This window comes from Symphalangus syndactylus, chromosome 7 (assembly GCF_028878055.3).
Source record: "Symphalangus syndactylus isolate Jambi chromosome 7, NHGRI_mSymSyn1-v2.1_pri, whole genome shotgun sequence".
Lineage (NCBI taxonomy): Eukaryota > Metazoa > Chordata > Mammalia > Primates > Hylobatidae > Symphalangus > Symphalangus syndactylus.
The window spans coordinates 88166894-88455251 of record NC_072429.2 but is presented as its reverse complement, the minus strand read 5'-3'; the positions used below and the strand labels follow the sequence as shown (position 1 = coordinate 88455251).

General features: G+C 37.8%; 2 protein-coding genes and 1 long non-coding RNA gene across 17 annotated transcripts; 1 reads left to right on the top strand and 2 right to left on the bottom strand.

The window, feature by feature from the left end:
• Nucleotides 1-13003: 13003 nt before the first annotated feature.
• LOC134737229 (uncharacterized) lies at nt 13004-53838 on the bottom strand. Its single transcript, XR_010121918.1, has 2 exons — nt 53582-53838; nt 13004-13395 (listed from the first exon to the last, which is right to left on the bottom strand). It is a non-coding gene; the product is annotated as an uncharacterized lncRNA (long non-coding RNA).
• Nucleotides 53839-88658: 34820 nt separating this feature from the next.
• On the bottom strand, nt 88659-122948 carry RIPK2 (receptor interacting serine/threonine kinase 2). Of its 2 annotated transcripts, XM_055286716.2 has the most exons (11): nt 122052-122948; nt 116817-116970; nt 114307-114462; nt 109872-110029; nt 108000-108049; nt 106964-107125; nt 99638-99723; nt 95641-95730; nt 93017-93110; nt 90241-90402; nt 88659-89644 (listed from the first exon to the last, which is right to left on the bottom strand). In XM_055286716.2, exons 1-11 carry the CDS (start codon nt 122222-122224, stop codon nt 89307-89309), a joined length of 1623 nt encoding a protein of 540 aa, XP_055142691.1. In that variant the 5' UTR covers nt 122225-122948; the 3' UTR covers nt 88659-89306. The 2 variants fall into 2 exon arrangements, with proteins under 2 accessions (XP_055142691.1, XP_063499478.1); XM_063643408.1 differs by lacking the exon at nt 116817-116970 and having other exon boundaries at nt 122052-122182.
• On the top strand, nt 122208-255717 carry LOC134737225 (uncharacterized). 14 transcript variants are annotated; one of them, XM_063643420.1, is made up of 5 exons: nt 122208-123242; nt 153845-153968; nt 222799-222889; nt 250347-250535; nt 254045-255717. In XM_063643420.1, the coding sequence occupies exon 1, from the start codon at nt 122208-122210 to the stop codon at nt 122925-122927; it is 720 nt and encodes a 239-aa protein (XP_063499490.1). In that variant the 3' UTR covers nt 122928-123242; nt 153845-153968; nt 222799-222889; nt 250347-250535; nt 254045-255717. The 14 variants fall into 14 exon arrangements, with proteins under 14 accessions (XP_063499490.1, XP_063499480.1, XP_063499483.1 ...); XM_063643410.1 differs by lacking the exon at nt 222799-222889 and adding an exon at nt 154525-154862; XM_063643413.1 differs by lacking the exons at nt 250347-250535; nt 254045-255717 and adding exons at nt 154525-154862; nt 242909-242930.
• The last annotated feature ends 32641 nt before the right edge of the window (nt 255718-288358 follow it).

Sequence of the window (288358 nt, the reverse complement as noted above, 5' to 3'; positions counted from 1 at the left end):
GCATTACCCAGGCTGGTCTAGAACACTTGGCCTCAAACGATCTTCCTGCCTTGGCCTCCCAAAGCATTGGGATTACAGGTTTGAGTCACTGACCTGGCCAGTTTAATAATTCTTGAAAAATGAATTTTATTAGGAAGAGACATTGTGGGTTTATCAAATATCTGGAGTGGTTTTTTTTTTTTTTTTTTTTTTAGACAGAGTCTCACTCCGTTGCCAGGCTGGAGTGCTATGGCACGATCTCTGCTCACTGCAACCTCCGCCTCCCAGGTTCAAGCAATTCCCCTGCCTCAGCCTCCCAGGTAGCTGGGACTACAGGCGTGCGCCACCATGCCCAGCTAATTTTTGTACTTTTAGTAGAGACAGGGTTTCACCATGTTGGCCAGGATGGTCTCAATCTCTTGACCTTGTGATCCACCCACCTCGGCCTCCCAAAGTGCTGGGATTACAGGCGTGAGCCACCATGTCCAGCCTGGAATGTTTTTAAAACATTTATTCTCTATAATTTTCAAACATATTTAAGCTAATAACCCTCTTCCATTAAAATATATTTAAATTTCTACTTTAGAAGTAATCTATGGTCATTACAGAAAATTAAGAAAGAGGGTATATATTTCTGTAAAAAAAAAAAAAAAAAAATGAGTCCAGATGTGGTGGCTCATGCCTGTAATTCCAGCACTTTGGGAGGCCAGGGTGGGTGGATCACTGGAGGTCAGTTCGAGACCAGCCTGGCCAACATGGTGAAATTCCATCTCTACAAAAAATACAAAATTAGCCAGGCGTGGTGGTGCATGCCTATAGTCCCAGTTACTTAGGAGGCTGAGGCACAAGAATTGCATGAATACGAGAGGCAAAGGTTGCAGTGAGCTGAGATGGTGCGACTGCACTCCAGCCTGGGTGACAGAGCAAGACTCTTTAAAAAAAAATAAAGAAAGAAAGAATAAAAGACAATTAGAGATACAAGAATCATACCACTAAATGTAACAACTTAATATTTTTGTATATTTCCTTCTATAATATACATATATGTACCAATATAAACATACACTAGATATATGTACACATACTTTTAAAATTCTGCTTTTATTAAATATTCTTTTAAAATCTTATTTTAATAATTTCCTAATAGTGTACACTATTGTTTTATATCATAACATTTAATTATATTCCTTCCTGTTGAGCATTTAGGCATAAAACATGGGATTTACTAACTTAAACATCTAAACTAAGTCCCATTCTGAACTCTTTTCTTTGGGTTTTTTTGTTTGTTCGTTTGCTTGTTTTCTCTTTTTTGAGACGGAGTCTTGCTCTGTCCGGGCTGGAGTGCAGTGGCCCGATCTTGGCTCACTGCAACCTCCACCTCCCGGTTCAAGCAGTTCTCTTGCCTCAGCCTCCCGAGTAGGTGGGACTACAGGCACGCATCACCACGCCCAGCTAATTTTTGTATTTCTGTATTTTTAGTAGAGACGGGGTTTCACCATGTTGGCCAGGATGGTCTCGATGTCTTGACCTCGTGATCCGCCCACCTCAGCCTCCCAGAGTGCTGGGATTACAGGTGTGAGCCACTGCGCCCGGCTCTTTTCTGTGTTTTTATCCCGCAGTGTACTACAGGTTTGGGTTGGCTCAGAGTTGAGGTCTTTTTGTATCAAATCCACTTGTCCATTGAGAAAGCTAGATGGTCATGGCCATATCTCTATCACGGTTCTCTTCCTCCTCTCCAAATATATGGCCAAGGTCTAATATAAAACTCTTTAAATGAAAGAGTGGAAAGCAAACCATGTTGTGTTCTAATGGATGTTACATTCACAGATTATATTAGAGATCAGGCTCCTCCCTGCTTTAAGAGAAGTAAGGAATTCATTTAAGGTAAGTTATTTCTTACCAGAAAAAAACAAGTTCTTTATCTGGAATCACACAATCTTTAAATGAATTAAAGAATTTGAGTATGCAGTGTTGTCTTTCTACAGAGAATGTCTTAAGAAAAACTTAATTTGTTCTGAAAATTGGAACATGGAAACGTGAACAAACAGCTAGAAAAAAAAAATTTTAAGAAAAATTTAAGACTCATATTTCCCTTGTATATATATTTTTTTAAAAATCAACCTCATAATTATATAAATAAGACAGAGCTTAATGGCTAGCTAAGCTAGGTCAGAAATAAAGCAATCCAAATGAAAATTTAGAAACGTGGTCGATAATGGGAGCACAAGAGGCTGGATGGGAACAGGGAGTGAGAAGGAAAGCTCACAACCATCCATTCCTAAAGCCCTCAGCAAAGACTTCACTCCTCACCGAAATGGGGGAGGGCTCTACCCTAGGACATAGATGGGTTTACAGCAAGGACACCTAGCCACTTCCAGATATCTCAAATGTCCCACAGGCCTCTTCCCTAGATGAACCTTTAATGAGACCTTGGATAATGTGGAAGTTAGAACAGTGAACATCTTGAGATTGTTGTCCCAGAGGTATTATGTTAATTTAGCGAAAGCAGCTGAAAGCAGGGTTGAGTGTGTGACTGGCATGATTGTCAGGGGTCAGTAGGTGAAAATAAGGAAGAGGGCACATACTAATAATTAACATCAAGCACTTCTAAGAGCATTATACATATTAATCCATGTATACCTCACACCACCAAGGAAATATTTTTATTATAAAATGTATTTTATTCCTAATAATAACAAATCATGTTTGTATATCACTCATTGGACATAAACGAAGCCAAGGAGGATCTAATTCTTGAGTTACCTTCAGATAATAGAGTGTTAACAATAGTTTTTAAAGATAGGTAGATTACTACTTAATGCGGATTGAGAGGGTGCAGCCTGAACAGCTCAGAGAGCAACCAGGCTTCTCATTTACATTCTGAGAGCAGGTGGATTTTTGCCGTCTGAGCTTATTACTGGTGAGTGATTACCTTTTTACCTTCTATATTTAGTGCCTTCCTATGACAGTTGCTTCTCCCAGGCTAGTTGCTTCTTTTAGAATCTTACCTGGCTATTTATCTAAAGATTGGACAAGCAGTATAATCCAGAAGCAAAAATGTTGACTTTTCTTTTTACTTAAATCAATAGATTAGAAAACGCTATTTCCTGGGAAGTGAATAGAAGCACGCACTTAGCTTGACCACTGTCCCAGAGTGCTTTACATATATTAATATATTTAATCCCTGACACAACCCAGTGAAAATCCTCATGTACAGTATAAGCAGATTAAATCACTTACTCAAGATCACACAGCTCAGAAATGGTGAAGTCAAGATTCCACCCTTCAAAGTCTGGACCCCCAGTACACTCTAAACCACTATACTCTGAAAACATCAGTGCCATATGCACCTAGTCGTGTATACTTGGACAAATCACTGCATATCTCAGTTTCTCTGCCTTAGAAAATAGTTGAGCATGAGAAATGATCATATATATATGAACATGTATAATGCTACCAGATACTGTTTTAAGCATAAATATCTAGCAGTTGTGAGATCTCCCTTAATGATGATTTATGTTACTACTTCTTTTCACTACTTTTGGAACTCCGAGAGCTGACTCTTTACATGCCTTTTTCCAGAGTGTATGTTTTAGGACAAGATGGGGTTCAGGGGACAGTGAGCATTGGACAACAGTCAAGAGGAGTTTGGTTATGCCTGTTGGTTCACTTGGTGCTGGTTTGTGGTCGGCCTCTCCATTGCTTTTTATTTTAAATCAGTGGCTGCTCCTGCAACTACCCTGGTACCTCTGACTGCCATGGTTCTTGCGCTGCCACAGATTAGGACCAAATGTTGGGGAGAGATTATTAAATGGTGAGGATAAGGGAATAGAGCGATCACTCTGAAGTAGGGCTAGAGGCAATATAGTTGAGTGAAAAATAAAATCACAGCAGTAGGCATGTGATTAATAGAAAAATCACTTAAAAATTAGCCAGAATATTAGGCTAGAGAAAGAGGAGGGAAAAAAGTATCTTCCCTTCTTCCTAGTCCTGTGACTATTCAGTTAACACAACAGTTCTGAGACTAGAAATGAATTGTAATAAAATAATAACCAAACCTCCTGCCAGACTAGAAGAAAATATAAAACCTTGTAGTTCACATTTTTCACTGATCTTAAAATTTACAACTTTTGATTAGCATCCTGATGATGTTATTTTAATTTTAGATATCTTAGTAAATACAACTCCATAACTTAAGTAATTCTTATTAAGAACTAGAATTGATTTTTAAACACCTAAGAAAATGCATAAATCCAGTAAGCTGGCTTAAATAATACTTTAATTTTTGCTATTTGTAGTGTTATGCTCTTTGCTAAGCAAATTTTATTTTATTCTTGTTTATTTATTTTGGAGACAGGGACTCACTCTGTCCCCTAGGCTGGAGTGCAGTGGCACAATCACTGCTCACTGCAGGCTTGACCTCCCCTGGCTCAAGCAGTTCTCCAACCTCAGCTTCCAGAGTAGCTGAGACAACAGGCATGCATCACCACAACCAGCTTTTTTTAGTAGAGATGAGGTTTCACTATGTTGCCCAGGCTGGTCTCGAACTCCTGAACTCAAGCAATCCATCCGCCTCAGCCTTCCAAAGTTCTGGGATTGCAGGCATGAGCCACCATGCCTGGTCTAACAAATTTTAAGATTCTTTTGTTATTCATATGCTTACTGCTGTGGCTTTATATATTTTATTTTATTACTTTTTTTTTTTGGTTGAGATGACGTCTTGCCCTGTTGCCCAGGCTGGAGTGCAGTGGCATGATCTTGGTTCACTGCAACAACCTCTGCCTCTTGGGTTCCAGCGATTCTCCTGCCTCAGGCTTCCAAGTAGCTGAAACTATAGGTGCCTGCCACCACACCTGGCTAATTTGTGTATTTTCAGTAGACACGGGATTTCGCCATGTCGGCCAGGCTGGTCTCGAACTCCTGACCTCAGGTGATCCCCCTGCCTCGGCCTCCCAAAGTGCTGGGATTACAGGCGTGAGCCACTGCGCCCAGCCTATTGCACTATGGTTTTGGTTCTTGTGGATTGTCAGATATTACACTGAACAATTGAGACTTTTTTTTTAGATTGTACAAATAGAACATTTGCCACAGTCAAAATGTGAAGAAGACATACTATTTCTATTTTGGAAAATTTCTGCAGAATGTTTTTCTAAGAGACAAAGCATGTTTCATTGTTTACTTAAGCCATAAAGGTCCCACTTATATTACTTGAAGGAGGGACTATAGGGCTTGGGGAATATAAGGTATTTGAAGCAAAGAGGGGTTTAAGAAATAACTCAAATGATTAAGATTTCCAGCATGGAGTTTGTTTAGTGATTTCATCAATCAGTTGCTATTTCTAGATGGAAATGGGTCTAATAATAATGCAAGCTTTTAGCATTTGATTATATTTTAGACAAAATAAGTTTAATACCAAAAAAAAAGTTGTCATATGTTAGCTGAGTTCCATTTAAAGATCCTGGTATTTTTACTTATAAGCATAGTTCTTTCTGCTTCTGTGGGCCTCAGCTATATGAATGTGGTGCTTATTTGCTTTATACTATATTCCATTTTGTTAACTCAACAGAGACCAGACTGCCAACTGCAAAGTTAAGTAATGCAATAAATGGGTTAAAAATATACCATGTCAATTTTTGACAGCTAAATTAAATAAAATATATGACTACAGATTCACAACCCCTTACCTGAAACTTTAAAAAAAAATTTTTGTCTGCTTGCTTTTTGTTTTTGAGATGGAGTCTTGCCCTGTTGCCCAGGCTGGAGTGCAGTGGCGTGATCTCAGCTCACTGCAACCTCTGCCTTCCAGGTTCAAACAGTTCTCCTGCCTCAGCCTTCCGAGTAGCTGGGATTACAGGCACCCACCACCACGCCCGGCTAATTTTTGTATTTTTAGTAGAGACGGGGTTTCACCATGTTGGCCAGGCTGGTCTCAAACTCCTGACTTCGTGATCCGCCCACCTTGGCCACCCAAAGTGCTGGGATTACAGGTGTGAGCCACCGTGACTGGCCAAAAATTTTTTAAAATTCAGTAGTTTTGGGGGAACAGGTGGTTTTTGGTTACCTGGATAAGTTCTTTCATGGTGATTTCTGAGATTTTGGTGCACCTTCACCCAAGCATTGTACACTGTACTCAATGTATAGTATTTCGTCCCTCATCCCCCTTCCACCCTTCCCCAAAGTTCTCAAAGTCCATTATATCATTCTTATGCCTTTGCGTCCTCATAGCTTAGCTCCCACTTACAAGTGAGAACATCTTACCTGAAACCCTTGAGGTCATATGTTAAAAATGTTTCAGACATTTTTTTTAAAAACATATGCTGCCTTTCATCATGCATGTAATATTCCATCAGGGTCTGAGGCAGCACTCTCTAATCAAACATAGTGACTATATTTGCAGTAAAAAATATATTCACATTAAGCAAATTAACTTCACATCATTTCTGGTAGATTCTGCTGCCCAATAAGCATACACTAAATTTATGAAAAATTTAGTGTTCAGAATTCTTGTATTTTGGAATTGTAAAGAAGGGACAGACTACAATGATGTCGCAAGGCATCTAAAGCTGCAAAATATTATATTACTCTCTTGTTATAATGTATACTTATGTCCAAAACAAAATATGTATTTTTGAAAGTAGCGTTTTTTAAAACAAAATAAGAAAAGCAATGTGTCATACTTATCCTTTTTTATTAATGTCCTTCTTAGAATCAACAAAATAGTCTATTATAATTATTGTATATTGTAAATTTTGCATATTATATATTTTAAATATTGACATTTTAAAATCTTGACATTAGACTGGGTGTGATGGCTTATGCCTGTAATCCCAGCACTTTGGGAGGCCAAGGCTGGTTTATCACCTGAGGTCAGGAGTTTGACACCAGCCTGGCCAACATGGTGAAACCCCGTCTGGATAAGAACTACAACAAATTAGCCAGGCGGACTGTAGTCCCAGCTACTCAGGAGGCTAAGGTGGGGGAATTGCTTGAACCCAGGAGGCAGAGATTTCAATGAGCTAAGATGGCACCACTGCACTCCAGCCTGGATAACAGAATGAGACCCTGTCTCAAAAAAAAAAAAAAAATTGACATTAAAAAATATTACTCTTTTGTAATGTTTCTAATTAACTCAAAGTACAATATTAAATTGACACCTATCATCATTTGCTTTGCAAATACATGATTTATTATAAACAGATATCTAAAATTTGCCTTTAAAACTTCAGCCAAAAAAGCAAAAGAGGAATAGATGAAATAATATTGGCAAAATACTAGTAATTGTTAAAGCCAAGTGGTAGGGGTTTACTATATCATTCTCTATTTTTGTGTATGTTTGAAATTTTCCATAATAAAAGTGTTTTTATGTATGGATGAACAATTTCCCCTTTAACAGTCCTAATTACCACATAATTCCTTCTCTGAACTCAGGTTTTCATTCTACTCTCCTTTTATACTTTTATCTTAACGTAGTTTTTAAGCTTGAAAATGTTATTTTGATCACCCTACCATACTTTTCTGTAACAATAATATCCATATTAATTGAATTATAAAATGACATTTTGTGATCCTAAAGCTCTGAGTGTTAAAGTTTCTCCAGTTTTCAATGAAACAATACATTGGTACGTAAAAGAAGTATAGTACATAAAATGTATGCAATTATTAGAAACAAAAGCTAAATTTTTATTGGAATTGCACCCTTAAGGAGATGGGCGGATCTATTTTTTTTTAATTTCAAATTAGGATAATTTTACCTTGATAAATGTTACTAGCTGCTAGAATGAGACAAGGTTCAGCATAAATTCCATTCCTACTTTTTAATATGCGTATTTTACATCCTGAGAAACTATGCTTACATAAATAAGTAGATACAAATGTAAAAAGTTTTGTTGTAGCCATGTCATTTTGAAGTCTTTCCAAGTTATGCATCAAAAAGAAAACCCACATAATGACTTATTATTAAGTAATTTTTTTCTCACAACTCTAACATGTAGTTTTAAAAAAGGGAAAAAGTTATTTTTAATATATGTCAGCTGATGTAATGGATTATGTCCTCCTCCAGTTCTGCTGACAGCAAAGAATTGGAAAACCCAGCCAGGCATGGTGGCTCATGCCTGTAATCCCAGAACCTCGGGAGGCTGAGGTGGGTGGATCACTTGAGGTCTGGTGTTTGAAACTAGCCTGGCCAACATGGTGAAACCCTGTCTCTACTAAAAATACAAAAATTAGATGTGCTCACTTCAACCCAGGAGGTGGAGATTGCATTGAGCTGAGATTGTGCCACTGCACTCCAGCCTGGGTGACAGAGTGAGACTCTGTTTAAAAAAAAAAAGGGAATTGGAAAACCCCTCACTTGCAAAAATTATTGTTATCCTGTCATTAGAATAATTCACTTTGTCAACGCCAACTTTACTACCTCAGATTTTCCCTTTATTTTGTACGCTGGAGGTGTTTATACTTGAAGCATTATAGTAAAGTTCAGGATGATTGAGAAATTTGCCTTTCTTTTGTAATGAGGGAGATGAGCCATGGTAAAGATCTCTTGGGAAAGAGTTCACGTGAAGATAAAGTCAAGATCTGGCAAATGATTCCCTTGAAATAGCTGTGACTTTCCATCTTACTCTTTGTGTTAAAGTGATTTTTTTTATACAAAAAGTTGCAAAAGTAATACAGGCTGCTTGGGGAAAAAAAGGTCAACTGAAATAGATGTTTATAATGTCATTTCCTAGGCCAGGTGCCATGGCTTACATCTGTAATCCCCACACTTTGGGAGGCCGAGGCGGGCAGAACACTTGAGCCCAGAAGTTCGAGACCAGCCTAGCCAATATGGCAAAACCCTGTCTACAAAAAATACAAAAAAATTAACTGGGTAACTACAGACATGAAACACCACACCTGGCTACTTGAGAGGCTGTGGCTGGAAGATTGCTTGAGCCCGGGAGGTCAGGGCTACAGTGAGCCGGGATCTCACAGCTGCACTGCAGCCCAGGCAACAGAGTGAGACCCTGTCTAAGAAATGATAATAATAATATATCTCTAACCCCAAATATGAATTTAAGTTTAAAGATTGCTCAATTAGAGATTGGGTCAAAGAGCCTAGTCAAAATTAAGAGGCAAACCAAATATAGAATTCAAAGATGTAAAAGGAAGAACAGAGAACCAGCTTCAACCATGAACACAGGAGAAAGTTCTTCAAAGTATGATGTGAGTTGACAGGGAAAAGTCCCCAAATATTTTTTATCCTTAAAAAATTGAGCTAAGTTCTAAGTGTCCATGTTGGGGGTTAGACAGTTTATTCCAAGTGGCTAGGTGGGAGTAGAAGATGCAACTGTGAATGAAGTGAGCAAATACTGTAGAAGCGAGCCAAGGCCAAGGTGAAAACAGCAAATAGGTGGAGGGTTCACAGGTTACCCAAAATCAAAGGGAGCCAAAAGTGAAGTAGCAAACTGAGGCTACTGAACCGAGAAGCTGGGGCATAGAGAATTGACAGGCACAAGTGAATGGGGAACAAATAGAAAATGAGTGGGAATTCCAGTGGGTAATTTATCTTCTAGAATCTGAGTACTTGTCTGGACTCTAGAGATCTCCCAGATACTTATTTGTATCTTGCTTTCATGAGTCGCCTGGGCTATGGCACATGGATAGTTTGTCCTGACATAAAGTGCTTCAGTAGAAGAATCCTAACAGGAGTTTTATCCCTTTGTTTTAAAGGATGTGAACAGAATTCTGTTAAAGTGTAAATGTGCCTGAAATAATGAGTTATCAGATCCTTAGCAAGAGTGACACAGAAGCCTTAAAACTAAATGTGTAGTGGTGTTTCTATCATTTGTAAAAACTTATTGTATACTTAAAACTGATTGAAATTTATTATATATAAATTACAGTTCAGTAATTTCAATGAGAAGATCAGGTAAACAGAAGATAGCATCTTCAGATTGGAAGAATTTTAACTGTGAGACAATTGGACCACATGGTTTGCAACTCTGTCTCCTTAACTTGATCTTCTTAAGATTTTTCTCAAATCAATTTCTATCCATGCAACACGTTTAGGAATATACTTTTCTCACTTTTAAAAATGTTTCTGTCAGGCCGGGCATGGTGACTTATGCCTGTAATCCCAGCACTTTGGGAGAGTGAGATAGGCCAGTCGCTTGAGCCCAGGAGTTCAAGACCAGCCTGAGAACATGGCAAAATATAGTCTCTACAAAAAAAAAAAAAAAAAAAAAAGCAAAAATTAGCAAGGCGTGGTGGCACCTGCCTATAGTCCTAGATACTCAGGAGGGTGATGCAAGAGTATTGCTTGAGCCCGGGTGGTCAAGGCTGCAGTTAGTTGAGATCGTGCCACTGCATTCCAACCTGGGTAACAGAGCAAGACCCTGTCTCAAAAAATATATAAATAAAAAATAAAATAATAAAAGTTTATCTTTTTTACTTAAAAATATTTTTATGATGATGAAAATAGTTGAAAACTACTAAATTTTACCAAAATTATGATGTTTCTTTTCCCTGCAACTTTCCCTCCTTAGATGTAACCTTTTTTGTTTCTTTTCCTTTAATTTTTTTTGTTTGTTTTATTTTAAAAATAGAGACAGGATCTCACTGTGTTGCCCAGGCTGGTCCTGAACTCCTGAGCTCAAGTGATCATCCCGCCTTAGCCTCCCAAAGTGCTAGGATTACAAGCGTGAGCCACCACACCCAGCCAGATGTGACCATTTTTAACAATTCAGTTTCTAGCCTGCTATAGCTTTCATTGTAAAGTACAGACATACATTATTTTTGTTAACCATATTGTATCATAACTAATACATTATTCTGCAACTTGCTTTTTTATTCAGTAACATATCACAGATATCCTTCCACTACTTGTACATCTACTTCATTATTTTAAAAGTGTGAATTATATTCTAATGAATGTGCCACAATTTAATCAGTCCCCAACTGATTAAATTTGTTCTAATTCTTTATAATTTCAACACTGCTGTTAAGAATATTCTCGAACATATGGCTGGGCACAGCAGCTCATGCCTGTAATCCCAGCACTTTGGGAGGCCAACGGGGGTGGATCATCTGAGGCCAGGAGTTCCAGACCAGCCTGGCGAACATGGCGAAACCCCTACTCTACTAAAAATACAAAAATTAGCCGGATGTTGTGGCGTATGTCTGTAATCCCAGCTACTCGAGAGACACGAGAATTGCTTGAACCCAGGAGGTGGAGGTTGAGTTAGCCAAGATTGTGCCACTGTACTCCAGCCTGGGCGACAGAACGAGACTTTGTCTCAAAAAAAAAAAAAAATTATCAAACATACATCCTGGCCCACTTGGGTGAATATTTCTATAGGAGACATACTAAGAAATAGTCTCAATAGGCCAAAAGGTATGTACATCTTGACTTTTTAAAATAGGTGCTATTTTGTAGTCCCAAAAATAGTAATAAATATTTTTATAGATACTAATTCACAAATCCTGTCCTCATTGTGATGTTTTGAATTTTTGTCTATCTCATAAATAAAAATGGTATCTTACTTCAATTTGCAGTTCCCATTCACTAGTAAGATAAAGTGTTTTTAAATATTTACTTAAATATTTATTAGCAATTTGTATTTATATTCCTAGACTTGCCTCGTCATATCTGTGACTATCAGCCTTGTCTGTGGGAGCGATTTGTTTATAAGGGATATGAATCATTTGTCTTACATATTGGAAGTATTTTCTTTAGGTCTTGTGTCTGTAATTTGGAGATCAGAATTTTGCTTGGGTACAGAGGAGAGTTAGTATTTAGTTACAAATTGGGAATGTAATGATTAAAATAAATTGTAAAATGCTTCAAAGTCAGAGAGACCTAAATTTGAATCCTCTCTGCCATTGACTGCCACTGTGATTTCACTCTAAATACTTGGCCTGAGATTTAGTTTCATCTTCTGTTAACTAGGGATAATAATTCCTACTGCGTGAAATTTTTATTTGATAGGATGTGTGTATTTGGCCTGGTTCTATAGATACTTAATAAACAAAAGCTTAAATTATTTTATTCTACGTTTTTATTATTATATTCTCTAGATCCTCCAGATCTTGCATCATCTTAATTTAAATCCAGCTGTTGTTCTGACAATTAAAGAAACACAGTTTTAGAGAAACTGTGATGTATTAGTTGTGAAGGGGATGAGGGTGAATCTGTTATAAGTTTTCCTTTACTATAAATATCTTTTAAAAGGCAGACTGTTTTGTGTGTGTGTGTGTGTGTGTGTGTGTTTTGTTTTGTTTTTTTTTTTTTTTTTTGGAGACAGTCTCACTCTGTTGCCCAGGATGGAATGCAGTGGTGCGATCTTGGTCCACTGCAACCTTTGCCTCCCAAGTTCAGGCATTTCTCCTGCCTCAGCCTCCCGAATAGCTGGGACTACAGGCATGCACCACCACACCCAGCTAACTTTTTTGTATTTTTAGTAGAAACAGGGTTTCACCATGTTGGTCAGGCTGGTCTCAAACACCTGACCTCAAATGATCCGCCCAGCTCGTCCTCCCAAAGTTCTGGGGTTACAGGTGTAAGCCACCGCACCTGGCCAAAAGGCAAACTATTTTAACATCAAAATATTTCATGTTTAACTATTACCTCAATAATATTGTATTTCAATTCTGCTACTACAGCATTAAGAAGCACATTATCATCAACAAATATTTCTTATGCACCTAGTTTGCACAAAGTGAAAGATGTGTGGAAATTTATATTAAATTAGTCTTTCATAAATATAAATGCTTTAATAAGTTTTTATGTTTTATTTCCTAATATATTCTATATGTAATATAGAATTTTGAAATATTTTAATATAATTTAAAAATGTTTAACTGTTTGGCCACCATCACACTTTGCTGGTTTGTAAATTTATGTAACACCTTTGAAGAGCAATTCGGCAATACAGTGTGTTTCTTGGATCTAAAATGTCATTGATCTTGTGCGGGCAGCAAAATTCCACCTCCATCTTCTTAGGGTCCCAGCTGAGTCCAAGAATTAAATTGACATAAGACAGATCAATAGGAGAAAAGCATACAAAATTATTTAATACAAGTTTTAGGTGGCACTGGAGGTATCATAAAGAAACAAAGACCGGAAGAAACACAGTCACTTACTAATGGATAAAGAATAGTAAGTTATGAAGAAGCCATAAATTATTTGGGGAGATAGAAGAGTTGGTTTATCAAGTTATGTGTAAACTTTTCTTGGTCTTGACTTCTTGTCCTTGAGGATAAAGATGTTGCATCTTTCACACGGGAATCTCATCTGCTGCTTTTAAGAAACAGCACAAAGGTCAGAGTACAGCTACTGTTTTTCCAGTGCCTTTAACTTAAATAGTCAGTATTTTAACTCCATTTTCCTCCATCGGGAACTTCCCTGGAAGTTTCACATATTAAAAGCTGAGTCGCTAGCTGTGAAGAGAAAAATCAAGTGAGTAGCAAAATATCTGCAAAGGGAGAGAAGAACATTAATTGGAACAAGCAGAAGATAACAATTCTAAGTATATTGTCCCAAATCTTAATGGATCAGTCTTAGTTATGAGAATAGTTCAGTCCAATTAAGCAGTTGTATCTCATATTAGGAGGCAGTGTTGTAGGTGGGCTCCCATCTAAGTTAGACCTCTAGATGATGTAAGCAAACAAGTGCTATATAAGAGGCATTTATTTGGGGGAAAAAAAAGGAAAAAGTATAATAGTTGGAGCAAGTTGTAAACCCAATTTTTTAGTCCAGTGGGCAGTCAGTTGAGCAGATGTTTAGATGTTGGGCTCTAAACATCTTTAGATAGAGGAGTGAGTACAAGTAGTGGCAATTGTGATGAATCCTGGTTTGTAGTCTGAATATCTCTGGTAATGCCATTGGGTGTGCTGATGAACTTTCTAAGTAATCTATATAGCAGCAGGCATGAAAGTTATTTACACATGATCTCATAGAATGATTTCTCTGAAGTTTATATCAGGTTGTCCAGTTTCAGCTTTCAGGGTCTTAGGAAAAGGGCAATTTTAATTTTTTAGAGATTTCAAGTCAGAAGGATGGGAGAAATTTGGAAATATTAATTTGGAGAGTTGTAGTCAAATATTAGAGGAAACTAGAAGAATTCATGATCTAGTAATATGAGTATTTTGGAAATAGTCATATTAATAACAACAAATATAGCTCAAAGAAGGTTAAATATAATCTATTATTTGACAGTGCATCCCATGTACATTTAGCATACCAAATAAGCCTAATTAGTTTAGGATCTCTCTTTTTATAAGGAGAGAGGATAAATGATTTTGAGACATTTCAGGATCCCATTTTGAACATTTCTGGTCGGGTGCAGTGGCTCACATCTGTAATCCCAGCACTTTGGGAGGCTGAGGCAGGTGGATCACTTCAAGTCAGGAGTTCAAGACCACCCTGGCCAACATGGTGAAACCCCGTCTATACTAAAATACAAAAATTAGCTGGGTGTGGTGGTGGACACCTGTAATATCAGCTACCTGGGAGGCTGAGGCAGGAGAATCCTTAAACCTGGAGGCAGAGGTTGCAGTGAGCTGAGATTGCGCCACTGCACTCCAGCCTGGGCGATAGAGTGAGACTCCCTCTCAAAAGAAAAAAGAAAAGAAAAATTTAATTTTAGAAAGTTGTCAAAACTGTCAAAATGTTTAAACACTTGATTAAAGAGGATCACAATTAACTGTGAAACCATACCAGGGTAACAAAAGGTTTTAAAGGCAAATATGGAAACTTAAAAAAGGTTGTAGGGAAAACATTAGCTTCTTTAACGGCTCAGTTTTTTAAAATTATTGAGACCTGATAAAAGACAACATGAAGCACAAGAATTTATTTTGGTAAAACACAAAATCTTTGTTTTCTAGGCAAATTATTTAAAAGGTAAAGTAAAATGGTTTTATAGTTTTCTTATCAACATCAGACTAATCTCCAGGAAAACTTTGTTCTTTTTTTTTTTTTTTTTTTTTTTGAGACGGAGTCTCGCTGTGTCGCCCAGGCTGGAGTGCAGTGGCGCAATCTCGGCTCACTGCAAGCTCCGCCTCCCGGGTTCACACCATTCTCCTGCCTCAGCCTCTCCGAGTAGCTGGGACTACAGGTGCCCGCCACCATGCCCGGCTAATTTTTTGTATTTTTAGTAGAGACGGGGTTTCACCGTGGTCTCGATCTCCTGACCTCGTGATCCGCCCGCCTCAGCCTCCCAAAGTGCTGGGATTACAAGCGTGAGCCACCGCGCCCGGCAAACTTTGTTCTTTTAATAGAGAAGACCAAATTCTAGTTTTGCATCAGTTTACTCCTTATATTAAGGCTTATTCTAAAAAAACCTTGTAGTAAATTCATTCAGTTTACTCAGCTTGATTATATAAGATTTCCTCTTTTGTTCTCTTTTTGACTTTCTGTATCCTTTCAGTTTTTATCCTTTATTCATTGATTCTTTCTGAAACAACCTTTGAAATACCTCTAAACTAAAACAAAATTACTCTTTCCATAACAAAAATACATCTTTCATATCTTATAACTTTTCTTACCAAAAATGTCCTATTTTCCTTGTGTACTTTGTATAAAAGCTGTTTCCCCTATTATTTCTAGTAATTTTGAGTATATACGTTAATTAGATTCTTAACTCCTAATGACTTTGGTTTCTGGTGAGAACTCGGAAGCAAGCATTGTCTTTCATAAATCAGTGAATACATTATTTCTTAATTTCTGGAAATATATGCTATCTTATAGCACAATTTGTCAATGTGGCACAGGACATGTTTATTAATAGACCCAAATATTTTTTGTTCCTCTGTAACAATAAGTCAAACATAAATAGGCTTAAACTTATTTTCAGCAATTAATTTTTGAGTATTTTATTTGGAAATGATCTAGACATTCCATGAATACCCATCATTTCGGTTAATATAACTTAAGGTTTTAAGTCACCAAAAAGATTCTGGAAACTATGTTTAGGTAGACATAGCTTATAAAACATATCAGTGTTGAAAAGTTTATTTATAAACTGTTATTCTATTTACATTAACATTTAATGATTTACTTTGTTTTAACAATTGTACTTGAATTGTTCATGAAAACTTCGTGAGACATTACATCTCATCATTAACTTATTGTTTTGCTGACCATTTTTATCCTTATCTGTATATATTAGGCAAGTATTAAACATTATCGAAGTAAAGCACCTACAAAGTTAAACATTCAGCCTTTCCTTTTTCTCTTTTACTGTCATGCTCGACATACATTAGGTAATTTACTTTTATTGTACATTTTATTCTTAGATTGAATTTATAATTTTACAATCTTAAACATATATAAGATTTTTGATTAGTAAATCCAGGTAGAATAAGTTGTATGTATTATATTTAATGTTGACAATTCTGAAGGTATGCCTGTTTTAATTAAACCACTAACCTTAAACTAGCTTTTTTTTAACCCAAGGATTATCTCAGATCACATGACCTTAAAGAACATTTAAGTTAGTTTTTATTTGTCCTGAGATAATACTTTATATAAGCACTTATTTTCTTGATTTAAACCATATCTTCCCATAGGTACCAATAGGACAGTTTTGGTGGTTTTTTGTTTGTTTCTAGAAAGAGAGCTATCCATAAAAATACTTTTAGTTAAAAAAAAGAAAATCTACTAAATAATCTAATTATACCTACTTTAATTTTGACTAAAAACCAATAAGCTTTTTTTATGGCTTAAAATCAGTAAGTCTTTTCATCCTAGATGCAAGAGTGTGTTCCAAAGAGGGTGGAAAAGATGCAGTGCACCTCAAGATCCAGAGTTACTCCCAGAAATAGCCTAAGAAAGCCAAGACCTCCATTGTTAACAAGGCATGGAAGGTTGAGACAGTTGAGACAAATTCCCCTGAGAGATGGCATTGTCAGTCACAGTAAGAGACACTTTGTGTTTTCGACTCCTAGCCAGCGGGCTAGCTGAGCTGCCTGATGCAAGCCTAACAACTTGCACCCCCAATGGCTGGCAGAGACCAGAGATAATATTTTCGCTAGTCACAAAGCTGAGCTCTCAAGACATAAAAGAAAATAAAAGGAGAATCTTACTGTGAATTTGCTCCTTATAACAAATAATACAAAAGAGAAACAAGGAAAATTAGAACCATTCCTGAAAGTGTGGATCAGTGACCAAGGAGTAGCCAGATCCAAATTCAAAAGGGTCACAATTCAAAGAACCAATTGTTACATTTTTCTTCTGCCAATCTGAATTTGGAAAGGAAGGAATAAGGAAAATTTTTTTGTCTTCCTCTCTCAACCAGACGCTATAGACAGAGACCCAGGATAACTGACTTTGTTAAGAATTCCTGCCTTCTGCCAGCTTTTGTCAGTTCTCCCAGGATCACCTCCTCAGGCTCCAGAGCAAGTGGAGCAACCCAGTCTTTGTTTGTTCAAGATGGAGTCTTGCCTTGTTGCCCAGTCTGGTTTTGATCTCCCAGGCTTAAGTGATCCTCCCACCTCAGCCTCCTAAGTAGGCATTCCCATCGTTTAGATTCTCATCTTTATTCCAAGAAACTGTAGAGATGGGAAAACTCTACTTCCATCCTCTTAGGATCCTGGCTGAGTCTGAAAATTAAATTGCCATAAGATATATCAATAGAAGAACAGCACACAGATCTGTTTAATACAGGTTTTATATTGTACTGGCATCTTCATAAAGACATGAAAACCTGAAGAATCAGTTAAGTGTCAGTTACTTACATACTGAATTGGACAAAGAATGATTGTGAAGACAAAACTAAATTATGTGGGGAGGTTAAAAGATAAGAATTATTTTCATAGGTCTGTATATAGCTCTCTTGGTCTTGACTTCTCGTCCTTGAGGATGAGGATGTTGCATCCTTCACATGGGAATTTCATCTTCTGGGTTTAAGAAACAGCACAGAGTTCAGAGTGATCTTTTTGCACCTGCTGTTTTTCAAATGCCTTTCATCTAAATAGTCAATAGTCAAAATATCATATTTTTTAACTCCTTCAATTTTAAGATGCAACTTTATTTATCACTAAGGAAGAAATAAAGCTGCCTATACTTTAACACAATGATTTCTTATCATTTATTATATTTGTTTTATACTTAGTTATTTTAGAATTCTTTAGACATGAATTTTTATTATTTATATTTCTAATGCCTGTATAAAAAGAAAAATACAAGCAAACCACTTTATATTCAGAATCCAAATCTCCATGTTACTCTTTTACTTGGAGTTGTTTATGTCCACATTTCTCTAAAAATTTTGTCTCCTGTGCTATCAAGGATAAAATGTTATGTCCTTCTTTCGGTGGGAGTGGCTAAATCCCAGTATGTAAATTTTGAAACGTGTGTTCTTTTTCTTTTTTTTTTAATTATACTTTAAGTTTTAGGGTACATGTGCACAATGTGCAGGTTAGTTACATATGTATACATGTGCCACACACCAGGGCCTGTTGTGGGGTGGGGGGCAGGGAGGGATAGCATTAGGAGATATACCTAATGTTAAATGACGAGTTAATGTGTGTTCTTGATCTTGCCAGAAGGATGTCAATAGAAATTTCTCAGGGAATAGCCAAGACTGTTATTTTTTCTTCAAATGATCACTTTTAGAGCTTGTGAACCAAAAATGTGGAGGGGTACTGTGATCCAGTTGTTGCTACCAGGTGTACCCACTGAGTTCACATACACGAAGACAATGAAAACTACTGCCTGGCCAAAAGTGAAATTTGACATCATGGGTTGTATGTTGCATTACAAATTCAGAGATTTAAAATTTTTTTAAATGTGCATCATAGAACTAATGAAATATAGTTTGTAATGTTTAATAAAATTTTAAATGATTTATATATTTTGATCCTCTTGCTAGCAACCATCTTTTGCTAGAACAAAAGACTGTTAGAAACAATCTTTTTTTCAATATAATTGTAGTAACAATGTTACTTATATTTGAAAAGAATATATTCTCTATGTCTGACTATAGGAGAATGGTTAAATAAGATGGGGTGGATTCACACAGAATGCAAAACAAGTGTACAGATTTGTATGGTTTCAATTATATGTATTAAAAAATGCCCAAGCCTTATGTTTGAAAAAAAGATAGGAAGAAAACACATCAACATGTTATCCTTATTTGTGTTTGGCATGATTTAGTATTTGTTTTTGCTCTTTACCTTTCAGTATATTTTAAAATTTTCTTTTTAATTTTTTTAATTTCTAAAAGTATATACTACTTTTATTGTTGATTTAATATTTTTGATGTTGTATTATTTAATGAAAACCACAATCCCATATCATATAATACGGTTTTAGTTATCTAGATTTCCCATTGTTATCATATGCTGTAGGAATTTAAAAACCTTGTAGATAGGAAAATATTGGTCAGGATGTTTAATATGTGTATTCCTTTCCAGGATCTTTAGCTGGCTACAAAGTGTAATTCTTTCAGAAACTTAGAATATAACATTTCAGTCTGAAAACATCATCGCAGACTAATTAGTTCAACTGCCTTTTTAGTTCCAAGCATTCTTCTGTCTCTCCATGATTTAGAAATAGCAAGGCATGTTACTAAAGTATCACCTGCTTAGTCCTGTGAATGCGTAAACAATACAGACTTATCTAAAATAAATTTTGTCTTTAACTTTCCGATGACATTTTCATTATCTCAGTTCTAGTAACTTCTCTGTTAACATTATCACCTTTCTTGTGTATAACCCTAGATTATATTTTGCAAAACGGTAACCATGTGTTTCAGACAATTCTGATTTCAAGTCAGTTATTTTATCCCCATAAGTACATTAATCTCATTTTGTGCCTTGGAAATTCCAAATCCAAAAGTCATTGAAAGGGAAAGAAATATGAGATTTGCTTTGAAATCAAGATAGCTAAATTTCTATCCTGGCTTTGGGGAATGAGGCAGTTTTATGAATTTTAAGGGTTTTAGCAACATCCATATTCAAACACAGATATGGAAACACATATCAAAGTTTAAGAAAATGTTTCTTTTATTTACACTCTATTATTCACACTAATGTTGCCTCCCATAGTACTGAAATAACTAAACAATAGTATTTTTCACATATATTCAGTTAAGGAAAGGATGTTAGAATCCATGTGGTATTGGAATATGGGATCATTTGACTTTGTCATCTTACCTTTGTCATATTATCTAGCAGTGCTACTGGGAAAGTTACTTATATTATCCCAAACTTGGCTTCCTCAGTTGTAAAACAGTAAAATGATAATATTTACCAGAGCAAATAACAGGCCTTTTGGTGGATCACTACAATTTCCCTCAACTACAGCTTGATAAAACACTTCCTCTTTATAGTCTTATCAGTTCATATTCTTTTGTTATTTCACCTCTGATCTGGAAATGCCAGAGAGGGTACAGTCCTTCCAGGCCTTGTGATTCTTCACAGGGTGCTGTATTACATAACAGAAACATGCCTCATGAGTAAGATAAAGGTTTCCAAACTGGTTTTGCCAAGAAAGTGTTTGGGGATACTTTGTGTGTGCCATCTGTAGTTGCAAATACTGCAAAGTCAAAAACACTTGTAAACGGTGGTCAGGGCACTGTCTTGACTCTGAGAATAGCCGTAGGGAGATTCTTCATAGCCATAACTCAGCATGTATTGCTGCCTTTAAATGTGTAAGAAGTGAGTATAACCCCTAGATAACTAACATCTTATACATTGAGCTTAGGAGTGAAAGTTGTAATAGCTTGCCAAGCTCACTCAGTGGAAATAAAATTATACTATGTAGTTTTCTTTTAACCTGTGTTTTTCTTTGATGGAAATACGAACTTTCCCCAGATGTGCCAATGCCAACAATAGAATGAAAAAATAACCAGGACAAGCTGCTGCTGAATACTGTTTTGGGTCATAAGGAGTGTCAGAAATCACTCTGATGTCTCTCCATCTAAGCCACTGAAGGCTATACTTTACCCAACTCAAATCATTTCCAGTAGAAAATATTTTAGAAGTGGGAAAAGAAAATGCTTGGTTTTGTAAAATAGTTTACTTTTAAATCTTATTTTAGGTGTTGATTGACATTGGCTTCAGGATTCACATGAATCCACTTTTATTTCAAAGTGTTTCACGCATCTCCTCCAGTACCCCCCAGCCCCTAAAAAAAAGGTTAAGAAACACTGGTCCCATCTGAATAGGGGCACACTGTCTGACTGGGAGTTGATTTTCCAAGTCAGCAGAACCGAGGGCAATTATCTGGAAGCGATGCTGCCTGCATTGGCAGCCTGTACCAAGAGGGCTGGACCCACTTCAGAGTCTGATTATACCAAAGACAAAGAATTGTTGGCATCATCAGTTCCCTGAACAAGCAACAAGTGGGCATTCCATTCCAGGGTGGACCGAGTGACCTCATGATCCTTCCCCAACTGTGAGAAAGTTACTTGTAGCTCAGCTATTAGGAAACAAAGAAAGTTTTATATGTTGTGAAAACCGTAGCTTGACAGAGATTTTATTTGGTCAAGACTTTTATTGACTGAGAAAAACTAAAAATGTTTTAAAGTATGCTTTGTTTGAAATATTAGATATATCTATATACTCAAAAAATTTTTTAATTTATTAAACACTTATTGAGCATTTGCTGTGTGCCAGGCACTTTGTTAGGTATGTGAAATCCAAAAATGAGTAGGACATGCTGTCCTCAAGGAATATGCAGTTTACTGGACAGACATTTAAGTATTAGGTCTGTTAAAAAATAAGACAACTTTAGTCTCTCTGATCATTAGAATATTGTCTACTAACACAAGGAGGCGGAGTGATACAGAGGAAATATCAGGAATTTAGAATCCCAGAGACCCGGTTTTAAATGAAGAGTCTATGTATGTTAGCAAGCCATGTGAATTTAAGTTATTTGGTCTCTCTGAGTCTCAGTCCCTCATCTTTAAAATGAAGCTATGACATTTTTCTGATTGTGCTGATGTAAGGATTAGACATTATTTGTAAAGAGTTTAGCATGCTACCTGGCCCAGAGTGAAAGATCAGTAAAGTGGGTCTTGTATTAATCCTATTACTTTAGTAACAATAATATTGATTAGTGACTCCTCTTAGGGTAGGCAAAGTAAATGTCTAGGAAAAAATTTCTCTAAGCCTTGATTAAATACCTTACTTTTGAAGAATACATCACTTTTCTATATTTACTAAGGGCAGAGTGTTAACTAAAAAGATAGCATAAATTCAGACAGATATTGTATTTCCAGAAACAAACGTAGTGTCAATGTGAGGCAGTAATGGTTAGAGAACTAGACTAGGAGTTCTGGCTCTGGTTCGAACTCTGCCTCACAGTGACTGAGAGAAAGTTAGGCAAGCCTCTTAATGGAATAGGGCCAAGGACCTTGGGAGTTGTGGGGCCTTGGGAGAGGCCATCAGCAGCCTCAAGCTCCATCCAATCTGAGTGAAATAGCGTACCTGCTATGCAATGGTGCCTACAAAACCAGTTCTCCAGCTTTGTGGCCAGGTTGCCATGCCAACGCCCTACCTGCACAGAAGATCTGGGGCTGCCACCATCATCCTACTTTTACAATCTCAGTTTCTTCTTCTAAAAATGAAACTAATGCCAGTCCAACTACTTTAAAAGGTTAGTTGAGAGGATGAAATTATATACATGCAACTATTTAAATAAACAATACCTTTTACTAATGTTTCTCAACTAACCTACCTGAGTCTATGTCATTGGGGGGCGGGGGGCGCTGCTTGTTAAAAGAGCAGTTTCCTGGGTCCCATCCTAGACCTGCTATATGAGAATATTTGAGAATTGAGCCTAGGTTTCTGCATTTTAACCATGGTCCTCAAATGATTCTTATACACATTGAGTTAGAGAAATTTTGCCTCATTCAAATGTGTTATATAGTTATGACTAAAATATTGGATTGCACGCGGAAAGGGATTATCTTCAGAACTAAAGTTTGGAAACAGTAAGTGACCTGCCCAAGGTTACTTATGAGGTGGTAGAAAAAGGGCCCAATCCAGTCATCTGTAAATCTAGCTCTCCTTATACAACATCAAGTTTTTTTTTTTTTTTTTGAGACAGAGTCTCGCTGTCACCCAGGCTGGAGTGCAGTGGCGCGATCTCGGCTCACTGCAGGCTCCGCCCCCCCGGGGTTCACGCCATTCTCCTGCCTCAGCCTCCCGAGTAGCTGGGACTACAGGCGCCCGCCACCTCGCCCAGCTAATTTTTTGTATTTTTAGTAGAGATGGGGTTTCACTGTGTTAGCCAGGATGGTCTCGATCTCCTGACCTCGTGATCCCCCCGCCTCGGCCTCCCAAAGTGCTGGGATTACAGGCATGAGCCACCTCGCCCGGCCTCAAGTTGTTTTTTTAAGAAAGGATTATATGAATGAAAAGAGCCTGATTAAAAAATCACCACTTCCATGCTAGACAGGGGCAAGTGGTGGTGGTTCTGAGAGTTTGGCAGGGATGATTGTCTAAGGATCAGACTAAAAGAACAGCACCTGGTGGATCTCAGCCCCTGGCTGCTACTTCCTTTTTATGTTCTCCCCTAGAACATGTGTTCCCCAGGGCAAACGAGCAAATACTGAGAAAATAGGGAAGTTCCACTTCATGTACTCTTCTAAGACTTCAACCTCAGTAGCTTAACTTTCCATCACAGATCCCAGACTGTGTGCCTTAGCACCCTCAATGAACTCACGGGGGATCACAGTGTTATTTGTAAATTCCAAGCTCAGAATAGTTCAGTTTTAAAATTAGTTCATGCTAATCCTCCTGTAATATTTTTGTGAGGTTGTGTTTTCAGCTGTTGCTGAAACAAAAGCAGTTGCTGATAAAAAGTAGTTACCCTTAGAAAAATCCATGTGTAACCAGAAACTGAGGGTGGTGGTGTCTGAGGTTTGAGAAGTTGTCCAATCCCCAGCCAGCACACATATCCCCTCAGTAAGTAATTGAAGCCCTTTAGGAGCAAAATGACGGTATAATTTTTTCTTCTATTTACGTATCTGATTTTTTTCAAATGGCCATTACATTGGTAAGACATAAGTATTTATTTGTCAAATTAAATTGGCCTTAACTACCTAATAAGCCTAACTATTAGGTATTTCTTTTCTCTCCCTCTCTCTCTCTCTTTTTTTTTTTTTTTTTTTTGAAACAGAGTCTCTGTCATCCAGGTTGGAGTGCAGTGGTGCGATCTTGGCTCACTGCAGCCCCCACCTCCTGGGTTCAAGCCATGGTTGTGCCTCAGCCTGTGAAGTTGCTGGGATTAGAGGCATGCACCCCCATGCCCGGCTAATTTTTGTATTTTCGGTAGCGATGGGTTTCACTATGTTGGCAGGCTGGTCTCAAACTCCCAACCTCAGGTGATCCACCCACTTCGGCCTCCCAAAGGGCTAGGATTACAGGTGTGAGCTACCGCACCTGGCCTATTGGATATTTCTTTTGGCCTGAGGCATATGATAAAAATACTGAGACACTAAGTGTATCACAAAGCCATATATTTTGGGAACTTTTGCTTTGGAAGGGAAGGAGTTGGGTGGGGGTAGTGTTGGGAAGAATTTCTTTAAAATTTTAAATGCATTTCAACAATTTTTTCATAGAGAAAACACTCATTTCTTCTAGCATTAGAGGTGGCAGTCAATAAGCTGATGGTCCAGATATTCTGGGTCCTCTTAGCTATAACAGAATTACACGGGGCTCAGGTTGCCCACCTGTGCTTAGCTATTTCTTCTTGGCAATAGGAGATAGAATCGTTCCTGACTCATCTGTGATCTATCCCAAACCTTTCCCAACTTATTGGTATGCACCTCAGACAAAGATTGCTTGCTTCAGCCATATCTGATTGGAGGAAGCAAAAAGAAAAGGAAATGCTGCCGCCATTCTCCCCTCTCCTTGCTATCTTCTCAGTACAGATGTAGAGGAATCAAGTTGCATGGTCTTGAGGTTACTCAACATAGAGATTATCTAGCATTTATTACATTTCTCTTTCTAGGACTTTGTCAGTCAGTTTACAGAAATCTCTTGCAATATTTTTCAAGAAACGAAAACAAGCCAGGGAAGAATTTATTTCATTTGTCCAGAATCCACCACTGAATGGAGAGAGGCTGCCATGGGTGGGAAATGTGAGGCACTCCGTGCAGTTATGTAGAGAACGAACACTAACTTCTTGGCTGTCTTTCTGGCTTCTCATTTTGTGAAATGGAGATAATAATGCCTACCTCAGTGGAGTTTTAAAAGGGCTTAATATATGTAAAGCAAGTGATAGCACAGTTCTCAGCGTTTTTTAAATGTCCAATAATCGTAGTAATTACATGTCTTTCGAAGACTAGTTATCAAACTTTCCTAGGCCTTAGCTTTCATGTTGAACTCTACCTTGTAGGTAGGTGTATTTGTTTTTGTTTTGGGGGGTGATTTTTGTTTGTTTGTTTGTTTTTTGTTTTTCTTTTTTTTTTTTTTTTGACAGAGTCTTGCTCTGTCGCCCAGGCTGGGGTGCAGTGGCGTGATCTCAGCTCACTGCAACCTCTACTTGGTGACTTCAAGTGATTCTCGTGCCTCAGCCTCCTGAGTAACTGGGATTTCGGACATGCACTACCAAACCCGGCTAATTATTTTTGTATTTTTAGTAGAGACAGGGTTTCGCCATGTGGGCCAGACTGGTCTTGAACTCCTGGCCTCCTGTGATCTGCTTGCCTCGGCTTCTCAAAGTGCTGGGATTACAGGCGTGAGCCACCGCTCCTGGCCAGGTACATGTATTTGTAATATCAAGAGTCAGAGCTTACATAATGTCTCAAGCTTCAAGGAAGACAACTTTGTCTCTACCTTCTTCTAAAATGAACTATTTTGGCCACTTGTTGCTTGGCTTCCTGCTGCATCAGGAGTGGCTTGGGAGATGGGACGTCCTGTGGACCTTACCCTGCACTGTGGAAGAGTTGGCCAAAATCCTCCCCTCCCTTCCCACATATAGTTCTCTTCCATCCTCGCCCCAGAGTGTAAGTTACGGAGAAGTCATTTGCTTTCTATCTCTGCTCTCCGTTACAAATAAATACTCAATGCACACTTTCTCCAGCACATTTCTGGGATATTTTCTTCTGTGTCTTGGCTCACACTCAAAATTTATCTTTTCCCTTCTCTCTCTTTACTCTCTTTATCCAAAAGTTACGCATTTCTCTAATGATGCTTTTTCTGATCCATCCATCTTAATGGATTTTTCCTAATCTGAAATCTCCTCACACTTATAGTCATTTAGCACATATAATATATAGTACAGTTTCTTCCCCATTTTTTTTTTCTGTTTATAGTTCATCTTCTGAGTCACATTCGCAGCTTCAGTTCTGGCTGAGTGACACTCTGCGAGTTGGTCTCCTTGAGATTCACTTATCTCAGCTGTTAAAATCCAGGATAACCTGAAATGTCTCTGCCTTTTGTATCCCTGTTGCACAGAACCTTGAAAGTAGTAAATCTCAACAAACACTTCAGATTGATTACAAGGGCTGACTGTGTATGTTAAATACTTGAAAATGCACAGATGGGAGATATGATCTAAAATGTTAGCTATTATTCTAAATTAATTCTATTCATCTGTTGAGTGTGTTGTTTCCCTCAAAACTGACTTTGTTACACTGTGTTTTGCTAAAATTAAGTAAAAGCCTCTTTTTTATATTCTTAGCATATGTTAGATCTAAAGGAAGAAATAAGAGATTATTAATCCTCTTGATGAAAGGCTCTAACATGCTATCAACTAGAGGGTCAGTAAACAATAACTACTATTACAGATAACATATCAAGTGCTTACAATGTGTCAGGCAGTGTTCCATGCTCTTTAAATATATTAACTTATGTAATCTGCAAAATAACCGTATTCTTATCCTTGGTTTATAGATGGAGAAACTGAGACAGCATTTATGAGACTTCCCTAAACTTAGATCTAATGTGGTAGGCTGAATAATGGCCTCTCAAACATGTTCATATCCTAATCCTCAGAACCTATGAATGTTACCTTACATCTTAAAAGGGACTTTGCCAGTGTGATTAAATTAAGGGTCTTGACATGGGAAGATTATCCTGTATGTACTATCCAAGTAGGCCCAATATAATCACAAGGGTTCTTAAAACAGGGAGGCAGGAAGATCAAAGATGATCAAAGAAGGAAATGGGCCAGTGGAAGTCGGAGTGATGTGCTTTGAATGTGGAGGAACAGGGCCGTGAACCAAGGAATGCACGCCATCTCTAGAAGCTGGGCAAAACAAGGAAATAGGCTCTTCCCTGGAGCCTCCAGAAGGAATGCAGCTCTAGCAAGGCTGTGGTTTTATCCTAGTAAGACTCATTTTGGACTTAAGGCCTCCAGAACTGTAAGAAAATTAATTTGAGTTGTTTCAAGCCACTAGGTTTGTGGTCATTTGTGACAGCAGCAATAGGAAACTAATACAACACACGTATATTTAGTTCTAAGGGACTTTAATCTGGAAGTAGAACAGGCTAAAAAATATACTTCTTGGAAATGCTAAAAGAAAGGACTTACTAAAAAGCGATAAACTTAAGGGATTCCAGCCAAGCAAAAGAGCTCCACTTGAGGAGTCATTTCCAGACCTTGCTCTGTTGCTGGCTATCTCTCACATGTGGAACAAATCACCTCAGCTCTCAGAGCTTAGTTTTCTCATCTTTAAAATGAGGATAGTGGCTGGGCACGGTGGCTGATGCCTGTAATCCCAGCACTTTGGAAGGCCGAGGCAAGCAGATCACTGAGGTCAGGAGTTTGAGACCAGCCTGGCCAACGTGGTGAATCCCCATCTCTACTAAAAATACAAAATTATCTGGGCATGGTGGCGGATGCCTGTAATCCCAGCTACTTGGGAGGCTGAGGCAGGAGAAACTCTTGAACCTGGGAGGCGGAGGTTGCAGTGAGCTGAGACAGAAGCCATTGCACTCCAGCCTGGGTGACAGAGCAAGACTCTGTCTCAAAAAAAAAAAAAAGAAGATAGTGTACTGGTGTAACTGGGTCATTTATGTGAAAGTTATTTGAATAGGTAATATATACGTGCTAATAGTAAAGAGTTGAAAAAGTTTACATGAAAAGTTGTTCTCTCACTCCTTGTTCTTCAGATGTCCAAGTCCCCTTCCCAGAGACGATAGTTACCCATTTTCTTATGTATTCTTCTAGAGATTTTCCATGCATTTACAAAGGTATACATATGAATATTATTTTTATTGTACAAATGATTGCACCTTAAACATACTGTCCTGCACTTTGCTGTGAAAATGACAAATAACTTGGAGATTATTCCATATGATTTCATATTAGTGTATACTGTGACTCATCATTCTTTTAAATAGCATATTCCATTGTTTCTCTTTACCAGACCGTATTTCACCTGTCCTCTGTGGAGACATATAGATTATTTCTGGTCTTTTGCTAATGTAAACAAAGCTACAATGTATATCTTATTACATGTTACTTTGTATGTGTTTCAGTATATCTATAGAGTAAATATATGAAATTCTGGAGTTAATGTATTAATTTAAAATTTTAATATTGTCAAATTATATTCCCAAGTGGTGTATTCTAATTGTCTCTTGCTATATATCAAATACTGCATACTTAGTGACTTATTATTATCTCTCACTGTTCTGGGGGTTGTTGGGCTCAGCTGGGTGGTTTCTGCTTGACATTTCCTGTATACCTGCATTTGGATGGTTGCTGAGGGAAGAGTCATCTGAAGACCTTTCACTCACATGTTAAGCACCTGGGCTAGAACAGCTAGGGAGTGATAACAAAAAATTTTCAGCCAGCTTTTATTTACCTTAAAGTAGGACCTCTACACATCCCCACCAGCATGTCCCAGACATATCACAGAAGCTGTGAAAAGCCACAGACGTAAAGAGGCCATGCAGAGACGAAAAGTGGCCAGGACAGATGATCAATGACCAGAAGGACTTTTTCAATGCCTTGTGTAGAAAAATCCCTAAACTATGACTCCTCAGGAGGTGAGGTGACAAGATGTAGAAACCCTCAGTATAACTTTCTGTAAGCCCTGCAGAATAAGGACTGTGAATATAGAACATTAAATCATATTTCTTGTTCACCAGAGATGGTAGACTTCATTGGTCTACATACCCTCTGCTCTAAAATATAGAAATATTTCCATTTATTCAATAAGTGTTTTATTTAGTACATTTTTTTTTGCTAGTCACTGAAATAGCAGACATAGTTTCTACTTTTGTGACTCTAAAAGGCCAGGAATTAAATAAATCATCATACTATCACCTACTTAGTTACAATAATGAAAAATACCATGAAGGACAAGTAAAAGGTGTGATGAGGCTTTATAACAGAGACCTAATCTAGGAGCTCAGGTAACCTCTTTGACAAAATGATATTGAGGGAGAGAGGCAGCTTTTTAGAAAAAGTGTCCAAAGAGAGGTACACTTTTTACGATTTTGAAGTTGATGAGGACAGTGATGGAGTTGGACTATGTTTCCTAAGAAGTTGTTGTGGAAATAAAGAACATATTTTTACTTTTGAATTAAAAGGTTTAACCACTAAAAACTACAAATTTTAGTTTAGCAAATGAATATGGAAGAAAATAATACAAGTGTCTTGCAAAAAATGCATCTACAATAATTTTTTAGTGATTGTTCTAACAGCCCAAATTCAAAACTACCTGAATATCCCACAGTAGTAAATTATTTAAATAAATATGGTACAAACACCCAGTAGAGAACTATTCAGCTTTAAAAATGTGGTTGTAGGTAATTTATTAATTGATTATATGACAAAGAGCTGAAAACAATAATATCCTATTTTATGAAAAAAATTTAATAAAGAGATATATGTTGACATAGGAAATCAGATAACTAAGATTACTTCTGAGCAGTAAGGTCATTTTCTTCATTTGGCACGTCTGAATTTTCTAATGTTTCTCCAAAGTTTTGTACCAAGGGAAAAATGATAAAAGTACATTTTAATTTTAAAAAGCCATTAAGCCTGTAATATTTTGGCTGGATATAAAAAGTCTTGGTGGGAGGGGGCATGGGACTGGGGAAAAGAAGGTAGTAGCTGGGGAGGACTTGTGTCCATGTTTATATTCAACACCTTCCCCGAGAACAAGAAAAGAGACTTTTTAACCTTCTGCCAAAAGGCAGAATCAGAATAAAAGTATGATGTTATACAGCAGGAAATTCCAGTTCTGAAGACTGAAGAGTTTCTCTGGCAGAAGTAGAGACATCCAATGAGATGAGGCTGCCTGAACACAGGGTGGGGTCCCCTTCCCGCTATGTGAACAGCACAACTGCCCAAGAAGGCACAGGGATCAGAGGTCACACGAGGGACTTCTGTGTAGGTGAGTGGTAGACATTTGCTCTGGAGTTCCTTCCAGATTTTACGTCTGTGATTTCATGAATTTCAACACCTCCTCTCAGGTCTTGCACATAGCCATGTTTGGGGCGTCTTGAGGCTCGTATTTACTGGCTCTTGTTTGGGAAAGTAGAGAGGAATGCCTGGATCTCTTATTTTTATTGTGTTTTAACTTCTTCACTAGAAATCAGGCTTCACTAGAAATCAGGCTTGAAAAGAAAATCAGAATAAAAGTATGATGTTATCTTAATTTTATTTACAGGCTCATTTGATTCAATTATTCTCATGAAAACTAGTTTGGTCTTTTATTTTTGTTCAAAATCTGTCAGCCCCAGGACATGGCAAAGGTTTACTGTCTTTTAAACATCTCATCTAATCTTTTTAAAGAACAGCTTGAGTCCAAAGTTCATGGCTTTTGGCCATAAGGAGTGGCGACAAAATAGAGGTCTCCCTTGCTTATAAAAAAGGCATTTATTGTAAGAAGTATACTTATAAGAAGTTCACATGTAATAATGATACAGATTTAGAGGTGGAGAATCTCCTGAGGTTCAGTTCTTGCTCCTGTGCTTACTCTGCTGTCTGACCTGGATAGACTCTCCCACTGAGACCTCTATGCTGAAGCACATTTCATGCCTCGTGTTCTAATCTTTATTCCTCTGTTCCATCTTGGACCATTGCAAAAAGCATGAGCCATTTTGGAGCTACATTCAAAGAAGTGTATGTGTTATTTTGACAGTGGCGCCACAGAGACGAACCATTTATACTTGCTCCAAATACCGTGAAAAGCATGAGAGCTAATGCATTCAGTCGCTTTCATTTTCTAGGAAAATAATGCTGTTAGTTTATTTAGAAGCCCCTCACACAGCACAATGGGATACAAACTGCTGTTTTGTTTGCCAGCAGGGTGGACTCTTTTCGAATACAAATTAAGTGCTGAGCTCCCCCTAGTGACAATAATATAGGTACATTTAAGTAATTTAATACCTTTGCATATTTTGCAATTCAATTCAATTATGTTTAATTCTGTTAAATTCAGTTGCTTTCATTTCCCCTTCATTTTATATAACAGGTATTTGTCAAGTCAGAAATTTTGCTAAGGAAACATTTAGTAAAACTATAATTCTAAAGGATCACTAAAAATAGAAATTACAATAACTGAAAATATTTCGTGTGAGTACAGCAGAGTGTTAAAAAGACAATATTCAAGCTCTATTAGTTTGTGTTCTTGACTGCCATCTCCTCAGTCTCCCCACTCCGCCCCAGCCTCTGGTAACCTTCGTTTTACTCTCTGTTTCTATGTGTTTGTCTTTCTTAGACTCCACAGATAAGTGAGATTGTAAGTGAGGTATTTGTTTTTCTGTGTCTCACTAAACATAATGTCTTCCAAGTTCAACCATGTTTTCACAAATGACATGATGATGGGATTTCCACTGTGTGGAAATTTTCTTTATAATTCATAGAAGATTATAGATCATTGAGTATGACTTTAGCTATGAGCTTGTCCTATTGGGCCTTTATTGTGTTGAGGTACATTCCTTCTATACCTAATTTTTTGAGAGTTTTTTTCCTAGTCATTAAAGGCTGTTGAATTTTGTTGAATAACTTTTCTGCATCTGTTGAGATTATCTTATGGTTATTGTCCTTTATTCTGTTGATGTGATATATCACAGTTTTTGATTTGCATATGGTGAACCATCCTTGCATCCCAGGAATAAATCTCACTTGATCAAGGTGAATGCTCCTTTTAATGTGCTGTTCAATTTTGTTTGCGAATATTTTGTTGAAGATTTTTGCATCCATGTTCATCAGGAATATTGGCCTGTAATTTTCTTTACTGGTCTTTGGTATCAGGAAGATGCTGGCCTTGTAAAACAAATTTGGAAGTTTCCCTTCTCTTCAATTTTTTGGAAAAGTTAGAGTAGGACTGGTATTAGTTCTTCTTTAAATGTTTGATAGAATTCAGTAGTGAAGCCATCAGTGGAACTTGTTTACACTTTATATCAATCTTCACAACAACCCTATGACATAGTTACTATTTTCATATTATAGATGTCACAACTAAGGTACAAAGAGGTTAAGTAACTTTTCTAAGATTACACAGCTGGAAAGTGACAGAACTACAAGTTTGAACCCAAGGAGTAGAATGCCAAAACCTTTGCAACTGACCTCTCTTGCTTCCCCCAAATAGTATTTCACTGAGTTCCTTGAGAAACATTTTATTGAATGCTGTCAGTATGCTAGCCTTGTGGTGGGTTCTGTGGATACCTTGGTGTGTAGGACTGACTATAAAGATGGAGGCCAATAGATGGTTATGGAGCAGTGTAATAGGTGGTGGTAGAAGTCAACATAGGAGCTTAGAGAAGAGACTGGCTAGAAAAAGGTTCTTGTAAGTGATAACTGACTTGAACTCTGGTAAGTGTGTAGGGATCAGAAGCTGGATGTCTGAAGGACTGGAGGCTCTTGGAGAGCAAATTTGCCAAGATAATGAAAGTGATCAGCATGATATCAGGGACTGGGAGAAGAAAGGGAAACTGCAAAGCTGCACAGGCCAACACTGGATATCAAAGAGTCTCTTTCTTTAATATTTTTAATGTTTTCTTGTTTCTGTAAAAATGAAACGCTCATTTTTTGAAAAGGGTTTTGATATTGTATGTATTAACATAATACATACAAGTACAAAGAAAAAATAATCATCTGAAATCTTTCACTCTGAGATTACACCTGTTGACATTTTGTTGAACATCCAGTAACTTTATACATATATAAACATACGTATACCCATATATGTGGGTGTAGGTTTATATATGTTTAGAAAGTGGGATCATACTCTGCATGCTGTTCTGTAACTTCCTTCTATTTATATGTCAGTGATAAGAATCTTGGACTTTATTCTGAAGAAGGATAAGTGAAAAATTTTAAACATGATGGTAACAATTATATTTGTATGCTATGAAAAAATATTATAACAGCATTGTATAGTAGAAATTTGAGGCTTCTGGTGGCGGAAAGACTAATTAGGAGACTGTTTTGGGGACCCAAGAAAGAAATGATGACATAGACCCAGGCAGTGGCAGTGGGATGGAAAAAGGGGATGGGTTCAGATAACGTGGACGTAAGCTCAGTAGCTTCTGTGGCTGTAGAGCCAAGGTTGTCAAGTGGTGGGAGATGAGAGGAGAGAGAGAAATCTTCAATAACTCCCAGGTTGGTGATTCAGGACCATTTGTAGGTGTTAGTGACGCTGACTAAAGTTTAGGGTGCCTGTGGGATAGCCAACTTGTGACAGCAGGTAAGCATTCAATATGCAGATGTGAAGCTCAAGATAGAGATCAGAGCTGAAGATATAATTCTGAACATCGTCAGTGGTTAAAACCACAAAAACTGAGGACTTAATAATGGGAGACATCAAAATGTACAGGCCAGGGAGAGGACTCTGAGTAGGGACTTTGTTTGGGTCAGTGTTGTATCCTCAGACATCCCCTAGCACATAGTAGGCTCAAAAATGTTTCTTTAATGAGTAAATGAATAATAATAATAATAAACATTCTATTTCAATATGAACTCTTCTAATTGTGGCAGCATAATATTTCATTGAGTAAATACAGCACAATTTACATATCTATTTCCTTATTGTTCCAGTTATCAATGGCTGCCATAACAAGTTGCCCCAAATTTTAGTGGCATGAAACAAAAACTATTTTGTTCTGCAAATAGATCCTGTGGGTTGGGAATTTGAAAGGACCACAGAAGAATAGCTTGCCTATTCTGTCTGGGACCTCAGCTGGGGACATTTTAAGGCTGGGATGACTTAATAGCTAATGCTGAAATCATCTGAAAGCTTGTTTGCCCACATATCTGGTTCATGCTGGCTGTCAGTTGAGACCTCAATTGGAGCTGTTGATGTTACATCATGGATTTCAAGAGTGAGTATCCCAAGAGAACTGGGAAGAAGCTGTATGGCCTTTTATGATCTGGCCTAGCAAGTCAAATGGTCATACTTCTGCATAGTTACAAACCCACACAGATTCAAGGAGTAGAAACATAGACCGCCACCTGTCAGCGGGAGGAGTCAAAAGTCAACGTCACATTGTAAGAAAGCATGTGGGATGAGAGATACTGTTTGGAAAAATACACTCTGTCACAGCTCTTCTACCTGTGTTCTGCACTATTTGTCAATGACCATAGCCTTTTATCTATATCTCTCTTAACCACCATGTCACAATATTGGCAACATTAAGTAGACAATCAACTAAAACCCCTACATTGTTCCCAAATGAACTGAGAAGCCGGCTACTTCCCTTTCATCTCATACATGCTTTTAAACACAGATTTGCATTAATTACAATTAAATATAATTATCATTCAATATATTTCTAATGAGTCTCTGTCATTTGCTGAGTATTGTTCTAGGCAATGGGGATAGGCTAAATATGACACAGAAAATGTTTTATTCTTTCAAGAAGTTTACAATCTAGAGGGATAATTAGAAATTTCTATACGAGGTGATGGAAATTTCTGTTAGCTTACTTTTCTAACCATCAATCATTGGTAAGATATAATTAGTTTTTAGAGTACAGTATCATGAAACAATAATGTCTTTCTAGACACAAGACATATGATGCCACTGGCATTCCCCAATCTACTAGTCTGATGACCTCTAAAAACAGGAAATGAAATGATTGAGGCATGACTTATGCTTCATCAGTTCATATGGACTTGGAATGATCACTGCTTCCCTTTCTTCCAACTCTTTTACTTATTGTAAATACTTAATAATCCTAAACATCTTTATTAGTGTTTAGTGGCCATTTTTATTTTAATTTTTTTTATTTATGGGTTTATTTATGGGTTCAGAACTCCCTAGAATCTCTCTGAAGACATTAAACATACTTATTTCAGCACCTTATTCTGTGCCCTATATTGCATTTTCTCAGGTTGTAGTTTCTGATTATTGAGTTTGTTGCTTCTCTGTACATCTTCTTTTTTTTTTTTTTTTTTTTTTGAGATGGAGTCTTGCTCTTGTCACCCAGGCTGGGGCAGTGGCATGATCTTGGCTCACTGCAACCTCCGCCTCCCAGGTTCAAGCAATTCTCCTGCCTCAGCCTCCTGAGTAGCTGGGATTACGGGTGCCCACCACCACACCTGGCTAATTTTTGTATTTTTAGTAGAGACGGGGTTTTTCCATGTTGGTCAGGCTGGTCTCAAACTCCCGACCTCAGGTAATCCGACCACCTTGGCCTCCGAAAGTGCTGGGATTACAGGCGTGAGCCATGGCGGCCCAGCCTCTCTGTATATATTTTTGGTTGTTTGTTGATTCTTGGTTGTTTGGTCATTTTAATAGACAGGATACTAATTCAAAGATTATTGGTTTCTAGAGAGTGTAAAAATTCTTGTTTGCCAGAACTACAACTCGTCCCAGCAATCTCATTACTGGATGTATAACCAAAGGAATATAAATTATTTTACCATCAAGAGATATGCATGCAAATGTTCATTGCAGCACGATTCACAATAACAAAGACATGGAATCAACCTAAATGCCCATGAATGGTAGACTGGATAAAGACAATGTGGTACATATACACTATGGAATACTATGCAGCCATAAAAAAGAATGAGACCGTGTCTTTTGTGGGAACATGGATAGAGCTGGAGGCCATTAGCCTTAGCAAACTAACACAAGAAAACCAAATGCCCATGTTCTCACTTATAAGTGGGAGCTAAATGATGACAACACATGAACACAAAGATGTGAACAACAGACAGTGGGGTCTACTTTGAGGTTGGAGGGTAGGAGGAGGGAGAAGATCAGAAAAAGAGACTATTGGGTACTTGGCTTAGTACCTGGTGATGAAACAATCTGTACAACAAACCCCCATGACACGAGTTTACCTGTGTAACAAACCTGCACGTGTACCACTGAACCTAAAACACAAGTTAAAAATAAATAAGTAAATAAAATAAAAGAATTCTTTGCATGGCTAGAAGCTTAAGTTTGGATTAAACCAGCTCTGACTCAAGCAGCTACTTGTGGCAGAGAGAAGGTGGGCTTTTCTTTAAGATGTTAGTATGGTTCGTTTACAGAATATGCAGCTATCATTAGCTGGTGGCAAGGCCCTAACTCTCTGGACTGAGTGTCCATGTTGAGAATCTTTTACACAGAAGCTTTCACTATGTACAGCCTGGGGCACACATCAGCATCGGACCTTAGGTGGCATGAGGACCAGCTCTGCTTTTACTTTTTGCCTGGCCCCTGCCCAGGGCTTACTTTTTCCAGCCAGCCTGTTTATTTTGATTGTGAGACTTTTGCAGAATTCTGCTGGGCAGTCTTTCATTTTTAAAGTTCTTGTTCATGGATCTGGATTCGTGGGTTGCTTAGCTCTGTTATGTTTCAGCATCAATATATTCCAGAAATTCCTCAATATACTCCAATAACCCCTTCTGAATTTTCTAACATTAATTGAGATTTATTTTTACTTAATTTTACTCTCCTGACATTTCTATGGGATTTGGGAAGAAAGGTAAATGCATGCATCCAGTCAGCCAGCTGTATCAGGAAGCCACTTACTCCTTTCCATGGTAACCAATTACTAGAAAGCTGCACTGGGAATCACAGCAACCTTGTCCAGTGTGTGCTTTTTAGAAGACAGAATTTTTTTTCTATTCTTACATTAGATCATACTTATATCCCTTCTCTGAAATTTTTAAAAGATTACTGAGAACAGACCTGTGCTGACATGGACAACTCCTATTAGTGCCCTGAAAAGTATTTCTCTTGAACAATGAAAATAACTAAATGGACTTCATATTCCTCATCTATCAAATGAACTTTGGGTCTTTCTTAAATGTGCTTGTTTTATCTTTTCCAAGTGCTGAAAGTTTTCATTGAAGTTATTTTTCTTGATAGAAAAGAAGAGGATCAGACAGAAGTTGTGTAGTTCTAAGTGTTTATTTTCACCTGTTAAACATTGCGCCACCATCACTAATGATAAGAAATCCTTCTTGTCTTCATTATTTCTCAACATTAATTGCTTTCTCAAGTCTAAACTCATTTATTTATTTTTAGGGATGGGGTCTTGCTGTGTCACTCAGGCTGGAGTGCAGTGATGCAATCATGGCTCAGTGCAGTCTCAAACTCCTGGACTCAAGGAATCATCCTGCCTCAGCCTTCTGAGTAGCTGAGACTACAGGCGCGCGGCACCATGCCTCACTATTTTTTTTTATTTTTGATTATTTTGTAGAAATGAGGATCTCATTAAGTTGCCCAGGCTTACTTTGAACTCCTAGCTTCATGAACTCATTTAAAGATTTGGCATCCTAGCATTATTCATAGAGGTCCAGCCACGACTCTCAATTTGTTTTTTATTTTATACCTCTGCTACAGATTTTTGTACCTGTCCATTTAAAATCTGAGCTTTTGAAAGAACTCTGCACAACGTTCACAGCACAAGAGCATTAAGGCAGAGGGGGAAACTAAAGGTCAGAGAATAAGGAGTGAATCATGGTGATGAAATACAGGCAGTATGAATAGCAAATTGTGAAGAATTTGCTGGTGAACCGTTTCACATGTAATAGTTCCTCCTGCTGAGATGGTGGATTCGTTGTCACATCTGACCCATGTTGTTATAACTCTTTTCCACTGAAAGATACATCTGCGTAATCTAGACCAGCAGACATTTCCTCTGACTTCCATCATGTACACAGTGTCCTATAGATTCCAAAGCTCTTTCAGATATGCTATTACACTTACATTTCCTTCCCATTTTCTTTTTTCTCCCCCCAATAGGAATGGTGTTCTTAGCCTCCCGTGTTCATAACAATTTTTTTTTTTTTGAGACAGAGTCTTGCCCTGTTGCCCAGGCTGGACTGCAGTGATGCAGTCGCAGCTCACTGCAACCCCCGCCTCCCAGGTTCAAGCGGTTCTTCTGCTTCAGCCTCCCGAGTAGCCGGGACCACAGGCGCCCACCACCACGCCCAGCTAATTTTTGTAGTTTTTAGTAGAGACGGGGTTTCACCATGTTGACCAGGCTGGTCTTGAGCTCCTGACCTCGTGATCCACCCGCCTCAGCCTCCCAACGTGCTGGGATTACAGGCGTGAGCCACCCCGCCCGGCCATTCTGAACGAAGGAGGGTACTGGTAGCCAGGGGAGAACTGACTGTGCTTTCAGGCGTAGAGAAAGGGTTCAGGAGAGGAGGGGAAGTGAAGTCATCAGGTGGGAATGTGCAGCAAGCACCTCTTTCCCTGGTTCTTCTATAATCACTCTTTCTCTTCTTTGAAACTCCTTCCTGGCTTCATCAATACTACATGCTCTTGATTTCCCTCTTACATTTCTGGCTCTTCTCAGTCTCCTTTTCTGGCTTCTTTTCATCCATTAAAACTTCTAATTTTTTTAAAAAGGCAAAAGCTTGCTGCATCCAAAGTGATATTCTCTGTGGAACTTAACATGGGATGTTATTTTTGCCTTGTGAGAAGCACTTTTAGGTTATTCAAAACAAAAGCTGAAATTGGAAAGAAATGTAACCAAATGCTTAGTGTAATAAAAATGTGTTGATGGTCGGGTGTGGTGGCTCATGCCTGTAATCTCAGCACTTTGGGAGGCCGAGGCAGGAGGATCACTCAAAGCCAAGAGTTTGAGACCAGTCTGGACAACACAGCGAGATTCTGTCTCTACAAAAACTAAACTTAAACAAAAAAATTAGCCAGGCATGATGGCACATGCCTGTAATCCCAGCTACTTGGGAAGCTGAGGCAGGAGAATCCCTTGTGCCCAGGAGTTCATGGTTACAGCAAGCTATGATTGTGCAGCTGCACTCCAGCTTGGGTGACACGGCATGACCCTGTCTTTATTCAAAGAGGAAATGTCTTTCACAATTCCAAAATAAGTATAGTTTCCCTAAAGAAAATGACAGAAATACTCCGGTGCTTTCACTAACCTGTTTAAAATCTGTTTAAACTTATTTATCATTGTTTTTTAAAACATTTTTGTTACATTGTATTAGTGAACACAATTCAAAATAATACCAACCATTTAAAATAAATTTAGGAAGCCTAGTTGGAAATGCTAAGCATCATCTAGATATGTGCAAATACAGATGCTCCTGACTACCAGTGGAGTCGCATCCTGATAAACCCATCCTGAGTTGAAAATACCATAGCAAGCCCATTTTAAGTTGAGGAATGTACAGAAAGTGAACCACTTTTGAACTATTGTGAAGTGAAAAAATGCAAGTTGAACCATCTTAAGTAGGGGACTGTCTGTAGCAAACAATTATATCCTCACCAAGTCATGTATGTGCGTCTTACTATTGACATAAAGGTGTTGGATCTAGTGGGCCTAATACCTGTGTATATTTTAAACATTTTGAAAATTTTACTTGAAATGAATTTTATTTTTTACCTTCCATGGGCCACTTAGCTAGTCTGATTAAGGAAGACAGAGTCTCGCTCTGTCGCCCAGGCTGGAGTGCAGTGGTGCAATCTTGGCTCACTGCAATCTCGGCCTCCCACATTCAAGTGATTCTCTTGCCTTAGCCTCCCGAGTAGCTGGGACTACAGGTGCCTGCCACCATGCCTGGCTAATTTTTGTATTTTCAGTAGAGATTGGGTTTCACCATGTTAGCTAGGCTGATCTTGAACTCCTGACCTCAGGTGATCTGCCCGCCTTGGTTCCCCAAAGTGCTGGGATTACAGGCGTGAGCCACTGCCCACTGAGCCTGGCCATCGTTAACTTTTTAGAGTGAGTGTTGGGGTGGGAGATGAGAGCAGAGACATGAGTGTGGGTGAGGGTGGGAGTAAGAGGGAGGTTGGACCGGTTGTGGTTGTAGCTATAGCCTGTTTCCCAACTTTTGGAAAATATATGTTTTTTTCATTAGGAAGAGGAGAAATAGTCTAAATAACTAGGGAACCCTACACCAATACTTTAAAAAGAATTAGAACAAATTCCTCTAATTAAAATTTCGTATGCTTTCTATAATTAAACTTACAAAGAAGTGAAACAGGTACTCAGACAAATTCAAGTACGTGCACATTCATAGCAGCACTTTTTATAATAGCCAAAAGATGCAGATGGCCCCAAATGTCCATCAACAGATAACTGGATAAACAAATCAGGATATATATATATATATATATATATATATATATATATGTATACACACACACACACACACACATATATATATACACATATATACATATATACACATATACACATATATACATATATACATATATACACGCATATATACATATATACATATATATATACACACACATATATATATATGCAGTGGAATATTATTCAACCATAATAAGTATTAAAACTTTTTACAAAAGTATTGATAGTACAGCATGTATGAATCTCAGAAACATTATGTTAAGTGAAAGAAGCTAGACACAAAAGGTCAGACATTGTATGATTCTATTTATATGAAATATCCAGAGTAGGTAAATCCTTAGAGCTAGAACATAGAATAGTGGTTGCCAGACACTAGGGGGAGGGAGGAATGGAGATCAACTATTTAATGGGTACCAGGTTTCCAGCTGGGGTGATGAAATACTTCCGAAACTAGATGGATGTGCTGGTTGCACAACACTGTGAATATGCTAATAGCCACTGAATTGTTCACTTCAAAATGTTAATTAATTTTATGTTATGTGGTTTCCACCTCAATTAAAAAACAGTATATAGAACATAAACCTATTTTTTGGAAAATATTTAGACCTACTTTTAATTAGAATAGTTTTACAAGTAACTTGAGATTTCTTAATAATAAAACACTGAAGGCTGGGTGCGGTGGCCCATGCCTATAATCCCAGCACTGGGAGGCCAAGGCGGGCGGATCACCTGAGGTCAGGAGTTCAAGACCAGCCTGACCAACATGGAGAAACCCTGTCTCTACTAAAAATACAAAATTAGCCGGGCGTGGTGGCGCATGCCTGTAATCCCAGCTACCCAGGAGGCTGAGGCAGGAGAATCACTTCAACCCGGAAGGCAGAGGTTATGGTGAGCCAAGATCGCACCATTGCACTCCAGCCTGAGCAACAAGAGTGAAACTCCATCTCAAAATAAATAAATAATAAAACACTGATTTTAAAATCACATGACTTTGTAGGGTATCTGCATATAAATCCTGAAATTCTCTGTCTGCTATAGATAAAGGCTTGTGTGTTTCATAGCTGGTTAATGTGATGCATAAAACAGCACTGTGAAGCTTTATCTCTAACCAGGACTAAATACATATAGGTTATGAATAGTTTTCAAATTTGTTTTAAATACAGTTCTGCTTGGTAACAAGTTAACTGTCCTCCTAACATGAAATGAATAGATTTTTAATGGAAATAAGAGAAACAACTATCTTGATTTCTTGCCCCTTTCACAATAAGCTACCATATATTATATAAGGTTTATTTTAACAATACACAGCTTAAGACTTGTCTAGCAAGCACAACCCACAGATATTTGAATCTGATACTTTTTACACCTGCAGAAGGTTTATCTATGAAAAGCCTGCAATGATGTGCAGCAAAATGTTCACAGTGCTTATTTTTTCTGCGCTTATCTGTAGTGAGTTTATTTTGTGATTATCTGTACCTTTTAACTTTTCAACAATAAGTATGTGTTACTTGAACAAAGATACACTTTTATAATGTTGTCCATGCCTCCATATTTAACCTGCTATTCTTTCTTTGCAATCTCAGATATAGTGTTACTCTTGAACTTTGTTGCCAAGTACAAGGACAATGGCTTTCTCCTTGCTTCCTGGTGACACTTTTAGGCAAATATCCTCTTTTCATCCTTCAAAAACCTGCTCTCAACCCATGTCACTCCCAGGCATCTCAGCCAACCCTGAATGTCCTTGGGGTAAAGAAGAGCAGTATACAGATGCCAGGATAACCCACCACATTTCTGCTTTCATTGACACACTCAACCTCAATCAACTGTATCTGCTCTTTATTCCCACACCTCATGGTGGAGCTTTCTGCCTCTTCCTGATCCAATAGGGCAATCAATCCGATGCCTTCATCTCTGGAATTCTTGTTTATGGGTTTATGAATTCTTGTTAAATTCAATATCCCTTAATCTCTAAAGGCAGAAATTTTAGGTAACTCCAGAGAGTAAGTAAGGCCTTGTGAATTAAGGAAAATTGCCCAAGGTCACATCACTGGACAGTCAAGTCTAGCTAGAATCCAGACTCCAATTCTAGGGAGTCTGGTTTATTTCTCTAAACCTTAATGCCACAGATGTGAAGCCTAATTCAAGAACATCTCCATGGCAAACTCTTGGTTTAGTTAGAGAAATAAGAAAACATGACAAAGAATGTGTCATCGACTTCTATTTAAACGTTCAAGTTCCTCATCTTCAAGGATTTGCTGGATGACAGCTAACAAACAGTCAGATTGGATGATTCACAAAGACCGTTTCCAGTGTTTAAAAAAAATATGCTGGGGACTTTCATAGAAATTTCTACTTTTCTGAAAGCATTTTATTTCTTCATCTTTCTCTTCATGCTCATATGCACATTCTTGTTTTCTTCCCGCTGACTGCACATAAATAGCATGTGTGGAAAGCAAGTCTAAAGAGGTAACTAAGTGAAAGTTTCACCATTGATGTAAATCAAGAGTAGATCAGTAAAGTGGAAACCAGCAGAACTGCTTTATTGTTAGTATTCAGAGACACTAGCAAAAGAAACCAATGTTGGTTCATTGTGAGCTAATAAAAGCAATAACCACTGGAAGATAGAGCTGAACGTTCGTTTACTTATTTTACTTTTACTATGGTAATATTACTTAATAACTTTCCTTTAATGAACTCATTAAGATCATAAGCGAGTGCTTGTAATATTAAGTATGCACCCTCCCCCACCCAAATTATACTGGTTGAATTTTCATGTTTAAGCAAAAATAAATATTAATATAAAAGATTTAATCAAATACTTTAAAAATTTTAGTAGTAAAGTAAACCAACTCTAGCAGAGAAAGGGTTATCACACACACACACAAACACACACACACACACACACACACAGACACACCCCATCTCATGAGTTCTTTTTGCCAATAAAACAAACCAACAAGCAAAACTGATCAAGAAACAAGACTATAGCTGGGCATGGTGGCTCATGCTTGTAATCCCAGCCCTTCAGGAGGCTGAGGTGGGCGGATCACCTGAGCTTGAACCCAGGAGGCCAAGGCTGCTGTAAGCTGAGATGGCGCCATTGCACCCCAGCCTGGGTGACAGAGCGAGAACAAAACAAAACAAAAGAAACAAGGCTACAGACAAATCTCAGCTATTTTAGAAAATGGCACATGGCTGTTAATATCCAGTGAGTTCTACTTAGATTTTTCTTCTGTTTTTTCTTGTTCATCACCCAAATCTGTTAGTCAAGAGTAGTAAAGCCACTAAGTGTATTTTGTTGTTGGAGCTACAACATACAAGAAAAAAGAAAACATAGAACGTAGCATTACTGAAATACAATTTTAGGAAACATTAATTCTAAGTATTTTGAACTAACTCCAAGAGGTATTCCGATGGACATTCCCCCCATCATACTTTAGGATGTGGAGGACCTTTAATTAAAAACCCCAAGGAAAAAATTTTAATTATTTCCTTTTTGGAAAAAATCCATAATTCCATCAGCCTCATTGTTCAAAAATTATTTCATTTCCTCTCTTTCAGGGTGAAATTCTCTCCTTTGTCTTTGGAAGTGAATTTGGTTATTACCTTTTGTAAATATTTTAGATTATCTGTAGAAAGAGGGAGAACCATGAATAGAATCACATTCTTGAGCTATGATTCGAGATACTTATTTGCCCTTAAGAAACATTAAATTTCTTCCTTGTTTTAGTAAGAATGCTTTGATTTATTTCCTTTAATGCCCAGGGGGTATGTTGTCACATTTTAACTTTGAAGATAGAAATTTCCTACACTTTCCCATACTGAATTAATATTGACATTCATTAACAAGACTAACAACAAGTGTCAAAATAATAAATGATTACAGCCCCGTGAGCAGGAAGGTAGAAATTACTTATTGTTTTTCCTTGGGGTGGTAATTAGCTACTGTTTGCCGTCTGTAAAATCACAAGTAAATGTGGATTATGTTTCATGAGATGAAAAGAACATTTCAAACATAATATCTTGAGTTAGTTCTCACAACACCTCTGTTAGAAAGTATGATCATCACCATTTTTACTGACAAAGTCATCCCCAGAGAGGATAACCAAGTAGAAAGAGGATTCAAACTCATCATCTTGACTCCAAACTATAAGATTTTTCTACAGTGCCTTCTTCCTTCCCTCCCTTTCAAAGTTTTGTTTCCTCTCTTTTAACTATTCTTATTTCCAATTCGAAGGCAAAGCATTTGTATAAATACATTCACATAAGATGTATTGTATAAATACATTCACATAAGACATTTCTTATCTATAATGGGTGATTTCTAGTCCCCTCTTTTGAGTATTCCCAAAGCTGAGGGACAAAGGATGCTTCAAATTCGCTTTTGCTATCAATTACACAGATTTTTCTTTCCTCATTAACCTGAAGGAACCCCATAAAAATAATTTAAGAATGGTGAAAACGGTTTTTGACTTTCTTTATTTTCATCTCTCCTTTCTCCTCCCCATTCTGTATTCTGGCATTGGAGAAGAGCTAGAGAGAACATCCTTAAAGATGCACTTTTTTATTTTTTAGTATGCCCTATTTTTTTTTTGGTAAAATTGTGGTGAAAAACACATAATATAAATTCACACTCTTAACCATTTTTAAGTGCACTTTTACAGTAGTGTTAACTGTATCCACATTATTGGGTAACAGATCTCTAGAACTTTTTCATCTTGCAAAACCAAAATTCTTTGCCCATCAAATAACAACTCCCATTTCACCCTCCCCTTAGCTCCTGGAAACCACCATTCTACTTTCTGTTTCCGTGGTTTCCCCTACTCTGCATAGCTCTACATAAGTGGAATTATACAGTATTTGTTCCTCTGTGACTGGCTTATTTTACTAAGCATAATGTCTTCAAGGTTCATCGATGTTGTAGCATATAACAAAATTTCCTTCTTTTTTGAAAGGCTAAATATGTATATGCCACATTTCCTTTATCCATTCATTTATAAATGGAATTTCAGGCTTCTTCCACATCTTGGCTCTTGTGAATAATGATGCATTGAATATAGGTGTACAAATACCTCTTCGCGCTCTTGCTTTATATTCTTTTGTATTTATACCCAGAAGTGGGATGCTACATCACATGGTAATTCTATCTTTAGTTTTTTGAGGAATCATGCTGTTTTCAGTAGCAGCTACACCATTTTACATTTCTACCAGCAGTACACAAAGACTCAAATGTCTCCTCATCCTCACCAATACTTGTTATTTTCTGGTTTGTTGATAGTGGCCATCCTAATGGGTATGAGGTGATATCTCATTGTGGTTTTGATTTGTGTTTTACTCTAATGATTAGTGGGTATGCCTTTTTAAAAAGAAATTGAAATTCTTTTCATAATTGAGTACATATTATGTTCTAGGAACTGTGCTTTGTGTGTTGCATGCATGCAATAGCTTGTTACTTTTAGCAAACATTCTATGGCCTAAGTAGTATTATCCCCACTTTTTACCAGAGGAAACTGAGAATCAGAGTTTAAGTGATTTTTCTAAGGACAGAGAGCTGCTGAATGGTAAGGCCAGAATTCAACATCCAGTCTGACACCAAAGCTCATATTTCTAACTACTGAGCTATTCTCTCTTGGCCTTTGCTTTGCCCATTAATTCCTTAATGTGTTGTGTAGATGGCTAACACACTGTCCTTCAAAAGGAAACAGAAAGTAACATTCATTAAGTGTCTGTTTTGTGCTGGACACATTGCTAAATGCCTTCAGATGTGTATGTGTACATGTGCGAAGTGAAGGAGGAAAGTCCTTTCATTTTACACATTGAAGCATAAATCCATTTGCATGGTTACCGTTGTAAGTCAAGTAGTGCAATGAAAGGAAAATTAAGCTTAGATTTCTTACCATATAGTCTTTGTAAACTTGAAGGTCTTTTTTTACTAGTAAATACAATCCTAAGATATATGTATAAATTCCAGACAGAGAAATTCTAATTCTAATTAAGGAGTTGATTGTACCAGTGTAAAGAGAGAATCTTATCAGGAAGAGGATACACAACCAAACACACACACACACACATACAGAGGAAGAAGAGGCTTAGCTAGGGATACAAGGAAGCGAAATAAATGATTACATAAATGTTGGAGCTACCACGTGGCCTATTTTCTCTGACACTGCTCTTTATTCCACTATTTTCCCAGTGTAAGATGTTTACAGCTTCTTCCATTATAGTCACCTTGTTCTACTCCACTGCATGGCCCCATCTTGTTTTGTAGGTGATATATAGCAATGGGTCAAGATTTATAAGTTTAGTTTTGCTTGTGTAGCAACAAATTCAGAGCTGATTGTGACTTTTAAGATTGCCCTAAGCCCCAGGAAAATTGATCCCGTGAAAATACAACTCTCAACTGTCTTTGGGAACCTCCTAATACTGGAATCTTTAGCCCAATCTTCGCTTGATCATGAAAAGCATCAAGTGAATGGGAAACTAAAATTATTATTTATTATCATTTTTTGAGATGGGGCCTCATTGTGTTACCCAGACTGGGCTCAAACTCCTGGGCTCAAGCAATCCTCCCAGCTCAGCCTGCTGAGTGACTGAGACTACAGGGTGATGTACTATAGGTGGATGCACTGTGCCCACTAAAATTACTTTTAACTGTGCCTTCCAACTAAGAGACACATCTATCCTGATAATAGAATATCCCATCCTGATATTCTATTATCAGGATAGAAATCTCTTGGGATCTACTACTTTAGTTGTCCCAATTTGTAGCAGTGATGATAATCAAAAACATCTCTAGGTAAAAGAGTATAAATATCTCAATAAACTTATTATAAAAGAGGCAATAGAAATGCCTGTTGGTATTTATGATATTCATGAAGTGCTGCCAATGATGAAGGAGCAAATGAGCTAGTTAACATTTGTAGGTAAATATGGTATCATTTACAGCCCTCTGCACTAAATGAAAGAGGCAGCCTGGTGAGCTTGATAATGTATTTTGTATCACAGCCTTGAGTGACAAATCCATGAGCCAGAAACAGCAAGTCATATTATCTCAGCATTTCTAAATTTTATAGATTTACAATTGCTGAGTTAAAATGAAACTATCAAGTATACTAAATGCTGCATGTAGATATCATATCTGGAATCATAGCCATCTGTGAAAGTTATACACAGATTTATTATTCCATTTCATTAACCCATTTCATCTGTTCTCTGTACAAGTACTCTTTCACTAATTTTGCTTTCTTTTCCTATTTTATGTGATTGATCATTATTTCCTTCTTTTCTACTCTGTTAATATTTCAACTTCTCTTAATTAAGTTTTCTAATGAAACTTTATTGAAGTCCTTTCATAAGAAAAATGGCTTTGATGTTGAGCCATGAATGCAATGGAAGAAAAAAACAATGAGAGCCATAACTTCCCTATTTTCAGTTGCTTAGTTTTAATTCTTAAGGCTTATTCACTGTGAAGAGTGTAGAGTTATCGAGTTCTGCAAAACATTTGACAACATAGCAGTAGATTCTGTCAGTTATTTCATGATGAAATACAAAATTTAAATCTAAAATATAAAGTATGTTGCAAGGAAGGTGAAATTTTTGAGTGTAAATGACTTTCAAATGAATATTTTTAATGGGGGCATTCCGATAAAATTTTTAAATGTCAATTCCAGTTAACAAAAGAATTGTTCCTATGTGATAGAATTAGTGCTATTGGTATTCTTAGTTTACAAATGAGAAAACAGAGCCTTAGTAAGGATAAGGAACATGCCCAAAGTCACATAGTTCCTAAGTAACTAAATGTGATTTGGATCAGGATTGTCATATTCCAAAAATCTGTTTTTGATCCAACATGCTATACTACTAATGTTATTTTGTATTCTCTTATTTTCTCTTTCTTCTTTTTAAGAGACGATGTCTTGCTGTGTCACTTGGGCTGGAGCGCAGTTGAATGATCATGGCTCTCACTGCAGACTCAAAAACTCCTGGGCTCAATCAATTTTTTTTTTGAGACGGAGTCTCTCTCTCACCCAGGCTGGTGTGCAGTGGCGCGATGTCGGCTCACTGCATGCTCCACCTCCCAGGTTCACACCATTCTCCTGCTTCAGCCTCCCAAGTAGCTGGGATTACAGACATCCTCCACTATGCCCAGATAATTTCACATTTTTAGTAGAGACAGGGTTTCACCATGTTGGCCATGCTGGTCTCGAACTCCTGACCTCAGGTGATCTGCCCGCCTTGGCCTCCCAAAGTGCTGGGATTACAGGGGTAAGCCACTGCACCCGGCCTCAATTGATTCTTCTGCCTCAGCCTCACAAATAGCTGGGATCCTAGGCACAGGCTACCATGTCAGGCTCTGCTATTTTCATTTGATACATAATCATAAATATTTTTCTATGTTTTTTGGAATATCATTTTTATAAGCCACGGAATTCTCCTCCAAGTTGATGCATAGTTTTTTTTGTTATTGTTTGTTTTTATTCTTACAAATAAAAGTATAGTTAACAAGTTAAAATTGCCACACTTATCTTTTCAATTCTGTTAAATTTTATCCTTAGGATAAATTCCTAGGTATGTATGTTTGATAAAAGAGTAGGTTTTTAAAAAGTTGTCTTTGTTTCTCATAGGTATTTTTTTTTTTTTCTTTTTGAGACGGGGTCCCACTGTGTCACCCAGGCTGGAGTGCAGTGGCACGATCTCGGCTCACTGCAACCTCTGCCTCCCAGGTTCAAGTGATTCTCCTGCCTCAGCCTGTCGAGTAGCTGGGATTATGGGTGGCAGCACAATGCCCAGCTAATATTTGTGGTTTTTTAGTAGAGATGGGGTTTCCCCATGTTGGCCAGTCTGGCCTCAAACTTCTGAAACCAGGTGACTCACCCGCCTGAGCCTCCCAAAGTGCTGGGATTACAGGCGTGAGCCACCATGCCTGGCCTCTTTCTCATAGGTATTTCTTTTATTTAAAAAATTAATAAGATGTGCAGGACTAGGTATGAACAAAGAAAAAAAGGAAATTTAAAAAATAAAAAACCATACAAATAATGCATAAATAAATGCTAGTTGAGAAATTCTCAAGCCATATGGTGAGGCAATTTCAGACAGTATATATTTTACCTACTTTGATTGGATTTGGTCTTTCAGGCTATATTTTCCTTAAGTACATGAATCCTATAATTGAGAGCCTGGCATAGAATCAGTAGCTAAAAGAATAACAGATAATGAGTTGAAAGATGTCTTCCAACAGAAGAGATAGCATAGCTACCATACTTTGCCAAAACAATAAATTGATTTATGGTGTTATGGAGATGCAATTTTAAATTCATTGGTATAAATTTCCAGGATTGTATACTCAAAATGTATACAGTCATGCTTACTATGTTAAGAATCTTTTTAAAGAAACTTTTATAATGTAGTTCCTCATGGATTATTATTATTATTATTATTATATATATTTTTTTGAGACGGAGTCTTTCTCTGTCCCCCAAGCTGGAGTGCAGTGGTGCGATCTCTGCTCACCGCAACCTCCACCTCCTGGGTTCATGCCATTCTCCTGCCTCAGCCTCCCGAGTAGCTGGGACTACAGGCGCCCACCACCACGCCCAGCTAATTTTTTGTATTTTTAGTAGAGACGGGGTTTCACCATGTTAGCCAGGATGGTCTCGATCTCCTGACCTCGTGATCCGCCCACCTCGGCCTCCCAAAGTGCTGGGATTACAGGCTTGAGTCACCGTGCCTGGCCATGGATTATTATTTATATCTTCATCAATCCACCTTTCGGTTTCCTACTCTGAGCTTATTCTTACCCAGGAAAGCTCTTTAAACTAATCTCACTTCTCGTGATCATGAACATCCCTCAGCTTACTAACTCTCAAGGTCATTATTTATTCATTTATCCAATAGATAATTGCCAAGTCTTCTAGATGCTGAAGCTAGAACAGTGTCTAACAGACAAATAAGATCCCTGTTTCTGTGGAGTATTGTTGGAGGAGGCAGATAACACAAAGCAAAGAAATAGGCATTTTAAGATTGTAATAAATACTATGAGAGTAAAATGGAGATGGGGCCGGGCAGTGGCTCACGCCTGTAATCCCAGCAGTTTGGGAGGCCGAGGTGGGCGGATCACGAGGTCAAGAGATTGAGACTATCCTGGCTAACATGGTGAAACCCCGTCTCTACTAAAATTACAAAAAATTAGCTGGGCGTGGTGGTGAGTGCCTGTAATCCTAGCTACTTGGGAGGCTGAGGTAGGAGAATCACTTGAACCCAGGAGGTGGAGGTTGAAGTGAGCCAAGATGGTGCCACTGCACTCCAGCCTGGGTGGCAAGAGTGAAACTCCATCTCAAAAAACAAAATAAAATAAAATAAAACAAAAATAAACATAAAACAACGAAAAACAGGGAGATGGGACTGAGATAGTCTAGGGCAGGGCATTGGGGGAAGAGGGTTACTCTCATATGGTGATAATGAAAGGCTTCTGAAAGCATCTGAGCTAAGACCTAAATGATGAGGAATGAGCATTCCAGGTGGAGGGAGAAAATCCCCTGGGGAAGCCAAAGGTTTGTCCTACAAAACAGAAAAAATGCCAGAGGGAGTAAGTGCATGTGGCAGGAGGTGAGCTTGTCAAAATTTTTTGGGAACTGATCATATTGGACATTGTGGGTCATGCTAAGAACCCACGATAGTTATTATGCTTGCAAGGGGAGCACACTTTGGAGGTTGTTAAATAGGAGAGTAAAATGATGTGATTTACTTTTTAAAAAGATGATCTGGCTGCTGTATGTCTTGTCCAAGATCAGTCTCCACCCCATCTTGTGATGACATCCAGTGTCTAGCACATAGTAAGTGCCGAATGACTAAGCACAAATTATCCATTCCATTTCCAATATCTTCTGTATAATCTCTCCTTAATTGTCCTTCCCTTCCCACTTCCCTGACCACAGGGAAAATCCTTATTCATTAAGATTCAGCTAAAGCATTACTGTTCTGGGAAGCCTTTCTGATCTGCAGAGCTGAGTGAAATACCCTCCTCTATGCAGTTTTTGGACATTGTGCTCGCTTCTGTTATAATACTCATCATAATTATCGGTTAGGTTGTCTTCCCTCCCTATAGTGCTTAGCAAGGCCTATTTCTTATTCTTACTTAATCTTCAGTGACTATGTGAGATGATCTGCACATAGTCTGTTCACCTAAACTGCCCTTAACTGTTGATGTATTTGTTAATCACTTGATATTACCCAACTTTGAAACTGACTCTAGAGAGGGTGACCTCTCTAGAAAACCTTTCTAATCTCAAGCCAGCTCTGTACTCCCTTCACAATATTATAGTTTCACCCTAGATAATTCTTATTTTGCATTAAAATCTTGGCTTCCAGCTGGGCACAGTGGCTCACGACTGTAATCCCAGCACTTTGAGAGGCTGAGGTGGGTGGATCACTTGAGGCCAGGAGTTTGAGACCAGCCTGGCCAACATGGCAAGACCGTGTCTCTACTAAAAATACAAAAATTAGTGGGTGTGTTGGCACACATCTATAATCTCAACTATTCGGGAGGGTGAGGCACAAGAATCACTTGAACCTGGGACAATGAGATTGCAGTGAGATGAGATTATGCCACTGCACTCCAGCCTGGGCAACAGAATGAGTCCCTGTCTCATAAACAAATAAATAATAAAAACTTGGCTTCCAACTAGTTCCAAAGTGGGCATAAACCTGTTTTTATTATTAGGCATAAATTATTTGGGGACAGAATTACATCTAACTTATTTCTGAAATCCTGATCTCTACTACCGTGTCTGGCACATTGCAAACACAAAACAGGTGGTAATTATTATGAGTCTGAGATTCTCAAAGCCATGATCCACTGATGTTTTCCATTAAGACAGGTTACATCAGTAGAAACAATATTAAAATCCTCCTTTTATAGTATTTCCATTGAATAAATATTTTTATTCAGAAAATTTATTTTTATCTTTGCAATGATTCATAGAAATTAACCTTTCTATGTAAAAAACTAGATAGGGCAGAAATTTTAGTCTTATATATTAGAAAAAAGTAATCATCTTTTTGCAGTAGTTAAGAGCAATCTATCTTTTATTTAGTTGGTAAAAATGTTCAAATGTAAATGCATAGAGATAAATTTTCCTAGCTGTGGTAGATAGCTCATCCCTCAGACTTGGAAGTGCAAGAAATACCAAATAGACTGAAATGAAGATTAAGGTAAGTTATTGGTTTTTATCCTTGTTTTCACACATGCAGACAGCTATAATGGAAAATTAGGAATTCAGCCACATGAATGTCTGCCCTGTCTCCTTTTGTGGCTGGAAGAGAGGCAGCAGAATGGCCCTCTGGGTGTGGAAGAGGATCAGCTTCTCTATGCTGTTTTCCTTTTTCTTCATTCTGAAATCCATAAAGCATCAGCAGCAAGAACAACAACAGCAAAACACAAATATAACCTGAAAGGATAGTGTATAGTCAGGGGAAGAAATGACTTTCAATCACAGTTATTTCATGAAGAAAAACTAATGTTTATATGACTATACTGTAATTAAGATTACAAACTCAAAACCTAATGGGGCTGGGTGCGGTGGCTCACGCTTGTAATCCCAGCATTTTGGGAAGTCGAGATGGGTGGATCACTTGAGGTCAGGAGTTCAAGACCAGCCTGGCGAACATAGTGAAACCCCATCTCTAAATTAGCCGGGCATGGTGGCATGCACCTGTAGCCCCAGCTACTCAGGAGGCTGAGGCAGGAGAATAGCTTGAGCCCAGGAGTTCAAGACCAGACTTGTCAACATGGTAAAAACCCCCTCTCTACCAAAAATGCAAAAATTAGCTGGTCTCATAATCCAGTCAATAAATAAATAAATAGATTTTTAAAAACTAGCAAGAACTCAATAAGGACAGATGTAACGTTGCCTCCTGATTTTCCCATCAAAGGGGAAGGAAGGTGTGCAGAGGACCTGAGGGAGGAATGTGCTTCTTCAGACCCTATGTCCTGCTTGTTTCTGGTCAGTCTCTGGCCCAGGATCTTAGGTCTGTCATAGATTTAAGAAGCTTTAAGATGTACTTCTGTTAATTTAAATATGGGTAGAGATCTGTGAATATCCTCAGAAATATGAATATAGAACATGAGTGGGACAGGGGAGGAATTCTTGCCAATAACAGTTTCTGTAAGATACACATCAGATTTACTTACATTGAAAAGAAGAGCAGGGCCTGGTGTGAATCATTCCACTTGGATCATACTTAAACTGCAGGGGAGGTGCCCTTCTCTTCAGCTCACATTAAAGAGCCTGGCAAATGGGTGTGAAGAATGAGAGGCTTTCGCTGTTATCAGCTGGGTGCTGTGCAAACACAGCAACTGGTATTTCTATGTAAGTACACATGGTAAGAAAGGGAGAGAAATTCAGATGGCATGTATAAGAGACATTTTTTTCTTTTTTCTTTTTTTTTTTTTTTTGCTCATTACTCTTGAAAAATCAAAGACCACACAGAAACAAGCCAGTAGGACTGGAAATCCCCTTGTACTTGTCATTTTGTTTAGTCACTTATCAGGAATCGGGGGAACAGTAGGCTGGAGGCAGACAGGACCAAGTACTTCCAGATTTAATGAAACCACTAGACAAGAAAATCAAGAGGAAATGAAAAACTGGAGCCATTTCATTTACTGGATAGCAGCTGACCTCACTCATCACTGGCAAGAAAAGGCATAGTGTCGCGGAAATGTCATAGTAGCTGGAGTCAGAAGACATGAGATTGGCTGGCCATGGTAGCTCACACTTGCAATCCCAGCACTGTGGGAGGTTGAGGCCAGGAGTTCTAGGCTGTGGTCATCTGTGATCACATCACTGCACCAAAAAAAAAAAAAAAAAAAAAAAGGTCTGAGATTGAGCCTTGGGCTCTCCCACTCACTGATATATAGTCTTGGATAAATCCCTCTTACATCACTCTGAATGATCTGGTTTACCCATCTCAAAGATAAGGACAATGACACCATGAGCAGCAAAAATTTCATAGGGTTTGTTGTAGTAAATGAAATAAGATTAGCAAAGCTAATTTGTTATTATAATTTCAATAAAAAATAGACTCAAATGATTGTGAGAACTGCTCCATCTTTAATATTCACCATTTCAAACTAGAAAGGTTTCCCCTAAATCTTCTTCCAAACATGTCCATATTCTAATCTTCTTATTTCTCTTTGTAATTGGTTTGCTGAGCAGCATTCTAATTGCCCATCATTTTTCTAGCCAGCTTTAGGGCAGCTGAGATGGCCAAACAGGGAACTGCAGTGTGTGACAGGAGGGGATTTTAAGAACATTAGAGCAGAGGGTGTGTATGTGTATTTATTTTTCACAGCTTGTTTTGCTATGCTCATCAGGTGGTTCCTGTCTCTCTGTATTCGTTTACTGAGCATTTTTCCACGAGTGATTTGCTATGTAATTATCCTGACCAACAACTATGTGCACTATGTGATGTTACTTAGCTGCTGCAAGCAAATCCTTTCCCACATCCTGGAAAAGGCTGACTCTTTAAAAAAAATCATTATGTATATTTAAGATATGGAACATGATGTTATAAGATGCACATATGCAGTAAAAAGATCACTATAGTGGAACAAAGGAACATATCCATCATCTCACACAGTTACTCATTTATCCCCCTATGGCGAGAGCAGCTCTAATCTACTCATTTAGAAAATATCCTGAATATAATACACTATTATTGACTATAGTCCTCATATTGTATATTAGATCTTTCCATTTGTTCATCCTATATATTTGTTAATTTTTATCCTTTGGCCTAATATCTTCCCAATTCATATCCCACACTCCAACCCTGGTAATCACTGTTTTATTCTCTCTATATCTGACTGCTTTAAAAAAAATTCACAGAAAGCCTTTGTGGAGGCTGAGCAAGATAGCTGAATAGAAACCTCCACCAATAGTCTTCCCTGCAGGAACACCAAATTTAACAACTATCTACACAAAAACCTTCATGACAAACAAGCAGATGCATACACAGTACCTGGTTTTAACCTCACATTACCCAAAGAGGCACTGAATAGGACAAGAAAGACAGCCTTAAATTGCTGACAGTGCTCTTCCAGCATTCCTCAGCAGCGGCTACATGGTACAAAGACAGCCTGTGCCCTTGGGGGTGGGAGAGTGCAGCATCTGTGGACTTTGCATTGGAACTCGGTTCTACCTTGTCACAGTGAAAAGCAACACGGGACAGAACTCAGCCACCACCCATGGAGGCAGCATTTAGACCAGCCCTATCCAGAGCGGGTAGCCTATCCCAGTAGTCAGAACCTGTGTTCTGGCAAGCCTTGCCACTGTGGACTAAAGGGCTCTGGGTCCTAAATAAAGTTGAAAGTTAGTCTAAGCCACAAGAACTGCGATTCCTGGGCAAGTCCTGGTGCTGTGCTGGGCTCAGAGTCAGTAGATTTGGCAGGCATATGACCTAGTGAGACACCAGCCAGGGTGGCCAAGGGAGTGTGTGTGCCACCCCTCCCCGCATCCCAAGGCAGCACAGCTCACAGCCCCAGAAGAGAATTCTTTCTTTTGCTTGGGGAGAGGAGAGGGAAGAGTAAAGAGGAGTTTGTCTTACAACTTGGATATCATAGGGGTAGTTTGCAAATATTTTCTCCCATTCTGTGGATGGTCTCATCACTTTGTTGACTGTATCCTATGCTCTGCAGAAGCTTTTTAACTTGATATGAGGTTAGTTCATTTTCTAACTCTTTGCCTTTCAAAAATTTCCCCAGGTATTTTCAACGAGCTTTTTCAAACATGACAACATTCTAAAAATGTTTCACAGGATCAGTAGTTTGAAGAAAATTTTCCCAAAACATGTAGGGCCTTCTTTTCAATTTTAATCTTTTCCTGGCTATTAATGTACACTACTCATTTTCCCTGACCTTTTGCAAGTGTTACTTGTGTGAATAGTACCATTGACAAAAATGTTATTTCTTTCAAGAGTTTGATAATAAGATTTCTCTGCCCAATAAATTAAAAAATCATGATAGTCTTTGCTGAGGGTCACACTGAGCTGAGAGGCATCTCAGGGGCATCTTTAGGAGTCAGCAACATAGCAGAATACATCAAGACCCATGTCAAGAACTACAGAACTGCCGCTTTTGACAGCTGCTTCTCCAACCAGAACCAGATCAGGAACTGCTGGCAGAACTACCCAGATTTCTACCACTGTGGAAAGGTAATGATGGCTGAAGAGAGTGATGTCTCTGTGTGCAAATGGTAGTGGGAATGTGTACAAATCTCCCAGCTTCATATCCAGGGTCTCAACCTGGGGTGACCATGGGGCAGAAGCCACAATTCCTGGAAAGATGAGAATGGGTTCCGCCCCAGTTTTCCTCTGTCCTAAGTCCTTCTCCCAGGGTGATAAAGGGGGACTTGGGTACATGGAGCTCATCGTGGGACCCTGAATCATGACTTAACTGATAATAAAAACTTACTGGAAGAGTGGGGAAAAAGTCATGACATGAAGGATTAGAGGAGAGATTTGCAGTTGTCTTAAAGAAATAGTCTACTCCCCTCCTGAGGTAGAGTTCAGCTTCTTCCACTTTTCTGCTGTGCGCACTATGGCAAATGCAGCGAGACATAGAGACGTGGATGTGCCTCAACACATCCAGTAAGTTGAGAGAAAACCTCAAGTTTCAAATGGACATGAACAGTATAGTACCATTTATGAAATGACATAATTATGTATGGATATATTCATATGTAGTCAGATTTGTAAAAAGTACTTGGAAATGATTCATATTTACCTTAAGATAGTTGTTTAAACTGAGGAGAAAAAAGGTGGTGATGATGAGAGAAAGATAAGGAGATGAAGCTTTCCTTGTATTTATAGTATTTTATTTCTTAAAATCTGAAAGAGGCTGGCATAGTGGTGCACACCTGTAATGCCAGCGCTTAGGGAGGCCGAGGCAGGAGTATTGCTTGAGGCCAGAAGTTCAAGGCTGCAGTGTGCTATGATCATGCCATGGCACTCCAGCCTTGGTGCCAAAGCGAGACCCTGTCTCACAAAAAAATCTGGAAACAAATATGGTAAAATATTAACACCTTATATGTGTGGTACATGAAATCCTTGTTATATTCTGTACATCTGAAATAGTTTATAAATTGAAAAACAGCTAGTTTTCTAGGAAGTATTAACATACCTAAAGAATGAGCTAATTAAAATTGGTGGCAGAAGGTCAGAGAAGTGACCCTTGTAGTATCCATTCATGCATTTCTTGGGCAAATACTCAAGTCTAAAGCCCCATTTACAGTATCTCTGATGGGAAGATGACCACACGCCCCCTATCTATGCTCCTTTATTTACAATTTAGGCTTGAGCACAAATCTGACTACTAGAAGAGAAGGTATTCCCCAAGAAATTATGGAGGCCCAGCAACAGTTCTATTACTTGCCCTTAAAAATGGCATTGCATTCTGATTTTATTAACAAAAAAGTTTATTACCAGCCTAATGCCAAAATCTGTGTTTGAGTTTACAAAACTGAGGGTCAGAATGCCACTTTCTTTCTAATTTCCATATTGGATTTGGTGAAGATTTTCCAGCTCCTAAGGCCTGATTGTTCCTAGTAGACGGGTACATTATATTTGGTTGTTTTTGTTTTTGTTTTCTTCTTTTATCCCTAATCTGATCTCCTTGAGGGCAAGAATGCTTCTTTTCTTTTTCTCCTCTAAGAGTTCAATACACATTTGGTGAAAAAATAGTGTTTCAATCTAGAAGAAATGGATAAATTCCTAGACACATACACCTTCCCAAGACCAAACCAGGAAGAAGTTGAATCCCTGAATAGACCAATAACAGGCTCTGAAATTGAGGCAATCATTAATAGCTTACCAACTAAAAAAAGTCCAGGACCAGATGGATTCACAGTCAAATTCTACCAGAGGTACAAGGAGGAGCTGGTACCATTCCTTCTGAAATGATTCCAATCAATAGAAAAAGAGGGGATCCTCCCTAACTCATTTTATGAGGCCAACATCATCCTAATACCAAAGCCTGACAGAGACACAACAAAAAAAGAGAATTTTAGACCAATATCCCTGATGAACATCGATGCAAAAATCCTCAATAAAATACTGGCAAACCGAATCTATCAGCACATCAAAAAGCTTATCCACCATGTTCAAGTGGGTTTCATCCCTGGGATGCAAGGCTGGTTCAACATACGCAAATCAATAAATGTAATGCAGCATATAAACAGGATCAAAGACAAAAACCACATGATTATCTCAATAGATGCAGAAAAGGCCTTTGACAAAATTCAACAGCCCTTCATGCTAAAAACTCTCAATAAATTAGGTATCGATGGGACGTATCTCAAAATAATAAGAGCTATCTATGACAAACCCACAGCCAATATCATACTGAATGGGCAAAAACTGGAAGCATTCCCTGTGAAAACCGGCACAAGACAGGGATGCCCTCTGTCACCACTCTTATTCAACATAGTGTTGGAAGTTCTGGCTAGGGCAATCAGGCAGGTGAAAGAAATAAAGGATATTCAATTAGGAAAAGAGGAAGTCAAATTGTCCCTGTTTGCAGATGACATGATTGTATATTTAGAAAACCCCATCGTCTCAGCCCAAAATCTCCTTAAGCTGATAAGCAACTTCAGCAAAGTCTCAGGATACAAAATCAACATGCAAAAATTACAAGCATTTTTGTACACCAATAACAGACAGAGAGCCAAATCATGAGTGAACTCCCATTCACAACTGCTTCAAAGAGAATAAAATACCTAGGAATCCAACTTACAAGGGATGTGAAGGACCTCTTCAAGGAGAACTACAAACCACTGCTCAACAAAATAAAAGAGGACACAAACAAATGGAAGAACATTCCATGCTCATGGATAGGAAGAATGAATATCGTGAAAATAGTCATACTGCCCAAGGTAATTTATAGATTCAATGCCATCCCCATCAAGCTACCAATGACTTTCTTCACAGAGTTGGAAAAAACTACTTTAGAGTTCATATGGAACCAAAAAAGAGCCTGCATTGCCAAGACAATCCTAAGCCAAAAGAACAAAGCTGGAGGCATCACGCTACCTGACTTCAAACTATACTATAAGGCTACAGTAACCAAAACAGCATGGTACTGATACCAAAACAGAGATATAGACCAATGGAACAGAACAGAGCCCTCAGAAAAAATACCACACATCTACAACCATCTGATCTTTGACAAACCTGAGAAAAACAAGCAATGGGGAAAGGATTCCATATTTAATAAATGGTGCTGGGAAAACTGGCTAGCCATATGTAGAAAGCTGAAACTGGATCCCTTCCTTACACCTTATACAAAAATAAATTCAAGATGGATTAAAGACTTAAATGTTAGACCTAAAACCATAAAAACCCTTGAAGAAAACCTAGGCAATACCATTCAGGACATAGGCATGGGCAAGGACTTCATGTCTAAAACACCAAAAGCAATGGCAACAAAAGCCGAAATTGACAAATGGGATCTAATTAAACTAAAGAGCTTCTGCACAGCAAAAGAAACTACCATCAGAGTGAACAGGCAACCTACAGAATGGGACAAATTTTTGCAATCTACTCATCTGACAAAGGGCTAATATCCAGAATCTACAAAGAACTCAAACAAATTTACAAGAAAAAAACAACCCCATCAACAAGTGTGCGAAGGATATGAACAGATATTTCTCAAAAGAAGACATTTATGCAGCCAACAGACACATGAAAAAATGCTTATCATCACTAGCCATCAGAGAAATGCAAATCAAAACCATAATGAGATACCATCTCACATCAGTTAGAATGGCGATCATTAAAATGTCAGGAAACAACAGGTGCTGGAGAGGATGTGGAGAAATAGGAACACTTTTACACTGTTGGTGGGATCGTAAACTAGTTCAACCATTGTGGAAGTCAGTGTGGCGATTCCTCAGGGATCTAGAACTAGAAATACCATTTGACCCAGCCATCCCATTACTGGGTATATACCCAAAGGATTATAAATCATGCTGCTATAAAGACACATGCACACGTATGTTTATTGCAGCACTATTCACAATAGCAAAGAGTTGGAACCAACCCAAATGTCCATCAATGGTAGACTGGATTAAGAAAATGTGGCACATATACACCATGGAATACTATGCAGCCATAAAAAAGGATGAGTTCATGTCCTTTGTAGGGACATGGATGAAGCTCGAAACCATCATTCTGAGCAAACTATCGCAAGGACAGAAAACCAAACACCACCATGTTCGCACTCATAGGTGGGAATTGAACAATGAGAACACTTGGACACAGGAAGGGGAATATCACACATCAGGGCCTGTTGTGGGGTCGGGGGAGGGGGGAGGAATAGCATTAGGAGATATACCTAATGTAAATGATGAGTTAATTGGTACAGCACACCAACATGGCACATGTATACATATGCAACAAATTTGCACGTTGCTCACATGTACCCTAGAACTTAAAGTATAATAATAAAAAAATAAAATAATAAAATAATAAAAATAAATAAAAAAAGTTTCAGAACTTTTGATTTAATTCCAGTTATCTGAGCTTTTGATGGTGCTAATTTGCATGGCCTAAACCATTTAGTAACAAATAAAACAATTGCTATTATCAGAATGGTTTTTAAAAAGTGTTTACCTTATCAAAGTAGCAAGCTAATAAGACATGGTATATTCATCACGCAATGATATAAGTTATTTTTTAATTTTAATTTTTAGAGACAGGGTCTCACTCTGTTGCCTAGGCTGGAATGCAGTGACACAGTCATAACTCCCTGTAATTTCCTTCTGACTCCTAAGCTCAAGTGATCCTCCCAGCTTGGCCTCCTTACATGCTGGGATCCTAGGCTTGAACCACCACACCTGGCCACAATGATATAAATTTGACTTTGGACTTCCAAGTATCAATTCTTTTTTTTTTTTTTTTTTTTTTGAGACAGTGTCTTGGTCTGTCAGGCTAAAGTGCAGTGGTGTGATCTCAGCTCACTGCAACCTCCGCCTCCTGGTTTCAAGTGATTCTCCTGCCTCAGCCTCCCTAGTAGCTGGGATTACAGGGGCATGCCACCACACCTGGCTAATTTTTGTATTTTTAGTAGAGATGGAGTTTCACCATGTTGGCCAGGCTGGTCTTGAACTCCTGACCTCAAGTGATCGGCCCACCTTGGCCTCCCAAAGTGTTGGGATTACAGGCTTGAGCTACCACACCCAGCCATTTTTGTATTTTTAGTAGAGACGGGGTTTCACCATGTTCATCAGGCTTGTCTCGAACTCTTGGCCTCAGGTGATTCACCTGCCTCAGTCTCCCAAACTGCTGGGATTACAGGCTCATGTGAGCCACCATGCCCAGCCTCAGGTATTAATTCTTAGTGTTCTCCAGTTTATTAAATTTTTGACACTGGAAGGTCCTAAGAATTTCACCTCAGGGTCACTTTTATTTAATTGCTGAGAAAACAAAGTTAGCATGGTTTCAGTAATTTTTTCAAACTGATCTAAACCACTAGAGTTGAATTAGGATCTGTTTCCTGACTTGGTGTTATAGTGCTTTTCTGGAGTCTGTTACTAAAGCAGTTTGTTTTATAATATCTAAGATTTTGAAGACATGTTCAAGATGGTGATGTGGTTCCTGAAGGACAGGAATATGTCTTGTTTGTCTTTGTATAGCCAGTATTTAGCATTGTGCCAGGCCCAGAGCTACCATTTTTCAAGCAAAAGGTTTAGTGAGTGGCTTTCCTGGGTAACTTTGGGAAAAATTTCATCTTAATTCTCACTTTCCTGATCTATAAAGTGGGAATAATACTTGCTTTGCTTATTCTACAGATGGGTTTTGATGATTGAAAGAGATAATTGTACCAAAAAGCCACTGAAAATTGAAAAGCTAAATAGATTTACTTTTTTCATAGTTAGAACATTTAATAGTGGCTACATCTGAGATGTCATAGCATTTTCTTTTTTTTTTTTAAGGTAAGCTCTGATACATTTTAAAAAAAGTTTTTAAAAATAGAGACAAGCAACAAATAGAGCAACATGGAAGAGCTATGTTTGTTAGGTAAATTGCATGTCACAGGAGTTTGGTGTACAGATTATTTCATCACTAAGGTAATTAGCATAGAACTTGATAGGTAGTTTTTGATCCTCAAAAACATGAAGTGCTTCACAAATTTGCATATGTGTTTATATTTCTTTAAACTGTAATATTAGCTGACAGAGTTTACTAATCAGTCTAGTTTAGTCTCTAAAAACTATATCATAGGTTAATAGTCATGTGATTTAGTAGTTAATATTCACTGATAAATAATATTTATATAATTAATATTTATTTAACTACTCCATGGGTATTTTTTGCTTATTTACTTACATATACTTAGCTTTTGGTCTTACCTTTAATATTGAAATAGCCACCCACAGATACAGTTAAGATGAGAGTAGAGACCTTGGCATACGTGAAGAAGAGATATTGCACTTTGGTCCCCACTTCAAACTTAGGCAATTAATAAATAGAGAAAACAAATACAGTAAGTGAAATGTAACATTATGCTAATTACGTCACAGGGACACATTATTCCAAGAATCAATGTTCATGGAAAACTTTCAATAGGACAAAAGTCTATTCTTTAAAAAATGAAACTCTTAAATCTACATTTAAGAAAATGAAACTACATTTTATATGCTAAAGAAATAGATTTTGCACAGTAGTTCTTAAACTTATCTACTTAGTTTATTTTTCCTACCCTTCTCTACCCTATGATTAGAATGGCTCTATGAGCTCTGAAAATTTTCATAAAGGAGATCTCAGAGTTAGGTCCAAAAGCCTGAGCTGAACTCCAGCAGGCGTCTCTTCTACTTATGTGGAGAAAACTAAGGCTTCCTTGTATTTAATACAACTCCAGGCATGCCATTCACATAGAAGACGGCTCTTATTTCGCCGTTGCTATGCCTTCCCTCCTGACCACTTCCCACCATTAGATTGCTCATTCTGCTCATGAAATGCTCTCTTGTATATATCCTCATATTTCTTGTTTGTTAAAATCCAATCTTTAAGTCACCTTCTCTAAGAAACTGTTTCTTAAAAGTAATTCATATATTCTCTCTCTCACCTTTGAAATATTACAGTACTTGTTCATACATTTCTGATGGAATATTATTTTTGCTTAAGCTATGTGTCTTAGCTCATTGAGCAAGACTTGATTTTTATGTTCCCACAGTTTTTAACATATAGATGATTCATAATGACATGCAATGGAACAGAAATAAACTATCAAGATTTAGATTCTCATTCTAGGTTCATCACCCACTAACTATAAAACATTAGTGACGAATGAACCTGAAGTGACCAACTATTTTTTATAAAATTAATTAAAATAAAAGTAAAATTACAAATAAAATTTGTAATTAAAATAATCTGCAATAAATGAATACAACTTTCAGGGTGATAAAAGGCCCTAAGTTTAAAAATTGAATATTACTAGAAGTAGAAACAGCTACTTTCCACAATTTGATTGGCTCACAGCTCAATTTAAAATATTAGGTTGATAGGGCCTTAAAAATAGCCTATGGTCTGGGTGCAGTGGCTTATGCTTTTAGTCCTAGCATTTTGGGAGGCCAAGACAGGTAGATCGCTTGAGGTCAGGAGTTCCAAGACCAGCCTGACCAACATGGCAAAACCCTGTCCCTACAAAAAAATAGCCTGGTGTGGTGATGCATGCCTGTAGTCCCAGCTACTTTGGTACTTGGGAAGCTGGGGCATGAGAATTTCTTGAAATCAGGAGGCAGAGATTGTAGTGAGCTGAGATTGCACCACTGCACTCCAGCCTGGGTGACAGAGCGAGACTCTGTCTAAAAAAATAAAAAATAAAAAATAAAATAAAAAAAAATCCTATGAACTCTCCTTGATTAGAGTCTGAAGGGAAAAGTACTACATTCACATAGGCAGGTGGCCAAGATCCAATTCACTGCCTCCATATGGGGACTCACAGTCTGGTCAAAGTGGTGTGATGACATAGTTTATAAATATGATTGATTGCGTTTATGGCATGTCCTGTTGGCTCAGTGAGGAGTAAAGATGACCAAGACTGGACAAAGAGAATTAATTCATTGAAAGCTTCCATGCATGATGTATGTACAGCTTGCTCCTGACTTTGGACCGAGATTCCTGGCTCTGCATAACATAAATCCCCAAACAGTGAAAAAAATCCAGCAATGGCCCAAATAACAAGGGAAAGCCCATAAGAAGCGCTATGCATCAGAACTCCCTTGGCAGATACAAATACACCTGAGCCAACCGTATGCCCCATGTGAGACAGATACCATTCAGTAAAGTGGTGTTCTGCTTCATTTGGACTTTTTCTTCTTGGTCCTCATCTTGCTTGCCTTCTGCTGGTTCTCCATCACTGGATGTGGCACATTCACCACGGCATTATAGAAAAAGGACCAGCCGTCTTGTGTTGAAATCACACCTGTGGGTTGTGAGAAGAAAGGAAATGCTATTAATAAGACCATACAAGAAGTGGCGAAAACATTTCTTGGCAACTCTCAAACCAACAGTCAATGTGAAGAGTAGTTAAATAATTCTCTAGAAGGTTCTAATATGCTGTCACCAACTGAATACAATGACTGATTTTATTTTTAGCATGATTTACTCATTCATTTATCCATTTCAACAAGCAGTTAAAGGACTCAAGAGACATAGGTTCTAGGAATGCAAATAAAACATAATCCTTGCTGCAGGGATCTTAGCCTGTTGAGAAAAATTAGAATGCAATGTAAAAGATTAGTTGGGCTGCAATGAGCTCCTGGAGGAAGCAGCAAGTAACTTGTCTCTGGGATTATGGGAATGTCTTTTGGGTTTGGAATGATGACTCAGAGTTCCTCAGGTACATGAAAGAGGAGGAAAAAGTGGCATTGCAGGTAAAGTTTACAGCATGTGCAAGACAATGACATAAGAAAGCCCTAGTAATCTGGTGCAGCTGAAGTTCAGGACACAGAGAGGGTGGTATTAGGAGTGGAACCTGAAAATGTGTGTGTATATATATATTATATATTTATTAATTAATGTGTATATACATATTATATAGTAATATAATTTATGTTATTATTATTTTGAGATGGAGTCTTGCTCTGTTGCCCAGGCTGGAGTGCAGTGGTGCGATTGTGGCTCACTGCTACCTCTGCCTCCCAGGTTCAAGTGATTCTTGTGCCTCAGTCTCCCATGTAGGTGGGATTACAGGCGTGCACCACCATGCCTGGCTAATTTTTGCATTTTTAGTAGAGACAGGGTTTCATCATGTTGGCCAGATTGGTCTCAAACTCCTGACCTCAAGGGATCTGCTTGCCTCGGCCTCCCAAAGGGCTGGGATCACATGTGTAAGCCACCATGCCTGGCCTTTATAATATATATTATTAATGTGTGTATATATAATATATTTAGTATATATAATATATTGTATATTATATATTATATAATAATTAATCATTATATAATATATAATATAACTAATATATTATTAGTGATCTATTAATGATTATATATTGATTATAATGAATAGTGATAATATATTAATAATAATTAATATATGATATATTTATTTATATATAGCTGCTAACTTTAAGGAGTTTTGCAGTAAGAATATTGGCCTCTATCCTATGAATATTTGGGACCTTTGAAGTTTAAACTGATGTGGCATGATAAGCTTTATCCTAGAAAGATGGAGGAAGCCTAGCATTGAATAGCTGGGCATTTATTAATGTCATTTAAGAAACTTCCCAAATCTTATCAGTTCTGCTTTTGAAATCTGACCATTCCTTCCCCTGATGGAGGAGGCATCATTTATGGAACAGTCTCTTAAATGGCTCTCCCTGCTCTTGTCCCTCACTATTCATCCTCTACACAGCAACCTTAGTGATCTTCAAACACATAAATCAGACAACACTATATCGTTTCTCTTGACCAGTGGCTTCCATTACACATAACATGAAATCCAAACTCTTCGTCAAAGGCCCTATTCTATTTTGGCCTCTGCACACTATTCTGCTTCAGTTCATAGCTCCCTTGCCCTCATTCACTACCTTCCAATCACACTGGCCTCCTTTTGGTCCCTTAAACATGGGAAGCTAATCCCCCATTAGAACATTGGCTGTTGTTTTACCTTAAGAGCTCCTCCTTCAAATCTTTATTTGGCATGCTCCTTCTCTTCATCAGGAGAATCTCTCAGGGCTTGCTTTTAAATAAAGTATTCTAACAATTTTTTAACCTAAAGTAGGTCTTCTTCCCCTAATCCATCTGAAACGTATTATTCTAAGTTGGTTTCTTCATAACATGAATCACTATCTAACAGAATCTCTTACTCATGTAGATACATTCTCATACATTGTGTATGATCGGTCTCTCCCCCTAGAATATGAACACCTTGAAGATAGGAATTTTATGTTTTCATTGCATTTCTACTCTCTAGAGCAGTGCCTGACATATGCTTTAATGTTCACTATGAATTCTGGAATGAGTAAATAGTAAATATCATCATTACATTTCTTGTTGGGGAGGGGGTACATCAGCAAGAAGTCACGAAACCTAACAATGCGGATAATGTTGTGTAAGGCAATTGTGTGTGTGTGTGTGTGTGTGTGTGTGTCTTTCTTAGCAGAGTGTGCCGAGGATTTCAGCTAAGCCACTACTTTTACATCCTTATTTCTCTGCTACCCCACTGGGAATTTCTGCAGTGTTTTCAAGTGAAAAATTTACAGTCTCAAAGGATAGGTTGGCTTTTCTTGAAGGAAAATTTTCTTGTAAGAGGTTCTAAATTCACTACAGTTCACTCACTGGTATTGTATTTTTCTAAATTAACATACCAAATACTTTATTATTTTTAAATTCAAAAATATTTAAGGATGCATTTTTGTATATTGTCATTGAATTGAAATATAATTATGCCAAAATTTGAGTTTACCTGGATGCAAACATACAAAAGGTTTTCTCTGAGTCCCTGAGGACAGTCTGTATTAAGGCTCAAAAATGCTTTCATCCAGACCAGATATGACATATGAATCACTGCAAACTCATTGAATGAAAAGTTAATGGGGAGGAAATTGCAGCCATAAAAAGAACTTTCAAAACATTTATAGCTATGATATAGAAATGGTATAGAAAGTGGTATGGTTCTTACTCTATTTCAGTAAGACAAAAATTAAGGTTTGACAGCCTATGCAAAGAATAAATTCTCTTTGAAAATCCAGATCATACGGTTACTCAGATTTATCTTAATAAATCTGGCCAGGCGTGGTGGCTCACGCCTGTAATCCCAGCACTTTGGGAGGCCAAGGCAGATCACCTGAGGTCAGGAGTTTGAGACGAGCCTGGCCAACATGGCAAAACCCTGTGTCTACTAAAGATACAAGAATTAGCCAGGTGTGGTGGCATGTACCTGTGGTCCTAGTTACTTGGGGTACTGAGGCATGAGAATCACTTGAACCCAGTAGGCAGAGGTTGCAGTGAGCCCAGACTGTGCCACTGCACTCCAGCCTGGGTGGCAGAGCGACACTCTGTCTCAAAATCAATCAATCAATCATGGAAAAATACAAGGTCAACAGGATGGAACATTATTTCTGATTAGTAAAGTGCAGGAAAATGAATCCACGATACATCAATCTATTTATATCCTTTCTGAACAATCAGAACACCTGATCATTTAAGCCACACATTTACTCTAATCACATCATAAATCAGTAAGAACTATGCATTTTTTGAAAGATAACTGAAAGCTTCACAGAGCAAATACATTACATATGCCACTTGGTTTTTTAAGAACAGCTATTAGAAATTCCCTAAAGAAAAGTACCTTTGTACTTTTCTCTCTGTTCAAGCAATCAAAGAGTTATGCTACTATGATTGGTAATTGATAGAAATAGTCAAATTTCCTTCTCCTGGGGGAAAATCCAGTCATGCTGCTTCTGCCCCATCTAGCTTGAGCTGGGCATTAGCTGAGTCAGATTGCAGTCTTGTGTCCACAAGAGAGTTCTTTGATTAGTGAAGTGGAGTTTTCTTTGGAGGCCTGACCTGAGAAAAGCACAAGTTCTTCCCCTGATATGATTGGAAAGCCCAGAACATTGTATCTAATTGCTCAGTATTTTTTTAATAAAACAGGGCACATGGAATCTTGCATCTATTCTTAGGGAGAAGGAGTGAGAGAGAGGGGTTGTGGTTTGGGACAGGAAGTAAAAAAGAAGGAAAAGGAGGTCTGATTTTTCCACATGGGAAATAGTTACGGTTAGTGAGGGGTTTTACCAGTGTGAAGAACAGCAATTGTGAAATTCTTTCCTTAGGAATCTGAAGCCTTCTTCTCTTACCTGGCAGATGATGCACTGGCCTTCTTGTTTTCTGGAGCTTCAGCTCAGTCTTAGTCCTACTGGTGGACTTCTAGAAGCCTAATTCCTTTAATGGCTGACAAATAGGGCTGTTACCTGAGGACTCTGAAGTGCATTAGTACTATTTCCTAATAATTATTTTACACATGCACAAGAGATATCAGCAAAGAGAGGGAGGCTCTTTAAATCACTTCTGTTGAAGCCTTTTGTTTTTGCCTTTTGGTAAAGGAATACTAATTATTAAGTAATTCATCTGAAAACTTTAGAAATAATAGGTTTGATTATATCTCTCCATGAAGAAGCTACTAATTTCATCCCTGTGCAAGAGTTTACCATTTTAAGACCAGTATTATGTTATTGACGCATGGCCAGCTTAAATATTGTAGAAGAGCATTCCTTTCAAAACATCACATTTTTCTATTACAAAACAAATATCTGTTCATTGCAGAAACAAATTTAAGTACAGATAGTTTAAAAGCTTGAGATAAAATGATCACAGTCTCAACATCTAGAGACTGTTACTAAATTTTTCTATATGCTACACGTAGTACATATATAATTTATAAATTTTGAATCATAGTGAATATGTTGTTTTGGAAACTCACACTTTTCACTAAATATATTCTGCTCACTTTTTAATGACATTAGATATTTTTCTATAATTCCATGTTAAGGATGTATAGATATTTATTATGTAGGTGTATTAGTCCATTCTCATGCTGCTAATAAAGACATATCTGGGACTGGGTAATTTATAAAGGAAAGAGATTTAATTGACTCACCATTCAGCATGGCTGGGGAGGCTTCAGGAAACTTACAATCATGGTGGAAGGAGAAGGAAACATGTCCTTCACATGGTGACAAGAAGGAGAAGAAAGAGTGTAGAGCAAAGGGGGAAGCCCCTTATAAAACCATTAGATCTCATGAGAATTTACTCACTATCATGATAATAGCATGGGGATAACTGCCTCCATGATTGAATTATCTCCCACCAGGTCCCTCCCACGACATATGGGGCATATGGGAACTACAATTTGATATGAGATTTGGGTGGAGACACAACCGAACCATATCATTCTGCTCCTGGCCCCTCCCAGATCTCATGTCCGCACATTCCAAAACACAATCATGCCCTTCCAACAGTCCCTCAAAGTCTTAACTTATTCTAGCATTAACTCAAAAGTCCAAGTTCAAAGTCTCATCTGAGACAAGGCAAGTCCCTTCCGCCTATGAGCCTGTAAAATCACAAACAATTTGTTACTTCCTAGACACAATGGAGGTACAGACATTGGGTAAATGCACCCATTCCAAATGGGAGAAATTGGCCAAAACAAAGGAGTTACAGGCCCCATGCAAGTCTGAAATCCAAAGAGGCAGTTAATTAAATCTTAAAGTTCCAAAATAATCTCCTTTGACTCTATGTCTCACATCCAGGTCATGCTGATGTAAGAAGTGGGCTCCCACGGCCGCGGGTAGCTCTGCCCCTGTGGCTTTGCAAGGTACAGCCCACTCCTGGCTGCTTTTGTGGGCTGGCATTGAGTGTCTGTGGCTTTTCCAGGAGCACGGTGCAAGCTGTCAGTGGGTCTACCATTCTAGGGTCTGGACGACAGTGGCCCTCTTCTCACATTTCCTCTAGGCAGTGCCCCAGTGGGGACTCTGTGTGGGGGTGCCGACCCCACGTTTCCCTTCCTCACTGCCCTGGCAGAGCTTCTCCATGAGAGCTCCCCAACTGCAGCAAACTTCTGCCTGGACATCCAGGCCTTTCCATACACCCTATGAAATCTAGGCAGATGTTCCTAAACCTCAGTTACTGACTTCTGCACACCTGCAGGCCCAACACCATATGAAGGCTGCCAAGGCTTGGAACTTGTACGCTCTGAAGCCACAGCTTGAGCTGTGCCTTGGCCCCTCTTAGCCATGGCTAGAGAAGCTGGCACTCAGGGCATCAAGTCCCAAGGCTGCACACAGCAGGGGGGCCCTGAACCCAGCTCAGGAAATCATTTTTCCTGCCTAGGCATCTGGACCTGTGATGGGAGGGGCTGCCACGAAGGTCTCTGACATGCCCTGGAGATGTTTTCCATATTGTCTTGGTGATTAACATTTGGCTTCTTATTACTTATGCAAATTTCTGCAGTCAGCTTGAATTTCTCCCCAGAAAATGGGTTTTCTTTTCTACTGCATCGTCAGGCTGCAAATTTTCCAAACTTTTATGCTCTGTCACCTCTTGAATGCTTTGCTGCTTAGGAATTTCTTCTACCATATACTCTAAATCATCTCTCTCAAGTTTAAAGTTCCACAGATCTTTAGGGCATGGGCAAAATGCTGTCAGTCTTTTTGCTAAAGCATAAAAAGAGTCACCTTTGCTCCAGTTCCTAAAAAATTCCTCATCTCCATCTGAGACCACCTCAGCCTGGACTTTATTGTCCATATCACTATCAGCATTTTGGTTGAAACTGTTCAACAAATCTCTAGGAAGTTCCAAACTTTCCCAAATCTTGTCTTCTGAGCCCTCTAAGTTTCTGGGAAGTTCTAAAGTTTCTCACATTCTCCTGTCTTCTTCTGAGCCCTCAGAACTGTTTCAGCCTCTGCCTGTTACCCAATTCCAATGTTGCTTCCACATTTGCAGGTATCTTTATAGCAGTGCCCTGCTCCTGGTACAAATTTACCGTATTAGTCTGTTTTTATGCTGCTAATAAAGACATACCAGAGACTGGGTCATTTACAAAAGAAAGAGGTTTAATTGACAATTAAGAATGGCTGGGGAGGCCTCAGGAGACTTACAATCATGGCATAAGACACCTCTTCACAGGATGGCAGGAGAGAGAATGGGTGCTGAGTGCCGTGGAAGCCCCTTATAAAACCATCAGATCAGATGAGAGCTTACTCACTGTCACAAGAATAGCACAGGAGTAACTGCCTCACAATTCGATTATCTCCCACCGGTTCCCTCCCATGACACATGGGGATTATGGGAACTACAATTCAAGATGAGATTTCGGTGGGGACAGTCAAACCATATCAGTAGGTATGCCATAATTTATTTAACAATATTCAAGACATATCAATTGAGCACATTTGTGATAGGTATTCTGCTAGGCTTATAAAAAGTTTGGGTATGGTGGCTCACATTTTAATCTTAGCACTTTAGGGGGATGAGGCCGGGTTTGGGAGTGAAAAGACATCACTTGAGTCCAGGAGGTTGAGGCTGCAATAAGCTATGATTGCACCACTTCATCCCAGTCTGGGCGGCACAGTGAGAACCTGTCTCTAAAAGGAGCTTACAGTCTCGTGGGGGATAGGGACAAATAGCAGGCAGTTGCAAGATAGTGAGTTAAAACTGTGATAGGGAGTGGGTGTTTTAGTTTTCTGTTGCTGCTACAACAAATTATCACAAACTTAGTGGCTTAAACCAATACAAATTTCTTCTTTTCCAGTTCTGGAGACCAAAAGTCCAAAATCAGTTTCACTGGGCAAAAGTCAAGGTCGGCAGGGCTGGTTGTTCCTTTTGGAGGTTCTGAGGTGATAATCAGTTTCCTTGACTTTTCAGACTCTAGAGCTGCATTCCTGGCATTATTTTTGGCTTCTGGACCCTTTCTCCATCTTAAAGATAGCACAATAGCATCTTTAAATTTTTCTTTGTTTCCTTGATTGTATGCTTTCTTTCAACCGTAATAAAATGTCCCTCTCCCTCACTCTTTAAGAACACTTGTCATTACATTTAGGATGCACTTGAAAAAGCCAGGATCATCTCCCTATTTCAAGATTTTGCCAAAAAGCAAAATCCCTTTTGTCATATAAAGTAAAATTCACGGGTTTCAGGGTTTAGGATTTCAATACCCTTGACAGCTATTACTTAGCGGTGGGTAGAGAGTTAGCAGGGGCCCATGGAAAGAAACCCACACCCCAGGGTCAGGAAGCCTGGATGCAATGGTGGACGTCAGAGGTGACCTTTCAGAAAAAGTCTTGATTAGTTGGAAAGGGAAAGGGAAGAAAGGTCTTATTGAAGTTGTAGGAGCCAGATAAAGCTGAGGTCCAGAGGACAGCTGGAGTTTATGGGAACTGCTGATAGCTTGAGTGAGTCAAATTCAATAAGAAGGATTTAGGGAAAGGAGAGAAAGAAAAGGAAAGCAGAGGCTGGGCGCGGTGGCTCACGCCTGTAATCCCAACACTCTGGGAGGCCAAGGTGGGTGGATTGCTTGAGATCAGAAGTTTGACACCAGCCCGGCCAACATGGTGAAACCCCATCTCCACTAAAAACACAAAAATTAGCTGGGCATGATAGCGGGCAACTGTAATCCCAGCTACTCAGGAGACTGGGGCAGGAGAATCGCTTGAACTTGGCGGGGGGGTTGTAGGGGGCAGAGGTTGCAGTGAGCTGACATCATGCCACTGCACTCCAGCGTGGGTGACAGAGTGAAACTCTGTCTCAAAAAAAAGGAAAGCAGAAGTCAGAATTTGAAGGGCTTTGTGTCCTGGGGCAATAGAAAATTGTCAAAGGGTTTTAAAAGCGGGATGGACAGACCCAGCTTGTGCTGTAGAGAGATATCCTTGGTTCTAGAGTGGAAAATGTATTGGGAAAAGAAAAGTGGTCATTCATTCATTCAAATTCAATAAATATTTTTTCAAACTACTAGAAAATGCTAGGTCCTAAAAGTATTTAGAATAAGTCAGATATGGTTCCCACTTACCCTTATAGAACTTTTTCTATAAGGAGATAAAGCAAACAGACAATAAATGTTTAAACGAAATATTTACACTTTGAGATATGGTAAAATAAAAAAAAAAGGAATACTTTGGTGATGTGATGTTAGAGAGAGTGACTGGGCACCTACTTTAGATATGGTCCTAGGGAAGGTCATCTGAAAAAATGAGGTTTGAACTGGGATTTGAAGAAGTCAGAAGATCCTTGTCAAGAAATCCAATTTGTGAAAGGCAGAGCAAGGATGCCAGTGAGCCCCAGGGGAGCCAGAGAGGAGGGTGAAGTGACATGAGATTAGAGAGATCAGCAGATTCCTGCAGGTTTTTCTTCTAAGTATAATGAGAAGTCACGGAAGTATAGTAAGCCGGAGGATGACTTGGATGGATTTGCTTTTAATACTAGATGAATGTTTAAGTGGATGCAGTTATCTGGTAAAGAGATGCTGTTGATCAGAAGTAAGGTAGTGCAGTGGGGATGGAAAAAGTTGTTATAGGAAAGGCGTCCGGATCCAGACCCCAAGAGAGGGTTCTTATATTTCATGCAAAAAAGAATTCAGGGAGAATCCATAAAGTGAAAGCAAGTTTATTAAGAAAGTAAAGAAATAAGAGAATGGGTACTCCTAGACAGAGCCACCCCGAGGGCTGCTGGTTGCCCATTTTTATGGTTATTTTTTATTATATGCTAAACAAGGGGTGGATTATTCATGCCTCCCCTTTTAGACCATATAGGGCAACTTCCTGACGTTGCTATGGCATCTGTAAACTGTCATGGCGTTGGTGGGAGTGTGGCTGTGAGGGCAACCAGAGGTCACTCTCATTATCATCTTGGTTTGTGGTTTTTAGCCGGCTTCTTTACTGCAAATTGTTTTATCAGCAAGGTCTTTATGACCTGTATTTTGTACCAACCTCCTATCTCATCTTGTGACTTAGAATGCCTTAACCATCTGGGAATGCAGCCCAGCAGGTCTCAGCCTCATTTTACCCAGCTCCTATTCAAGATACGGTTGCTCTGGTTCACATGCCCCTGACGTTGCTACACTGAAAACAAAAATATTTTGGAGGTAGAATCAATAGGACTTGTGATTAACTGGATATGGATAGTGGGGGATTTGAGCATAGAGAGAGAAGGAAGTGAGGGACAGAAGATTGAAGTTCATCTGGACAGATGGGGGTATTATTTGCTGAGAAAGGAAACATAAGAAGGAAATCAAGTTTGGGATGTATGTTGCAGTGAGGAATGAAAAGGTCAGCTTTGGAATGTGGAGATTGCTGTGGAGCATGCCAATTGGCAGGTCTGGTATGAAGTGAATCTCAGGTTTAGGAGAAAGGGCTGTCTTTGGGAGTACTGATGTCTAGATGACAATAAGACCACACAGGGGAATCAGGTAGATCCAGGAAAGGGTTTGGATTAAGAAGGTGAGGCCCAGACCGAATCTGAGTAAGAAGAATAAACACCTAAAGCCCCTAACCAGAAGACCAAGACATAGGAGGAAAAGCAGGAATGTCTGGTGTCACAAAAGGGAAGAGAACCATTAGAAAAGGAGAGGGCACTCAGCCACATCACATAGGAAGAGGACTGAAAAGCTTCCCCTGGATTTAGAAACTAGGAGGGTGTATTAATCACTTTTGGGAAGAGCAATTTCAGTGGAGTGGTTCAGACAGAAGCCAGATTAAATGGACTGAGGAGTGAATCGAGTGACTGAGGAAGTGTAAAAGTGAGAATTGCTATAGACAGCTCTCTCAAGAAGTCCGGCCATAATTAAGTTATTGGTGGGAATGTAAATTGATACCAACCCTTAGGAGAGAATTTGCCAATATTCACTAACATTTAAAATGTTTATAATCTTTGATCCCAGTAGTTCAATTTCTAGACCTGTGCCGTAATACTTAAAAAGTATGGGCTGGGCATGGTGGCTCATGCCTGTAATCCCAGTACTTTGGGAGGCCAAGGTGGGTGAATCACCTGAGGTCAGGAGTTTGAGACCAGCTTGGCCAACACGGTGAAACCCCGTCTCTACGAAAAATACAAAAAATTGGCTGGGTGTGGTGGCACATGCCTGTAATCCCAGCTACTCAGGAGGCTGAAACAGGAGAATTGCTTGAACCTGGGAGGCGAAGGTTGCAGTGAGCCAAGATCGTGCCATTGCACGCCAGCCTGGGCAACAAGAGCAAAACCCTGTCTCAAAAATAATAATAATAATAATAATAATAATAAGTATGCACATATATATAAAATTTACACTATGTTCTGGATGTTATTGCCTAGGTTTTCTTCTAGGGTTTTTATGGTTTGGGGTTTTACATTTAAGTCTTTAATCCATCTTGAGTTAATCTTTGTATAAGGTGTAAGGAAGGGGTCCAGTTTCTGTTTTCTGCATATGGCTAGCCAGTTTTTCCAGCACCATTTATTAAATAGGGAATCCTTTCCCCATTTCTTGTTTTTGTCAGGTTTGTCAAAGATTGGGTGGTTGTAGATGTGTGGTGTTATTTCTGAGGGCTCTGTTCTGTTGCATTGGTCTACATATCTGTTTTGGCACCAGTACCATGCTGTTTTGGTTACTGTAGCCTTGTAGTATAGTTTGAAGTCAGACACAGGGAGGGGAACATCACACAACAGGGTCTGTCGGGGTGGAAGGCAAGGGGAGGGAAAGTGTTAGAACAAATACTTAATGCATGTGGGGCTTAAAATCTAGATGACGGGTTGATAGGTGCAGAAAACCACCATGGCACATGTATACCTATGTAACAAACCTGCACATTCTGCACATGTATCCCAGAACTTAAAGTAAAATTTTTTTGAAAATTATATAAATTAATTGAAATTTATATTTTATATAAATTCATTTACATATAAATGAATAACATAATAATATATACACCATACCTATTCATATTTTTTCTAATAGCAGAAAGTTAGGAAAATTAAAACGTTCATCAAGAGGAAATAGATTAAATATTGGTACATCAATATGATGAAGCACCACATAATAGTTTAAAAAATAATATAATTTACATGTAATGACATAGAAATATGTAAGACGCAAATTCCAAAACAGAATGTGTAATTAGTTTACAGAAAAACAAAATCTGGAAACCTAATCACTAGACTGTGAATTTAGAAAGCAGTGAGGTAAAAAGGAGAAAAAATCCTCTCTCTTATGGAAAGAGGAAAGAGAAAGACAGAAGTAGACAGAAAGGGATGTTTTTTTTTTTTTTTTTATGAGAAAATCTCGGCAGGCTTAAGTGTTTCTAGAAGGAAACTATCTAAGGGAATGGTTGGAGTGAAGTGAGAGGGAGAGTCATCTAACAAGCTAGAGGAGAAATGCAGAAACAAAGGATTATTCTTAGCAGGAGAAGGGGTAATTCTGCCAGCATAATAAGAGAATAAAAAGACAAAAATATGAATATGATTTAGTTAATAAGAATTGTATTTATTCTTTATTTAATAGTATTGAGGGTCATTTATAATATCTTAGATTATTTGAAATTTTTATGTTGTTTTAAACTTTTTGTTGTATAAACCAGCATTCCTCAAAATATCACCTAGAGACTCTGTGACCTTTCAGGGGGTCTGCTAGATCAAACCTATTTCCATAATAATTCTGAGACGTTATTGTATTTATTACTCTCATACTCTCACAGGTGAACAGTGGTGTTTTCCAGAGGCTACATGACATGTGATTTTGCAACAGATTGAATGCAGATATGAAAACCCAGTTCTCTTCTATTTACTTACTTTTTTAAACATTCAAAGAGATATGCAAAAATGTAAAATAACGAAGTTTCATAAAGCTGTATTTTTCATTACTGTTTTAAATTAATTAATATATTCTTGAATTCTCAGTTTTAATTTCTAGTGGCAAATAAGGATTGATATAACCCTCAAAGCAAAATCTCTTTTGGTTTCTCAATAGTTTTTAAGCAATGCCTCAGTGACCATCATCATGGCTTAATCTTTACACACACCTATGATTATTTCCTTAGAATAAATTCTTGGATATTGAATTCGTGTAATCCCCTGATGGGTTCTTCATGCCAGTTGCACAGACAAAACCATTTCACTGAGACTGCAGTATTGCAGTAGAGAAAGAGTTTAATTAACGTGGAGCTAGCCAAATGGAAGGGCTGGAGTTATTACTCATACCAGTCTCATGAAGAACTCAGAGGCTAGGGTTTTTATGGATGATTTGGTGGGCAGGGGGATAGGGAATGGGTGCTGCTGATTGGGTGAGAATGAAATCATAGGGGTGTGGAAAACGGTGCTTGTGTGCTGTGTCTGCCTCTGAGTGAGAGCAGTAGAACCAGTTGAGTCATAAGTCACGGGTCTGGGTGGGATCAGTCAGTTGCCAGAATGCAAAAATCTGAAAAACATCTCAAAAGACCAATCTCAGGTTCTACAATAGTGACACTATCTTTAGGAGCAAGTGGGGAAGTCACAAATCTTGTGACCTCTGGCCACATGACCACTCCTGAGCAGTAAGGAAACGTAGAAACTATGCCTACATTTTAGCAGAATTCAGATCCCTCCCACCATCCTAGTGTCATAAACTTTCATTAGTTTTACAAAGGCAGCTTTGGTCTCTTGAGCAAGGCAGGGATCAGTTTTAGGGAAGGACTATTATGATCCTTGTTTCAAAATTAAACTATATACTAACATTTTCCCATGATTAGCTTGGTCTATGCCCAGGAATGAGTGAAGAAGACAGCCAGCCTGTGAGACTACAAGTAAGAGGGCATGAGTCATGCTAGCATTCTCTCACTGTCATAATATTTGCAAAGGTGTTTTCATTGATGGGTCAAAAAGTGCAAACGTTTGAGGAGACAGGGCAACCAAATGTAATGTGGTATTATAGAGACCAGGGGAAAACTTCCCCTTTGCCCTCTGAAGGTTTGCTGAAAATCGATTGATGAAAGGCAGATTAATAGGAGAAAAGGCATACGAATGTATTAATGTGGTGGAATCACAAAGGGATTACCCCAATCTTCCAATGGGGTACGGCTTATATACCCTTTTTCATAGGGGAGGGAGGCGCTGGGGGATATAGACAATTCTTTGAGGGGCAGAAAATGACTATTAGGGAGAATGGACGGACCAGGGGAACAGTAATTAACTTGTAAAGGATTTTCTTTGGAATTTTCTTTAAGCTCCAGTGGCAGGAATTATCTTCTTAAAAACAAGTCTGTCCAGGTGTGGTTGCATTCTTGTCTTTTTTCTGCAATAGATAATGAGATTTTAGGAAGCAGATAGAAGGCAATTTTTTTTTTTTGTAAGACACTTTTTTGAACAGATGAGGAAACTCCAGAGAGAGTCCCTTCCTGTCCTGGGAGGTGAAGTGGGCTGGGGAAACAACACAAGGTTAGACGGGACCTTGTTTCTGAGGCCATTCAATTTTCAAAAGCACTCAGCATGCCCAAGCCCCATAGGCTGGGGAATCATTTTCCACACCTCAACAGCATCCTGGATGGGATCTTGGAGCAGAAAAAAGACATTAGGCAAGTCTCGCTCTGTTGCCCAGGCTGGAGTGCAATGGTGTGATCTCGGCTCACTACAATCTCTGCCTCCCGAGTTCAAACAATTCTCTTGCCTCAGCCACTCAGTAGCTGGGATTGCCTGATTAACTTTTTTTTTTTTTTTTTTTTGTATTTTTAGTAGAGATGGGGTTTACCATGTTGGCCAGGCTGGTCTCAAACTCCTGACCTCAAGTGATTAGCCTGCCACAGCCTCCCAAAGTGTTGGGACTACAGGCGTGAGCCACCATGCCTGACTCAGAATCTAGTTTAAACAGAGTTGATTCAAGTGCAAAGTTTGAAGCCAGGCTTCTTGGGAAGCACAGATTCTAAAGAATGGAAGTCAGTGTTCCAAAGTATAGAAGTTTTTACTCATATTCACAAAGTTTAGGGAAGTTTAGCAGAATATCAACATCTTTCTATGTTAGGCTTAATGTATAGTTACAATGATCTGATTTGTTGAGGTGGTATTTTTCTTTCAGGAAAGGCATGTCAAGCTGAAACAATCGAACGGATCAGAATCTAGTTATAAAGAGTTTATTAAAGTGAAAAGCTGGGAACAGCTATTTAAAAGACACAGACTCCAGAGAAATGGGGTCAGGGCTCTGAAATTAAAGGTTCTTATATAGGCAGAAAATAGAGTAGGATTATATATAACATTTTCTATACAAGGCTGGTTTTTGAGTTATAAACATTTCATTAGTTATAGTTCATTTTGTTTTCCATACAGCTTGTTTTCATGTCCTTTCCAATTTAAGAGAGTATTTTTAATATTCCATCTGAAGACAATGTGATAACCATAAAGCCTTTTTGTGAGAAAGATAAGAGGAAGTTAATCTATAATAAAGATCAACAGGGAAGAGGGAAGGGGTCTTCCCTGGTGCCCTTTAGTAATATATAACATTTTAGAAAACAATGTAGGTGAGGAAGGCTAATCTATAATCAGAGCAAGAAAGGTTACAGCTGCCTGTCACAAGACTCAGGCCCCATAACCTCACATTTCTTTAAGGTTCAAAGTAATTTAGAGTTCCAACAGCTTGGATTTCCAATTACCTATTTTCAGAGGTATATTTAACATTTCACATTGAGAATCTAATAGTTATGGGGTCTTTTGCACCATCTGGTCTGAGTTAGGTATTGGACAATAAAGGAGGCAGTTAATCTATAACAAAGATCAGTAATTGTAAGTGGAGAAAGGTCTGGTCTCTAGTCTCTTCTGGTCATTTACAGAACAAGAACACTGAGGAAGAGAGTTAATCTATAATCTAATTGCAAACATGCTTCATGACTCAGTCTCCAGAGCTTAATTTCCCCCTTGGCATGATAAATTTAGAGGGTTCTGAGATTTTATTTTTATATTATCAATATTAGTTCGTTAATTTTAACAAATACACTATACTCATGGAAGATGTTAATAGTAGGGGAAACTGGGTGCAGGGTATATGGGAACTTTCTACACTAGCTTTTCAATCTTTCAAGAAATCATGAACTATTCTAAAAAATAAAGTATATTTTTAAAAATGAAGTATCTTAGTGTCCTAGGACTATCATTAACATATTACCATAAACTTGGTGGCCTAAAATAATAGAAATTTATTCTCTCACAGTTCAGGAGGTCCGTAGTCCAAAATCAAGGCGTTGGCAGGGCCACACTCCCTCTGAAGGCTACAGGGGTAAAAGTCCTTTGCCTTTGCTTTTTCCAGCTTTGGGTGATTCCAGGCATTCTTTGGCATGTGGCTGTGCCATTCCTACCTCTGCTTCTGCCTTCCATGGCCTTTTCTTTTGTCTGTGTCTTCTCTCCTTTTTTTCTTTTTTCTTTTTTTTTTTTTTGAGACAGTGTCTCACTCTGTTGCCCAGACTGGAGTGCAGTGGCGTGATCTCAGCTCACTGCAGCCTCTGCCTCTTGGATTCAAGCAGTTCTCCTGCCTCAGCCTCCCGAGTAGCTGAGACTACAGATGCCTGCCACCACACCTGGCTAATTTTTGTATTTTTAGTAGAGATGGGGTTTCTCCGTGTTGGCCAGGCTGATCTCAAACTCCTGGCCTCAAGTGACCTGCCTGCATCGGCCTCCCAAAGTGCTGGGATTACAGGCGTGAGCCACCATGCCCAGCCCTCTTCTTATAAGGACACTTGTCACTGGATTTACGGCACACCCAGTTAATCCAGGATGGTCTCATCTTGAGATCTTTAATTTAATGACACTTGTAAAAACCCACTTTCCTAATAAGTCACACTCACAGGTTCTGGGGATTAGGACTTCAGCAGATCATTTTGGGGGCAACCAGTCAATACACAACCTAAAGCAATAGTAGTACTAAAAAAGACCATACCAGTCAATATATCAGGCATGATTTTGCCTATAACACTCAGGAACAAGACAGATTTATTTATGTTTCTAATTTAAATTGAATGTGGCCCAGGCTCTAACCTGAAAGGGTTGGTGGGAACTCTGAATCTCAGCCTTTTTTCAGGGTCTTGGCAAGTGGAAAGGTGAGAATGCTCAAGCTCTGAGGGCCACTCCTTTAACCTGCAGTATTCATTGTGTTTCTACTTGCTTTTTCCTCTACATGCTAGTGTTGTGGGTCACTGGTCCTTCCTGACATGGACAAGCCCAATTTGTCACTATTCAGTTTCCCTGCCCTTTGCCCCCTATCCTAGCACCACTGGAGTACTGTGTCTGATTAGTGCTGTCAAAGTCAGATAAAATATAAAGATGAATCTCTGAAATTAAAATATTTTATTTGGCAAGAAAGAATTGCAATTAGGGGCATACACACAGACCGGGTGGTCTTTGGTATATCTAAAGAACAAAGAGAAGGTTGGAGCTTTTATAACAGGGAGAAATATTACATACCACTACTCTAGAAAGTTCATTGGCTCAAGTAAGGTTTTGGGGAGCTGGCAAGCTCTTTGGTGAGTGATGGTGGTGGGTAAAACTAGTCTTAGAGGTGCAGTAGATTGTTTCAGTAGCCTTTAGATAAAACTGGTTTCAGGTTACAGCAGGCAGTCTCAGCAGCCAAGCTTGCAGAGAATTACATTCTTGGAGCGATGGTATGTGCCCTGACTGCTCTGTTTTAGTTGGGTGTGACAAGAATGACCCAGTTTGTAAGGTCAACTTTCGCAGTGGCTACAGTCTCAAGCAAACTTTTCAGACTACCATCAGGTAAGCCATTTCACAATCAGAGCTGCATTAGGACATTCATGGGCCCTAGGTGTTACTGGAAAGGTGTCCTTATCCAGACCCCAAGAGAGGTTCTAGAACTTTGTGCAAGAAAAAAATTCGGGGTGAGTCCATAAAGTGAAAGCAAGTTTATTAAGAAGGTAAAGGAATAAAAAATGGCTACTGTATAGACAGAGCAGTGGCATGGGCTGCTCAATTGAGTATACTTATAGTTATTTCTTGATTATATGCTAAATAAGAAGTGGATTATTCATGAGTTTTCCAGGAAAGGAGTGGGCAATTCCCAGAACTGAGGATTCCTCTCCCTTTTAGACCATATAAGGTAACTTCCCTAGGTTGCTGTGGCATTTGTAAACTGTCATGGCCCTGGTGGGAGTATCTCTTAGCAATCTAATGCATTATAATTATATTATAATTAGCATATAATGAGCAGTGAAGATGAACAGAGGCCACTTTTGTCACCATCTTGGTTTTGGCTGGCTTCTTTACTGCATCCTGTTCTATCAGTAGGGTTTTTATGACCTGTATCTTGTGCCAACCTCCTGTCTCACCCTGACTAAGAATGCCTAACCTCCTGGGAATGTAGCCCAGTAGTGTTCAGCCCTATTTTACTCAGCCCCTATTCAAAATGGAGTTACTCTGGTTCAAACACCTCTGACATAGGCACTTATGCTTTTGTGGCTCTGTCCTCTATAAAAGATATTAAAATTATTTTTTACAATTGCATTATTATAAAGATATATGTAATCTAAACTGTTCATTCTTATATATTCATTTTTTTCTTCTAATTCAAAAATAATTAAAGTTAAAACATTTTCTTGGGACCAGGCTCCCAGTACTAGCTTCCATATTCCTTAGAATGAATTCAGTTAGATTAATGAGCTTAAAATTCTAAAACTATTAACTCTCTTCTGGGGTCGAAATTAATTCAGAATTTTGAGTCCTTTTAACCTTGTTGGGAGGCATATGCAAAACATATCTCATGTGTTTGTGATCAGGCTGTGCCCAAAACACGAAAGAGTTAATTTTTCACAAAATTTTTTTCTTGCCCCTTTAGACTTTGTACCATTCCACTAAGGGGCACTGGTGGAAACAAAGGTGATGGGCACCCTGCCAGTCCTAAGCGTCTCTTAGTATGATGAGGAGTGCATCAGTCACAGGGGGAAGGAAGAAGTGAGAAAGCAAAAGCTCAGCAACATGTGTTTAGTGAGGGGAGGAGACTTCAAACTAGCAATGAAAAAAGTACTTGCAGTTATTTTGTTGGTAGCTTCCCTGTTTGCTCAGGGTTGCTAAATACATCCAAAAAGGAATCAACCGAAGATATGGAAGCTAGAGGCTTGGACTGGTTATCTACCCTAACAAACTCCCAAGCTAGGAGTCCTGGTGAGAAAAAGGACAGTTTTCAAGAATGGACGGGTTCTGGGTTATTATTATGAGAATCATAGTTTAAATGTTTCTAGATCATTAGTTGTTTCTATTTTTTAACAATTTCTTCTAGTTTTGAAGATAGCTTTCTCAAGTCTCTCTAAGGGTATTATATAAGTATTTTAAAATTATCTTGTGTAGTCTTTAATTTTCTTAGTTTTTTTTTTTCAGATGTGGAATTTGGAGTTTCTTTATGTGGTTGGCATCCTTAAATCATGGGATTTTGGTGGACAGAGAGTGTCTTGCACCAGATTTTATAAGCAGAACTTGAGCAATATCCATTTAATATTTTAAGAGAAGAGGCATGCCCCACTTTAATAACTGAATGTACTTGTAGCAAAAAAAGTGGATTTATATTGAAACACACATTTTCGATGAAAACACAAGGCAATTCTTTAAAAAACTGCCCAGAAATAGAGACCATGTAGGCTAAATTTGTAGAATCCATATTTTTTATGTTAAAAAATGAAATACTTTAAAATATTCCAATTATATTCATTAGTGATTAGACGAATGATTGTACTTAAATAGTGATGAGCTTTGTCAAATTGAAGGGAAGAAGGCTTGTGGTAATTTGCAAACTTTATGCTTGAATGGCTCAGCACAATCGACATTTTAATTAGTAACTTGGATGAAACTATAAAAAGCAAGTTTGTCAAATTTGTGGATGACAAGCTGGAAGATTCCAGATTTAGGGATAAAAAATGTATTGAATGACTGGAACTAGGGATGAATTAAAAAAAAATAGAGATAGGCCAGCACAGTGGCTCACGCCTGTAATCCCAGCACTTTGCACTTTGGGAGGCCGAGGAGGGAGGATCATGAGGTCAAGAGATTGAGACCATCCTGGCCAACAAGGTGAAACCCCGTCTCTACTAAAAATACAAAAATTAGCTGGGCGTGGTGGCACGTGTCTGTAATCCCAGCTACTCGGGAGGCCGAGGTGGGAGAATCACTTGAACCCAGGAGGCCAAAGTTGCAGTGAGCCAAGATCGTGCCACTGCACTCCAGCCTGGCAACAGCGAGACTCTGTCTCAAAAAAAAAAAAAAAAGAGATAAAGGCAAATTGTTATAGATGGGCCTAACAATCCAATTTACCTATTTGAAAAGTGGAGAAATAAGGCAAAACAACACAGGTGTACAGATGAAGAATTTGTTAGCTGGTAGTTAAATATTAATTTGACAATGACGTGACTACTATAAAACGGTGTTTTAGCATTTTATTTAAGGATAAGGGAGCAGATATCCCAACTGTGATGGCAAGACCTGAGTAGGAGCACCGTGTTTAGTTGTGGCTACCATACTTTGAGAGGAATATAGACCATGCCACTTAAATAACCACTGAAGAAAGTAGGAATTATTCTGAAGCAGAAAAAAAAAAACACCAGAAATAAAAAAGCTCCTTGGAAATATATAAGATGCTGTCATAGAAGAGGGATTAGATTTACCCTGTAAAATATTCCAAGGTTTGGAATCAGGATGATTGATGAATGAGCTGATATATACTACAGGGAAATCAATTTTTATTTTTATTTTTTATTGTTTTATTTATTTTTTTTTAGACAAGAGTCTTGCTCTGTCGCCCAGGCTGGATTGCAGTGGCACGATCTCAGCTCACTGCAACCTCTGCCTCCCGGTTTCAAGCGATTCTCCTGCCTCAGCCTCCCAAGTAGCTGGGACTACAGGCGCACGCCCCCACGCCCGGCTGATTTTTGTATTTTTAGTAGAGACGGGTTTTCACCATGTTGGCCAGGATGGTCTCGATCTCCTGACCTCGTGATCTGCCTGCCTCGGCCTCCCAAAGTGCTGGGATTACAGACGTGAGCCACCGTGCACGGCCGGAAATCAATTTTTAAATCAGTGTATGAAAGTATGGATAGTACTGTCTGGAGATGAAATAAATTGCCTGACAAGGTAATAAGCTCCCCCTTTATCTGTGGAAGCGTTTACTCATGAGATAAACGTCTATTAACATCTTTCCAGTAGAGGATTTTGAAGCATCAGATGCACACTTGTTCCTTTCAACCCATTCATTAATTACACGACACCAAATTTTAAACGAAGAAATAGGTAACAAAATAGAGGTCGTGTAGAATAAATTCCTTGAAAAGGATGAAAAAGGATAGATACGTTAAGTAAAGAAATTTTGTTTTTAAAGGAAATCTGGGTGTTTGAAAAGAAATGATCCAGTGGAGAGAGAGAAAAAGCAACAGGTAGTTTGGGAACTAGGCTGTGTGGGAGATAGGAGGTACAATTTTGAAGAAACACATTACTAACTTTTTGTTGTTGTTGTTGTTGAGATGGAATGTTGCTCTTGTCTCCCAGGCTAGAGTGCAATGGTGCGATCACGGCTCACTGCAACCTCTGCCTCCCAGGTTCAAATGATTGTCCTGCTTCAGCCTCCTGAGTAGCTGAGATTACAGACGCCTGCCACCACGCCCAGCTAATTTCTGTATTTTTAGTAGAGAAGGGGTTTCGCCATGTTGGCTAGGCTGGTCTCAAACTCCTGACCTCAGGTGATCCACCCGCCTCGGCCTCCCAAAGTGCTTGGATTAGAGGCGTGAGCCGCCGCACCCGGCCGAAACTTATGTTTGTGAGAATGGCTAAACATGAACGTTTACTGATTTTCCTTCTCTCCCAGTTGGCCATGTTTTTTTCTTCATAAATTATTTGAAGGGGCAGAGGGTAGGCAGATTAATGGTAGAGAGAAATAAAAAATAGCCCCCACTGCTTGACACAACTGCTGCAACACCCAAATCTTTCATAGTTATGCAAATTTCTTTAGTATAACTTTCAGTACAATTTAGTCTTGCTTCTTGTATTGATCCTCTTATATCGGCTCAGCTCTACTGTTGTCATAATTCAAGCGTTTGCCCCTCCTGAAGTTCTTCCCTAAAGAACTGAATTGTAGATTCTAATATAGTGATCTGATTTTCATGTTTAAGTGAAGCTATCTTTCCAAAATTCAAAGCATGATTAAAATTGTTTTGAGAATTCAAATTGGATGCAAAACAAAAGTAAAATTTTGTAATCAAACGTCAGCTCAGAGAGTGTACATTCTGAAGGCACATGGCAATCAGATTTCATGAAAACACATCAGTGAACCTAGAGAGAAATTATTTTATGCACAAATCTATAGTGTTTCTTAAAATAAAGGGTCTTGAACTTTACCATGAGTAAAAATCACTTGGAGAGTTTGTTAAAACAGATTCCTAGACCTCACCCCCAGAGATTGAATCAGTCGGTCTGAGATAGGAGCCATGAAGTTTCATTTCTAACATGCTATAGGTGATGCTAAATGTAGCCAGTCTGTGCACTGTACTTCTGGGTAGCACTGTCTTAAAATGCACTGCAAGGAATGACATCTCTAGCATTATCTAGTACTAGCTAGTTAAAAAATAAATTACTAGGTCCCTTCCTGGAGTGACTGAATTTTAATCTGTCATTTTCTTACTACTTCTATGATTGCTGGCACATTCATGTCCTATCTATATTATGATTTACTTAATAGTACTTAAATTGTCTTTATTTAAATATTATGAAATAAAACTTTAGTATAAACAGAAAACCATTACTTGTCATATGTAGAAGTAGAAATTTCAAATAGAATGCAACAAAAAAACCCATAAAATTCTTGCTAAATATTGTCTCTGAAGTTCTGAGCCTAAAGCCTGTTCTCCTTTTGTTAACAAGAGGGATAAAAAGATGTTAGCACAAAAATTGAGATACTCTCCTTTATTTAATTATAAGGCTCAAAAAAGAACAGAAAAGAATGTCCTTTACTAAATGACTCAAATGCCATTTAGTGGTGAGCCTACATACGACCTAAAATAATCCCACTTACTACTAGCTGTGCTTGCACTACATTTTGGGAAATAAGATTTAAAGGAAACATCTCCCCTTCTCTATTTTTTCATTCCATTACACTATTCATTAAAGAGTTATTCAGAAAGTGCCTACTCTATGCCAGACCCTGTTCTACACTAACTAGTCATACTCAGCATAATCTGTCTCATCTTCCGTTAAGTAGCAGTTACTAAATAGGGGTTATGATAAAAACCAACTGCTGAGATTGTAACAATCCCATGAAGAGATGATGACAGCTCATTGGAGATTCATCTTAATCCCTGACAACATCTTCTTACTTATCAACATGTTATTATTTATGCAGAAAAAGTTTGCAGAGCTGTGATGATGGATGACTACACGTGTCTTCCATACAGAAAATTGTGGGAGAAAGTGACTGTAAGCACATAGCCATAAAGCACACAAACTATGAGTTTTTAGATCTTTGCAGAGAATAAAAAACAGGGCAAAGTTCATTTTATCAATCCAGATATACCTCATGAAATCAGTATAAAAGTCAATTTGAGGCCATCAATATTCAAAATAATTTCTTTTCAGAGTATGTATAGAGAAAAGGGAAAGCTTCCAAAATAATTTTTTTCTCTATTTATTACTTCACAAATAAAATTTGCATCTTAATGCTTTCTAAAATTTAATAGATAACTCGTGTTTAGTTTTCATTTTTCCCTATTAATTTCCATATTTCTGAAAGGCACAGTAACAGGTACTACAAGCTAATGTCAAGCTCTAAAATGGAGAATAAAATACTTATATTTCTAATTAATATTTAATCGCCTTGATGGCATCTAATTTCTTTTATTCAAACTTTTTTCAGGTTGTGGGTCTGTTGCTCCTTGAAAGTTCATCTTTTCAAACTTATTCTGTATCTCACTTTCTGCTGACTTTGCTATGCAGTTTCAGAAAAGGGCTATTATTCCTCGTAAGTTCTCCTATAGTAATATAACCCATTAACCAAAAAAGTGCTCACTCTGTACTTTTATTGTTTGGGCTAAATTTGATATGGACAAGTTAAGAAAATAAAAACTGTGGGTATTAGGCAGTAAGTAAAAAGAGTAAATTAGAGCCATATCTGATCTGGAAGGCTGTACTATTAAATGCAAAAAGCAGGTTGCAGTATGAAGTATTATTATAATAATATTATGCAGAAAAGATCCTTTCCCAAATGAGCATATGTTCTAAATATAAGCAGGAAGAAAGGGACAGAAGGATACACATCAGGCTGTTGACTTTATTTAGCTTGGTTGTTGGTGACAGTAGGGAAGGCTGAGGTTAAAAATGGGGACAGACAGCCGGTATTAATATATATTTTTTTCTTTATATTATATTGTTTTACCTTTGAAATATCTTTTTTAAAGGGAATTAATAAATAAAACTTTAAAATGTAATCCTAATAATGGAGTTTTAAATTAATAACCCTTTGTAGGGCAATTAAGCCTGGGATTTTAGGGTAGGGATTCTGTACTGTCTCTGGTGGGTAAAGGGTATATACTTCATAAAATCAAATTGCATCTTAGACAAGTAACAAATAATCCATGAAGAACATGAATGTGAAAATCGCTTCCATCAGAAATACATCATACCTTAAGGCACTGTTATGAACAAGAATAATAACTACTATCCTTTAAAAGTGGTTTCTGTTAACAAAAGAGACATAAAAATTGAACTATGTAGCAAAATTCAAACAACTTTTTACTTGTATTAATTAAAAAAAAATACTGCAGTGTCATGGAGGGAGACTAATAAAGAAGAACCTTCAATAAAGCTTTAATACTCACGGATTTTATATAAAAAAAGTCAAAGCAGCAGAGATATAAATATCCTTTTATAAAACACTTTTCTTCTTGAAAAACAGTCACTTACATGCTTTTATTTTGAAGTAAATTTAAAGATGGAGATCTAGAAACCACAAGTATTTCCGGGTAAGGCTGAAGACCCATTTGTTTGTTATCTTTCAACTTTTGTACTATAACTTTGGCAAATTCTTCTCCTTGGATGTCAGTAGTGTCTAGTAATTGTCTGACTTTTGAGGTCCTTGTAGGCTTGGTACTAACAAGTTCATAGTCCTCTTTCATGATCAAGTCCCTGGACAGAAGGGCATCTAGCGACTGGTTAAGGCAGGCTTCTGTCATTTGGTTCACAATGTCTTCCCTTTTGCTCTGGATCCACTGCTGGGCTATACCAGGCTGCAGATATTCTGAAAAAGAACATGGAATGAATAATTTAAAAGGTGAGGACAGATACACAGCAATAAGTAAAATTCCATGAAAAATAAATAAAGCATAAAACCTAATTTTCCTGTGATTGTGCCAATATGGAATACCAATACTTTGGGGAATGCTGTCATTTTTTAGGAAACATTCAGAGATTTGGATTATCTCCCCCTCACTCCCCAGAAAAGGCACTGCCTTTTCCTATGGTATAAATCACGGGGCAAAAACCACTTTATGTCATCATTCCCATCTTCTGGGATTTGTTCAGTTTTGTTTGATGTCCATTTTATTTCAAATGTAAAAGATACCTGCAAATTTGTTAAATAAACAAAAATAACTTTACCATTAGTAGTATGTTAATACCTCCTCTTAGCACTGCCTCCCTATTTAGATGTTCATAGAATACCATTTGGGCCATGTCATCATTCCCATCTCCTGGAATTTGTTTTCCTACTTAAGAAGGTATATATTTATCATATTGAGGAAATAAAGACAAACCTCACTGTATGGTAAATCCACTGAACATAGATATGTAAGGTAAATGGCATCACTTACAAGGTATTTCACAGTAAATATTTACCTGAGTTTCCTGCAGTTGAGAGTGGATTTATTATTGCTGAAGAGCATGGAGTGGTCTTGTGATCACAGAATGCAGCCCTTTGAGATGCAGAAATGGTGCTATCCCAACTGTGATTTCCAGGACAGTGATGCAGCTTCATAAAAGAACAGTCTTGAGCTTTTCCTACAAAATACAACATCTTCATTAGAGGTAGAATACTCCTTAGAAATTCCTATTGGCTAACATGTCAACATCTGATCAGACAGAAGGTAGGCTCCAATGTCTTTAGTTTCCACTAATATTAAGGCTGGTTCAGAAACCTAATTCTGCAAGTAGATATTTCTTAAAACAAAAAAGGGTTTATATGGAATGCTTTCACTACAATTTCAGTCAGCAGTTGTGTCCTATGTAAATTATAAATCATAGAATTTTACTTCTTCACATAGTCCCGTATTTTTCCTGTGTGTCTTCTTAACTCCTTCTGAAGTTTAAGTATGTTCTCTAAATCTATATATGATGTCTGTCTTTCTAGTTTCTCTTCTGGCAATCCCACTCAGCCTCAGGGACTTAATCATCCCCTCTCTTCCCAAATCCACACAATTACATTTTCTGTCTTCATTGAACTTTCATCTTATATTTCCTTCCTTCCTTCTTTCCTTCCTCCCTCCCTCCCTCCCTCCCTTTCTCTCTCTCTCTCTTTCTTAGATGGAGTTTTGCTTTTGTCACCCAGGCTGGAGTGCAATGGTTGCGATCTCAGCTCACTGCAACCTCCACCTCTCAGATTCAAGCGATTCTCCTGCCTCAGCCTCTTAAGTAGCAGGGATTACAGTTGCATGCTACCACAACTGGCTAATTTCTGTATTTTTAGTAGAGATGGAATTTCACCATGTTGGCCAGGCTGGTCTTGAACTCCTAACCTCAGGTGATCCACCCGTCTCAGCCTCCCAAAGTTCTAGGATGACAGGTGTGAGCCATCACACCCAGCCTTGAACCTTAGTGTTATATTTTCAAAAGCCCTCTGGCCATCAACCCTTTGTGTGCTCCTAGTACCTCAAATTAAAAAAAACAAAAACAAAAACATTAAAAGTATAATTATTCATCTTAACTCTAAAACTTGTTTTAACGTCTTTTTTTTTTTTTAAATCGAGATAGAATCTTGCTCTGTCACTCACGATGGAGTGCAGTGGTGCAATCTCAGCTCACTGCAACCCCTGCCTCCCGGGTTCAAGCGATTCTTGTGCCTCAGCCTCCCGAGGAGCTGGGATTACAGGTGTGCACCACCATACCCACTAATTTTTTTGTATTTTCAGTAGAGATGGGGTTTTGGCATGTTGGCCAGGCTGGTCTTGAACTCCTGGCCTCAAGTGATTTGCCCACCTTGGCCTCACAAAATGCTGGGATTACAGGTGTGAGCCACCGCTTGCAGCCTGTTTTAACTTCTATTTCTTTTAATGGCACCAATGTTCTCCCAGTCCCCAGGCTTAACAATTTATTTGGCTTTACCTCTTTTTTCTCTCATCGCTCCTCTAAATGAAAAGTTACAAAGTCCTATCATCTAGTTGTCTATAACATCTCACATACCACCCCTCCTTTCTTTCACTCTGTATCGGTTCTTAATAATCTCTCACGGGTACTACAGTAATAGTCTCCTAACTGATCTCCCCATCTCAAGTTTCCTTTTCCTTCCAAAATATACTACACATTCCAGCCAGAATGAATCTTCCCAAAGTAAAAAATTTTATGTCACTCCCTTGCTCAAAAAATTGCAATAGATGCTTCCTACTCAAGTATAAAAGTCCAAATAGTTTAGCTGAATGTTAGAATTCCTGATGATACGACTCCAATCTACTTAGCTCTTACCTTCTTTCATTCATCTTCTTTACTAGCTAAACCAAATTACTCACTGTTCTCTGTATTTTCATGCTTCTGTACCTCTATCTTGTTCCTTTTGCCTGGAATGCCTATCCTTTGTAATTACAGATTCAGCCTTTAGCCAGAAATAATTTTGTGATGACAACATGGTAGAGTGACATGATAATATTTATCAAAAGTCTTAGATGTGCCAGCTACTAGCTATGTGATCCAGAGTCTTTAAATCTGTAAAATGAGGACATTTCTCTCACAAGGTTGTTGTGAAAGTCCTTTGTACAGTGTTACTCTTCCACTGTACTACCATAGCTCTAGATCCACGTCTCTCTTATATCACTATCTCATATAACAGTTATTTAGAAACATTTCTCCTTTTTCTCATAACAGATTTTTTTGCGGACATTTTCTGGCAGGGTCTAACATAATGCCTGTTTTTTAAAATTTATTTTTTAACACAGAGTCTCACTCTGTCGCCCAGGATGGAGTGTGGTGGTGCAATCTTGGCTCACTGCAACTTCCCTCCCGGGTTCAAGCGATCTTTGCCCCTCAGCCTCTGAAGCAGCTGAGACTACAGGTGCCCACCACCATGCCCGGCTAATTTTTGTATTTTTAGTAGAGATGGGGTTTCACCATGTTGGCCAGGCTGGTCTCGAACTCCTGAACTCAGGTGATCTGCCCACCTTGGCCACCCAACATGCTGGGATTATAGGTGTGAACCACTGCGCCTGGCCAAACATAATGCCTTAAAACTTAACTGTATTTGCTGAATATCACACTACTATTTTCGTATCTTTAGACTCTGTCATTTAAAAAATGAGTTATATATGCAAATTAAAGTTCCACAGAAATCATGACTGCTTGCCAGAAATATGATCTTGAAAGAAAATGGAAAACTTGCAAGTAAATAATGATTGGAAAATCTACATACTAGATAAAAAATCATTGTCTTGAGGAGCTGGCAGGGACCTTGAAGTTTCAGGAGAACCACTATTTTCATGGAGCTGAGAGGATCCACATGATTCCTAAAGTAAATAAAAAATAAAGGGTTTAGGTTAGTAAAAATTATAGAGCTTTAATTTCTAAATAGTTCTTGTTTGTGGCTTATCACAAATGAAGATAAAAACTACTAATTTTTTTTTTGAGACAGGGTCTCACTCTGTTGCCCAGTCTGGAGTGCAGTGGCACAACCTAGGCTCACTGCAGCCCTGCCCTCCTGAACTCAGGTGAACCTCCCATCTCAGCCTCCTGAATAGCTGGGATTATAGGTGCACACCACCACACCATGCTAAATTTTGTATCTTTCATAGAAATGGGGTTTCCCTATGTTGCCCAGGCTGGTCTCAAACTCCTGCGATCAAGTGATCCACCAGCCTTGGCCACACAAAGTGCTGGAATTACAGGTGTGAGCCATTGTGCCCAACTTACAAAACTACTAAAAATTATACTTTACAAAATTAAAGAAACACATACATCTATAAAATAACCAACAAAGATAAACTTATTTTCTTAATTAACACAAATGGGGGAAATAGGGGAATAATGAAACATTAGAAATAATTATTTTTTCAGTATTTTCTACATGATCTCAGATGCTGCAGCCAGTAGCTAGAATAGTGAATGAGAAATTTGGTATCTGCAAGTCTGGTTTCCTACAGATTTAGAAAAGCCTGTCCTCAGCACCTCAGGTTCCTTCCACATGGAGGCACAGGAAACCATGGAAAAAGTAATGGAGAATTTTACTCCTAGCTCTGTCATGGAATTACTAGCTAACTTTCAATAAGGTATTTAACTTCTCTGGCTCTCAGGTTTTTGGCTGTATTATCCACACTATCTAAAAATATGCATGAATAGGCTCAAGGATCAAATGAAATACTGTACATCAAGTGATTAAAAATGTGATATACTATGCTTTAAGGTTCGTTTTAAAGACACTACAGGTTGAGTATCCCTTATCTGAAATGCTTGGAACCAGATGTGTTTGGAATTTTTGATTTTTTTCAGATTTTGGAATATTTGTATATATATAATGAGATATCTTGGGGTTGGGACCCAAGTCTAAATATAAAATTCATTTATGTTTCATATACACCTTATACACACAGCCTGAAGGTAACTTAATTCAATATTTTAAAATAATTTTGTGCCTGAAACAAAGTTTTTTTTTTTTTTTTTGAGATGGAGTCACCCAGGGTGGACTGCAGTGGTGCGATCTTGGCTCGTTCAAGCAATTCTCCTGCCTCAACCCCCCAAGTAGCTGGGATTACAGGCATGTGCCACCATGCCCAGCTAATTTTTATATGTTTAGTAGAGATGGGGTTTTGCCATGTTGGCCAGGCTGGTGTCGAACTCCTGACCTCAAGTGATCCACCCACCTTGGCCTCCCAAAGTTCTGGAATTACAGACTTGAGCCACCGTGTTCACCCGTGAAATAATGTTTTGACTGCGACCGATCATATGAGGTCAGATGTTGCTATGGTTTGATATGGTTTGTTTGACCCCACTAAATCTCACGTTGAAACTTGATCCCCAATGTGGTGGTGTTGGGAGGTAGGGCTTAATGGGAGGTGTTTGGGTCATGGGGGAAGATCCCTCATGAATAGCTTGGTGGTGAATGGATTCCTGAGAGAGCAAGCTGTTAAAGAACCTGACTTCCTCATTTTCACTCTCCTGCATCCTGTCTCACCATGTGATTTCTCTGCATAGCTTGCTCCCCTTCCACTTTCCAACATGAGTGCAAGCAGTCTAAGGTCCTCATCAGATGCAGCTGCCCAATCCTGGACTTTCTGGCTACCAGAATTGTGAGCCAAATAAACCTCATTTCTTTATAAATTACCTAGTCTCAGGCATTTCGTTACAGCAACACTAAACAGACTAACACAGGTGTGGAATTTTCCACTTGTGGCATCATGTTGGTGTTCAAAGTTTTGGACTGTGGAGCGCTTTGGATTTTTGGATTAGGGATGCTCAATCTATGTTACTTTTCTAATTCTGTAAAATGAACATACATATACATTCTTAAAAGAAATTACTAATTCGGACTAATATAAGTCTGATTGAATGCTACTAAAGAGATCTTTCTTCCTGGGCAGCAATGTTTTCCTCTCATTAATTATTATAAGAGGTAAGAACAAGGTAGCATAAATACAGTGTTAAAACTGTAATCAATGATTTGCCTACATACTACCCTGGGATATCATTTATTGTATAAAACAATGACAGGGACAGAACTCAATGCCAAACAAAGAAGCAATAATTGTGATTTGATCGGATGAACAATGAACTGAGAATCAGTAGAGCTGGGTTTCAAGTTGGAGATTGACATGACAGAACTCAGTGCCAAACAAAGAGGCAATAATTGTGATTTGATGGGATGAACAATGAACTGAGAATCAGTAGAGCTGGGTTTCAAGTTGGAGATTGACATGAGCTACCCAACAAATCCTAAAAGCTCCCTGGGCTTTAGTTTTCCTTCTATAAAAGAAAGGCTTAGACCAAATGATTTTTTCAAATTCTTCTCACATTTTAAGTTTAATATAACTTTTTTTTTTTTACCTCCTGTGGACCATGATTTACAGGTATGTTCAGAGATAATTCCATTTTCTTCTTGTCACATAGGTGAATGGCACTTGAAACACTCTGTAACTGGAATGAATACATAAATATATATACACTTTAACTGGAGGTGATTAGGAAATTATAGAAGTAAAATACAATCTAATTAACACATTTTATATGTTTTTACAAAATACACGGAAAGAAAATATAAAGAGTTGAGAATATAACATATAACTGAAGGAAAAGACAGTGTAGAACAGGGGTAATAACTTTAGAAACACAGACTTTGAATACTGGCTCATATTAATGGGTTACCTTCTCTCAGTGTCTCAGAGCTTCATCCTTGATATTTAATAATACCTACATGCAGGATGGTTCTAGAGATTGAGCTTATAAATATGAAATATCTGGTATAAACTAGGTACTTAATAAACTTTTGGGAATTTTTGGGAGTGTGATTGTATGTCTATCTCTAAGTATTTACCACATTTTAGGCACTGTGCCTGTAAGTACTATTATGATTTTCATTTTATAGTTAAGAGATTGAGGCTTGGACTAAGTAAAGGAGGTAGAGTGTCAATAATGGAATGGCGGGGCCATGGAGCCAATCAGATGTGATTTAGAGTCCCACATCTGTTTGATGTGAGACATTAGATTTAATCTCAGTTTACTTATCTGTACACTGGAGATAAAAATTCCTATTTTGAAGGATTACTGTAAGGAAAATGAAAAGTAATATATGCAAAAAGGCCCAAACATTACTTGTAAGCATTCAATAAATGGTAGCTGCTGAGTAGATGATTTACTTAAATACTATTCTTTTGTGTTAAAATTAAGTGATTTATTCCTGTCTATACAAGCTAGGCTTGGATTAGTTTCCATCACTACTCAGTGATTTAAAAACAAACCTATCAATCATTTTCTTCCCCAGACCATCATAATGTCAACTACTCTTCAGAATTTGGAAACTGGTGAATTCACACCCAGCCATCCATTATGCACATTTATGACTGCATGCTCTATTTACATGGCTAAGGAACTTCAGGAGGAAATTACTCCTATTCATCTGTGTATATAATGTACCTAGCACAGGGCTTTATATACAGCAGTTCAATAAACATCTATAAATATATTGTTATATGACCCTTTAAAATGAGTTTTTGGTTTTATCTCTGTTATGTGAGGTTTTTCTCTGCTTATAAAATTTGCCAAAACATTTCTGATAATGCAATATCCTTGAATTAGTAAGTTTTTCATAACTGATCAGTTATGATAATTGAAATTACTTGAACTAGTGAATCAGTCCCTAAGAAGAAATGAACAACTGAAGAAAAACTATGTTTGTTCAGTGTTTATTATTCAAGATTTAGAAGCCAGTTACCTAGGAAAACATAAATTACAGGAGCTGATTCCAAGAGTTGAAAAAATGTAGGAAACTCAAAACAAATTTCCCTACTAATCTTGGCTTTCAGAAATTTTTTTTTTTTCTTAAGAGACAGGGTCTTGGTATGTTGCCCAGGTTGGACTGGAACTCCTGGGCTCAAGAGATCCTCCTGCTTCAGCTTTCAGAGTAACTGGGACTATAAGGCATGTACCATCACACCTAGCTCAGAAATTTCTTTATGAAGAATCTTATTTAATTCGTGTTCTACTGTTGTCCCTGACATTAGCTTACTGTGTGAGGAGTACATAAGTGACTAACTTCCCTATACGGTAGTCCCCCTCTTATCTTGGTTTCACTTTCCGCAGTTTCCATTACCCTTGCTCAACTTTGGTTTGAAAATATTAAATGTAAAATTCTAGAAATAAACAATTCGTAAGTTTTAAATCACATGCAGTTCTAAGTAATATGATGAACCTACAGCTCCATTCCACCTAGGATGTGAATCATCCCTTTGTCCAGCATATCCATGCTGTGTATAAGCTACCACCCTGTTAGTATCAGAACAACTGTCAGGATCACAGTGCTTGTACTCAAGTAACTCTTTTTTTTTTTTTTGAGACAGGGTCTCACTCTGTCACCCTGGCTGGAGTGCCAGCTCACTATAGCCTCTACCTCCTGGGTTCAAGTGATCCTCTTATCTCAGCCCTCAGTAGCTACGACTATAGGCATGTGCCACCACACCCAGCTATTTTTTTTTTTTTTTTTTTTTTGCCACATTGCCTAGGCTGGTCAAGTAACTCTTATTACTAATTAAGTCAACTCTTACTACTAATGGCCCAAAGTGCAAGAATAGTGATGCTAGAATATTGTTAGAATTGTTCTACTTTATTATCGGTTATTGTTAATGTATTACTGTGCCTATCTTATAAATTAAACCTTATCATAGGTATATATGCATAGGAAAAGTATGTATGTATGTATGATAGATATGTTTGCACAGTATACATAGGGTTCAGTGCTACCCATGGTTTCAGGCATTTACCAGGGTCTTGGAATGTATCTCCCATGGACAAGGGAAGACTACTGTACCTTAGTTATCTTATCTACAAAAATCAGATGATATTCTTGCCCTGTAAGTATCACAGAATTGATACAAAATTTTTTTTAAAAAAAGAACAATCCTAAGTGGAAAAAATATGGCAACTTAAAAAGTAGCTGAGTGTGGTAGCCCATGCCTGTAGTTTCAAGCTATTGGAGACACTGAGGTGGGAGGACTGCTTGAGCCCAGCACTTCGAGGTTGAAGTGAGCTATGATCCTGTCATGGCACTCCAGCCTGGGTGACAGAGGGGGCCCCTGTCTTTAAAAACTAAAAAAAAAAAAAAAAAAAAAAAAAATTTTGAATCTATTAAGGAAGAGAGAAATTGGTATTCTCTGGAAAACACTACCTACTCAGAAGTGGTGGAGCCAGTGAAAAGTTATTAAAAGAATGAAAACACAGTTCCTCTTTAGTTCCTTCCTTTATGCATTTCCCTTTGAAACCAAGGGTTATGTCACTAGATTCAGCAACCCACAAGGGGCAGGCAAGCAATGTCATTTGGTGATAAAAATTGTAGATGTTGCTTGTTCACACCCCAAGAGTTTGGCTAACTGCTGGTTTTTATATCACATATTAAGTACAATTTAATGAAACCTATATCCCCTAACAAACCACAGTTCATTAGGGCAAAGTAAGCATAGTTTAGCACTTGCCCTAATGAACTATGGTTGCTTTTTAAACAATTTTGAGTAATACTAAAAAAAAAAAAACAAAAAAAACAAAAACCCTGCAGTATTAGGTCCCTTCGATTGTTCCGACCCACAAGAATCAGACTGAGTAAATAATACAACTCTCCTGGGTAATTCCTATCAACTGTTACTGCTACCTTGGTCTATAAAACATGAAGTGTTTGAGAGGAAAACTGAAAAAACAAACCACAAACACACTTTGGTCTCAAATATAATAAAAATTCTACAGCTTAACTTGGCAAGGAATCTCAGAAAAAAATGTACATTAAATAAAAAGAGAAGTGCGAGAACCCAGACATCTATTATTATTTAGGCATTACAACTTTAGGAAAATAAATGTACATTAAAAAACAAACTCCTCTAATGGCTCAGTGCACTCATTGTACACAACTGGCTGTGATTATACATTTTTAAATTTACATCTGATATATAAGGGTTCTGGAAATGTCGTGTTTTTTTTGTTTGTTTGTTTACATTTTAAATAAAGGTGGGGTCCTGCTATGTGGCCCAGCTGGTCTCGAATTCCTGGGCTCAAGTTATTCACTCGTCTTGGCCTTTGAAAGTGCTGGGATTACAGGTGTGAGTCACCATGCCTGGTCCTGGAAATATCTTTAAAATCTGAAGGTGGCCATTTGAATGAAATAGAAAAGCTTTTGGTGACAAAGGAGAAGTAGTATTCATAGTCTCTGGTAAATTTTCTCACTCCAAAACTGTAGCTTATATCTGTGAAAAGTATATATATTAAAAACTACACTTAAGAATCTCCATGAATATTATGTAGTTGTTTAAATTTCTAATTTCCAGCATTTCATTTAGCAACTTACCTTTGTTTTCTTTAGCTGAACAACAGCTTCAAGAAAAGTTATCTCTTCAAATGTTCTCAAAACTGGTTCAAGTTCTATTAAACATTCTACATAAGAGAAAAAAAATACAGGTTGAGTTCAGATTGCTTCTGATTATTAAAGTGAAATGCTAACATTTAACGTTCAAGGCCTCAAGTCAGTTTTTCCACAAAGTGATGACATTCAGCTGTTTTACGAGCTTTTATTACTGACATAAAGATAGACATAAGCAACAATGGAACAGGGTTGACAATCTAAAAACACCTGTTTTTGGACAAATGTGCTAAGCCAATTCAATGGGGAAAGGATAGGATAGTCTTTTTAATAAATGACGCTAAAACAGTTGGATATACACCTGGAAATAGACAAATTTAGATACTTACATCACACTACACATAAAAAGTAACTTGAAATAGACCACACACCTAAACGTAAACATAGGAGAAAATCCTCATGATCTTGGGTTAGGCAGAGTTCTTAGATATGACATCAAAAATGAAATCCATTAAAAAACTTGAAAATTGGGCAGGGCATGGTGGCTCACGCCTGTAATCCCAGCACTTTGGGAGGCCGAGGCGGGCAGATCACGAGGTCAGGAGATTGAGACCATCCTGGCTAACACAGTGAAACCCTGTCTCTACTAAAAATACAAAAAAAAAAAATTAGCTGAGCGTGGTGGTGGGCACCTGTAGTCCCAGCTACTTGGGAGGCTGAGGCAGAAGAATGGTGTGAACCCAGGAGGTGGAGCTTGCAGTCAGCCGAGATTGCGCCACTGCACTCCAGCCTGGGCAACAGAGCAAGACTCCATCTCAAAAAAAAAAAAAAAAAAAAAAAACCCCAAAAACCCCTAAAAATTGGACTTCAAAAAATTTGAACATTTTTGCATTTCAAGACAGTATTAAGAAAAAATAAAAAGATAAGCTGCAGCCCTGCACACTGTATTTCCACATCATGTATCTGCTAAAGGGTTTGTATCTACAATATATACAGACCCATGACACTCAATAATAGGAAAAATAGCAAAATTAAAAAACAAGTAAAAGATTTGAATTTCACTAAAGGAGATATACAAATGTCTTCAAGAAGCACATGAAAAGATGCTTAACATCATAAGAAAAGGCACTTTAAAACTGCAATGAGATATCACTCCATACTCACTAAAATATAATTAAAAAGAAAATAAGAAGTGTTGACAGTGACGTGGAGAAAATGAAACCTCATACATTGCTGGTGGGAATAAGATAATGCAGCTACTTTGGAAAACAGTTTGGCAGTTTCTTAAAAATTAAAGATAAATTTATCATATAACCCAGCAATTCTACTCACAGATAATTAACCAAGAGAAATGAAAACATATGTTCACAGACTTGTGTGTGAATAGTCACAGCAGCATTATTCACATAGGCAACAAGTAGAAACAATCAAAACGTTCATCAACTGGCCAATGGATCAACAAAATGTGATACATCCATATGATGAAGTATTATTCAACAATAAATTACTGAACTATGATTCATGCTGAAACCTGGATGAACCTGAAAAATATTATGCTAAGTGTGAAAAGAGCCAGATGCAAAAGGACCACACATTGTTATCATTCCATTTATATGAAATATCCAAAAAAGGCAAATCTAGAAAGACAGAGAATAGATTACTGGTTACCTAGGGTTAGTGGTGAGAACAGGCAGTGACTGCAAATAGTTATGAGGGATTTTGTAGGGGGTGATGGAAATACTTTAAAATTGGATTATAGTAATGGTTGCAAACTGTAAAATTATTAATACTAAAAAGTCAATGAATGTATAGATAAATTTTATGGTAAGTAAATTATACTTCGATAGGCTTTTGAAAAAAAGAATATTATATAATTCCTCTCTGCTACTGTGTTACTTTGCCATTTAATATGTACATTAATTGAACAGTTAAATCTATTTTCAGAATGTATACTCTAGTCACTTTTTCAACAAAGGTTTACTGATCTTCCTCTTTTCCTTAATTCAGTTAACCTACATTTTTTTTAAAAAAGGAAAAATATTGCTTGCTTCTAGTTTTTCAAGCTTCCTTTACTTTTTTATTAAAATTTCTTTCATTGTGAACTTTTCATTTCTTTTCAGTAGGTTTATCCAAAAGTAGGCATCTTGTGCTTACTTTGGTATCTACAGATCCCTTTGGAATTTCATGTTCTACCATTTGGTCGTATTAACAGAATTTCTTTATTGAATACACTTAAACTTTCCCTATTACTGATCTTTTTTATTCTTCCTTTCCCTTTCGGGTTCCCAGAACCTGCTTTTCACCATTCCAATATACACCAGAGCCTTACAATAAAACTGACAGGCTGTATAGGCAGTAGTGTGTTTATAAATCAGTGATGGTACCTTCCCACTGAAAATAGGAAACAGTCATCCTAGGAAAAAAAGTTGTACTTCCATTTACAAACAAAGTTCAAAACCTAACAATAACAACAAAACCAGTAGCATCCCAACGGCTATAAATGAAAAATGTCTAAGGCAGACAACAGTACTTTGTAAGAAATGTGATAAATTAAACACACACACACACACACACACACTCACACTCACACCGTACTATTAGATATAAAGCTGGATATGTTTATAGGCCATTTCAGTTAGACAGTTTAAAAATAAACTCTGAGTTCTTATTACTAAAAAAAAATGCATTGTATTTTTCATTCAATATGTATAGCCATTGTTCATCAGCATTATATTTACAAATCAAAAGTTGCTAAGGTAATGGGTTCACATTTTATTTCTTTCTTTCCGGAGCCATGAGGAAGGGTACATATCTCTGTTGTCCTCTCTTTGCCATTTCCAAATTTCTTCTTTCTGTGAAAATTCTAGATCCTCTAAAGTTCATGCCATTAGGCAATACTTACTTCTCTGCAAACTTCTGCTTTTCTCCTATGCTCACTGAAGATTTTGGCTTTTGGCTTACTGACTTCTCCACCCTGTAGTGATCAGTGCTCCACCAAATACTTGAGAGGAACCCTCTGCAAATCTCTGGGGTTCTCCCTCTGTGTACGTTTTCCCTTCTGGTGCAATGTCCTATGAAGTCTATCTGCCTTGGTCTACCCAAACTGTCATCCCTGTCTCCTTGACCCTGAGTGTCCACTGGGTTCCACCTCAGTTTCCTCTCCCCATGCTGCATCTAGAAACTCTCAAGGCAGGAAGCTGGGCAATCGGAAGGCTCACTTCATTTGTTTCCCATCCATCAAAGATTGCTGCTCTTTGTTTCCTGATATTTAGTGTCTTAAAAACCACTGTTTCACATATTTTGTCTAGGTTTTTTGGTTGTTTCAGGCAGGAGGGTAAATTGGCCCGTTACTCCATCTTGACCAGAAGTGGGGTCGCTGGTTTCTTTAAATTAACGGCCCAAACTAGACACTAAATACCGCTTCTCAGCAATCCTATTTTGCTTCCCAAACACATCTACTATTCTGTTCTCATAGATAAGTGGTTCTTAAAGTGTGGTCCAGGGACCCCTGGCGGGGGTGGTTCCTGAGGGTTCACGAAGTCAAAACTGTATTCAAAATAACAAGTACTAAGATATTGTTTTCCCTGTTCACTGTCATCCCCAAATAAGTATATAGTGGATTTACCCAGAGGCCCATAAACAAGGTGTGATAAGATCACTGCTTCAGTAGATAATGGAATGTGTTCTTGTATATTCCTACATTTTAAAATTCCTTGGTTTTAATTTCTAATACAGTAAATGCTAATAGATAGATATTACCCACACATACAAAAGCTCTTTGAAGTCCTCAATAATTTTGAAGAGTCTTGAGATCTGAAAGTTTGAGAATTGCTGTCTTACATGATTATCTTATACTGTTGGAGGAGACACTTAAGTCCTTTTCTTCATGTTTCCAACAGGAAGATGACATTTCCAGTTCAATCCTCAGGAAGGAGAAGTATAGGAGGAATTCTTCCAGCTTCTTTTTGCCCCTCAGACTTACCTCATTTGTTAATCTTGGAGAAAAACTGAGCATGCTTATCTGGTCCCTTTGCAGTTTTCTCCTTCTTTTAAAAGTCAGCTTGTCTAAAGAATGCATACATTTTCTGCTTACCTATGTAGAAGCAGGGTGAGGCCTGTGGTAGGTTGGTAAAGCTATCAACTGTAGGGGTAAAATGTAACTAAGCCCATTTGGCTGCAGATCTAAAGGTACATTCTCCAATTAGCTTTATCAGTAATGAAACTGATATTCTGACCACCATCTTTCTTTCTTCCTTGGCTTTTTCTTAATATATTCTGAACTTAGAAAGGGAAGGCAGGGGTAATAGGCATTGTACTTTATCTTCCCCTTTTCAACCTCTTACATCCCATCCTCCATCTTTCCTTTGAGCTAGCTGATCATCTGCTCTCATCCTACACTGAGAAAATAGAAGCCATGAGAGGGAATTCCTTCAGGGTTCTACAACCAGATCTACAAAATTCTCATACTTGTATCCATCTCTCCAACCTCATTTCTCTTACAGTAGAAAAAAGTGTCCACATACTCATACAAATGTAAACAGTATCACTTGCATTCTGAATACCATTTCCTCCACCTCTCCAGCATTCTGTTTCTGATACTCTCAGTTCTTGCACTGACAATCTCTGACTCTACTGGATCATTTGACTAGCAATAATCTTATCTTTCTCCAGCAGTTTTTTTTTTTTTTTTTGTAAGAAACAGCATTTTGCTTTGTCAGCTAGGCTGGAGTGCAAGTGCAGTGGCACAATCATAGCTCACTGCAGCCTCAACATTTTGGGCTCAAGCAATCCTCCTGCCTCAGCCTCCCAAGTAGCTGGGATTACAGGCAACGCACCATGTCTGGCTAATTTTTTAATTTTTTTTTTTCAGTTGAGACAAGGTCTTGCTGTGTTGCCTATGCTGGTCTGGAACTCCAGAACTCAAGTAATCCCTCTGCCGTGGTCTCCCAAAGTGCTGGGATTACAGGCATGGGCCACTGTGCCTGGCCATAGGAAAAAATTTTGACCCCATATCATCCTTTAGCTATCACCTCATTTTTTTCTGCTTCTGTTCAGAGCCAAGCATCTTGCTGGAATTGTCCATATTTGCCTTCACTTCTTTCTATTTTTTTAAATGTACATCAGTCTTCTGTTTTCATATCTCTATTAAAACTCCATTTGTTTGGATTACTGGTGATGACAATATTGGAAAATCCTGCTTACCTCATTTGGCCTCCTGGCAGATTAGACATGTCTGACTATACCTCTCCTTGACTTCCAAGACACAAAGACTACACTCTCTACTGTCTTCTCTTCCTCAATCTCTTTTTCTTCCTCTTCTCAATTTCTAAGTGCTGGAATTCCTCAGACCTCTACTATGGGTCCTCTCTTTGCTATCTATATTCCCTTCTTAGATGAACCAGTCCAGACTATCAATATGTTAGTAATGTTCAATTTTATATTAGGATCCTGGACTCTTCCTGGAACAACAGATTCATGTATTGTTGTAGTAGTAGCAGCAGTAATTACGACTGTTTCTACTTGCTGGCTGTTATAAACAATGCTGCTATCACTAATCACATACAACTGTGTGAACATATGTTTTCATTTCTCTTGGGTTACCAATAGTGGATTGCTTGGTTGTATGATAAATTTATCTTTCATTTTTAAGAAACTGCCAAACTGTTTTCCAAAGCGGCAGCATCATTTTATATTCCCACCAACAATGTATACGGATTTTGGTTTTGCCACATCACTGTCAACACTTGTTATTTTCTGTCTTTAATTATAGCTATTTTTGTGGATACGAAGTGGTAACTCATTGCAGTTTTAATTTGCATTTCCAAATGATTAATAATATTAAGCATCATTTTATGTGCTTTTTAGCTATTTGTATATCTCTCTTGGTGAAATTCAAATCTTTTACTCATTTTAAAATAGGGCTATATGTCCTATTATTGACTTGTCAGGGTTTTTTATATATTCCAGAATCAAGCCCTTTAGCAGATACATGTTACGCAAATATGTTCTCCCAGTCTGTGGCTCTACTTTTTTTTTTTTTTCCTTTTTGGAAATGAGGTCTTGCTATGTTGCCCAGGTTGGAGTGCTGTACCTTTTCACAGGCACGATCACTGCGCACTATTACACATCCTCAAACTCCTGGGCTCAAATGATTCTCCTGCCTCAGCCTCCTAAGTACCTGGGACTAAAGTCGTGGACACTAAATGCCTGGCTTTCTCTTTTTCCAACAGTATGTTTCAAAGTGCAAAAGTTTCCAATGTTTGCAAAGTCTGATTATAAATTTTTTAATGAATCCTATTTATTTTTGATGTCATATTTAAAGATTCTGCCTAACCCTAGGTCATGAAGATTTTCTCCTACATTTACATTTGGATGTCTGATCCATTCTACCTCTGAAATACTATCTTAATTCTGTAACTCTTCTGTTTTCAGAATTTCCACCTTAATTAGAAAATTCCTGAAAGTTTCTTTTCTAGCCTCTTTGCATCCACTTTTGCCTTTCTCCAATCAACTTTCCACACAGCAGTAAGAATTTCACCTAAACTTCTATCAGATCATGTCACTTCCCTGCAAAAGATACTTTAATGGCTTTCCATTGCACTTGGAATAAAAATCTAACCTTTTTATGATGGCCAATAGCCTCTCTCTTACCTCTCCAATATCAACTAATTCCTTTCCTTGCTCACTATATTCCAGCCACACAGGCCTTCTCACTGTTTCTTGAGAATATAAAACTTTTTCCTCTTCTAGGCTCAGAGCCTTTATGCTTGCTGTTTTGTTTGGCTGAATACTCTTTCTTCAACATTTGAATGACTGGCTCTTTTTCAAGCTTCAAATCTCGGCTCAAATGTTTGCCCCTAAAAAAAGTCCTTTGTTTCCCTCCCTTAATTAGTCTATTACCTTGCTTATTTCCTTATGAGACTGTCACAATCTGTATCTTGCTTCTTTATTTGTTTTCACTCTGCCTTCTCAACTAGAATGTGAACTAGCTACAGAAAGTTTGTCTTGTTTACTAGTCTGTTCCCAGGGCTCACTCCAGTATGTACATAGCACATGGTAGGGGTTTAAGACATATTTGTTAAATATACGAAGGAAATTGTTACTCCTATCACACGATTTCTCTTTTTTGTTAGGAATTCTCAATTCTGCTCTAGAAGGAGTTACTCATATATAAATGCTATGATAAGACAGAAAATAATTTAAACAACTTCTAGCTAGTCATCTAATTTGCACAATTTTTCAAGGAATATTTTACTCACAGTATATTAACTAATTCTGTAATTCAAAGAGTCCAGGTTAAAACTATATACTCACTTAAGAAAGATGGTCTTTCATCTGGATTTTGTGCCCATCCACTTTCTATTAGAGAGATCATATGTGCTCGGTGAGGTATATCATATGGCAAACTTTCTTCATTAATAACAGGCCGATGTCCTTGTGACACACTATACATTATCTGCAAAGGATTGGTGACATCTGTCAAAACAAATAGATTGCATTCATTAGAAATATATTATGATTCAGTGTATTACTTACATCTAAAACTAATTAAAAGAAAATAAGTGAATATTAAAATTTTAGGAATGATGCCTTACCCCCCTTTCTGTAAAAGGAATATATATACCCCAAACCATTGCCAGACTTGTCTGATTCCTATGGAAGCAGTTTATATCCTCACCTCATTAATTTTGGGCTTGGCCATGTGATTGGATTTGGTCAACAGAGTATTTGTAAAGCAGAGCTGAGCGAAACCTAGCAGAACTAAGAAGGGCTACAGCAACTAATATTTAATGTGAATGAGAAATAAATGTTTATTTCATAAGCTATGGGGATTCTGAGGTTGTTTTTTGTTACACAACAAGCTGACCTACACAAACCTCAAAATAAAGAAATAAACAATATTTTCAGGGAATATAAAGGACAGATTAGTCTTCAATATTTGCTAGTCTTAATAGAGAGAGCAGTAATTAAATTATCATATAAGTAATTTTATAGCTAGACTAGAACTTGGAAATAGTAATTTAAAATTCTTATTATGCAGGTGACAAAAATGAGGACTCAAGAGATTTTGTTACTTGATCACAGAGCTAATTACTGTCAGAACAAGAATTAAAATCTGGGTTTTTCTGATCCTTAATCCAGTACATTTTCCAGTAGATAGTAGACTCACAACTGGATCCTTAACCCAGTATATTTTGCAGTATGTGATGCATTCACAATTGATAAATTGGTTTAGTGTGTTTTCCACAAAATGAATAAGCAGATTTAAAATAACATGATTTTTAGATAGTTCTGAGAGTGACCTACTAACATGATGTTATTGAGCATAAAACAGTCAAAATATACTTACCTTCAAAAGGCTGCTTTCTGGATAACACTTCCCATGTGATAACTGCATAGCTGTTTAACATAAGAACATACATGTCACATATTTTAAATGAACTCTGCATAATAAACTAAAATAGCACTATTTTTAAAAGCTGACTGTGAAGATACCATTTTTGAAAGTGATAAGGCAGCAAAGAATTACTGTATACAATGAATAGATAAATGCTCATCTAGTTTTGAAAGAAAATCAACTTTAAGTTAAAAAATTAGGAAATTACTGTAATAAAAGCTTAACGTTACATGCAAGATTAACTTTTTGTGGATGACTTAATACTAGGATTAATTCTTGAACACCCAGATAAGTTATGCCCTTTAATTAAATGATATTATTTTTCACAAAGAACAAAGAGCAAGAAAAAAAATTGTCTCATGGAGCTCTATTCTACTGCATTTTTTTCTGCTCTCAGCACTATCTTCTTTGGTAGTGGAAATATCTTGCCTACAGTTTAACTTCAGATGTCAATTACAGGGTTAAGCTGCATAGAGTTTATAATTAGAATAAATGGTTAAATAGGATATAATAATTTTGCTACACCCCAACATTAACCATGCATTCAAAATGGACACATAGAATTTATTACTACCAACACCTTGTGTTACAGGGAGAGCGAGGAGTACAGAGGGAATTCCTATCCAAATAAAGGAATAATATTTCCTCATTTTTCCCTGACAGAGAATATTGAAATTGAACATAAAGGGAAAATTCACAAAATGAATGACTGGCAGATTTAAATTGGCCCATTTTATAGAATCAAACCAGCTTTCAAGAATTGTTTGGTAGAACATGATCTTTACCTTAGAAAGCTATAAATACATTTCCCCTCCCCTCAGTACATCATTCAGAATGAATTAAAAATATCAGAAAACAAAATATAAAAGGACAGTTTTTTATATTCATACAATGTGAATGTAAAAGACACTATATGAATTGTTTTAGTGCAGCCACTAAAATGGATTGCCTGGCTTTGGATTTAATGAGAAATAACAAAAATGAAAATACTTTTGAGGAAAAGGAATATGCTATTTAATTAAATATATAGTTTTCTGGTAGAGATATAGCATTCATTCCTAAAATGATTCATTAACAGGTTTTTTATTAAAGATGGCAAAAATCCATTTAAAGGACTATAAAATGTGTTCAGAGCAAATTTAGAGAGTCTGCTTTTGCATTCATTAGTATATTAAAAGAGATGAGTAACTTACACATGAGGTGAATGTCCCCATCTCCTAAACCTGTGTAAATAATCATCTTCCTTTATTCTGGTTAAATAACCAGTGTCAATAACAATGTGTTATGCTTATTACTGCATTATAAGATTATAAGTAATATGCATCTGAAATATGAAAATCTGATCTTATCAAATCCATTGATTCATTGTATGAAAAATTTACACATATACAAATATTAGGGATTCTTTAAATAGAAATATCCCCAGTATGATTAAGAGTTCATCTATTTATCTAAAAAGATATATAGATATCAAAAGCTGAAAGGTTGAACAGGTTGAGAAACTTAAAGCTAAAATGTTAGGAACCACGTTTCCCTCTGCATTTCCAAGTCACATATGATAAAAATCCTTAACTATTATATTATAAATTGATAGGATAAGAAGAGATGCTTTAAAATTTCTTAAAGGATGTAAACGTTTCTTAAAGCAAATCATTAAATTTCCTTAATTTGAAAAATATTAATCACTGTGGGGCCTCAAGTTTATTTTCAACACAATTATGAGAGAAGAATAAAAATCAGTTTAAAATGTAGCTTCAAAATTCTGGCTAACTAATTTTGTGTCTGAGACAAGGTTAACTCTGAGCAGAAGCAACTTTACTCTACCTATATATATCGTGCTTGATACTGGCCCTTGATTTTTGTCCAGGTTCATAGTTTTCAGGTGGCATATAGATAATTGTCCCTCCTTCTGGTGCAGATTTGCTACTTCGTGATTGTGAGAGGGACATCATGCGCCATTTTGATAAACCAAAATCTGCAATCTGTAAGGGAAAAGAGCAAATAATTGAATTAAGAAATTTCCTCTTTAAAAAGCCCAAAAGTCAACTATCTTTGTGTATAGTCACTGTATTTATATATCAAACCAGAGAAAATGTAACATATTTTAATATTTTATTTCTATATATTCCCCCAACTTCTTACAAAATTAAATTCCATAGTGCTGAGCCAAATAACTCTCGGAGCAATACATACTGAGTTAAAGTTTAATATAACATTACAAATTTCAAAAGAGAGGCTAATTTTTGAAAATTAAAGAGAGACATTCTTTGTCTGATATTCTCAATGAGTGTGTACCTTGCACACTTTACTTTTCATGATATATAGCTTGATACCATGTGCTTTCTACATCTCACAGAGCTGCCAAGTCTACTCATGTCTCATGCAATTGTCACCGGTCATTGTTTACAATTTTGGTTTATACAGTTGTATTAATAATGCCCTAAAGGTAGCATCCTTAAATCACGAAATAAGCTAAATCTCAAAATTGTAAAGATAATTATTATATAATTTTATGCCGATCACTAAAAGAAGTATTTCATGGAAACAGTATAACTGCAAATAAAGCACATTTATGTCCAATACAATGGGTGTCTAAAGAATCATCAGTGACAATATTCTGTGCCTTTGATATGTCCTGTATAGTTTTGCTTCAATTGTAAATCTTATGCACATATTATACAGTATCTTATAACTAAATATTTAAAAGCTTCCTTATTTTTTACTTTATTTTTTAAAAATGTAAGACAAAATGTAAGAACAGAAATAATATTTAATTGACAAGGGAGTATGGGAAATCCTAAAAGACATTTAAATTACTTAAAACATTTTACTGCATACTTTAGAATTCAGCAGAGTGAAATGAGCTCCATGCAGCACATCATTTGTTTCCATTGTTTACCTCCTATATTTTTTACCGATTTTAACAAAATACATAATTTTTATTAGCATTTAGATGAATTTGAGATAAAAAAATTATGGCCTCCATTCCCAAAAAGGAGACGTAGAATAAATGAATCTTTCATTCATTTGCTACAATAAAAGAGTAAATTTAAGAAAAAATAATAAAAATAATCAAGAATTTTAAAATTGAATTCACAGAAAAGGACCAAGATGACTAAGTCATGAGGATAGCTGAGAAAAGCAGTTAAGCAAAGACTTTCATAAAATTTTTAAGAACAGAACGAAGAAATATGGGCTGTATAATAGCACTTTTAGGAGTATTCCAGACAAACTGAATTGAGTATTCTCCAAAAGCGTGGATTAACAAAAGGACTCATATTGACCCAGATGAAGGTTCTTATGGCCATGTGATGCAGCTCTGATTCGAGCTCTGTACTAGTTCATATTTAATCATGACTTCAAGATACAAAAAACTAGCTAATTAAATTTGAGCATCACACAAAACTTGGAGAGAAACTTAAAACCTTCAGATTATAGAAATAACATTGAAAAAGGTCTTAAGAGACTGAAGCAATTGCTCCAATCTAACAAGATAAAATTTGATCATATCTGGAAAGTATTCTGCAAAGTACATGATAAGAAGAGGTGGCTTAAGCAACAATATGTGGCAAAAAGAACCTCCAAGGGTTTTTTGGTTGACACTAAGCTCAATTTGAACCATGTGATATGACTACCCCTGGAAAGCTGATGAATTAATAAGGAACTATTAAGTATTTAGGGCCAAGGAAATGACACTTTCACTAAATTCTGCATTCATCAAACCACACCAAAAATAGTACTGTGTTCAGTTCTGATGATCGACATTTAAGAGAGATTCAAACAAACAGATGCATCTACATAGCACCAAGGATTAAAATCCATGTAATAAGAAAACGAGTTGAAGGAACTAAAGGGTATTTATCAGAGAGATGGATAAAATGCACTTGTATGTGAGTGGTTGGGAGACAGCTCATAGCTATCTTCAAATATTGAAAGGGTGGTCTTGTTGAAGTAACTAAATTGGATTTATTCTGTTTATCACAAAAAGTTAAAGTAGGATCAATGGGTGGAAGCAACCAGGAAGGAATTTTGGTTGATCATTTAAGAAAATGTCACTATTATTCAATTAAGGATGTTAAGACTCCCTGTTACAGGATAACTGCTTTGGGAGACAAGGATTGTTGCAGTGAAGGCTCAGAGAACTAGGTAACCATTAAGGTACTTCTACTTGATGGTTCTATAATTAGTCTCTTTTCTTCTTAGCAATACTGAGGCAGCAGCTTGCTTCTCTCTCCCTTCCCCTACCACATTATTCTAGGGAGAGGAGGGTCTTCAATAAAAATTTTTCCCACTTATTTTTTTCTCACATTTCTTGTTTTAATTTCCCTGTTGTTTCAACTTCTCTATTACTGATTTCTTTGAACATTTTTTATATTTATAATAATTTTCTCATTACATGTTATTAAAAGAAGTATAGCAAAATAATATATAAAATATGGTGAGTTACATTTAGTATTAATTACTCAAAAACTACTTTTATTTACACTTAGTTAGATATAGAATAGCTGTGAAATCACAACAGCCAGTGTCTTCAGCACTTAAGTCCTGCATCTTATAAAAAAATGAATTCAAGGGGGATCGCAGATTACATATGTAACATAAAACTATAAAACTTATAGAGGATAACAAAAAAGAAAATCTTCAGTAAGTAGAACTTGGTGAAAAGTGCTTAGAGATCACAGCAAAAGCATGATCCATAAAAGAAAACGAATGGACTTCATCAAAATTAAAATTTTTGCTTTGTGAAAGTCCCTGTTAAAAGGATGAAAAGACAAACTATAACTGGGAGGAAATATTTGCAAACTACATATCTGATGAAGAACTGCTACTGTAACATATACAGAACTCTCAAAACTCAACAGTAAGAAAACCAAAGAATCCCTTTAGAAAATGAGCTTAAGACATGAAGAGACATTTCACTGAAAACCACGTATGGGTGGCAAATTAGCATATAAAAAGGTGTTCCATATCATTAGCAGTTAGGAAAATGCAAATTAATACCAAGATGAGATATCACTATGCATCTGTTAGAACAGCTAAACAGAAAACAGTGATAATACCGAATGCTGGTGGGCATTCGGTATTATCATTTTGCTTTGTGAAAGTCCCTGTTAAAAGGATGAAAAGATAAACTATAACTGGGAGGAAATATTTGCAAACTACATATCTGATGAAGAACTACTACTGTAACATATACAGAACTCTCAAAACTCAACAGTAAGAAAACCAAGGAATCCCTTTAGAAAATGATGTGGAATAGCTGGATCTCACACACAGCTGGTGGAATGTAAAATGGTACAGCCACTCTGGAAAATAGTTGGATACTTTCTTTAAAAACTAAACACACCCTTACCATATGACCCAGCATTTACATTCTTGGGCATTTATCACAGAGTAATGAAGACTTATGTTCACTCAAAAACCTGTACAGCTTTGTTCACAGCAGCTTTGTAAATAATTACCCCAAACTGGAAAGAGCCAAAATGTTCCTGAATGGTTAACTTTGGTAGATTTATACTGTGGAATACTATTTATCAATAAAAAACAACTATTGTTACAAGCACAACTTGGATCGCAAGAGCATTATGTGATGTGAACAAAGCCAATCTCAAAATATCACATACTATATGATTCCACTTATATAGCATTTTCAAAATGACAAAATTAAAGAGATGGAAAGCAGATTAGTGGTTGTTAGGGGTACAGATTGTGGTAGGGAGGAAGTGGGTGAGGTAGCATGAGTGGTATCTTTGTGGTGATGTTATGAGTAGTGCTGTACCTTGATTGTTGTGGTTACACAAATCTATACATGTGATAAAGTAATAGTACTATGAACACATGTTGTACTAATGTCAAATTCCTGGTCTTGAAATTATACTATAATTATGTGTGATATAACAATGTGGGAAACCAGGTGAAGGATACATGAAAACTCTTTATTACCTTTGCAACTTCCTATAAACATATAATAATTTTAAAATAAAAAGAAAAAAAAAAAGGTGATCTTGACAATTCAATTAAGAAACATAATGGCTTTGTATTTTGTACCATAATTCTATCTCTGTCTAGGAATAACTTCCTAACTGCAGTAGGAAGAAGGAGAATAGAAGATAGAAATTAGGGGCTATGGAAATTACTATTCATTAGGCCCCACCCCTAAGGAGAGACATGAAATTGGCTAGGTCAAAGAAATAACTAAAAAGTTTTTTTAAAACTATAAGGACAAGGAAACAGATAAACTTTTTAAAAAAGTAATTACCTTAACATGAAATTCATTGTCCAATAAGATATTCTGAGTCTTCAAGTCATGATGAAGTAAAGGAGGAGTCATATTGTGCAGGTAATTTACACCAAGGGCAATTTCATGCAGGATGCGAAATCTCAATGGCCAAGCAACATCAGGATATTCAGCTTTCTTCATATATATGTGAAAAGAAACAAAATGAAATTAGTCCAAATTTCACTATGTTTCACACTTAGAAAGTTAAATGCTCCATGAGGAAATACAGTATAAACTAAGGTTAAAACATATGCTCATTTTTATAAAATAGCACCAATTTGATAGGGTTTAACATTTTTGTGTCTTACTTTCCTCACTTTATAGAGAAAATTATGATAACTTTTAAGCACCAATACTTCCTTTTAGTTTATATTGGTCATGCAACTTCATAGTTTTGGGTCTTTCTTCAACTGACACAGATCTCAATTATTTTGTGTCTGTATATAGCCAGAGTCATATACTTACACCCACATCCACCTCCCCATTCTATGTCTTAATCAGGTAATTCGAGTGCACACAAATACACACAAAATTACACACAGTTTGTTTCTAGTAAATACCAAGCCATTCATTCAAAATTTGTATTTTAATTTTTCTATTAATATAAAATCATACTTTATTATAATCACTGCATCAGTTACAAATTATGATCATATTGTATTTGATCAAGCATTAATTTATCATACATTTAATCATACAATTAATTTATCTGCATTCCAGCTTATAAAATTAGCCTTTTGTTTTGTTTTTGTGGAAGGGACAGTCATTTTTGTTTCCAAAACTATACAGAACAGACACATTTAAAACATAACGTTTTATTTTTCATAGTACTCAAATAATATCCATCTGAGTTTTCTTAAAATAAATGTTTTCTAAACATAAAAGTTAATGTGGCTTCCCAGGAGAATAAACATACTTCGGAAGATCAGGCAATTTGGGAAGACTGACAATGAATCACCAGGCACCATGCCACATTTCTCTAAATGCTATGAAAAAGACTGCTTCTACTGAAAGTACAAAACTGTTCTTGAGAAGTTTTTCTGCAAATGCGTCAGTTTATAGTTCAGTGATCAATCTGGCAGGGGGAGTGGTTCAAAATATTTTAGACTGTTTATGATACATCTTGAGTTTTCTCAGTGAATTTTGTGAGGTTGGGGGAGGGCACTTCAAGATAAATCCCACCTTAAATAATGCAATACAGGAAACCAAAAGAAACACAAAAGGCTAATGTGGAACATTACTTTCTCTGGTATACACAGAGCCTGTTCCCTAGAGAAACTTCATTTTTTAATCTGTAAAAAAGGTAACTTTTTCTGAAAATTATGCAGTTCAAAGCAGTTACCAGGCCTCTCTGCAGCATAATGTAATATGGAGGCTTGTGATCACGGAGACAAGGGAGAGAAGTGCTCACTCTATATTTTATGATTTTTTTCCAGGAGTTAGCAATCCCCCTGGAGGAGGCTGTAGAATTTCCAGCGAGCTGCAAATTTGGGTGCCAGAGTATCTGCTGGGGTGTGGGAAGAAAATGTTAGATTTCTACTTATACTCATTTCTCAACAAAAATATAAGAGAAATTGTGATTTATTAATATTTGTATCTTGGCTCTGTGGTAGTTATACAAATCTTACAGACTGACACCAGTTACTTATTCCATCCTTGTTTCAAATGGTCACAAGTCATGAATAGAATGTGATATATTCTGAAACAGAGGAAGTTACTCTATGACTGACTGACAGTGGCACCCACTTTCCCTTGACCACTTACAGGGCATTGTGTTACATTATCATTTACGAGTGTCCATTGATTAGATTTTGTAGATTATTACAGTTTTAATTAAGCCAACCCTCACAAAATGGACCAAGTGGTTTAAAAAGATTTATTGAAACTACAGACTCATGATAATATTAATAATGAATACATGTATTTTGAGAATGAGGACCCCTGAATTTGTTTACTCATGGGATTCATAATCAAAGACAGAGTGATTGGTACCTTGGGAAAAAAGATAAATGGCTCATACCACTGTCTATAATTAGAAAAGCTAATGTATCTGGTATTCAGAGATAATTTATTAATATTTGGCCTGCTAATTCAGAACTTTATGAACTGGTATTAGTAACATTAAATTTGAATTTGAAATTGCTATTAATACAAAATAAAATATCACTTAACAGTGGATTTTACAGTGTGCAGAGTTTATCTCTTCCATTTCTACCCATGTAATATGCATATAAATACTAGAATTTGGTATAAATGTTAGGAATGGTAACCCAGGCAAAATAATCTAGAGTACAGGGCCTGAATCCACAGTGTTTTAATCAACACAAAAATGTCACAAAAGGTAAAATTTTATCCCTGTGATAGTTTTTCATTATTTTTTGATTCATCTATATACCCCTAAATAATCTGATCAAATATAAAATCAAAGTAAAATATAGTTTGAATAGTAAAAATGGCAATTATGGCCATTAAAAATGTGTAATACTTACCCTATGTAGGAGTTCATTTAATGATCCATTTGGCATGTATTCAGTAACTATTCCCAAAAATTCAGGCTCATTGCAAATTCCCAAAATTGGAAGAATGTAACTAAATCTAGCTTTGTGTAAAATTTCAGCTTCTCTTAAGACATCATTTCTTTCACTAAGAAAAGAAAATGCATAATTACTTCAAGTAATAAAAAATATACAATTATCATGTCTATAAGACTAAGCCTGGATTTTTTTCATTAATTAGCTATGTGACCTCATATAAATTATGCAACTTCTCTGCACCTTAGTTTCATCATTTTAAAATAGAAATAATACCACCCAATATATTCCACAGGTCTGTTTAGAGACCAAAATAACTTCTATAAGCCACTGACAGGTAAAAGTGCTAAACACAGGTTTATTATTATTGTACTTATCCTAGGAAAGGGAAAGAACATAGTATTAAATTTATAAAGTCTATCTATGTTAGAATAATTGGTGCTTGAACTAATTACATGATTAAGTTTACATTGTATTCAAGTGAACATGTTTTATTAGAATATTATATTAAATTTTATGGTTGTATACCATCTAAACATTTTCCAAATATCCTGAATATTAAAACATTTAAATGTTATAAATTTAATAGCTGCATAAAAGTCAATAATATTTATAAACTATATACCAGAACTCAGGAAAAGAACACTGAGAACAGGTAAATGCTCAATAATATTAATAGATTGCTAGGGTAACTGGCTACCAGGTTCATTTGTTTATTCATATGTAAAACAAATACACATTTAACTATTTTTTTTCTATTTTTCTTTGTCACCCAGGCTAGAGTGCAGTGGCATGATCACAGCTCACTATAGCCTCAAACTCCTGGATTCAAGCCATCCGCCCACCTTAGCCTCCCCAGCAGCCAGCTAGCTCCACAGGCATGCAACCGTGCCTATTTTTTTTTTTTTTTTTTGTAGAGACAAGGTCTCACTATGCTACTCAGGCTGGCCTCAAACTCCTGGGCTCAAGTGACTCTCCAGTTTCAGCCTCCCAAAGTGCTGGGATTACAGGTGTGAGCCACCTTGCCTGGCCACATTTAACTTTTATTATGAATAAAGAACGATGCTCAGCATTATGGAAAATATATAGATTAAAAAAACATAGTCTTTGCTTTCGAGTTGCCCAGAAATCTTTTAAGTAAAATAAAAATACAAGGCAGAATGTAGTAAATGCCACCAAAACAGAAAAAAAAAGAAAAGAAAGCTATTGGGAGTTCAGAGAAAAGAGTACATTTGAGGTTAGGAGAGTCATTTACGGTCTTCAGAAAAGTAGGATTTTGATCCCAGGTTAAGAATGGACAGAATTTAAACACTGGAGGGTATCTAAGACAAATGAGGCCTCCACTTGACGAGGGGATGTGCTTTCTTTTTAACCTGTATATGCCTAGCACTTGGAACAGTGCCCTGGACATAGTAATGTATCAGATGTCCAGTAGGTAGGTATCAAATGATTTCAAGGCAGTTAAAGGGAAGGCTAAATTTGGGAAATTGTGAATTGTTTAATGCAGTTCAGGATATGTAATATAAAAGGAGTGAAGGTGAATAAGACAGGTTAGGGCCATATCTCAGTCTTAAAGCCTGGTTAGGGTGGTGAAACTTCACTTAAAAGTCACTAAATTGTGACTGATGGTTTGTTTGCTTTTTTTTTACATACAGAATACACACTGGAAACTTTTTTTTTTTATTTTTTTATTTTTTTAACAGACCAGATCTTGCTGTGTTGCCTAGACTGGCCCTCCCTACTCTGCCTCTTGAGTAGCTGGGACTACAGGGGTGTGCCAATGTACCTGGTGTGACTGAAAGTTTTTGAGTCGGGGAATGACAGTAGAATAAAATTTTAAGATGATTAATTTGGCAACAAGATGTAGGATTAGTAGAAAGTGGTAGAGTTTGAAAGTCAGGTGTTAGGCGATTTTAATACCAGTTAAGACGTGAACCTAAAACTACAAAGGTAGCAGTGGAAATGGAAAGAAAAACACTAAGTGAATAGAATGCCCGGGTTGTGGTGCCTGACTGTAGCGGGTTAAAAAAAAAAATGAAAAGGTATTGGAGATGTCATTATTTTTTTTACCCTGGGTGACTGGATGTTGGTTGCAGCAATGACAGAAATAGAAATGTTTCCAGGAGAAGCCTATTAGGTAAGTAATGATGATAAGTTAGTTTTTACACCTCCCAAGCTCTGAATGAATGGCTGTTGAAATATGAATAGCAACAGACATTTTAGACCAGACTAAGAGGACTACTTTTAAAAACAAACAGAAAAACAAAGCAAAAGAATCTTCGTTATTTATTTTTTGAATAGGTCACATATTTATATGTCTTAAAATTCAAGAGTAACAAGAAGGCATAAAGTGAAAAGCTTCTCTCATTCTCTGTCCTTCAATCACTTAATACTCCAGCTGCTAGGAAACCAATTGTATCAGTTTGTGAGACCCATTTTAATTAAACGTTTATTCCCTAGATGGAAATAGTTCTGTATCTTTCCCAAGAGGTTTAGGCCAACAACAGAGGATGACCCTGAAGATTCCTGGATACTAAGAACAACAGAGAGTGCATGCTGCATAAGTCTCAGTGACACTTCACACACTCTTTCCTCCTCCCATTAAGAGGCATTCTTCTTTCCACTGTGACCGTATTACATGTCAGTCACTTTATATGCACTAGCATCCTAAGATCACCCTCTAAACATAGTTTCATTATCTTCACTTTATAAATGAGGGCACTGAAGCTCAGAAAAATTAATACTTTTCTAATGGTCACACTAATAAGTGGCAGGGTTGGCGTCAGATTTGAATTGCAATCATGGGACATTAAAGCCTGTGTTCTTTCTACCCTATTGCTTGATCAAGGAATATAGTAGGAAAGTTCTTGAAGACAGATTTTTGGCAAGATTGAGTGAGTGGGAAATTTCTTTTTTTAAAGCCAAAAGATTTTAAAAATTGATTTTTACATTTTGAAAATAAAGGTGTAAAGTACAGCTTCTATAGTCACATCACCAAAATTGACTCAAAAATTTAATCAAAAAAGTTATGTCATCTACACGGTATCTGAACAATCAATTGGACTCATTACTCATAAGGGGTGGGAAGATTGTTGGAGAAGGTCCACTCATCGGACAGAAGTCAGGTTATGGAGACTGATTCACCAATCATTAAAGTAAGAGCATGTAACATTGCATAAACTTATTTTTCTTTGAGGTCATCCCAAAGAACAATGCCAACATTGTTCTCCATAGTCTGAGAAACACGTGTATTTATTATTCGTATTTTATGAGTGAGGAAAGAGACACTAGTGAGTCAACTGCATAGCCTCATCTAATGCTCAGACTACATAAATACTGCAATGATAAGATCTTAAGTAACAAATTGGAGAAAAGAATGTGATGCAGTAATGCCAGAGTGTTTCACTGGTCTTATGGCTTCCTCCAAGACAGAATTAATTTCCTACCCAATTCAGTGAAGAATTTTAGACTATGAAAATTGTTCAAAAGTATGGGAAGGAAACTCCCTCTTCACTTCTTGGTTCCCAAACTGCACAAAGCTTAGATAAATCAAAATCCTGAGAAGTAGCACCCAAAATGGGAGATCAATTGGCTTTTCAATACCTAATGGGTCCATCAGTGCTACATTTCCATATAGTGTTTGCATAACTGGTTCTAACATATATCCACCCTCTCTAACCAACCACCACCCTTAAAAGTTGACTACAGACACATATACACACTTGTCCAGCACTTGTTCCACAGAATACAAGGCTCTGAGTAAACAGACACCACACCTTGTGTATCACTGAATCTGGATTATGATAGACAAGAAGTGGAAACAAGCTCTAGGTGTCCCAAATCTCCTGTGCCATTTAGGCCATCTAAGCCTGACAGTGAGAGACAATGAAGAAAAGCCACAGGTAGGTGAAAATCCAGTAACTTTGGCAGGGCGGAAGCTGAGGAATTTATCTGATATTGGATACTCACAGCTTCTGGCCAATCAGGCATCTGTGATGACGTATTTTCGCATTAGATATAGGAGGAGGAGAAGAGAATGTTGTAATCATGGATGTTAACTCACTAAGAACTGAATGCTGGGCCTAGTTAAATCCCTGTAGGAAGTAAAATGCACAAGACTAGTGACCAGAACCATTGACTAATACACAGTCACAGGTCTATGGCACGCGGTTGTAATGTTCTTCTGAAAACAGAAACTAATGCTACCTTCCCTTAAAACCTGTACAAACCAATAAGTGAAAGCCATTTACAATTTCTGGCCATTTAACAGTCTTTTGGTTCAATTTATTGTGGCAAAAATAGCACACATTTCCTCTACTTAATCTTCCCTGTGAAAGAAACTGAGGCTGGGAGAAACTGAACTGCTAGTATTGAGTTTGATATAAAACGTTCCTGACAACACATAATAAACCACAAACAAAATAAAAACAACAAAAAGCAAAACATCCTTGATTCTAAAGCAGCGCGGTCCAATAAACATATAATGTGAACACCACCACATACAATTTAAAATTTTCTCGTGGCCACATAAAGTAAAAAGAAACACATAAAATGAATTTTAATCTTATATTTAACCCAAGATATCAAAAATGTTATCATTTCAGCATATAATCAATAAACAAATAATAAAATGTTATAAGTTCTTTTTTTTAAATAAATACTAAGCATTCGAACTCTGGTATTTTACACTTAGGTCACATTTCAATTCGGACGGGCACATTTCAAGTGCTCAATAGCCACCTGTGGCTAAGAGCTACCTACTGGACAGTGCAGCCCTACAGCCCGATTTCAAAAATAAGGAAAAAACAAAGCAAACAAAACCCACACCCACTATATATAAACACACACCAATTTCAATAAACCCGGCGCTTAGAGTTAGGCAGTGATTGCTGATTTTTGGAGTACGGAGCCAGAACGCCTAGGAGTAAGAGGTAAGGAGGGAAAGGGCAATGGAGAGATGTGTGGAGGAATGCAACTGCTGCATCTCCAGAGAAGTCGGTGCTCCCTACCGTGCCAGAGCTTGAGGGGTCGGTGCTCCCTACCTCCCAAGCTTGAAAGGCTGCCTAGAGGTGACGAGGTGGGGCCGGCCCCAAGCGGTCACTGCCATTTGGGCTCTAGAGCCCGCTTGTCAGGGGGCTTGAGGGGATGCAGGAGAGTTGGGGGCTCTTCCCGGGAACCCCAGTGGCTGCCTACCTGTCGAGCAGCGGAGTGTGGATGTGCAGGTGCTTCACGGCCACCTGGACGCGCCAGTCTGCGTGGCGGGCGGACGACACAGTGCCCGAGGCGCCGCGGCTCAGGTAGCGCAGGTCGGCGAGTTTGTGGTAGGGAATGGTGGGCAGGGCGCTGCAGATGGCCTCCCCGTTCATGGTCCCGGGCGCTCAGGCCGGTTCCGGGTGTGCCCCCTGCTGCGGTGGCTCCCAAGGCCACCCCGCCGCGCTCGGGCGCCCAGATACGCTCCTGCACGAGCGAGGCCGGCAAGACCCTTTTTGTCCCGCAACGCTAGGTCACGAGGGCGCCCATTCCCCGGGTGGGCCACGCCAGCCGCTGCTTCTCCGAACCAGAGCTGACTTCTTTTCCAGAGACTGGTGCCAACGCCGTAGCGCCGCGAAAGAGCTTCCTCTCTGGCAGCCCCGGCCCTCCCCGGCGCGCGCCGCGACCAGCTCCGGCCGCCCGAGCTCCTCCCTCCCCAAACTTCGCAGGCTACGTCAGCGGCGTACAGCAAGGCGGGGAGAGGGGCAGTCCGCTCGCGGCCCTCCCACGTGGCTCTCGCCTCGGCCTGCGGCCGAGATCCTGCACACCGGTCGTGCAGCCGAGGCCGAGGGCTGGGGCGGGCGGCCGGGAAGTGGGAGAGGGAGCCAGAGGCGCTCCTTTTGTCTTCTCTTCCCATCCCCCAGGTTTGGGAAAGTTTTCCTTTTGGGAAAGCCCCTCTCTTCAGCCTGCTGGCGGGTGTCGGATTGGTTAGCGGCCACTGGCCCCCGCCGCCCCCAACAGGATTCTCCTTTGAGCCATAGGTCTTCCGGAAGTTGCCAAACCCCGGTAGTGGCAGCGTCCGGCTGGGGGCTTTATTAGGGGCACCGGGTTCTGCTTTCCGACTCCCTCCCGACTCTGCGCCTGCGCAGGAAGCGATTTGGGGAGTGTTGTGAATTCCGAGGGCTCCACACTTAGGAGGCTGTACACTCACCTGTCTACCTGGACTCCAGTTTCCATATTTCCAGCCACCTGAGGACTGAGAGGTGGATGATAAACCCTGTCATAGTGGAGCAAGTTCAGGTGTTTAACCGCTGTTATGGGGGATCTGCCTTTTCTCCCTCTTCTTACTTCCATAAGTATATACGTGCAGAGATTGAAAAATAACCTTGAGAGAGTCCATCCCTCTAACTCCAGGTAAGACTGCAAATATTTCTTTCTTATAAATCTGGAGGGAATGCAGTCAGTGTTTCATGCCAACCAAAAAGACTGCAAACGTTTTTCCATCTTTTTGCCTTAAACACCTTTCTACTTAGATGACTATTTTGTAAGACATGAGTGCAAATGTTATATACAATATCAAGTCCATACTAGATGTTTAATTAATTCTAGGGATTCAGTAATAAGGAATGACTCGAACAGATTTCTGCCTACAGACAGCTAATGCTTCTTGTATTTCTGCATTATCTGAAATGAAAGTAGCAATGTTAGGTTTTACAGTAGTGGGAGGTTGTACACAATAGTGTGTTAAACCTTTTTGATCATTTATAATAAAATGTTCAGCACTAAATATATGGTCTGATACTCTGTGCTTTATTGCTTAATAAGCTTTTTTTTTTCTTTTCGAGAGGGAGTCTTGCTTTGTCACCCAGGCTGGAGTGTAGTGGCGCGATCTCGGCTCATTGCAACCTCCGCCTCCCTGGCTCAAGCGATTCTCCTGCCTCAGCCTCCCGAGTAGCTCGGATTACAGGCGCCTGCCACCACACCCAGCTAATTTTTGTATTTTTAGTAGAGACGGGGTTTCACCATGTCGGCCAAGCTGGTCTCGAACTCCTGACCTCGTGATCCGCCCACCTTGTCCTCCCAAAGTGCTGGGATTACAGGCGTGAGCCACCGCGCCCAGCCAATAGGCTTTTTTCTTAAAAAGTACTCACAAAACTTTTCTATCCATTCATTCTGTTCTGCGTGTCAGTGTGAAGAGACTACCAAACAGGCTTTGTGTGAGCGATAAAGCTTTTAATCACGTGGGTGCAGGCCGACTTAGCCCGAAAAAGGAGTCAGCAAAAGGAGATAGGGGTGGGGCGGTCTTTATAGGATTTGGGTAGGTAGTGGAAAATTACAGTTAAAGGGGGTTTTTCTCTTGCAGGCAGGGGTGGGGGTCACAAGGTGCTCAGTGGGGAGCTCCTGAGATTCATTGTCCAGGAGAAGGAGTGTCACGAGGTCAATTGATCAGTTAGGGTGGGGCAGGAACAAATCACAATCGTGGAATGTCATCAGTTAAGGCAGGAACTAGCTATTTTCACTTTTGTGGTTCTTCAGTGGCTTCAGGCCATCTGGATGCATACGTGCAGGTCACAGGGTATATGATGGCTTAGCTTGGGCTCAGAGGCCTGATATATTTATCTAGTCAATTAATTAGAAACCTGAGTCCTAGAAAAAGAGAACAAAAAATAAACAGGGAAGAAATGATCAAAATAATAATTTAAAAAATTTTGCCAGGGCAGGGGTCTTCATATTTAAAGGGCCCACCAAGTAAAAAGACCTACATTAAAGCACATCATTAAAAAGGTGAGAACACTAAGACTAAAGGGAAGATTCTAAACGTTTTCAGAGGGCAGAAACAAAAATTAAAGGGATGGGAATTAGAATGGCATTGGATTTCTTAACAATGTTACTAAGTCATTGTTATCCTGAAATATAATGAAGTGAAATTTTTTCAATATTCTGAAGGACAGTAACTTCCAACTTAGAATTCTATAGTCAAACTTTCTGTCAAATATAAGGGCAGAATAAAAACATTTTCACATATACAAGGATGAAATACTTTCTTTCCATTTCATTTTTTTTTTTTTTTTTTTTTTTTTTTTTTTTTAAAGAAAGTGCCTAGAGAATGTGTTCAGCAAAGCATGGGAGTAGGCCAAGAAAAAGAAAGACATGAGATCCAGAAAACAGGACCAGGAAATTAAGAAGGGAAACTCCAGGATGAGAGAAATATGGCAGAATTGGAGAGCAACCCATTTTCACTGAACAGGGAGATGGCAGACTTCAAGAGAAAACAGTAGTTACAGTAATTGAAATGATAGATTATCTAATTTTGAGTATTTGAGAAATTATATTGATAGATGTTTGATAGATCTAATGAAATATGGGATAAAATTGGAGAACGAATTGTAAAAAAAATAGCAGTAACAAAAAGGAGACAATTGTTAATTCCATGAAAATTATATCAGAAGGGAAACAACATTTCTCTAAACTGTTTTGTGGTGGTGAAAAATGTAGAACTTTTCAGAGCTTTTGAAATGCTAATATAAATCTCTAAGAAGGAGACAGCATGAAGCATAGAACTTCATGAAATTTATTTGTATTGTCAATTACATTACTTTTAAATTTACTTTTTAAAACCATATCACATGGTTTAAAATTTAAAACAATAAGGACTCAATGCAATAGAAAAATTGAGAAGAGGACTTAGATACCTTGAAAAAGAGGTGAAAAGGTTCTCAACATCATTAATTATCAGGGAATCACAAATTTTATTCACTTTGCAACACTACTATCCAAACAGTAGAATGAATAAAATTAAGAAGACAGAATATACCAAGTGTGAGTGAGGATTTGGAGCAACAGGAACTCTTATACACTGCTCATGGGAGTGTTGAATTGGTACAATCAATTTTGTAAGTTGTATGTCAGTATCTATTAAAATTGCAGATATGCAGACCCTATGACCCAGTAATTCTTTGCTTTGGTATGTGGACATGTGTATGCATCTACTAGAATGTTCATAACAGTGGTGTTTATAATAGTCTCAAACTGGAAATCACCCAGATATCCATAAACAGTAGAATAGATAAATAAATTTTGGCACATTTATGCAATATAATAGTAAATGGGAATGAAATTAAACAGTGTACAAATATAATGTTGGATGAAAAAAGCCAGATACAGAAGAGTACATATTGCATGCGTCCATTTGTATAAAGTACAAAAATAAATAAAACTAACTTATGCTTATAGAAATCTTCTCTCTAGTAGGGGAGAGGCACTGATTAGAAGGGAATCATGAGGTATCTGGGATGATGGTAATGTTCTATTTTTTGATTCAGGACCTAGGATGTAGGTGCCAGTTGCATGGGTGTGTTCAGTTTATGAAAATTCTTGGAGATTACACTCACATTCACTTTTCTGTGTATAGTACTTCAATAAAAAGTTAATTGGCTTAAATATAAAATAAACATGCACATATATAAATATAGGCACATATTGTATATGCATATATAAATATAGATTTATATATTATAATTTATTTTATCTTTTTATATTATATATATTTATATATAAATATATATTATGTGTGCATGTTTACATTTAATTATATATAAAATATAGATATAAAATATCTGTCACTTATGTAATTATTATAACACTATATACTCATCCACTTTGCTTACTTTTCACTTAATATGTCTTGGATATCTTTCCATATGAATGCATAAAAAGCTCCCTCATCTTTTTTATTTTCTAAAGGCTGACGGATATACCATAATTTATCCCCCATTGATGGGCATTTACTTTGTTTTCACACATATGCTATTACAGATAATGCTGCAATAGTTAATTTTTGCTTATGTTATTTCATACATATTGTCAGGCCTCTGAGCCCAAGCCAAGCCATTGCATCCCCTGTGACTTGCAGGTATACATCCAGATGGCCTGAAGTAACTGAAGATCCACAAAAGAACTAAAAATAGCCTTAACTGATGACATTCCACCATTGTGATTTGTTTCTGCCCCACCCTAACTGATCAATGTACTTTGTAATCTCCCACACCCTTAAGAAGGTTCTTTGTAATTCTCCCCACCCTTGAGAATGTACTTTGTGAGATCCACCCCTGCCTGCAAAGCATTGCTCTTAACTTCAACTGCCTATCCCAAAACCTGTAAGAACTAATGATAATCCACCACCCTTTGCTGACTCTCTTTTCGGACTCAGCTCACCTGCACCCAGGTGAAATAAACAGCCATGTTGCTTACACAAAGCCTGTTTGGTGGTCTCTTCACACGGGCGAGCATGAAACATATATATCTACATATTCCAGAAGCCAAACTGCTGGATCAGAGTATGTTGGTTTGTAACTTTGGTTGATGTCATTGAATTGTTCTTCATTGAAGTTGTACTAGTTTTCTTTTCCTGTAGATGATGAAAATAGCTATTTCTCCACACACTTACTTTCCTTCCTTTTAAAGATGGATAGTACATTGTTGGTCTGCTGATTCCTGAAGTGTTCAGTGCTTCTAAATTCATATAAATGCTAAGATTCTTTTTATCACAAGCCTTCTAAATATTTTTTAATCACAACCTTAAACCTTTAGCTTTCATGATAGGTTTTACCAGTATACAGTTTTAAAAACATATATTATTAGTCATATATGGGAATTAATCAAATTATATATTTCTTCATATACATATAGTTCAATTCCCACAATTAAGTGGCTGAAGATAGAAAGTTTAAGGGAATTGATGCTGAAATACATCAACTAAACAAGAAAGAAAATATTAGAATATTTGTGCAAAGTAGGCTTAAAAAACAAGAATCACATCTATATGTTGATTTCATCTGTTCAAAATTCTATAAAATTACATCAAGATTTGTTTTTCCATGAGATAAGGGTTATTTATACCTGTATGTATTATTTTAGGAAATTACACCTTGAAATTGCATATCTTTTCCATTAGACATGAGACAAAAAAATGGAAAAATAAACTACTTAAAAAACTACATATTTAAGAATTTCAAATATTTCATATTGTAAACTTTTCTAATTTTTGGTCTAAAAGCACCTAATAAGTTTTAAAAACACAAATCCTGGGGAAGTCTCTATAATTGCATAATAATAAATGTACTGCATGGGAAAACTAATGTTTGGGGTACATTTGATACCTTCCCCCCCAAAATTTTAATACATGATGTATCTGATGATAGAGTCTATTATTATGAGGAGATAGAAAAATATACTTTTTGCAGCTAACTAGTAAAATCATGTTTCTCATTTAGCCATCAATCCTAAAATTGAACATGTCATATTTAAATTGATTGGTGAAATGATGTTTTTTCTTTTGAATTATTAGCAAACATTACATGGAAATCAACTTTTTAATATGATATTTACTAATAACACTTTTCTCAAATATTTGTCAATTTAAAGTTACATTTAAATGTTACCATTTGGAAAAAAGGTGAAATTAAAAAAAAAAATTCTAAGAAGGTGAAGTTAGTGTATATTTCTTTGAAAGTGCTGAAAAGTAAAAATAAAACAAAACAGTTGGAGACACTGAGCTAGTACAATCTTCCACTTAATTCAAGAATATCTAATGAAGAGTTGACCAGTTCTTTTGAACATTCCCTGGCAAAAGGGAAATCACTACATTTCTTGTCTTTCCTTGTCTTTCCTTCTCTTTCTCTTTCTCTCTGTTTCTCTTTCTTTTCTTTTCTTTTTTCTTTGTCTTTCTTTCTTTTCTCTTTCTTCTCCTTTTCCTCCTCCTCTCCTTCTTTTTTTTCCTTCTTCTCCTCCTCCCACTCCCTCTCACCCCCTTCCTCTTCTTTCTTCATCCTTTTCAAAGCCTCTCCAAGTAGCTGGGACTACAGGCGCCCACCACCACACCCGGCTAATTTTTTGTATTTTTAGTAGAGATGGGGTTTCACTGAGGTCTCGATCTCCTGACCTTGTGATCCGCCCACCTCGGCCTCCCAAAGTGCTGGGATTACAAGCGTGAGCCACCGTGCCCGACCTGATGATGCTGTACTATCTTTTTGATGTGCTGTTTGATTTGGCTTGCTAGTACATTGCTTAGGATTTTTGCATGTATGTTAATCAGGGATATTTATCTGTAGTTTTCTCTTTTTCTTGTGTCCTTATATGTTTTTGGTATCAGCGTGATACTGGCTTCATAGAATGAGTTAGGAAGAATTCTCACCTCCTCAATTATTGTAAACTGCTACCACTGCAGATGGGTCTTACCTGCAAGTGTCACCTACTTACTGGCCTAGAGGGTGGAGTGCACAGTCCATTACAGCATTTGCTTATGCAACTATAGAGTACTTGGGAACAAGATAAGCTTCTTACAATCATTGCCTATACCACCCTGGCTACTCAGGAGGTTGCTACTACTAAAACTGGTATTTGAGAAAGCCACCGCACTAAGACTATTTATGTCCAAGGAAACAATACTGTCATTACCACTGAACACACCTAGAAGAAAAGCCAAAAGAGCCTACCCAACATATACTACAGTCACATTCTAAGAAAAAGAAAAGGCCTGCCTCAATAAAAGTAAATTTAAAAATAAAAAGTGGCAACTATATCTCCAGATGCACAGAAATCAGCAAAATAGTACAGGAAGCATTAAAAGCAAGGAATTATGACAGCCCCAAATGAGTACAGTAATTTTCTGTTAATAAATCCAAACCAAAAATAAATCCTTAGAGTGTCAGGTAAAGCATTTAGAATATTGGTTTTAAAGAAGCTCAATGAGATCCAAGAGAGTTCTGAAAACTAACACAAAGAAATCAGAAAATCAATTCAGGATACGAACAAGAGATTTACTGAGAAGATAAACATCTTAAAAAATAACAGAACTTCTGTAAATGAAAAATTCATTGAACAAAATACAGAATACATTTGAAGGCATTAAAAGTAGACTGGACTAAGCAGAAGAATGAATCTCAGAATTTGAACACAAGTCTTTTGCATTAAGCCAGTCAGAGAAAAATAAAAAGAACATAAAAGAATGCACAAGGCCTTTGAGACATATGAGACCGCATAGATCAATCAAACTTGTATTCCTGAGGAAGAAGAAGAAATAAAAAGTTGAGAAAACCTATGTAAGGGAATAATTGACAAAACTTCCCTAGTCTAGCAAGAGATTTAGACATTCAGCTATCAAAGCCCCAGTGATCATCAAGAAAATCAATTGCAGAACACACTTCATGCCATATAATCAGACTGTGAAAAGGCACCGTGAAAGAAAGAATTCTAAAATCAGAAAAAGAAAAGCATTTAGTCACCTGTAAAGAACCCCCATCAGACTAATAGACTTATCAGCAGAAACCTTACAACCCAAAAGAGAATGAGATGCTATTTTCAAAGTGCTAGAAGAAAATGTCAGCCAAGAATTTTATATTCTGTCAGAATAAGCTTTATAAATGGAGAAGAAATAAAGCCTTTTACAGGCAAGCAAACACTGAGGGAATTGCCGCCACTAGGCCAGCCGAACAAGAATTGCTCAAAGGAGTCCTAAACATGGAAATGAAAGTATAAAACTCACAGACTGTATAAAACAATCACACAAGGGAGCAGGAGAAAGGAATCAAATAGCAATGCAACAGAATTCCACCAAACCAGAAAGACAAACAGAGAAAAAGATAGAAACAGAATTTATAAAAGAACTAGATAACAGTTAACAATATGACATAAACAAAACCTCACATATCAATATTAACCTTGAGTGTAAATGGAATAAATCCTCCATTTAAAAGATTTAGATTGGCAGAATGGTTTAAAAACATGATTTAATTATATGCTGCTTACAAGAAACTCATCTTACCCATAAAGACAAATATAGACTGAAAGTAAAGAGATGGAAAAAGATATTCCATACCAACAGAAAACAAAAGTAAGCAGGAATAACTATATTTAAATCAGATAAAATAGACATCAGATCAAAAGCAGTAAAAAAAAAAAAACAAGTCAAAGAAGGCTAGTATATAGTGATAAAGTGATCAATTCAGGAAGAGAATGTAACAATCATGTAGATAGATATGAATCATATATATACATCTATAAATATACATCTCAAGCCTTGAGCACCCAAATTCATAAAATAATTACTATTAGGTCTAAGGAAATATATGGACAGCGATACAATAATAGTGGGAGATTTTAACACCCCACTCACAGCACTAGACAGATCATCTGGACAGAAAATCAAGAAAGAAACATTAGACTTAAACCATAATCTAGGACAAATGGACTCACCAAACATACAGAACATTCTACTGAACAACTGCAGTATATACTTCTCATCAGCACATCGAACATTCTCCAAGATAGACCATATGTTAGGCCACAGTACAAGTCTCAATAAATTTTAAAAAATTGGAATCATATCAAGTATCTTCTCAGATCACAGCAGAATAAAACTATAAATCAATACCAGGTGGAACTTTGTAAACTATACAAATATATGGAAATTAAACAACATGCTCCTGTTGACTCTTTGGGTCAATGATGAAATGAAGATGGAAATTAAATTTTTTGAAGTGAATGAAAATGGAAGCACAACACATGAAAACTCTGGGACATAGCAAAGGCAGTGCTAAGAGTAAAGTTTACAGTGTTAAATGCCTGTATAATAAAAAAAGAAAGATCACAAATTAATAGCCTAACATCACACCTCAAGGTGTTGATTATATATAAAACAACAAACCAAGCCCAAAGTTAGCAGAAGAAAAAAAGAAAGATTATAGCAGAACTAAATGAAACAGAGATACAAACAAACAGAAACAATAGGAAGGGTCAATGAAACAAAAGGGCTTTTCTTTTTTGTTTTGTTTTGTTTTGTTTTTGGAGACCAGGTCTTATTCTGTCACCCAGGCTTGTGTGCAGTGGTGCAGTTATGGCTTACTATGGCCTTGAACTCCTAGGCTCAAGCAATCTTCCCACTTCAGCCTCCTGAGTACCTGGGACTATAGGCACAAACCACCATGCTCAACAAATTTGTAAAAAATAAAAAAAAGTGTTTTTCAGAGATTGGACCTTACTTACTATATTACCCAGACTGGTCTTGAACTCCTCTGGTCTTTACCTCCCAAAGTGATGGGTTTACAGGTGTGTGTGACTGCACCCAGCCAAAATACTGCTTTTGAAAAGATAAACTGTTTACAATAATTGAGGAGGTGAGAATTCTTCCTAACTCATTCTATGAAGCCAGTATCATGCTGATACCAAAAGCATATAAGGACACAAGAAAAAGAAAAAACTACAGGTAAATGTCCCTGATTAACATACATGCAAAAATCCTAAGCAATATACTAGCAAGCCAAATCAAACAGCACATCAAAAAGATAGTACAGCATCATCAAGTGGGTTTTATATCACATATACAAGGATGGTTTACCATATGTGAACCAATTAATGGGCTTCATCACATAAACATAATTAAGGAAAAAAACATATGATCACCTCAATAGATGCAGAAAATACATTTGATAAAATTCATCCGCACTTCATGATAAAAAGCCTCAACCAATTAGACATAGAAGGAACATACCTCAAAATAATAAAAGCCATGTATGCCAAACCAATAGCCAATATCATACTGAATGAGGAAAATGTGAAAGCATTCCCTTTAAGAACTAGAAACGAGAGGGATTCCCACTTTCGCCACTCATATTCAGCATAGTACTGTAAGTCTTAGCCAGTGCAATTAAGCAAGGTAAAGAAATAAAAGGCATCCAAATTGGAAAAGAGAAAGTCAATATATCTCTGTTGATGATATGACCTCATATCTAGAAAACCCTCAAGATTCGATAAAAAACCCTTAGATTTGATAAATGAATTCAGTAAAATTTCAGGATAGAAAAGAAATGTACAAAAATCAGTACCACTTCTATAACCTTATAATGATCAAGGTGAGAACCAAATAAAAAAGGCAATTTCAGTTACAGTAACTATGAAAAATACAAAATACCTAGGAATATATTTGACCGAAGAAGTGAAAGATCTCTTTAACAGGCTGATGAAAGAAATTTTTGATGACACAAACAAATGTAAAAACATCCCACGCTTATAGATCAGAAAGTTACTATAATTAAAATGACCATATTGCCTGATATGGTTTGGCTGTGTCCCCACCCAAATCTCATCTTGAATTGTACTTCCCATAATTCCCACCAGCCATGGGAGCGACCCAGTGGGAGTTAATTTAATCATGGGGGCAGTTATCCTCATGCTGTTTTCCCGATAGTGAGTGAGTTCTCACAAGATTTGATGGTTTTATAAGGGGCTTTGCCACCTTTGCTCTGCACTTTTTGCTGCTGCCATGTGAAGAAGCATGTGTTTGCTTCCCCTTTTCCCAATGACTGTGAGTTTCCTGAGGCCTCCCAAGCCCTATGGAACTGTGAGTCAATTAAACCTCTTTCCTTTATCAATTAACCTGTCTCAGATATGTCCTTATAGCAGTGTGAGAATGGACTAATACTGTCAATTGGTACTGGCAGAGTGAGGTGCTGCTGTAAAAATGTAGATGTGATGTTGGAACTAGGTAACAGACAGAGGTTGGAACAGTTTGGAGGGCTCAGAAGAAGATGGGAAAGTTTGGCACTGCCTAGAGACCTGTTGAATGGCTTTGACCAAAATGCTGATAGTGATACGGACAATAAAGTCCAAGCTGAGGTGGTCTCAGATGGAGATGAGGAACTTTTTGGGAACTGGAGTAAAGGTCACCTCACCCTTGCTATGCAAAGAGACAGGTGGCATTTTGCCCCTGCCCTAGAGATCTGTGGAACTTTGAACTTGAGAGAGATGATTTAGGATATCTGGTGGAAGAAATTTCTAAGCAGCAAAGTGTTCAAGAGGAAGCAGGGCAAAAACGTTTGAAAAATTTGCAGCCTGACGATGTAGTAGAAAAGAAAAACTGATTTTTTGAGGAGAAATTCAAGCTGGTAGCAGAAGTTGGCATAAGTAATGAGGAGCCCAATGCTAATCACCAAGAAATGGGGAAAATGTCTCTATGGCATGTACGAGACTTTCGTGGCAGCCCCTCTCATCACAGCCTCAGAGGTCTAGGAGGGAAAATGGTTTTCTGGGCTGGGTCCAGCACACCACTTCTGTATTCAGTCTTGGGACGTGGTGCCCTGGATCCTAGCTGTTCCAGCCATGGCTAAAAGGGGCCAAGGTACAGCTCTGGCCATGGCTTCAGAGGGTGGAATCCCCAAGCCTTGGCAACTTCCACATGGTGTTGAGCTTGTGGGTGCACAGGAGTTAAGAATTGAGGTTCGGGAACCTCCGCCTAGATTTCAGAAGATATATAGAGATGCCTGGATGTCCAGGTAGAAGTTTAGGATTATTTGTTTTCTTGTTACTGAGTAGTTGAGTTCCTTGTATGTTTTGGATATTGGCCGCTTATTTAACATATGATTTGCAAATATCTGTCGATGTGTGGGTTGTCTCTTCACTCTGTTAGTTGTTTCCTGTGCTGCGCACAAGCTTTTTAATTTGATGTAATCTCATTTGTCCATTTTTGCCTTCATTGCCTGTGCTTTTGGGGTCATATGCAAGAAATCTCTGCTGATTCCAATGTCATGGAGCTTTTCCACTGTTTTTACTAGTAGTTTTACAGCTTCAAGTCCTAAATTTAAGAATTTAATTAACTTTGAGTTGATTTTTCTGTCGGTGAAAAAGTCCATTTTTATTTTTCTGTATATTGATATCCAGTTCTCCTGATACCATTTAAAGAAGACTGTCCTTTCTACATTGTGTATCTTTTTTGGAAGTTAGTTGACCATCGATATTTGGGTTTACTTTTGGGCTGTCTATCTTATTCTGTTGTTTGATGTGTCTGTTGTGAGTATCATGCTGTTTTAATTATTATAGTTTGTAATATATTTTAAAATTCAGTAATACAATGCCTCCAGCTTTGCTCCTTTTCCTGAAGATTACTTTGTCTATTCAGGGTCTTTTGTGATTCCACATGACTTTTATGGTTGTTTTTTCTATCTCTGTGAAAAATAGTATTGGAATTTTGATAGGGGTTGCATTGAGTCTGTAAATTGCTTTATGTAGTATGGATATCTTGACAATATTAATTTTTCCAATCCATGAACAGAGGACATTGTTCCATTTATTTGTATCCTCTTCAATTTCTCTTATCAATGTTTTATAGTTTTCAGTGTACAGATTTTGTAAAACTTTTTTTTTCCCATAAGTTATTGGCATACAGGTGGTATTTAGTTACATGAGTACATTCTTTAGTGGTGATTTGTGAGATTTTGGTGTACCCATCAGCAGAACAGTATACACTGTACCATACTTGCAGTCTTTTATCCCTCACCCCCCTCCCACAATTGCCGCCAAGTCCCCAAAGTCCATTGTATCATTCTTATGCCTTTGCGTCCTCATAGCTTAGCTCCCACTTATCAATGAGAACATACGATGTTTGGTTTTTCATTTCTGAGTTACTTCACTTAGAATAACAGTTTCCAATCTCATCCAGGTCACTGCAAATGCTGTTAACTCATCCCTTTTTTTATGGCTGAGTAGTATTCATATATATGTATATATTATATATATATATATCACAATTTCTTTATCCACTCGTCGATTGATGGGCATTTGGGTTGGTTCCACAATTTTGCAATTGTAAATTATGCTGCTATAAACATGCATGTGCAAATATCTTTTTGTAATAATGATTTCTTTTCCTCTGGGTAGATACCCAGTAGTGGGATTGCTAGATGAAATGGTAGTTCCATTTTTAGTTCTTTAAGGAGTCTCCACACTGTTTTCCATAGTGGCTGTATTAGTTTACATTCCTACTAGGAGCATAGAAGTGTTCCCAGATCACTGCATCCATTCCAACATCTACTGTTGTTTGATTTTTTGATTATGGCCATTCTTGCAGGAGTAAGGTGGTATCGCATTGTGGTTTTGCTTTGCATTTCCCTGATCATTGGTGATGTTGAGCATTGTTTCATATGTTTGTTGGCCATTTGCATATCTTCTTTTGAGAATTATCTATTCCTGTTCTTAGCCCACTTTTTGATGGGATTGCTTGTTTTTTTCTTACTGATTTGTTTGAGTTCGTTGTAGATTCAGGATATATAGTCCTTTGTCAGATGTATAGATTGTGAAGATTTTCTCCCACCCTGTGGGTTGCCTGTTTACTCTGCTGACTGTTCCTTTTGCTATGCAAAAGCTGTTTAGTTAGGTCCCAGCTATTTATCTTTGTTTTTATTGCATTTTTTTGGGGTTCTTGGTCATGAAATCCTTGCCTAAGACAATGTCTAGAAGGGTTTTTCCAATGTTATCTTCTAGAATTTTTATAATTTCAGGTTTTAGGTTTAAGTCCTTAATCCATCTTGAGTTGATTTTTGTATAAGGTGAGAGATGAGGATCCAATTTCATTCTCCTACATGTGCTTAGCCAATTATCCCAGCACCATTTGTTGAAAAGGGTATCCTTTGCCCATTTGGTTTTTGTTTGTTTGTTTGTTTTTTGGAGACGGAGTCTTGCTGTGTTGCCTGGGCTGGAGTGCAATGGCATGATCTCGGCTCACTGCAACCTCTGCCTCCTGTGTTTCAGCAATTTCCCTGCCTCAGCCTCCTGAGTAGCTGAGATTACAGGTGCCTGCTACCATCCCTGGCTAATTTTTGCATTTTTAGTAGAGATGGAGTTTCACCATGTTGGCCAGGCTGGTCTCAAACTCATGACCTCAGGTGATCCACCCACCTCGGCCTCCCAAAGTGCTAGGATTACAGGCATGAACCACTGTGACTAGCCCCTTTCCCCACTTTATGTTTTTGTTTGCTCTGTTGAATATCCGTTGGCTTTAAGTATTTGGGTTTATTTTTGTGTTCTCTATTCTGTTCCATTGTTCTATGTACCTATTTTTATACCAGTACCATGCTGTTTTGATGACTATGGCCTTATAGTATAGGTTGAAATCAGGTAATGTGATGCCTCCAGATTTGTTCTTTTTGTTTAGCCTCACTTTGATTGTGTGGGCTCTTTTTTGGTTCCATATGAATTTTAGAATTGTTTTCTTTTATTCTGTGAAGAATGATGGTGATATTTTGAAGGAGAGTTCCTTGAATTTGTAGATTGCTTTTGGCAGTATGGTCATTTTCATAATATTGATTCTACCCATCCATGAGCATGGGATGTGTTTCCATTTGTTTCTGTTGTCTATGATTTCTTTCAGCAGCATTTTGTAGTTTTCCTTGTAGAGGTCGTTCAACTCCTTTGTTAGGTATATTTCTAAGTATTTTTTTTTTTTTTTTTTTTTGCCGCTATTGTAAAAGTGGTTGAATTCTTGATTTGATTCTCTGCTTGGTCGCTGTTGGTGTATAGAAGAACTACTGATTTGTGTACATTAATCTTGTATCTGGAAACTTTGCTGAATTATCAGTTCTGGGAGCTTTCTGGAGGAGTCCTTAGGGTTTTCAACGTAAACGATCATACTGTCAGTAAATGGTGACAGTTTGATTTTGTCTTTACCAATTTGGGTGCCCTTCATTTCTTTCTCTTGCCTGATTGTTCTGGGTAGGACTTCCAGTACTGTGTTGAAGAGGAGTGGTGAGTGTGGGCATCCTTTCCTTTTTCCAGTTCTCAGAGGGAATGCTTTCAACTTTTCCCCATTCAGTATTATGTTGCCTGTCAGTTTGTCATAGCTGGCTTTTATTACATTAAGATATGTCCCTTTTATGCCGATTTTACTGAGAGTTTTAATCATAAAGCATACTGGATTTTGTTGAATGCTTTTTCTACATCTATTGAGATGAACATATGCTTTTTGTTTTTAATTCTGTTTATGTGGTGTATCACATTTATAGACTTATGTACATCCCTGCATCCCTGTTATGAAACTCACTTGATCATGGTGGATTATCTTTTTGATATGTTGTTGGATTCAGTTAGACAGTATTTTGTTATGGATTTTAGCATCTATGTTCATCAAGGTTATCGTTCTGTAGTTTTCTTTTTTGGTTATCTGCTTCCCTGGTTTTGGTATTAGGGTGATGCTGGCTTCATAGAATGAATTAGGGAGGGTTCCTTCTTTCTCTATCTTGTGGAATAGTGTCAAAAGGATTGGTACCAATTCTTTTTTTTTTAATTTTATTATTATTATACTTTAAGTTTTAGGGTACATGTGCACAACGTGCAGGTTTGTTACATATGTATACATGTGCCATGTTGGTGTGCTGCACCCATTAACTCATCATTTAGCATTAGGTATATCTCCTAATGCTATCTCTCCCCACTCCCCCGACCCCAGGTACCAATTCTTTGAATGTCTGATAGAATTCTGATGTGAATCCATCTGGTCCTGGACTTTTTTTTTGTTGGTAAGTTTTAAATTACCATTTCAATCTCGCTGCTTGTTATTGGTCTGTTCAGGGTATCTAAGTCTTCCTGATTTAAGCTAGGAAGGTTGTATCTTTTCCAGGAATTTATCCGTCTCTTCTAGGCTTTCTAGTTTATGTGCATAAAGGTGTTCACAGTAGCCTTGAGTGATCATCTGTATTTCAGTGGTGTCAGTTGTAATATCTCCTGTTTCACTTCTCAGCGAAGTTATTCGGATTTTCTCTCTTCTTGGTTACTCTTGCTAATAGTCTATCCATTTTACTTATCTTTTCAAAAAACCACCTTTTTGTTTCATTTATCTTTTGTATTTTTGTTTGTTTGTTTCAATTTCCTATAGTTCTGCGCTGATCTTGGTTATTTCCTTTGTTCTGTGGGGTTCGGGTTTGGTTTGTTCTTGTTTCTCTAGTTCCTTGTCATGTGACCTTAGAATGTCAGTTTGGGTTCTTTCTTTTTGATGTAGGTGTTTAGGGCTATGAAATTTCCTCCTAGCACTGACTTTGCTGTATTCCAGAGGTTTTGGTAGGTTGTGTCATTACTGTCATTCAGTTCGAAGGATTTTTAAATTTCCATCTTGATTTCGTTTTTAACCCAACGCTCATTCAGGAGCAAGTTATTTAATTTCCATGTATTTGCATGGGTTTTGAAGGTTCCTTTTGGAGTTGATTTCCAGTTTTATTCCACTGTGGTCTGGGAAAGTGCTTGATATAATTTCAGTTTTCTTGAATTTATCGAGGCTCATTTTATGGTCTATCACATGGTCTCTCTTGGAGAAAGTTCCATGCGCTGTTGAGTAGAATGTATATTCTGTAGTTGTTGGATGAAATGGTCTGTATATATCTGTCAACGTTCATTTGTTCCAAGGTATAGTTTAAATCCACTGTTTCTTTGTTGACTTTCTGTCTTGATGTCCTGTCTAGTGCTGTCAGTGGAGTATTAAAGTTCCCCACTATTATTGTGTTGCTGTCTATCTCATTTCTTAGGTCTATTAGTAATTGTTTCATAAATTTGGGATATCCAGAGTTAGGTGCATATATGTTTAGGATTGTGATATTTTCCTGTTGGACAAAGCCTTTTACCATTATATAATGTCCTTCTTTGTCTCTTTTAACTGCTGTTGTTTTAAAGTTTGTTTTGTCTGATATAACAGTAGTTACCCCTGCTCACTTTTGGTATCCATTTTCATGAAATACCTTTTTCCACTCCTTTACTTTATGTAAGTCCTTATGTGTTAGGTGAGTGTCCTGAAGGGAGCAGATATTTGGTTGGTGAGTCCATCCATTCTGTGGTTCTGTATCTTTTAAGTGGAATATTTAGGCCATTTACATTCAATGTTAGTATTGAAGTGTGAGGTACCATTGCATTCATTGTGCTCTTTGTTGCTTGTGTAATTTGGTTTTTTTGTTTATTGTTTTTGCTTCTTAACTCATATTTTTGTTTTATAGGTCCTGTGTGATTTATGCTTTAAAGAGGTTCTGTATCAATGTGTTTCCGGGATTTGTTTCAAGATTCAGGACTTCTTTTAGAAGTTCTTGTTGTGGGTGGCTTGATAATGGCGAGTTCTCTCAGCATTTGTCTGTCTGAAAACGACTGAATCTTTTGTTCATATATGATGCTTAGTTTCACTGGATAAAAACTTCTTGGCTGATAATTGCTTTGTCTGAGGAAGCTGAATAAACCCTTCTAGCTTGTAGAGTTTCTGCTGAGTTATATGCTGTTAATCTGATAGGTTTTCCTTTATTGGTTACCTAGTGCTCTGTCTCACAGCTCTTGAGATTTTTTCCTTTGTCTTAACTTTTGATAACCTGATGACAATGTGCCTAGGCGATGATCTTTTTGCAATGAATTTCCCAGGTGTTCTTTATGCTTCTTGTATTTGGATGTCTAGGTCTCTAGCAAGGCTGGGGAAGTTTTCCTCGATCATTCCCCCAAATATGTTTTCCAAGCTTTCAGAATTCTCTTCTTCCCCAGGAACACTGATTAGTCTTAGGTTTGGTTGTTTTACATAATTCCAGACTCCATGGAGGCTTTGCTCATATTTTCTTTTTTTTTTTTTCTTAGTCTGTGTTGGATTGGGTTAATTTGAAGACCTTGTCTTTGAGCTCTGAATTTCTTTCTTCTACTTGTTCAATTATATTGCTGAGATTTTCCAGAGCATTTTGCATTTCTAAAAGTGTTTCCAAAGTTTCCTAAATTTTTGATTGTTTTTTCTTTAAGCTATCTATTTTGTTGAATATTTCTCCCTTCACCTCTTGTATCATTTTTTGATTTCCCTGCATTGAGCTTCACCTTTCTCTGGTGCCTCCCTGATTAGCTTAATAACTAATATCCTAAATCTTTTTCAGGTAAATCAGGGATTTCTTCTTGGTTTGAATCCATTGCTGGTGAACTAGTGTGATTTTTTTGGGGTGATAAAGAGCATTGTTTTGTCATATTACCAGGGTTGGTTTTCTGGTTCCTTCTTATTTAGGTAGGCTCTGTCAGAGGGAAGGTCTAAGGCTGAATGCTGTTATTCAGATTCTTTTGTTCCACAGGGTGTTCCTTTGATGTAGTACTCTCCCCCTTTTCCTATGAATGTGGCTTCCTGTGAGCTGAACTGCTGTGATTGTTGTCTCTCTTCTGGGTCTAGCCACCCCGTGAGTCTACTCAGCTCTGGGCTGGTACTGGGGGTTGTCTGCACAGAGTCCTGTGATGTGAACCGACTATGGGTCTCTCAGCCCCTGTTCTGGTGGAGGTGGTGGTAGGAGGATGCAATGGACTCTGTGAGGGTTTTCAGCTTTGGTGGTTTAATGCTCTCTTTTTGTGCTGGTTGGCCTCCTGCTGGGAGGTGGCACTTTCCAGAGGGCATCAGCTGTAGTAGTATGGAGAGGAACTGGCAGTGGGCAGGGCCATAGAACTCCCAAGATTATATGCCCTTTGTCTTTAGCTACCAGGGTGGATAGGGAAGGACCATCAGGTTGGGACAGAGCTAGGTGTGTCTGAGCTCAGATTCTCTATGGGCAGGTCTTGCTGTGGCTACTGTGGGGGATGGGGGTGGGATTCCCAGGTCACTAGAGTTGTGTACCTAGGAAGATTATGGCTACCTCTGCTGAGTCATGCATGTTGTCAGGAAAGTGGGGGAAAGCTGGCAGTCACAGGCCTCACCCAGCTCCCATGCAAACTGAAGGGCCAATCTCACTCCCACCATGGCCCCTAAAACAGCCCCGAGTATGTTTCCAGGCTGTGGGCAACATGGGCTTGAAAACTTGCTCCAGGCTACCTGCCTGCCAGCTGAGAAAGAAAAGAGCTTGGTTCTTACCAGCCTGTGGAGTCTGCACACTGGATTTGCGCCCTCCCTTCAGGTCTGGCCAGGAGGCTTCTCGCCCCATTCAAATTGTTACAAAGTTCAACAAGAGATTTCCTTTTCCCCCTGTAGTTTTACCCCCTGCTCCTCTGGCTGTCCTCCTGGTGGATCCTTGTGGTGCCAGGTAGGAATGGGCTGCTTGGGGACCCAGTGTGCTCCGAGAGCCTTTCTGCTGCTTCCTGTACCCCTGTATTTTGCTCAGCTCTCTAAACTGACTCAGCTCCAGATAAGATTGGAAACTTCTCCCGCAAACAGACCTGTAGTTTCTCCAGTGCAGGTGTGTGTTTGGGAGAGGAGGGCCTCCCTTTCCCACTTCTGCAGTTGGGGCACTCACAGTATTTGGTGTGTCTCCCAGGTTCTGCAGGAGCAGTCTGCTTCCTTCAGAGGTTCTGTGGGTCCTCTCGGGATTGGTAGTTTGTTCTTGCAGTTGATCTGGAGCTTAAATTCACAATGTGAGCCTACATGCTGCTCTTTCCAGAGCTGCAATCTAGTCCTGCTTCCTGTCCACCATGATGATCCTTCAGTGTACAGACTTTTGACCCCCTGGTAAAATTTACTCCTCTGTACTTTTTGGATATGATTGTAAGTGGGATTGCTTTCTTAATTTCTTTTTCAAACAGCACATTGTTAATGTACAGACATACTTCTGATTTTTGTAAATTGATTTTGTATCTTGCAACTTTACTGAATTTATTTATCACTTCTAACAGTTCTTTGGTGGAGCCTTTACAGTTTTTTTTTTTTTTTTTATATAGGATCATGTTATCAGCAAGCAGAGACAATTTCACTTTTTCCTTTCCTAATTGAATGCCTTTTATTTATTTTTCTTGCCTAATTGCTCTGGTAGGACTTCCAATATTATGTTGCACAGAGGGGTGAGAGTGTGCATCCTTGTATTATTCCTTATCCTAGAGGAAAAGTCATCATGTTTTCACTGTTGAATATGTTGAAGTCATCATGTTTTCACCGTTGAATATGTTGGGTGTGGGCTTCTCATATATGGACTTTGTTGTGTTGAGGAACATTCCTTCTATACCTAATTTGTTGAGAGTTTTTGTTGTGAAAGGAGGTTGAATTTTGTCAGATGGTTTTTGTGCACCTATTGAGATGATCATATGTTTTTTGTCCTTCATTCTGCCAATATAGTGAATCACATTTATTGATTTGTGAATGTTGATCATCTTCACATCCCAGAGATAGTCCCATTTGATCATGGTGAGTGATCCTTTAATGTACAGTTGAATATAGTTTGATAGTATTTTGTTGATAATTTTTGCATCTATGTTCATCAGTGATATTGGCCTGTACTTTTCTGATAGTGACTTTGGCTTTGGTATCAGGGTAATTCTGGCCTTGTAAAATGAGTTTGGAAGTATTCTCTTTTCTTCAATTTTTTGTTAGAGTTTGAGAAGGATTGATATTAGTTCTTTAAATGTTTGGTAGCATTCAACTATGAAGCCATTTGGGTCTGGGCTTTTCCTTGATGGGAGATTTTTGACTACTAATTCAATCTCTTTGCTCATTATTGGTCTGTTCAGATTTCTGATTTCTTTATGATTCTGTCTTGGTAGGTGATATGGTTTGGTTGTGTCCCCACCCAAATCTCATCTTGAATTGTAACTCCCACAATTTGCATATGTTGTGGGAGGAACCTGGTGGGAGGAGACTGAATTATGGGGGAAGGTCTTTTCTGCACTGTTCTTGTGATAGTGAATAAGTCTCATGAGATCTAATGGTTTTTAAAAGAGGAGTTCCCCTGCACGAGCTCTCTCTGCCTGCTGCCATCCATGTAAGACGGGACTTGCTCCTCCTTGCCTTCTGCCATGATTGTGAGGCCTCCTCAGCCATGTGGAACTGTAAGTCCATTAAACTTCTCTTTCTTTTGTAAATTGCCCAGTCTCGGGTATGTCTTTTATCAGCAGCATGAAAACGGACTAATACAGTAGGCTATTTGTTTCAAGGAATTTATTAATTTTTTGTATGTTGTCCAATTTGTATATGATTGTTTATAGTAGTCTGTTATGATGCTTTCTGTTTTTGTGTAATAAGTTGCAATGTCTCCTCTTTCATTTTTGAAATGAGTTTTGGTTGAGTCCTCTCCCTTTTTTTCTTAGTCTAGCTAATGGTTTGTCAATTTTGTTTACCTTTTCAGAAAAAAACCTCTTAGTTTCATTCATCTTTTGTATAACTTTTCTAGTCTCTATTTTATTTACTTTTGCTCTGATCTTTCTTTTTTTTTCTTCTAACTTTGGGCTTAGTTTGTTATTCTTTTACTAGTTTCTTGAGGTGGAATATTAGTTTGTTTATTTGCAATTTTCCATTTTTTTTGAGGCAGGCATTTACTGCTATGAAATTCGCCCTTAGAACTGCTTTTGCTATCCCCATAAATTTTGGCATGTTGTGTTTCCATTTCTGACTTAGTGTTTCCATTTTAAAATTTCCCTTTTAATTTCTTTGACCAAATAGTTGTTCAGGAGCATATTGTTTACTTTCCATACAGCTGGCAATTTTCCTGATTTCTCCTGTTATTTACTTCTAGTTTTATGCCATTTTGGTTGGAAAAGATACTTGATATGATTTTGATACTTTTAAATTTGTTGTTTTCTTTGTGGCTTAACACATGATATATCTGGGAGAATATTCTGCATCCACTTGAGAAGAATGCGTATTCCATTGCTGTTGGGTGGCATGTCATGTACATGTCTATTATGCCCGTTTGGTCTAAAGTATAATTCAAATCCAGTGTTTCCTTATTGATTTTATTTCTGGGTGATCTGTCTTTTGTTGTAAGTGGGGTACTGAAATATCCTATTATTGTGTTGCAGTGTGTTTCCTTTCAGATCTCTTAATGTTTGCTTTATTTCTTCATCTTTTTTTATTTTTTGGCAGGATTTTGCCCTGTTGCCCAGGAATGCAGTGGCACAATCACAGCTCACTGCAGCCCTGACCTCCCAGGCCCAAGCAAACAGCTGGGACCACAGGTGTACACTACCATACCTGGCTAATTTTTAAATTTTTTGTAGAGCTGGGCTCTCCCTATGTTGCCCATCCTGGTCTTGAACTCCTGGGCTCAAGTAATCCTTCTGCCTTGGCCTCCAAAAGTGCTGGGATTATAGTCATGAGCCACCATGCCCAGCCTGACTTATATATTTAGATGCCCTGCTGTTGGGTGCACACACACACACACACACACATTTATGTATATATTTACATATATATATTTACAATTGTTTGCTCCTTTTAATGAATTAAACCCTTTACCACAATATAATGACCTTCTTTGTCTCTTTTTACAGTTTTGACTTAAAGTCTATTTTTTTTCTGAAATAAGTATACCTGCCCCTGCTGCCTTTTGTTTTCTATTTGAATGAAATATATTTTTCCCTCTCTTCATTTTCATTCTATGAGTATCCTTTAAGATGATGTGAATTGTAGACAGCATACAGTTGGGTCTTATTTTTTTAGTGCAGACATTTGCTCTGTGCATTTTGACTGAAAAATTTAGTCCATTTACATTCAAAGTAATTATTGGTAGGTGAAGACTTACTAGTGCCATTTTGTTAATCATTTTCTGGTTTGTTTTGTAAATCCTTTCTTTCTGCTTTTCTCTGTTGCTTTCTTCCTTTGTGGCCTGATGGCTTTCTGCTGTAGTATGCTTTGGATCTTTTCTTTTTATCTTTTGTATATCAAATATAGGCTTTTGCTTTGTGATTATCCTGAGGCTTACATAAATCATCTTATAATGTGGTATTTATCTTGGAAACAACTAAATTTTGATCACATATAAAACTTTAAACTTTTACTCCCCTTCCTCTCACATTTTATGTTTTTGATGTCTCATTTTCATCTTTTTATAATTTGTATCCCTCAACAAATTATTGCAGCTTTAGTTATTTTTAATAGCTTTGTCTTTTATTTACCCACTGCCATAACAGTAGCAGTGTTTTGGTTTTGACAGTGTAGTTGTTTTTATCACTGGGTTTTTTTTTTTTTTTTTTTTTTAATTTTTTTTGCATACAAAAACAATAAACATTTTCTAAAAATACATACAAACAAAAAGATGCGTATCAAACATATTAGGAAGGTTGCACATGGGAAGTCGGGGAATAGAAATGGGGGTGGGAGTTAAAATAAATGAGAGAGGGACTTTATATGGATCAGTGATAATAACTCAATCCTCTATTTGACAAAGAAGAGGGAGAAGGAAGAGGAAGAAAAAGAAAGTGGGATAAAGGATCAGAAAGGGAGGAAAATAGAAAAAATTAGAGTATGACTCCAGGGTAGACCTGTTTTGTTGTCATTGAGTTGGTTGGTTGGTTTGTCTGTTGTATTCTTCATGTTTCGCCAAGTTGGCCAGACTGGTCTCGAACTCCTAGCCCAAAGTGATCAACCCGCCTCGCCCCCCAGAGTGCCGGGACCACAGGCGTCAGCCACCACGTCCAGCCCCCACATTGCTTCTGGCCTCCGTGGTAGACCTCCCAGACGGAGCGGCCAGGCAGAGGAGCTCCTCACTTCTACCCAGACACGGGGCGGCCGGGCAGAGGGGCTCCTCACTTCCCAGACGGGGCGGCCAGGCAGAGACGCTCCTCACTTCTTCCCAGACGATAGGTGGCTGGGCAGAGGCGCTCCTCACTTCCCAGACGATGGGTGGTCGGGCAGAGGCGTTCCCCACTTCCCAGACGATGGGTGGCCGGGCAGAGGCGCTCCTCACCTCCCAGACGATGGGTGGCCGCGCAGAGGCACTCCTCACTTCCCAGATGGGGCAGCCGGGCAGAGGCGCTCCTCACTTTCCAGACGATGGGTGGCCGGGCAGAGGCGCTCCTCACCTCCCAGACGATGGGTGGCCGGGCAGAGGTGCTCCTCACCTCCCAGACGATGGGTGGCCGGGCAGAGGCACTCCTCACCTCCCAGACGGGGCGGCCGGGCAGAGGCACTCCTCACTTCTTCCTGGACGGGGCGGCCGGGCAGAGGCGCTCCTCACTTCTTCCCGACGGGGCAGCCGGGCAGAGGCGCTCCTCACTTCTTCCCGGACGGGGCGGCCGGGCAGAGGCGCTCCTCACTTCTTCCCGGACGGGGCGGCCGGGCAGAGGCGCTCCTCACTTCTTCCCGGACGGGGCGGCCGGGCAGAGGCGCTCCTCACTTCTTCCCGGACGGGGCGGCCGGGCAGAGGCGCTCCTCACTTCTTCCCGGACGGGGCGGCCGGGCAGAGGCGCTCCTCACTTCTTCCCGGACGGGGCGCCCGGGCAGAGGCGCTCCTCATTTCTTCCCGAACGGGGCGGCCGGGCAGAGGCGCTCCTCACTTCCCAGATGGGGCGGCCGGGCAGAGGCACTCCTCACTTCTTCCCGGACGGGGCGGCCGGGCAGAGGCGCTCCTCACTTCTTCCCGACGGGGCGGCCGGGCAGAGGCGCTCCTCACTTCTTCCCGGACGGGGCGGCCGGGCAGAGGCGCTCCTCACTTCTTCCCGGACGGGGCGGCCGGGCAGAGGCGCTCCTCACTTCTTCCCGGACGGGGCGGCCGGGCAGAGGCGCTCCTCACTTCTTCCCGGATGGGGCGTTTTATACTTGCATATGTTTTTGTATTACTAACTAGTGTCCTCTTCAGCTTGAAGAACTCCCTTGACATTTTAAGGCAAGTCTAGTGGTGATAAACTGTCTCATTTTTTTTTGTCTGAGAAAGTATTTATCACCTCTTCATTTTGAAAAATAGGATTGCTTGGTATAATATACTTGACTGGCAGTGTTCTTTCTGGATTTTGCATATATCATTCTATACCCTTCTGGCCTGCAAGGTTTCTGCTGAGAAATCCATTGATAGTTGCATGGTGGTTCCCTTATAAATGATGTTCACTTTTCGCTTGCTGCTTTTAACACTCCATTTGCTTTTAGCTTTCAACAATTTGATTACGATATAGCTTGGTGTGGGTCTCTTTTGATTCATCTTATTTGGTGTATTTTGTGCTTCCTGGATCTGGCTTTCTCTTTTCTTCTCCAGTCTTGGGAATTTTTCTGCTACGATTTCTTTGAATATGTTTTCTGTTTCTTTCCTTCTCTAGTCTCCTTCTTGTACACTGATAATATGTAACCTATCTTTTTTTGGGGGGGACGGAGTCCTGGTCTGTAGCCCAGGCTGGAATGCAATGGTGCGATCTCGCTCCATCTCCTGGATTCAAGCAATTCTCCTGTCTCAGCCTCCCGACTAGCTGGGATTACAGGCGCCCACCACAATGCCTGGATAATTTTGTATTTTAGTAGAGATGGGGTTGCATCATGTTCTAGCCAGGCTGGTCTCAAACTCCTGACCTCAGGTGATCTGCCCACTTCAACCTCCCAAAGTGCTGGGATTACAGGCATAAGCCACCGTGCCCAGCCTTATGTAACCTATCTTTACTCTTTTTCATTATTTTTTCTTTTTGTTCCTGAGATTGAATGATTTCCAGTGATCTGTCCTCAAGTTCATTGATCTTTCCTTCTGCTTGATTAGTCTGCTACTCAACCCCTCTGTTGAATTTTTTAGTTAGGGTTCAGTTATAGTATTCTTCAGTCTATAACTTTTGTTTGATACTTTTTATTACTTTCTGTCTTTTTTTATCAATGCTCTCATTTTGTTTTTGTATTGCTCTCCTGACTTCATTGAGGATCTGTAATACCATTAGTTTGAATTCCCTGTCAGATAAACTACATATCTCCAATTCATTCAGATTGGTTTCTGTAGATTTACCTTGTTCCTTTATTTGGGAACAAGATAAATCTTGATCTTAATTTCCCTTGAATCTCTGTTATGATTTCTTTCTTTCTTTTTTTTTTTTTTGAGACAGTGGCTTGTGCTATCACCCAGGCTAGAGTGCAGTGGCACTATGTCAGCTCACTGCAACCTCTGTCCCCCAGGCTCAAGCGGTTCTCTCACCTCAGCCCTCCTGAGTAGCTGGGATTACAGGCATGCACCACCATACCCAGCTAATTTTCTTATTTTTAGTAGTGATGGGGTCTCACCATTTTGGCCAGGCTGGTCTTGAACTCCTGACCTCAAGTGATCCACCTGCCTTGGCCTCCCGAAGTGCTGGGATTATAGGCATGAGCCACTGTGCCTGGCCCTCTGTTATGATTTCTAATTAAAAAGAAATACATGTATCAAATAGGCATGGTAAGAGATCCAAACATTATAAAAAGGCATGTGGATGAAAAATGGACCTTCCTGATACTGCAGATCTCTAGTCTGTCTCTCCTAATGAAACAAACAAACAAAAAGCAACAGATACTTTATGTACCATTAGGCTAGGTGATGGATATACAAGAATAACAAAATACATGTGCCCTGAAATGTTTTTAGTGCTCTAAAGAAGATAGACACCAGAATATGCAGTTACAGCGTCATTAATTTTAGAATAGGGAAGTCCAAGTTCTGATAGGGAATTCTAGGTTACACTCACAATAATAGGCGAGAGAAGTATGTATGGTAATTTAATGAAAGTGAGGTCTGTAGAGGTTAGGTAAATTGCCAGAAGTCACAGTTTTGTGAATTATGGAAATAGGATTTCTGAACACATCTGTTTGAATCAAAGTTCATATTATTTCTGGGAACTACTTGATTTATCAGTAGAGTGCTTCAGTTTCAGTTTTACTTTCTGTAATGTCTGAGGAGAGAAACTTAGTGACAAGAGGGAATTTCCCAGCTACAAAAAGACAGTATTGGAAAAATATTTATTATTAATAGACAATACATAGGAAATTCCATTTTCCTTTTATATTTTACTTGGCAGGTTTCCAAGAATGTGGAAGGACATGTAACTAGTATTTCATTTGCATTTAAACATTTTAGCCTTGGAATTTAGCAGGATATTTTGCTTTTTAATTTTTTTTCAGAATTCAAAATTGTATTTTTCACCTGTCACTCCTGGGTCATAAACAAAATATATTAAGGTATATTAACTTTTTAGCTGGGCGCGGTGGCTCACGCCTGTAATCCCAGCACTTTGGGAGGCTGAGGTGGGCTGATCACAACGTCAGGAGATCGAGACCATCCTGGCTAACACGGTGAGATCCCGTCTCTACTAAAAATACAAAAAAATCAGCTGGGCGTGGTGTCGGGCGCCTGTAGTCCCAAGCTGCTCCGGAGGCTGAGGCAGGAGAATGGCGTGAACCCAGGAGGCGGAGCTTGCATTGCAGTGAGCCGAGATCCTGCCACTGCACTCCAGCCTGGGGGACAGAGGGAGACTCCGTCTCAAAAAAAAAAAAAGCTTTTTAGGCAACACACACACACACCTCTTAAGAAGTGACTGTGAAAGGAGGTTATAAGTTCAGTAACCTTTTTAGCATCCTGTTTTGGGCAGATACAGTTGTAGAAGAAGGCAGAGCTGTTCTTATTGTAGTAGCCTGTGTAATCTAGGTCATCACAGGGCGGGCTAGTGCAATTCTCTGGAAGGGGGAACTATGACTGCATCAGGGATCGAACGTCAGCAGCTGAACATGACAAAACTGTGGAGTTTATTGAGACATAAAGAGCACTCAGGAACCTTCTTTGGCTCAATTTTAATAGTTGTCAAACAGAATAGAAATGTCTGTCCTTCCAGGGCAGCCATTTTTGCACAACTCCAGTGGGGATGTTATTCACAGTGGGGAGGTATCATTCACATGGAATACATGATCAATGGGGCCCCTGGAGTTGTGCAATGTGGAGGTACTATGGTCTACTTATCTTCCAAGATTGTTCTGAGAGGCTCAAGTTACGCAATGAATATATAAGGACTTTATAAGCTTGTCAATATTCGTAAATAATGACAATAATAGTTGTTGTTTTCTGGCCAATTCTGCCCTTTGAGCAAAGCTTTCTTATGTAGTTTGCACTACTGGCCAAGACTTGGCTTAGCACTCACAGTGAAGCTGTGGAGTTCTCTTGTTGAATATATACATTGTCACAGAACACAAACTTCACACATGATCTCTTTGTGAGTATAATTGAGCAAGATAGAAATTAGACTACTTCATGATCATTTCAGAACAGAGAAAAATAAGAACACTGTCCAATCCATGAAAATGAGTGAATATCCCCTTTTCCTGGCTAATAATGAGTAACTGCTGATTCTTTCCAATTATAGCATTAGCTTACTTCATTCCTTTCAATGTTTAGATAAGAATGATTAAGATACCTAATCAGGGAATTCCCCCTGTTTCTGTGAAACATCCAGTCCAGGGAAGATCCACATTTTCTTAAAAGCTCCCCCAAATCATCTACCACAAGCTCAAATCCTGTAAGTTTTTTCTAACACCTTCTTACTGATATGCTCAAGGGTCCCCCATGGTATTTATTTCTCCCCCTTGCAATGAATTAATAAACCGAGTTTTATAGAACTGCAGATGTGTTGCTGGTGGTCTTTGACTAGAGGATGTTGACAAATTCATACAGTAGTTATTACTTAGCCAGGAGCCCTCTCCCTATCTCAGTCAGAGGTGGCTCCTCTGACTTCTCTAAGGATTTTGTCTATGGCATTGGTGCTGTTACAGAGCCCGAAGCTGGACATGTAAACATCAGAACCAAATAACATAAATTTCCAGTTTTATTTATTTTAATATGTTTTAGAGATGGTGTCTTACTGTGTCACTCAGGTTTGAGTGCAGTGGCTCAGACATGGCCCACTGCAGCCTGGACTGCTCAAGGATCAGGTAATCCTCCCACCTCAGCACCCCAAATAGCTGGGACTATAGGCATGCACCACCACACCTGGCTAATTTTTTTTTTTTTTTTTTTTTTTGAGACAGAGTCTCGCTCTGTTGCCCAGGCTGGAGTGCAATGGCGCGATCTCGGCTCACTGCAAGCTCTGCCTCCCGGGTTCACGCCATTCTCCTGCCTCAGCCTCCCAAGTAGCTGGGACTACAGGTGCCCGCCACCACGCCCAGCTAATTTTTTGTATTTTTTAGTAGAGACGGGGTTTCACTGTGGTCTTGATCTCCTGACCTCGTGATCCACCCACCTCGGCCTCCCAAAGTGCTGGGATTACAGGCGTGAGCCACCGCGCCCGGCCTTTGTATTTTTTATAGAGACAAGTTTTCACCATATCACCCAGGCTGGTCTTAAACTCCTGAGCTCAGGCAATCCGCCGACCTCGGCCTCCTAAATTGCTGAGTTTTACAGGTGTGAGCCACCTTGCCAGGTTTGCAGTTTTCTTTAGATTTGCTTTGTGATAAGGTGGTAAACTTGTTAGAATAAAGGGATTATGTAAATTTCTATTTAGTGAGTAATCAAATGGTACACACATCTAAATTAAATGTCTAACATAGCTCAGTTATTAAGCAGCTTACATGGAAGACAGCAGAGTATACATATGTATATCCACACAAATATTTAACAGAAACACTGTAAAGAGATTCAGTAATATTCATGCTAAAATGAGAAGAAGACTAGGGAGGTAGTGAATGAAGAATCAAATCAGTAGTATTTTGTAGGGAATAAATTATTGAGGAAAATTTACAGAAAGAGAAGATCTGAAGGTGCAATTTAGACGAGGGGACTATCTTTGCTATCACAGACAAGAAAAAGTTTTTCCAGAGTCTGGATGGTACATTTTTAATGTATGGTCGTGGTTAGTCATGTGTATGTCCTATTACACTCTGGGGCAATAAAATGTTTTAATGGGTGAGTACCATAATATGAATTTGTAATTTTGTATTCATAATTTGTAGGCAGATGTGCAAAGGCTCTAAAATCTGCATAATGTATGCCTAGCCCAAATTACACATATTAAAACATGTTAACAGGATTGTGCTTGGTTTTAAGTTCAGTTTCTATTTTAGCACTCACATTGCCCATCCTTGCTGAAACTCACTTTTCTCATTTGTAAGAGTTATAGGAGGAGTGAATACGATAATGCATGTGGAACTGCTTCATGAACTGTGGTGCATTAATTAATTTTAGTTTTGGATCCTGGCTCTGCTCTACGGTTTTCTCTTTTCCAGCTTAGTGTTGTTTTGAGGGTGAACACCGTGCTAGGCACATGCAGAAAAAGTAGCAATTATTCTACCTTTAGATGTTTTGCTATTAACATAGTTTCTAAAATTACTCATCTGTGGGGTGTTCAATAAATATTTACTGACTAACATATGACAGGCAGATCAGTTAATTGGAGGTAATACTTTCATTCATACAGTGTAGCATGTGATCTTATGCATGGAAATTGGCAAAATGTGCCAAAGAGTTACCAAACTGGCCTTCAGGATCTAGTTGTGACAGTCAGTTTTGGTTTATTATGTCTCTTGTATTTGCTGTGACTTGTACCTGTTTATATAATCTCATGTATAACATCAAATCTCTTAGCAAGAATTTAACACTCTGACTTTGAATGCAGTTAAATCTCAACCTGATTAAGGATTGTTTTCTAATACAACTCTTTCCCTAAACCTCAAAACATTTAGAGAATTCTAAGGCTCTTCTTTTGCCTCAGTTACCACTCATAGCACTAATGCAATGGGTTGGCTGCTTTGGCATTATGGGATGCTTGTTTTGACTATTGAGGTTTTGAATATTACAAATATAGTGAAACAATAGTGAAGCACAGATTGCCCAGAAGGGGCAAAGGTTCAACATCTTCCCACAAAAACAATGATTGAGTCTTTTCATTAGTTAGCTCCTAAAAAATCAGCATAAAACTAGATAATAATAGGATACCTGTTGATCTGTGAGATAAAAGCATTCTTTTGAATTGCATGCTAATTTGAAAAGGTAAATATTGATACCAATGTACTGGTGATGAAGTGGGAGCCGGGGGTGTGTGGGTGAGACCAGCTGGCAGGCATTGGCTAAGCCAGACCCTGGGCTGTGTTGGATTGCATAGGCCTTGTGACTCTATTATTAAACACAGATCCTGAGGGTGAATGACAGCATCTGTGAGATTTTTGAGTCAGTTCTGAAGTAGGTTCTCAGCCAAGTTAGGCAGACATAGAAAAGTAATTATAAAATGATTAGGCACCAGCCCCACCTAGAGTTGATGCTTAGAATGAGGTAGATAGTAGCCGAAGGAGAGTTTTTTAAGCCAGTGAGCTTTACAGTGGGGGAAGGGACAGAATGGGGAAGTCGTTTATTCTGAGCTCTTAAGCATGCCAGGAGCAGATGCCTGATTTTACTGTATGGCACTTTGTGGCCCAGAAACTTTCCAGATTCTGTATTTTCCTCTCTGGTTGAATTTAACTGTGTTTACCTGTGTTTCAAAGCCTGAATGCTTTATTTATTCACTACTTAATTTTCTTTTTCAGTTCTTCCTAACAAGCTTCCCTAGATTTACTTGTTCTCACTTCCTAGACACTATTTATATTCTTCCTTCTTCTCTAGTTCATCAGAAATTTCTGCTTCTTTGAGACTGAAGTTAGATTCCACTTCTTCTGACTACACCACCACCATCAATCTCCTTCTCTGAACTCCTGGATCATTACTTCAAACTGAAACAACTCATCAGGTATCTATAAAGGTGGTTATTTGAGTTCCTGTTTTTAGGATTCCAAAATAATGCCAAGACATGTAAAATAAAACGTTAATTGCATTTTTTTGAGGGGGTTAGAACTATGTAAGTCCCAAAAGAGACAAAGAGTTTAGCTCAAAGCTATCAGATGTTGGAATCAGAAGTTTGGCTTAGGTTAATAAAATGTTTTGCTGTTTAATGTACAAAATTTTTCAAGATCAGGTCCCTGGAGGGAAAATAGCAAAAGGCATTCCTAATAGAGAAAAGTTGCAAACCGCTAATTGTATGTAGATTTGGTATTTTGTTATGTGTAATAAAGTAGTTGAGAGTATGATCTTTGAAGTCAGGCAGACCTGGGTTTGCCACTTTCTATAACTCTGTACTTTGCATTATCTTTTGGAGTCTTGGTTTCTCACCTAGAAAGTGAGTCAAGGCAAATAATTTACTCAGCACAATGCCTGCCATATAGTAAATGTTCAGTAAATGTTATGTGTTATCATTACTGTTGTTGCATCTTATTTGCTCTTTTTTTGTGGTTTATGTCCTATGTTAGGCAGAATAGTTGCCTACTGCCCCAACCTCACCAAATGTTCCAGCACCTCTGATATTACCTCACATGGCAAGAGGGTTTTGAAGATGTGATTGAGTCAAGGGTCTTAAATGGGGAGATTATCCTGAATTATTCAGGTGGACTCAGTGTAATCACAAAGGTTTTTCAAAGATGGAAGAGAGGCAGAAGAGCCAGAAAAGGATATGTGACAATGGAGTCAGTGTCAGAGTTGGAGTGATGTGATGTGAGAAGGATTCAACGTGCTGTTTCTGGCTTTGAGGATGAAAGAAGGGGCCATGAGCCAAGGAATACAGGTGGCTTCTTTCAAGAAGTTGGAAAAGGTAAGGAAATGGATTCTCACCTAGAACTGCTAGAAAGCAACCCAGCCCTACTGATACCATGATTTTAGCTCAGTGAGACTGTCCAGATTTCTGACCTCTAGAACTATAAGATAATACATTTGTGTTGTTTTAAGCCACTAAGTTTGTGGTAATTTGATAAAGCATCAACAAAAAATGAACACTTCACCCCAGCAGGACTCCTTTTGAAGACCAGTTCAGTATACATCATCATATCCAGCGTAAGTATTGGATGTATATATGGATCAATAATTTGGAATTTACTAAGGTTTCCAGTGGTGAGGCACAATAATTTGTAATTTGCAATTTTTTGTAGTGGAGAAGAGGTAACCATCAGTCAGCTCTCTTTCTGCATACACATTTCCATTGCAGCACACGTTAAAGATACTGGGGAAATTCCCCATCTCACTACCAAGGACAGACCTAACTGACAATAAATTCATCTGTAGCCCAGTCAGGGTTTTCCCCTCATTGTCCCTGCCTTCCACAATTGCAGCTAGTTTTCAAAATGATACATAAAAATAGCTACCGTGAATTTAGCACATGGTATGTTCCAGGAGTTATGCTAAATGCTCTGCATATGTTATCTTACTTAATCCTCCAAAATTTTCCATGGTGGTAAAAATAAATGTTTCTTGTTTTCAAACTTCAGGTCATGACTCTCAGTGGATTTTGAAATCAGTTTTTTAGGGAGTGATCAGTAGTTATTAAACAACAAAATAGAATATGAAATATCACATTTCAGGAAGTAAGAGTAGGCATAGTTTCATCAAATTTTGGTTTCAATTATATATATATCATATCATATCTATAAAATAAACACATATGTGTGTGCACTGGGTTGTGTTACAGAACATATTTCTTACAATGAGTCCTAGTAAAAATTACTTTTTTTTTTTGGAGATGGAGTTTTGCTCTCGTTGCCCAGGCTGGAGTGCATTGCATGATCTTGGCTCACTGCAGTCTCCACCTCCCAGGTTCAAGCAATTCTCCTGCCTCAGCCTCCCGAGTAGCTGGAATTACAGACATGTGCCACCATGCCGAGATAATTTTTTTTTTTTTTTTGCAGAGATAGGGTTTCTCCATGTTGGTCAGGCTGGTCTCGAACTCCTGACCTCAGTTGATCTGCCCACCCCAGCCTCCCAAAGTGTTGGGATTACAGGTGTGAGCCACCACACCCAGACTTAAAAAGTTACTTCTTGGAGTGGGTTGTATTTAAATTTTTTAACAACCACCAATGAAGTGGTTAAGAATATAGGCTTTAGCAACAGGGCTACCTGAGTTTATTCTCAGTTCTTTATTTTACCAGCTCTGTGATCTTGAGCATATTACTTACTGTTTTTACCTCAGTTACCTCATTTATAGGATCCTATCTCATAGGGACTTTTGAGGAGTAAATGAGTTCATTCATGTTAAGCACTTTGAACCGTGCCTTAGTAATTAATGCTTAGCTAATGTTACTTTCCCAGTGTCATGTGGGTTAGTAAGTGGTACAACCTACCAGATTCCCATTCTGTCTGACAAAGTCTAGTCTCTTAGCCTGAGTTTGAAATCTAAAGCAATTTTACAGTAATTTATGTGGCCCCTCAAAACGAACAAATCAACAAAATTAAAAAGTTTCCCTTTATAATAAATGGTACCAGTACATGAAAATACCGGGGATGCTTTTTTCTCAGGGAGTTGGCTGATTTGTCATAACTTTATCTCTGAGGGAAAACAGGTTTTGTGACTTGTTCCACTCTGAATTTCAAGAGAGGAATATGTGGAAGGTACTGAGTGCTTTTGACATATAGAGAACAAAGCGATGACTCACTTAAACCCTGACAGTAGGGGCACCATATAAATTATTATATCTAAAGGGAATCAGGTCAAAGAAGAAATGTTGCAAGAATCTGGAGGGAGATCTGTTGTCTAAAAGCTTATTACGAGACTAGGGTATAGGTTTTGCTAGTGTTTGTTTTTATCTTGTTTTTTTCCTTCCTCTGTTCCAGCAGGCATTTTAGTGATCTTTTGAAACACGTTTTGACTGTACTTGGTGATTGAAATACACAGCCAGGCTGTGTTGCTTTTATAAGCTCTGAAAGTTTAAGAATTTAGGAAGCTAATGACTGTCTTAAGTTACAGTTAAATCTAACTGATAAAATTATCCTGGGATATTGAACGATTGATTTTAGTATTTAGCTAATAACCCATTTAAAATGAATTCCATACTTCTTTCAACTTGCTTGACTGAAGAGTAATTTTGTCGCTAGTTACTGCATTACTGGAAAATGTATTCCTAGGCTTTAAGATTTGGGAAGCGTGTGAGTCTAACTTCTCAAACAGAATTTGACAAGGACGTAGCAGTGTTTTAAAAAGTCAGGGAAAGGAAAGAGGTGTGTTCAGCATTCCTGCCCCACCTTAACACATTATTTTTCTCATTTTAACAGTGGTAATATTTTATGTTATTTTGGTTTGATTTTTGTTTGTGGCATATGGCTCTGCTGTCCTACGACTCTAAGTAGAAGAGAAAATAGTACCAATAATTTCTTCATGAAGATGCACCTCTCTCTCTTAAGTCTTGAACAATGTTTGAGGTAGGTGGTGGTCTAAATGAATAAGCATGTCGTGTGTGATTACTTAGTGAGTGTAGTTTTGTAAGGCACACCAAGGAACTGGTAATTAACTGCTAGGCGTGAGATTACCCCAAGATTCTACCAACCCACCTAAGCGGTGTTATATTTGTGAAAATATTAGAGGAGCTGAACTGTGTATCTTCTTGGTCTCCAGTGGGCAGATACAAGGGGATTGCAGCAAAGATTGGGGAAGTGGCCTCCAAGTATGCATGTGGATGTCCTCTGCTCCTCTGAAACATGATGGATGGCCATTGTCTTTGTTAGAACAAATAAAAAGCAGAAGTATATTTGCCTTTTAGAGAGAGCTCGGTGTTCCTTTTTGCCAAACACAGTACTCTCTCACACCTGCCTTCTGGGGCAGGGATATTTTATTGGACCACAGATATTCTGAGGGGAAAGGAGTTAAAAGTCAGAGCTTGACAAATGCTGGCTCCAGTGCTAATCAGCATTTGCAAATGCTCTGATTCTAGGCTTTGAAAAGCCTTGAGTTATTAATGAAGTACCCACTATTCACTGTACACTGTGTAAAGTCCCCAAAATGGAAAGAATAATACTTGCTAGTGTCCTTTTAAAGTTCGTGTTTATATTGTCTGTTTCCAGGAAAAGTGCTTTCAGCTGGGCTGAGAACACCTTGGCACTCTTTTCTGCAGTGGGCACTGATCGAGGGTCTTCTTGGTGTGGCATCATCAAATCCCTGTTGCTCAAACCCACTAATTAGCTCGTTCTTATCTACAAGTAGCAGGGGCCCTAAAGCTCTCTGAGAAGATCTCACACTGTGTCTCCTACATTTCATCTTCTATAATCTCTTATTCTTAGAGACAGAAAGATGGTTAAAAGACATCACTTCATCTCTTTCTCTGGATTTGGAAAGAGTTATATATTGGGATTATGCTGTTAGTTTACACTTGCATGGTTTAAATTAGAGGAAAGGTTATTTTGTACAGAACAAATAAAAATTACTCTTTAACTACCTTTCAGAATATCCCAACTTTTAACATAAGCTGTTTTGTAAAGGCTGGCTGTAGTGACTTGCTTCATAATAGACTATTAAAATAAGATGCATTGAAATCTTGTTCTTTTCTTTACAATACCATGTATCAGCTTTGTTTTGAGAGGCAAACTCAATTTTCCCCTGAAATTAGGAAATTACCGTAAGGGACTGGAATGACGCACAAGAAGAGATTACATCATAGCAGGGAGAGTAGCCAGTTAGAATGGGGGTTTCTTTACAAACACTAGACTGGTCTATGGATTATAATTGACCTAGTGTTAATAGTTGCAGTCATACATCAAGGACAATATATATGTTCTTTAGTTTTTTGTCACTGAGCAGAGGTAGAAACAGGGAAACAACAAAGGCCAAATAATTTCCAGCCATTGCTGCTTTGTTTGCATGGAGCCCTTTGAAATGTGAACTAAGAATATTTCTCAGAAGGTTTTTAGGTGATTCATATACACAGTAAAGTTTCAGAAGTGCTATATTCGAGGGCATATGGAAACCCGTGGCTTTTCTGCTAGAGGACTGTCAAAAGTCCAGAATTTCATAACTAAATACCATGAATTTAGTATAGTAGAGCACAGAAATAAAGGCTGTCTTGTGGCTGCAAAGAGTTGACTTCACATAGCATAAACTATCATCTAAGACAGTGACTTAGACATAAGAGAGAAGAGAACTTGGTAACTGGGACTGTTTTACAGCGCGATCATGTATATTTCTACATTATTCTAAAAATATTTATTATATTTATATAAAAATTGTTACAACCATGTACAAGTGTGCATAAATAAATAGTGTATTTACATAGTCTTTATTTGAATGTCAGGCCAGTTAGAGAAGCTAGACATGTATAACCAGTTTAGTCTTAACAATCAAGTTCAGAAAATAATATGTAGACTTCCACCTAGTTCCTTTTCTGAATAATATTACAGACTTAAGGAAGGTAATAAGAGTCCAAGATTCTCTGAGTGCCTTTGTGAATTACTTCATCTGATTCATGTATGTACCTTCATATAATGGCTGTTAATATTGAGGAATATTTGGAGATTAATAGATTAGAGTAATTCTGAGTTCATTAAATTGTAGATTGTCGTTTCTTATGAAGATTTACTTTCCTGGTACAACATGTTTTTTTTATTTTTTATTTTTTGAGACGGAGTCTTGCTCTGTCGCCCAGGCTGGAGTGCAGTGGCGCAATCTCGGCTCACTGCAAGCTCCGCCTCCCGGGTTCACGCCATTCTCCTGCCTCAGCCTCTCCGAGTAGCTGGGACTACAGGCGCCCGCCACCACGCCTGGCTAATTTTTTGAATTTTTTAGTAGAGACGGGGTTTCACCATGGTCTCGATCTCCTGACCTCGTGATCCGCCCGCCTCGGCCTCCCAAAGTGCTGGGATTACAAACGTGAGCCACCGCGCCCGGCCTACAACATGTTTTTATCACTAGTTATAATGTATTTTTTTACTTTTGGCTTAGATTTTGAGCCCTCTATTCATGACATATCAAATGTAGTTCTTTAGATATGCTGCTTTCTAATTAGGAAGCAGAATGTGATTGCCTACTGTTCTCTAGCCACATACCTACTAGTGAATATATAAAGGATGGAATTCAGGCCATGGTTTATGAAATTCAGGCTGTGTTTTTGAGTACTTCCAAGTATTTTTCAAGTAACTTGGTTATGGTTTTGAATGACTAGGAAAATGCTTTGCTTTTTTTGAAAGGGAAATTGTTCAAAAATGAGATTCAATGGAAAACACAGAGGGTGCTAAAAGTGCAGAGACATTGTATAAACCTATAAGAAATTTTACATGGAACCAGAATTTTGATGCCCCTTAAAAGGAAACCAATGAGATTCCTTATTCATTAGTACTTTGAAAGTTGGCAGTGGAGTGAGGATCTGTGGAGGAAGGGACAGCTGGATCTTGCACTCAGGACTTCTGCCCTCTGCTCCTCAAAGAACTCATTAGTCACTGTTCCCACTCCCACCCTGGCACTAAGGAAAATGTTGATGTTTCCACCTTTCCCACCCAGGCCTATTTAGGGCATACAACCCTTCCTGAATTTCCTGCAGTACAGTTGAGATCACACTGTAGCCTCTAACAAGCATTTACCAGAGATTCAGGGATGACAACAGAGAACTACAATATAATGAGTAACAGATAACCACTCCATAGATGTTGCATGCATTTTAGAGTGTATACAGCCCATTCTAACCTTACAGGAGAACCAGGAAAAGAGAAGTATTTGGGAAGGTCTCTTCATTTAATTTTTCCCACACTGCTGCCTCTTCTGTCTTTGGCTTGTTTCTTCTTCTCACGTAGGAGGAAGTGGTTCTCAGATAATTGACTAATCACTTCTTCATGGTCGTGAACTCAAGGACTTATCTGTTATGAGGGGAGAAGCATAATAAAGATTACATCATGTGAACTTTTGAAATAAAATGCCTGAAGACATAAGAGAGACCCTTACCACTGTCATTCTCAAAAGGAAAGCTTAGTAGCTACAGAGATTTAAAAAGCAAGCAAACAAGCAACCAAGCAAACAACAAAGACCTGAAGAAAATTCCAGAATAATCCTCAACCTGTGCTTTCACATGCTAAAATTTCATAATGAAAAAGATTTCTTAAACTATGTATCTTGTGGTGTCAGTGGTCAGTGTGGTGATAGTAGTTGTGGTTTGGGCTGCTTTTTTCCTTGTTTATTTTTTCCAAATTTTATTTGGGAAAATTTCTGCTGTTTCCATTGTGAACTAAAGTTACATATACTGGATGATATAACTTGAACTCCTAAGAGTATGTTTGGCTACGTTTTTGGAATTAGGTATTATGTATGCCACCTTGTGGCCGTTATTAAGAAAACACCTAACATGAAGATGAGAAATAGGATCATTAGTGAGAACAGCTTGAGCTTGGAGCAGTACTTTCCCAAGTCTGTTTCTCCAACAGCGTCCTTAGAACCCTTAGAACCTGGATATCACATTTTAGTGGGAGGAGACAGACAATAAATAAAATAAAGTATAATAAGTGCTCTGGAGAAAAGTAATGCAAAGAAGAGGGCCAGAAAGTATCAAAAAGTTTGAAATTACAAATAAGGTACTCTTGGAAGACCTCACTAAGGTCACATTTGAGCAGAGATCTGAACAGCCTGAGAGACAACTGGGGATGGGGGGGGGCAGAATAATGTTTCAGATATGGACATTGCAACTGCAAAGGCCTGAGACAGGAATTTGCTTGGCCTGTTCCAGCTTAGTAAAGAAACAGGCCTGTGTTGCTGATACTCAGAGACGAAGGAGGCAATAGCAGAAAATGAAGCCAGAAAAGTGACCAGATGCAGGAGTGACTAAGGCTTTGTAGACTGCTGTATAGACTCTGAGGGAAATGAGCGGTCATTGATGGGTTTTTCGCACAGAAGGATCCTGGTGTATTTTAAAAGGAACATTCTGGATTCTATGTTGAAAACAGACTGAAAAGCGCAAGGGAAAGAAGAGGAAGAGCAATTAGGAGGCTGTAGTAGAGTATTATTCAGCAAATATTCGCCCTACTGTCCTCCCCATAAAATTTTCCCAGGCCACCATCACTGGATTTGGCTATTTGACTTGCTTTAGTCAATGGAATGTGAGTGAAAAGTGACTGTACCAGTGGGGAGGCAAAGCCTTAAAAGACCCAGCAAATTTCTTCCAGCCCTTTTGTGCTTCTGCCAAAAGAATACTGCGAGCAGTCAGTGCCCCTTAAGCCTGGGCCTCAGAACGAGAGATATGGAGCAAACCTGAACCTGACCAGCAGCCTAGAGCCAAGCCAGGATGACCCTGCAAAGCCCAGCCAAGCATAGCACAGCCACAGCAGACTTGTAGACCAATGAGCATGAAATAAATTGCATTGAAAGCTACTGAGATTGGAGGAATAATTTTTATGCAGGATTACTGCAGTGAACCTGATTAATACAGGAGCTACTGCAATAATCCAGGGAAAGAGTGGATGATGAGCTGAAGTAAACTAGGATGGTTGTGATCGGATTAGAGTCTGTATATACGTTTGAGGACAAGATTTGAAAGAATTTGCTGATGGTTTAGCTATTAAGTGTGAAAGAGAAATTTTGAAATTTTGGTCCAAACAATGGGAATGATTGAGTTGCCATTTACTGACACAGGGAACATGAAAGAAGGGGCAGGTTTACTTGATTCAGGGCATGCAGAGGAAAGCAGAGTTAAACTTTGTATATGTTAAGTTTCATATGCCTCTTATATTTGCAAGTAGAAGTATCTTCTTATATTTGCAAAAAGAGATATCCAGCAAGTAGTTTGACATTTAAAAAAGATTTCTGGAGATCATTTCTGCTCTGGCTATAATGGGATGACAGAGACTACATTTACTGTATACTTTAAACAAATAGAAAATTGGACAATACAATGTTTTCAGGCATAATAAACAAATTGAACCTTATTATTGCCCCAGCTTGGCTTGCCACCTAGAGGCAGTTTTCAAGCTTTAATAGATGGAGGGTTTATTAGTCTGTTTTCACACTGCTATAAAGAATTACCTGAAACTGGGTAATTTAAAAAGGAAAGAAGTTTAATTGACTCACAGTTCCTCATGGCTGGGGAGGCCTCAGGAAACTTACAATCATGGTGGAAGGTGAAGGGGAAGCAAGGCATGCCTTTAAGAGGTGGCAGGAGAGAGAGAAAGAGAGAGAGAGAGAGAGAGCAAGAGCACAGGGGAAACTGCCACTTTTAAACCGTCAGATCTCATGAGAACTCCCTATCACAAGAACAGTGTAGGGAAAACTGCCCACATGATCCAGTCACCTCCCACCAAGTCCCTTTCTTGACACATGGGGGATTACAATTTGAGATAAGATAGGTGGGAACACAGAGCCAAACCATATCAGAGGGAAACCTCGAACAGATCCTGGCAGTCTAGCTTAGTGGAGGGATTAGAAATTAGAGTTCATGGAGACTAAAGTGGATAGAGATTTTGGGTGGGGGGGGTTGGTGAAGAGAGAGAGAGAGATAAGAGAGATATACCCAGAGATCACAGAGGGGTCCCTTGAGCCTTGGTATGTGCATGTGAGAGAGGCAGATACACCTGGCAGGGGGAAGAACTACTGGGAGGCAATAAGCCAAATAATTCCTGAAGCTCACTTAAGGCTGGGAAGAGTTTGTGTTCCCATCAGTTAGAGTGGAAAGACCTTATTACACTGTATTATATAGGGGCATTGAATAGAATCCTCAGAAGAATACCTCAGTAGTAAAGTTAGTAGTGAGGCTAAGTTAGCCCTAGACTAAAATATACTCTGGATTTCCCTAACAAGCCTCAAAAGAGCTAGACTGCTGCTAAGTAACACAACTGTGTGCTAGAACAAAGCCTAAGACTACTAGAAGGGTTACAACAAAATCCACCACCCTGTTAAGTGAGGTTTCAATGTTGCAGAGCAATAAAGCATTTACCAGACACTAGAAAGAATAAGAAACCTAACCCATAATCAGAAGAAAAATGTCAATAAATAGAAACAGAACCAGAAATGACAGAGGTGATGTAGTGACTAAAATTGTCTATTGTAAATATGCTTCACATCATAAGTAAGGTAGAGGGAAACATGAGCATGATGAAGAGAGATACAGATAATAGAAGAAGACTGAAATCAAAGTTATAGAGCTGAAAAATACAATAGATTCTTCATTTCATCTCTGAAATGAATAGATTGAACGGGATCAACAGCTGATTAGATACTGCAGAAGAGAAGATGAGTGAAATTGAAGGAGCAATAGAATCTATGAAAAGTGAAGCTCAGGGAGAAAAATGACTAATAGAAAAATGAACAGAGCATCAGTGACCTGAGGAACAAAGTCAGGAGATCTAATATACCTATAATTGGAACCACTGAAGCAAGGTGGAGGAGGGTAAAAAGAGAAGACATAATGGCCAAATGTTTGTCCAACTGTGATGAAAAGTATAAACTCATAGATCCTAGAAACTAAAAGAATCCTAAGAAGTAAAAGCATTCAGAAAATCACACTAACACATATTGTAATTGAATTTTAGAAAACCAGTTTTGATAAAGAGAAAAATCATAATAGCAGCCAGAGGAAAAAAAAAAGGCGCTGTCTCAACAGAAACTTCTCATCAGAAACTACACAAACTGGATGACAATCCTCCAAGTGTTGAAAGAAAGAAACCTGTCAATCTAGAATTCTATATCCAGGTTTTTGATTTTTTAAAAATAAAGGTGAATAAACACTTCTCCAGACAAACAAAGAGGTAAAATTCATTGTCAGCCAACTAACTGTAAGAAATATTAAAGGAAGTTATTCAGGCAGAAGGAAAATTATGCCAGATGAAAACTTGTGTATTCATATAGGAATAAAAAATTCCAGAAATGATAAATATATGGATACATGAAAAATACTTAATTTTCTTAGTTTTTAAGTCTCTTTAACAGATAATTGACTGCTTAAAGCAAAATAGAAATAATGTACTGTTGGCTTTGTAACATATATAGAAGTAAAGTATATGATAAGGACACTGTAACTTACCACAGTTGTGTTAAGCAGCTTCTAAGATGCTCCCCAACAGTCTCTGCATTCTACTGTTCAACTCTAATATAGTCTCATCCTGCATGGCATAGGGCCAAACTCTGTAAAGAATAGAATATGGAGAACTGACAATGTACGGCTTCTAAGCCTAGGTCAAAAAGATATTGGAGCTTCCAACTTGCTCTTTCTTGCATTGCTCCTCTGAGGAAAACCCAGCTGCCATGTCCTGAGGATGCTCACCATCTACAGAGAGTTTACTTGGAGAGAAACTGAAGTCTCCAGCCAAGACCCAGCATCAACTTCCCAGTTACGTGAGTGAGCCATCTTGGAAGCAAATTCTGCAGCACCAGCAAAGTGTTTAGGTGACTGCAACCCCTTTCAACATCTTGACTGCAACCTCTTGAGAGACCCTTAGCCAGAACCACCCAGCTAAACCCATCCAGATGCACAGAAACTGTGGGAGATCATAAATGTTTATTGCTGTTTTAAGCTGCTAAGTTTGGGGGTATTTTGTTATTCAGCAATAGGTAACTAACACAACAGTCTACCACCAGAGGACAAATCATTTCCCACATAGTGAAAGAAACCTTCAACAATATACTTCTATTTTACCTCCTGTCCATGTATACTACTTTCTTTCTGTGTTTTTTTGTGATTCCTAGCTAGTGAAGTTTGGCAAGAAAAAGAAAAAAAAATACATAGAGAAAGGAAAGTGTTTTTATTTGCGGATGACATGATAATCCACATTTAAAAAAAACTGAAGAATTATGCTATTGGAACTAATAAGTAAGTTTCACAAGGCTGCAGGATACTAGGTCAATATTCAGAAATTCATTATATTTCTATATAGTCACAATTGACAATTGGGATTTTATATTAATTTAATAATGCCATTTTTATGGCACTTAACTTGATGGCAATAAAATAAAAATTATAGGGATAAATGTCATAAAATATGCATGCAATCTGTATACTCAAAAGCACAAAATGTACTGAAAGAAATTAGATAAAACCTTAATAAATGGAGATATAAACCATGTTCACAGATTGGGAGACTAATCGTTAAAATATCAAATGCCCCCAAACTGATTCTATGTTTTTCGAAATCCTGGTAGCTTTTGACAAATCAACTCAAGAATTTATCTGTCAGTCCAAAAGTTCATAAGCTTTGCAACAAGTGTTAGAAAAGAACAAAATTTGAGATATATAATATCTGATCTCTAGTCTTTTTTTTTTTTTTTTTTTTTTTTGAGACGGAGTCTCGCTCTGTTGCCCAGGCAGGAGTGCAGTGGTGCAATCTCGGCTCACTGCAAGCTCCGACTCCCAGGTTCACGCCATTCTCCTGCCTCAGCCTCCCGAGTAGCTGGGACTACAGGTGCCTGCCACCATGCCTGGCTAATTTTTTGTATTTTTAGTAGAGACGAGGTTTCACCATGTTAGCCAGGATGGTCTCGATCTCCTGACCTCGTGATCCACCCACCTCGGCCTCCCAAAGTGCTGGGATTACAGGCGTGAGCCACCATGCCTGGCTGATCTCTAGTCTTTTGTAAAGCTGTAGTTATTAAATAGCATGACATTGGCATAGAGAGAGACATATAGAAAAATAGAAACAAATAATAGTCCCAGAATAGATAGATACACATGTAGTCAATTTATTTTTGACAAAGTCTTCAAGATTATTCATTGGAGGAAAGGATAGTCTTTGCAATAGGTGCAAAAGGTACTGGAACAATTTGATAGCCATCTGGGCCTTAACTCTTACCATACATACTATAAAAATTAGCTTTAAATGGACTGTACACTATAAAATTATAGAAGAAAGCATAGGCAAATATCTTTGTAACCTTGATTAGGCAGATGCTTCTTAGATAGGACATAAAATGTATGAACCATAGGAAAAATAAATGGTAAAAAAAAGAATTAATTGAAATTAAAAACGTTTGTTTTTTAAAACCCACTGTTAAGAAAAGGAAAAGGCAAACTACAGATAGAAAATATTGGCAAAGTATACATCTGATGAAGGGCTTGTATCTATAATATAAAAAGAATTCTTACAATTCAATAATAAGAAGATAAATATCTGATAACAAATAGGTGAAAGATTTGTAGGCACTCTACCAAATGAATTATGTGAATGGTAAACAGCATATGAAAAATGGTCAACATTATTAGTTATTAAGGGAATGCAAATGAATGAATACATAAATTGTACATTCATATGTAAAATTCTACTCAGCAATAAAAAGGAAAGAACTATTGAGAGATGCAATAATGTAGATGAGCATCAAAAGCATTGTCCTAAGTGAAAGAAGCTATTCTCAAAATACCACAAAATATATGATTCCTTTCATCTGAGGTTCCACAAAAGACAGAACTCTAATGATAGGAAGAAGATTTTTGGTTACCAGGGGCAAAGGGTGGAGAGAAGGGATTGATGGCAAAGGATTGGAATGATGGAAATATTTTATATCTTGATTTTGGTAGTGATTATACGACTATATTCATTTTCCAAACTCATCAAATTGTATACTGCAAATTGATGAATTTTGTTGAATGTAAATTTTACCTCAGTGGAACTAATTACAACAATTCAGGGGAGAGGTCTGGGATAGAGACATAAATTTGAGACTCCTGAGCATATAAAATTTAAAGCTATGAAACTGGATGATGTCACTGAGAAAAATAATGTGTGCATGTGTGTGTGTGTGTGTATATATGTATACATATAGTCAAAAGATTAAGTCCTAACATATCCCAATGTTTAGAAAACAGGGAAATGAAAAGGAAGTAGCAAATGTGACTCAGTGAGTAGCCAGTGAAGAAAACCAATTATGTGTGGTGTCCTGGAGGCCAACTGATAAAAGTATTTCAAGAAGGAGTGAATGTGTCAAATGCGGTTGATGCATTAAAAAATGAGGATTTTTTTCCCCCAAGATGTCAGATTAGAGGCAGTGTTTGCATGCTTCTCCCACCTGGAGACAAAATAGTGTGTACATATTCACACTGTGAGCTTTTTTCCAAGAAGCAATGCAGGAACTTAACAGGAAAACTGAAATCTACAAATTATTTGAAAGAAGTGGCAGGCTGCAGCCTACACCATGAGTCAGGCAAGAAACTGTAAGTCCGCGGAGTGTGTGACGGGGAGAGACTGCCTCTAGGTTATACACCCCCACTAGGGAACCTGGAAATCCAGGCCACAGGGGAAGGCCTTAATCCTATCCAGTACTAGAACTAATTTAGGAGGGTGAGGAATATAAAAGTAGGAGTGGCAGCAAGATGAGTCTTGTGTGCATTCCCAGTCTCCAGTGTGGACCAAGGGAAGCCATTACCTATTCTGACTCATATGGGACCTTGCAGAAGTCTGCCAACTGACTCAGGCAGTGGTCTCAGTTTGGAAGAAGCTCCCAACTGAACTTTGTGATACAACCCGGAGTAGGGAAGAACTCCTTTTGCCAGAACTGGGGGTAAGTGGGAAGTGTGCTGCAATCATGAGCATAGGAGCTGGGCACCTCAGTTGTGCAGGTACACTTTTCATGCATGGCTTGAAAGCTGTGGTTGTTATCCCTGCAGAGAAGGTATATGGCCTGGGGGAGTTTTGAGTTCTGTGCTCAGATGGCCTGGAACTTAGGGTCATTGCTGCTAGTGGAAAGCTGAAGGTGTGAGATCTGCCTTGCTGAGTGTGTGGGAGCTGGGTGGGACTTACCACTGCCTGCTACTCCACATTTCCTGCAGTACTTTTCTGTTCGACAGAGGCAGCTATGATCCTCTTTGGCACATTACCCCAGTGGCCAGAGAACTGTCTCCTAACTCCCACAGGGGCTGCTGCTTGCTCTGCACATGGAGAGTCAGAGCAAAGACCTGCCTAACTCAGCCCCCACCTGGCTTTGCCACTCTACCTGCCTGGTAGCTTAACACAAAGGACAGAAACTTTTGGGAGCTTTATGCCCATCACCTGAGAAACCAGAGTACCTCGCCTGGGTAACGTAAAGCAAGCACAAATCCCACTGCTACTACCATAGCTGGTGCTCTTTTGCAAAGTGCCACATTTTGGCTGGAGGCCAACTGACGCAGTCCTTTACAGCGTCTCCAATTTGAATAACAACGCACCCAGGAAGGAGAAAACTTGTGTGTGACCTCAGCTATCACCATTGCCTACACAACCCTGGCTAACCAGGGGGTCCTAACTCTGTACATGTGACCAGTTCATTACTACTACAACCAGCATTTGAGAAAGCCAACACACTAAGGCTATCTATAACCAAGGAATTTCACAGGATCTACATCACTCCCTTGCCACCTGCATCAGAGCTGGTGCTAGTACACACTGCTGGGAAACTTAAAGACAGATCACATCTCTGGATCCCTTGAAGACATTCTCCAGAACCAGCCTGGAGTGTATCAGCCCTACTGGGCAACTTGACTCAGGGGCAACAGGCAACAGCATTCACAGTAGTCTGGCCCTCAGAGGCTCCTACTCCTAGGGGAAGGGAGAGTGCAGCACATCAAGGAAACACCCTGTAGGACAAAGGAACCTGGATGGCAGGCTTGAGTCCCAGATCTTTCTGCTGGTGGGAAGTTTCTTTCAGCTGATGCACAGTTGCAATGCTGGGTTCAACAGGGAAAGTCTACAGTTTTGCCCCAACAATCAGGAGGCCCTGGTGCCCATGAAGGATCTCGGAGAAGGGGGTTTCTTCTCCTCCTCGTCCACCACTGCAGACACAGCTGGTGTTCTCCCCACAGGAGCTTAGCATGAGTGCACCTATACACGGCCTTTCTGTAACACGTCAGGGTGACTGCATCTCCACAGGAGGAGCACCTTGCAGGCTTGCATGAGAAGTAGGGTCACATTTCCTCTCTACTTGGAACGTCGGCATTTCTGCTGATGAAAAGAGGCACCTGTCTGATCTAAATAGCTGGAACACTGGGTCAGGAGTATGTCTGGGAGGTGGATAGCTTTCCTGCTGGCCTGGCAGGGGAGCTGAAATGATTATGGCCCTTCCCTCTGATAAGACCTCAGTGTGTTTCACTGAGGGTGCCCCCAGTCACTTCTGTCAAGGCTGAGACTTCTGCCCACCACTGAGTGCTGCATTTACCCACCTGCTTTAGCCACAGCTGGTTTTAATCTGTGGACACCTTTCCTAGTGGCCCCAATACTGAACTCTTCAATCCAGTAAATGAAATACTGGGGAATAAATAAGTACACACCAAGGGGGAATCAAATACACTTCAAGATACCTCTGTCATTCCAACCCTATAGGAGACAGTGAAATTGCTCACTCATCGAGCACATTGCTACTGCAACCAGCATCTGAGAAAGCCATCATAAAAAGACTGTCTATAACCAAGGAACTCATACATAGTCTTCATCCCTGAAAGCACCGAGAGCCAAATTAAACTATAAACTATAAACATTAAAAGTCACATCCTTAAACAGGGAAAAGAATTTTAACAAAATACAAATAAAAAATAAGTTCAAGAATAATGAGAAGAAACTGTCTACCCAAACTAAACCCAAAGCTAGTAGAAGAAAAGAAATAACGAAGATCAGAGCAGAACTTAATAAAATTGAAACAAAACACAATACAAAAGATCAGTGAAACAAAATTAGTTATTTGAAATATAAACAAAATTGATAGACCATTAGCTAGATTAACCAACAAAAGAGAGAAGAGTCAAATAAGCTCAGTTAGAAATAAAACTGGAGAAATTACAACCAACATCACAGAAATGCAAAAGATACAAAAGATCATTTGAGACTAGTATCAACACTTCTATGCACACATAAAAAACTTAGAGAAAATAGATAAGTTCCTAGAAACATAAAATTCTCCTAGATTAAATCATGAAGAAATAGAAACCCTCACTAGACCAATAACAAGCAGCAAGATTGAATCAGTAATATGCAAAATTGCCAACAGCAACAACAACAAAAAATGCCCAGGGCCAGAAGGATTCACAGCTGAATTCTACCAGGTATTCAAAGAAGAATTGGTACCAATCCTACTGAAACTATTCCAAATGACTGAGAAAAACAGAATCCTCCCTAAATCATTCTATGAAGCCAGCATCAACCCTGATGCCAAAACCAGGAAAGGACATAACAACAAAAAATAAAAAAACTACAGACCACTATCCCTCATGAACATAGATGAGAAATCCTCAACAAAATATGGCCTAACCAAATCCAACAGCACAACAAAAACATAATACACCATGATCATTTGGGCTTCATCCCAAGGAGGGATGGTTTAAAATACACATGTAAGTACATGGTATATCTTATAAACAGAATTAAAAAGAAAAACCATATGATCAACTCAATAGATGCCAAAAAGCACCTGATAAAATCCAGCATCACTTTATGATGAAAACTCCCAACAAATGAGGCATAGAAGGGACTCACCTCAAACTAAAACAAGCCATAATGTGAGAAACCCACAGCCAACATCATACTGAATGAGGAAAAGTTGAAGGCATTCCTCCTCCTGAGAAATGGAACAAGACAAGGATGCCCACTTTCACCACTTCTATTCAACCATTTAGCCTAGTACTGGAAGTCCTAGTCAGAGCAATCAGGCAAGAGAAAGAAGTAAAGAGCATCCACATTAGAAAAGAGGAAATCAAACTATCACCGTTCACCTATGATAGGATTGTATACCTAGAAAACCCTAAAAACTTCTACCAAAGACTCCTAGAATTGATAAACAAATTCAGTAAAGCCTTGGCTTACAAAATCAGTGTACACAAATCAGTAGCACTGTTAAACATGAACAATAACCAAGCTGAGAATCAAATCAAGAACTCAATCCCTTTTACAGCAGCTGCAAAAAACAAACAAAAACCCAAGAATATACTTAACCAAAAAGGTGGAAGATCTTTACAAGGAGAAGTACAAAACAATGCAGAAAGTAATATAGATGACACAAAGAAATGTAAATACATTCCATGCTTATGAATTGGAAGACTCAATATCATGAAATGACCATACTGCTCATAGTAATCTACTGATTCAACACAGTTCACATCAAAGTATCAACATCATTTTTCACAAAAGTCCAAAAATTCATATGGAATCAAAAAAGAGTCTGAATAGCCAAAGCAATTCTAAACAGAAAGAACAAATCTGGAGGCATTGTATTACTGGACTTCAAGTTATACTACAAGGCTACAGTTACCAAAACAGTATGGTACTTGTATAAAAATAGGCACAAAAACCAATGGATGAGAATAGAGAACCCAGAAATAAAGCTAAAAACTTACAACCCACTGATCTTCAACAAAGCATACAAAAACATAAACTGGGAAAAGGACACCTTATTTAATAAATGGGGAATGGGAATACATGGTGCTTGGAAAACTGGCTAGATACATGGAGAAGAATAAAACTCGATCCCTATCTCTCACTTTATACAAAAACCAACTCAAATTTAATACCTGAAACTATAAAAATTCTAGAAGATAATATCAGAAAAACTTCTGGACATTGGTTTAGGCAAAGAATTTGTGACTAAAACTCCAAAGTGAATGCAACAAAAACAAAAATAAATGAAACTTGATTAAATTAAAAAGCTTCTGCACAGCAAAAGCAATAATAATCAGAGTAAACAGAAAACTCATAGAATGGGAGAAAATATTTGCAAACCATCTGTCAAAGAACTAGTATCCAGAATCTACAAGGAACTCAAACTAATCAGCAAGAAAAAAAGAAATCCCATCAAAAAGTGATCAAATGACATGAGTAGGCATTTCTCAAAAGATATGCAAATGGCCAACAAACATGAGAAAATGCTCAACATTACTAATCATCAGGGAAATGAAAATTAAAACCACAGTGAGATACCACATTATGCCTGCAAGAATGGCCATTATTAAAAAGTCAAAAAATAATAGATCTTGGCATGGATCTGGTGAAAGGGGAATGCTTATACCTTGCTGGTGGGAATGTAAATTAGTACAACTTCGATGGAAAACAATATGGAGATTCCTTAAAGAACTAAAAGTAGATCTACCATTCAATCTAGAAATACTACTACTGGGTAGCTACCCAAAGAAAAATAGGTCGTTATGTGAAAAAGACACATGCACCTATATGTTTATTGCAGCCCAATTCACAATTGCAAAGATATGGAACCAACCTAAATGCCCACTGACCAATGAGTGGAAAGAGAAAATACACACACACACACACACACACACACACACACACACACACTCACTGTGGAATACTACTCAGCCATGAAAAGGAATTAATGTCTTTGCAGTAACTTGCATGGAATTGGAGGCCATTATTCTAAACGAAGTAACTAAGGAATGGAAAACCAAATACCATGTGTTCTCATTTGTTAAATGAAAGCTAAGATGAGTATGCAAAGGCATACAGAGTGATATAATTGATTTTGGAGACTCATAAGGGGGAGGCTAGAAGGGGTGTGTGTGATTAAAAAAACTGCATATTGGGTACAGTGTACACTACTTATGTGACAGATGCACTAGAATCTCAGAACTCACGACTATATAATTTATCCATGTAACAAAAAACCACTTGTACCCAAAAAGGTATTGAAATAAAAATATATTAAAAAATAAAAATAAGAGGACTGAGTATTTCTTGTAGAATGTAACAATCAAATATGAAAGGGATTCATATTTTCTCTTGATGAGAGCAGTTTGGCTGGGGCTGCCTGGAGTTGATTCAAAAGAGAATGAGTGCAGGTAAATTAGATACATTGAATAGAGACAACTCTGAATTAGGAGTTTTGTTTAAAGGGAAGGAGTGTAATGGAGTTTAAGCTGGAAGGGTAGTAAGACAATGAGAGAATTTATCATTATTGTTGTTATTTAAGATGGTAGCAATGTTAGCATGCTTTTGTGCATATGGGAAAGATTTCAGCAGGGGGAGAAACATTTATGATATGAGAAAAAAGAGGGAATTGGGAATATTTGTAAGTGTGGTGTTCTTGAGCAGGAGTAGACAAGATGAAGCATTAAGCTTGCATAGAAGTGTGGACAACTAATCTGTATTAACAGTAAAAAAGAGTGTAAGGAAGTACATATATGAGATGGGTAGATGTGATGGTGATGGGAGGTTATGGGGATTCTCTTCCATTTTTATTTTCTCCGAGATACAGGAAGCATGATTGTCAGCTGAAAATTAGGATGAACAAGTAGTTGATGGAGGTTTGAGGTGAGACTAGAAGATATGAAACACTTTTACAGGGTGGGAGTGCGAATGACTAGGGAAATATGGTTTGATTGTTGGGCAGCATTTAGAGCCCACTTGTGCAGACTGGCCAGGCATTAAAAGTGAGACCAGTCAGCATGGTAGTATGTTTCTCTCCAGATTCTTTCAACTGCAAGGATACAGGCACAGAATAGATGGAGTGATGGCTTCCCCAGTATTAGGGTTTCGCCAGGAGACAGTGAGAAGCTGAGAGAGGCAAGGGAGTTGAGAATATGTGCAAGAAAATAATTATGAAGTTGAACTGTAGATTTAAGCTGTGAAAGGCAGTGACTATATGAAGAAAATGATGGACAGTGGAAAGATGGTAGGATAAATGGATGGTAGGATCCAATAAAGTTTAAGAATGGTTAAAATCAGAGCTAAGATGGCTGACTAGACCCAGCCAGGAAGAGCATCTCCCACTGAGAGACCAGACCATCAAGAAGACCGGCACATTCTGAACAAATCTTTGGAAGGTAGGAATTGAGAGTGGATGGAGGGAGTATGCAAACCTTGGGGCGAAGGAAGAGGAAGCTGGGAATTTTGCATGGGGCTCACAAGAACCGGACTTGTTTCTACCCCCCACCCTCACCAGTGGCTGCTGGGGAGGGAGTGAATTAAATAGGCAAGGAGTGGCCCACTCTTACCAGACCTCTGGAATCCTAGCTGCAGGAGACCCCATGACCCCCATGGACATTTGAAATGGCAGGGAGAGCTACATGGAGAGGTGGCAGAGAGAGGACTCCAGCCTGTGCTGAACCCAGAGGGTGTGGCATGGGAATGGTTGCAGTGGAGCGTGGCCAAGGAAGCCCATCCCCCAAAGTTCACCATGCTCCTCTAGGTGACTTTGGCCTTTGTTGACTGCAGGACATGGACAGAAAAGAACTGTCTTGCCCATGGGACGGGGACAGTCAGATCAGAGCACCCCTGTCTGCTGACCTACCTTTCAAGGTCCCTCCCTGGCTATATCCACTTGCAACGTAGCCTTGGATACCCAACTGGGGTTCCTCCTGGTGGCTGCTGTCATAACTCCTTTTACCAGAAGGCCGTGCCTAACCATTGAAGAGGTTCAGCAGATGTGACCCCATGGAAGTGCTTCTGCTGGCATCCGCATTCAAGTGTTGTTGCTAGTAGATTGGGAACATCTCAGCTCTGCCAGTGCAGCAGGTGTTTAACTTCAAGGGGCCAGAGATCAAAGGTATGGGCCTGGTGTCAGCCTCCTAGGGTTACAGCATACAGCCCAAATGTGCTGAGCTGAACTCAGGCACCCTGAAAGTATCCAGAAAGGAAGCCAGTTGACGGAACTCAACTTATTCCACAGTCAAACCCTCAAGGGCATCAAAGAATATAAAAGCAAAAAGCTGCATCCAAAGCATAGCAACTTCCAGCATTAAAGGAACATCAGCTCATACAGATGAGAACCAGCACAAGAACTCTGGCAACTCAAAAAGCCAGAGTGTCTTCTTACCTCTAAATGGTCGCACTGGCTCCCCAGCAATGGTTCTTAACTAGGCTGAAATGTCTTAAATGACAGACTTAGAATTTAGAATCTTGAAGGCAACAAAGATAATCAGGATTCAGGAAAAAACTGAAGCCCAATTCAAGGAATTTAAGGAATCCAGTAAAATGATACAAGAGATGAAATATGAAGTAGTCATTTTTAGAAAGAACCAAACTGATCTGATAGAGCTGAAAATCTCATTGAAAGAATTTCGTAACACAATCAGAAGTAATAACAGTAAAATAGACCAAACTGAGGAAAGAATCTGAGCTTGAAGATTAGTTCTTCGAATCAACTGAGGCAGACAAAAATAAAAAAAGAGTAAAAGAGAATGAACAAAACCTTTGAGAAACAGGGATTTATGTAAAGAGTCCCAACCTATGACTCATTGGCATACCCGAAAGAGAGGGAGAGACAGAGCTAGCAACTTGAAAAATATATTTGAGGATATTGTCCACAAAAATTTCCCTAACTTCACTAGAGAGGTCGACATTCAAATTCAGAAAATTGATGATGCTCTCCCACTTTCAGTACATGCTATCTCCCTGCAGATCTTTCTCTGAAGCCTTAAGGTCTCCCTCAGTCCAGGGAAGGCAATTTTGAAGCATGTAGGGGTTTATATTTCTGGCAACAAATCCATACCAACTGGGAAAAGGAGTTGGATAAATGCCTCAGTTTCTCTTCTTTGGAAGGGTAGTTCAGTTCAACATGATTCTCCAGAAGGTACTCAGAAGGATTGAGCTGCTACAGGGTATTCTGGTAACTAATGTCATAGCATACACCTCAATCTCACTCTTATTACTCCCTCACTGTTACTTCTTGGAATTGTCTCTTAAACTGACTGCATTCAAGTACTTATCTTGGGATTCACTTTGGGAAATAAAATTGAACTATTGATAAGTCAGATTATTCAAAGGATGATCCAAGTGGATATTTAAAAGACAATAGTAATATTGGAGCAAATGAAGTAATCTAGGAGTTACAATCTGGAAGTATCAGGGAGTGCATTACTTAGCACATAGCTTGGTGCTTGAAAGTAATGATTGGTAAATATTTTTTGAATAAACAATGCATAGAGCACACTGATCCTTCACCATCCCATTCTTGTGAATTTCAGTTCCCTACCATAGGAACTCCTTGAAGAATCATTCTAATGTCCATTGCGTGACATCTATACCACACTGATCTGACAAATAACAGTGGTGAGATGCATCTAATGGCTGGCTGAGACCAGAAAATACCACTAAGTAGGAAAATCAACCATGCTGCTTTGAATTTTCTATGGAAGCACAGAGCTGGATATTTACTGAAACTATCAAATTGGAACCATCTTGTATAGCTTGGGGAACTGTAGCGATATACTCCAAGGCCAGTCAAGTCTTCCTTACCATCCTCTTTAAATTGTGCCAGGAAACCTCTTTCTGAGTGCAATTACTTTCACAAGATGAATAGAATGTAGGGACTTTTCTATTGCTGCCCTTATTTTGTATCAAAGGGCTCTCAATTTAATGAAATGTAACTGTAAATTCATTAAGAAATACATTTACAGCTTTAATATTTGTGCTCCCTAATATATACCAAAGTGGTTCCTGAAAGCTAAACATGATGTAGGTAGTTGATTAACTTAAAACATTATCTCTAAATGAAACATAGCATATTTATAGGGAGAGAGTTGATTAATGTTGAACAGGAAAATGAGAGGAACTGATGGAAATATTCACCAAGGAGTTACACCTGAGATGCCGAGTTTCTAAATGTAATGCCTTTTCTTATCTCTATAATGAAAATTGTCATTAGGAAGATGGCAGAAGTAGGTTGTTACTGCTGGTAATGAAATAAGACATGAAACACTTGAGAGTCTGTTCATAAAATTGTATTTATCAGTAGAAGGGAAAATTGCCTCATTTATGTTTTAGGGAAAGATGCTACCGTACATGTTAAAAACAACAGATTCTGTTATATTATTCTAATAATTTAAAGCATACATTAAACATAGGCTGTTTTAAATGGCTAAATATCATGAAAGAGGACTTTACAGCTCAAAATTAAGTTTTATAGTTTTATAACGAACAAAATGGTGTAGATCCATAAATACATAATTTGGTATATGCGTCTATTTACTGTTAATAGAGAGAGAGAGAGAAAGAGAGAATGGCTTTGAAATATTCTGAGTACCTCTATTTGACTCATTGTAGAAAAATTGGAAAAATTGATAAATAATAAAAAGGAAATTTAAGTCACCCATAATCCCACTTCAGAGTTCACAGCTGTGATCACATTATTATATTTTGGGGGGACAATTTGTATCAAAAGGTATACCTAGTTGTTGATTCAGAAAGTACTTACCTGAAAAAAAAAAATAGTAACTGGATGGGTGTTGATCCAGCTGGTTCCATAAATACCATAAACTGGGTGGTTTATAAACAAAAGACCATAAACTGGGTGGCTATAAACAATAGAAATTTATTTCTCACAATTTTGAAGGTTTGGAAGGTCCAAGGTCAGCATGCCAACAGACTCTGTGTCTGGTGAGGGCCTGCTTTCTGGTTCATAGTCAGCCATCCTCTTGCTGTGGCCTCACATGGTTGAACAGGCGAGGGATCTCTCTGGGGTCTCTTTTATAAGGGCCCTATCCTATTCTTGAGGGCTCTGTCGTTGTTACCTAATCACCTTCCCAAACACCTCACCTCCTCATACCATTATCTTGGGGTTAGGATTTCAACATGTAGATTTGGGAGGGACACAAACATTCAGACCATAGAAGGTGCCTAGGGTACTTACTGCAGTGTTGTGAATAATAAATAGTTTTAAACCTGAAATATCATATATGAAGCTATTTGTTAAATTCATTGTGGTCTAGCTATATAAGCAAACACTAAATAGCAAATAAGAATGATATTGTGGAAGAACATTTAATGACATTGAAAGACCTTCACTATATATGATTAAGTGAAAGTAGTTGTGTCTAAAATAATAAACACATTATAACTACACACACAGTCACACACACACACACACTCACACACACATACACACAAACAGGCATACCTTGTAGATATTGCAAGTTTGATTCCAGACCACTGTGACAAAGCCAATATTGCAATAAAACAAGTTACATAAATATTTTCGTTTTCCAGTACATATAAAAATTATGCTTATACTATACTATTGTCTATTAAATGTGCAATAGCATTATGTCTAAAAATAAAATGTACAAATCTGAATTAAAATATTTTATTGCTAAAAGATGCTAATGATTATTAGAGCCTTGAATGAGTTATAGTCTTTTTGCTGATGAAGAGTCTTACCTCAGTGTGAATAGCTGCTGATTGATCAGGTTGGTGGCTGCTGAAAGGTGGGGTGGCTTTGGCATTTCTTAAAATAAAATAACAATAAAGTTTGCTGCATTGATTGACTCTTCCTTTCACAAAAGATTTTTGTGTAGCACACAATGCTGTTTGATAGCATTTTACTCACAGTAGAACTTCTTTTAAAATTGGAGTCAATCCTCTTAAACCTTGCTACTGCTTTATCAATGAGTTTATGTACTATTCTAAATCCTTTCTTGTCATTTTCACAATGCTCATGGCATCTTCATCAGGAGTATATTCTATTCAAGAAATCATTTTCTTTGCTCATCTGTAAAAAGCAACTCATCCGTTCAAGTTTTATCATGAGATTGCAGCAATTCAGCCACATCTTCAGACCCCACTTCTAATTCTAGTTCTCTGGCTATTTCTACCACTACTGAAGTTACTTCCTCCATTGAAGTTTTGAACCCCTCAAAGTCATCCATAAGGGTGGGAATCAACTCCTTCCAAACTCCTTTTAATTTTGATATTAATATTTTGACCTCCTCCCATGAATCACAAATGTTCTTAATGGCATCTAGAATGGTGAATCCCTTCCAGAAGATTACTTTCAATTTACTATGTCCAGATCCATCAGAATAATCATTATTTATGACATAGTCTTACAACATGTAATTTTTAAATAATAAGATTTGAAAGTAAAAATAACTCCTTGATCCATGGATTGCAGAATGGATATTGTGTTAGCAGGCATGAAAACAACACTAATGTATTGTACAGCTCCATTAGAGCCCTTGTGACCAGGCGCATTGTCAGAGAGCAGTAATATTTTAAAACAAATCTTTCATTTGTTTTTCTGAGCAGGAGGTCTCAACAGTGGGCTTAAAATATTCAGTAAACCATGCTGTCAACAAATGTGCTGTCATCTAGGCTTTGTTTTGACATTTCTAGCGCACAGACAGAGTAGATTTAGCATAATGCTTAAGGGTCGTTAGAATTTTTGGAATGGTCAATAAGCATTGATTCCAACTTAAAGTCACCAGATACATTAGTTCCTATCAAGGTAGCCAGCCTATCCTTTGAAGGTTTGAAGTCAGACACTGACTTCTCTCCAGCTATGAAAGTCCCAGACGACATCTTCTTCCAAAATAAGGCTATTTCATCTACATTGAAAATGTGTTGTTTAATGTAGCTACCTTCATCAATGATCTCAGCTAGATCTTCTAAATAATTTGCTGCAGCTTCTACATCAGCAGTTGCTGCTTCTCCTTATACTTTTATGTTATGGAGATGGCTTCTTTCCTTAAGCCTCATGAACTAACCTCTGCTAGCTTCCAACTTTTCTTCTGCAACTTCCTCACCTCTCTCAGCTTTCATAGAGAAAGAGGGGGAGGGCCTTGATCTGGATCAGGCTTTGGCTTAAGGGAATGTGGCTAATTTAATCTTCTATCCAGACTTCTCAAACTTTCTGCATATCAGCAATAAGGTTGTTTTGCTTTTTTATCATTCATGTGTTCACTGGAGTAGTACAGCTTTCAGCCTGTCTTGGTTTTTGACATGCCTTCTTCACAAAACTTAACCATTTCTAGCTTTTGATTTAAAGTGAGAGAAATGTAATTCTTCCTTTCAGTTGAACATGGATAGGCCATTGTAGGGTTATTAATTGGCCTAATTTCAGTATTGTTGTGTTTCAGAGAATAGGGTGGCCCAAGGATAGGGGAAGAGATGGGGGAATGACTGGTTGGTCCATGGGGTAATAAGAACACACACAACATTTATTAAGTTTGCTGTCTCACGTGGGAATGGTTCATGGTGCCCCAAAACAATTACAATAGAAGTATCAAAGGTTATTTATGACAGATCACCATGACAGATATGATAATAATGAGAATGTTTGAAATATTGAATTACTAAAATGTGACACAAAGTGAGCATATGCTGTTGGAAAATGGCACCAAGAGACTTGCTTGATGCAGAGTTGCTACAAATCTTGAATTTTAGAAAAGCACAATATCTGCAAAGTGTAATAAAGTAAAATGAAACACATTATGCCTTTATATGTATATACTCATATACACAATTTTGTGCATGTGTCTGTGTGGAGAAAATATTATAGGTATACCCATATTTTCGTGGCGATTATGTTTGGGAGGGAGTTTATATTTTGTTATCTGTATTTTTAAACATTTTCTACAATAAACAAGGTTATTTAAAAAAAGTCAACAATTATGGGTAAATAAAAGCACACAAATAACTTAAACCTTTAAATGGAACTAGTATGTTATGGAACCTTGAGAGAAAACCACATTCATCAAAGATTTGTTAACTTCACTTTACAAAAAGTATTAAATATAAAAAGTACAATATCTGAATATTCCTATATTATTTTTACCCAGAAATGATAGGAATAAATCTGGAGCTAGGCTAAAACCTCAGAAAAGTAGGAATGGAGATAAATAACCAAAATTTAATTAATGGTGGTTAAAGTCAGAACCAATCTCATCCTTTTCATAGAGAATTGATAGAAAGTGACTCGCTTTCTAAATGGATCCCCAGACGTGTGGATGGCTCTGGCTCTCTGTCCCTTCCATTATTCTTCCCTAGAAAGTCTGTGATAGACACCAAGAAGATAGGAACATGGCTGGTAAAGCTGCAAACATATTAATGTTCTGCAGATGTCATTCTAGCAAGATTTGTTTTTCTTTAATAAGTTATAAGCTCCTCTTTTAAAAGTAGGAGGATTGAATCTAACAGTCAAAACTTACCATAAAATAATTATATAATCCCCTTTCTCACCTTTTAATTAAAATACACATAAATGAATATTTTGTGGAAGAAAAGGAGGTCAGGGAAGTAATGGAGGGACTTATGATAGGTGGTGAAAGCAGCAGGGGCTTTGACTCACCAGAAGGGCGTGTTGATCCCTGAGGTGAGGGAGATAGAGTACCACAAAGTGAGAGAGAGTACAGAATGTGTTGGCAAGCTTGACAGTAGCAAGCCAGGCAGTACCAATTTTGGGCTTCGAGGACCATGCCGTCTCTGTCAAACTGCCTGACTCTGTTGTGGCACTCGAGCAGCCATCGACAATGCTTAAACAAGCAGCATGGCTGTGTTCCAGTAAAACTTACAAAAATAGGGGGCAGGCTAGATTTCATCTGCTGGTGTCATTCGCTGAGTCCTGGTCTAGGCTTAAAAAAGTCATGGAGAAAATGTGAATAACTCAGAATAAACTGAAAAGTGCATTGTATCTATAATCTTTGCAGTAAGAAAGCACACAAAATTGAGAAAATATTCTCTTAGTGTCAGAAAATATTCTCTTATTTAGCAAAAGAGTTGCTCACGTCATTGACGAATGAGTGAAGTGCCATCTATACTGGTGCTGTTTCTCTCCCACATGCTTTCTGCTTCGACAATACTGAGGTCTCTGATTACCATGCAGAGAAAGGTGAGATGGGTTGTTTTCTAAAATTGAATTTTCAAGTTCTGCTCCAGGGTAACTCTTTTTCTTACTGTACAGACCATGTCTCAGGTTCTGTTGTTAAAGAGGTAAAATTTCATTTCTGGTGGGCCAGCTTACTATATCTAGGTTTGTTTTATTTTTTATTTCACAAATAAAAATGATATATATTTATTGTATACAAAATGTTTTGAAATATACTCTAGGTGTTTCTTAAATATATAAGAAGTGAGAGTATTCTGGGGACAGAATTTCTTATAGGAAGAGTCATCTTTTATTTCAATAAATCACTTTAAGGAGCTACTTGGGTGTGAAAAGATGGAGCTCAGGGCTTGGTCTGGAAGGGAGAATAGATAAAAGAATGACAGAATTGCTTTGAATGAGAAAATGAGACGATGTGACTACTATCCAGCAACTGCTGTTGTAGGCACTGGATATAAAGTGGGGAGCTTAGAAGGGGCTCCTGCTTTTAAGCAGCCCCCCCTTTTTTTTTTTGAGTCAGAGTCTCGCTCTGTCGCCCAGGCTGGAGTGCAGTGGCGCTATCTCGGCTCACTGTAAGCTCTGCCTTCCAGGTTCACGCCATTCGCCTGCCTCAGCCTCCCGAGTAGCTGGGACTACAGGCACCCGCCACAACGCCCGGCTAATTATTAGTATTTTTTAGTAGAGACGGGGTTTCACTGTGTTAGCCAGGATGGTCTCGATCTCCTGACCTCGTGATCCGCCCACCTCGGCCTCCCAAACTGCTGGGATTACAGGCATGAGCCACCGCGCCCGGCAAGCAACCTCTTTTTAGTTTAGCTGGAATGAGAGTGGAGAACAGCTGCAGGTACAGAGACCAAGAGAGAACTCAGCAGAGGCAGGATATGATAGCAAGAGATGAATAAGATAAATTTAAATCCTACAAGGGTATCTAGAGGTAGAGGTAGGGGAAGGGGCCCCGATAGCACATTTCCTCACCTGTATGGCATAGGTGCTTGGGCCAATTTTTAAACAAACAAACAAAAAGATGATTTCACAACATTAGAGAACATAGAGACAGCTAGCTGACCTTGGGTTACCTACATTAACCCCAGACATCCATTATTTTTTCTGTGGTCTTTCTCTTTACTCCCCTTTCTCCCTCACCAAATGGTGTAGTATCATAAGATCTGTAAGATCTTGATTTAATTAATGTTGGTAAGATGCCACTAGTGATGATTATGTTACATGTGCATATGACTGAAATGAGACACTCCTGCCTGGGACCACACTTACCTGATTTAGTGCCACTTTTACACGAATGCTTTAGAAATGAGATAGGACAGCGGTACTGCCTTCTACAACATCGCCTTCTTCCTCCCATTTTGCAGTTGGGCCAACATATAAGCTTGCTTCCTGGAGGCTGGAACTTTAGTTCTTCACATTGTAAGCAACACTGTGCAGTGAAATTTCTTCCTGAAGTGAATGTTTACACCTGCCTACTTAAAATCAGCACAATGAATGAAACAATGGAGCAGCATGTCAGCTGTGTTTTGGGATTATCTATAGATAACTCCCAGAAAACTGCGTTAATTCTTCATTGCCTAAAGTGTCCCACTAAATGTTCTTGTTTCTTCATCTTAAAGAAAAGTAGAATGCTACTGTGTGGAATCTAAAGTTCAGAACCACATATACATATAGTAGAAACTGTGGGCTGAAAGATAAAACAAAAAAATAATTGGTCATTTTCCTTGGCTTCAATGGATAAACAGTAGTATAAAAGTGAGTTATTAGGAAGTCTAATTTCAACTTAAATGGTGACTTTAGTAACTGCCTACCAGATATGGCTTTGTTTCCAGGTTGAATTTATGTTTTGAATTTCTCTAGCTTCATATAAGTGCTAATCATAAATAAAATGCAATTTGAATGATTTGAATAGCACAGATCTTTTCTTAACTCTTTTCATACTGTTAGGAAGGTTCATACCAGAGGTGACTTGTGGAAATAATAGGGGCTGAAATAATAATTATTTTTATGATGTGCATTTTTTTCTCCAAGAATGCACTTCAGTAAAATAGTCAATAGATGTCACCGTTGCAACACACAGATGGAAGCAAATACATTGTGTCAGAGAGAGGAGCTGAATGGATATTGAATATGACAGCTTCAACAACACATCTGTTCAAAAAGTAAATTCAAATAAAACTGACTTCTTAATGCAGTCCAATTAAAGTTCTTCTACAGCTCAAGTAATTTAAAATTGGGCAGGTGTGTTTTGGGAGTTCTTATTTAGGTAATTATTAGTATATTTTTACTCATCTATCTTCCTAAGAATTTAGGTTACAAAACCTAAATACTGTCTTTTTGGTTTCTATTATATCTATTGAAAGACTTTTTTTTTTTTTTTTTTTTTTTTTTAACAAGGGGTCTCACTATGTTGCTAGACTTGAACTCCTGGACTTAAGCAATTCTTCTGCTTCAGCTTCCTGAGTAGCTGGACTATAGGCCCATGCCACTGCACCTGGCTCATATCTATTTTTAAGACCTAAAAAAAGGTATATTTTGCCATGCTTTCCTGTCTCCGTGCCTTTATGGCATCGCTAAAACAGCTAAAGATCACTCAAGAATTGCCCACCTCACCATTCCCCCATGTTTGTGTATTTTGTAAGTCTTGGATTTTTCAGAATTTACTCTCACAGTAAGTTGGTCTAAAGAGTGGTAGGGTCCCTTGGGAGCAAGAACAATCATTTATCTTTTTTCAGCCATCTGCAATGTAGAGGCTGGGCAGCAATAAACCATTAAGGGTTTGCTTATTTTTTAGGAGCAGGTGTTAACATGGCTTATCAACAAAATGCTGGTGTTGATCAGATTTAATATTCAATATAAAACTAAAATATCATCCCATTCTTGTTAAAATAATGGATATTTACAAATACAGAATCATTAATGAATTGTTGTTAATGCTCCTGTTCTTCAATCATTAGGATGAAATATGAAAAGTTTTCTTTTTCTCAAGCCACTGCTTTTAAATGTATTCTGTCCAATTTCTCTTGTTATCCTTAAATAACATCTCAGGCAAATCTCATAACAATCAATTCATTTATAGTTATTAGAACTCATTCCAGTATGGTTTAAAATTTCCAATATTCCATATTGATGGTTCTCAAATTTTAGTATGTATCAAAATCACCTGAGGTTGGGGTGCTTTTTAAAAGTACAAATTATTGGGTACTAGCCCCAGAGTTTTTTATTCAGGTCTGTGGAAATACCTGAGAATATGTTTCTAATAAGTTCCTAGGTGATGCTGTTGCTGCTTTCCGGAAACCAACATTTAAGAAGCACTGCTGCAACTGAAAAAGAGCTCGTATAGCCAAGACAATCCTAAGCAAAAATAACAAAGCTGGAGGCATCATGCTACCCGACTTCAAATGATACTGCAAGGCTACAGTAACCAAACAGCATGGTACTGGTACAAAAACAGAAACTTAGACAAATGGAACAAAATAGAGAACTCAGAAATAAGACTGCACAACTACAACCATCTGGTCTTTGACAAATCTGACAAAAATAAACAACGGGGAAGGATTCCCTGTTTAATAAATGGGGCTGGGAGAACTGGCAACTGGCTAGCTATATGGAGAAAACTGAAAGTGGACCCCTTCCTTACACTTTATACAAAAATTAAGATAAAGACTTAAATGTAAAACCCAAAACTATAAAAATGCTAGAAGAAAATCTAGGCAATACCATTCAGAACATAGGCACAGTCAAAGGTTTCTTGACGAAATCATCAAAAACAATTGCAACAAAAGGAAAAATTGACAAATGGGATCTAATTAAACCAAAGAGCTTCTGCACAGCAAAAGAAACTATCATCAGAGTGAACAGGCAACCTACAGAATGGGAGAAAATTTTTGCAATCTATCCACCTGACAAAGGTCTATTATCCATAATCTTCAAGGAACTTAAAATTTACAAGAAAAAACAAACAGCTCCGTTAAAAAGTGGGTAAAGGACATGAACAGACACGACTCAAAAGAAGACATGCATGCAGCCAACAAACATATGAAAAAAAGCTCAACATCACTGATCGTTAGAGAAATGCAGATCAAAACCACGATCAGATACTATCTCACTCCAGTCAGAATGATGATTATCAAAAAGTCAAGAAACCGATGCTGGCGAGGTTGCAGAGAAATAGGAATGCTTTTACATTGTTGATGGGAATGTAAATTAGTTCAACCATTGTGGAAGACGGTGTGGCGATTCCTCAAAGATCTAGAACCAGAAATACCATTTGACCCAGCAACCACCTTACTGGGTATATAACCAAAGGAATATAAATCATTATATTATAAAGATGCATGCACATGTATGTTCATCGCAGCACTATTCACAATAGCAAAGATATAGAATTAGCCCAAATGCCCATCAATGATAGACTGGATAAAGAAAACGTGTACATATACATCATGGAATGCTATGAAGCCGTAAAAAGGAACAAGATTATGTCCTCTGCAGGGACATGGATGGAGCTGGAAGCCATTGTGCCCAGCAAACTAATGCAGGAACAGAAAACCAAACACCGCATGTTCTCACTTATAAGTGGGAGCTGAACAGTGAGAACACAGAGAGGGCAATAACACACACTGGGGCCTCTCAGGGGTGTGGTGCGGGGAAGGACAGCATTAGGAAAAAAAGCTAATGCATGCTGGGCTTAATATCTAGGTGACAGTTTGATAGGTGCAGCAAACCACCATGGCATACGTTTACCTTTATAGCCTGCACATTCTGCATATGTACCCTGGAACTTAAAATAAAAATAAAAATTAAAAAGATAAACAAAACAAAAACAAAACAAACAACAAGAACAGAAACACTGCAGCATACATTCTTTCCTGCCTTTTCTAGGCTCTAGTGCTCTAGCACTCAGTTGTGTTAGAGTGGAGAGGAAGGAGAGCGAAAGGGAAGTGTCTCTTTACTTCGTTGGCTATTGTCGTGGTCCTCTCTTGGATGGTTGCTTCTCTCTGGCATCGTAACTACCAGCTGTTGATGTCTTCTGACCTACAGTATCCACATGCTGACTTTCTTGGGATGTCCCACATGTGTGTTATTTAAAGGGCTCTGAGGAGTGTGTGTCTCCCCACTACACAATTTCCCGATGGGTTAGATTCTGCTCTGGTTGGGTCCCTTCCATGTTTACCTTTGTTCTCACCATTGGTAGTCCACCCCATTCTCTTATTGGTGTGTGCTCCTCTAAGCCAGTCTCCACATGGCTGCCAGGGTGGTTTTTTTAAGACCCTAAATTGTATCATATTCTGCGTAGCCTGTCTCACTCTTATTTCCCCTCTTTAGTCCCTGTTTAACACCTTTCAATAACTTCATAAAATCTTACCTCCTTAACATGGCCCCAAGGGCCCTGGATGATCTAACCTTTGTCGCTGTTAACATTTATTGTACTGCCTTCTGGACTTTTTCATACTATTCGTTTATATTCAATATTAACAATATTGTATTATTGTTATATGTATACATTTGCTTACACAAAAATTTTGTGTATATTTTTATACACAAACATAAATGCTTATACGCACATATACACACAAACATACACACATTTACACACTTCTGCTTTTATAAACACAGGCTTGTTCTATACATATTATTCTGAATCTTTCTTTTCCTTCTAACAATTTTATTTAGGAGAGCTTTCCCTGTTAGAACACATAATAGTGATTTTCAAACTTTTATGGATAAGAATCAGCTGAGGCTTTAATGAAACATTTATGTCCAATGAATTCAGTAGGTCTGGGATGAGGCTCAGGGTATCTGCCTGTTTAATAAAATGCCAGTCAGCCTTAAAAAAGGAGCGTCTGCAATGTGAAAAGGAGCGTCTGCAATGTGCCAAAACATGGATGGACCTGGAGGGCATTATGCTAAGTTAAGTAAACCAGATACAGAAAGACAAATATACCATGATCTCACTTATATGTGGAATGTAAAAATAAAAGATCATATATATAGGGGAGAATAAAACAGTAGTTACCAGGGTTGGGGTGGAGTAGGGAGAGAAAATGGGGAAATGTAGGTCAAAGGATATAAAGTAGTGAATATGCAGGATAAACAATACACAACATGAGGATTATAGTTAATTAAAATGTACTGTATTCAGGATTTTTGCTAAATGAGTAGATTACAGATGCTCTTTTGAGGAGGGGATGAGTAACTATGTGAGACAATGGATGTTAGTGTTTGTTCCACTGTAGTAACCATTTTACTATTGTAATAAAAAAGGCATCTGAGACACTGAGACAGGTCTGAATCAATTTGGAAAGTTTATTTCGCCAAGGTTAAGGATGTGCCTGTGACACAGTCTCAGGAGGTCCTGATCACATATGTCCAAGGTGGTTGGGGGACAGCTTGGTTTTATACATTTTAGGGAGTCATGAGACATCAATTAATATAGGTAACATGTATGCTGGTTCAGTCTGGAAAGGCGGGACAACTTGAAGCAGGGAGGGGGCTTCCAGGTCATAGGTAGATAAGAGACAAATTGTTGCATTCTTTTGAGTAGTTTCTGGTTATCTCTTCGCTGAATGCACAATTTACGGGAATAGTCACTTACGCCTTAGTCTGGCTTAGTGACACATTAGGGCAAAGGAAGCAATCAGATTTGCGTTTGTCTCACGTGATCAGAGGGATAACTTTGAGTTTGTCCTTAACCTTGGCAAAATAAACATTCTAAATTGGTTGAGACCTGTCTCAGATGCCTTTTGGTTTACACTATATATGTAGTTTGTAACATAATGTTATATACCTTAAATATACACAATAAAATTTATTTATTTAAAAAAACCCAGTGATTTTGGTGCAGATGATCACTGGATCATAGAGAAATACTAATAGAAAATTTTCTCATTCTTTTTATGACTATGTTTCAATAGCATAAATGTTACATGATTTATCCATGTATTTTTTTCTTCAACTTTTATTTTAAGTTCAGGGGTATATGTGTAGGATGTGAAGGTTCGTTACATAAGTAAATCTGTGCCATGCACATACACGCCCATCATCCCATCACCTACATATTAAGCACAACATCCATTAGCTATTCTTCCTGATGCTCTCCTCCCCCAGTCCCCAACAGGCCCCAGTGTGTGTTGTACCCCACCTTGTGTCCATATGTTTTCATCATTCAGCTCCCACTTATAAGTGAGGACATGCAGTGTTTGTTTATTTTTTGTTCCTGCGTTAGTTTGCTGAGGATAATGGCGTCTAGCTCCATCCATGTCCCTGCATATGACATGAACTCATTTCTTTTATGACTGGTATTTCATTGTGGTTTTGATTTGCATTTCTCTGATGGCCAGTGATAATGAGCATTTTTTCATGTGTCTGTTGGCTGTATACATGTCTTCTTTTGAGAAGTGTCTGTTCATATCCTTCGCCCACATTTTGATGGGGTTGTTTGTTTTTTTCTTGTAAATTTGTTTGAGTTCATTGTAGATTCTGGATATTAGCCCTTTGTCAGATGAGTAGATTGCAAAAATTTTCTCCCATTCTGTAGATTGCCTGTTCACTCTGATGGTAGTTTCTTTTGCTGTGCAGAAGCTCTTTAGTTTAATTAGATCCCATTTGACAATTTTGGCTTTTGTTGCCATTGCTTTTGGTGTTTTAGACATGAAGTCCTTGCCCATGCCTATGTTCTGAATGGTATTGCCTGGGTTTTCTTCAAGGGTTTTTATGGTTTTAGACCTAATATTTAAGTCTTTAATCCATCTTGAATTAATTTTTGTACAAGGTGTAAGGAAGGGATCCAATTTCAGCTTTCTACATATGGCTAGCCAGTTTTCCCACCACCATTTATTAAATAGGGAATCCTTTCCCCATTTCTTGTTTTTGTCAGGTTTGTCAAAGATCAGATGGTTGTAGATGTGTGGTATTATTTCTGAGGGCTCTGTGGTGTTCCATTGGTCTATATGTCTGTTTTGGTACCAGTACCATGCTGTTTTGGTTACTGTAGCCTTGTAGTATAGTTTGAAGTCAGGTAGCGTGATGCCTCTAGCTTTGTTCTTTTGGCTTAGAATTGACTTGGCAATGCAGGCTCTTTTTTGATTCCATATGAACTTTAAAGTAGTTTTTTCCAATTCTGTGAAGAAAGTCATTGGTAGCTTGATAGGGATGGCATTGAATCTATAAATTACCTTGGGCAGTATGGCCATTTTCACGATATTCATTCTTCCTATCCATGAGCATGGAATGTTCTTCCACTTGTTTGTGTCCTCTTTTATTTTGTTGAGCAGTGGTTTGTAGTTCTCCTTGAAGAGGTCCTTCATATCCCTTGTAAGTTGGATTCCTAGGTATTTTATTCTCTTTGAAGCAATTGTGAATGGTAGTTCACTCATGATTTGGCTCTCTGTTTGTCTGTTATTGGTGTATAAGAATGCTTGTGATTTTTGCACATTGATTTTGTATCCTGAGACTTTGCTGAAGTTGCTTATCTGCTTAAGGAGTTTTGGGCTGAGATGATAGGGTTTTCTAAATATACAGTCATGTCATTTGCAAACAGGGACATTTTGACTTCCTATTTTCCTAATTGAATATCCTTTATTTCTTTCTCTTGCCTGATTGCCCTGGCCAGAACTTCCAACCCTATCTTGAATAGGAGTGATGAGACAGGGCATCCCTGTCTTGTGCCAGTTTTCAAAGGGAATGCTTCCAGTTTTTGCCCATTCAGTATGATACTGGCTGTGGGTTTGTCATAAATAGCTCTTATTATTTTGAGATACGTCCCATCAATACCTAATTTATTGAGAGTTTTTAGCATGAAGGGCTGTTGAATTTTGTCAAAGGCCTTTTCTGCATCTATTGAGATAATCATGTGGTTTTTGTCTTTGGTTCTGTTTATATGCTGGATTATGTTTATTGATTTGCATATGTTGAACCAGCCTTGCATCCCAGGGATGAAGCCCAGTTGATCATGGTGGATAAGCTTTTTGATGTGCTGCTGGATTTGGTTTGCCAGTATTTTATTGAGGATTTTTGCATTGATGTTCATCAGGGATATTGGTCTAAAATTCTCTTTTTTTGTTGTGTCTCTGCCAGGCTTTGGTATCAGGTTGATGTTGGCCTCATAAAATGTGTTAGGGAGGATTCCCTCTTCTTCTATCAATTGGAATAGTTTCAGAAGGAATGGTACTAGTTCCTCCTTGTACCTCTGGTAGAATTCGGCTGTGAATCCATCAGGTCCTGGACTCTTTTTGGTTGGTAAGCTATTGATTATTGCCACAATTTCAGAGCCTGTTATTGGTCTATTCAAAGATTCAGCTTCTTCCTGGTTTAGTCTTGGGAGGGTGTATTTGTCGATGAATTTAGATTTCTTCTAGATTTTCTAGTTTATTTTTGTAGAGGTGTTTGTAGTATTCTCTGATGGTAGATTATATTTCTGTGGGATTGTTGGTGATATCCCCTTTATCATTTTTTATTGCATCTATTTGATTCTTCTCTCTTTTCTTCTTTATTAGTCTTGCAAGTGGCCTATGAATTTTGTTGATCTTTTCAAAAAACCAGCTCCTGGATTCATTGATTTTTTTGAAGGGTTTTTTGTGTCTCTGTCTCCTTCAGTTCTGCTCTGATCTTAGTTATTTCTTGCCTTCTGCTAGCTTTTGAAGGTGTTTGCTGTTGCTTCTCTAGTTCTTTTAATTGTGATGTTAGGGTGTCAATTTTAGATCTTTCCTGCTTTCTCTTATGGGCATTTAGTGCTATAAATTTCCCTCTACACACTGCTTTGAATGTGTCCCAGAGATTCTGGTATGTTGTCTTTGTTCTCGTTGGTTTCAAAGAACATCTTTATTTCTGCCTTCATTTTGTTATGTACCCAGTAGTCATTGAGGAGCAGGTTGTTCAGTTTCCAGGTAGTTGAGCAGTTTTGAGTGAGTTTCTTAATCCTGAGTTCTAGTTTGATTGCACTGTGTTCTGAGAGACAGTTTGTTATAATTTCTGTTCTTTTACATTTGCTGAGGAGTGCTTTACTTCCAACTATGTGGTCAATTTTGGAATAAGTGTGATGTGGTGCTGAGAAGAATGTATATTCTGTTGATTTGGGGTGGAGGGTTCTGTAGATGTCTGTTAGGTCCACTTGGTGCAGAGCTGAGTTCAATTTCTGGATATCCTTATTAACTTTCTGTCTCGTTGATCTGTCTAATGTTGACAGTGGAGTTTTAAAGTGTCCCATTATTATTGTGTGGGAGTCTAAGTCTCTTTGTAGGTCTCTAAGGACTTGCTTTATGAATCTGGGTGCTCCTGTATTACGTCCATATATGTTTAAGATATTTAGCTCTTCTTGTTGAATTGACCCCTTTACCATTATGTAATGATCTTTGTCTCTTTAGTTTTTTGTTGGTTCAATTTCTGTTTATCAGAGACTAGGATTGCAATCCCTGCCTTTTTTTATTTTCCATTTGCTTGGTAGATCTTCCATCCCTTTATTTTGAGCCTACGTGTGTCTCTGCATGTGAGGTGTGTCTCCTCAATACAGCACACTGACAGATCTTGACTCTCTCCAATTTGCCAGTCTGTGTCTTTTAATTGGAGCATTTAGCCCATTTACATTTAAGATTAATATTGTTATGTGTGAATTTGATCCTGTCATTATGATGTTAGCTGGTTGTTTTGCTCGTTAGTTGATGCAGTTTCTTCCTAGCATCGATGGTCTTTACAATTTGGAATGTTCTTGCAGTGGGTGGTACCAGTTGTTCCTTTCCATGTTTAGTGCTTCCTTCAGGAGCTCCTGTAAGGCAGGCCTGGAGGTGACAAAATGTGTCAGCATTTGCTTGTCTGTAAAGGATTTTATTTCTCCTTCACTTATGAAGCTTAGTTTGGCTGGATATGAAATTCTGGGTTGAAAATTATTTTCTTTAAGAATGTTGAATATTGGCCCCACTCTCTTCTAGCTGGTAGAGTTTCTGCCGAGAGATCCACTGTTAGTCTGATGGGCTTCCCTTTGTGGGTAACCTGACCTTTCTCTCTGGCTGCCCTTAACATTTTTTCCTTCATTTCAACTTTGGTGAATCTGACATGTGTCTTGGAGTTGCTCTTCTCGAGGAGTATGTTTGTGGTGTTCTCTGCATATCCTGAATTTGAATGTTGGCTTGCCTTGCTGGGTTGGGGAAGTTCTCCTGGATAGTATCCTGCAGAGTGTTTTCCAACTTGGTTCCATTCTCCCCGTCACTTTCAGGTACACCAATGAAAGGAAGATTTGGTCTTTTCACATATTCCCATATTTCTTGGAGGCTTTGTTTGTTTCTTTTTACTCTTTTTTCTCTAAACTTCTCTTCTTGCTTCATTTCATTCATTTGATCTTCAATCACTGGTACCCTTTCTTCCAGTTGATTAAATTGGCTACTGAAGCTTGTGCATTCATCATGTAGTTCTCATGCCATGTTTTTCAGCGCCATCAGGTCATTTAAGGACTTCTCTACATTGGTTATTCTAGTTAGCCATTCATCTAATCTTTTTTCAAGGTTTTTACCTTCTTTGCGATGGGTTTGAACTTCCTCCTTTAGCTCGGAGATGTTTGATCATCTGAAGCCTTCTTCTCTCAACTCGTCAAAGTCATTCTCCATCCAGCTTTGTTCCGTTGCTGGCGACGAGCTGCATTCCTTTGGAGGTGGAGAAGTGTTCTGAATTTTAGAATTTTCAGCTTTTCTGCTCTGTTTTTTTCCCCATCTTTGTGGTTTTTATCTGTCTTTGGTCTTTGATGATGGTGACGTACAGATGGGGTTTTGGTGTGGATGTCCTTTCTGTTTGTTAGTTTTCCCAGGCTTTGTCAGTAACATTTAAAAAAAACACCAGTGTCTTAATATAGATCTTCCATCCTTATTGCCATCTCTCATTTTTCCAGTTTAGTGCCTTTAGTAAAATGAGTCTAACATTGTTAGCCCCATCCAGGTCAGAGTGTAGGCATGGCTTAGCTAGGTCCTCTGCATGGCTATAGTAAAGGCACCAGTTGGAGATGTGGTCTCACCTGAGGCTTGAATGGGGAATGATCCACTTCCTTGCTCATGTGGTTGTTAGAAGAATTCTGTTCCTTATGGGATGTTGGACTGAGTGCCTCAGTTTTTTGCTGGTTGTTTATCTGGAGGCTGCTCTCAGCTCCTTGCCACATGGGCATCTCCATAGGCAGCTTATAATGGAAAGTCACTTCTTTGCAAGAGAGAATCTCCTTGCAAGACAGATGTCAATATCTTATGAAACATAATCATGTGCATCCCATTTGCCTACTTTATTGGCCCAGAGAAAGTCACAGGTTCTGTCCACATTTAAGATAGGGGTACTACACAAGAGAATGAATACCAGGAGGTGGGACCATAATGGCCACCTGATGTGGTTTAGATCTCTGTCCCTGCCCAAATCTCATGTTGAATTGTAATCCCCATTGTTGGAGGTGGGGCCTGGTGGAAGGCGATTGAATCATGGGGGCGGTTTCCAATGGCTTAGCACCATCCCCATAGTCTTGTCCTGTGATACAGTTCCCATGAGATCTGGTTGTTTAAAAGTGTGTAACACCACTCCACTTCCTCCTTCTCTGGCCATGTGAAGTATTGGCTCCCCCTTTGCCTTCCACCATGATTTTGTTTCCAGCAACTTCCCCAGAAGCCAAGTAGATGCCAGCATCATGCTTCTTGTACAGCCTGTGGAACTACAAGCCAATTAAACCTCTTTTCTCCATAAATTACACAGTCTCAGGTATTTCTTTATAGCAATAAAGATAATACACCATCATATGATATGTCCATCTCAGACTGATTGTTCATCTGACTTTGACATTCTCACTCCTGTTAACATGGAGTGACACTGGCCAGTATATTATCATCAAACTAAAATGACAGCATTCTCAAATTATAGACTGTTTGGTTACAGGCATCCTGGATCAATAACAAATTATTTTTTTAAATTACTATTAAATAAAATTTAATTAATTATTATTAGTATACAAAATTAACTTTAAAAATGAAGTATTGTTCTCTTTAAGGTTAAGTTATTGATTGTTTTTATTAAAATTTATTCTGGAATATACATGCAAAGATATGTGAACAAACAGGTTAATAATAGTAATAAAGTAAATATTAACATATCCAACACCAGGTTGAGAAATTACTTGGGTAGTGGCTTAGAAATCCCCTGAGTGCTCCTCTTTTAAAATTTATAATCAAAGTGCTCTTTGATAATTTTCCTTTCTGTCCTCTTTCGGTGCTTATTACTCTCCTGAATTTTCTGTTAATCATTCCTTTGTGGTTCTTTACTGTTTTGACAGGTATATTTCTATCCCTAAACTAAATAGTGTTTATTCTGCCTCTTTTTGAATTTTATACATAGTGCGGTTCTTCTCTTTCACTCAAAATTATGATCTTAATTTATCTTTATTGTTCTTATTCTTACATATTGATGTATGGCTGTTGATATTGCACCATATACTATTATATTATACACCGTTTGAATATATTGCAATTTACATATCTATTGTATCATTTTTTTCTATTTTTTTTTTACCATGAGCAATGATGCTGTGGGATTTCTTGTTGATGTCTTCAGTCATAGATGCTCAAGAGTTTCTCTTTGCCACTTAAGAGTGGAATTACTGAATTATAGGTGATGTGCATGTTTAACTTTCCCAAGAATGCCTAACTACTATACAAACGGTTGTATCAGTTGACACTTACACCTGCAGTAGAAAAGTCTGTTTCTTTTTATAGGAGAAATTTACCAAGAGTCAGCTTTAAAATACTTTACCTCATCAGAGGCACGATGATTGTAATCAGTCACTTCAGAATTAAATGCTTAAGTGTAAAAAACTGACAGCTTGATTAAATCTTTCTGGCATGTGGGTAAATTTAAAATAAATGTATCTTAAGATTATAAACTTTGAGAGAGTTTAATTAAAGTTTAGAGGAGATTACAGCACAAATGTTTAGGAACTAAAAATCCCCTTTCATGTCCAATGCCGATTAATTCTTCTCCTCTTGCATTTCTAATTTATCAGCTTACTTCTGTTGCACTGATAGTGCTGCTACAATTTTCTACTTGGTGGTTATTTTAAAGCCAAGAGGCTAAATTTACCAAGCTGTAAACTTACCAAAGTGAAGCCAGGTTTACTCTTTGTATTAATCAATGGGATTTCTAAGCCCATGGTGAGTATTGAATTGGGAGATAAAGGCAAGTTGGAATCTCTGGGTAAAGAATCACCTAGAATTAAAAATATAAATGTACATTTATCAGGAAGGTCATGGTCTATTTCCTTATCTTCCTCACAAGAACACATTGTGCTTTAAAATTAAGTGTCAAAATTAGGGTAGATGTCATGCATAATTAGAAAAATTTGAGAACAATTTCCTCAAACTTATGCTCTTCACACTGTTGAGACTAATGGGCATATTAACATGAATTGCATTGAAAATCACCTGGAATGTAACATTTTAATATTCTTTATTAGAACATTTATTTATTTTGGAATATATTATTACTCTGTGAAATATTAGGTGTCTTTAGGTGTCTGTGAAATTGTTTTTATTGCATTTTATTATCTATTTAGCTCTTCTCTCTAATCACTCACCTGCATTGGCTAAATTAAAAAAAAGTTTTCTCTTACCACCTCTTATCTGACTGTAGGAAATCTTTTCTTGGGTTGCTGAGAGAGAAGCAGGAAGAGAAGAGCAGATAGGGGAGAGGGAGAGAGGGAAAAAGGGAGAGAAAGAAGAGGGGAGAAAGAAGCAGATGAGGGAAGGGCAGCAGAGTGGTCAGTGATAATAATGAATTGACATTCTTGCCAGATAAATTTCTGATTACAAGCTAAAAAGAATAGGATCTCTCCAGCCTGTGTATGTCTCCTCTTCCCTGGAGGAGAGGCAGGAGTCATATTATTCATTAATCTATGTCTTAGCCCAAGTTTCCTACAAAAAAAAGAAAGGAATCTGAGGCAAAGTTTACATGCCATTGCTTTATTGAGGACTTCAATCCTGGGGCAGCAAGAATAAAGTAAATTTGGCCATGGAGGAAGAAGAGCAAATACCAGATAGTGTGCTACTCAGCTGGTTACATTCTTATAGGTGACACAGCTGATTGCTTGGTCACATAGGACATTTCTGGAGTGGTCACCTGAAATCACTGTCTTAGAAAAATCTATTTGGATTAGAGGGGAGGCAGGCAAAATAATTTATCTGACATCTTCTTGTAATCTCCTGTTCCTCCTTGGTTAATATTTTTCCTCCAGGGCATTAAGCAGACCAACCTCCTCTGAGCAGCTGTTGGAGAACTCAGATTGCATGCCTCATGGGGAGTTGCTTCATTGGAACCTGGAAGTGGTGGGAAAAGCCAGAGTTTCTGGGTGTCGGGTTAGTTTATGCTTGGACATGGCGTTGGGGCTCACTCCAGGAAGTGGTTGGAAACAACCGGCAGTTTTAAGAGAGAGGCTCACTGCAGCCTAAGGCCAGCTGCGATAGTAGATTGTCAGTAGGCTGACCTGGCCCAGCTGTTACATCTGTGGACCACACAGGTGGGGGATCCTGGAGTGGCTCCTCAAGTAGTCAGTTAACTCACTGTCCCAATTATCTGAAGAAAATTTGGATCAGGATTTAGAATGCTTCCCCTCTTCTACAGAATCACAACCTGCGAATATGTTTATGCGTTTTTTGAGGTTCTTGTTCAGGGAAGAGAGCTGAGATGATGGAACAGAAGAAAGATAATTAGCAGATGGGCCATTAAGAGCATAAATTTAATTTTTAATTAAAATGCATGTTTCTCATATTGAAGTTATTGTTGGATAAGAGGAAGCATTTCAGGGCCGAGGGGGTGGGAACTGACCTAAGACTGGATAAGTCTCAGAAACTGACTTGACTATAAATGTATAAACGAATAAGTTAGAGGCCAGTGTGGCTCAAACTGCCAGTGCTACCAGGGAGCTCACTGGGTGGGAGGCCTTGTGTGGTGTGGTTTGGCAGGGTAAGGTTTTGGAGCCTGGTGCTGGTGTGAAGTCTGGCAGGACCGTTCGTTATTCCTTCACGACAGTGGGAGCAAGATCCCACCCTCAGGACTGTAGGAAAGCGGGAGAGAGCTCCAGGTAAGATTCCAATCTTTAGTTGAATACTAGGGTATGCCAGTAGAGAAATAATAGAATGAAGCTCCCCGTGAACTGAGCCAAAAATTAGGCTGAAGTTTGAAGGAAAGAAGAAAAGCAGGATTGTCTTTTAGGGACCCTGCAGACACCCTGGCTCATTCATGCATACTTTATAGTAGGTGTGCCTAGAAAATAAGGTTTCCTTACCATGTGAAGTTAGAAAAGACCAGGGGAAAATGAATTGAAAATATGCATATTATCTTCTGTTGCTTGAAACATTTTTCAGATGCATTCAGAAAGTTGACATTTGTTTTGGGACAGGTGGTCTCAGAAGACCTTAAAAGAATCATGTTGCATATCTCAAAAATATCTGGAATTCCTTTTTGGAGTCCGTGTTACTAAGATTTGTTTTTAAAAACCCATCCTGTTTGTTTTCAATTTTACTGTGGTATCAAAGATTATTTTCTCACCTGCTTTGAAAATATTTGATATGAATAACTTCCTTATAATCTCAATCAGCTATTTTCATATTACTGTATATTATTATTACTTTCAAAGATAGGAATTTCTCTTGCATATCAATTCCATAGAATCAGAGGGGGCCAAATACTTTTTAAAGCTCTTTTAACCAATTATAATGCACATTATTTACAAACTATTTTTGTTTCTGATTTAATGTAATTTATTGATTAAATTTTATTTTCTTGAAGACATTAACATTTTCTGTTAAAAGACAGAAAATCCTTTTGGAAAAACATCATTGTCACTCTTTTTTTAAAATTATTATTATACTTTAAGTTTTAGGGTACATATGCACAATGTGCAGGTTTGTTACAGATGTATCCATGTGCCATGTTGGTGTGCTGCACCCATTAACTCATCATTTAGCATTAGGTATATCTCCTAATGCCATCCCTCCCCCCTCCCCCCACCCGACAACAGTCCCCGGAGTGTGATGTTCCCCTTCCTGTGTCCATGTGTTCTCATTGTTCAATTCCCACCTATGAGTGAGAACATGCGGTGTTTGGCTTTTTGTCCTTGCGATAGTTTACTGAGAATGATGGTTTCCAGTTTCATCCATGTCCCTACAAAGGACATGAACTCATCATTTTGTATGGCTGCATAGTATTCCATGGTGTATATGTGCCACATTTTCTTAATCCAGTCTATCGTTGTTGGACATTTGGGTTGGTTCCAAGTCTTTGCTATTGTGAATAGTGCCGCAATAAACATACGTGTGCATGTGTCTTTATAGCAGCGTGATTTATAGTCCTTTGGGTATATACCCAGTAACGGGATGGCTGGGTCAAATGGTATTTCTAGTTCTAGATCCCTGAGGAATCGCCACACTGACTTCCACAATGGTTGAACTAGTTTATAGTCCCACCAACAGTGTAAAACTGTTCCTATTTCTCCACATCCTCTCCAGCACCTGTTGTTTCCTGACTTTTTAATGATGGCCATTCTAACTGGTGTGAGATGGTATCTCATTGTGGTTTTGATTTGCATTTCCCTGATGGCCAGTGATGATGAGCATTTTTTCATGTGTCTGTTGGCTGCATAAATGTCTTCTTTTGAGAAGTATCTGTTTATGTCCTTCACCCACTTTTTGATGGGGTTGTTTGTTTTTTTCTTGTAAATTTGTTTGAGTTCATTGTAGATTCTGGATATTAGCCCTTTGTCAGATGAGTAGGTTGCAAAAATTTTCTCCCATTCTGTATGTTGCCTGTTCACTCTGATGGTAGTTTCTTTTGCTGTGCAGAAGCTCTTTAGTTTAATTAGATCCCATTTGTCAATTTTGGCTTTTGTTGCCATTGCTTTTGGTGTTTTAGACATGAAGTCCTTGCCCATTCCTATGTCCTGAATGGTATTGCCTAGGTTTTCTTCTAATGGTTTTAGGTCTAACATGTAAGTCTTTGATCCATCTTGAATTAATTTTTGTATAAGGTGTAAGGAAAGGATCCAGTTTCAGCTTTCTACATATGGATAGCCAGTTTTCCCAGCACCATTTATTAAATAGGGAATCCTTATCCCATTGCTTGTTTTTGTCAGGTTTGTCAAAGATCAGATAGTTGTAGATATGCGGCATTATTTCTGAGGGCTCTGTTCTGTTCCATTGATCTATGTCTTTGTTTTGGTACCAGTACCATGCTGTTTTGGTTACTGTAGCCTTGTAGTATAGTTTGAAGTCAGGTAGCATGATGCCTCCAGCTTTGTTCTTTTGGCTTAGAATTGACTTGGCGATGCAGGCTCTTTTTTGGTTCCATATGTACTTTAAAGTAGTTTTTTCCAATTCTGTGAAGAAAGTCATTGGTAGCTTGATGGGGATGACATTGAATCTATAAATTACCTTGGGCAGTATGGCCATTTTCACAATATTGATTCTTCCAACCCATGAGCATGGAATGTTCTTCCATTTGTTTGTATCCTCTTTTATTTCATTGAGCAGTGGTTTGTAGTTCTCCTTGAAGAGGTCCTTCATGTCCCTTGTAAGTTGGATTCCTAGGTATTTTATTCTCTGTGAAGCAATTGTGAATGGGAGTTCACTCATGATTTGGCTCTCTGTTTGTCTGTGATTGGTGTACAAGAATGCTTGTGATTTTTGCACATTGATTTTGTATCCTGAGACTTTGCTGAAGTTGCTTATCAGCTTAAGGAGATTTTGGGCTGAGACAATGGGGTTTTCTAGATATACAATCATGTCATCTGCAAACAGGGACGATTTGACTTCCTCTTTTCCTAATTAATACCCTTTATTTCCTTCTCCTGCCTGATTGCCCTGGCCAGAACTTCCAACCCTATGTTGAACAGGAGTGGTAAGAAAGGGCATCCCTGTCTTGTGCCAGTTTTCAAAGGGAATGCTTCCAGTTTTTGCTCATTCAGTATGATACTGGCTGTGGGTTTGTCATAGATAGCTCTTATTATTTTGAGATACATCCCATCAATACCTAATTTATTGAGAGTTTTTAGCATGAAGGGCTGTTGAATTTTGTCAAAGGCCTTTTCTGCATCTATTGAGATAATCATGTGGTTTTTGTCTTTGGTTCTGTTTATATGCTGGATTACATTTATTGATTTGCATATGTTGAACCAGCCTTGCATCCCAGGGATGAAGCCCACTTGATCATGGTGGATACGCTTTTTGATGTGCTGCTGGATTCGTTTTGCCAGTATTTTATTGAGGATTTTTGCATCAATGTTCATCAAGGATATTGGTCTGAAATTCTCTTTTTTGGTTGTGTCTCTGCCAGGCTTTGGTATCAGGATGATGCTGGCCTCGTAAAATGTGTTAGGGAAGATTTCCTCTTTTTCTATTGATTGGAATAGTTTCAGAAGGAATGGTACCAGTTCCTCCTTGTACCTCTGGGAGAATTCAGCTGTGAATCCATCAGGTCCTGGACTCTTTTTGGTTGGTAAGCTATTGATTATTGCCACAATTTCAGAGCCAGTTATTGGTCTATTCAGAGACTCAACTTCTTCCTGGTTTAGTCTAGGGAGGGTGTATTTGTCGAGAAATTTATCCATTTCTTCTAAATTTTCTAGTTTATTTGAGTAGAGGTGTTTGTAGTGTTCTCTGATGGTAGATTGTATTTCTGTGGGATCAGTGCTGATATCCCCTTTATCATTTTTTATTGCATCTATTTGATTCTTCTCTCTTTTCTTCTTTATTAGTCTTGCTAGTGGTCTATCAATTTTGTTGATCTTTTCAAAAAACCAGCCCCTGCATTCATAAATTTTTTGAAGGGTTTTTTGTGTCTCTATTTCCTTCAGTTCTGCTCTGGTTTTAGTTATTTCTTGCTCTTGATGCTTTTAAGTAATCATTTCCCTCTAATTAAATTGGAATGGAATTGCCTTGTTCAAAAGTTGATCAGAACACAGAATTTGTAACAATGGTTTTAGAGATTTGGTGCTAATTCCTGTTTTCCACCTTCTACAATCTTTGTTCCAGCAGACATTCAAAAGTTTTCTGTCTCTAGTGTCTGTTTTTACGTACATTGCAGTGACACATCTTCCTCTGGCAGCTGGTTTGCTTTGCTCTAGTGCTCCCTTCATCTTCCATCTATTCTTCATCTTCTCAGATCACAGCCAGTCACAGGCAGAGTAACTTAGAAACCAACAGAGTGGCAAAACAGAGCAGCTGTTAGGGGAACAGAGCATGACATGTGGGAGACGAAGGGGGGAAACTCAAGTGAACAAACTGATGCAAGTCTGCAGGTTAGAACATTTGACCCAGAAATATTTAGATGTGTAACTAATTCTTGAGATTGGCAAATCTATGTAGCTTAATAAGATGAACGCTCCTTCTGATATTCTTCTTTTCCCCATTCACCTTCATATATATTAATGAAGAAAAACAAAGCAGGCTTTGGCTAAAATAAAACAAAAAACCAGGACTATTACTTTGCAAAGCAAGTCTTTGAAACTATATGCAATCAGAATATTTTATAAGTTTCCACTTTATCAAGTCAGAAGGGGATGGAAAAAGGTTATGATATAGTCAGGTGCTTTTAGTTCCTTGTCTCTAAGTCTTTAAATACTTTGCCTCTCTGTGTCATTTGATTGAATCCTGTGAGATTCACATTATTTCAGACGTTTTAAAGCTTCAGCAGTCTCATTCTGTGTCTTTCTCCTGTGCACTCACACTTAGAACAGTTGCATTTATTTGTTGGAATTTCAGCCAGAATCCCTTGGCATACTTCAAATTAACTTACTGCAGCCTTCTTGCTATGTGTAGTCATGTTTGCTTTAGTCAAGGATGCCCTGTAGTGGGTTTCTCCTGTCTGTAGCTTTGTATTCATTTTTATGCATTGGCGGCATTTCTGGTGATTCTTTGAAGTATTTTAGTGTTATTGATTATTAGAGTGGAAGGAGCCGGAGTCCATCCTGCTCAGTTTACAGATGATGTATCTGAGTCTCAGAGCAGAAAAATGTCATGTCCAGTGCTTGCAGCTTGCTTGGGCAGAGTAGGATTAAGAAAGGCCAGCACATATTTCACTTCACTAGGCGCATTTATCATTTTGAAAGACACTTTTAGTCTTCCATCTGCAATTTATTGTTTTATGGTATATTATGCAAAGAAATGGACATATTTGTTATTGCAATGGATAAAATAAGCCTTTATTAAAACATTGAACACATCCTTAAAATTTAGTTGTGCCATTAACTTTATCTTAAAAAAATGACACAAATTACAAGCTAAAGAATGAATAGACCCATTGTTTAAACCTTCTGCTTTTTACTTCTGAATCAGGAATAAGAAAGACAGAATGAATATTTGCTTTTGCTCTTCTGTTTATTCATTCATCACTATTTATAAGTATTGACTATCTGCTATGTAACAAACAGTGTGCTAGATTCTGCACAGATATAAGGATAATTGAGTCTCCCCTGGAAGAGCTCGGTGTCAAAAGGGCTAAAACAGACTTGCATATATTCACAATTGCAGCATAGTGTAACCAATACTATAATAGAAGCAGGTCCAGAATTCTATGAAAACATGGAAGAAGAAAGATTAACTTCAAAAAAAGCTTCATTGGGAGATGACATTTACATTGTGTCATGAAGAATGTGTAGACATTGATCAGGTGGTAAAAATGTATAGGTATAAGTGAGAATCCCAGGCAGAGGGATTTTGAGACACACAGTTTTATGAAGAAATAAAATACTTCAGTGAGTGTGTGAGCAGAAATATGTTAGCAGAAAATGTGAGCTGAATAATGAAGAGAGATAGTTTTAGAAGAACGATTAGCATATGACCATATGGGGCCCTGTGCATGACTCTAAAGAGCTTAGCTCTTATTTTAGCTACATGGAAGCAAGGAGTCTGTCTAACTCACCATTATATCCACAATGCCAGCATGACACTCAAATAGGAAGGTATCACTATGATGAAAAGAGACTATAAAGTTGTTTGATTAGCATTAAGGAAAATATCTAAGAAGCTTTCAGAATAGCCCATGCAAGAGATCAAGCATCAGAAATGAAAGATTAATGATTTCTTAGTCTCCTTGGGCTGCTATAACAAAATATCATTGTCTACATAGCTTATAAACAAGATAAATTTATTTCTTATAGCTGAGGAGGCTGGAAAGTCTAAGATCAAGGCACTGGAAGATTTGATGTCTAGTAAAGGTCTGTTCCTCATAGATGGCACCTTCTAGCTGTGTTCTCACATGGTGGAAGAGGCAAACAAGCTCCCCTAGGCCTCTTTGATAAAGGCACTAATCCCATTCATAGGGCTCTTACGTCGTGAATTAATTGCCTCTCAAAGGCTCCACCTCCTAATACCAGCACCTTGGGGTTAGGATTTCAACATACGAATTTTGGAAGACACAAACATTCAGACCACAGTGGCTGAGACGAAGAAAATTAGAAAGATATAAAAGGAAAAACTGACAGAATTAGGTGTCTGGTTAAGGGTGGTGCTGGAGTGGAAGGCATCAAGGAAGATTCCAAGGTCTCTAACATGAAAGCACAGATGATGATTTTGTCAACTAGAGCTGGAGAAAGAGAAAACATGAGGGGGAAGGAAATGAGTGGTTTTAGAATAAGAATCCAAATGACAATGTTCAGTAGCAGTTGGAAATGTGCATCTGGAGTTTGGATGAAAGACAGTGATATAGATTTGGAAGTCATCCACAGTCAGAGTCATACATGTGACTACTGAAGCCAGGGGAATGGTGGATTAGGTTACTTACAGAGTGAATGAAAACAGAAGAGACTCTGGGAGGAAATTCTGGGAAGTCACCATGATGGTTATGTAGAGTATGATAAATATCAGGATAAAAAGTGTCTTAAACTACCCTTGACTTAACAGTCATTATTCATTCATTCAACAAATATTTAGGCACCTTCTAAATTCCAGACACTGCATTAGGCACTAGAGATACAAAGATGAGAAAAAAAATACAGCCTCTGTTTTCAAAAAAAGATTATAGTTTAAAGGAAAGACAGGTAAGATAAATTGGACAGAATTTAGTGTGGCAGGGGCTGCTAAGTGGTATAATAGAGGTAGGATGGGGAAGAACTGTAAAAGGGCATCTAAAAGAGAGTTTAGGAATGGAGTTGTTAGGGGGATAGGAGGCAGGTGGGGAGTGGAATTGGAACTTGGAAGAGGTAGTTTCCTAGAGAATAATGAGAGAGCTGAGATGAGTCATGAAAGATGATCAGATGATATCCATGTGATATGCATTGGCTGTGTCCTCACCCAAATCTCATCTTGAATAGTAGCTTCCATAATCTGCACCTGTTGTGGGAGGGACCTGATGGGAGGTAATTGAATCATGGGGCTGGTTACCTCCATGCTGTTCTCATAGTAGTGTGTGAGTTTTCATGAGATCTGATGGTTTTATAAGGGGCTTTCTTCTCTTTGCTTGGGGCTTCTCTCTCCTGCCGCCCTGTGAAGAGGTGCCTTCTGCCATGATTGTAAGTTTCCTGAGGCCTCCCAAGCCATGTGGAACTGTGAGTCAGTTAAACCTCTTTTCTTTATAAATTACCCAGTCTCGGGTATTTTCTCATAGCAGTGTGAGAACATAATAATACAAAAGAATGGTATTAGGAGTGGGGTGCTGCTATAAGGATACCCAAAAATGTGAAAGCAACTTTGGAATTGAGTAACAGGCAGAGGTTGGAATAGTTTGGAGGGCTCAGAAGAAGATAGGAAAATATGGGAAAGTTTGGAACTTCCTAGAGACTTGGAGAGTTCAGAAGACAGGAAAATGTGGGAAAGTTTGGAACTTCCTAGAGACTTGTTGAATGGCTTTGACCAAAATGCTGATAGTGATATGGACAATGAAGTCCAGGCTGAGATGGTCTCAGATGGAGATAAGAAATTTATTGGGAACTGGAGCAAAGATGACTCTTGCTATGCTTTAGTGGAGAGACCGGGGACATTTTGCCTCTGCCTTAGAGATCTGTGGAACTTTGAACTTGAGAGAGATGATTTAGGGTATCTGGTGGAAGAAATATCTAAGTGGCAAGTCTTTCAAGAAGAAGCAGAACAAAAGAGTTTGGGAAATTTGCAGTCTAATGATGTGACAGAAAAGAAAAGCCCCTTTTCTGGGGAGAAATTCAAGCTGGCTGCAAAAATTTTCATAAGTAACAAGGAGCTGAATGTTAATCACCAAGACAATAGAGAAAATGTCTTCAGGGCATGTCAGAGACCTTCATGGCAGCCTCTCCCATCACAGGCCTGGAGGCCTAGGAGGAAAAAATGGTTTCCCTGGCTGGGCCCAGGGTCCCCCTGCTCTGTGCAGCCTCAGGACATGGTGCCCTGTGTCTCAGCTGCTTCAGCTCCAGCCATGGTTAGAAGGGGCCAAGGTACAGCTTGGGCCATTGCTTCAGAGGGTGCAAGCCCCAAACCTTGGTGTTTTCCACAGAGTGTTGAGCCGGTGGGTACTCAGAAGTCAACAATTGAGGTTTGGGAACCTCCCCCTAGATTTCAGAGGATGTACAGAAATGCCTGGATGTCCAGGCAGAAGTTTGCTGCAGGGGTGGAGCCCTCATGGAGAACCTCTGCTAGGGCAGTGTGGATGGGAAATGTGGGGTCAGAACCCCCACACAGAGTCCCCACTAAGGTACTGCCTAGTGGAGCTGTGAGAAGAGGGCCACTGTCCTCCAGACTCCAGAATGGTAGATCCACTGACAGCTTGCACAGTGCACCTGGAAAAGCCACAGACACTCAGTGCCAGCCTGTGAAAGCAGCCAGAAGGGGGACTGTATCCTGCAAAGCCACAGGGGTGAAGCTTCCCAAGGCAGTGGGAGCCCACTTCTTGCATCAGCATGACCTGTATGTGAGACATAGAATCAAAGGAAATCACTTTGGAACTCTAAGGCATAATGACTGCCCTATTGGATTTTGTACTTGTATGGGGACTGTAGCCCCTTTGTTTTGGCCAATTTCTCCCATTTGGAATGGGTGCATTTACTAAATGCCTCTACCCCCATTGTTTCTAGGAAGTAACTAACTTTCTTTCCATTTTATAGGTTCATAGGCAGAAGGGACTTGCCTTGTCTCAGATTAGACTTTGGACTTGGACTTTTGGTTTAATGCTGGAATGAGCTAAGACTTTGGGGGAACTGTTGGAAAGGCACGATTGTGTTTTGAAATGTGAGGACATGAGATGTGGGAGGGGCCAGAGGTGGAATGATAGGGTTTGGCTGTGTCCCCACCCAAATCTCATCTTGAATTGTAGCTCCCATAATCCCCACATGTTGTGGGAGGGACCTGGTGGGAAATAATTGAATAATGGGGCCAACCTCTGTGCTGTTCTCATGATAGTGAGTGAGTTCTCGTGAGATCTGATGGTTTTATAAGGGGCTTTTCCCCCTTTCTTCAGCACTTCTCTCTCCTGTTGCCCCGTGAAGAGGTGCCTTCTGCCACAATAGTAAGTTTCCTGAGGCCTCCCCAGCCTGGCGAGACTGTAAGTCAATTAAATATTTTCTCTTTATAAATTACCCAATCTCGGGTATTTCTTCATAGCCAGCGTGAAAATGGACTAATACACCAGGTGAAAAGGGTGTATATGTGCGTGTGTGTGTGGTGTAGGGGGTGAAAAGTCTGATTCTGGGATACTTCTTCCTCTTCTCTTTTTAAGACCTAAATTGTCTGGTGTCAAGGATAAGAAGGGAAGAAGGACAAATGCCCCTTTTTTCCTAATTGCTTATGATCTTTGTCCCTCCCTGTGTTTGATTTCCTGTAGGGAAGGCTTTGCTTCTCTAAGTAACACCTGTTGGCCATGGAGGGCTTCTGTGTGGCAGGCTTCTGCATGCTGATTTTCTAAGAAGGCATGTGGTTGGAGGTTTCTGAAGATTCCTACTGGACTTCTTCTCTATACAGAACCCCTCTTCCTGGGGGTCATCTCACCTGACTGCTGAGGGCATTCATGGCACTGTGTAAGGCAAGCAAAATGGTCATCAGACATGAATTGTGACTGAATAATTAATATTAATGCATTATTCATGTGACTCATAATTTACCATTAGTATTCAAAGCTGTTAATTCTATTCCATAATGCAAAAAATATTTGGCATGATGCACAGGTTAAATTTACTATTCACTACATCTGTTAAAAAAGTGGAAAATCTTGAGTTGGTTAAAATTACTCACAAAACATTTTCAGATGTTCATAGTACAGTGAATGTTGCTGCAGTCCTCTCTTTATTGAAGTGTACTCTCTTAAATAAAAACCATCTGTAAAACTTTTGAAAAAAACAAATAAGGAACCAAGTGATGATTCAATTTTAGTACTTGCAGCATCATGTTTATATTAATAAATTCAAACAGAAGAGAAAGTTGCAGCTCTAGACAAAGTGCCACCAACTCATGTCATAAAATGTTTGTGGTTGAAACATTTTCTTATAGAAAAATATTTGTTGAAAATAAAAAACTTGTATTTTTATAAGACATCCAATTACCAGCAGGTGAATTCATTGCAAAATTGATAAAACTTATTTGGTTAGGTGGTAGTTGTAAAAGTTTGACTTTTCTTATTATTGAGAAGTGCTATGTGATCAGATGAGCTGTGCGGTCAGACCTCCTTGGTTTGAGTCCCAGATCAGCATTCTACTAATAGGGTGATCTTAGCCAGGGTGATCTTAGCCAAGTCCCTTACTCATTCTTGAACTCAATTTCTAATCTTTAAAATAAAATCATGAAACAATTTTAAAACTTCTGATTCAATGTTTAATAAAGTAAACATTATATTAAGGACTCTTTGGGGTCCTTAATACATTTTTTAAATTTTTATTATACTTTACGTTTTAGGGTACATGTACACAATGTGCAGGTTTGTTACATATGTATACATGTGCCATGTTGGTGTGCTGCACCCATTAACTCATCATTTAGCATTAGGTATATCTCCTAAAGCCATCCCTCCCCCTTCCTCCCACCCCACAACATTCTCCGGTGTGTGATGTTCCCCTTCCTGTGTCCATGTGTTCTCATTGTTCAATTCCTGCCTATGAGTGAGAACATGCAGTGTAGTGGGCGAAGGATATGAACAGACACTTCTCAAAAGAAGACATTTATGCAGCCAAAAAACACATGAAAAAATGCTCATCATCACTGGCATCAGAGAAATGCAAATCAAAACCACAATGAGATACCATCTCACACCAGTTAAAATGGAGATCATTAAAAAATCAGGAAACAACAGGTGCTAGAGAGGATGTGTAGAAATAGGAACACTTTTACACTGTTGGTGGGACTGTAAACTAGTTCAACCATTGTGGAAGTCAGTGTGGTGATTCCTCAGGGATCTAGAACTAGAAATACCATTTGACCCAGCCATCCCATTACTTGGTATATACCCAAAGGATTATAAATCATGCTGCTATAAAGACACATGCACACATATGTTTATAGCGGCACTATTCACAATAGCAAAGACTTGGAACCAACCCAAATGTCCAACAATGATAGACTGGATGAAGAAAATGTGGCACATATACACCATAGAATACTATGCAGCCGTAAAAAATGATGAGTTCATGTCCTTTGTAGGGACATGGATGAAGCTGGAAACTCTCAGCAAACTATCGCAAGGACAAAAAACCAAACGCTGCGTGTTCTCACTCGTAGATGGGAATTGAACAATGAGAACACATGGACACAGGAAGGGGAACATCACACACCGGGGAATGTTGTGGGGTGGGGGGAGGGGGGAGGGATGGCATTAGGAGATATACCTAATGCCAAATGACGAGTTAATGGGTGCAGCACACCAACATGGCACATGTATACATATGTAACAAACCTGCACATTGTGTACATGTACCCTAAACCTTAAAGTATAATAATAATAATAATAAAAATGTATTAAGGACCCCAAAGAGCTATTGATTTTGTGAGTCCTTAATATAATGTTTACTTTATTAAACATTGAATCAGAAGTTTTAAGATTGTTTCATAATTTTATTTAATATAAAAAAATAAAATGAGGAGAGAAGAGTACGGACCTCATAGAGTTGATGTAGGGGATTAAATGAGATAATCCATGTATAGTGTTTAACAGAGAATCTGGCTTATAACAAGCAATCAAAGTCAACTAGTACTTATACAGTCTAAAGTAGTTGTCATCACAAAGTTTTATCATCGTGATCCAGATTTTGATCTTATGTAGTTTTATGATACAGAGTTAATTTTCTTAAGAAATTATTTTTTAAATCTGTATGTTGAAAATCTGGTTATATTGGTTCAAATATAGGTGACCAAATGAGCTAGTACTACATAAACACTTTATTATATTTTTTTAAAGTGTGGAAATGGTGGTACAAGAGCTCTCAGATTTTTTTGAGGGATAGATGTTGAACAAAAGGGAAATGCTTAGTTGAAGTGTAAGATAAGGATATGAGTCGCCAGTGGTTTGGGGATAAAGAATGATAAAAGGAGGGACTGGAGAGTGGGAATGGGTTGTTTAGACCTTACAGTTTTGTCAGGTGTGACCCCGTATCACCTATCAAAGAAAAGAGCTATTCAGGTTGCCTTTCTTGTAGCACCTATGCATATAAATATATGTGTATACTATTGTATGCAGCTTCTTGTTTCTCATAGCACTATTACTAAAATAATCTTACACTGAGTGGTGTGTATTATCTCCAGTGAACAAAACAGAACAAAGAGAGTTTATGAGTCAATTCTTTAAAACCACATGTCTGGAAATATTCCAGCTGCTAAATGTCAACAGTGAATTTGATGGGATTTACAATGTAAAGGATAAAGTCACAGGATTAAACAGCTAATTACAAGAGAGGTAATACTATGAAAGGGGAAGTAGAGGGAACTATTGGAACATGTCGGGGAGAGGCCTTTAATTTTGTCCAAGAATTCAGAAAGGCCTTGTGGAGGAAATGTACTTAAGCTGAGACCGGACATGTAAGTTGATGTGGCCAAGTAATTTGGAAGGAAAACAAGAATAAAAGGGAGGGACAAGTATTCTAGACAGTGGGATAAACATGTGCAATGACCTGGAAAGAAGAGAAAGAACATGATGTGAAGGATTGAAAATACAGTTTACTGATACTACTGGGAGTCATAAAAGCACATGGCTTAAAGGAGAGAAAATAACTAATGCATGCTGAGCCCATGATGAACAGAATATCTAATGTCCAGAGAGCAGCCTACATAATTCACTACCTAGTATTTTGCTTCATCAGTCTACCAAGTCAGGAAGTCATCCATTAGTGACAGGATGTGCTATACCTGGTGTCCCCAATATCATTAGCATTCACATTTTAAAAATAACTATTTATTTAATTTTTAACTTGATGAATAATAATTATATATTCATATTCATCGGTTACATAGTGATGTTTTAGTACATATAATATATAATGATCAGATTTGGAAAATCAGCATATCCATCTTCTCAAACATTTATTATTTCTCTGTGTTGTGACCATTCAGTATCGTCCTTCTAGCTTTTGTAAGTATATTTATTGTTAACTATAGTCATCTGACATTGGTATAGAAGACTAGAATTTATTGCCCCATCTAGATGTAATTTTGTATTCATTTAAAATTTAAAAAATTCACATTGATACATAATATTTTACACGTTAATGGGTACAGGTGATATTTTGCTACATGCATAAAATGTATAATGATCAATATCACTTTGAGTATTTGTCATTTCCATGTTTTGGGAACAAATCATCATCTCTTTTAGCTACCGTGAAATATACAGTACATGGTTTTTAACTATAATCACTGTATACTCTACTTTCCAATGAGCGAATTTATACATTTTATCTAACTGTATGGTTGTACTCAACAACCTACCTCTCTTATCGCCCTAACTTTTTATTCTTTAGCAAATCCCCCTCTGTAGTTCCCTCCTTCCTACCCTTCTCAGCCTCTAGTATTTTCTGTTCTACTTTTTACTTCTGTGAGATCAACATTTTTTAGCATCCACATATGAATGAGAACATGAGCAGTCTAACTCTTCCTGGCTTACTTTACTTAACATAGTGTCCTCCAGTTCTACCCATTTTGCCATGAATAACAGAATTTCATTTTTTATGGTGGAATATTATTCCAGTGTGTATATATAACATGTTTTCTTTATGCATTCATCTGTTATTGGACATTGAGGTTGATTCCATATCTTAGCTATTGTGAATAGTACTTCAGTAAACATGGGGGTGCAGATGTCTCTTCGATATACTGATTTCCTTTCCTTTCAATAAATGCCCAGTAGTGGGACTGCTGACTCATTTGGTAGTTCTATTTGTAATTTTTGGAGAAAGCACCATACTGTTCTCCATAGTGGCTCTACTACTTTGCATTCCCACTAGCAGTGTATGAGTTCCCTTTTCTCCACAGTCTCACCAGCATTTGTTACTTTTTGTCTTTTTGATAATTGCCATACTAACTGTGGTGAAATGATAGTGCATTGTAGTTTTGATTTGCAATTCCCTGATGATTAGTGACATTGAGTAGATTTTTAATATATTTATTGGCCATTAATATGTTTCTTTTGAGAAACGGGTCTTCTGATCATATGCCCATTTTTAAATCAGATTTTTTAAAAATTAAAAAATTATATTTTTTGCTGCTGAGATCTTTGAGTTCCTTATATATTCTGGATATTAATCACCTGTTGAAGGAATACTTTGCAAATGTTTTCTCACATTCTGTAGGTTGTCTTTTCACTCTGTTGATTGCTTCCTTTGCTGTAAGGAAGCTTTTCAGTTTGATATAATTTCATTTGTTTATTTTTGCTTTTGTTGCCTATGCTTTTGAGGTCTTATTTTAATTTTTTCTTTCAGGCTAATGTACTGAAACATTTTCTCTGCTTTCTTCTAATAGTTTTATATTTTGGGGTCTTACATTTATGTCTTTGATCCAGTTAGAGTTAAGTTTTGTATATGATGGGAGATAGGTGTCTAGTTTCATTCCCCTGCATATGAATATTCAGTTTTCCCAGCACCATTTTTTGAAGAGTAGCCTTTCCCCAAAGAGTTTTCTTGGTATCTTTATTAAAAATCAGTTGTCTCATGCACAGATATGTTTATTGTGGCACTATTCACAATAGCAAAGTGTTGGAACCAACCCGAATGTCCATCAATGATAGACTGGATTAAGAAAATGTGTCACATATAACACCATGGAATACTGTGCAGCCATAAAAAAGGATGTGTTTATGTCCTTTGTAGGGACATGGATGAAGCTGGAAACCATCATTCTCAGCAAACTATCACAAGGACTGAAAACCAAACACCGCATGTTCTCACTTATACGTGGCAATTGAACAATGAGAATACTTGGACACAGGGTGGGGAACATCACACACTGGGGCCTGTTGTGGGTGGGGGGAGGGGGGAGGGATAGCATTAGGAGATATACCCCTAATGTAAATGATGAGATAACAGGTGCAGCACACCAACATGGCACATGTGTACATATGTAACAAACCTGCACGTTGTGCACATGTACCCTAGAACTTAAAGTATAATAAAAAAAATCAGTTGTCTTTGGATGCATGGATTAACTTCTAGGTTATCTATTCTGTTCCCTTAGTCCATGTATCTATTTTTAGTACAGCACCATGCTGTTTTGCTTACTATAGCTTTGAATACATTTTGAAGTCTGCTGGTGTGATTCATCTAGGTTTGTTCATTTTGCTCAGGATTGCTTTGTCTGCTTGGGGTCTTTTTTGGTTCTATACAAATTTCAGGACTGCTGTTTCTATTTCTGTGAAGAACATCATTGGTATTTTGATCTAGATTACACTGAATTTGTAGATTACTTTTGGTAGTATGGCATTTTAACAATATTAATTATTCTAATCCATGAGCATGTGATGTTTTTACATTTGTTTGTATCCCCTTCAATTTCTTTCATCAATGTTTTGTAATTTTTATTGCAAAGATCTTTACCTTCTTTGTTAAATTTATTTTTAGATTTTATTGCAGCTATTATAAATGTGATTGCCTTCTAGATTTCTTTTTCAGATAGTTTATTATTCATGTAAAGAAATGTTACTGATCTTTTATATTGATTTTTTATCCTCCAACTTTACTGAATTATTTTATCAGTTCTAAGAGGTTTTCGGTGGAGTCTTTAGTTTTTCTGTACGTAAGAGCATGTCATCTGTAAACCAAGTAAAATTGACTTCTTTTTTTCCAATTTGGGTGTGTTGGATGCATTTTCTTTCTTTCTTTTGTCTACTTGCTCTGAGTAGTATGTCCAGTACTATGTTGACTAAACATGCTAAAAGTAGGCATCCTTGTCTTTTTACAGTTATTAGAGGAAAAGCTCTCAGTCTTTCCCTGTTCAGGAAGGTGTTAGCTGTGGGTTTGTCATATATGGCCTTTATTATATTGAGGTACTTTTTTCCTTCTATACCTAATTTGTTGAGAGTTTTTATCATGAAGGAAGGCTGAATTTTAACAAATGCTTTTTTGGGCATCTATTGAGAAAATTACATGGTTTTTATTCTTCATTCTATTGATGTGATATATGATGTTTATTGTTTTGCATATGTTAAAGCATCCTTGTATTTCTGGCATAAATTCCACTTGGTCATGGTGTACTGTCTTTTTGATGTGTTGTTGGATTTTGTTTGCTAGTATTTTATTGAGGATTTTGTGTTTATATTCATCAGATATATTGGCATTTTTTCTTTTAATTTTCTTTTTTTTTGGTTGTTGTGTTGCTTTTTGCCTTTACTATTTGGGTTATGCTTGCCTGGTATCATGAGTTAGTAAGAATTTCCCATGCTTCAATTTTATGAAATAGTTTGGGAAGAATTGGTATTCCTTTTTAAAGATTTGGTAGAATTCAGTAGTGAACTATTCAGTCCTGGGTTGTCTTTGTTTTTTTTCTAATATTTTATTTTATGTTAATTTATTTTTAGAGACAGTGTCTCACTCTGTTGCCCATGCTGGAGTGCAGTGGTGCAATCATAGCTCACAGTGGCCTTGGCCTCCTGGGTTCAAGTAATCCTCCCATCTCAGCCTCCTGAGTAGCTGGGACTAACGGTATACACCATCATGCCTGACTAATTTTTAAATTTGTAGTAGAGATGAAATCTTGCCATTTTGCCCAGGCTGGTCTCAAACTCTTGGTCTCAGGTGATCTCTTGTCTCTGCCTCCCAAATCAATGAGTTTACAGGTGTGCGCCAATGCACTTGGCCTGTATATTGATCTTGTACCTAGCAATGTTGCTAAACTCACTTATTGGTTTTAGTGCCTTTTTAAAAGGGTAGATTCCATCCAATTTTCTAAATAAATGATAATGTCATCTGTAAGAAAGACAGTTTTACTTTTTCCCAATTTAGACAACTTTTATTTCATTTTCTTACATTATAGCAATGGCTGAATCTTTCTGTAAAATCTTAGAAGTGATGAGAGTGAACATTATTTTTTCAGATCTTAGGAGGAAACTATCCTATTCAGTCTTTAACCACAAAACATGATGTTAGCTTTAGGTTTTTGTAAATGTTGTTTATCAAATCAAGAAGTTCCCTTCTATGCCCAGTTTGCTGAGAATTTTTATTGGGATTGATTTTGGAATAGTCAAATGCTTTTTCCACATTTAATTAGATGATCATACGTACTTCTTTTTGGGCTTGTTGATATGGTGATTTGATTGAAATGTTAAGGTAAACATGAAATCTTACTTAGTCATGATGTATTACCATTTTTATACATTGTTGGATTTAACTTGCCAAAGGTTTTGCGTCTAAATTCATGAGGGATATTGGCCTGTTGTCTTAGTTTATAAGGCTGTTATAAGAAAGTACCATAAACTGGGAGCTTATCAACAACAGAAATTAATTTCTCACAGTTCTGGAGGCTGCAATTGTGAAGGGGACACCAATGTGGTCCAGTACTGATGAGTGCCTTCTTCTGGGTTGTAGACTACTGACTTGTTGTGGTATCTTCCCATGGTAGAAAGAGGCCAAGAAAGGGCTCTGGGGTTCCTTTTATAAGGAACTCATCACATTCATGAGAGCTCCACCCCCATGAACTAATTTCCTTCCAAAGGTCCCCACCTTCTAATAACATCACATTAAGGGGTAGTATTTCAGCATTTGAATTTTGGGGGAATATAAACATTCATTCCATTGCACATGTGGTTTATTATCATTATTATTTCTTGTAATGTCTTTGGTTTTGTTATCACAGTAATTTTGCAGTCCTGGACTTTTCTTTGGTGAGAGACTATAACGTTTCCATCTTGTTACTTATTATCAGTCTAAGTTGTCTGTTTCTTCTTGGTTCAATCTTGGTAGGTTTTGTCTAGAAATTTATCCATTTCCTTTAGTTTTTCAAATTTATTGGCATATAGTTGTTCATAGTATTCTCTAATGATCTTTTGTATTTCTGTAGTATCCATTGTTATGTCTCCTTTTTCATTTCTGATTTTATTTATTTGAATTCTTTCTTTTTTCTTAGTGAAGCTAATGATTTGCTGGTTTTGTTTATCTTTTCAAAAAGCAAACATTTAGCTTTATTGATCTTTTGTATTTTGTTTTTAACCTCAATTTTGCTTATTTCTGCTTGGATCTTATTTCCTTATACTAATTTTGGATTTGGTTTGTTCTTGCTTTTCCAGTTCTTTGAAGTATAATGTTAGGTTGTTTATTAGAAATCTTCCTACTTTTTTGATGTAGGCATTTATTGTAATAAACTTGCTTCTTAATACTTTGTTTGCTATATCCCATAGATTTTGTTATTTTGTGTTTGTATTTTCACTTGTTTTAAGGAATTTAAATTTTATTTTCTTAATTTCCTCCTTCAACTATTGGTCATTCACAAGTGCATTGTGTAATTCTCATGTATTTGCATAGTTTTGAATGTCCCTCTTGTTTTGATGTCTAATTTTATTTCATTATGGGCAGACAAGATGCTTGATAGAATTTTGATTTTTAAAAATATTTTGAGATTTCTTTTGTGTTTTAACACATAATCATTCTTGGAGAAAATTCTATGTGCTGATGAAAAGTATGTGTATTCTGTAGCTATTGGGTGAAATGTTCTGTAAATGTCTGTTATGTCCATTTGGTCTGTGCTGCAATTTATATCTGGTATTTCTTTGTTGATTTTCTGTCTAGATAATCTGTCCAATGCTGAGAGTGGGGTGTTGAAGTCCCCAACTATGATTGTGTCGGGATTTCTCCCTTTAGATTTAATAATATTGGCTTCATATATCTGGTTGTACTGGTGTTGGTGCATATATATTTATAGTTGTTACATTTTCTTGCTGAATTGATATCTTTATTATTATATAATGTCCTTCTTTGTCTTTTTAAAATAGTTTTTGACTCAAAGTCTGTTTTATCTAAATATAGCTATTCCTGCTCTTTTCTGGTTTTCATTTGCATGAAATACCTTTTTCTACCATTCACTTTCAGATTGTCTTTACGAGTGAGGCAAGTTTCTTGTAGGCAGCATATAGTTTGGTCTCAAATTTTTTTGTATCCATTCAGTCTATAATTTTATTAAAAATTAATAAATTAATAAAATTATTAATAAATTAATAAAATATATTATGTATATAATACTAATGGTATATATAATACTAAGATATAATTATATATAAATATATAATATATTATAATTATATTAATATAATATATATAATATAATAATTCTCCCATTGGAATCCAAGCTATTTTCATCTAAGATTATTATTGCTATGTGAAGTTGTGTTCTTGTCACATTGTTAACTGTTTTCTGGTTGTTTTGTATAGTCTTTGTTCCTTTTCTCTTAGTGTTTGTCCTTGTGGTTTGGTGATTTTCTGTAGTGATAAAGTTTGATTCCTTCCTCTTCCTCATTTGTGTTTTTGCTTTACTAGTGATTTCTATACTTTTGTGTGTTTTTATAATGGTAATGTTGTCCTTTTGTGTCCAGGTTTAGGTTTCCCTCAAGCACTTCTGGTAGGGCCAGTTTGGTAGTAATAAATTCTCTCAGCTGTTGCTTGTCTGGGAAAGATTATTTCTCTTTTGTATATGAAGGATAATTTTGCTGGGCATAATATCCTTGAATGGTAGGTTTTTTTTTTTTCCTTCAGGATTTTGAATATTTTATGCCAATATCTCCTGGCCTATAAGGTTTCCACTGAGAAATCTGATGTTAGTCTAATGAGGATTCCCTTATATGTGACTTGAAGCTTTTCTCTTGCTGCCTTTAAAATTCTTTCTTTGTCTCTGTCTTTTGACAATTTGACTACAATTTCCCTTGGATATAACATGTCTGGGTTGAATCTATTTGGCATTTTGAGATTCCTGGACCTGGACGTTTATCTCTCTCCCAAGACTTGGGAAATTTTCTGCTTTGTTTTCACCAAATACATTTTCCTCACCCTTCCCCTTTTTTTCTCCTTCTGGAATGTCCATTGGATAGAACATGTTTGGGTTGAATCTGTTTGGCATTTTGAGATTCCTGGACCTGGATGTTTATCTCTCTACAATACTTGGGAATTTTTCTGCTTTGATTTCACCAAATGCATTTTCCTTTACCTTCCCCTTTTTCTCTCCTTTTGGAATGTCCATAATACAAGCATTTATTCACTTAAAAGTGTCCAATTTATTTCTTTTTTTGGTCAGTTTGTGTTATTTCAAAAGACTTGTCTTCAAGATCAGAAATTCTTTTTTCTGCTTGTTCTAATCTCTTGTTGAGGCCTTCAATTGTGCTATTTCATTCATTGAAATCTTCAGCTCTAGGACTTCTGCTTTGTTTTATTTTATGAAATCTATCTCTTTTTTGACTTTCTCATTAAAATAATGAATTGCTTTTCTGATTCATTGAATAGACTGTCTGTATTCACTTTTATCTCCATGTGTTTTAAGATTATTATTTCAAATTCTTTTTCTGACATTTCATATATTTCATTATGACTGAGGTCTGTTACTGGATAATTGTTGTTTTCCTGTGTAGGTGTTATATTTCCTTGCTTTTTAATGTTTCATGTGTCCCTATCTTGATTTCTATGCATCTCATGAGAAAGTTGCCTCTTCCAATTTTGTGGAGTAGGTCTTGTAGGGAAAGTGTTTTTCATATGAATGGGTCTTGGGATGCTGGCCTTGCTTCAAGGTTGACACAGTAATGTAGTACCCATGTAGTTTCATTAGCTGTAGTCCACACTAGTGGTATTTGTGAATTTCTCAGTGGCCTAGCCTGAGAGTTTATGGTGAGCACGGTGTGGCTTTGCCAGGGGTGGGCTCAACCTATTTGTCAGGTGGCAGACACATCTGTGCATGTGGTGGGTCAGCCAACTTGGGTTCTGGTTTGCTAGGATTGGGGCCATGAGGCTGTTACTCTGGCCAGGAACATGGGCACATGCTTGCTCAGTCTGCCTGTGAGTGCACCTGCCAGGATCAGGACTGTTTCTCAGGCCTGGGGCACAGCTGCATGACTGCTCTGTTGCCCTGAGAGTACACTTTCTGAGAGTGATCCACAAGGCTGTTACTCTGACCTTGCTTTGAGGTGGACACAGCAGTGTGGTCTCTGTGTAGTTTCTTCAACTATAATTCACACTTGTGGCATTTGTGAATTTCTCAGTGGCGTAGGCTGAGAGAGTTTATGGTGATAGTTGCAGCTTTTCCAGGAGGGCGATTTCTGGGCTTTTTATCAGATCGGGGCTTATGCTTGGCAGGCCTGGGAATGTGTCTGCTAGGAGCAGCCCGGGAGGCTACTTCTCAGGCCCAGGATGAGAGCATATGGCTGCTCAGCTGGCCTGGGGGAGTATCTGCTTGGGGGAGGGGATATGGCTGTTTCTCAGCCTGGGATGCAGTCATATGGCTTCTCAGCTGTCCTGAGTGTATGTTTGCTGCACCCAGAAACACCCACAAGGATGTTTCTCAGGCCCAGTTTGTGGCTATACAGCTGCTTCACTGGCCAGGGGGTGTTTCTATGGGAGTGGCCTATAGGATTGTTTGATAGGCCTAGGATGCAAGTGCAAGGCTGCTTGGCTGGCCCATGGGCCATGGGAAATGGCCCGTGGGGTTGTTCTTAGGCCTGATATGTGGGAGTATGGCTGCTCAGTTGGTCTTGGGTATGTCTGCCAAGGTGGCTCATGGGGCTGCTTCTCAGTTCTGGAATTTGGGCTCTTGGCTGCTTGGTCAGTCTGGGGGAGTATTAACCAGGGGTGGCCTGCTGGACTGTTTCTTAGGCCCTGATTTTAGGCACAGGGGCCTTGGGCAGACCAGGGCATGTCTACAGGGGGAAGGGCCCTTCGGGGCTATTTCTCAGGTCCTGAGCAAGGGTGCGTAGCCACTCTGCTGGCCTGGGGGCATGTCAGCTGCTTGAAGGCTTGGAGACATCTCCCCTTTGGAAAAGAGCATATAGCAGTTTGGTCAGCTCAAGGGAGGCTCACCCTGGGTGGAACTACCAGACTGTTCCTCTCACTGGAAATATGGTGGTAAGAGTTGGTTTCCCTGCAGTGTAAGAATAGAGTCATAGCTGATCCTGGATCATGGGCCCAGGCTCAGTATGGCTGGGGTTGTGATGTTCAGTTACTTATGTGGGCTTGGTGAAATGAAGATGGAACCCAGTTCTGGAGAAATGCATTGGATACTGACCCACCGAGCAGGGCACCCTTCAGATGTGGCCCTGGTCTCAAGATGATGCCATGCTTTAGCAACTTGGCTCAGAAGGAGTGGGTGGGGGTAAGGAGTACACACCTTGTGCTCCTTACCTGGGGGTAGTACAGCTGCATGAATTCCTGGTAGCTCTCTAAACTGAGCTCAGGGCTTGCAAGGTATGGGATTCTCCAGTTGTAAGGACTGTAGGTATAAGTTGTAGGTGTTTGTTGTGGCAATGGGGGCTGGTGGGGCTCTTCTGCTTATCTTTTCCCTACAGTGGGAAGCCCTCCCTTACTCTGGGCAGGTCTGATCAGGGCAGAGAGACATAGCTGCAGTGGCCAGGTATCTTCATGCTGCTTTCCTGGACTTTCAATCATCAAAGGTGCATCTTCACTCCTCAGCTGCACTCCAGCGCTCTCCCTTCGACACTCCAGTCAAGTCTTAGCTAATTATTAATTGCCTTGGTCCTTTCTTGGGGAAGACGGCACAAGTGCCAGGCATCTCTAGTCTTGCTGACATCACTCTTCTAGTATTCACATTTTAAAGAACAGTAGGATATAGAGTTAGTATATAGATGTGAGCAAGATTTAGTCATCATTTTAGGATGTTAGTGAATAGTCTAATACTGCTTGAAGCAGTTGAAAGGCAACACATTTTCAGAGAACATAATTCTTAGGAGATAATGGAGGCTTGACTCTCATTTCTCAGTCACATGCACCTTATTCTGTTTTAGACACAGAACACAAAGTGGAGAAGCTTGAAATACCAAAATTTAATACATCTACTTCTTTGAATAGATCAAAATTCACTAGGTTAAATATAGTCTATCATTTGTTTCTAGGGAAGGGTTCAAATGTGAGATTAATCAAATGACACTAGAACTCAAATATTGTACGTGGTTTTTTAAGGTAGAGGAGAACGTCATAAAGAAAAAGGGAAGGAAAATACACCTTTGGATTGTTGGCATGTGTTTACACACAGTAGGTGCTCATTAAATATTTAATAATGAACCAATAAATAAGGAAAAATGACTTTGAAGTTCTAGAACTGGGGAGCAAGTTTCAAATCCTGAGCATACTTCAAACACCTTCACTGTCACTTTCTTGAAAGTGACAAAATCCGTTGCTCTTCTGGGCTTTATTACAGTGGACCAGAATACATATTGCAGCAATTACATAGGGTTGTATAATTGGAAGAATTCACAGGACTCCACAAAGCTTTCAAAAGGTTTTAGTAAAGACAAAGGGTACAAAACAGCAGAAAGAGAAAGCACAGGCAAATATCAGGAAGATTTGAGACATTCGTGTGCAGCTTTCAAGGATCCCCTCTCAGCTGCAAAGGGCACATCTAGTCTCTGGATTACAATCCACTAAGATACGTGAAACCAAGCAAAAGTTTACTGAGGGATGTTTTATGTCTCACTGGTTATGTAGCCAAAATGAGGCTGTGTAACCCAGTGAACCAAGTCTACGATATTAGTCCATATATTTTCAGGAAACAGTGTAGACAAGCTAGTATTCTTACGGGTCTCTCAGACTTTAAAGAGCATTATTAATCACCTAGGGTATTTCATCCCTAACTTGGTCATGGGAAGATCCACGGTTCTAGGAGCCTATGGGGATAAGCATAGAGTTGCAAGACAAGCTGCAAGTAAACACTATTTTTACAAATGTATCATTTTTTAGGAGAAAAGACCAAAAAAGGATAAAACACACCAAAGTTTGTTCAATCCAGCCAGTCCCCAGCAAAGACCTAAAAGAATGAATTCATTTTCTGGTAAGTTTTTATTCCTATTTTAAAGTTTAACTATGGAACAGAGTAAGGAGCTCTCCATGTAATTAAACGTCTGGCAAGTTAATGTGGATAGAGAAATCTGCAATCTTGGACACTTTGGAGTGAAACTGTGCAACTCTAGGCAGAAGTCCAATTTCATTTTGTTCTACATAGGTACTGTAGAGATAGAGCACATGAGAAGTCAGTCCCCAGGCAACCGGTGAGATAGCAGGAGGCAGGACAAAGCACTTTTTCCTTATTGCTCTCAGCTTGATCTGTAAGGAAACTTCATGATTCCATAGCCAAATTGCCACCAAAACAAAAACTAAAAAACCTCCACTCCTTCACTTAGACATGTGTTTCACCTTGGGCAAGTTACTTGATTCCTCTGAACTACAGCCTTCCTATATAAAAAAATGGGAACATTGATACTAACCACATGGGGATGTTGCAAGAATTAAATGAGTCAATGTACAAAAAACATGTACTACAACACATGGAGGCCTTAATTATAATTCTAAAATGTCCTCGTCAGAGAGGTGGGGATTAATATTTTTCCCTGCAGCAATCTTCTAACATTATCAAGGTCCTAAGCAATTAATCTTTTTAGGATAATATTATATAGTTCAATAGTTGATAGCTTGCTCCTTTGGACATAGAGATCCCTTTATACTTTTCCCTCAGACCAGAAACGCTACACATTATTCTAGTATACTGCTTCACGGCCAAACCAACTTGACTCACTGTATTAGAGTCTTACTGCAATTACTACCATAAACTTAACAACTTAACACAAATTTATCCTTTGACAGTTCTGGAGGTGGGAAGTCTAAAGTCAGTATCACCGGGCTAAAGACAAGGCATCAAAAGGCTGGTTCCTTTTGAAGGCTCTGAAGGGAGCCTCCATTTCCCAGCCCTTTTCAGCTACTACTGGCTGCCTGTATTCCTTGGCTTCCTACGTCTTCAATGTGCATCACTCCAATTTCTGCTTCCATCATCAGATTGCCTTTTCTGGCTTAGATCCCACTTCTTAAAAGGAACCTTGTGGCCGGGCGCAGTGGCTTATGCCTGTAATCCCAGCACTTTGGGAGGCTGAGGCAGGTGGATCACGAGGTCAGGAGATTGAGACCATCCTGGCTAATGCAGTGAAACGTCGTCTCTACTAAATATACAAAAAATTAGCCGGGCGTGGTGTGGGGCACCTGTAGTCCCACCTACTTGGGAGGCTGAGGCAGGAAAATGGCACGAACCCAGGAGGTGGAGCTTGCAGTGAGCCAAGATCTCGCCACTGCACTCCAGCCTGGGCGACAGAGTGAGACTCTGTCTCAAAAAAAAAAAAAAAATAAATAAAAGGAACCTCGTGATTAGACTGAGCCCACGTGGATAATCCAGGATAAGTTACCTGTTTCAAGATCTTTAACTTACTCAAATCTGAAAAGTCCTTTTTGCCATTTAAGAAAAAATTCACAGGTTCCAGGGATTAGGACATTGGGATCGGGATCATTGTGCAGCTTACCATACATACATTATTTTGTTCTCATATCAGGATGAGGTAGGCTGGCTCCATTTTAAGATGTACAGCTGTAGTCTACAAAAGTCAAGTGACTCATTGGCAGTGTTACCAGTTACAGTGCAGAGCTAGCAAGTCTTCATTTTGATTTTTGTAAATTCAGGAAGACTTGGTTGAAATGTTTGGTTAATAATGACAATTTTTTTTACAATAGTTTATGGTTTACAAAAGAGCTGGCACTAAATGATCTTGTTTAGTTAAGATAATCGTATGAGTTAGAGTTTATTTATAAGATTTAAGTCATTTTTTCAATATCTTTAATGAGCCTCTACAATAAGCCAGGCCCTGTGCTAGGTGATAGGGATACTGTAGTGACTGATACAGGCAAGATGCTTATCATTAGGCAGTTTATATTCTATTAAGGGATATAGACAAAACCACAATAAATCGAATAATTGCAAATTGTAATTAAGTGCTGCAAGATAACAGAGGAGGAAATGGAAGCCCAGAGTGATGAAGGGACTCTCCCAATGTACGTACAATACTAAATGGAAGAACTAGGTCTTGAATTTAAAGTTTTTGAAACTTTTGTTTCAAGACTGTAGGGCATACATGTGGTATACCCTGCATACCCAGCATTTTTTTTTGTCACTAATTTTCCCTAGGACATAATAGAGTCTGTTCCATTTTTTTTTTTCTCATGGCTCATGATTAAGACAATTTATATTAATAGTCATCAATGTACAGTTGTCTCTCCTTATTTGCAAGGTATTGGTTCCAGGTTCACCTCTGCATACTAAAACCCATGCATACTCAAATCCCAGAGCTGGCTCTGAAGCATCTGAGGATAGGAAAAGTCAGCTCTCCTTATACAGGATTTTGCATCCTGAGAATACCGTATTTTCAGTCTGGGTTTGGTTTGAGTTTGGTGTGGAGGGCCAACTGTACTTACTGAAAAAAATCTGCATATAACTGGACCTATGCGGTTCAAATCCCTGTTGTTTAAGGGTCAACTGTGGTTGGGTCCCTTGTGATAACTGTACTGCTAGTGTGTCTCGCTCTTGTGTTTAATGCTGAGTGGACTTGGTTAGTATCGCAGTAAGCCTTTATTTTTCTTTTTAGAATCATGCAGTCAATAGTGTCTACCTGTCAAGAAGATCCACGGCTAAATTACTAACATAGTGCTTATGTAAGCAAATTCTTATGAATTGTGCTTTCAGAATGATTTATTGCAGCTTTATAGCTTTTGCTGTGACATATTTTATCTACATTTAAAATTTTATTTAAAATAATAGCAAACTGGAATGCAGCTGTAGTAAGAATTGCATTTGGCCAAGAAGACAATTTTTAGTAAGTTGTCTGTGTGCATGGATTCACCTATTTTTTTTTTAAAGTATTGATCTTTAATTGATATATAAGAATTGTATATACTTATGGAGTACAGTGTGATATTCTAATACATGTATACAATGTGTAATGATCAAATCATGGTATTTAGCATATTCATCACTTCGAATATTTATCATTTCTTTGTGTTGGGAACACTCAAAATCCTCTCTTTTAGGTACTTAAAAATATACAATAAATTATTGTCAACTATAGTCACCCTTCAGTGCTATAGAATGCTGGAAATTATTTCTCCTATCTAGCTGTAGTTTTGTATCTTTTTTTCTTTGAGGTGGAGTCTCGCTCTGTCACCAGGCTGGGGTGCACTGGCGTGATTTCGGCTCACTGCAACCTCCCACTCCCTGGTTCAAACGATTCTCTTGCCTCAGCCTCCTGAGTAGCTGGGATTACAGGCACGTGCCACCACACCCAGATAATTTTTGTATTTTTAATAGAGACAGGGTTTCACCATGTTGGCCACAATTGTCTCGATTTCCTGACCACGTGATCCACCCACCTTGGCCTTCCAGAGTGCTGGGATTACAGGAGTGAGCCACTGCGCCCGGCCAGTTTTGTAACTTTTAATCAGCCTTTCTTTATCCCCTCTCTCCTTTACCTTGTCCAGCCTCTGGTAACTACTATTTTACTCTCTACTTCTATGAGATCAACTTTATTAGCTTCCACATATGACTTAGAACATGTGATAATTATTTTTTTGTGCCTGGCTTATTTAATTTAACACCATGTCCTCCAGACATATCCACGTTGCTGCCAATATTAGAATTTCCTTCTTTCTTATGGCTGAATAGTATTTCATTGCATATATCTATCACATTTTCTTTTTTTATTCATCTGTTGATGGATATTTAGGTTGATTCCATATCTTGACTGTTATGAAAGTGCTGGTATAAACATAGGAGTGCAGCTATCCCCTCAACATACTGATTTCCTTCACTTCGAATATATGTCCAGTAGTGGGTTTGCTAGATCCTATGGTAGTTCTGTTTTTTAGTTTTTTGAGGAAACTCTACACTTTTTTTATAACAGTTGCATGAATTTGTATTTCCACAAACAGTGAATAAGAGTTCCTCTTTCTCCTCACTTGATCATGGTGTCTAACCTTTTTGATGTGCTGTTGGATGTGGTTTGCTGGCATTTTGTTGTTTTTTGTCTTTTTAATAATAGGCATTCTAATGAGTGAAATGATATCTCCCTGTGGTTTTGATTTTTATTTCCCTGATGATTAGTGATATTGAGCCCTTTGAAAATATACTTTTTTGCTATTTGTGTGTCTTCTTTTGGTAAATATCTACTCACATAATTTGCCCGTTGTTTTCCTGAAATGCTTTTTAAAATTGATGTATTATAGTTGTATATATTTTTGGGATTTGCTCATGTTTTAATTGGGTTATTATTATTATTTTTTGCTGTTGAGTTGTTTAAATTCCTTGTATATTCTGGATATTATTCCTTTGCTGGAGAAATAGTTTGCAAATATTTTTCCCATTCTATAGGTTGTCTTTTTGCTCTATTATTGATTGTTTCTTTTTCTGTGCAGAAGTTTTTAAGTTTGATAAAATCCCATTTGTCTATTTTTGCTTTTATTGCTTGTGATTTTGAAGTCTTCTTCATAAAATCATTGCCGTGGCTAAAGTCCTGAAGCATTTCCCCTGCATTTTCCTCTAGTAGTTTTAGAGCTTTGGATCTTACATTTGGATCCATTTTGAGTTGACTTTTTTTTTTTTTTTTTAAATAGGGGTCTAGTTTCATTCTTGTGCATGTGGGTATCCAATTTCCCAGCACTATTTATTGAAGAGACTCTCCTTTCCCCAAAGTATGTTCTTGGCAGTTTTGTAAAAAATCAATTGGCTATAAATACATGCATTTATTTCTGGGTTTCCTGTTCTGTTTCACTGGTCTATGCATCTATTTTTATACCAGTGCCATGCTGTTTTGGTTACTATAGTTTGCAGCATATTTCGAAGTCAGGTAGTGTAATGCCTCCAGCTTTGTTCATTTTGCTCAGTATTGCTTTGGCTATTCAGAGTCTTTCGTGGTACCATACAAATTTTAGGATTGTTTTTCCATTTACGTGAAGAATGACACTGATAGTTTGATAGAGATTACATTGAATCTTAAATTGCTTTTGGGTTTCATAGTCATTTTAACAATATAATTCCTCTGATCTATGAGCATGGGATGTTTTTCTATTTGTTTGTATCCTTTTCAATTGCCTTCATCAGTGTTTTATAGTTTTTATTGTAGAGATCTTTGACTTCCCTGGTTAAATTTATTTCTAGGTACTTTGTTTTTTAAAATAACTATTGTAAATGAGATTGCTTTCTTGATTTCTTTTTCAGCTAGATTATTATTGGTGTATAGAAATGCTACTGATTTTAATACTTTAATTTTGTATCTTGCAACTTTGTAGAATTGGTTTATCAGTTCTAAGAGGTTTTTGGTGGAGGTTTTTCTATATGTTAGATGTCATCTGCAAACTGGGACAGTTTGACTTCTTTCTTTCCAATTGTGATGCTTTTTATTTCTTTCTCTGAACTACTTTCTCCGTGTAGGACTTCCAGTACTATGTTGAATAACAGCGCTGAAATTGGGCAAGCTTGACTTATTCAAGTTCGTAGAGGAAAGGCTTTCAACTTTTCCTTGTTCAGTATGCTGTTAGCTGTGAGTTTGTCACATGTGGTCTTTATCGTATTAAGATACATTCCTTCCATACCTAATTTATTGAGAGTTTTTAACCATAAAAGGATGCTGAATTTTATGAAATGCCTTTTCTGTTTCTATTGATATGATCATATGATTTCTGTTCTTTATTCTGTTTATGGGATGTATCATGTTTATTAATTTGCATATGTTGAATCGTTCATACTTCCCTGAGGTAAATCTCATTTGATCTTAATGTGCTGTTGGATTTTGTTTGCTAGTATTTTCTTGAAGATTTTTGCATCTATGTTCATTGGGGATATTAGCTTGTAGTTTGTTGTTGTGTCCTTGCTTGGTTTTGGTAACAGGGTAATGCTAACCTTGTAGAATGAGTTTAGAAGAATTTCCCTTCTTTCAACACTTTGGAATAGTTTAAGAAAAATTAGTGTTAGTTCTTCTTTAAAAGTTTGGGAGAATTCAGCATTGAAGCCATCCATTCATGGCCTTTTGTTAGGAGACTTTTTATTACTTTTTAAGTCTCATTACTCATTATTTTTCTGTTTATGTTTTCTAATCTTCCTAATTCAATCTTGGTAGGTTGCATGTGTCTAGAAATTTATCCATTTCCTCTAGTTTTTCAATTTGTTAGTGAATAGTTGTTCATAATAATCTCTAAGGATTCTTTGTATTTCTGTGCTATCAGTTGTAATGCTTCCTTTCATATTTTCGATTTTATTTATATAGGTCTTCTCTCTTTTTGTCTTTATTAGTGTACCTAATGGTTTGTCAATTTTGTTTATCTTTTCCAAAAACCAACTGTTTGTTTTGTTGATCTTTTGTAATTTTTTTTAGCGTCCATTTCATTTATTTATGCTCTGATTTTTATTATTTTTTTCCTTCTACTAATTTTGGATTTGGTTTATTTTTGTTCTTCCCATTCCTTGATGTGCATTGTTAAGTTGTTTATTTGAAATATTTCTATGTTTTTGATGTAGGTGCTTATAAATTCCCCCTTAGTACTGCTTTTGGTTTGTTGTATAGGTTTTGATATATTATGTTTATATTTTCATTTATTTCAAGAAATTTTAAATATTTTCTTATTAAATTTCTCATTGACCCATTGGTCATTCAGGAGCATGTTGCTTAATTTCCGGGTTTGTACTTTGTTTCCAAAGTTTCCTTTGTTTTGATTTGTAGTTTTATTCCACTGTGGCCAGAAACTATACCTGATATGTTTTCAATTTTAAAAAAATTGTTGAGACTTATTTTGTAGCCTAACATATGGTCAATCCTGGAGAATGAGAAGACTGTGCATTCTGCAGCTGTTGAATAAAATATTCTATAAATGTCTGTTAGGTCCATTTGGTATACAGCACAGTTTAAATCCAATGTTTCTTTGTTGACTTTCTGTCTAGGTGATCTGTCCAATGCTGAGAGCAAAGTGAGGACTTCAACTATGATCGTATTGGGGTTTAACTCTCCCTTTAGATCTAATAATATTTGCTTTGTATATCTTGGTGCTCTGGTGTTGGGTATATAGATATTTACAATTGTTACATTTGCTTGCTGAATCAATCCCTTTGTCATTATATAATAATTTTCTTAGTATTTACATTTTTGACTTAAAAGTCTATTTTATCTAATGTAACTACAGCTATTTCTGCTCGCTTTTGGGTTCTGATTGTGTGGATTATCTTTTTTGCCTCCTTTTACTTTCGGTATTATTTCTGTCTTTATAGGTGAAGTGAGTTTCTTGTAGTCAGTATATAATTTGGTCATTTTTTAAAGATCCTTTTAGTCTATATCTTTTAGTTGGGGAATTTACTCCATTTACATTCAAAGTTTTTATTGACAGGTGAGGACTTTCTCTTGCCATTTTAAAAATTGTTTTCCAGTTGTTTTGTATATCTTGTTTCTTTGTTTTTCTCTTATTGTTTATCTTTATGATTTGGTGGTTTTCTATAGTGATCAGGTTTGATTTCTTTCTCTTTCTCATTTGTGTTTCTACTCTTTCAGTGAGTTTTATACTTTTGTGTTTCTCATGATAGTAGTTATTGTCCTTTTGCTGCCAGATGTAGAACTCCCTTAAGCATCTGGAAGCCCTGAAAAACTATCTTTCTATTAAGAATTCTTTCCTAAGTAATGATGAAGATTGACTTTTAGTATGTGTTGGTCCATATTCACTTTTTACCTCTGTTGGGAAAATAATATTGCTACATTTTTCCCTAATGCATAGATACATAAGATGAAAATTACTCCCCTTATGCTTTGTCCATCCTCATGACACTTGGCAGAAAATGCTAATGATTCTGCATGTCTACCCAGGGTATTCAGCACACTTGTGTACTCTTTTTAAAATTTATACATATTGCTTACTTCAATCACTCCTCCTGATAGTCTATTCCCTCTTCAAATTACTCTCATGGAAAATAAATGCCTTAACATTAATTTTAACCTTCTTCATTAGCAAAATCAGAATGCAGTAAATAATTCCCTTTTGGAATTTAAACAGACTTTTGCTATTATGCTGTTGGCCTTTTCATATGCTTTCATGCTGTAGTCCATATAACACCCATATTCCCATGTAAGTTTGGATTAAAGGAGTGACTAACAATTTTTAAGCCATTATCTAGGGCTGAGAAGTCACTTTGCTGAGAACGTCTGCTTTTATCTGCTTTAAGAATTGGCCTTCCACATAGAATTACATGAACAACAAGGTTATATGACTATATAAAACTTGAACAACCATAGGCTTAGAGTTTTTGTTTGTTTGTTTCCTTTTTCAGCTTTTGCATTTAGGGTTGTACTAGCTTCTAAGTGGGCCGGGTACTTTTTCTTTTCTTTTTTTTTTTTTTTTTTTTATTTTTATTTTTAGACGGAGTCTTGCTCTGTCGTCCAGGCTGGAGTGCAGTGGCGCGATCTCGGCTTACTGCAAGCTCCGCCTCCCGGGTTCACGCCATTCTCCTGCCTCAGTCAGCCGAGTAGCTGGAACTACAGGCCCTTGCCACCACGCCTGGCTAATTATTTTTTTCTGTATTTTTAGTAGAGACGGGTTTTCACCGTGTTAGCCAGGAAGGTCTCGATCTCCTGACCTCGTGATGCGCCCCCCTTGGCCTCCCAAAGTGCTGGGATTACAGGCGTGAGCCAGCGCGCCCAGCCCTTTTTCATATTTTTTAATGCTCAGGCAAAGTTGTCCTGACATAGAGAGTATGTTTCTTAATAATTTTATAAAAATTCAACAGGCAAATTCTCTACCTTAAGAAGCACTTTAAAAAGTAATTCCTCGGCTGGGCGCAGTGGCTCACGCCTGTAATTCCAGCACTTTTGGAAGCCGAGGCGGGCGGATAATGAGCTCAGGAGATCGAGACCATCTTGGCTAACACGGTGAAACACCGTCTCTATTAAAAATACAAAAAATTAGCTGGGCGTGGTGGCGGGTGCCTGTAGTCCCAGCTACTCGGGAGGCTGATGCAGGAGAATGGCGTGAACCTGGGAGGTGGAGCTTGCAGTGAGCCAAGATCTTGCCACTGCACTCCAGCCTGGGCGACAGAGCGAGACTCGTCTCAAAAAAAGTAATTCCTCAATAACTTTTTTATGTTTTTCAGTTTTTTTTTAACTTCTTGAGTCATTTAGTTGTTCATATTTTCACAGAAATAGGTCCACTTTACCTAATTCTGATTTCCAAAGTGTATCTTCCAGACCAGCAACATCAGCATCACCTGGGAACTTGTTAGAAATGAGATTTATTTTGTGTGCATGTACCACTCCAGGTCTACTGAGTCAGACACTGTTGTTTTAACAAGCTCTGTAGGTGATTGTGGTACATGTGAAAGTTCTAGATCTTCAAATTTATTAGATCAAAGGTAACATTTTTACCTAGGCTTTAAAATTAATGTAAATCTCTTCCACATTTCTAATTGTATCCCCTTTCTTTCTTTTTTTTTTTTTTTTTTTCATTTTCACTTTTATTCAAAGGGAGGAAATTATACAAAGGTGAAAGTCAGGTTATCATCTTAGAGTTTTGTTGACTATATTGCATGTAAGAGAAAATCTTTAAATACGTAACTATATAAAACTTCAAAGTAAACGAGAGGAAAAAGTATAGTATGCAGGTCCTAATCAAGATACAAACTGTATCCTCATTCTAAACCTTATTTTTTGGTCTTTTAAATGACTAGCTTGGTAAGTATTTAATCTTTTTCTTGACTCTTCAAATAATCAGCTCTTGGATTTATTTATTAGTTGGCTTTATTACCTGATGCTACAGAGAGAATCATTAATATCAATATGAAGTGAATTTTGTAATTAAAAAAATAACATGAGTGTGATAATAATTTTCTGTAAGTATAGTAATTAATTCTGGTCTTTAAGATTTCTGGCTTTGAAATTAAAGTGTTTATATGCTATATTTTTAGTTCTAATGTCTAGGGCACAGATGAATAAATCCTTACACTCTGGAGCATACTACATAGAATTATCCACATGAGAAGCAATTTAATTGCACATCTCTGCCTACTATTTGGAGTGTCTGCTTTCATTACTTCTATTTGGGCACATATTTTTGGAGCCCTTGTTGTTTTCTAGTGTCCACTATGTCTTAATTCAAATTGTAGTCACATAGACTTGCCATAATATCTAATTTCTGCTGCTATTTAAAATGTCTGGCCACGTGCAGTGGCTCACACTTACAATCCCAGCCCTTTAGGAGGCCTAGGCAAGAGAATCTTTTGAGGCCAAGAGTTCTGGACCAGCCTAGGCAACATGGTGAGACCCTACCTCTACAAAATATATATATATATATATATATTAGCCAAGTATGGTGGCACATGCCTGTTGTACCAGATACTAAGGAAGCTGCAGCAGGAGGATCCCTTGAGCCTAGGAATTTGAGGCTGCCGTGAGCTGTGATTGCACCACTGCACTCCAGCCTGGGCAACAGAGCAAGACCCTATCTCTTAAAAAAAAAATGTCTGCATGTGTTTTTGTGGTGCCCCAGACCCCATTCATATACCAAATTATTTATGCTGTTACATAGGTTGTATATTAAATTCGATCATCCCAAATGTACCTTTATCCTAATTTGGTGAAAAATGAATTTAGCTTTTTTTGTGTGTTATGCAGTAATAGAGGAAATGGTCAATAATCAGAAACTAAACTTTATTTATAGACTCATATCTATTTTCTAATAGATTGATGATGGCTTTTATCTTTATTATTTCCATTCTGTAATTTTCCTTAGAATTACTTAGTTGTTCATTTTGTAACTTCATGAGGCAAACTCCCAGTTTATTAATTCTTTTTCTCCTTTTTCTTTGGCACTTTTTTCTTATCCTTCTATTACTGCATTTAAAGAAGCTTTAAAGTTTTTTTCAGGTTTTAGAGGCCAGGTCTCTTTTCCACTCAAGATTTATTTTTTTAAAAAAATTATTCAGATATAATTTAATACTCTACAATTTACCCATTTAAAGTGTACAGTTCGCTGACTATATGTATATTCTCAGAGGTGTGGCATCCTAAGATTTCTCAGTCCTCAGTGTTACTTTTCCCATGTTTTGCAGCATTTTTACCAAACTGTTTAGCTGTGTGTTCTGATTACTCTTTCTTGAAATAGTGAGGGATTTATTTACATACAGTGTTACCAATACACAGGGTAAGTGAATTGTCCTTGGACTCTCTGTTCATTGTGTCATGGACAAATACCCTTCACAAGTAAACATTGAAATGATAGGTTTATGTGTGTAACTGTCAGGCCTGTTGCATTTTCTGGAAGACATTCATTCAGCATGACTCTTCTGGACTGTGGTAAGATCTTCACCATCCTGTCTTACTCTTAGACACTTGAACTCATGAAATACATGAAAATCCATATCCTCAGTCAGTATATACTGCCACTGGATAGCTCCTGTGTGACCACACTTGGGCAGGATGGGTCTGACATTCTACCCTGTGAAGAAAAGGAATTCTTTTCCCAGATATACTTCACCCTGAGCTCCATCCTGATTTCTAAGGGGAAGGCAGAATTAGGTGGGTGTCTTATGCCATAATGATTTTATAAGATTTAGAGTGACTATCTTGGACTGCCCAGGAATTTTAATGCTAAAACTGGGAAAGTCTCAGACAAACCAGAACAGATTGGTCATCCTAAGAGTAGCCACCACAAGGAAATGATCCCAACAAGAGAGGCAGATCCTCCATGAAAGAGCCTCTGACGTTTTTACTTTGCTCTGAGAGATGGCCACTTCATAGCACTGTGGCTCACAGAATAGCCTTTGCAGAGCTCACTCTACCTGGGAATGGGGTGAGTGGGGCAGCATATTGTGTACTATCTGTCCTGACTATCTTCTCTGTCATAAAGGTTGTCAAAACACCTCCATTTTCTTGCAAAATAGAGACATGAAGAGGTGGTAACCCCCAGTTCCCAGGTCTTTTCTAAAACTCTCTTCTTCAGGGTGTGGAGCTGGGAAGCCTGGCTGGGAATCTCTGCTCTGTGGCTTGGTGGCAATATAATAGAGGACAATTTACTTTACCTCTCCATGCATCAGTTTCCTCACCTGCAAATGGGCATGGTAATAACTCCTACCTGCAAAGCAATTAGAATAGTGCCAGGCACATAGTAAGTACTCAGTACATGTTAGCATTACTATTTGTTTTTTAATTCTGCTTACATTATGTATGTAGAGTCTCTTGCCTTGGCTTTCCATTCATCCTTTGACTCCAAGTTCCTAGTATCCTGATTCTGAACTGAATGAGGATTTTAAGCTACTACTACTAAAGATGATGGCTTTAGTTTTGCTGAGCACAGCACTTCATGATTAAAACTGGCCTTGAATTTTGTCTGTATTTTTAAAAGTTCTTTCAGGGTCTCAGAGCTTACTTACTGCTTTGCTGTGGATGTTGGTCAGGGGTTCACAGAAATCCTTTATGTCATAGATACTCCTTGGAAATCTTACCCTTTGAAAGCTTTTGCTTTCATTGGTCTTGTGTAATCTATTCTATTCTGATATTAGTATTTTTTTCCAGTGACTTTGCCTGAGATTCTATTTTCTCTAAAATTCATATGCAAGTCTTTCAGCCTTGACTGGAACAGAGAACAAAAAGGGAGGGAAGAGGATAGGGTAAAAAACCTCTACATCTGGAAAATACCTGAAATGAACTAAAACCAGAAACCTTATATACAAACTCTTTCTACTCTGAGGCCAGCCTGTCTGGGCCCCAGAAGTGAATTATTACAAGGACCGTTTTTTGTCTGCTCCGTTTGAGATGCTGCCATCATAAGATTCAAGTCTTAACTCTTAGCATTAGGATCCCAGGTGAACTTTCTCTGAATTTCACAATGAATCTCTCTTATTTTTAATTGTAAATGACTACTATAGATAGAGCTCGAGATCCTCTCTAATTCAGGAGATTTGCCCTGCACGTGGGATTTTGCTCACAAGAAGGGAGTTTCTGTTTGAGGATCACATTGTGAGGCTGCCATTTTCCCTACACACATTCTTCCTATGTTCTGTTGATCTACACTGGATGTTAGTCGACTCCAAAGAGAGAGAACAGTTGGGTTCCTCACACATTCTCTCTTGCTACCTTATGCAGCACTGGAACCAAAGGAAGAGGTTAGTTATCTATTTCTCCAGAGAGAGGTAGCTAGGGCTTTACTTGCCTGACTTATCAGTGTTCCAGGGCTGAAGATATCCCCATCAAGTTTCTGAGGATTATTTCAATACAGACAAGATTAGGCAAAATTACCTTTTCTTACTTAAAAAATCTGGCCAGACGCCGTGGCTCACGCTTGTAACCCTAGCACTTTGGGAGGTTGAGGCGGGTGAATTGCCTGAGCTCAGGAGTTTGAGACCAGCCTGGGCAACACAGTGAAACCTCGTCTCTACTAAAATAAAAAATATTAGCCGAGCATGGCAGTGTGCAGGTGCAGCTACTCGGGAGGTTGAGGCAGGAGAATTGCTAGAACCCGGGAGGCAGAGATTGCAGTGAGCCGAGATTGTGCCACTGCACTCCAGCCTGAGTGGCAGAGTGAGAGTCCATCTATAAAAAAGAAAAATCTTTGGTCTCAAATTCTTACGTATTATCTCCCCTGGAGAAACTTGAGCTGCAGGGAGTTCTTTTGCCAGGGTAAACGTAGGTCATGGTCTCTACTACTCCACACTGAGGCACGAACTTGCGAACTTCATCATTCCTTCCATTGACAACTCCCTTCCCTAATAATAGTCCAATATTCTTAGTATTGACTTAGAGCAGTGCTTGAATTCACCCTAGAAAATGTTCCCCAAAAAGTGTTCTGAGGGACATTACTTTTGAGAGATCCTTGAAAAAGAGCTCCATGAAGCCATGTTTAGGAGATGCAGCATGCTATAGTCCTCTTAATACACTTAAACTGTAGCCTATGGAACTAGTGTTTTACATAAGATACTTTGGGGAATGTTGAAATAAGCAAAATAGGATATATACATAAATGGGAATATTATACAGACTTTAAAAATGTTACCTGTATATTAGTTTTTTGTAGGAAAAGGTGTTCATTATGAAGAAAAAAATATAAAACAATATGCATGGTCTGATCCCATTTTATTAAAAAAAGTTGTAAGATGTATAAAAAAAGAGTGGAATAGGCCGGGTGTGGTGGCTCACGCTTGTAATCCCAGCACTTTGGGAGGCCGAGGCAGGTGGATCACGAGGTCAGGAGATCAAGGCCACGGTGAAACCCCGTCTCTACTAAAAATACAAAAAAAAAAATTAGCCGGGCGTGGTGGCAGGCACCTGTAGTCCCAGCTACTCGGAGAGGCTGAGGCAGGAGAATGGCGTGAACCCGGGAGGCAGAGCTTGCAGTGAGCCGAGATTGCACCACTGCACCCCAGCCTGGGCGACAGAGCGAGACTCTGTCTCAAAAAGAAAAAAAAAAAAAAGAGTGGAATATATATCAACATGTTACTAGTGATTATCTCTGGACAATGAGTACATGAGACTATATTTTGGATTTTTTCTTTTGCTAAGCTGTGTTTTCTAATTTTTTTCTATAGTGAATGCATATTACCTAGATAATGAAATAATACTACATTTTTCAAAAGAATGATTTGCTTAGCACATTAGCTTTGTTTCATTTTTATTTTTAGGTTTTAGCTAAATTATTATCTCTCCACAAACTTTGACACTAAGAAATTTGAATTCCTGAAAATACGGAGTAGCCTTCTCTGCCCATGCTTTTGTTTGTAGCTGTTGGGTATCAACTCTAGCAGAGCTCTCTACTTCTTTTTATTTTTAGCAGAATATTGGGAAGTATATGTAAGGGCCTTGCCACACTCTAAGGAGGATTCCTAATAGGCATTGGAGCCTCCAAGCCTAGTACTTTTGCCCTAACTTTATTCCATTTTGACCACAGCCCTCGAAGGAGATGAAAAATGCCAGGAGCCACATGAAGATACTTTTCACTTGAATCTACAACTGGGGGAAAACATCCTTTCTTCCCCACAGCAAAACTTGGGAGAAAGTTCTTTTCTGCAGATTTATCTGGCACAGTAGTCAGTCCAAAAATTGAGCTCCTATGCCAAATTCTTTCATTTGATAAAGATTAGATTGTTGAGTAGCAAGCAATGATGCATTTTCATAATTCTTATCTGCATCAGTAAAGCTTGTGGGGTGGAGGATGGCTTTTCTTATCACTTAGAGAATAAACCAACATGTGATTTTCTGCTTCTCACATCACACTGTTAAAAAAGAAACAAGGGTGCATGCATATCAGGCTCACATAGAGAGAGTCCCTGAAAGCAGAGTTGCCAAGTCTTTTTGGAGAGCATTCTTGTTCTCCTTACTACCCTGGCATCCTTCGTGGTGAGTAGCTTCCTGTGCAAAGGAAGAAAAGTGAGCCTGACAGAATTTAGATTCTACATGAGGTCCTGTACTTTGTTAGTTCCTATCAGGATTGCCTTTACCAAAGCTTTATGGATTCAATTAGTTTTCATTTCAGCAAATATTTTATACTTTGCAGTCTAGTGATTAACCCATCGATTGTCTTTTTGCCTTTTCAAGTGCAGCAACTTAGACATTTTTGTTAGTTCCCTGTAAATTCTTCAGACTTGCATTCCGTGGCATTGGCTGTGTAGTCTACATTTTGTAAGCTCTTTTAATTGCTTCTCCGAAGTGTAGACTTATTTTGAGAGAAGGTCACAGTAGTTTTCATTAATCCAATGTTACTTTCATAATCTTATGACTTTGATTTAAATACAAAATTCCATTAGGTTTGCCTGTTTCATCAAACGAATGTTTTTCATTTTGTAAGGAGTCTTTCCTTTATAAAAGGTCAGCCCCATTGATGTATTTTTGCTTACATTGCTATTTTTGTGGGCCATAAGTAGACAATTTCATAGCCAGCTAAGGATGGGTAGGAGTGGGAGGGGCGATGACTATGCAGTCTGTAAACCAAACAGTCCACTCACTTCTTATATTTCTTGTTCCTTAATTATTGGACATTTTCTTCATCTCCTGATTTTTTTTGGAAAAGGATGAGGTCTTAGGAATCAAGTGGAATTTTAAATAGTTAACTTTGGTATAATTGACATTTTAGGTTAAAATGAACCTTTCAGATAAGCATAGAACAAGATGTGCTTGTTTCAAAATAATATAATTCAACTTTAACTTGATAAAAATATATTGCGACTAAACTATGGACTGGAGGTTAAAAATATACATGGCTTCGGCCGGGCGCGGTGGCTCAAGCCTGTAATCCCAGCACTTTGGGAGGCCGAGGCGGGCGGATCACGAGGTCAGGAGATCGAGACCATCCTGGCTAACACAGTGAAACCCCATCTCTACTAAAAATACAAAAAATTAGCCGGACGTGTTGGCGGGCGCCTGTAGTCCCAGCTACTCGGGAGGCTGAGGCAGGAGAATGGCATGAACCCGGGAGGCGGAGCTTGCAGTGAGCCGAGATCGCGCCATTGCACTCCCGCCTGGGAGACAGAGCAAGACTCCGTCTCAAAAAAAAAAAAAAAAAAAAAAAATATATATATATATATATATATATATACATGGCTTCTTGTATTCAGGAGTTTACAATATAGCAGGGAGATAACTTCTAACAGAGAAGATCTGTTTGTGTTTTGAATATTTTAGAATAACAGAATGTGAATACTTACTACAGTGGTAGTAAACAATCTTAATTATTTATTTAGGCCCCTGTCTTCGTATCCCCTTCGTATCTTTGAACGTTATTCTAGCTTAAATAAAAACTGGAACTATGTGCATTTGGAAGGTCTTGTGTAGGATAGCTGTCACTTTAAAAAGACATACTAGTACAAGAAATGCTCAGAGAAGAACCAAATCAATCAAGGTTAGAGTGATTTCCACAAGTGGACTGATAAAATAGTGATGACTTGGAGGAAATATGATTGCAGTCTATATACTTGCTGAATACACTCCAAATTGGATACAAACTGGCACACCAAATACATGTAATTTGCATACAAATGAGCACACCAAATTTTGGAATACTGATGTTTGCAAATCTTAAAGCTCGAAAGAGGTCACTTTAGGACAAATAATAGCAAGTGCTACTTTTCACAATAGATAGTTATACGAATCATTCAGGCTGAGACAATAAGTGAGCCTTTTGAGGCTGATATGTAGGGCAACTTACCATGCTCACCAATAAAATATCTCTTGCTCGTATTGCTAGTGCCAGGATATGGTACTAAATGAATATTTTTAGTTGGGTCTCATATAATCTCATTAATTCTTAGAGTTCCTATCTTTAAATGAGTTAAGACACCTTTGAATAAATGTTCCTAAATGTCTCAGTGTGTGTTGCACGTTTAGGTACAAAGTGCGAAAGAACCACATTAATTTTTCCTTTGTATATTTTACACTCAGAGCTGGCCAAGGAAAATGCTATTTTTGCCAAACACAAACTAACCAACAACTGTTATGTTTTGCAATGTATGATACTGCCTGATTGTCTAATAGAGGAATTACTTTTCCCTCAAGCACTTTTAAAGTAATTCAAGGTGTTATGTTTCATCAGTGGGTAATTATGTTTCTCTACTAAGCTTACAATAACAGTGAAGTCAGATATGTTCCTCTTGCTTTTTAGTAGTACAGTTCTAGTAATATTTGCTGAAAGAATGAGTAAATTCAGCAAATCTAGCAAGACTTGCTGAATCAATGAGTGAATGAATGAACAAATATGATTTGAGTCAGTCTTTTTGTCCTTTTCTGCTCTGAGCAATGGGCTAATCATCATGTGTGTAAGTGCATATTGGACCATACATGGAGTCATTATTCCTAATGATATAAACGTGATTTTTAAAAAAACTAAATTCCAACTTGAGATGATTAAATAATAAATATATAACAACTATATACCTTATAGATGGTATTAAGTCAGCATTATATTTAATTCCAAGGAGTGTTGAGATGTTTGCTAATAGTTTTTGGGATTTTCTTAGGAATTGTATACAATGTCTGGTTGAAGCATTTTCAGTAATATACATTCACCCCACCGTGTACTTTTGTGCAATGATATACCAGAAAGGCATTTTGGTAATTAAATGTGATAGTATATGTAAAGGCTACAGTGCATGGGACAAATTGATTGTCCAATAAACATTAGCCATTATTATGTTCTTATCATTGCATAACCAGTAGCTTCAGGCTTACTATTGTGAAAAGGTAAAATTACAACAAATTTAGTGTAAAGATCTTACTGGTTTTTATTTGTAATTCTAAAACCAGGCACACCTCATTCTATGAAGTAGAATGAGTATTTTGATGAGCTGGGCAGAGGAGGTTGGCTTTACAGACAGAAAAGGGCTGAGGAAAGCAGGAACAGAGAAGAAAAAGTGGATTGGTCATTTCAAAGTTACTTTCTTTGTAAAGTTTAAAGCAGAGGGGACTTCCTTACCATGCTGGCTCAAACCTACCTGTTCTTAGGGTTTTGGATTCTCTCTCCCAAGTTCTTGGAAGGTCAGATAAACAACTTGTTTTTGGTGTGGTGGTGTGGAACTTCAGGATGAGTAATTAGATTTGGTTTGGTCTGTTTCATCTAGTGCAGGAGCTCAGTCCAAACCAATGTCCTCCTATAAATTTTATTTAACACTACATAATAATCATGGAGATAGTTGATCCCCTATAAACCTTAGAATGCTACACCAGATCTTCAGTTCCTCATCTGAAAGGGTCTTCATCCTTAATTTTCTGAAATGATTGAAATACAGTTATATGCAGTCTTCCATCAGCTTTCAAGAATATAGTTTCTCAAAAGCACTACAGCTAGATACATTCTAGGACTAGTTAAATTAATTTAGAACCTGTTTTGTAGTTTGGAGAGTGGGGTCACATAAAGCCATAAAGGTATTACCCAGATCCACATGGGCAAGAGTACTCCACTGTGGTCTGTATGTGATGTAGTTTACATTTTCCCAATGACGTGCTAATTACACTGATAATGGCTTTATGTTTTTTTTTTTTTTTTTTTTTTTGATAGAATCTCTCTCTGTCACCCAGGCTGGAGTGCAGTGGCGTGATTTTGGCTCACTGTGTCCTCCGCCTCCCTGGCTCAAGCGATTCTCCTGCCTCAGCCTCCTGAGTAGCTTGGATTACAGGTACCCGCCACCAAGCCTGGCTAATTTTTGTATTTTTAGTAGAGATGGGGTTTCACCATGTTGGCCAGGCTGGTCTCAAACTCCTGACCTCAGGTGATCTGCCCACCTTGGCCTCCAAAAGTATTGGGATTACAGGCGTGAACAACCGTGCCCAGCCACGGTTTTTTATGTTTAAAAAAGGAGTTATTATGTTTTATAAACATGAGCAAGATAACAGATCGAATGCTTTCTTTACTTTCTTGCCAAATTCATTCCTGTGCAGGACCTACCTCAGCAGTCCTATTGCCTTTTGCTCTCTCCTTGTTCACTGTGCTTTCTTTACATTGTTGCCAAATTCATTCCAGGGACTCAGAGGGTTTAAAGTCTAGATTCACATAGCTTGTAAATGGTAGAGCTGGGATTCCAGATTTTCTTTAAAATGCTACAGTTGGAGAGAAGGTAACAGATAAAACAGGATTGATCATGAATTGGGAGTTCAGGATACTATTCTATTGTCATATATGATTTGCAGGCTTCCATAATAAAAAGTTTAAAAACAAACCAAATATAATGAAAACCCTCCCAGTAGGTCGGGAAGTAATTAGAAATTATTTAATCAATAGTGCATATTTTGTGATATGCAAAAAGTCCCCAGCTGCTTTCTTTCTCAAGACCGTGATCCATGTTCGGCAAAGTGCATGTTCCAGTTGTGATCACGGTACTGTCATTTGCCTCTGGGCCTGTGACTCTCAATCCTGGCTACAAAGTGGCTTTGTCCAAGAGTCCTAGGAACTTGACTCTGCTTGTGGGTGTGTAGCTACAGAACTAACACTATCAGATTCTTAGCCTTTATCCCCCTTACCTGTATTCCATTTTCTGTAGAGGTTGTTGGCTTCCAACAGGGGTGGTCATTTCCAATCAGACACCTAAGAACTCCTGCTAGTGGGCAATGATGGAGGCACATTCTAGATGGAGGCACATTCTAGAAACCCTTGAAACTGTGTGTTGCTTTGGACAGCTGTTTCAGGTACATTCTGGAGTGGGAATGGGATCAACCTCTCAACATTTTTCTTGTATGGTGATGTGTTGTTAATGTAATAGCTTTAATTTTAAAACTACCCTTATTTCCATACTTTCAAATCCAACAAATTAGGTAATTTGCAGTTGGTTTCCTATTCATTGATGCCTGTTATTAAGGCCTATGGTTTTCTTTCTTTAGTTAAATAAAGTGTATCAAGATTATAAATTTATTCTGAACATTTGAGAATTCAAAATCATGCAGCATGACAAACTTCTTTCATTTTACTTCTCCTCAGGTAGTAAAGATATATTTTTGAAGTGACAAACACACATTAAAAAAAAACTGAAGGAGTCTATTGTACATGTGTTTGTTAGTATTGTTGCAGATTTCATTAGAATTCTTTCACATCAGTGATTTAATGGAGTCTCAGCATGTAGGAAGAGTGGATGAAAGACCATGATTACTTATTTACATTTTCAAAAATTTGTTTTCTTTAGGTGTTTTTTCCTGTTTCCACTTTACGTTGAATATTATTTACATACAGTATACACAGCATCATAAGTTTATGAATGCTGGGTTTAATGAATCACCTAGCACAGACCGTATATTTAAGTAGAACACACTTACAAATGCCTGATATAAAGAGCAATGATCTTAATAAATGGTTGCCACTTCCAAACTTTGGGTACCCTGCCCAGATTTCAGAACCATGCACAGGATAGTTAGGGTTAATGGTTGATAAAACTGTAATTCAGGGAATGTTGCTACCCACACAACCTCGCTCCTCTGCTTACAGCATGTATTGGTCTTCACATCATTCCTAGACTATCATCCAAACCCCTTAGGATGGACCTTCATAACCTGTCCAGGACCTACCTCAGCAGTCCTATTGCCTTTTGCTCTCTCCTTGTTCACTGTGCTTTCTTTACATTCTTGCCAAGTTCATTCCAGGGACTCAGAGGGTTTAAAGTCTAGATTCATACAGCTTGTAAATGGTAGAGCTGGGATCCCAGACTAGGTTTGTTTGATATCTTTCAATTTGTCTAATTTAAAATAAAATATATTATTTCTCTTCAGAAAAATGGTGGAAGGAAGGCTTTACTTTCTGTAGAACATTTGTATAGGGGAAGAATAATAATTTTTTTCTCCAACATTCTTAGACTTAGTTGAAATGGATCCCTGTAATGAAAGACTGATTAAAAAAATAAAAACAAACAGAAGTTCATTAACATGTATATTTCTCATATACGTGGGAGACACCCAGGGAGTGAGTAATTCTCAACAAGATAGCTTGTTCTGAAAATATTCCAAGGCTGATGTTTCCTTTAAATCAGTCTGGAGATTGAAATGTTAAGCACATTGTCTCTGGATTGAATGTAGTCATTAGATGTGTTTAGTTTGATTGCTAGTGTAAAAAAAATGTTGAATTTGAATGTCTTTAGAGAAGACTCATACTCTAGTTCTGCCACAAACCCTACCATTTTCTATTCTTTTAACAGCAGACATTCATTTATAAATTTGAGTGACCCCTGAGGACCCTTCAGATTTGATCTTTGCTTGAGTATTGAGGATGAACTGGCTGTCTAAATAACCAAAATGATACTCATGTTTTGATTAGTAGTTGTACCTTAACTTTAAAAACTGAAATTCAATTGGATTTCACCACTAGCTGTGAAGACGAGCTATGTTATCTTCTGTAAGTCTCAGTTTCCTTATTTGTAAAATGGAAAAAAATAATAATCTCTAACACTGGGGTTGTTGTAAGGATCACATTAAAAGATATCTGGTATATAATATTACATGTTCAATAATTGAAGATATTATTGTTGTCTTCTATAGCCTTACCAAGTAAGTTTTCAAATACCCATGGTTGATATAAATACTAATAGAAGTAACCTTATAAAAAATAAACATTTATAGTGTAATGTCTATGCTTGTTATAGTTATTAACCTCAATAAGTAAAGATGGCAATATATTTTAGATTACTGTCATTTTGAAAAACCTACTTTCTAAGAAGTTTCCAGGAGTTATTTCTCAGCAAGGAATATGGTGCATGGTTTTTGTCCATAACTCCTTTTCTTAGGGCATTATCTGTCATTGGTAAGAAGTGCCTAGGACCCAGACACATGGGATTCCCTTAAGCATTTGAAAGGACTAAAGGAAGGTAATTTTTTGGTGGCTGAAGAGTGGAAACAATTACCATATCATTATTACATGGTATGGTTGATGTACGTTTTGGCCCAAATTTCTGTGGAAACATGACTTACCAAATGACTTTACCACTGTGCCCATTTGTGTAGCACAGATGGGGATGCAAATAGCAGTATGAGAGAGCGAGTTACCATCGTGCATCTGCCTTTAGTGACCATGGAACATCACATAAACAAACACATAGGCAGCAAGCAGTCTACCTTTTAAATAAAATATCTTTGCCTTTTAAAAAATAAATAACCTTTTATTTGTTGGTAGATTTTAGTTACATTTAATAATAATATAAACACAGAAAACCTAGGAGACCAATGAATTTTATAAGCACAACTATCATCTTTGGGGCAATGGTTTGTAATATAATAAATTCTTCCCATTAAATTGCCCTGAGTATGCCAACAATCTTGCCAAATATGTTTATCTGGGTACACAATAGCAGCATATTTGGCATATGGACAATAGGAGCTTTCTAATCCCACATTATCGCAGGAAAGAAGGTGAAAGCTAGTAAGGTGAAAAATAAAATGTATTTGGTAATGAGAAAACCTAGCTTTGGGGGCATAGTTCCAATACGTACTATCTGAATCTTCATTTAACTACTCTCCTTATAGATACAGCTGCAGTATCCCCATTTTTCAGATGTAGAAACTGGCAATCAGGAAGGTTAAGTAAATTTGCCAAGGTCATTCATCTAATTAGGGCCTGAGTCAGGATTTTGAACGCTTGCTTGACTTCAAAGCCTGGGCTCGGTACCTCATGATACACCTACTCTTAAAGAAGTGCTGTCTAATTATGAGTCATTATTCATGGGTACTGGAGAACAGGTGTTCACCACAGTCCTTGGGACCAGAAAGGTGAGACCAGGAGAATAAAACTCAAGAAATGACAGAAAACTCTCCCCAGGGCTGCCTCTGAGAACAAATTAGAAGACAGGACCCTAAGGCTGAGTCAGAGGAGTAGCTACCAGTAATTAATCAGTTTGACAAATGGCTGCCAGCACAAAAGGAGACCAGCAGAATTGGGAGGCCAGAAAAAAAGGGAACCTACAATGCCAGTGTAGATTTGGCCAAAGCAGGAAGAAATCTGGAAAAGGAAGAGAAGGCAGAGGCAGCATGGAATAGGCTACAAGATTCTGATTCCTGTTACTTTTTCACATGTCCTTGGGAACTTCCTGCTGGGAGGACAATGAGCTGCCCAGGGGGCTGGACCCTTTGCATTACAGGCATGGGGGATGGCAGGGGGACCCCACCAGGCATAATTTAACAGGGGTTTGGGAGGAGGAAAGGAGGAAACAAGAACCACACCGGACAGAGAAAAGCCATTAAAAAGTGAGCTGGATTTTCATTTTTATATGCAAAATGGTATAACTTAATTCCTCACTCTGTATGGATATTGCCAGGGAGTGATGGAGGGAATGCCCAGTGAGACAGGTCATCTGTTTCAATCTTGCTAGAAACTCATCTTTGATTGGGGAAAAAAACTCTCTTCTGTGAATGTGACATTCCTGGGTTTTTAACAGCAGATGTACGGGGTGCAGGTTAGGGCAACAGAGAGAAAGGCCACTGGGGGATCACAGACAGGTCTGGCCACACCTTGCCTCACTCTTTTTTCACCCTCAGTCTATACCCTTGAATGACCTTTTCCATATATGCGTAGGGAAGAAACAAATTTTGCAGTGGCAGTATCCCGAAAATGTCATAACAATATGAAAAATGGTAATTTCCCATAGGAAATTAGGTTTTATGGGCTTGAAGCTTGCGTAAACTTTTGTATTCTTCCTTTTTTTTTAAGTGACATTTTCTCATCTTTGTACTTGTTAGCATTATGGAACCAGCCATTGGTGTGAAACAGAGCTGTCAAACATAATACAGAATTCTATAAGACTCAGAAAATTGAAACTCTTAGTCACTACACAGGGCCCAATTTCAGGTGCATTACATGCTCTGTCATATCGAGTAAGACTGCTTCAAACTCTGTCACTATTACAGCTGCACATCCCACATATCATTCAGTTGCTGCAATATTTTCACTTTTTTTTTAAAAAACTACTTTATCCATTGGCATTGGTGATGAATACTGATGAGAATGACAAAGCTGCACAATGCCAAAAGCATTCAGGGAATTTAATCTCAATTCTAAATGCATATGCTCGACTTCTGCACAGACAGTTAGAATATTAAAGGGCTAGGGGAAATGATTTTGAAAGATTTTGATCATACAATAGCTAGGTACAAAGAAGCTTAGATATAGATAGGAGAATTATTTTTAAAAGCTTCATACAAAGATATGAAAGCAGGTAGTGAATTTAAGGGTGTTTCCTTTAATAACTTCCAACTTTTCAGTACCAATTGAACACAAGAGTATACTGCCATTTACTCTGGGAAATGAACTAATCTGAAAATCTAATGTTGCTTTTGTTTCTAATTATTGAATAAAATGCATTTACTAAGAACCACTATGCACCAAAAACTTATATCTTAAAGTTCCATGTTATCTGTGCTCTCACAATGTAGAGGTAATGTTCTAGAATATCTATGTGGTATGGTTTGGATCTGTGTCCCCACTGAAATTGCATGTTGGATTGTAATCCCTGATGTTGAAGGTGGGACCTGGTGCAAGGTGACTGGGTCATGGGGGCAGATTTCTCATGAATGATTTAGTACCATCCCCTTAGTACTGTCCTCATGATAGTGAGTTCTCTCAAGATCTGGTCGTTTAAAAGTGTGTGGCACCTCCCACCCTGCTCTTGCCCGTGCTTTCACCGTGCAATGTGCCTGCTCCTGCTTTGCCTTCTGTCTTGATTGGAAGCTTCCTGAGACCTCCCCAGAAGCATATGCCACCACGCTTCCTGTACAGACTGCAGAACTGTGAGCCAAATAAGCCCCTTTTCTTATAAATTGGCCCAACTCAGGTATTTCTTTACAGCAGTGTGAGAATGGACTAATACACTATGCAACCTTTTTTAGCCGAGGGTGCTATGGTGGTTATGTCCCTAACTCTTTATGACCTTTTCTTGGGAAGTCTCATTTAATTGGGTGCTTTCATAATCTTTTATTCTCTTCTACCACTGGTTCTGGGGCAGGACTAATCATATTAATTTGATGTTGAATACTCTCACCTTTCAGGATGCCAACCCGGTGTAGGGGGTATGCATGAAGTATATTTGTACTAAAAAATGATCTATTATTTATCTGAAATTCAAATCCTATTGGGCATCCTGTGTTTTTAATTGCTAAATTTGGCAACCCTACCTGGGAGTCCTGTATTTGTATAATCCACATTTCTTTTATGAAAAAATGATGGAGTTATTCAACATGCATGCATGTGTGTGTGCGTGCGTATATAGACACATGCACACAGGCTCGCATTAGTTAATCTTTCAGGAAAGCAAGTTCTAGGGCAATGCTGGAGTGAGCACTCACTCAGCTCTGTTCTGCATTTCTGAGCTGAAGAACCTTCTACCAAGTGGTTACCTCATCTTCTAGAAAACGCCTTTTTTCTCCTCAGTATAGATGCCTGCGTCTTTTCATCTCTTAATGTTATCCAACTCTATATTACTTATTATTAACTAATTCAGAAATTATAATTTATTTCATTAGTCTGTAGTTTATTGATGGGTGTGAGGGAGGAATAATCCTTATCATTTTAATGTATATGCCAGAATGCATTCTTTAGGAGAACTCAAGCATCAGTTGAGGAAAGCCTAAAAATTCTTCATAATCATAAATTAATAATAATAGTATTAATATTCATAATAGCATTAATGTATTAGCTGAATACATATTGAATGCTCTATTTCACATGTATTACCTAATTTAATTAGGAGGTCAGTGTTATTATTATTATTTGATTGCTGTTTTAGAGAGATAAAGTTCAAGTTACATACCTACAAGTGGTAGATTCAAGCACAGGTATGCCAACTTCAAAGCCTGTGCTGGTAACCACTCATTTATTCTATACTGACAATTCTGCAAATATGACCTCAGGTCATACTTTCCTCTAAGTTTTCTAAAACACTTGACTCTGAGTAGAATCCTAGGTATGAGCAATATCACAGAAATTGCATCTTTAATGTTGTAATGAGTTTAGAACTCTTCTGATATTTTTTCAGGTGAATCAGCTTCCCTCAGAACTCTGCTTAATAACATTTCATATTGTGAAAAACATTCTGGTTCATTAGTTGAATCAATGAGGTAACAATGGAGAGAGGAAAATGCTAAAAATATTAACAGCCAGTAACCCTGCTTCCTCAGGGTGAGTTCTTCAATATTACAGCAGTAGAATAGCTTTGCTGTCTTCAGCTAAGCATATAGTTCAGAAATTAACCTTCACTAAACATATGAAATGATGATAAAAATACAGAAAATGTTTTTCATTCATCCATGAATTAGCTCAAATTCTGTATGTAACAAGGAGAAAATATCTTTGGAAGCTTTAAAATGATGATATTTTCTAAGTTATAAGAAATTTAAGATTTGCAAATACTAGAACAATCAATTCCCTTTTATTCCCTTAAAATCTAGGTGAACTTGATTCACTGTCTAGATAATGGCAGGGTTTACCAAAGTAGACTCTTATGAACAGCAAGGTAGAACCTTCAAAAAGACTGGACTCCTTCATTTGGCTGTCATTTTCTCACTGTTCATCTGCCTAGTTCTAGGGTTTGTATTAGGTTCTAGGTTTACAGGGATGTGCTTTTAAGAAGGTCACAATTTGGCTATTGGGGTAATGGAAGTAAATGGGGAAAAATAAATAAGAATTACTTTACTGTGGAGAGTGCTATAATAGATATAGGGACGAAACATGATTGAGAGGAAGATCACCCCTCCTGGGAGAAGGTACCAAGAAGGCATCTTAGAGGAAATGACATTTGACCTGGATTTTAGGGGATGCGTGAGGTTTTGGCCTCAATCTGGATCTATTGGAAGAACTCTATAGTTCTTTGCCTTCAAAGTTTTCAGATTTTCTTTCAAGTTGCTGTTTGTCTTCTCTGATGTGTTCTATTTTGAAATATCAAATTAATCATCAGAAAATGCTTGTCAATAAATGAATTGCATTTGCCCAATATACACATTTATATTTATTTTCAGGTAACTTTGAACACATGGTAAGGAAATACATTCATCTTTTCACTGGAACTGCTCACCTAATTGCTTGGTACAGTCATGTTCAACGATATGTAGTTGATTAAAAAATGACAAATACTGTGACCAGCTGCCCTTCTGATGTCAAATAATGTGGAAGATTGAACACCATGCTGATCCATTAGCCATTTCCAGGTCTGGCTCTTTTCAAGTTATGTACAGTCATTTTCTCTTTCAGAGAGAATATAACTGTTTAAAGCTTTATTCTTTGCTCTTAGCTTATGAAAGAAGGAATTCACACTTCAAGAGGTTGTCTGTACCTAACTGTGATTTATTAATTGGGTAGATTAGTTCAGGGTGTAAACAGACAATGTTCCTGATGTTTCAAAGATATGCCATTGGCCCAGTGAATCAGGCTAGGGTCTTCATGGTTCTCTCCATGACAGCATCAGTGTATACGTTTTGCTGTGGCTTGAATATTTATATCCTTCCTTTCCAAATTCATGTCTTGGAATCCTAACCCCCAAGATGATGGTATTAGGAGGTGTTAGGTGATTTTAGGAGGTGATTAAGTTACAATGGTAGAGCCCTTACAAATGGGATTGGTATCCTTAGCTCGCTCACCGCTTCTACCATGCGAGGACACACTAAGAAGGACTCTCCATAAGCCGGAAAGCAGACCCTTTCTAGAAACTGAATTTGCCTTGATTTTGGACTTCCTAACCTCCACAACGTGAGAAAGAAATTTCTGTTGTTGATTAGCCACCTAGTTTACGGTATTTTGTAATAGCAACCTCATTGGACTAAGACATGGTTGCAGTATTATATCTCTTTAATTGTCCATCACTCAGCCATATTTCAGCACTGTAACTGAAATGAGATTTGTTCAATCTCTCACAATTTTCACTAACCAGACTCTATTGCAAGTGAGATAAATCCAACTCAAACTAGCTTAAATAAGAATTTTGATTGTCTCATGTTCATGGAAAGTGGAAAAGGTTAAAATTTTGGCATCTTTGGATCTAGGGATTCAAACCATGTCATCAGAAATTTTTTTTTCTCTCTCTCTTTTATTTAACATTTCTCAGCTTTCCCTCCTAGTTGAATTCTTTTTCTGGCAGCCTCTTCCTATGTAGTAGCAAAAATCAATGCTGGTCGCTTTACACTTACATTCTACCTCTAGAGACCCCAGAATATAGACTGATTGTATAGCTCTGGAAAAAATCCTGGGGCTGAGTTTGAATTGACTGGATTTGGGTTCAAAGACAATCCATGAGCAATCCACTGTTACCAGGGTGATTGTGTTCTCTGAGCAACACATCCTGTATTAGATGTCACCCTTGGTGCTGGAAGGTGGGGTCAGACTCCTGAGCCACTTGGACTTAGACTGGGAACGGGACATTTTCCAAAATATGCTGGGAAGAAAGAAAGTGTCTACTATAAACCTAGAGACAACCAAGTCAGAGTTTCAGCCAGTTCTGTGTGATCTTAGAACATCAATGTGAAAATATGGTCATCCATTCATTCGACAAATATTTAGACATTTTTCAATGCTATAGAATGCAATGATAAAAAAAAAAAAAAAGACAGAAATGTGCCTGCTTATATGGAGCTTACATTCCAGGTCAAGGCAGAAAATAAAATATTGAAAAATAAGGGCAGGTATTGGCAAGTTCTCTAAAGAACTTGTGTGGGTGAGTGGTGAATTTAGCTGGTGAGGTCAAGGAGATGATATTTGTGCAGGGACTAACCATGGGGAAGTCTAGGGGAATACATTTCCATAGGACAGACGGCAAGGGCCTTGGGAGATGACTTACATGGCTTAGATTTTCTTTCCACTAAATTTTTTTCCTTCCCCCATTCCTAGATGTCTATAGCTCTAGCATTCTGTCTGTTGCATTCAGAACTAAATCTGAACTTACGACTACATGGGTTCTTAATTTTTGTTCACGTAAACAGTCATCATAATGATGATTAAATGATACCCATTTAATTTTGTAGTCATGCTGGAGTTGAGAGTTGTGCTAGCATCTCTCTCTCCATTGCTAACTCTGTTCTTCTCTTTTGTCAAAGTGACAGCTGTTGTCACTTCCAGTGCTTCTATTCTCCCCTGCCACTTCTGTTGCTTGTCATCTTGGCTGTTTGCCATTTGCTTATTTTTCCTTTTTCTTCTCTCTCTCTATTTTTTTCTGTTACTTGGTCCAGACGGCTTGGATTTTGCACAAATTGGCTTGGCTCTTACAGTCATTACTAACTATTTAGAGAATATCCTTTCATTTAATGTAACAAATCGACCAATCATAGCATATTCTGTGTAATTTTCAGCTCTTCTATTCTTAACAATTTTGCTGTGATTTTTTTTTCCTCTTCTAGAGGTACTTACCCTTCCTCCCCATTGGGTGCCATCCTGAAAGGTTGAGACCGCAGGACAGCTGATCTATCTGAGTCATTATTCTATTTGCTTACTTGCTTTTTGTACCCTACATCTACACTGAAGCCAAACACCTGTGTTCTTCCTATTTACCAAATCCTTTAAACTTAATCGTGGCAACATTTCTCACATTTATGCTTTTTTCTTACTGCCTTCAACAAAACCAGCCTATTTCAGATTCTTACAATCTCATCCCTGTACAACAACCTTCAGCTGTTCATATTTCTCTCTATCGTTCATGATCCTTTATATTTTCACCCAAATTATCCCCCAAATGCTACTTTCATAGTATCATCCTCATGATCAAAATCTTGCAAAATCTTGTCACTAAATAGAATGAAAGACCAAGCATTTAGCCTGGCATTCAGCACACTTCATGATAAGTTATGAATTCACTGTTTTCAATGCTCACTCTAGAAGTTCTCTAGGATCTCAGCTCTAAGCAAATTAATCCAAGCATGGTCTCTAATGCATACTGAATAGTCTTGACTTCACTTTTGTTTTGAAACTTGACTCCTCTCATCTGCCCAGAATTTTCTCCGTGTTCTTCTTTGTCTCTATAAATATAACCAAAAATATGGTTCATATTTCTTAGCTATTTTTGAGTCTTGTGTGATGACCAAAGTTGCAAGTTGTGGTTCCTTTCAAATCATTGTAGAATTTAATATATGAAACTCATATTCTGATATTGTTTTTGCATATGTGTAGAATATCTGCCAGCTTGCTTATTAATACATTTCTCTCTATCCTTTTCTTTCTGTCCTTCATAGTGCCATAGTCTAATGTTCTCTGCAGAATATGCATATTGAGTGATTTTATTCTTATTATTGTAGTTTTATGATAATGTGGAAGACCAGGTAGAAAAGCTAAACTCATATATAGCTATCGATATCTATGCAGATCTTATCATACATTATTTTATATTTCTATCTATCTATATCTATCTCTGTATCTAGATCATCATCTATCTATATATATCAAGAGTATTCCTTCAAATGGATGAGTGCTGATAGCTATAAAGTCTGCCTTTTCATACAGTCAAGTTCTCTTGAATCTCTACTTTTAATATTTCATTTCTGAGATGCTAGAAAAGATCCCTAACCACTAAAATAAAAATTCATATTCACAGCCTTTTTGTTAGAGCTTAAATGTACTGTTATTTTTCCACATTTTTCTTAAAAACAAAGTCCCAGCAATAACAGTAGGTGTCGCTACAGCAAAAGAAATCAGCCATTAGGAATGATGTTCTTTTTTTTTCTTTTCCTTTTTCTAGGAAACATTGCAGCGTTATAAGAGAAATTATAGACTATTTGTTGAAGCTCAGCGTGTCCATCTCCCTGCTTTGAAGAAGGCAAGCTTCATTAAAACCAGCATCTTACTTGGCCTAAAACATCTTTGGAGTAGGAGATTTATGACCTTTCTGGGAAAGTAGTTTTAATTTTTATAAACCTTAGAATTAAGAAGTTCTTTTGTAAATACAATTACAATTCTTTCTTCTAGATTTTGAGTCATTTATTCTTATTCAATATCCATAAAAGTAAGTAATTGAAATACATATTTCCTCACCAAAATTTTATTAATTACCTACATAATTTATCTATTTAGGAAATGGAATTAGAAACTAGTACCTTATAAAATTGATGGTGAACATGAAATGAGGTATTACATGCATTAATTCACTTATTTATTAAACAAATTTAGTTGAGTACCTGTTGTGTACCAGGCATGGTGGTTATAATACAGATAATGTCCTTGCCCTTATGGTGCTCATAGTCCAGCACATTTATAGAGGTTCCTACACATCATGAAGTTTAAATTACTATTCAAGAGTAAAAGACATAAATTATTATTATTGAGATCTCAGGCCTAATCGATTGCTAGGAAGCCATTTTAGTCTTCCATTTAGGAAAAATATTAATAGGTATATCAGCTCTTTTTCATTTGGCATCTATTCACTCTTCTGGTAATAGCTCCCAGATAATCCTCCAGGCATCAACCCACTCACTTTCAGGTCTTGTGGTTTGAGTGACACTGATTCCTCTCCAGCCTCCACAGGCGTCCATGAGACTCAAATCTAGTCAATTAGGATTTTATATCCCAGTTGTCACAAACCAGACCCTCCATGGTCCATCTGCTGCTTCTCTTTGGACCTGATCTCCCATCACTGACTGTCTCACATCACACCTGTACATACCATGGTGGTTTTGCTTATGTTATGTGATTATTTATCTTGCTTATCTTGGCCTCTTTTCCTGGGATACCCTTCTCCTGCCTCTTCCTTTGTCAAGTCTGTCCATCTTTTAAGACCTAGCTAGTCAACTCTCCTTCAAAAGGCTTTCCCCTCCTCAAGTTGGACAAAGTGTCCCTTCTGAGAGCTTCCTCAATCCATGGACAGTTCTCTATCTGCAATTATGCACTATTTTCATAATATGCTGCCTGTGTCTCTGTTTTCCACTTAGATGGTGCACTCCTGCTGTCTGAATTTTACGTCTCTATGTGTTCCTAGCACCTTGACTGATGCCTGGGACCCTGTGGTCACTTGATCTAGGCTTGTTGACTAAAAGTACTTAAGACGACTGTGGCAGAAACCTGTCTTTCTATAACATGCCTTTGCTGAATTGCACAGTTCTGAAGAAGAGTAGTTCAAATGACTATGTATTGAATCATTCCAGCACCCAGGCTTTATGTCTCTTAGAGAAGGAAAGTTACATTCATTAACTTCCTTAGGTTTGCCTTAGGGAATGATATCAAGACTTCATTCAACAAGTATTTATTAAGTTATATAGGCTTCCTGGATCATTCAAGCTTGCTGTGTTTTTCTCCCCTGATCTTCAGCATGTACAGCCTGGGCTATTAATTTGGTGATTAATCATATACTATCTTGTGACTTGTTTTTGTAATGTATTTTCATGTAGTACTTAGCCTATTAAACATTTTACACCCTTACATATGTGTAGGGATTATTCATTCGTTAGCATATTGATTATTTCTTCATTAAATATGTTTTGAGAATTCATTATGGGTTCATATTATTTTTCTTTCTGCATATTGTATCAGTTGAGGTTCTGTTTAGACTAGCAACAGAAACTTGCCAATTTAATAACAAAAACAATTTATTGAAAGGATGTTGGGAACTGACTGTAAGGAAGACAGGATTGGAGAACCAGGTTTAGAAGAGAAAAGGCAGTGCCAGAAGTTTTTGATTGGAGGAAACTGCAGGGCAATGTTGCGCAAGAACCATTGCTGGTAAGAATGAACTCTCTTTCTTTCCTCTTTCCATTGTCATCCTTATCAAGACTTAATGTTCTGAGAGAACATGGCCAAATTCAGGCCATGAGTGTGTTCCTTAGCTGTACTAGTATCATGGGTGGGAGGACTTGAAAGAAAAAGTCTGAAAGGATTTTCTTAGCTTCAAGTAAACACCAAAGCAGTTGAGGAACTCTGAAGAAATGTCTGGATATTGGGTAGTTTGAACAAATGATAAGTATCAGCAGTTATACTTACTTGTTCACACAGATGTGCTATCAAATCCCAGCATTGCCAGTGACTAAGTGTATGGCTTTGTGAACATTTCTTACCTTCTGTAGGTGCCATTTTTCTCATCTATAAATGGGGATACCAACATATATTCTTACATGATGGTTTTAAGGATTACATTAAATAAGATGTGTCCTATGAAAGGTGCTTATTACAGTGTCTGTCACATAGTAGCTACACAATAAATGATGGCTATTATTGATTGACTTATGTGCACACAGCATGAGGCTATTCTGTATACATTAGGCAAAAAAGAAACAACTGGTATCTCAGACCTTGAACTGTTTGCAGTTTAATGAGAAGAAAGGTCATATGTGATTTAATTTAATCTCACAACTACCCTGGAATTAGGCAGAGAGAATTTTATTATTTCTGTTTTTCATATATGCAATCAGAGAGAGTCAGAGAAGTTTAGCTACTTGACTATGGTCACACAGCTCTTAACTGACAGAGCTGAGGCTGGGGTCAATCTTACTAGATCAAATGCTCTTTAAATTTGGAGAGATAACCATAGCTCAGTGAAGGACAGAGTTACTCAACTCAATTCCAACCAGAAAACTTACTGAATACCTCCTATGACAATTTGGGATATTGCTGTGGGGGAATACACATATAATTAGTACATAGTCCCTGGTTTCAAGACGATTACAGTCTAGGGAGAAAGATGGACATGTACACAACTTACTGAAAACGAGGTAGTACATGACAAGTGCTGTATTTTCCATTTAATTGTTTTAATATACACTCATCAAATGTGTCATGGTCTGTAATAGGTGCTGAGGATTCAGTGATGGACAAAGCCATAAGCAACCTGTCCTCAAGGGGCTTACCTGTTGTTGGAAGGAGACAGATGAGAACATAAAGGAAATATACACATAAAATAATTTGAGATGTTGATAGTGACGGGTGCTAGAAAAAAATTTAGGTTGGTGTTGGCTATTTTCAGTGGAGTGCTCTTCTGAGGGCCTGAACAAGTCAGTCATGTTAATTTGTGTGGGAAGAGTAATCCAGGCAGAGGGGGTTGTAGGGCAAAGACCATAGGGTGAGGATGACATTGGAGTTTTACAGAATAAAAATGAGATTATGTGACAGGAACATAGAGAGCGAGAAGAACAGTGGTACAAGTGAGATCTAGAGATGGAGGCAGGAGCCAGAAAAATGCAGAGCCTTGTATAATACACTTAGAAGTATCTAATCTATCATTCTGAATTTAGAGGAAGCTCATAAAATTTAAGCAGAGAAAATATATTATTTGATGGTTTTGTAAAAAATATCACACTGGTTGCTATGACGAAATGTAATGTGTACATCATGCACAAAGAAGAGAAAGAGTAACATTATTTTGAAAAAGTTAGGGGACGGAGCCAGGCACAGTGGTGTGCACCAGGTTGAGGCAGGAGGATTGCTTGAGCTCAGGAATTTGAGGCTGTAGTGCACTATGGGTGTGCTTGTGAATAGCTACTGCACTGCAGCTGGGCAATATAGCAAGACTCCATCTCTAAAAAAATAAAGTTGGGGAGGCATTGAGAAGGAAGAAGTGCTCTGAGCAATGAGATGGGCATATTTGGGCAACAGTGAGTTTTCCAGTGTGGCTAGAGCATCCAAAATGTGGGGAGGATGTAATGAGAGGGAATCAGGAAGGAAGGTGGCTACCAGGTTATGTCTTGATAACATTCTGTAGGCAGCTGGAAACTGATCTGTGTTTTGGAAAGATAATGTTGGTGACTCTGTGAAGGATATTAGAGGAGGCAAGAAGACCATTGATGAGGTTCCTGCAATAGGTCATTTGAGAGGGCCAAGTAGTGACAATGAGAAAGAGAAGACAGAAACGAGCTGCTGACATGGACAGCTGACAGCACTTGGTGATGAACTGGGTATCAGTGGTGAGGGGAGGGAGAACCTGAAGACATCTGCAAGGCAAGCTGGGGGCGCCTTTTTCTGTGAGAGGAAAGTTGGAGGATAGGGTAGAGACTTAAGCTTTGAACCAGTTGAATGTGAGTTTTTGGCAGGACCTCCACATGGTGCTGCTGGAGAGACAGCGGGAAAAGCAGAGCTGGAGCTCGGGAAGTTTGGCCTGTAAGAGCACACCTATTCCAACTAATTTCTTATAATCTGTGAAAAAATTTGTGAATTTTAAGATATTCACTATTTTCAAGAAGACAGAAGTTTCATGAGTGTTTATCATAACCAAGTGGCATTTTCTACCAAAGGAAAGGTTTTCTTCTTTAAAAAAACTGAACATTCGGTAAAGAGAAAGCTGGTTGATGATTTCGACTTCCTTTTCTTACTTTGGAAACGGAGTTATCAGACTTGTTCAGGCCCAAGGAGTAAAATTAGGGAAGGTCATTATACAACCTTAGTGTTATAAGGAAAAGAAGCCTTGTTAAAATAATGAAGAGATAGACAATCTCTCATATCCCTGCAGGAGGTATTAGGAGAGAGTAGAAGAAAGCAACTTTTTTCTTAAAGTTTACATTTGATTATTCTGATAGTTCTTGCAAAATACCGGACACAAAAGGCTAGCTCTGGGGGCAATAAAAATTGCTAGATGAGAAAAAAAAATGTCAATAAGAGAAAAAGAGACTTAAAATGTTTGAATTGGAAATAATTAGTTGTCTGCAGTGCCAAGTTGAATAAACTAAAAAGCAAAATGGAAGACTTATGTTCAGTCCCAATCACAGCATGAGTAGGAGCCTTATTCTCTCGATTTCTTCTCAGTTGTATCATCATATCTTTCTTAACAGTTACATTTCCTACTCATGAGCCCGGAAATGCCTTCTTTGCTGATACTAATGTGAAGGTATGGAGGCAGTGGTGTGGAGACAACAAAGGTCATTTTTAATTGCTGTCTCTAGTGTCTCGGGACTGCATCATTGCTTTACCCAACATGACTCAGCCTCGGTATTGCCACTGACTCACGGAGCTCCTAACAGAGGAGAATTAGTGTCACGGATTGACTGGAAAACCAATCCACATGAAGCCAGGAAGAGAAATGAAGCTGCTGTTGCTGAATCCATAGCTGACCTTAATGATGCTGGCTAGGAAAGACGGCCCATTCTGGGGGAGATAAGTCAATTTTGCAGTGTCTGTTATTATTATGTGACTATTGTCTTCCTGTTTTATATTTATTTACCTAAATTGTTTTAGAAAGACTCAGAGATATAGAGACATGCCTACTTTTTGCAAAAATCATCACACTGTGGTGGAGGTAGTCCAGGCTATGGGGCTCTTATTTGATGGTGTCTTGGGCAAGTTGCTTGACCTCTGATCATTGTTTGCTTATTCTTATATCGCCCCTGTGTTTCAGACTCACTCTGTGTCAGGCATTTGTTTACCTTTGTAGCAAGCTCAGGAGGAAAATACCATTGCCCTTGTTTTACAGGTGATGAAACTGTATGTTTTCCAAGGACACAGTGTTAGTAAGTAATGAATGTGAAATTTTAACTGTTTCGATCTCTTCTCAGAGCCAGTGCTAACTACTCTCCTAAACTTCCTCTCATCTGTAAAATATGGATGATAATAACACCTCTTACAGAGTTGTTGTACATATTAAATAATAGAACTGTGAAATGTGTAGTACTTCATTACGCATTAGGCAATCAATAAATGGTTGATAGTATTACTAAAAATAATGAAGAAAAATCTTCACTAAAGCATCCATAGCAGGAAGTCCTTGCTAGAACATAACCCTTTGTCCCTTCAGTATAAATTAGTGTGATGTTACCAGCACTTAACAGCAGATGGTAAGGAACACAATACAAAGGAATGAATCTCTAGTAGTGAAATGTCAGATACCATAACATTTGGATGGAAAAACAAGCTTTTGTACATGTTTGAATCATCTTGCTAACTACCATATCTTTTCATGTTGACCTTAGCATCCTTTTCCTTTAGTAAGATTGCCCTAATAAAAACAAAACAATCGAGTTCCAAAGTAAGTGGAGTCTATACTGATCTGAGAGAGGTTGAGGTTCCAGAATAAGTTTGTGAAACACTAATTTGGGATAACAAAATACAGTTCCTGATAGCTTTTGTAAATTTTATGTAAACAAATGCAATTAACATGAGAAAAAAACAGGAGAAAGCACTTTCTAGGTTTTTACAGAATAGCAGCTACAGGGCAAGTATTGTTCTAGAAAAGTCCTGGTCAGGACACCTAAAGCAGAATAAAAAGGAATGTGGTTTGGCCATATAGATCACTTGTGTTTAGACATTTATAAAGCCAACAAACAGAAATAAAGATATGTTGCTTCTAATGAGAAGGGACATCAATCTGTGGCTTTGTGTAAGAAAGACTAACCATATTAGATTGTGGCCTTGAGAATAGGGAGGGTATCTTATTCACCCTTTTTTACCTAGAACATAGCTCCATCCCTGTCAGTTGTAAAATGAACAACTAAGTAATTCTAAGGAAAACTACAGAGTGGAAATAATGAAGATAAAATGCATCATCAATCTATTAAAAAACAGATACAAGAGTTTATAAAGTTTAGCTTCTGATTATTGACCATTTCCTTTATTACTGCATGACACACAAAAAAGCTAAATTCATTTTTTACCAAATTGGGATAAAGGTACATTTGGGATGATCTAATTTAATATACAACCTATGTCACAGCATAAATAATTTGATGTATGAGTGGGGTCAGGGGCACCACAAAAATACATGCAGACTTTTTTTTTATTTTTATTATTTAAGAGATAGGGTCTCACTTTGTTGCCCAAGCTGGAGTGCAGTGATGCAGTCATAGCTCACTGCAGCCTCAAATTCCTAGGCTCAAGGGATCCTCCTGCTGCAGCTTCCTGAATAGCTGGCACTATAAGCATGTGTCACCATACCTGGCTAATTTAAAACCAAAATCTTTTGTAGAGGCAGAGTCACCATGTTGCCCAGGCTGGTCTAGAACTCTTGGCCTCAAGTGATCCTCTTTCCTTGACCTCCCAAAGTTCTGGGATTATAAGTGTGAGCCACTGCACCTGGCCAGACATTTTATACAGCAGCAGATATTGGATATTATGGCAAGTCTGTGTGACTACAATTTGAATTAAGACATAGTGGACACTAGAAAACAACAAAGGTTCCAAAAATACGTGCCCAAATAGAAATAATGAAAGCAGACACACCAAACAGTAGGCAGTGATGTGCAGTTAACTTGCTTCTCATGTGGGTAATTCTGTGTAGCATGCTCCAGAGTATCAGGATTTATTCATCTGTCCCCCAGACATTAGAACTAAAAATATGGCACAAAACTGTTATTTCAAAGCAGAATTTTAAAGACCAGAATTAATGACTGTACTTGTAGAAAATTATTATAACACCCATGTTATTTTTTAAAATTAAACTTTTGTTGAAGGTATGAATGAATAATAATGGGGTTGTCTACGAAGAGGAGAGAATGAAAAAGCTCAGCTTACCAAGATGAATGCTCCTCTGATCTTGTCTTGATGGGCTAAAGCCTTGAAGATTGCTATTGGGAAACTTGACCCAGTTGGCTGCCAAAGGACAACACATCAGGCTGCAGATCATCAAACAGGGTTCTGAGCTGCATCCCCTGGGGCATCCCCTAGTGCAGAAAGCAATAAAAATCAAGGAGGACAGATGCCCTTTGTATTTTGTGTCTGGTCAACAGTGGGGTATCTAAAGACAGATGAGTATCTTGGATGGAAGCAATCACAAGATTGAATTCCAAATCTTAAGGGAATAGAGGAGAGAGAGACAGGAGAAAGTTAAAGAAAGCAGTTGCATTTTTCCAGGTTCACAGCAGGAATAGAAAGAATTTGATTGCAGTGAAGTTCAAGGAACAAAGGAGTTTAGGGAAGCTGGTTAGTGTATGGAAATATCATCTCTTAGGACTAGTACAAGAGATTCCAGAGTATAGAATGTAAAGGAGCATAACAACACCAAATGGCTTTTGTTGTTGTTGTTGTTGTTGTTGTTGTTGTTGAGACAGGGTCTTACTGTGTTGCCCATGATGGATGGAATACAGTGGTATGATAACAGCTTACTGCAGCCTTGACCTTCTGGGCTCAAGTGATCCTCCTACCTACCTCAGCCTCCCAAGTAGCTGGGACCACAGGCATGCACCACCATGCTGGCTAATTTTTACATTTTGTATAGAGATGGGGTCTCACTGTTGTTGCCCAGAATGGTCTTGAACTCCTGGGCTCAAGTGATCCTCCCACCTTGGCCTCCCAAAGTGTTGAGATTGTAGGTGTGAGCCACTGTGCCTAGTGGCTTATTTCATTCTATTACTAGCCCAAGCAGATAGGAACTTTTATTATACTCATGCATAACTGTTGGGACTGAGGTTCAAAGAAGCTAGAAAACTTGTCTAGAGTCACATGGTTAGAAGGGGCTCGACTCCATCAGTACTCTTTTTTTTTTCTTTTTTTTTATTATTATACTTTAGGTTTTAGGGTACATGTGCACAATGTGCAGGTTTGTTACATATGTATCCATGTGCCATGTTGTTTTGCTGCACCCATTGACTCGTCATTTATCATTAGGTATATCTCCTAATGCTGTCCCTCCCCCCTCCCCCACCCCACAACAGTCCCCGGAGTGTGATGTTCCCCTTCCTGTGTCCATGAGTTCTCATTGTTCAATTCCCACCTATGAGTGAGAACATGCGGTGTTTGGTTTTTTGTCGTTGCAATAGTTTACTGAGAGTGATGTTTTCCAGTTTCATCCATGTCCCTACAAAGGACATGAACTCATCATTTTTTATGGCTGCATAGTATTCCATGGTGTGTATGTGCCACATTTTCTTAATCCAGTCTATTGTTGTTGGACATTTGGGTTGGTTCCAAGTCTTTGCTATTGTGAATAGTGCCACAATAAACATATGTGTGCATGTGTCTTTATAGCAGCATGATTTATAGTCCTTTGGGTATATACCCAGTAATGGGATGGCTGGGTCAAATGGTATTTCTAGTTCTAGATCCCTGAGGAATCGCCACACTGACTTCCACAATGGTTGAACTAGTTTACAGTCCCACCAACAGTGTAAAAGTGTTCCTATTTCTCCACATCCTCTCCAGCACCTGTTGTTTCCTGACTTTTTGATGATGGCCATTCTAACTGGTGTGAGATGGTATCTCACTGTGGTTTTGATTTGCATTTCTCTGATGGCCAGTGATGATGAGCATTTTTTCATGTGTTTTTTGGCTGCATAAATGTCTTCTTTTGAGAAGTGTCTGTTCATGTCCTTTGCCCACTTTTTGATGGGGTTGTTTGTTTTTTTCTTGTAAATTTGTTTGAGTTCATTGTTATAAACAGAACCAAAGACAAAAACCACATGATTATCTCAATAGATGCAGAAAAGGCCTTTGACAAAATTCAACAACCCTTCATGCTAAAAACTCTCAATAAATTAGGTATTGATGGGACGTATCTCAAAATAATAAGAGCTATCTATGACAAACCCACAGCCAATATCATACTGAATGGGCAAAAACTGGAAGCATTCCCTTTGAAAACGGGCACAAGACAGGGATGCCCTCTCTCACCACTCCTATTCAACATAGTGCTGGAAGTTCTGGCCAGAGCAATCAGGCAGGAGAAGGAAATAAAGGGTATTCAATTAGGAAAAGAGGAAGTCAAATTGTCCCTGTTTGCAGATGACATGATTGTATATCTAGAAAACCCCATCATCTCAGCCCAAAATCTCCTTACGCTGATTAGCAACTTCAGCAAAGTCTCAGGATACAAAATCAATGTACAAAAATCACAAGCATTCTTGTACACCAGTCACAGACAAACAGAGAGCCAAATCATGAGTGAACTCCCATTCACAATTGCTTCAAAGAGAATAAAATACCTAGGAATCCAACTTACAAGGGATGTGAAGGATCTCTTCAAGGAGAACTACAAACCACTGCTCAATGAAATAAAAGAGGATACAAACAAATGGAAGAACATTCCATGCTCATGGGTTGGAAGAATCAATATCATGAAAATGGCCATACTGCCCAAGGTAATTTATAGATTCAATGCCATCCCCATCAAGCTACCAATGACTTTCTTCACAGAATTGGAAAAAACTACTTTAAAGTTCGTATGGAACCAAAAAAGAGCCCGCATCACCAAGTCAATCCTAAGCCAAAAGAACAAAGCCAGAGTTATCTCGCTACCTGACTTCAAACTATACTACAAGGCTACAGTAACCAAAACAGCATGGTACTGGTACCACAACAGAGACATAGATCAGTGGAACAGAACAGAGCCCTCAGAAATGATGCCGCATATCTACAACTATCTGATCTTTGACAAACCTGACAAAAACAAGAAATGGGGAAAGGATTCCCTATTTAATAAATGGTGCTGGGAAAACTGGCTAGCCATATGTAGAAAGCTGCAACTGGATCCCTTCCTTACACCTTATACAAAAATTAATTCAAGATGGATTAAAGACTTAAATGTCTTTAATCATTTAAAACCATTAAAGTCCTACAAGAAAACCTAGGCAATACCATTCAGGACATAGGCGTGGGCAAGGACTTCATGTCTAAAACACCAAAAGCAATGGCAACAAAAGCCAAAATTGACAAATGGGATCTAATTAAACTAAAGAGCTTCTAAACTACCATCAGAGTGAACAGGCAACCTACAGAATGGGAGAAAATTTTTGCAACATACTCATCTGACAAAGGGCTCATATCCAGACTCCATCAGTACTCTTAATTGCTTAATAATACCTACCTCAAAGATTATGAGGTTTAAAGTGTTATCAATGTAGGAAAAAAACCGCCATTTTTTTAGTTCTTTACAATAAACAAGAGCTCAATGGTTAGGCAGTTAATTGGTGTCTCATTTGTAAACCTTGGCTTTTTGAGTAGTTTTCTTTTGACATTCTCTAATAGCATATGAGAGAGTTCATGAGTCAATATTTATAAACTGATAGTTTTGTTGTGATAAGTTTTGATACAGATTAATCAAATTCATTTTTTTGATAATCTAATATGTGCCTAGTGGGTATTCAGATCCATAGATTTCATGAAAAAACTAATATTTGTTTTACATTAAGAATATAATATAGATGAGATTACATATGTGAACAGGAAAAAGGAAAAAAATAATTTTTGCTGAGTGTCTTACATTCATTGAATGAGACTTGATATAAATGGCCTGATGTATGTATGTGAAAGAATAGACGACTTATAAAGGACCAATTCTATGCTTTATGCTGAGAGAGGAACTTTATTTATAAGGTATACTTTAATAAAGATGTATTTATCTTTGGAAGTAACTATGATCCTCCTTTACTCTAGAAATAAGGAAACTGAGGCTAGGAAAAATTATGTGACCTCACATACCAGGGTTTGAATTCAATTGTAAAACATCTCTTTCACTATATCATACAGCCTACTTTGTAAACTAGATAAAGCAACAAAAGATAAGAGGCTAGTCAGGGTTCATTGCATGAAACAGAAACCACTCTAGGTACTTTAAGCATATAGGGATTTAATTCAGGGATTTTGAAGCTTGCAAATTTATTGGAAGGGCCAAAGGAGCAAATTCTAGGATGAGTCTCCTAGATGATTCTCAGCAATATGCAGAGGTGATACCTTTGGGCCACCGTTAGACCTATGTCAGAGCAAGAACTATATCCAATGCTTCTCCAACTGTCTGAGAAATCTGGAGAATGGACAATTAAAATTGTTCCCCAGGGAAGTTGAATAAAAAATCTACTATTACTACTATTGCTTCTGGATGCCCAGGAAGCTGGAGAGTGGATAATGTAAAGTTTCTGCAGGGAAGTTCCATGTTTCCATGACTGTGCTAGCCAGCGGCAACAGCCAAGAGTCATAGGAAAATGGTCTTTGCCTCAATTCTCTCTTCCACATATCACCTGAGCATATTAACAGGGTAGAACTTGATTTGCACATAATACCCTAGTTGCAAGGGGGTCTGGGAAATATAAATTTTAGATTTCCAGCTTCTCAACTGGAAAGAGGAGAAAATGGAAGTTGAGTAAGCCATTCCAGAAAAGTTAGTATTATTATTATTGGTTAAAAATGTAATAATTATTGCCATCTGAATAGTCTAACTTAGGGCACCAGAAAATGAAAAGCTGATACACTTTACAATGGTTACTCATCTTTCAATCTTTTTGCTACTCTTGGTGCCTGTAGGACACTCCTAACGGAGTAGGACCTTTGCTTTAGACACAGCTGTTGCTTTTTATCAGTGTGGTAAGCAGTTTATGTCTAACAGCAGTTTTATGGTCCACTGACTGTACTGAAAGGCAGCACTTTACCAAACATGAACTTTGACATATTTATATCCGGTTTTTAATCTGAAAACATGCAAAAAAGAGTCTTCTAAATATAATTTATTACCAGAACAACTCTCATGTAGGTGTTGAACAGCATATAAAATTTATATTTAGGCCTTAGATTTTGTCCTCCTTCAAGAGACATAGTGACATCAGTAGGTGAACTGAAGGTTGAAATCCCAATGCTTTGAAGGGACATCAAGCCTTATGAATTTGTATTAGTACTAAAAACAGCAGGGGAATAGTATAATTAACATGTATAAGATTCCATTTTTAAATACAAAGCGAAACCTAGAATGAACCTTACAAAGGACCTTTGGATAAACCCTCTGTTATGTCATAGCTAACAACGTCAATAGCCTTAGCTATTGTAGATGAAGATCTTTGTTTCTGCAACTTTGTGGGCTTTTCCTGAATTCCCCACATGTACTTTATTGTGTTAGATCTTTTATTCTTTAATTCTTACAATTATGTACTATTTAATACCAGAGTTTTAATTTTTTTCCCAAAATACTCAGTTCCTAAAATTGAATAGGAACTTCATATGCCTACACTTAATCTGAAGTGTTTATATGCTTTAATTAGAGTAGAAATATTTCCTAGCTTTCAAAGTACTTCTATGCAGACCATAATCCAAAGCAAAGGGGAAAATGCTATTTAATGACTGCTCTGTTGTAAAAGTACTCAAGAAAATTCAACTTTCAGCTGAGTACCAGACTAAATTTCGTAGTAGTAAAAGATGATTCAATATTTTGCACTCAGCGGTTTGAAGTGTGCTTCAGTTTTTATTTTAATGTTTCTTGTGAATATTTCATCAATAAGATTGTCAAAATAAGTTTCTAGGAACTTAGCTGTTAATCAGTGAAAAGAGACAAAATACTTAAGGATAAAATTGATCACATTACATTACAATTACATTACAGATAAGTGCATATAACAGAGGGTGGACCTATTACATGGCTAAGGGCTTCTGAATGCTAGCAGTGGCGCAGTTGTAGAATGTTTTTGTGAGTGTACACTGGGGTAGTGTGGGCCTAAATATACAAGCATGTTTGTGCTCTATCTAGGGGATTATCAGCCTCAGACATCTGCACGAGCTGCATCTGGGAGAGCTATGTTTCTGAATCTTGCTCTATCATGTATCATATATGAATGTACATTAGTCAAAGGGTGTGAGTATGATTGAATATGACTTTGCATTTATGTGTGTATGTCAAAGAGCATGCAAATTAGTATGTTTGCATTTGGATGAAGCTATAATCGTATTTATTTCTGTTGTATTATTGTTTCTAAAACATTTGATTACCAATATTGATTACCGGTGTCCTACTTTGTTTTCTGCCATCCTAGTCACTCACCATCACCAAGATGGAACTTTAGTGCTATCTCTCATGTCATTGCTGTTTCAAAAACTTCAGACTCAGGATCAGGAATCAGGAATCAGAAGAAAATATTAATGATAACTTCATCCTCAAGCACAATGGACAAAGCTATAGATGTACCTAATGCTTCAGCAAAAATGTACAGTTATGAGATCATTGCTATTTTATATTTTTATCCACTATCTTACAAGTTGATTTTAGTCTTCAATAAGCAAAATAATTCCCCTCTGCATAGTTCTCCCATATCTTCTCTTTCAGTAGATTTGAAACTTATGAAAACACTTTGCAATTTCTAGTCTTTTCTCTTTATCTTAGGGATAAATGAAAAGAAAACTGGAGTGAGTTGCATATCATCTTAGCTGAGAGAAAAGGGGCCACAAATATTGGATTGGAAGATGAAGCAGTTATCATTAAGGGTTAAAAGAGGAATCAGGAAAAATAATAAACAGACAAATTCTGACTATGTTTACATGAAGACATCAATGAAAATTTCAGTCATTAATTTGTGATACTGATATTTTGAAGCACAGCTGGTCACAGCAGTGGCAAATGATTCCATGAATAACATAATAAGGGAGTTGCAGTCAGGGTGGAAGCTGCTGATTTCTGCAGATATATAAGACAAAATGGTATAAAACTTAAAAATAATGTTAAAAATTATTCAGTGGCTTTAAAGAGTCTTAAAGACAGACTTCCCCCAAGAAGTTCATGGACATTAAAGCCAACTTGGGCAGCAACACAGTGCCCAGAGAATTTATAAAAACAAGAGCAAGGGGATTGCCTTCCAGAAACATATAAATTCTTTGGTCTGTAACGTGGTTTTTCTGGAAATCAGTCCTAGAGACTCTTCAACAAAAGCATATTTTAACTTTAGGCCTTGGAGCTGCTTTTACTTGCTTCCTTGAGCATCCATAGCTGGCTTTTCTCCTAGATATGTCCATGGACTCCATTCCAGTCAGGTCTTATTATGCAGGGCATGATAGTTGAGGCACAGTGAATTGGGAGCCATGCGATTCTTAGAAGATACATAGGAGAGAACAGCAAAATTTGAGTGTAGGCTAATAAAACATGGTCTCACCAACAGCAAATTGTTCAGCATATTTGCCAAAGATTCACTGTGTTTGAAAAATGCATCCGCTCCTTACCCAACTCCATATGATATCTCATTCCCCTCCAGCTTCATCTCTGGCTCTAGGTTTGATCTCACCTGTGGAATATTGCCTGCTCTTCTCCTTTAGATTCTTGACCTAACTACTCTCCAGAATTACTGTGATAGCTTTCTCCCTTAAATTGGCACCAATTTCTTCATGCTACTTCATTTTGCTGACTAAGACTCTCATGGATAACGGACTTCCACCTGCCGTCATAAGATAAATATTATATTGAGTGTCGATCTGTAGAGTAAGTCTGAGACTCAGTTGTTCCTGTTATTGATTGATTCTTTCAGTCAGGCTTCAGTCTAGAAAATGGAAGTCCCCTATATATTCCAAGAATGGAGAGTCTAGTAGGAAATTTGAGTTTTATAGAATCATTGACAGACAGGAGAATAAAAGGGAAGAAAGTCACCATTAGTACATCACTGAAGCAGTGGTTCTTCAAGCTCACTTGGAAGCCACTGCAAATCTCAGGCTTCTCTGGAAATCTCTTCTGCAACTCTCCTGATATGTAGCATTTAAGTGAGAGGTTTGTAAAGGGCCACTTTAAACCTGCAGTGAATCTCATGTCTGCTCATGCATATGGCTCCATCTGCCTCTGGGAAATTATGATCTTTCCTTGGCACTTGTGGTCATCTTGTAAAAATGAGATGATCCTCCACCCCAAATTTGATTTGAATATCAAGACTAATGATATCCATGCAGGTATCAAGAGAGTATAAAAAGGTTTGTTACATAATGAGACTTTGTGGAGAGAGCAGGGCATTCTTCCAAGCAGGTCCAAAAAATTGCTTGAAGGGGAATAGAGACTGTTTGGCTTTTATTGTGGTTAGGAGGTAGAGTTGTCATAATTTTTGCACATCCATAGGCCAGAGCTTGCACAGTTTAAACTTCCCACTGGCACAAAGGAAGCTGTTACCAGGCTTTCGCAGCTTTCCCAGATGCGGTACAGAAGGCAGAAGGGGAGTCGTGGAGTTTGAAAAACTGTCAGTAGTCAAATGTCAAAATTGGAGTTAACTCTTCACTATCACACTATCTTGGAACTATGTAGGGAAGGGGATTTGGAGATATTTAGAGGGGGTGGTGGTGATGCTGAGTTAAATAGCCACACATCTTATAAACTGAGCATGGTCTCAGACTTCTTTATCCCATGGTACTCAGGCCAACAACATGCCACTGTGGATGAGAGCTGTATTTTCTAAAAATAAAACAGTCACTTTTGAAGTTAAAATAATATCCATTTTAAAAATCAAGATGAAGACCAGAAAACCCTTTGAAGTATGTAAAGAGAAAAAAAAAACAAAACAGTAAGTGACATAAGCCTTAAATCATAGTAAATCATCAACTAAATGTGGCTAGAAGGTTTCCCTGCCAGAGATCTCGCCTGTGGAATATTGCCTGCTCTCCTAACTACTTCCCAGAATTATTGTGATAGAGAAGAGGATTGGTACTTGAAAATTATATATATATATAATTATATATATATGGTTGTCTTCTTTAGATAGTTCACACTGTTAAACACAGGACCACACTTTCTCAAAATTTCTCAAGACAAATGGTGTATATAATATAATGAATATGGATATTCACCTCCAGCATACACATGAACTGGAAATTTCAGCTTAATTAGGAAAAACATTTTTAAAAATTCGAATTATGCGTATGGTAACTGTTTAGTTTTAGTGAGAGTTGCTTGACAGTAGGGAATTCAGTTTGTGAAATACTGTGGTTTAACTCTGAGAGGGCAGAATATTCCAGAAGCTTAGATTGTTTAGAAGTAGGTCACCTTAGTGATTAATTTCAAGGACTCCCTGAAGTCCCTGATTATATAAGAATTACCAATGGATGCCAGTTGATGTGACAAGCATGGGGTTAGGTGTTGGGGATAAAAGCTAAATAAAATATTTTTTTTTTCTTTTTTAAGAACCTCATAGTCTATCGAAATCATTTTTAGTATTAAAGGATTCTAAGGATTCAAGGAATAAAAGTCTGCAGTTAAAACCAATGCTTAGCCTACTAAATAGCAACTTCTGCAAAACATAGCCTACCGCTACCTAACATTTCAAAATAAAAACACAAATCTGTGAAAAACAAGTCCCCAGCCTCAGTGTTATTTTTTTTTTTTAACAGATTCTCTAAAATAAGAGAAAGATTAGCCAGACAAGGACAAATTCTAATTTGGTCTTGAATGTTGTCCATAAAAGACTGATGATAACTGACAGTATTGTCCAGCATTCTTAAGGCAACACTGATTTCCATTTGAAACAGAGAAAACAGTGACTTACTGCTTGTTGAAGTCAGGCACCTCTGAGAGATGCTTTATTGTGTATTCCGAGGCACATCGCTCCAGGTAATGAGGTGTGAGAGTGACTGATAAGCACCGAGAATGTGAAAGAGAACAAAATAATAAAACAAGCAGGTTCACTTTTAGTCACAATTGCATATGGTAAATAAGCAAAAATCTTCCACTAAAAATGTTGAGTATTGAGAGTTGGAAATCTTTTAAGGTTTTTTTTTTTTTTAAAGCCAACAGTCTAGAATTGGAAATGAATTTAATTCTCTAATCATTCTGCCCTAAGTAGTGAAGAACTTTTAAATGTGTAATGAGATATAAATGCATAAACTTTATAATTTAGTGCACAACTGCTAATTTTTGTAGGAGAACTTGAAAAAATATTTTAGTATGTTTTCTTTTTCATCTGGTGATGGGCCAGCACTGATTATTTTAGCCAATGTTTTTAGGGAGAGTTGTGCGTATGGGAGGGGGAAAGTTATTTTATTTTAATTGGGTGGTACTATATTTTGAAAACTTCCAGTTATCATTTCACTTGATCCACACAACAGTCTTGCAAGGTAGAAAGAACAAATGTTTTTACACCAATTTTACAAGTAAAAAGCAGATTTGAGAAGGTAAATTAATTTTCCAAGGTCTTTTTTTTTTTTGAGATGGAGTCTTGCTCTGTCGCCCAGGCTGGAGTGATCTCGGCTCACTGCAAGCCGTGCCTCCCGGGTTCAGGCCATTCTCCTGCCTCAGCCTCCAGAGTAGCTGGGACTACAGGCGCCCGCCACCACGCCCAGCTAATTTTTTGTATTTTTAGTAGACACGGGGTTTCACCGTGTTAGCCAGGATGGTCCTGATGTCCTGATCTCATGATCTGCCCACCTTGGCCTCCCAAAGTGCTGGGATTACAGGTGTGAGCCACCACGCCCAGCCAATTTTCCAAGGTCTTATATATCTGGCTAGCGACAGTCAAATGAGAAGCCAAATCTACTTACTCCCAGTCTAGATCTTTCTACTATGAAGTACTGTCTCCTTAGAAGTGGTACCCTGCTAGAGCTTTTGATTTTGATGTTCTGAATTCGTGTTTTTGACATTTTTGATTTTGTATATAATAGTACGTGTGTTTTTTTTTTTTTTTTCCATTTGATGACAATTTCTGATACCCATCCAAAAGATTTAGACTGGGGGATGAAGCACTATATATGTATATGTGTGTATATATATTCTTGACTATCTTAAATGTCACATTAAGGTTTTAGCGTTTAAGGTATTAAACTTTTTAATAGACTTTTTCAAAGAGACGTTTTAGGTTCACAGCAAAGAAGTTATCTTTTTACTCAAGGCTTGTATATTTATTCTTGTGTTACTGGAAGGCAAATAAATTCATAAAAATGCTTTGAGGGACAAAAACTTGCAATTAAATATCAAATATGGGCCTTAATTTGGATACATGTTATTTTCTATTAAAATGATTTCATATTGATTAAAATTGAAAATTTTAGCTCTTAATTGGAACATATGATCAATTTCAATACTGATTTTTTAAAAAGATTTTAGATAAGAATATTATGATAGCCTTAATTTGACCTCATGGGTGCTGTTTTACCTATTGGTCACAGTTCGTCATTTACTAAGTGAAAAGAGAGAGTTTCAGATTATGGAAAGAGTAGAAGACTGAGTTTAAGTTTTCAGCACTACTGTTCACTAATTGTGTGAATTTGTCGTTCCTTCTCCCCATAATCTCATTACTCCAGATCTTGACATCTATGGTTCTTCATTGTTCAGGACACAGCTGAAGTATTACCTTTCCCAAGAGATCTTACATGACAATAACCACCCCTGTCCTATGTAAGTACTACATACTTCAGTTGCTTTCACACATCACCCTGTTTTACTATGTTTATTGCAGTTGTCATTGTGTGAAATGATCTTATTTCAACATTATTGTATTTTGCCAAATAGAGCACTATCCAACAGCAAGATGACAGTGTTGAAGTTTACTTAATGTTTCCGCAATTCATTGCATCATTTTAACTACATGGATATCTTAAGTCCTCCAGGGCTACTTCCTGTCCTTAACAGTGAACTGTATTATGACATCATGCAGAGCTCATGGTGCCAGCAGTAGCCCTGCTGGTAATGCTTGCTTATGATTGCCGAACTGGGCGTCAGCCTGTCCTGTGTTTGTGTTTTATGTATTATCTTCTGCGTGTAGCTAGGGGATAAATGTGTGATCTTACTCCATTGTAAAAGAATATAAACTGATGCTGTGTAGTACAAAACTTCTCATTCAGGGTATAGTTTTTCTGGTATCAAGCTGAAATGTAGATGCTTTGTTTTATGGAGATTAATTTAAAAAGTATTTGTCAGAAGTATTCAACAGTGACCTTTAGAGTTGAAAGGAACTCAAGTATTTCAGAGGGATAAAGTTGAGTATATTATTTTCTCCTTCCACAATTCAGAAACTGGGTAAAATAACACAAAATTTATTTGTCTGCTGTGTCCTGATTTTCACATGTTAAGAGTTAACTTATCTCAAGGTCTTTTTTGAATGACATGCTTGCAGATGTTTTTCACATTTTTTTCTTCATTCCTTTGCAAGCTCAGCAGCTGCACACTTGCAAGCTAAGCCTTGTTCCTTGAATATGCCAAAGGGCTGCAGAGGTAGAATCAGCTCTAGCTAATCTAACCTCCAGTAGGAATCATTTTGGGGAACTTGACACCTAATGTTGCTCTGGTGGTGTTTAGTTCACGTCCACCACATCCCTGTGACTCCCATTTTCCTATCACACTCTCTGGACACAATAGGCCACATTTCCTATCTCCCCTTTTCTTCAATTTCCTTCTCATGACTCCTTTGAGGACTGGGCATGGTCTCAAATGAAAATTTGGCAAAACCAGATGTGAACCTTGTAAAATGGATGGGTGGTCTCTCGAGTGATCAGTTTACAGTTTCAAGCTCCTCTGAATTGAGAGCCAAAGCAAATCTTATGAAACAGAGAAGAAAAAATTACTTCATATTTTCCATCTCAGTTCTAGTTCATTTCATAATCATCAGCAAAAACAATCTACCTCACAAAGATAAAAGTCTGCATTTCCCTCAAATGTTATCTTTATCAAAGAAATTAGAAGAAAATGTGAGGCCTGCATCACAGAAGTGACTGAGGAACTAAAATGATGACTAGAGTTAATATTGCTAACAAATAAAAACACTGTTAAAACTTTAGACTTCAAATAGATAATATTGTTTGCAATAAATGACGTGTAAAGTCACAATAAATACTTAACGTTTGTTGCCTAGTGCACTTCACCTTTCAATGCTGAACAAAAATGCTACTTGTTATATGAAGGTTTCCACCATCCTCAGGCAGAATTAATTACTCCCCCATCTGTGTTTGTAGCACTACTAAAGGCCTCTATTACTGCATTTATCATTGTAATATCTTTATTTTGTTGATTTGTTCATTCATGCGCTTATTCAATAGAGCAGAGTGGTTAAGAGTATGAACTCTGGAGCTAGACTGCCTGGATTGTAGTCTTAGTCCTGATTCATTCCCTCTTTCTTTCTCTTTCTTTCTTTCTTTCTTTCTTTCTTTCTTTCTTTCTTTCTTTCTTTCTTTCTTTCTTTCCTTCCTTCCTTCCTTCCTTCCTTCCTTCCTTCCTTCCTTCCTTCCTTCCTTCTTTTCTTCCTCCCTCCCTTCATCTCTTTCTCCCTCATTCCTTCCTCTTTTCCTCCCTCTCTTCCTTCCCCTCTTCCTCCCTCCCTCCCTTCCTTCTTTCCTTCCCTCTTAAAATAAGTTATATATATATAGCACACAACATAATCTAGTGGGATACATATGGATAGTAAAATAGTTACTATAATGATGCAAATTAGCATCTCCATCATCTCACATAGTTACCCATTTTTTTGTGTGTGTGGCAAGAGTAGTTGAAATCTACTCATTTTGCAAAAATTCCTGAATACAATATTATTAATAATCATCCTATTATACATTAGATCTCGATATTATTCATTCTACATGTCTGCTACTTTGTATCCTTTGACCTACATCTTTCAATTTCTGCTTCTTCCCAATACTGGCAACCTGGTAATACTGTTTTATTATCTGTTTCTGTATACTTGACCTAAAAAAATTTTTTTTTAATTCCACATGTAAGTGAGATCATATAATGTTTTCCTTTTATTGCTGGCTTATTTCACTTAGCATAATGTCCTCTAGTTTCATCCATGTTGTGGCAAGTGGCAGGATCTCCTTCTTTTTAAAGGGCGAATTTATTCCATTATACACACACACACACACACACACACACATATGTATATATGTTAATCACAGTTTTTTATCCATTTATCCACTGAAAGACACTTAGGCTGTTTTTATTTCTTGGCTATTGTGAATAACACTGCAATGAACGTGGGGGTGTAGCTATCTTTATGAGGGGTGATTTCATTTTCTTCGAGTATACACTCAAAAGAGGGATTGCTGGGTCAGAAGGTAGTTCTATTTTTAATTTCTTTAGGAACCTCTATACTGTTTCCCATAATGGCTGCAACAGTCTACATTCACCAACAGTGTTCAAGAAATCCCTTTTCTCCACGCCCTTGCCAACACTTGTTATCTCTTGGTCTTTTTGATAATATTGGCTCTACCACTTTCAAGCTGTGTGACTTTGTGCAAGCTATTTCACACGTCTGTGTCTGAGTTTTCTCATCTGAAAAATGGGCAAGATCATAGTAACTACCTCCTACAGTATCATGAGGAATATATGAGTTAATGTCCATAATAGACTTAGTGCCTGGTGCCGAGTACGAATTATTTAACAAATACTTATGGAATGTTTGTATATGCCATAATCTACCCCAGGACCTGAATCCACAGATATGGGAAAGCATGTATTTTCATGGGATATGTATACTGATGACCCAGACATTGAACAATTCAAAAGCAGTGGTAGGTTCTATTAATTCATTCTACACATATTTATTAAGAACCCGTTTTAAAATGTCTGGCACTGTTCTACATGCTAAGAACACAGAGTGAACAAGACAGAAGTCCCTCACTGAGCTCCTGTTCTGGTGCATGCAAGGGCTGTATGGACTTATGCACACAATGTTGTCGGAAGACAGATGGACCTCTAACCTAGTCTGGGGTGGGGTTAAGGATGAGAGAAAGCTTCTGAGATGAAAGGATGCTCAAACTGAATTTTAAAACACACTAAATATGTAGCCAGGCGAAGAGGTAGAGGGGCTGGGGTTAGGCACAGAAGTAGCAAGTTCATTGATATTTATTTCCTTATGCAAACGCAACTGTCCTGTGAAGCTGTATATTTCCTCTGTACAGATGGAATGACACTGCTTTTCTGCTTAGAGAATCCCACAGAGATTGTATCGACAATTTCTGGTAGTGGAAGTTTTCCTTTGATATTCCATGCTGTAGATCAGCTTCTTCTCAAGGAACTTAGGTTCTATCTTTATATCTTTATTGCATTTCATGTGATATAGCCTCATTGCAACTGTGGAGATTTGGTGGAAATATCATAGAAGTTAGGTTCAGATGATTTGGATGCAAGCCTCAACTATTTTACTTACTGGCTGGCTGGCTTTGTACAAACTCCTTTACTTCTTTGAGCCTCAGGTTATCTATATATTAGGGCTATTTATACTGAGTCATACCTAATAGAGTTGTGGTAAGACTCAAATAAAAAAGTTGTAAAAAGTGCTTTTTATGCTGCAAATGCTATAGAGTGCTACTGTTAATTATATTCCTGAAGTACACATTATTTTCAGCAATTGACAAAAAGCTCAGTGAGAAAATATGGCAAAACCAGCAATTAATTTTGCTCCAAGCTAATAGTGTAAGGGTATCTTTATTGACAATTGATGCTTCACGATTAGAATTAACAGGCATTTAATGACAACCTGAGTATGAATCATGCTCTTTCTATATAATATTTCAATTGTATATATTTGGATTACATGTATTTTGATTGCACGATCTCAGTATTATCTCTGGAGGAGGAGAGTAACGTGCTCAATGTTATATAATGAGTAGGTAAGAGAAACAGGTTTGAAACTGAAGTTTATTTGACTTCCTATCATGGATTTTCTTTCTGTAATATAATGCTGCCTCTTCAGAAGTCTTGCAGAATGTACTTATCCTGAGGAATCTTGATTATTTAAACCCTCTGTTCTTTATTGTTATGCAATGTAATCCTTAAAAGGTGGGCTTCACAGTCCTCCAATCTTAGAGTTCTTTATTTGATTTTCTAAAAACTGTGAAGGGACTGGGTGGGGAAGAATAAATAGATGAGAATAACACTTAAAAAGAAAAACCATTCTCTCTTATCTGTTTCCCTTACACATGAGAAGTCCTATGCCTCATATCCCAAATTCTCTGAGAAATTCCACCCCTCCCTAACTTTATAAACCTAGTTTCCCTCTGCCTCTCCACATTTTTTGCTCAGTTTCATATTGCAAAGCCTGAAAGAGTTGATCCCTGGAGAAAAGGGGTGGGGAGCAAAATACATCATCAAATGGGTCATTCCAGAAGTCTTTTTAGTTAGCTAAATAAAAAGAAAATCTGGAAATACTCATACTTTAATTTTATTCTCATAAAAAATTTATATTAGGTAACATGAACTGTTGTGACATTTCTTAAATTTCATTTTAATGGAATGACCTGAATAACATAGTAACGGGTAAAATTTCAGCCACATCCTTGAGTATGTATGCAGAATGCCTGTGTTCCTTTCTGAGAACGATAGGCAGGTCTGAGTTCACCTGAAACGAATATTTTCTAAATTGTGCTGACTCTGGCAAGATCTCACTGACTTCATGTCATGGCTGTTACTTATATTTGAAGTCATGCTTTCGAACCGTGATGTGTAGTGATATAATCTCCCTGATTAGGCCTTTACTGTGACAATGTACATATTTAATTTAGTTTACTAAGAAAGACAGATTGATTAAGCTGATTAACTCCACATATATGTTAATTTTATTAATGCTTATCAAGATGACCCACAATATATCTTTTAAAGAAATCCCTGTATAGCAGTGTGGAAGCAAGTTGTGCCACTCTAAAAGGTAATCGATGTTGTCTTTTTATATTGCTGATTACATTTATGAAATTTAAATATGCAAACAATAAAAAGTGGCACTAGAAATAATTGTACTTTCTATTACCTTTCAATCTACTAAATTTTGTAAGTTTTGGTGAAGCCAAAGCATTAAGAAACTTTGTGGCATGTGTTATGGATATAGCAGTCTTGACAATAACGTACTTCCATACAGACTATCTTATCATGCCTCTTTGTGTCAGAATCTTGCTCTACTTCACCACGTTCCATTCCATTTCCATATATTAGTATCTTCTCTATTTCAGATACAGTGTTAGTTGCTATAAGTACAAGGATGAAAAAAAATGTGTCCCTGTCCTTGAGAACTTCAAATCTTACTGAGACAGACAGACTGTTTATACCATGGACTGTAGTTCAGTGTGACCTGTCTTACAATATATATATAAGAACAGGTTGCATAAATAAAAATGTAGGAGCCTGGTAAGTAGAGGTAGGTGAATTAAGGACTTGAGAAGGATATCTGAGAAAGTTCACTAATCTAGGTTTCAGTAACAGTGACCACCATGTTAATTTTCTTATACCTGGACTTGCTGGTGTTATGTTTCCTAACTGATTTTTTTTTTTGGCAGAAACCTGGAGATTCTCTAATTATATTTGGCATCTTCAGGGCATTTGTTATAAGAAAATGTTATTGTATTGTTTTAGGCACTGTCTCAATTAAAGCAGCACACCCTTCCTTATAAAGCACGGGAAGACACTCAACAGAAACTTAACACCTTTCCATTATACAGCACTTGATCTCAAGAGTACTAACTACCACAACCATTATAACAAATCTGTTAGAAAATTGAATAATCTTCCAAATGCTTGTCCACCCTTAACTACTTAGTGTTTTGCTTTCTGAAAGTATTAACTCATGAAATATAGCAATATACTTTGTTATGTTTTCTAAATTCAAGTGTCATGCCAATAGATGAACATAATAAATAGCCAACAATAACATTACAAAGCATAAGGCATTGACTGTTTTGGAAATCAACTTAGATACAAACCATGAGATAAAATCCCATTTTACTCAAAGAGAACTAATTTCATCTAAATCATATTTGTGAAAAATTAATTTCTTTAATGAAATATTTTAAAAGTTATTTCTGGTATAGAGGGAAGGCAAACTCTTTTAAAGATATTTAAAAGATTCAAAGCATGTAAGAGAAATCAAAATAGGTAGTGACTAATGATTAAAATATATTAAGAAATAAGCCTATATAATCTAAAATTCAGCCATTGATATGGAATCTTAAACCTTCAAACAATTACCTAACACATTAAGCTTGGCACAATCTACGTGCCTTCACAAGCCAATAAAATGCTACAGTGAAGACTGAAAAAAAATCTTTGTAATATTTCTGTTGTTGCTAACATAAATAAATTTACCAGATTGTCTTTAAGTTTTTTTTCTATTATGTAATCCATTAAAATCTATGCTCATATTTTAAAAAATTGTACCTTTTATGGTCAGCACAAAGCAGGTAACCTAATTTCAATTTTTCAATACTAAACTTGTGGAGAGTAGCTTCACAATTTTAGGACAGGTATATTAAAAAATACTGAATTTAGTGAATTTTGACGACAATCTGAGCAATTCAGGCCACAGAGAGGATGTAGGCTGTCTGTACATGACAGTAAACAAAACCCTTGGAATGACATTAGTGGGTTGTTTTGAGGAGGACAATGTCAGGACTTAAAAAAGTTCATAATTTTCAACTTTGTTTCAGAGGAATGATTTAAAGAGAAGCACTTGGCTGACTGTCAGTGAGTCTGGTTTCCATGACACTTTGTTTTCAATACCCTGTCTATATCTGCATGCCTCTTTGGACAAACCAAGCAGAAAAGGAAGATAATTATGGAATGAAATATAGAGAATCATTTGAAAGCATCTTGTAGAGATGCTTCTGTGTTATAAATATAAAAAGCATAGGGAAATCTTTTAGAGAATAGGGTATTTAGACAGTATGCTTCAACTTTTTAATAGAAAGAATGACAATGGTTCAAGTAATGAAATTTTATTTTCAATGTGGGTTATTATAGTCTAGTTAAGTGTAACAGTCTAAGTGATAGATCAAGTTTTCATGACATTTGTTCTGCCTTTACAAAGTTTGTGATCACCGGTGGGAACAGATGAAATCAAACCTTAAATATAGAAAATAAAAGAAATGCATAACATGATATAGAAATCTATGGCATTTCATTAACTGTACCCTCAGCATTTGGGTTAAAAGTTGAAACAAAGATGATCATGATCATAACGATGCTGCTGTTTTTATAATGGGAGGAGGTAAGAGGAGGGAGGATAAGTATCAGTTGTTCTTGAAAGGAATGCTATTTACTGAATTAAAAGTTTGTGTTTTGAAAGTTCAATGTTGTATTCCTAGGCATTTTATTCTTTTGGTGGTAATTTTGAATGGAATTACCTTTCTGATTTGGCTCTTTGGTTTGACTGTTGTTGATATATAGAAATGCTAGTGATTTTTCAACATGGATTTTATATCCTGCAATTTTCCTGAAGTTGTGTATCAGCTGGAGGAGCTTTTGGGCCGAGATTATTGGGTTTTCTATATATAGAATCATGTTGCCTACAAACAGAGATAGTTTGACTTCCTCTCTTCCTATTTGGATGCCCTTTATTTCTTTCTTTTGCCCAATTGCTGTGGCTAGGACTTCCAATACTATGTTTAATAAAGGTGATGAGAGAGGGCATACTTTTCTCGTGCTGGTTTTCAAGGGGAACGCTTCCAGCTTTTGCCCATTTAGCATAATGTTGGCTGTGGGCTCGTCATAAATGGCTCTTATTATTTTGAGGTATGTTCCTTCAATAGATAGCTCATTGAGAGATTTTAACATGAAGAGATGTTAAATTTTGTCAAAAGCCTTCTCTGCATCTATTGAGATAATCACGTGGTTTTTGTCTTCAGTTCTGTTTATGTGATGTATCACATTTATTGATTTGCATATGTTGAACCAAACTGGCATCCCAGGGATGAAGCCTACTTGATCCTGGTGGATAAGCTTTTCAATGCATTTCTGGATTTAGTTTGCAAGTAATTTGCTGAAGACTTTTGCGTTGACATTCATCAAGGATATTGGCCTGAAGTTTTCTTGTTTCTTGTGTCTCTACCAGGTTTTGGTATCAAGATGAAGCTGACCTTACAGAATGAGTTGAAGAGTAGTCCCTCCTCCTCACTTTCTTGGAATGGTTTCTGTAGGAATGGAACCAGCTCTTCTTTGTACATCTGGTAGAATTTGGCTGTGACTCCATCAGGTCCTGGGCTTTTTTTTTGGTTGGTAGGCTATTTATTACTGATTCAATTTTGGAGCCCATCATTGGTCTGTTCAGGGAATCAATTTCTTCCTAGCTCAGTCTTGGGAGGGTGTGTGTGTCCAGGAATTTATCAGTCTCTTCCAGATTTTCTAGTTTGTGTGCATAGAGGTGTTTATAGTAGTTTCTGATGGTTGTCTTTATATCTGTTGGGCCAGTAGTAACATTCCTTTCATCATTTTTAATTGTGTTTATTTAGATCCTCTCTTTTGTCTTCTTTATTAGCCTAGCTAGTGGCATATCTATTTTATTAATTTTTTCAAAAACCCAATTCCTGAATTTGTTGAGATCTCTACAGTGAGAATTACAAAACACTGCTGAAAGAAATCAGAGAAGACACAAACAAATGAAAAAAATCTCGTGCTCATGGATAGGAAGAAACAATATTATTAAAATGGCTATACTGCCCAAAGTAATTTACAGATTCAGGGTTATTCCTATCAAACTACCAACAATATTCTTCAGAGAACTAGAAAAAACTATTTTAAAATTAATATGGAACTGAAAAAGAGCCTTAATAGCCAAGGCCATCCTAAACAAAAAGAAAAGCTGGAGGCATCACGCTACTTGACTTTATGCTACAAGGCTACAGTAGCAAAAACAGCATGTTTCTGGTACAAAAACAGGTGCATAGACCAATGGAACGGAATAAAGAGCCCAGAAATAATGCCGCACATCTCCAACTATCTAGTCTTCGACAAAGCTGACAAAAGCAAGCAATGGGGAAAATGACTCTTTATTCAATAAATAGTGCTGGGATAACTGGCTAGCCATATGCAGAAGATTGAAGTTGGACACTTTCCTTACAGCATACACAAAACTCAACTCAAGACAGATTAAAGACTTAAATATAAATCCCAAAACTATAAAAACCCTGCAAAACAACCTAGGCAATACCATCCTGGACGTAGGAATGGGCAAATATTTCATGACAAAGACACCAAAAGTAATCACAATGAAAGCAAAAATTGACAAGTGGAATCTAATTAAACTTAAGAACTGCACAGCAAAAGACACTATCAGCAGAGTAAATAGACAACCTACAGAATGGGAGAAAGTATTAGCAAACTATGCATCTGACAGACAAAGGTCTAATATCTATCATCTATAAGGATCTTAAACAAATTTACAAGAGAAAAGCAAACAACCCTATTAAGAAGTGGGCAAAAGACATGAACAGACACTTCTCAAAAGAAGACATATATGTAGTCAACAAGCATTTGAAAAAGAGCTCAGTATCACTAATCATAAGAGAAATGCAAATCAAAACCACAATGAGATACCATCTCATACCAGTCTGAATGTCCATTATTAAAAAGTCAAAAAACAACAGATGCTGGTGAGGTTGTGGAGAAAAGGAACACTTATACACTGTTGGTGGGAGTAGACATTTGTCCGACTATTGTGAAAAGCAGTATGGTGATTCCTCAAAGAGCTAAAAGCAGAACCACCAGTTGACTCAACAATTCTATTACTGGGTATATATCCGGAGGAATATAAATTGACCATATAGTGTTTCTACCGTAAAGACACATGCATGTGAATGTTCATTGCAACACTATTCACAATTGCAAAGACATGGAATTAACCTAAATGCCTATCAATGACAGATTGGATAAAGAAAATGTGGCACATATACACCATGAAATACTATGCAGCCATAAAAAACAACAAGATGTCTGTGGACGGAACATGGATGGAGCTGACAAAACAAAAAAAAAAACAAAAAAAATTTAGCAGACTAACACAGGAACAGAAAACCAAATACCACGTGTTCTCACTTGTAGGTGGGAGCTAAAGGATAAGAACTTATAAACACAAAGAAGGAAACAACAGACACTGGAGTCTACTTGAGGGGGAGGGTGGGAAGAGAGAGGGGAACAGAAAAGCAAACTATTTGGTACTGATGTTAATACCTGGATGATGAAATAATAAGTTCAACAAACCCCCGTGACATGCGTTTACCTATGTAACAAACCACATGTACCCCGAAACCTAAAATAAAAGTTAAAAAAAAGAAAGTTTAATGTCATCTTTTTATTTTAGATTTTTATTTCTGATTATTTCAACTATCTTTCTTGTGAATTTCAGTACCCCTACACATAAAATGAGATTTCTATGTATTTTGTTAGGGAGTTAGTTAAGTTTGTAATGAGTCCTGAGTACCGTGGACTCAAAAGACACAATGTAAATGTAAAATATTGTTTGTATTTATTATTGCTTCATTCCTCTCAGATACCATTTCTGTCATTAACGTGTGTCATTGTTTCATTGTGAGAAACTTATCTCTTTTTTTCCATATTCTTAAATGTGGGGAAGTAGCTTTCCCCGGTGTTGTGGCTGCCATTTTTACAAAACAAATCATCATAAAATCTAATCTTAAATCAATTTTATATTTTGCTAACAAATTCTGTAGGTCAGGAATTTGGACAAGTCACAACGGGGGCAACATGTCTCTGCTCCATGACGTCTGATCATTTCTAAAAAAACTCAAAGGCCAGGAGAGGGACTCAATTGCTGAGGGCTAAAGTCGTGTTCACTCCTTTGTCTGGTTCTGGGGCTGGAAGAATTTGGATTAAGACTCCTTACAGGAGCGCCTCTCCATGTGGCATCCTTGTAGAATGGTGGCTATAGAGTAGTTGGATTTCTTACTGGGTAACCCGGGGGTCTAAGTGCAAGTGTAGAGGCAAACAAAGTTGAGGCTGCATTGCTCTTGCTGACCCATGTTTGGAAATCACACAGTCCCTTTTGCTGAATTCTGTTGGTTACAGGGAAGACACAACAAGTCTGCTCAGGTTCAAAGGGGAAAGGACATAGACTTCCCCTTTGAGGAGGGATATCAAAAAATTAGCCACTATTTTTTTTTTAAAAAACCACTACAACTAAATTTTAGTTTTTATGGCATATAATATTAAAAATTTGCTTAATCAGGGGCAAAAAAAAAAAACAACAACAAAACTGACAAAAACCAAAATTAGCAAAATGCATATTTAACAATTTTGTGTATATTTAAATTTTTTTGGCTGAATATTTGTTTTCCCTTATTTTAAAAATCTTTATTGATGTATGAGAAAAAATAAAGATTTTAGTTTAAACATTTATATGCATGTTAATGTAAAGAGAAAGATCACTCATTTCCTGTTTGTTTTGGTTTAATGCTACATTTGGTTACACATAAAAGGGGGCCAGGCGCGGTGGCTCATGCCTGTAATCTGGCACTTTGGGAGGCTGAGGCAGGTGGATCATTTGAGGTCAGGAGTTCTAGATGAGCCTGGTCAGCATGGTGAAACCCCGTCTTTACTGAAAATACAAAATTAGCCAGGCGTGGTGGCAGGCGCCTGTAATCCCGGTTACTCGGGAGGCTGAGGCAAGAGAATTCTTTGAACCTGGGAGGTGGAGGTTGTAGTGAGCCGAGACTGCATCAATGCACTCCAGCCTGGGCGACAGAGTGAGACTCTGTCTTAGAAAAAAGAAAAAAAGAAACCTGTTTACAGTGACTTAAGCAAATAGCAGTTTCATTTTTCGGATGCAGCAAGAAGCCATTTAAAAAAATCATCAACTTCCTAGGATCCACTTCCCTCTTACTCTGCTGTCTTTGGCATGTGGCCTTAGTCCTTATGTGCAAAGGATGGCACTGCATTCAAATTCCAGGTAAGAAGTAAAAGGAGAGAATGAAAGTCAAAAGTTGCTTCCAACACTTTGATTAAAGCAATTATTTTGGTAAGACCCATTTAATTAACTTCAGCTTTTAGTTCATTGGCTAGAATTGAGTCAGATGCTCACCTCTAGCTACTTGGGAGACCGACAGATGAGTATTTTTAACCTAGCACATGTATATCTGATACAAAATCAATGCTAAAAAAGAAGAAGGTGAGAATGGATGGTGAGTAATCCCTAGCACTGTCTGCCACTTGGTGAAGGGAATGAAATATGGTAGAGGGACCAGGAGAGTTAGGACAAGAATAGGAAAAGGTGGGGAGGAAGTGTTATGAAAGGCTTAAAAAAGAGATGGGTTAAAAGCATGAATTATCAGCTGATGAGGCTATTATTCTTAGGTGGAAGCAAAGATGGGAGCTGTGTGACTGATCAAAAGACGTATTAAACACAATAATTTGTGTTTTATTTATTCATTCAATAATCTCTCCTTTGAGGATGCGTATGTAGTGTTTAAGAAATAGTATAGAGATATAATAGTTCTTGGCATACTGACTTGAATCATGAATGACCTTGAACACTTTGGAATAGAATTCCTAAATTTTTAGAACATGAAATTTTCCTCACTAGAACAGTTCATATTTTCATGTGTAGTGTGGACTTTATCAATAATATATCATGTGATTTTATTTCTTTGTTTTGACTTACAGTTTCTACTGCCTGAATCCAATTAAACTTCAGCAAAAACATTCAAGCCAAGTGCCATGAACCAGTAAATACAACACTCTAACACAGTTAATGAAAATTAGAATTACGTGAAAGAGATTTCTGCCAGACATTTAGAAATCGTGATTCCTCAGTCATTGAATATACAGTACCTCTGTCAGCTTTTTACTATAAGACAGATTAAATAACAAAATGTTGTTTATAAATAACACGTACCCTTTCTTTTATATTCCCATATCTTCCATTTAGTTTATTGAACCAAGTCAAACACGAAATTCAGATAACTCCAAAAGGGAAGGCTAAGAGTTTCTGATAATAGTTTTAGTAATAGAATAGTTTGAAGATGAAAATATTTGGATAGATAAATGGTTCTTAGAAAAGCCTTTTGGAGCTTAGTATGAACATGACTCATCATTTGGCCAATGGGTTAATTCTCATGCTCTAAGGTCTGATTGCCACCATTTTTTTTTTTTTGGCATTTGACTGAATGATTTACCTTATCTTTCCGTTTGTCCTCTATGACTGAAGAGATACTTAATTATAGCTTTAATCTGACTCCATTTCCCTCACAGTTCTGTGTGACTCCTGTGATCTGATCAGCATGCATTATCCTGCTAGTGATTGAATTTGGCAATTTATAGTGCAGTTAATTAAAATGAATAAAATTATCACAGCACATATCAAGCAATTTTGTGAACCACTTATTTAAAAAGTTTAGTTAAATGTTCCTTTTAAATATTGGTCCGGTATTGACATTTGAGAATTCACCAAATCCTATAAAAGCTCATGAATGAATATCTTATTTGAAGTTAAAACAGAGAAGCATATTTCAAAGATGCTTTTATAATGTTGTTTGTAAATGTGAACTCTAAGATGAGAAGCTAATTGTTCCTGGAAATACTTTTACTGCTGTAATAAGAAATGGACTCCAAGCTATCTGAAATAACTCCTCTTGTGTTGATATTCTGGAAGTGAATTTTTAAAAACTAGCTTTTATCACTCTGAACATTCATATATTCCAATAGCAATATCCCCATCTAACAATGGTACCTACCTTTGACTTAGCTAAGTAAATAAAAATAAACTCTATAGTTTTGAGCATGATACAGTGTTATTAAATAAAAAATTCAATAAACACACTTACAAATTATCTAAAATCAATTAGGGAAATCATTAAAAAAGCAAATAGAAAAGATTTACAGCAATGTATAAATGAAGCACTTAAAATCCAATTGCAGTACACAAGGGAGGGAATTATGTACATAATCATTATTTAAGAAAATATTTATTTTTAAATCCTATATAATCAGACATTTTCCATGGAACAGAATACCTAGTAGATATCTTTAGTTCACTAATTCTAATCTACACTTGATCTTAGCCAGAAGGCCAATAAGTGTTAGTTCACTAATTCTAAAAACCCACTGGTTTTAAAGTACCTGAAACAAGTTTGTTTAAATTAACATTATGTTCTCTATCATGCTTTATTTCTTGCATATAGTAGGCATTCAAAAAATATCGTGACCGGGCGCGGTGGCTCACGGCTGTAATCCCAGCACTTTGGGAGACTGAGGCGGGCAGATCACCTGAGGTCAAGTTTTCAAGACCAGCCTGGCCAACATGGCGAAACACTGTCTCTACTAAAAATACAAAAATTAGCTGAGCATGGTGGTGCACACCTGTAATCCACTACTTTGGAGGCTGAGGCAGGAGAAGCACTTGAACTTGGGCGGCAGAGGTTGCAGTGAGCCAGGATCGTGCCAGTGCAACAGAGCAAGACTCTGTCTCAAAAAAAAAAAAAATGTGGATGGAGGAAAAAAAAATAAAATTATTATTGATTTTAAAAGTATAAAACAGGAACATATTATATTAATATTTAAGAAGAATTCATTAAGATAATAGCTTCTAGTGCTGACATTTAAGCTAATTATTCCAAAATGAAGCTCCAGAGTTATCACTGATTAGAGAATAGCTTTTAGCCAGAGATGTAAAGAGCTAAAATGTATTGTCTTATTTTAACTAAGAAATGGCTTGACTCTTTGCTATAGGTCTCACATTAATACCTGATAAAAATGCTGTAAGTTTTTAGGCTATTTTTCTTAAAGTGTTGTCTTGACTGT

What these genes read in the sequence shown, in the direction of transcription:
- RIPK2 (XM_055286716.2), bottom strand. Translation starts at nt 122,224, where the DNA reads ATGAACGGGGAGGCCATCTGCAGCGCCCTGCCCACCATTCCCTACCAC. An exon ending in TGAAAGACCATCTTTCTTAA is followed by an intron (nt 99,724 to 106,963) that starts GTGAGTATATAG and finishes TCTCTTATGTAG; the next exon opens with AATGTTTAATAGAACTTGAA. An exon ending in TTCAGCTAAAGAAAACAAAG is followed by an intron (nt 95,731 to 99,637) that starts GTAAGTTGCTAA and finishes TATTCATTCCAG; the next exon opens with TTACAGAGTGTTTCAAGTGC.
- LOC134737225 (XM_063643409.1), top strand. Translation starts at nt 206,295, where the DNA reads ATGTGGGAAAGTTTGGAACTTCCTAGAGACTTGTTGAATGGCTTTGAC.